At 39.5% G+C, this 288,358-nt stretch overlaps 4 protein-coding genes and 1 pseudogene across 5 annotated transcripts; 1 reads left to right on the top strand and 4 right to left on the bottom strand.

Annotated features, from left to right (window-relative positions):
- Positions 1 to 86,520: 86,520 nt before the first annotated feature.
- Positions 86,521 to 95,437, bottom strand: LOC127645616 (otolith matrix protein 1-like). The gene is made up of 9 exons (XM_052129284.1): positions 95,329 to 95,437; positions 94,609 to 94,745; positions 94,252 to 94,354; positions 93,788 to 93,973; positions 93,034 to 93,208; positions 92,378 to 92,445; positions 91,485 to 91,669; positions 89,395 to 89,566; positions 86,521 to 86,542 (listed from the first exon to the last, which is right to left on the bottom strand). Exons 1-9 carry the CDS (start codon positions 95,405 to 95,407, stop codon positions 86,532 to 86,534), a joined length of 1,116 nt encoding a protein of 371 aa, XP_051985244.1. The 5' UTR covers positions 95,408 to 95,437; the 3' UTR covers positions 86,521 to 86,531.
- A 4,361-nt stretch (positions 95,438 to 99,798) lies between these two features.
- On the top strand, positions 99,799 to 123,567 carry LOC127645067 (activin receptor type-1-like). Its single transcript, XM_052128589.1, has 11 exons — positions 99,799 to 100,107; positions 104,143 to 104,218; positions 104,824 to 104,903; positions 108,443 to 108,694; positions 109,039 to 109,253; positions 114,960 to 115,059; positions 116,072 to 116,218; positions 116,325 to 116,600; positions 116,824 to 117,021; positions 117,232 to 117,362; positions 120,229 to 123,567. Exons 3-11 carry the CDS (start codon positions 104,837 to 104,839, stop codon positions 120,361 to 120,363), a joined length of 1,521 nt encoding a protein of 506 aa, XP_051984549.1. The 5' UTR covers positions 99,799 to 100,107; positions 104,143 to 104,218; positions 104,824 to 104,836; the 3' UTR covers positions 120,364 to 123,567.
- A 6,103-nt stretch (positions 123,568 to 129,670) lies between these two features.
- Positions 129,671 to 140,024, bottom strand: LOC127645244 (cytoplasmic 60S subunit biogenesis factor ZNF622-like). Its single transcript, XM_052128800.1, has 7 exons — positions 139,962 to 140,024; positions 134,696 to 135,244; positions 134,111 to 134,362; positions 133,485 to 133,647; positions 132,855 to 132,970; positions 132,421 to 132,564; positions 129,671 to 130,115 (listed from the first exon to the last, which is right to left on the bottom strand). The coding sequence occupies exons 2-7, from the start codon at positions 135,240 to 135,242 to the stop codon at positions 129,982 to 129,984; spliced, it is 1,356 nt and encodes a 451-aa protein (XP_051984760.1). The 5' UTR covers positions 135,243 to 135,244; positions 139,962 to 140,024; the 3' UTR covers positions 129,671 to 129,981.
- On the bottom strand, positions 136,358 to 137,780 carry LOC127645080 (PC4 and SFRS1-interacting protein-like; annotated as a pseudogene).
- A 16,038-nt stretch (positions 140,025 to 156,062) lies between the features above and the next one.
- Positions 156,063 to 277,819, bottom strand: LOC127645281 (single-stranded DNA-binding protein 3-like). Of its 2 annotated transcripts, XM_052128849.1 has the most exons (18): positions 277,649 to 277,819; positions 247,911 to 247,983; positions 242,287 to 242,348; positions 231,463 to 231,547; positions 190,188 to 190,277; positions 173,257 to 173,340; positions 170,647 to 170,706; positions 168,909 to 168,975; positions 167,980 to 168,047; positions 165,769 to 165,833; positions 165,615 to 165,660; positions 164,576 to 164,611; positions 164,122 to 164,176; positions 163,486 to 163,556; positions 161,921 to 161,999; positions 161,788 to 161,816; positions 161,580 to 161,681; positions 156,063 to 161,178 (listed from the first exon to the last, which is right to left on the bottom strand). In XM_052128849.1, the coding sequence occupies exons 1-18, from the start codon at positions 277,702 to 277,704 to the stop codon at positions 161,149 to 161,151; spliced, it is 1,158 nt and encodes a 385-aa protein (XP_051984809.1). In that variant the 5' UTR covers positions 277,705 to 277,819; the 3' UTR covers positions 156,063 to 161,148. The 2 variants fall into 2 exon arrangements, with proteins under 2 accessions (XP_051984809.1, XP_051984810.1); XM_052128850.1 differs by lacking the exon at positions 173,257 to 173,340.
- Between the last annotated feature and the right edge of the window lie 10,539 nt (positions 277,820 to 288,358).

Here is a 288,358-nt window from a genome sequence, read left to right as displayed (position 1 = left end):
GCATACGGCGCTCGCGGATGCGTGGAAAGCATCAACGGGCTCAGGGGCAGACACAGGTGAAACAGGGTGAAAAATTTCAGACATATAACATACCTGCTGCCCCTGGGCCGCGAGCGCTCGGTCCTGCCTCCAAACTGTAGCTCCTCGCGCCGAATGTGACGTGCACCTCCGCTCTAGTGAGCTGCGCGAATCCTCAGCGCGGGGCATTGTGACTGTCAACGGTGGGGTTGGTTATTCTGTCGCGCGCACACACACAAGACGAGACAGTCACAATGTCAGAGTAAACTGCTTTAATCGATAAAGCAGTCAACAGTACAAAAAGGGCAAATCCAGAGAAGAGTGGTAAACGGGAGCGTAAGGTCGAAGCCGGGGAATCAGAATAGGGTAAAGGGGCAAATCCGGATGAGAGTGGTCAAGGGGAGCATAGGGTCGAAGCCGGGAAACAAGCATGAACTAGACGGGACTAGCGAGAGGAAAAGACAGGGGAACTAGGGGAGCTGGCAAGCTAAGAGGTGAACGAGAGGAGGTCAAAACTAGACGAGACTAGCGGGGGCAAAGACACAGGAAACTAAATACAATAACCAACAGGAGTGAGACGAACGGGTTGTGAAATATATAGGGGCGAGTGCAGGTGTAAACAATGATAGGTGATGAGACGAGTGCAGGTGAAACTAATGTGCAGGAGTGCAGATGACGCGAGTGCAGGTGGTCATAATGTTCTGGGGGATTGGAAACGCATGAGAAACTCGAGGAAGGGAGATTGCCTACGAGCATGTGAGCGAGTAGGAGCAAATTGGGCGTGAGGGCTCGAGCGAGCAAAAAGAGCGTGAAAAGCTCGAGGGGGCGGAGCGAGCGTGCAAGCTTGAGGAGTGAGTGTGTGTGCGACGAAGCGGGGATGGGGCAGAGGAGCGGGGTTTGTGACATTGGCATTTCTGTTAAAAAGTTTATCATTTAACAAAAAAGTTTTTTAACAAAAAACATTTGTTCAATTCACACAATGAAATTAAATAGAAATGTTGCTCATTGACCCAGCTCACAAATGCAAACATAATCAGAAACATATACATATGACAACCATAGGCACCTCTACAATCATATGCATGAAACACAAATATTCCTTTGCTTGCACATAAATATAAGGCTTAGTTTCTATATGGATGACCGATCCATCACACCAGTCCCAGAAGAGTTGTGAAATATAGCTCGCCTAGGGCAAGTTTGCTTTGCCTTTATACCAGGGAATGGAGGAGTAAGGTCAGACTGTACAAGTGCACAGAAAGGGCTGAGCATAACAGATGATTATACCATGTACTGTATGTACTTGCGATAATCCTGTTATTTAAAAAAAATCTACACATTTTATAAAGTAGAATCAAGCAAACTGATGTGGAAAATGTGAGAATTTGCTATTTGGGAACATTTCTTTCTGCTCACTGCATGCAAATGAAATCAAATATAGGCCTGTACTGTATATATGTAAATAACCATGACTTACAAAGAACTACTCTGCTTCTGTGGACAAGTTTTTATTAACCTATCAAATTACATGCAATTTCTTTTCATGCCTTTACTGGGAACCTTGTGCCTGCATTGCTTCAGCAAGGAGTGTTACGACAGGACTGGTTTTTGTGATTGCCATACAAATATCATTGTGCAACTTTAATCTGTGTGCTTTCATTTTAATAACAACCACCACATTGCTGAGTGCTGAGAACTTTCAGAGAAAACAGATAATGTTCTTTTGGACAGGAGTAGCACTGGGTCTGCATGGATTTGTAGTCTATAAAGGGGCTGTTTAGCCGAATGCGTTCAAGCATTTAAACAAAATCATGATGCTGTGTGATGAAAGGATGTAGGTGTCTCAAAATGCATTTTTTTAAATTCAAGTTCTTAAAATTCAACTTGACAGGCTGTCTTAACCTCCTGAGGACTGAAAGCACTCTCAATTCATGACTCTCTTAGTCAGGGCACTCTTTCTTCCACACTGACACTCTGGGATGCCTTTTCAGGTCTCCCTCCGCCATTACTATAATTAGAGACAGGTGTTAGAGTACTCACAACCAAGGTGACGAGCCTTTCTGCTCACCCCCTCCAGCAGACTAACACATGACCACACCCCCCCATGCCACATACCCTCACCACCGACTCAGGCAACATACAGCCTGCCCCCCACAACCATCTGTGCAACCAGTCTGTGGACCACCTCGTATGAAGAGCCAGATACCAATGGGTGATCCGCACATTAGTATCCTTCATGCGGTGGAGCCATTGCAGAGGAGCATGATCAGAAAAGAGGGTGAAGGCCTGCCCTAGCAGGTAGTAGCGGAGGGTAAGAACAGCACACTTAATCGCAAGACACTCCCTCTCGATGTTACTATATTTTGTCTCCCTGAAGGAGAGCTTGCGACTAATAAACAACACTGGCCGTTCCTCTACTCCCACCTCCTGCGAGAGCACAGCACCCAGCCCCCTGTCAGATACATCAGTCTGTAAAATAAAGGGGAGAGAGAAGTTGGGAGCATGTAAAAGCAGCAACTCACAAAGTGCAGTGTGGCAGGGCGGAGGGCAGGGCCGGGTCGTGATCATACACACCCGGTCCCTTATTAGGCTAATCAAGCCTCCGAGAGGGATAAAGGCCGACTGCTGAGGATTGTGTGGGAGAGGGAGATAGTTTACGGACATGTACGTCGTGTGTGTTTGTGTCTGTTTTTAAGTTTTATATTAAAATATTATTTGTATCGCCAAGCCAGTTCTCGCCTCCTCCTTTCCATTGACTACGTTACATGCAGACTTTACCTTCAGGAAAGCCTGTTGGCACAACTCTGTCCACTGGACCAGATTGGGGGTAACTAGGCACAAACCTCCGGTAGCAGGGAATTAAATCGGGACTGCGAGGAGTTGCGCCCCACAGTCCGCTATAAGCATAGTAAAGCCAACCATGGAGCACAAAGACATCCCAAATCCTATACTTCCAACGGCGGGAGTCCGTAGGAACATCGCAGCGGATGGTGGTGCTGGTCCTCCTCCGGGAGGACACCATGACAACGGGACCTTAAACCCCGGGATTGTCCTAGGGAGGGTCCTGTCTGACCACATCACCCCGTCCAATGCACTCATGCGCTGTCGGAGACCAGTTGTTATGGGAAACTTCAATGCATGCACAGCAAGAGAAGAAGCGAGGTTGATAGAACTTGCACATTGCGCAGAGGAACGGGGAGTGGAGATCCTGGGGGTCCAAGAACATAGGAGAGTGCACACTGAAGACCCGATACTGTACCACAGAGTGGAGAGAAGCACGTTCATTTCCGCATCAGCGTGGAAGAACGATGCCCAAGCCGCAACAGGAGGTGTAGGGTTAATGCTGGGCCCACGGGCACGTAAGGCTCTACATCGGGTTTACCACCACACCGACAGGATTATGTGCGCAGAGTTCTCGGGTGACCCAGTAACAACAGTCATAGTCGTGTACTCACCCACCAACGTGGCGCCATCTGACGAGGTGGAGAATTTCTTTAAGGACCTTGTAAGAGCGGTCCGCGGCATCCCAACGCACAACTTCCTGGCAATCCTTGGGGACTTCAATGCGAGGCTTGGACCAGAGGACGTACCCTTCCCTTATCACGACCTACCAACCGCAATGGCACCTACCTCACTGCCTTCCTCACGGAGCACGAGTTACTGGCGGCAAATACCATCTTCCGGAAGAGAACAGGAAAGAGGTGGACCTTCCGGGACCGAGCCTCAGGAATGCTACGGCAGCTAGATTACATCCTAGTGAGGAAGAAGTGGAGGAACTCCATCATGAATGGTGAGCCATACAGCACCTTTAGTTCTGTGGGCTCAGATCACCGCGTGATCTCAATGAGGGTTCGTTTGAGCCTCAGGGCCCCCAAACCAAGTCCCAAAATCCGGTATAACTGGAAAGCTTTCTCAAGTGACCCTGGCCTTCTAACCAGATACACAGAGGAGGTGAGGAGACGATTCCAGCAGCTGGACAGGGGAGCGGAGGCAAGCAGCGAATACAGGAGATTCGTCACAGTGAACGAGGAGGAGACCAGACTCTGCGTGCCTAAGATGGAGAAAGTCAGAACCTCCCTGCGATCAAAACACCCAGAGGTCATAGCAGCACGTGGGATGGTGGAGGAAAGCCGCCTCAACTTTGAGTGGGAACCAACTGAGGAGAGGCGCAGTGAGCTGAACGAAGCCAAACAGTTTCTTTTCAGAACCTATGATACCATCAAAGGGGAAGAACTGATGGAAAGAGTGCGGAGGGTGCAGGCGGCGCATGGGGAACAGCAGTATGGGGAAGCATGGAGGGTCATCAATGAAATGACGGGGCGGAAGAGGACCAAGGAGGGACAGGTGAAGGGACACAGCCCGGAAGAGAGGGTGGCAACCTGGTCAAGCCACTTCAAAAGGCTGCTGGGAGAAACAGCAGACGCAGCTGAGGAAGAGGAAATACCATCAGACCTCCCAAACCTGAACGTCAATGACGGTCCCTTCACACTCGGTGAGCTCGTCAGGGCAAAAGACACAGTAAGAGTGGGAAAAAGCGCTGGTCCGGATGGCATACCCCCAGAGGTGCTTAAGAACTGTGATCTTGATGACATCATTCTAGAGTTCTGCAACCTTGCTCTGCTTCACAATCGGCAGCCTGATATGTGGTCTCTATCAAACATCGTGCCATTGCCCAAATCCGGAGACCTCTCGAAGCCGGACAACTACCGAGGTATCAGCCTGACCTGTATCACTGCGAAAATCTACAACAGCATGATTCTAAACAGGGTCCGGCAAGCAATCGACCCTCACCTGAGAGTAAATCAGAATGGCTTTCGAGTAGGGCGAACTGCTACAACCCAGATCTTGGCACTCAGGAGATTGATAGAGGAGGTGAGGAAGGACAACCTGACTGCAGTCTTATGTTTCATAGACTTCAAAAAGGCATTTGACTCGATTCATCTAGGCATGATGGTGAAGATCCTGAAGGCATATAGAATTCCTCCGAACCTACTCTGGGCAATAGAGTCCATGTACTCAGGAACAAGGGCCAGGGTGGTGACTCCAGATGGTAACAGCGAGGAGTTTGACATCCTGGCTGGAGTTATGCAAGGGGATACATTAGCCCCCCTTCCTCTTTATCATAGTCCTTGATTATGCGCTCAAGAAGGCAATCAGTGGGCGAGAGCAGGAACTTGGCTTTACGTTGACACCAAGGAAGTCAAGTCGGCATCCGGCAGTAGTCTTGACAGACCTTGACTATGCGGATGACATTAGTTTGCTCTCCAATAACATGGAACAAGCTCAGGAACTACTACGCAGGGTGGAGCTAGAGTGCACTAAGGTAGGCCTTAGGGTAAATGCAAAGAAAACAGAGGTCATGACCTACAACGTACCACCGAACATCAACCTCTGATAACAGTAGGAGACACTGTGCTGAAAGAATTTGAGGACTTTAAGTACCTGGGCGCATGGGCCAACTCAACTGAGCAAGATCTAAAAGTGAGGAAGGCACTTGCATGGAGGGCCCTGAGCGGCATGAACAGTGTATGGAACTCCAACCTCTCCGCCAAATCAAACTCAGCTTCTTCTACTGCGACGGTAGAGTCTGTTCTCCTCTATGGCAGTGAATGCTGGACCCTGAATCCAACCCTAGAGAAGTCCCTGGACGGGTGCTACACCAGGATGCTGCGCGCAGTGCTTAATATCAGTAAGAGTGTGCATGTAACCAACAAAATCCTGTATGAGGGAGTATCAAGAGTGAGCAACAAGATTGCTGTGAGGAGAATGATACTTGCAGGACATTGCCGAAGGCATCGCGAGCTGCCAGCCAGCAAGCTGGTGCTATGGGAACCAACACATGGCCATCGGTCAAGAGGACGTCCCACGCTAACATACGTGGACATACTCAAGAGGGATACAGGAGCCCAGAGCACCAATGAACTGGCCGGATGCATGGAGAATCGGGATGCTTGGAGGCAACAATGGAAGGCTTGTCTGAGGACAACTTAGAGAGAGTGTTTGACAAAGTGCTGTACACTTAAAACCCATATTACTGCTACAAACGGTCAATGACACAAAAAATAAAAACAATTAAACAAAAGCAATAAAACAACTCTCACATAGCGTCAAATGCCAAACTATAATAATAGGTTTTAAGACTAGATTTAAAAGCAGCAAGTGTCTGAGCCTGCCTGATGTACAAGGGCAAATTGTTCCAAAGCTTTGGTCCAGCTACTGCAAATGCTCGTTCGCCCCTGCTCTTCAGCTTAACCCGAGGGACAACTAAAAGCAAATGGTCAGCAGACCTAAGCGCTCTTGGCGGCGATACTGCTTGATCAGTTCAGACAGATACTTTGGTGCAAGACCATTAAGAGATTTGAAAACAAACATCAAAATCTTAAAATTAATCCTAAAATGGACAGGCAACCAGTGAAGAGAGGAGAGAATAGGGGTAATGTGTTCCGCTTTAGTGTACCCGTCAACAGGCGAGCTGCTGCATTCTGGACCCTCTGCAGTCTGGAGAGAGAGGCCTGACTAATACCTACATAGAGGCCATTACAATAGTCCAGACGCGAAAAGATAAAAATATGAAGCAGTCTTTGAAAGTCTATAAAAGACAGGAAAGATTTAACCTTGGTGAGTTGTCTCAATTGGAAAAAACTAGACTTAACTACTAAGTTAATCTGTTTATCCAATTTAAAATCACAGTCCATAATCACACCCAAATTCTTAACATATGGTTTCACTAGTGGATTCAATTCCCCAAGATCCACCTGTAAGGATTCATAAGTGCCACCCGGCGTGAACAGCATGACTTCTGTTTTTCTTTCATTAAAACTTAGGAAATTCAGTGCCATCCAGGCCTTAATTTCCTCAAGACATTGTAATAGAGGCGCTAACGTATGAGTGTCTCTCCTTTACAAAGGCAGATAAATTTGCGTATCATCTGCATAAAAATGAAAAGAGATGCCAAACTTCCTGAAAATGTGTCCCAGGGGGAGCAAATACAAGGCAAACAAAATAGGCCCCAAAATGGAGCCCTGGGGGACCCCACACGTAAAAGAAGCCGTTGAGGATGCAAATTCTCCTAGGCGAACTGAGATAGTTCTTTCAGTCAAATATGATTTAAACCATGCCAACGCAGTACCCTCAATACCAGCACATTTTTCTAAGCGTGTAACCAAGATCTTATGGTCTATGCATGGTATCAAATGCAGCGGACAGATCCAGTAAAATTAGAATTGCACAGTTCCCCGAGTCAGTAGTAAGTGACAAATCGTTAGAAACCTTCAACAGTGCAGTTTCCGTACTATGCTGGGACTTAAAACCAGACTGAAACACTTCATGGATACCATGTAGATCTAGGAAAGCATTCAATTGTCCAAATACAACCTTCTCCAGTAATTTCGACAGAAACAAAAGTTTCGAGATAGGTCTAAAATTAGCAAAGACTGTGGGATCCAGGTTAGATTTCTTGATTACTGGTTCCACTGATGCATGTTTAAAAGACTTAGGTACGACTCCCGAGGCCAGGCTGCTATTAATAATCGCAAGTACAATAGGACCAATAGCATCCAGTGAGTCTTTTAGAAGACGTGGAGGAACAATATCCATACAACATGAGGATAATTTCATTTCAACAAAAAACTCCCTCAGAGAGACAAGAGACACCGGCACATACTGATCAAAAACAGCAGTGCACTCAGAGGAAACGGATAAAAAAAGTCAAAGGGGGGGATATATTAGATCTAATAGCCTCAATCTTATCAATAAAAAAGTGTAAAAAATGTTCACACAACTCGGCAGAAGGCTCTAAACAAATAGCTTGGGGAGTGTTCAGAATAGCATTAATAGTACGGAACAGCACAGCTGGCTTATGGGAATTGTTACAGATAACATTAGAGAGATACTTTGATTTCTCTAATCTAACAGTTTTTTGATATTTAGACAAATTGTACTGTAAAATATCAAATGAGATCTGTAATTTATCCTTCTTCCAGCGGCATTCTGCCCTTCTGCATTCCAGCCTTATGGCTCGAGTAGCAGCATTCAGCCACGGTTGAACTCTAATTTTTTCACGAATCGTCCTGAAAGGGGCAACTGTATCCAAAATATTTTGACAAGTTAAAAAGAACGATGTAGTTAGTTCTTCGGTATTAAGCCCACATGCGGGCATTGAATAATCAACTTCATTTGCATTAAAAGCTTCAGAAAATAATTGAGCAGTTGAAGGGTTAATCGCCCAACAGCGACGTTGTGGAACAGTCACTTTGGAATCACGAGAAATACATATTTCAAATAAAACAGGCAAATGATCAGAAAAAGTGGCATCACAGACTTCGATGTTACTAATAGGCAAGCCATATGTCAAAACCAAATCTAGTGTGTGACCACATGTATGTGTGGGACTAACAACATAACAACAAAAGTTAAAAGACTCAACAAGATTTAAAAAAGCTGTGGCCAAAGGCCTGGCGGGACAGCACACATGGATATTAAAGTCCCCCACAATTAAAACCCGGTCATATTTGGTCATGATTCCGGCTAAAAAATCCGAAAAATCATCAATAAAGTCCTTGTTATATTTGGGTGGACGATAAACAACAGTGCATAACACAGGATAACTCAGACTTAATTCAAAAACACTCAGTTCAAAACTGGAGTAGGAGGAAGATGGCAGACGCCTACAATTTAAATGTTCTTTAAAAATAGTTGCTACTCCGCCTCCTCGTCCCGTGAGCCGTGGAGAGTTAAAACAGGTACAGTTCAGAGGTAAAACTTCAGAAAAAACACTTGACTCACCAACACCGATCCAGGTCTCAGTCACACACAACACGTCCAAGTCCTTGGATGTAAAAAAGTTATTCAAAATGAAGGATTTGTTAGCTAGTGATCTAGCATTCACCAAGGCTAACCTCACTGGAGTTGAGTCTTTCAATGACTGCAATTCATGGGCCAAAGACCGATGGAGAGTTGCGTCCACACCTCTTTTAAAGCGGGATGCCCGATAAATTCTGATCGGAGGCTCTTTATCCACATCCACATCAGTCGCAGGTACCAACCACCTATACGCGGGATCCCCAAACCGACAGCAATCCACGCCAAGATCTCCAAAAATCCAGTGAGGATCGGCATTCGAGAACAGGGTCATCAAAGTTTTTATTTTTACTAACAGACCACCTCGTTTGCCACGGCATCTGAACCGCTTTTTCCTCTTGAGACAGCATGGGGTTCGGCAGAGATAGGCAGGTAATCCACAGAGAAACAGTGTGGGGGGTGAATTGTTTGTTCCACCCCCGTTCAAAATATAGATCGGCGTATTATCCAAAGCTGATCTAATACTAAAAAGTGTTTGGCGATCGTACACTAATAGAGAGTTTGTAATTTTAAAAAAAGTCAATAAAAACACGACAAACATCCATACAACCGTGAGCAGCAGACGGCTAGCCACACACACTGGCGCCATCTTGTCTGCACAGTTGCATCCACAGGTTAACATCTTGTTAACCTGTGGATGCACCTGTCCATGACCCAAGTGGAACCCCAGATAATTAACTTCCACCCACCAAATTGCACACTTCTTTGGGTGTTCAGTGAGTCCCGCCTCTCAGGACAGCCCTCAGATGTTGCATATGCCACAGCCAGTCATTACTATAAATTATAATATCATCTAGATATGCGGTGGCATATGCCATGATGCGGTCTGAGGATCTTGTCCAGGATGCACTGGAATGTGGCCGGGGCTCCAAACAAACCAAACAGAAGAATAAGGAATTGGTTTTAATCCAAATTGTATGGAAAAAGAGGATCTGACAATAAAGCTTTGTTAAGTCCAGCGTCGAGTAAATTGAGCCGCACCCAACCGATCGAGTAACTCATAAATTCGTGACATTCGATAAGCGTTACATTTTTACACCGCATTCACTTTCCGGTAGTCAACACAGAACCAGACCAAGCCGTCGCTCTTTGGTACCAGAACTACCAGGTTGGCACCATTTCTGTGCAACTCTTGTATTATGCCCATTTCAAACATTGCCTATAATTCTTCCTGAACGATCTTTTCCCCATTAACCCCTGGGGTGGTCTCAGTATGGCGCGCTATAATGTTCGTGCAACCGTTAAGTGGTGAAAACACATCAGTGAATTTCGCTTAAAACCGGGAAATGTCTGTAAGCTGTGACGGTGAGAGGTGGTCTCCACAAGGGACCGGGGTGAATGAATTTGGATTGGGAGTCCCCTCCGGACCCGAGCTCCACCCTCTCCAGAAATACCATCGCAATGGCTACAGGCACCACCTCCCTCCATGGTTTGAAGAGGTTGTAGATTTGACATGCCCCTATCCCTTCACCTAACCTCATAATCGAGATCTCCAACTGGGTCCTTGCCAATTGGAAATTAATTTGGAGCTCGAAGGGGGCAGCAATACAAGCACTTTATCTCCCTGTGTGAATTCATGTAGTCAAGTAACCCTGTTGTACAGTCGGCGTTGACGTTCTTGTGCGTGGAGCAAATTGTCCTGTGTTACCTGCCCCAAAGTGAGAAGTTTTGCTCTAAGGTCAAGAATGTATTGAATTATTTTTTTGCTATTCGAAGGTTCTCTGTGGAGGCTTGCGGGACCTCTCGTAGAGCAAACAGCTGGGGTACGAGCCACTTATTTAAATTTTTCCATCTTATGAATCATGTTTTCATGGTCTTATTAAATCGACCATCTATTTGCGGGTGTTAAACGCTGGTGCGAATCGATTTAATGCCTAATTATTTATACAGTTTGCGTAGTGTACGTGACATGAATGTTGTGCCTTGATCAGTGAGGATTTCCTTTGGAATCCCCACAACTCCCCACTTTGAAGAGTGCATCCGCAACACTACGTGCTGAGATGTTGCGTAGAGGCACTGCTTCCGGATATCACGTTGCATAATCCACTAGAACTAATACAAAGCGATGCCCATGCCAATTCTCTTGAAGGGGACCTCGATCAACAGCAGAGGGCAGAAAAGATGCATTTGGGGTAGCCGGTGGATTCACCAACTGACACCATGCCGCACACCATTTGCATATGTCACCGTGAATGCTCGGTGGGCTGAGCAAATGGGCCATTATACAGTTCAAAGTCTTTTCGTGACCTAAGTGAACAGCCATTTGTATTCTCTTTGGTCTGAGTGTCCTGCATCACTCGATACAACCACTTTATAATAATAGAAAAGTATGAGTATGTGAGTGCAACATTAGGCTGTAGCTGTTGACAAGTAATTACTTTCACTTGGTCAAAGGAGTGCTTGAGGGACATGTCACGTGACTGCTCCAGAGGGAAATCCCACTCAGGGAAGCCCCTGAGTACAGTAATTCCCTCGTCTGCATCATCATGACGCGGAGCAGACATTGACAGCCCTTACACCACCTCCCCAGCCATAGTGCCGCACATCATACACCGCAACACCACTTTGCAGGACCCATCCACACACATTAGCCTCAATACATTTTTAAAGCCAGGAAAATTGGTTCCCAGAATTAGTGGATGGGTGAGGTATATTGTTTTGTGTATCACTCATTTTCTCTTTGTCTTTCACACTTAAGTGATAGAAGAAAAAAGAAAAAGATTTCTGCACACTGCCTAACAAACCTAACTCCTATCAGAGGAAAGTAGAAAATTTGACAGGCTTGTGAAACACAACACACACAGAATGGTCTGAAGACAAAAGACCAGACGATGCACCTGTGGCACATCTATTTATAGCCCCTGGTACCGGCGCATCCTGATGACGTGTTGCACACATATTCACATCTGGTCACTCCTAAAAGACATTCCCAAAGCGCAAAATCAGTGCAGCAACAAAGTGTAGCTTTTGATAGGGAACAGTACTTTCAAATAAATTCTAAATGTAACTGGATGCCAGTGTAAAGATATGAGGACTGGAGTAACATGCTCAGTTTACATAGACTAACATGTAAAAGACAGCACTGACAGGTGGTTTGTGTTTATAGAACAAATTGAAATCAAAATTTATTCTCTCTTAAAAATGGGAGACTTGGCAACCCCTAAATGAGCTTTCACCCCAAGTTGGGAAACACTTGCTTAAAACATTCCTACATCTATTAGAGATAAAAAAAAATAAATAAATAAATAAAAAGAGAGAGAGAGGGACTTTGTATTAATGTTGTTATTTTATATTTTATAGAACAAATTCTGTGTTCATTAGCCATATGTCAAACTTAGGCAACACATAATGATTTCCACTACAATACAGGCCAAAACTACTAAATTCGCTGTAATGACTCATTTTGGGAGTGTAGTAATTCCACGAAATGCGTATTGCATTTCCATAGTAATAATAACATTAGAAATAAGGAAGAAGAAAGGGCCACAACCTGAATATTGTAATGGCTAATTGATATGATATTATTGTAATTGTAATTAATCGACTGTTAGTCACTCAATAGTTATTTGTCCTGAAGCTGAATTAGTAGATAATTAAAAGTAGTTCATCAGGAGGCGTGACTGAATTCAATAGTTATTGATTAGCTAATTGTTACTTAACACAAAAATGCTATTACATACTGATTAGTTAACACATCTTCCTTAGAAGTTAATAGTAGTGACTTAAGTGTTAATGAAGAATGACCTATTAGTTCTGCCGTAATTCCTTATTAGTTATGCATTAAGTAAGATACAGTATTCTAAAGTGTTACCGTGTTTTCTTCATTTTACATCATAACTTCTGTGTTTAAAATGTTTCAAAATCCTAAAACTGTTTATATCCACATTTAAATCAAAACAAAATTCACATATTTCAGTGTGTCCTCAGACAAATGGACTTAAATGTAGGTACAGTATTTAAAGTAAATAAATAGGTTGCCCTTTTCAAATTAGCAGCAAAATAAATTTAATATTCATATCCGAACATGCACCAAATTAACTCATAACTCAAATTCATATGTTTCTAGAAGGAGGTTGGCAAACAGGTCAAATAACACCCTTCAAGATATGCAGAACAGGAGCAATATTAATGTACCATATTTAACATTTATGAAATTAATTACTCAACCCTGTCAAAATGGCACACAGCAGCCATGAGGCAATGCTAAAAAGTCATTACTTGTTTGTTTATCTCAAACACTGTGGATTCAAACCACATTTTCCTCTTGCTTTCTCAGTAGTATCTGAAAGAGTTGAGCAGCAAGTAATTAGGGACATATGTCACTCCACAGCTAGATCTTATAGAGTCCAGTATTCACTGCCAGGCACTTACTAACCAATACATCCTGCTGAGCTGCCAGTAGCAATGATGTCAACTGCACTTTCACACTCATGGCACAGTAGTTGATCCTCTCTGTTATGCAGACACTCTATCACAGTGACAGAACTCAAAGGACTTCTTTTGATACCAGCAAAATGGCACAGACCATTAGCTCTCTGTGAAAATAAATCTCTCACCTCATTGTGTATTATATATGGGCAGCATGCAACTGCATTGCTGGCAATAAATATGTTGCGGAATCTATGAAATTAAAAGAATGTGCGAAGTCTCTGAAATTCAGAGAAGTATATTGAAGTATATAATGTAATTTACTAATTTAAACAGAGAAGTATATAATGTAATTTAACATTATAACTCTTAAGACATAAAATTACTTTTAAAGTTATATTGTTACTGAACTGAAATAAAAAATTCCTAAGAGCTATTATAATAAATCATTCTTGATAATTGCTACTGTAACTGGCTGAATCAATGTTCCCCATCATGGTCCTGTCACTTTGTCTGATTGGGTTTTTGTCCGGAGCATGGTGTCTGGATCCTGACTTCCTGCATGGTTCGGTTTTGGTCTGTGTCGGGGATCATACTCCATGTTCTGTTTGTTTTGCTCTAACTGTGTTGATGTTTTCTCCCTCATGTGTTTCAGGTGCTGCTGGCACGCAGAATAAGTGTTTCCATGGGAACCCTGATTGTTTCCATGGGAACACTGATCATGCCAACTTTCAGCTGGTGAGCAGCACCTGTCCCTTGTTTGTTCCTGCTTATTTAAATCCTTTTGCTAGACATGTTCATTGCTAGATTGTTGAATGTGTTTAATGTTGAAGTGTGTTAGGTGTGAAGTAACTTACCTCACTCTCTCTGACTAGTTGGTCCTGTCTCTTGTATTTGATGCATTTGGTTGCCTGTCTCTGCCCGCTTGTCGAGAGTGTGGTTCCAGCTTCTTGTACGCTTGTTCTCTGTGATAACAAATATTCAACTGAGGATTCCTCGTCTCTACCCATTAGTCAGGAGAGTGGTTTCCTTCCAGTTTGCTGTATGCAAGAAGCTTCAACATAGGTTTCCTCGCGGCTCTGCTCCACACCATCACAACGCATGCAATTGCCTGTGGGAGCGTTCTTTATGGAGGATTCCTCTTAACTCTGGTGACTGTAAAAATATCCTTTGAACTTTTCCTCTGCTCTTGGGTCTCTGTCTCTATCTCTGACAGAACTATCCAGCCATGATGGACCCAGTGGAGGAATCTACTCTTCTGCCCTGTCTCAGCAGGGAGCTTTACTTGGATATCAGCAGTATCAAATCTCTGCTAATAACTGGGCTATGGAGATGATGCCGTCGCAGCTCGATGAGCACATCTCTGTCATACAACAACTCTGCCAGTATCCCGATACGGCCTCACCCAGAAAGCACCATCACCGGCTCCGGCAATCCTCCAGCACTGTTTTCAGGTGAAGCAGATTCTTGTTGCACCTTCCTTAAACAATGTGCTGTGTACTTCTCATTGCAGCCCTCTGCTTTCCCATCTAAGAAGGTGGAATACATCATCACGCTCCTCTCTGGAAGGGCTGTTGTTTGGGGAACCATCATGTGGGACAATGGACTTACCTGTTACACTTCATTCCTAGCATTCACCACAGAGCTCAGCCGAGCTTTCGATCAAGCCCTGCTGCAGTGTGGATCAGCCAGTCATGCTGTTTCCACTTTGGTGGATTCCAGAGGCGAAAGGATCTTGATGGACATCGACATGGTACCAAGTGGCAAATTCTGATGGTCCAGTGTGCTAATCTATCACCGCATGGAGGAGGCGGAGGAGGAGCCGGGCGCCTGCTCCTCAGTCGCTGACAGCATCCAAGGCTATGGATGCCACTCCCCTGCTGCTGCCAGTGTCCATGGTCACAGAGACAATTCCCCTGCTGCTGCCAGTGTCCACGGACATGGAGGTCGTTCCCCTGCCAATGCCAGTGGCCATGACCATGAAGGTCATTCCCTTGTCACTGCCTGTTCTCACAGCCACATGCTTGTTCTCTGCACACACTAATCTTCAACGGAGGATTCCTTGTCTCTGCTCACGTGTCGGGGTAGTGGTTGCCTTCCAGTTTTCTGTACACAAAGCCTTCAGCAAATGTTTTCTAGCGGCTCTGCTCCTCGCCGTCACGGCACGTGCGATCACCTGCAGGAGTGCTCTTCACAGAGGATTCCTCATAACTCTGCTGAAATTATTATTTGAACGGCAAATAAATCCTTTGAACTGTCCCTCTGCACTTGGGTCTCTATCTAGCTCTCACTCCCTGACAGTTCCCAGTTACAGCCAATTTAATATGAATTCAGTCTTTTGAATTCAATCTTAAAAATGTTAGACATATTTCCATCATAATTCGTAATTGTTGTTTGTTATGTTAGCATGGTAGTATGTTAGAGCAGATAATGCACTTGCAAGTGTGATACACACAAAGTATGTAAACATTTGTGTTATTTTCCCTTTAAGAGTATTGTTCTAAGTTAATCAGTTTATAAGTGTGTATTTCCCTTTTACTGTGTCCAGTTTTGAAATGTTGAATATGTGATGCTTACATAAAGGAAAGGAAAGGGGACTCTTATTTTTGACATGTTCCTGTACTGGAGAAATTCTAGAGAGATTGCAGAAAAAGGTGTTAATGCACATGCTCTCCCTAATACCAACGGAGGAGCTGTGGAGATTCTCCTGTCTCCTCATTTCTCCTGTTTTCATAGGTATAATTCTCATCTGTTTGCCTAGTCCTCGTTAGCGGTGTCTGCAACACAAGCAGTAATTAAAAAATAACTAAGTAATCAAGTGATTACTTTCTCATAAGCCACATTTTCAGTGACACCAGAATTGCAATTGTCCAGTTTCTTAGCTACTCAAAATGTTATTATAGCCATTAGTTTGAACAGAACGACACAATGGGAGATCCGAAACCGTTGGGCTTTATTTGCGAGAACACAGTGTTAGAATGTCAAAGCGATAACAGACGAAGCATCAGCAAGCAATTTTTGAAAATGTCCTCAGATCACCTATAAAAGGAAGAACCGGGGGGGAAAAAACATAACTTGAGAAATACAGAGGAAATAAGAGAGAAATAATGGCAAGAGATAAGCAGGTAAAGAGAGACAAGGAGTGGTGGAGGAAGGTATCTGGGTTTTTATTTTTAGAGTTTAAGTACATGATGGGACCTGAAGCTGGCTGATCAGCAGGGGAGCTTCTGCTTTTGAGCAGGAGATAACTCAGACCTGCTGATCTATTCATCTTCTCTGTCAGGATCACAATACCTAACTCATAAGTATAGCCGCACTAAAGCGTGCGTGTGCCAGACAGAAAATAACATCCATTTTAAGTCTTAGTTAAATAAATACAATTAGTAACAATGAGTTCAAGCTCAATTTGTGTAGTTGTTGGCTGTCATAACTTGAAGTAGTTAATGGCCTCAAGATAAATATAAGGCCATCACTTCAAGTCATTCACCCTCCCATTAAAGGTGTTGAAACCATTTACATGTACACCAATCAGGGTATAGTGGTGTACTCTCAAAAATCAGATTATTTAAAGAAAATACAACAAAGTAAGAAATCTGCATTTGCATGACTTTTGAAATAATCGTGTAATTCTCTGCTTTTGACGTCAAACCGTGAAGAGGCATGCACACAACACATACGCACATTGGATAAGCCGGTAAGAATGGTAGTTAAGTGGTTTAGATGCAATGCAAAATCGGCGTAGTGGGCAAAAATCTACCCATGTTGATCTCTTTATTCTTATGCCGTTTATGATCTTACATTAATAAAGGAACGACATTAAATATGTTTACATGACCACACACATTATCAGCTAATTAATCATAAGAACCGTGCTCACTGTCAAAAGACGATCATCATCACTCTTTAAAGAATCGATACAAAGTAGCAAAATGTTTTTTTATATGGCAATTTTTTGGAACCTTATAGAACTTTTGATCGAACCCCTATAAACAGTTCCATATGGAACGGTGGTGGTGGTGTAGTGGGCTAAAGCACATAACTGTTAAACAGAAGGTTGTCGGTTCGATCCCTACAGCCACCACCATTGTGTCCTTGAGCAAGGCACTTAACTCCAGGTTGCTCCAGGGGGATTGTCCCTGTAATAAGGGCTCTGTAAGTCACTTTTGATAAAAGCATCTGACAAATGCATAAATGTAAATGTAAGGTTCTATATGGAATGTTTTCTTCTGAGAGTAATGCACACACACTTCCAAACTGTGATCTGTTACAATCCGCTTTGTGTTCCAGACATTTAATACATACTGTGGGCTACAAATGCAAATTCTGCAATGCATTAATGCTCTGTGTTTACGTGGGGGTTGGTTGGATCACGATACTCCCTCCCTACATTATTTAATAGTAGGCTATTCACCAGTGGCTGCTTGAATGCACCAAACAGAGACATATAGGTAAATATAAAATTTAAGATACAAGTTCTATACAAACACTGTGACGGTGCAGTACAAGTGTAACTCATTGCAGTGCAAGTGTATACTCAAGTCTGTACTTTCATTATGGGCGGGGGGGCAGCTGTCAGTAGGTGGCTCGTACAGATCTAACACTTACAGTGCAGTATTAATACATTACAGTATATGTTATTATAGAAGTATGATATAAGTATTATATTAATATATACATATTATTTACTTTTAATATTTCTAATATTTTAAAGATTATATTGCAAAATAATTGCAAAATTTAGCAAAAATAGCTGCAAAAATAATTATTGTGGAGCACTTCCTTCTGTTTCACATATGGCAATAAAAGACTGAGCACAAACTGGTCCTGAATAAATAATTTAATCAATTACACTAATGACAATAGTGCTTTTATCTTTTATCAAAAGACAACAATTATAGTATTATAATAATTATGAGTTTCAATAACGTCTGTACGTTTTCATGTATAAAAAAAGCATGTCTACATATTCACTTCAGAAAATGCTTGTTCTAAGAACACAGCAGATCTTCTTTTTTCCTACAGTTTATCGACAGGACACCAACATTGAGGTAAAAATATGAGCTGAAAAATACATATTTAACACAGATCTAGTAATCTGCTTAAAAGAATCGATCAAACTATCTCCACTTATGATGTGTGGTTAAAAGAAGGATTGTCTTTTGTTTTGTTTTCTGGAGTGCATTTCACGTAATGCTACCAATCAAGATTGATATGCCGATAAATAACTCTCATTTGTGTGTTTCTCATCTCTAGATGATTAATTTAGCACATTAACATCAATGCAGATAAAAACATGGATAAATGAGCATTGTTGAAAGCAACTTTGTAGAAATGAACAGAGCTGCATTGATTAGACCGTCTGACTGATTGCCTACTACGTAAGGGTTGTTTCAGCTCATGAAACTCACCTGTGATTGGCTGGATGGTCACTCAATCAGCCCTATGTAACAAATGCAAAGAATACTGTATTAAAATACACCATTTGGACTTGGTATGGGTTTAGCTTGGAAAAGTGCAGGGACAAAAATCATCTTTTTAAAGAGTGCAGGGGATCTGTTCCCCATGTCCCCTGTGGCTGCTATCCCCCTTGTTGATATAGATTTTATTATCTGCCATCTTGGATGAACATAAGCTTTTCACATTCAAAGATTCCCTGAGTCCCAAAGGATACATGTAACACTGCCTTAGATAATGACCAAAGCAATTTATCTGGTTAGAAGCAGCATGCCTAAAATAAGGAAAATTCTGGGTCTGGACCATGTCTACGACGCCTAAAACCATTGCCTAGTTAGGTAGTTCTCTAACTTTTGGAGCATTTCACCTTATATCGCCACCGAAATCTATACACAAATAGATTGTAAATTGCATCATAATTTTAAGTCATTGGAGTTTTAAATGGAAAAAACTATCTACCTCCCTAACCTAAACCTAACCAATAGTGTCATAAAATGTGAGATGATAGAGCATGAACCCTAAAGGAACAGTTCACCCAAAAAATCAAAATGATCTAGTCATTTACTTACTCTCACACCATCTCAGATTTGTATAGCTTTCTTTCTTCTGCTGAACACAAATGAAGATGACAGTTTTGATTGGTGGCAAGAACTTTGAAGCTCCAAAAAGCACATAAGGGCAGCATAAAATAAATCTATACAACTCCAGTTGTTCAATTAATGTCTTCTTTACCAGTATGATAGGTGTGGGTGAGAAACAGGGCTTGTATTCATAACGATGTTTACCTTACCACTAGGAATAAGAGTTTTTGCATAAAAGCTATTCATAAAACTGCTAAGAGCAAGTTTTAAGGAAATCTTAACGTAAGTGTAAGGCAGAGTTGACCTCGTTGCTATGGATGATGTCACAGTTTTTGACCAAAAAAAAATAGACAGACAGACAGAAAGACAGACAAATAGACAGATAGACAGATTAAATGTCCAAAGTGATCGTTTGTAATATATTGTTGATGTGACGCTTTGATGGCTGAAACAACAATGGTGCATATATGGACTAAAGCATTTAAGAGACAAAACTTCTTGAAGAAGGTAGTACTGTAAAGAAGTTTAATCACTTTTAAGCACAATAAGCTATAATCACACACTCTCTAAGAAGTTGCGTCTATCAATTTATTTGAGAATTGAGTGTCCCATTAAAACCACCACCACTAAAAATAGTCAGTAGTCAACCCCAATAATCGACTGTTCAGTTGTTGGACAACTATTTGATTTGTCACCCACCATGATACATCCCTAGATCTCATGTTTCCTTTTTCGCTTTAACAATGATATTGTCTCCAACTGTCCCTTTTGTGTTTCCATATAAGTTGCAAAATGCAACAACCTTCCTTTGCCTATTCTTGGGTGTGGGTCTGTATTATCCATATATATTTGATGCTTGTAGTGTTTTTAAAGGTCTCTTTGTAAATAAATAAATACACATTTCCCGCTGTCTGTCTATAATGAATTTGCAGACATTGCAATTCCCTGTCTACTAATCACTTTGGACAAGTTAAGAAAGTGTGATTATTGAAGGTGACATCCTCCATAGCATCAAGGTCCAAGCAACTCTGCCTTACTTTCACCCAGAGACTTTTTAGCAGAGATGGACCACTTCTATTATAGTGAATGGGAGAAATTGGAATGCCCAACCAAGAAGCTCAAGGGAAAGGAAGTCCTGCTTGTAAAACAGTAATAACCTTTTAGATTCAGACATCGCCTGTCAAATTTCCTTAGTAAAACTTGCTCTAAGTTTTTAAACAGAAACGCTAAGCTATGAATTCTTCAGAGAACTCTTTGTGGTAAGATAAAAATCTTTGTCATTATGGGCCCAAACAAAAAAAGATGTTAGGTAGACTGTTAACCTCAGTCACTATTAACTTTCATTGTATGTAAAAAAAAAAAAAATATTTATATATATATATACATTAAATGAAAGTGAATTATCCTTAAAGAAGGATAATTTTATACATCTACTTCATCATGCTTGTATTAACAACATGGTAAATTTTTTTGTTTATTGCTCATCAAAGATTCCACCTACACCATTATCTACAGCACTTACTGAATAGGGAATTACATGATACTACCAGCCCTAAAGTCAATACTGAGCATTAATGTGCTGCATTGTATTGCATATGGTCGGTTCAAAGAAACTCAAAACCATGAGTAACAGGGAAAATTGAAGCTGTTTGCAGAACTAATTTATAATATTCCTTGCTAAATCGAAATGGATAAATAATGTATCTATTTTGTTAGTGCAGTTTAAATGACATCTTCTCAGCTTAGACATCCATACACCATTACAACAGGATTCCTCATTGCAGGAGAGCTAAATTAATTTCCCCAGTGGGGCCTGCGCTCCTGTAAGATAATTCACTACCGCCTTAATTGCATTTACTCCTGCCTCAGCCATCTAAAGCTTTTATTAGTTTGTTTCTGTCAGACTGCACTTCTCAATTTTATATTTCTTTCAGAAACGTCCAGCACCAATAATTACTGTCAGAATTACTGCAACAGCAACAAATCATATACATTTTCACACATCCAGGGGGGAATGGACCTCTGATTGATCAGATGCTCTGGAAATTGAGTCTAAATAAATAATGAAGCATGTAATGATTTTGGAGTGTAAGGTAAATACAATGTTCTTTCGAGAGTATTTTAAATAAAAGTAATCTTATAGACCTCTCTCTCAGGTATATTCTATAAATAGCAGTCACTTCGCCATATGTTAGCTACAGTATATGTTGTGGAACTTGAGTTGTGATGTACTGTCACAGTTTGGTGCAAAGGGGCACAACAATGAACAAAGTAAACAAAAGAATATGACCTTAGAGAAGATTAAAGGGATAGTTCAGCCTTCTTCTGCAGCTCTGTAGGTCCTTGCAATGCAAGTGAACAGTTCAATATTAAAGGCCTTTTTACATAAATCCTCATTCACTTTAACTTCCACATTCTTTGTATCGGTCGGGGCTGGTCAAAGCTGGAGATTTATTGTAAAAAAATGATGTTTAAAAAAGGACTTGTGATGTTGATCTGTTTCTCACCAACACATATCATATAGCTTCTGAAGACATGGAGTCTTATGAATTACTTTTATACTGGCTTTATGTTATTTTATTTATGTTAAGATTCAAAGTTTTAGACACCATTGCACTGTATAGACCAACAGAGCTCAGATATTCTTCTAAAAATAATCTTCATTTGTGTTCAGCTGAAGAAAGAAAGTCATACATATCTGGGATGGCATGAGGGTGAGTAAATGATGAGATAATATTCATTTTGGGGTGTAGTATCCCTTTAAGCTGCAACACAACAGAATGAGCCAGCAACACAACAGCAATAAGATACAAAAGTATAAGCCAACAACAGTATTAAGCCAAACTCAACAGTGTTAACCAATAAGCACTACAGTCTCACAACAAAGCGGCATTAGCCAACAACACAACCAAATTGAGCAATGACACAATTGCATCAATAGAAATAAAAATGATATAATAATGTACACATTCAAAATTGCTGAATTGTTTGCAAAATAATTTGTTCTTCAGGACTGATTTACATGCCTGCATCTAAGGCCTACAGTCTCATGTTACCAAACATGACCGTCTTAAATCTTAACATACATATCAAAATACTCAATACTTGCAATGTTGATGGTAACAAACCTCACGAAAAGCTTAATTGATGACCAGAAATATATTTAAAGCAAACTTTCATTTAAAGAGATCAAGTTCACCCAAAGTTCACTCAAAAATGAAAATGTTCTTCACTTTACTCACCTTCATGCCATCCCAGATGTGTATGACTTTCTTTCCTCAGCAGGACACAAACAAAGATTTTTAGAAGAATATCTCAGCTCTGTAGGTCCATACAATACAAGTGAATGGTGATCAGACTTTTTGAAACTCCAAAAATCACATATAGGAAACATAGAAGTAATCTTTAAGGCTCAAGTGGTTAATTTCATATCTTCAGAAATGTTATAATAAGTGTGGGTGAGAAACAAATAAAAATGTAAGTCCTTTTTTACTCTAAATCTCCACTTTCACTTTTACATGTGAAAGTCACATGTGGTGCCTGTTTAGTTTCATTTGAAGTGGAGATTTAGATTAAAAAAAAGGGCGTTGTACCAAAGCAGAGCCCTTCTACAGAGCCTCCAAGCTTAGCATAAAGAGCATAACGCAGCAGTCCCATAGACATTCTATGGGCGGTACACAAGCGAGGAGACAAGTGGCCATTTTATTATGGATGTCTGTGAGGAGATTCTTGATTGTGCTGAATAAACTGCTCTTGTGAGGAAACAACAATGAATTCACTGTCTGTCTGCTAATCTTTAACATGTTTCACACTAAACAATCCTTTTTAAATAAACTATGTGTGGAGTTTACAATAATAAAAGTGCTGTTTTATATGAGAAGACCGGACAATTTTGTTATTCATTTGAGTGGTATGTGCAAACGGTGACTTACTGTTGTAACACGCTAGTTGACCGTTATGCACTCTCCTATGGTAAAAACACAGAGGTTGTTATTTCAGTATAGAAGATCTCTGATGAGGCCCTTAAAGGCAAGTCAGTTTATTTCCGCGGCCGTCTTGGAAAGACCTCCAGGCAGCTATAGGCATATAGTGCAACTGCTATCTACTTGAATGGGGTTTCTGAAACAGTAAAAAAAAAAAAGAATCAGTCAACAATGTTGCCATAAATTTAGCTTTTTTAGCTCAAATAATGCTAAATATGTATTTTTTTTTTTTATAAAATATGTATTTTTAAGGCTGGTCCAGGTAATGTGCATGTGCATTCTAGAGTGAACAAACAGAAAATCTTTTCACTTTGCGAGGTAGGATTTTCATTTCTACAGCCAAAACATTGAACATTAAGTGGTAGAACTTATAATGTCTGCTTAACCTTATAATGTCTCTTGTTGTACTATCATCAAATTTATATTTTGCCTGTTTAAACATTGACTTTGATCCTTACTGACATCCATATAATACTGTTGACTGAACAATGTTTTCAATTAATGCACAATGGTATATTTGTGATTATTTAGTGCATTTTCCTCAACCATAATCTTTACATTTGCTTTGTGTCACAGCTAAAATATTTGTGAATGCTAAGAGAGCATTGGTGCTGAGAAGCCTGTAGATTGCACACAGTGATGAGTAGACAATATTATCTACAGTATATAAAGTGTCCAAATATTTTCTGGCATTTTCATAATAACATCCCCTAAAATCAAAACCTAATGCGTTTTGCTAATAAAAGGCTGCATATAATTTAAAATCATGCTGCAAGTTTTTATGTTAATGGGACCATTACACAATGACCTCAATAAGAGTGTAATTTTAGAGGAATGAATTAAAACAGCACTTTAATGAAAAATGAATGTGTAATGAAGCTTGGAGAGTCTATCACACCAATAGTCCTAAAGCTCAAAGTGAGCGGTTCTGACATCCATCATCCACTCTGCAATTTAGCACATAACCTTTTCAGTTCATGCCACATCAAAACTCTCGTTTTGACATGATTACATTTGCGGATATGATTTTGTGGCTGTAAATGTGCTTGAAGATGGCTAGTGGGTAAAATGATATGAGCCGAGTGATATAGAGTTTGCAAAGCCAGGAACGTGATCAGCCCAATATCCACTTTCAAATATAATGTTAAATGGCTATAATTAAATATGCTATCCTCAGAAATAAAATAAAAACATTAATTTAAAGCTGCACTACGGAAATTTGTGCGCTCTTGTAACATCTATGGATGAAAATTAAAATGGCAAGCAATTTGCGGAAGAGTACTTTACATGAGCTGTGTTTTGGCACTGCTCTTATGCATGGATGGATCTCATGATATGATCTGGACATTGCATGTGTGTGATCATGTTTGGGAAATAGGGGCGGAGCCCAGAGTTTTTCACAGGGGTGGCCGGGCAGGGGCCAGCGATCAATTTTTTGGGCAGCAGTTTCATGTTTCATGTGGGGGTTGTTGGTGTAGAAAGCGGAGGGGATTGGATACAAAAACAGAGAGGAGTGGATACAGTGATACCTGAGACGGAGAGGTGTACACACATGTTAAGTCTCCTGAGTGTTGCTATTGTACAGAGATGGTTCCACCTCTAAAAAACTAAATTTTGCCTAAAACAAAAAAATGACCAGAATGGCAATTGCGAGTGGGGTGGAAAATGAGGTCTCCCTAGCTCCATCACTGCTGGGAAATACTCAGAGCCAGAGTCATACTGTTCTATTTTCATGTTTATATTTTGTTATTCTATTAAACATTTCAAATCTATATATTACTCAGACGCCTCAGACACCTCCAAACAGGGTTGGGGCGCCGTGTGCAACGGGCACGCAGCCGCTGGCTCCTGGATGGGGCCCCGGCTGGATTGGCATGTCAACTGCCTAGAGTTGCTGGCTGTAATCCTTGCCCTGCGGAGGTTCCTCCCGCTATTTCAGGGCAAGCATGTCTTGATTCGCTCAGACAGTAAAACAACGATAGCGTACATAAATCGCCAAGGCGGCGTTAGCTCTCATCACATGTCGCAACTTGCCTGCTATCTCCTCCTTTGGAGCCAGCAGCGACTCAGGTCGTTGCACCACTCATATCCCAAGAAACCTCAACACGGCAGCGGATGCACTGTCGCGACAGGGTACGCTCAGCAGAGAGTGGAGGCTCCACCCCCAGGTGGTCCAGCTGATTTGGGAATGGTTCGGCAAAGCACAGGTAAACCTGATAGTTTCCCAAGAGACCTCCCATGGAGGCTCCCTAGCGCAGGCTCCCCTCGGGACAGACACGCTGGCACACAGCTGGCCCCGTGGGTTTCGCAAGTGCGCATTTCCCCCAGTGAGCCTACTTGCATGGGTGCTGTGCAAGGTCAGGGAGGATGAGGGACAAGTCACTCTGGTGGTCCCCTACTGGCCCACGCGGACTTGGTTCTCGGATATCACGCTCCTCGCATTTTTGAATCGCACTACATTAAAAAAGAAAGAGTTGCAATTATATTGTATCATGACCTAGATATCTATATTATATTGTATTGTCAGTTACCTTGTGATTCACACCCCTACTTTTGACCTAGTACTTGGTACCGGATCAGAAGAAAATAAGTGGTGTTACCCCTTCAATAACTTTAATACATCTCCCTAAAATGCTTTGGTTTTAACAAATGAGCACTGTGTTTAATTGCACATTTACGCAAATGGAGCAGTGGGGTTTGCCCTCCACTCAAGGCTAGACTAAATCCAGGAGCCTCGCAGGACTAGTGAAGCCAAGGAGAGGTCAGGAGCTTGGAGGCTGTCAAGAAGGAATGGAGCAGGGTCGTATAGCGGTGAATTAAGGTTGATGGATGGATTAAGTAACTTTCAGTGGAATGGATGTATACATTAAAAGAGACAGCACACAGGCAGAGCCTTCAGAAGACAGAGTGGTAAATCAAATGAGTCCAGGGTTTATCTCCTCACCTGATGACCAGGTCCTCCTGGGCCCCTACAAGGTCACCTGTAACGATGGTGTGGTTGGATAGGGTGGAGGAATATGAGGTTTACAATGGATCTTGGATATGCACAGGATGTGAGTTATGCAGGCAAGGCAAAAAAAACCTCTGTGGATTCATTCTCCAACAAGAGTGGAGCACTCAAATGGCCATGTATATAGGTTCACAGTGAGTTTAGTCCTGCCCCTCAAGTGTTAACAGTTTATATTTAAATCCTTCCTGCAAATCAATTCTCGCCATCTTCATTTAGGTTTGCAATGTATTTTTAGTCCTTTTTTAGTCCATTAGATTATTTCCATCCAAAAATGTCTGCTTATACAAAGCCAAAACACAGTAACAGCACAAAAACTGAAACTGAAAATTATTGCTTTAAAGTGTTTTAATTGCTTAGCCAAATGTGGATTACAAAATTGTCTCACAGAATCTTCTCTGAATCTGAGCATATTTGAGCCAAACTCGTCTACCACAAGACAGATTATAGCCTAAAAGAACCAATATCAGTCATTACTTAATTTTGACAAAATGTGTGGGCACGGCGTTTTGCCTTTGCTGGGCAATATGTATAACAGTGCCATAACTGTGCCTACAGTGGTTGTAAAAACACATGTATTTGTTGTATATGTTCAACTGGACCCCAATGCAGAACAACCGAGACCCCTGGTCTACTGTCTCCATTCACACCAGCAACCAAAACCAAAGTTTGTGGCCGCCTAGCAAGGGTCTTATCTTCCTACTTCAATTATTGGCTATAGAAAGTGCATGTATGCACTGAATTCTCTCTCGCATTCTCTTTCTCACATTCTCTTTCTCTCTCTATCTATCTATCTATCGCTCTCTCTCACTCTCTCTCTCTATCTCTCTCTCTACTCCTCTCTTCCAGATGAGAATGTGCTTTACTGCTGTAATCTTCTCAAGCCTGTCTTTCAAAGCCCCCAGAGGCCCTATATCAGCCCAGACTTCTGGTGGACAGGAGCTTTTAAAGGGTAATGATGCCCATAGTGTGGTCATAACATTGTTTTCATTGGGGTGCTAAAGCCCAGTGGGTGTAGGTTTATGAAAATGTCTGTCACTGATGCATTGAGTATTCAAAGATGATTGATTTCAATGACACAGCAAGTAACCCTAAACCTTGCACTTCTGCAAGCTCCAGGGCTTCTGCCTTCTCCTAATGGGCTTTGATAGAATTCTGTCAACACATCATCAACAACATTGCAAAAACATCCGTGCTCCCAGCAGCAATCATTGCAGTGCAGTATGCTTTCGCCTGAGCTTGTGTTGTGCTTGAACGTAACATTAATCAATTTTATAGCTAAAGAAAGTAATTTCTGTGCATCTAGTGCCACAGAACAGAACAACCTTCTCACAGAATGAACGTTATTATAACTACAATTTTAAAACGTATACTTTTACGTGCCCTGTTTCATGTTTCGCTGCAGTTCCTTGGTGAAATGAACACTAGAGGCACTACAATAACTGTGCGTTTGAATAAGTTCACACAAAACACGAGTGCAATGGCTGACTTTACAAACACTTATTTTTTGCACAATTACTCACACATTGCTGTTATGATATCGAAACGACACAACGACACTATTGTATAGGGTTATATGTTGGTCAACTCTCATTTCAAGTCAAAGTCAAAGGCAAAGTTTATTTATAAAGCACTTATAAAAACAGCAAGTGTTTGACAAAGTGCTGTACACTTAAATCCTATATTACTGCTACAAACGATCAATGACACAAAAAATAAAAACAATTAAACAAAAGCAATAAAACAACTCTCACATAGCGTCAAATGCCAAACTATAATAATAGGTTTTAAGACTAGATTTAAAAGCAGCTAGTGTCTGAGCCTGTCTGATGTACAAGGGCAAATTGTTCCAAAGCTTTGGTCCAGCTACTGCAAATGCTCTTTCGCCCCTGCTCTTCAGCTTAACCCGAGGGACAACTAAAAGCAAATGGTCAGCAGACCTAAGCGCTCTTGGCGGCGCATACTGCTTGATCAGTTCAGACAGATACTTTGGTGCAAGACCATTAAGATATTTGAAAACAAACATCAAAATCTTAAAATTAATCCTAAAATGGACAGGCAACCAGTGAAGAGAGGAGAGAATAGGGGTAATGTGTTCCCGCTTTCGTGTACCCGTCAACAGGCGAGCTGCTGCATTCTGGACCCTCTGCAGTCTAGAGAGAGAGGCCTGACTAATGCCTACATAGAGGCCATTACAATAGTCCAGATGCGATGAGATAAAAATATGAAGCAGTCTTTGAAAGTCTATAAAAGACAGGAAAGATTTAACCTTGGTGAGTTGTCTCAATTGGAAAAAACTAGACTTAACTACTAAGTTAATCTGTTTATCCAATTTAAAATCACAGTCCATAATCACACCCAAATTCTTAACATATGGTTTCACTAGTGGATTCAATTCCCCAAGATCCACCTGTAAGGATCCATAAGTGCCACCCGGCGTGAACAGCATGACTTCTGTTTTTCTTTCATTAAAACTTAGGAAATTCAGTGCCATCCAGGCCTTAATTTCCTCAAGACACTGTAATAGAGGCGCTAACGTATGAGTGTCTCTCCTTTTCAAAGGCAGATAAATTTGCGTGTCATCTGCATAACAATGAAAAGAGATGCCAAACTTCCTGAAAATGTGTCCCAGAGGGAGCAAATACAATGCAAACAAAATAGGCCCCAAAATGGAGCCCTGGGGACCCCACACGTAAAAGAAGCCGTTGAGGAGGCAAATTCTCCAAGGCGAACTGAGATAGTTCTTTCAGACAAATATGATTTAAACCATGCCAACGCAGTACCCTCAATACCAACACATTTTTCTAAGCGTGTAACCATAGTCTTATGGTCTATGGTATCAAATGCAGCGGACAGATCCAGTAAAATTAGAATCGCACAGTTCCCCGAGTCAGTAGTAAGTGACAAATCGTTAGAAACCTTCAACAGTGCAGTTTCCGTACTATGCTGGGACTTAAAACCAGACTGAAACACTTCATGGATACCATGTAGATCTAGGAATGCATTCAGTTGTCCAAATACAACCTTCTCCAGTAATTTCGACAGAAACGAAAGTTTCGAGATAGGTCTAAAATTAGCAAAGACTGTGGGATCCAGGTTAGATTTCTTGATTACTGGTTCCACTAATGCATGTTTAAAAGACTTAGGTACGACTCCCGATGCCAGGCTGCTATTAATAATTGCAAGTACAGTAGGACCAATAGCATCAAGTGAGTCTTTTAGAAGACGTGGAGGAACAATATCCATGCAACATGAGGATAATTTCATTTCAACAAAAAACTCCCTCAGAGAGACAAGAGACAAACTGATCAAAAACAGCAGTGCGCTCAGAGGAAACGGATAAAGAAGTCAAAGGGGCTGATATATTAGATCTAATAGCCTCAATCTTATCAATAAAAAAGTGTAAAAAATTTTCACACAACTCGGCAGAAGGCTCTAAACAAGTAGCTTGGGGAGTGTTCAGAATAGCATTAATAGTACTGAACAGCACAGCTGGCTTATGGGAATTGTTACAGATAACATTAGAGAGATACTTTGATTTCTCTAATCTAACAGTTTTTTGATATTTAGACAAACTGTACTGTAAAATATCAAATGAGATCTGTAATTTATCCTTCTTCCAGCGGCGTTCCGCCCTTCTGCAGTCCAGCCTTATGGCTCGAGTAGTAGCATTCAGCCACGGTTGAAAGGGGCAACTGTATCCAAAATATTTTGACAAGTTAAAAAGAACGATGTAGTTAGTTCTTCGGTATTAAGCCCACATGCGGGCATTGAATAATCAACTTCATTTGCATTAAAAGCTTCAGAAAATAATTGAGCAGTTGAAGGGTTAATCGCCCAACAGCGACGTTGTGGAACAGTCACTTTGGAATCACGAGAAATACATATTTCAAATAAAACAGGCAAATGATCAGAAAAAGTGGCATCACAGACTTCGATGTTACTAATAGGCAAGCCATATGTCAAAACATATGGCTCATTTGCATTTAGAACAATGCTTCTCAACCAGGGGGTCGGGACCCAATAGGGGGACTCAGCACACCTCCAGGGGGCCTCAAGATCTCTTTAAATTATTTAAAATGAGGTAGTGTTACGTTTGAGCAGCGAGGCAGACGAGGAGATGCGGATCCAAATGCAGTTTAGACTTTTATTAAATGAACAAACGAATAAACAAAGGAAAAACCCACAAGGGGGAAATAAACTTAAACGGAGAACCAGGGCAAACATAAACAGAGAACTAGGGCAGCAAACATTCATGCACATACATCAAACAGCGATCGACAAGGACTGAACAAAAAACAGGGTTTAAATACAAGAGGAACAAACAAGGGAATGAGGGCCACCTGGAAGAAACAATCAAGGGAACACCAATCATAATAACAAACTACAAATGACTACAAAAAACCAAACAGGAACCAGGAAACAGGGGCTAAACTAAACTTCAACATAAGAGCACAACAACAAAATACACCAATGAACATGACAGAAACCAAACAGGAAACAAGGACTAAACTGAACTTCAAAATAAAAGCATGAAGACAAAAGACACCAATGAACATGACAGAACCCCCCTCAAAAGGATCGGATTCCAGACGATCCAAAACAAAAAAAAAACAAAAGACAAAAAAGACCCACAAAGAAAAAACAAAATGAGGGCACCAGGGGCAAACAGACAGTTCAAGGGGGCACAGAGACAGTTCACGGGGGTACAAGGGGCACTGAGACAGTCCACGGGGGCAATTAGGCAGTCCAGGGAGGTGGAGAGGGTAGACAGGCAGACCAGGGAGGCCAAGAGGGCAGGCAAGCAGTCTATGGGGGTGTGTCAAGGGGCCAGGGTCAGGTGGCCTGGGGGACATCCACTGATTAAGGACAAGCTTAGGAGGCCAGGGAGGCGTCCACAAGGCAAAGACCGGTTCAGGAGGTCTGGGAGGCGGCCACAGGACAGGGATGTGTTTGGGTGGCCAAGGTGGCGGCCAAAGGGCAAGGGCTGGTTCAGGGGGCCTGGAAGGAGGAGTGGCCACTGGGGAAGCTGGTGGAGCCAAGGTGAACTTCTGAGGCGGAGCAGTCGTGGCCTTGGGTGGCGGCGCCGAAGGAGGCGAATCAGCGTTGGGCGGAGCCAAGGGAGGTGATGGCGAGCTGGGGGAGCCACTGGAGTTGGAGCCGAGGGAGGTTCAGGAGGTGGAACTGAAGGAGGCTCTGAAGGCGGAGCCAAGGGAAGTTCAGGAGGTGCAGCTAAGGGTACCTCAGGAGGCGGAGCCGAGGAAGGCCTTGGAGACGGGGTTGAGGAAGGCGGAGCCGAGGATGGTGGCTCCGTAGGAGGCTTTAGAGGTGGAGACCTGGAAGACTCTGGAGGCGGAGCCGAGGGAGGTGGCACCATAGGAGGTTTCAGTGGCGGAGACCTGGAAGGTTCTGAAGGCAGAGCCGAGGGAAGGGGCACCATAGGATGCTCTAGAGGCGGAGCCCTGGAAGGCTCTGGAGTCTCTGGGAGCAGAGCCGTAGGAGGCTTGGGAGGCAGAGCCGTAGGAGGCTCTGGGGGCAGAGCCCTGGGTGGCTCGAGAGACTTGAGAGGCGGAGCCCTGGGTGGCTCGAGAGGCGTGAGAGGCAGAGCCCTGGAAGGCTTGAGGGGCGGAGCCCTGGAAGGCTCGGGAGACTCGAGAGGCAGAGCCCTGGAAGGCTCGAGAGGCAGAGACCTGGAAGGCTCGAGAGGCAGAGACCTGGAAGGCTCTGAAGTCTCTGGGAGCAGAGCCGTAGGAGGCTCGGGAGGCGGAGCCGTAGGAGGCTCTGGGGGCAGAGACCTGGGTGGCTCGAGAGACTTGAGAGGCGGAGCCCTGGGTGGCTCGAGAGGCGTGAGAGGCAGAGCCCTGGAAGGCTTGAGGGGCGGAGCCCTGGAAGGCTCGGGAGACTCGAGAGGCAGAGCCCTGGAAGGCTCGAGAGGCGGAGACCTGGAAGGCTCGAGAGGCGGAGCCCTGGAAGGCTCGAGAGGCGTGAGAGGCAGAGCCCTGGAAGGCTCGAGAGACGTGAGGGCGGAGCCCTGGAAGGCTCGAGAGACTTGAGGGGCGGAGCCCTGGAAGGGTCGAGAGACTTGAGGGGCGGAGCCTTGGGAGGCTCGAGAGACTTGAGGGGCGGAGCCCTGGGAGGCTCGGGAGGAGGAGCCCTGGAAGACTCAAGAGACTTGGGAGGCGGAGCCCTGGAAGGCTCAGGAGGCGGAGCCCTAGGAAGCTCGGAAGGCGGAGCTCTGGAAAGCTCGGGAGGCTCGGAAGGCGGAGCTCTAGGAAGCTCGGAAGGCGGAGCTCTGGAAAGCTCGGGAGGCGGAGCTCTGGAAAGCTCGGGAGGCGGAGCTCTGGAAAGCTCGGGAGGCGGAGCTCTGGAAAGCTCGGGAGGCGGAGCTCTGGAAAGAGAGGCGGAGCTCTGGAAAGCTCAGGAGCCGGAGCTCTGGAAAGCTCGGGAGCCGGAGCTCTGGAAAGCTCGGGAGCCGGAGCTCTGGAAAGCTCGGGAGGCGGAGCTCTGGAAAGCTCGGGAGGCGGAGCTCTGGAAAGCTCAGGAGGCTCGGAAGGCGGAGCTCTGGAAAGCTTGGAAGGCGGAGCTCTGGAAAGCTCGGGAGGCTCGGAAGGCGGAGCTCTAGGAAGCTCGGGAGATGGAGCTCTAGGAAGCTCGGGAGGCGGAGCTCTGGAAAGCTCGGAAGGCGGAGCTCTGGAAAGCTCGGAAGGCAGAGCTCTGGAAAGCTCGGAAGGCGGAGCTCTGGAAAGCTCGGAAGGCTCGGGAGGCGGAGCTCTGGAAAGCTCGGGAGGCTCGGACTCTTGAACGGGTGTGACCACTGGCGCTGGCCTTTGGACGATCATGGCTACTGGCGCTGGCTCAGGGACGGTCGAGGCTACAGGCGCTGGCTCAGGGACGGTCGAGGCTGCAGGCGCTGGCTCACAGACTTCTGGGGCTAAGGGCTCTGGCTAGTTGACCGTGGCTGAAGAGGGCTCAGGCTCGTTGACCGTGGCTGACGAGAGCTCAGGCTCGCTGACCGGGACAGGCGTGGGCTCTGGCTCGCAGACCGGGGAAGGCGTGGGCTCTGGCTCGCAGACCGGGGAAGGCGTGGGCTCTGGCTCGCAGACTGGGGAAGGCGAGGGCTCTGGCTCGCAGACCGGGGCAGGCGAGGGCTCTGGCTCGCTGACCGTGGCTGGCGAGGGCTCTGGCTCGCTGACCGGGGCAGGCGTGGGCCGGGAGGCGGGCGCCTGTCTTCTCCTCCTCCTCCGGGCGGACGAAGTTGGCCGTGCGGGTTCAAGGGAAGCCATAGGCGTGGGGGGTTGTTCGCTGACAGGAGGGGCTGGTGTGTCAGGGAGCGGTGAGCTGCACGCTAGTAGGGTCGTTCCCAGGTAGTCGCGGAAAGTGCAGCCGGGCGCTGCCTGTGGCACCTGCTCCCTCAGCGAGGGGTTCAAGCTGTTCCTGAAAAAGATCATCAGTGCAGAGTCCGGGAAGTCAGTAGCGTTCGCCAGGAGGAGGAAGTAGCGAGCGTGGTCTACAAGTGGGTAGTGTTCTTGCTGCAGATTGAGCAGCCGACATTTGGCCCGAATAGCTGCTGGATCCATGTGTGGTCGATCGTTCTGTTACGTTTGAGCAGCGAGGCAGACGAGGAGATGCGGATCCAAATGCAGTTTAGACTTTTATTAAATGAACAAACGAATAAACAAAGGAAAAACCCACAAGGGGGAAATAAACTTAAACAGAGAACCAGGGCAAACATAAACAGAGAACTAGGGCAGCAAACATTCATGCACATACATCAAACAGCGATCGACAAGGACTGAACAAAAAAACAGGGTTTAAATACAAGAGGAACAAACAAGGGAATGAGGGACACCTGGAAGAAACAATCAAGGGAACACCAATCATAATAACAAACTACAAAGGACTACAAAAAAAAACAACCAGGAAACAGGGGCTAAACTAAACTTCAACATAAGAGCACAACAACAAAAGACACCAATGAACATGACAGAAACCAAACAGGAAACAGGAACCAGGAAACAAGGACTAAACTGAACTTCAAAATAAAAGCACGAAGACAAAAGACACCAATGAACATGACAGGTAGATTATTATATTTTTTATTGAATTATTATAATTAAACTTACTGAAAATGCAAAAAAAAAAAGTAATAGTAGTAATAACTCCCTTTAACAGCTTGATTTTTATGAAGAACACACAGTTCTTGGCATTTCTGGAATCCCAAAATGTATCATGATGAATTTTTTTTATGTATTTATGCTAGTTTCGTACATTAAAAAACTTTTAAAAACAAGCTTTGTCATCATTACAGTAGAAGTATCTGAGTATAAATAATATATATATAATAAATATCTTATAATAGGTATATATTATAATATGAATATCTAACAGCCTTCAAATATTTAGTTTGACAGTGGGGGGGGCCTTGGAGTCAAAAAGGTTGAAGACTACTGATTTAGAACACTATTGGTTAGGTTAAGGTTGAAGTTTTACATTAGGGAGGTAGATTTTACTCTTTAAATCCTCCATCTAATATTTTCCCTAAAAATCTTTTCTAATTAGTACATCATTTCACTCTCTTTTGGTGCCCACAGCTTTAAATTGCACTAGGAAACTGCAGCGAAATGTCTAATGAAGCGTAATGAAGTGTAATGAAATAATGTTATTTTGTTTGGCAAAAATATTGCCACTGTCATGTAATGTTCATGAGATCAGGCTGAAACACAACTGCAAAAATAAACATCTCTTGATCTTGATCGAACAAACATATAATCCTGACCCCAATTCAAAAGTAATCATGTCCAAATCTTAAAGGGGAAGAAAATTAAATTAAGCTAAGTTAAGCCATCCACTACTAAGCTAAGCATCATGGTACTCAAAATATTGGTGATTTTAACAAATTAAACCCAACAAATGTAAATAATTAGTCAATTAAAAAGCTAATAAATTGCACTCCCTCATACCATTAACAGACTCAGCTAACGTTAATTTTAAACTTAAATCAGATTAAATCACAAAAATGCCAGATATTGTAAACCTAGCCAATTGGCTTTAGTTACATCACAGTCTTGAACCAAGATTAGCTATATGCCGGTTTGTTGTAGATGGTATTAGTGGGAGGAATATAATTTTTCTAAAGAACATTGATTGGACAAAAATCTGTGTAGTGCATCAATATTTCAGTTAATTTTAGCAGAAGATGAAATACTGTAAGTTTGAAATGTGTACATATACAATTTTTGTCAACATTTAGGACTACAATATCACATACAGTAGATGGCCTCAAAGCAAACATGCATGGACAAAATGCCACAAAACTCTTCAATTTCATGGGGATAAATGCAAAAAGGCTTAAATGCAAAGACTCATAGACCTTTGTTCAGTAAGTATTAAATTGATGCTCCATAGGAAGAAAAACAATCTAAGAGAAATGTATAATTCAGTTCATGCAGTTAATGCACAGAGTCTGTTTACACGTGTGTATTCGAGCATACATTGTCAAGTATCTTCCTTATCTTCATGCCAAAGCTGGAGTCATATTTATAACTACACAGAGTGCATTCCATCAGCTTTAATCTCCTCAAGGATCTCTAATATGTGGGACTCCCAGAATGCTCCTCATTGCAGGAGCAGGGCATGTCCTCCATGCTATACATCAGTTTTATAAGCCCTCTCCTCAGGGCCCCAGAGTCAACTAACTGAAGCATGCGCTACCATCCACAGTCTCCCCCTGCCTGCTCTTCCTCTTATTGCTTGGCCAAAAAAGTACTCAAAATTTTCAAAATGGATATAAAGTCAGCATGAATCCATATGATTTGAGTGGTTTAATCCATGTCTTCAGATGAAATATCATCGCTTTGGGTGAGAAACCAAAATTTATGCTTGACACAGGTTTGCGGTTTTCACTGCCATTTGGGCTATTTCGAAAATGCAAATGAGAGTTATGGGTTGAGGGTTTTTTACATACTTCTAAAATGTACCACGTGTCAGAGCCGTCACTGTCTTAATTGTCTGCACTGTGTTCCAATTGGGCTGGATGTCAAAATTTATAGTAAACAAAGATTTACATATGAATCTGTTTCTCACTCAAGTCGATCATATCATTTTAGAAAACATGGATTGAACCACTCAAGTCACATACTGTAGATTACTTTAATGCTGCTTTTATGTCCTTTTTGAGGCTTGAACGTTTTGGACCACAATGACTTACATTGTATAGACAAAAACACCTCATACATTCTTCAAAATAAATCTGCATTTATGTTTAGCAGAACAAAGAAATTAATACAAGTTTGAGTCAGCAAAATACTTTGTTCACATTTATTCTGTTGTTTGATATGCTGATTCACTTGGAGCATTAGCTCCATGCATTCAGAATGTAAACAAGACAAATTATACATTATTTACTGCATATATATTACTTTATATATCATCAAGTAGTTAAAAAAAGCTTCTCTTACTGCACTCATGTGAATTCTACTCAAAGAATGAGGAAGTATTTTTCCCATTAATTTATTTCCATTGGGATTTTATAAAAGTCTTCATAAAAAGTGTTGTAAGCCGTGATGGTGGATCACAACATCACAAGCTTTGATTTAAAGCAAAAAAGTATTTGGAAATCAAACAAAACGACAAAGGCTCTGTTCTTGCCATCTTTCAGGGAGGGAATAACCCAACTAAAAATGTTACAGAAATATATATAAAATTATTGATTTGTTGATAATAAGTATAAAAACAATACATTTTAAGTTTATTGCAAAATACAGTATTTGTAGTTCTTTACCAGAAATTCTACTCAACCTCAAAGCTCAAGGTAGGTCTGTCTTTAAAGGTTATAAAGTTATTGTTAAAAAATCTATGGAGAAAATAAATTAGATTTTTACCTCTGGAACCAGATTGTTGCGCTCTGTTGAGTCATACTACCAATATTGTAGAGAGACATGAACTGTATCACTTATTATTGATTTAGTGCCAAATTACCAGTACTTTTGACATCTCTAATCTCACCTAAAAAGTTGCAGCTTCTGTAACTGATTGTTTTCAGTGTTTGGAACAGGAATGACACCTGCTAGCTGCTAATGAGACCCTGTGCGAGTTATTGTCATTTGCCATACCGGTCTGCACAGGTTTGTTGAGAACAGTGCAGTTTTGTCATTACTGAGACGCATTAATCACTATCAGTAGTGACTGATAAATCAATTATCTCTTTTGCTGCTCTTCAGTGTATTAATAAGTCAGTGTTAATGAGTAAACAGCAGTACAATATTTTAAAAGCACCACAGAGCTACAGTGTTTCCACTTTTCAGGAAAATCAACCTAAAACCTACTTATAGTTGTGTAGCTGGGACAGAAGAAAATATTTTTACATCAGAAAAAGTATATGACATAACAAAAACATGACATTTCTTGCCTACAAATGGCTTTGACACTGACTTTGAGTGTTCTGGTAAAATGTATTTTTAATCAGTAAAAAAAGGTAGGAAACTAAATTTGTTGGTAAATAAATTATACTCCGAGACTGCTTTTTTAACAACTTGTGTTTATTTAAAAATAAATACATACATTTGAGTTTATAGTTTATACGGCAGGGCTCTTCAACTACTTTCTTGCAGGGGTCAGAATATCCAGAAGAAAACTCAACATGGGCCACCATTTTTCAGTTTTTATCTTGCATAACACTTTCATTGTAACTAACAGATTAATATGAACAACAAAAACACTGTTAATTATATTTATAATAATATATTTATTCACATCAAAATAGTTTGGTGTTCAAATTAAATTAGTTCTAGCCATAAATTCCTTATTAACATCTGGCTGTAGATCAAATATGCCCTCACACCCTCAGATAACAAATGGGTTTCGATTAACTTTACTTTGAAAATAAAAACATAATGATACTTTTTAACCATGTAGAGTGATTGTTTATGTAAACTGAGGAGATCTGCTAAAATCTTTGACCATATCAACCCACACAATACAACAACGGCAATCTAAAGTAGTACTGTCTTTTTACATAAAATAAATGTTAAACTGAAAAAAGTGCAATGTCTGTTCTTCTGTTTTCTCTATTATTCTCCCACTCAAAGAAGGGGAATTAGCCTTTCCTTGCAGGAGCCATATGCTTGTGCAGATAATAATTTGTAAACAGAGAACAAACTGAGTTGATGATGTTTGGGATTGAGAATGCTGACACACATCTGTATACAGAACCATACACAATCACGATATTTGCATGTTCCGTGACACTTCAAGTTATCACTTTTTACGAGCACTACAAACTACGAACAGGTGTGACACGTGCGTTTAATGCTTGAATGTTATTTTTATTAACGTTTTTTAAGGTTCTGTTTTCATCATTGATTTATCTTTTGTTGAAAAAAGCTGTGTGTAACGCAGTTCAATGGACAGGAGGAGGCGAGAACCGGCTTGGCAATATAAATAATATTTTAATGATAAACAAAAAGCACAAACACACACATGACGGTCAGCTGGCCGTAAACGATCTCTCTCTCGTCGCACCACCGTCCACATTCTGCCTTTATCCCTCTCGGAGGCTTAATTAGCCTGATAAGGGACCGGGTGTTAGAGCCCTGCAGGGGCCAAAAACTCCAGCCCTAGCCCAGCCCTGGCCCATAGTGTTCAAGCCCTAGCCCGACCCCAGCCCGAAAACAAATGCAATTATTCAGCCCGAGCCCGACGCCAATATTTAAGCTCTCTAACGCGCGCTCTCTCTAATGCAATTCAATTCAATTCAATTCAAATGAGCTTTATTGGCATGGCACATTGTACATTGTATTGCCAAAGCATTTATATGAGCATGAAAAATAACAGAGTAGAACAAATTCTGTATTGAACAAGTGTGTAAAATAAATAAATAAAAAAAAATCTGTTTTTTTTACAGTGTATATACTTTCAGTGGTGTTTGTTTGTTTGTGTGTGTGTGTGTGTGTAAATCTTAATGCACGCTCTCTCTAATACACGCAAACACACATGCTAATAGGTAAAGTTATTATAGGCCTCAAATATAAAGTTACAGTGCCACCGGCAATCATGCCCACAAATATTATTACCGACTATCCATTACAGAAAAGTATAAGCATGCAGTAGATAATAGCCAAGCTATGTGATCCAGCAGCAAATAAGTAAATAAAGATGTACGGCCTACCTTTCTTTAATGTGAAGTAACTTTACAGAAACTGGAGAACAATGATTCAAAGAACTCTTCGGCAACTGGCTAACGTAAAAAATAAATAGTAAATCGTTGAACTGTGTAAAGGCTGAACTGTCACTGTTTATTGGCGGTGTTGTGAAGAAAAAGAATTGCATCCACCGTTGAAGGCTTCAGAGCTGTTCTCCTCTCCTCCAGCGTCTTCCCTGCTGTGCTGAAAACGCGTTCGCTGCTGCTGCTGCTTGCAGGTATGCTCAACACATGATGGGCGAGTCTTTACAACAAAGGAAGGGTCTTCTCATGTTCACTCAACCAACCCAGCAAATCTCGGTCATCAAATTCCGTTTTTTGGTTAGGGTTGAGGTATATGTGAACCTCATCCACAGCTGTGTTATCACCCTGGGCGACATTCTCCCACTCCAATTCTAAGTTTGACAATGTTCTTTTTTTTGTTGCCGGTGGCGGCGGGCAGCTAGCTGGCTCCTCAGTCGCATTTCCACCTGTTGCTCGATAGCTTGCGATCCAACTCTTCACATCTTGCAGGATGGTATCTCTCTCAGTAGCACAGAACATCCGCAACTGGTTGAATTTTGGCCACAGGAATATTGCCAGTTTATGGAGTGGCTGAATCTGGACCTTCTTGCCAATCCACTCCAAGTGGCGCTGGCGGATGGTGGTTTGATAAGGCATGTCAGTGCTTACTGGCAGCGAATGATGCGTCAGCTTCTCGTGCCACAACTCAACAAGGTTCAAAGTTGGATACTGATCCCCTTCCAGCTCCCGCTGGGCTTCGTAGAAGGGTTGGAGAAAAAATACCAAAAAATCCAGAACATCTGGGGACACATCAGCCATTCTTTGGCCTTCACCACGGCTCTCCAGTTTTTCCAGTAGTTCAGCATACACATCCTTGATAGACTTGAGCGTGAGAAATACAGTGCTGTAACGTATTTCTCCCATCTGCAGAACGGTCTTGGATAACTGGCTTGCCAGACCGCTTTGTTTCACAAACCGGACTACTTTCTTAACTGCCAGCAATGTTGCACCAACCTCTGGGACTGTTACTGACAACTCAGTGATGTCCAAGGCATGTCGGAGGACCGTGTTGTAGATGTGATCCTGACAGTCCAAGCGCCGGTAAGGTCGTAATGCAGCAACAATATTCGAACCTTGGTCTGTTACCCACACCACCTTAGTCATTACAGATTGATCAAACTTCAGAACTGACACAAGCTGCTTCTGCAATTCCTTGTGGATATTTTCAGCTGTTTTAGCATCATCGTGAGGGAACATGGCAGTTGTGAGTACATTACTCTTCAACTTGAAATCGGATGTTGTATAGTGACATGTAATCCCCATGTAACTGACCTTGCGGTAATCATCAGTCCACATGTCTGTGGTCATTCCAACATTAACTGAACACATTTCCTCTTTTATCTCAGCAACAATTGCTTCTCTTTTTGTTGTTGCCTTTTCGTGGCATCTGCGAGAGACAGTTGTGGGGTCAGGCAGCAACTTTTCAGCAGACAAGCGACCATAGACTGCCCCCGCGTTAATTAGTTCCTGGGCTAACTTTATAAATCCGCCTCCAGCCACCGTTTGAAATGGCCGTATGTCTTCGCAGCAGAAATCCACACATTTCTCAGTGACTTGGGATTTGGCATTAGCTGGCACTGGCTTCGAGAAGAATTCGGACATTGATAACTGTCTTGTGCTAGTTGAGCTAGCTGTAGTGCAGCCACGCTCAACATAACGTTGTAAATGAGATGTTCCTGTTTTTGTGCTGTCATGAGCAAGAATGGATTTGTAGATTCTGCACTGCACATGACCAATTGGCTCCTTGTTTGTTGTGGTAATTAAATCTAAATTCTTCCAAAATGAAGCTTTTTCAGAAGCATTAGGAAGTTTTAACTCCTAACTCCTAAAACTCCCCATGCTTCAACTTCTCCCTGATGCTCTGCATGGTCAACTGTGAACTGACACGTGTATGCTAATGCACATGTACATGCGTATAGGCTATGTATGATATTTATAATATTAATTATAGTATTATATTATATTATTTATAAGTATAGGCTATAAGTATAGGCTATATATGTATTGTTTTAGTGCACGATTATAGGCACAATGAAAGGAGAGAAGTTAAAGGAGCCCGAGTCCAACCCAAGCCCTATCTATTAAAAAATTAATTGGCCCGAGCCCGACCCGAATGGACTCAGCGTGTCGGGCTCCGTTGGGACCCGACGGGCTTGCAGACCTCTACCAGGTGTGTATAATACCGGGGGAGCCCCGGCATGACGTACATCCCCCCTCTTTCCCTGGGGGAAGGCGTGCCCTAAGCCCCGTCTGCTGGCAGGTCATCCCCGTCTACCTGAATGAGGGAGGGGACAAGGGGAGGGACACGGATATAATTAAAATGGGGGGGGGGGTACTTCCTGTAACAGTGTAGTACCCCCCAAAAAAACACTGTAAAATTTAAACGACAGGAAAAAGGACAATGTGGAGTGGCAGTGAGAGTGAGAGGAGAGAGAGATGAAAACAAACCAGTTCTCCGATACGGCATAGCTTGTTCCTCGGCCACTCCACCCTCTAACGGACGACAGCCGCGCCTCTCCGGGCGGATCGGAGGCAGTCCTCCAGCCCCTGGTGGACGGAACACCTCGCTGTGTTCTCGAGGAACAGAAGGGGTCTCCCCCACGCCTGACAGTGGTTCTACCGCTCAAGGCGGACGGCAGCGAGCCCCTTCCCACTCGCGGTCGGCTGTCTCAGACCCCACCACATTTCAGCAGCCTGTAGGGGACTCCTCCGCCCCTGGCAGTGGCCCTGATCACTCCACAGGGTCGGTTAGGAGCCCCTTCTCCCCTCGCGGTCGGCGGCCATTCCTCCGCTTCCAGGCGGCCGGGCTCCTCCTCCCCCGTTGGGGTGGATGGTAGTGGCGAGAACTCTACTACGGCGTATCCCTCCTCCTTCCCGGGTTTCGGCACCAGTGTAATGCAATTCAATTGAAAGGAGGAGGCGAGAACCGGCTTGGCAATATAAATAATATTTTAATGATAAACTTAAACAAAAAGCACAAACACACACACATGATGATCAGCTGGCTGTAAACGATTTTTCTCTCGTCACACCACCACCCGCAATTGGCCTTTATCCTCTCTCGGAGGCTTAATTAGCCTGATAAGGGACCGGGTGTGTATAATCACGACCCGGCCCGCCCTCCGCCCAGTCACACTGTGCAAATGATCTGACATCACAACTGTAAAAGCTGTGACATAAGTCTGTAGTTTTGACTGCACCCAGCAACTAAGCAATTTGCAGAAATATATTAGATTAAATAAGATGCAGTGTTTTGGAGAGCAGTGTAACTGGACTATGCCTAAGCAGAACTGGACCATGGATCACTTCTGATGACCGCCAATGCTGTTGCACGTTTTGAGAGTTGTTAAACTCACCGCCGAGTTTTACACAGAGTTTGCTCGAATGTTTAGACTGTGACTTGATTTTTAAAAATCAGTCGGACAGTCAGAAAAAAAGTGTTTGGCGAGCACCCACTTATATTAAATAAAGAAATTACTTTGTACCGGGAGACTCTGAGTAGTGGTATGCAAGAAAAACTGTCGGTACTCTTAAAACTAAATTATAGAAGTGCCGGTTCTGGGTACTGGTAAGTACCCGCCCACATCAAGCACTGTTTTTAATCCTAACAAAATCTAACTTTATGTTTAGCTTTAAACACAAAACCTGCAATGCTCAATCCCTTTAGAAAAAATAAACTCTTAAAATAATTTTAAAAAACAGCTGATTTGGGAAAAAATACTGAATCTGCTAGGAGTCTAAAGAGGCAAAAGTAGACTTCTCAGGAAAGAATCTTTGTGTGGTGATGGGGGCGTGGTTGCTTGTCTGTTTGCAGGAGAGAGGAAGTGGTGTGGCTCATCAAACTGGTTGACATGATTTCTAACAGCTGTTTCTTGTTACAGTGATAGCAGGGAGAAACCTCAAAAAGCAGGCAAGACATGCCAGAGGCAGAGAGAATGCAGCATGATATATTCTGAGAGTATATTCAGAGTGTATATTATTTAGAGTCTGTTTTGAGTGTTTATGCTGAGAGGGTGTTTTCATTTGAGTGAAGAATTCCAAGAGGCCAAGATTGTGCAGTGTGAGACAGCCAAAAAAAGTCTTACTTGAACTTCTTTGATGTTTTCCGACTCCTCCTGTGACTGAACATCCAAACTTATCACACTGGTGCCGAAACCCAGGAATTTAGAAGGAGTTACGTCATCATGGAGTCTTCACCACTGGCAACGTTATCCAGAACCTCATCAGCATCCAACAGAACCAACATCAGGCCCTCGTCGAGCTGTGGCTGGAGCAGGAGCCATGTTTCCAACTCCTACTTCAGGCACAAGCGGAAGACCGGCAAGCGTTTCGGAGCCTGATCACACACTGGGGCTGCAGCTGCGATCAGTGAGTGGCCCGCTTGCTGCCACTGTTCTCAGAGGAAGCACAATTAGCGGCACAACACTGCCTCGCCACTAAAATAGTAAATGGTCGGCACTTATATAGCGCTTTTTTAACCTTAGAGGTTACCAAATCGCTTTACACTGTGTCCCAATCACCCATCACACACACTCATACACCAGTGGCGGCAGAGCTGCAATGCAAGGCGCTAGCCTGCTAGCCACATGACGAGGAGTCATGTGGACCCTGCGATTTGCAGCCGACCCGCTCTACCACCTGAGCCACAGCCACCAACCTCCTCATGTACACCGATCAAAAGAAAGCCATCATGCAACGGGTCAGTTGTAGTCCAGAACAGAGTCTCTCTCTCTCCTCTCTCTCTCTCTCTCTCTCTCTCTCCTTCCCCAAACCCGCCCCTGCTCATCCTAATTTCTGTCCCATCACCACCCCCAGGAGACAGAGCGGCACCATGCCCAAGTCTCTTCCCCCTGCTAACCCTGTCTCTCCCCACTACCTTCCCAGGTTGGCGAGCCCAGTCCCATGGGTGTGGTAGGGAAACCTGGGCCGGTCTGCAGGGAGCCAGGGCATTTCCAATTCCGGTGTCCATTAATGGAGGTGGGCACTCTGGTCCGGATCCCCGACGTTCCACAGGCCGCAACCCATACAAGCTGGGGCATATCAGATACCGGTGAGTATACAGGGGTTTACATACCAAGCTTTGGTGGATTCTGGCTGTTCCCAAACCTCCATCTACCAACGCTTGATACAAGATGGGGCAAAATAATCAGGTGAAGGTGCGGTGTGTACACAGGGATATTCACACGTATCCGGTGGTTACCATTGAGATACTATTCAGGGGGATAAAACATAGAGTGGAGGCCACGGTTAATTCCTGCCTCAACCATCTGCTGATTTTGGGGATGAATTGGTCTGATTTAAAGAATTATTAAGGGACATTTGTGTGGATGGGTGCTGTTAAATCCCCAGAGCAGTCATGTGACGAGTCCCTCAAACCGCATTTGACCAAGTGAGAGTAATCAATGGTCAACAGCTCCAGCCTAACATCCACTCGCATACCCATGTTTTTCAATTATTAATGATCATTGTATCGAGTGATGCAGGACACTCAAACAAAAAAGAAAACAACCCAGTTATTAGTACCAAAAGCCGTCTGGAAGCCCTCTTCCAGGTTTTTTTTTGGCCGGGTATTCACTGGGACATTCACAGGAAAAGCCCCATTTCGTCCTCTATTGCTAATCGAGGTACCCTATGAAAGAATTGGTATGGAACTCATAAGGCCATTTGAATGAACCGCATGCATGCATCCCTTTGCATAAGTTCTGGTGGAATATACAACACGATATCCGGAAGCAGTGCCCCTGCGCAACATCTCAGCATGTAGTGCTGCGGAGGCACTCTTCAGAATAATCTCCCGTTTGGGTATTCCAAAAGAAATCCTCACTGATCAGGGCACAACATTTATGTCACGAACACTATGCAAACTGTATGAATTATTAGGTATTAAATTGATTTGCACAAGTGTTTACCACCCACAAACGATGGCTTGGTCGAACGTTTTAATAAAACCCTGAAAAATATGATTCTTAAGTTCGTACACGAGAATGCTAGAACTGGGATAAGTGGCTCTAACCCCTGTTATTTGCAGTGCAAAGGTCACACAAGCCTCCACAAGGTTTTCCCCATTCAAGCTGCTGTATGGGCATCGGCCACGTGGCGTGCTTGACGTCATACGGAAGCTTGTGAGGCGGGACCTTCAAACAGTAAAAACAAAATTCAGTATGTTCTTGATCTTAGAGCAAAACTTCACACTTTGGGTCAGTTAACACAGGTTAATATGCTCCAAGCTCAGGAACGTCAAAGTGTATGACAGGTGCACATGACTATGGGAATTCCTACCGGGAGATAAAGTGCTTGTATTACTGCCCACCTCAAGATCTAAATTACTCGGCAATGGACCTTTGAGGTCACAAGTCGAAGATCTCGATTATGTGGTTAAGCGAACGGATGGGGTGGGGCACGTCAAGTTTACCACCTCAATCTCCTGAAAGCTTGGAGGGAGGCAGTCCCTGTAGCCTTGGCGATGGTAGTCCCAGAGAGGGCGGAGCTCGGGCCAGATGTGATGCTCAAACCTAACCAGTTCACCCCGGTCATGTGTGGAGACCACCTCTCACCGTCGCAGCTCAAAGAGGTAGCCAAGTTGCAAGTGGAATTCACAGATGTGTTCTCGCCTCTCCCTGGTTGCACAAACCTCATAGAGCACCACATCGAGACCACCCCAGGAATGGTAGTTAGTAGGTGCCCCATCTACTTCCTTAACAAAAAAAAGGTTGCTCAGGAAGAATTAGAGGCAATGCTCGCGATGGGCATAATAGAATCGCACAGTGATTGGGCCAGCCCTGTGATTCTGGTACCTAAGAGCAGCGGGACAGTCTGAGTCTGTGTTGACAATCGAAAAGTGAACACAGTGTCTAAATTTGACACGTACCCAATTTTATTCTTCACTGGATATAACAATGGGTTATTGGCAAATCCCTTAACTCCAATCTCCTGAGAAAAAACTGCGTTTCCACACCATTCTGTTTAGGCCAATTTGTGACCCTTCCGTTCGGTTTGTTCGTGGCTTCTGCCACATTTCAGCATCTCATGGACAAAATTCTCAGATCACATACACCATATGCTGCCACTTATCTAGATGATATCATAATTTATCATAATGATTGGCGACAGCACATGCCATCCTGAGATCGCTGCAACAGGGCGGGGCTCACAGCCAACCCAAAGAAGTGCATAATTTGGCCGGTGGACATTCTTTATCTGGGGTTCCACTTGGGCCATAGGCAGGTGCGTCTCCAAATTCACAAAACGCAGCAATTACGGCCTGCCCAGCGCCCAAGACCAAAAAGGAGGTGAGATAGTTTCTGGGGCTGGCTAGCTACTACCAAAGATTTGTGTCTAGTTTGTCTTATGTCACCAGCCCGCTGAATGATTTCACAAGTGGATGGAGTCGTGCCAACTGGCTTTTCTAAAAGTGAAATCTACACTTTGTGGGGAACCGCTCTTACATGCTCCAAACTTCTCTCTTCCCTTTATTTTGCAGATGGGTGCATCTGACAGAGGGTTGGGGGAAGTGCTCTCGTAGGGGGTGGAGGGGGAGCGACCGGTGCTGTACATTAGTCGTAAACTCTCGCTGAGGGAAATGAAGTACAGCACCATTGAAAAGGAGTGTTTGGCAATCAAGTGGGCTGTCCTCACCCTCCTCTACTACCTGCTAGGGTGGTCCTTTACCCTCTGTTCAGATCACAGCCCACTCCGGTGGCTCCACCACATGAAGGATACCAATGTGCGGATCACCCGTTGGTACCTGGCACTTCAGTCATTCAAATTTGAGGTGATCCACAGATTGGGGGCACAGATGGCTGTGGCTGACTTTCTCTCCAGAAATGGTAGGTTGGATGTTGCCCCAGTAGGGTAATGGGGATATGTTGTGATGGGGGTGTGGTCGTGTGTCTGTTTGCAGGAGAGAGGGAGTGGTGTGGCTTGCCAAATGGGTTGACGTGATTTCTAACAGCTTTTTTTTGTTACAGTGATAGCAGTGAGAGACCTCAAAAAGCAGCCAAGACACGCCAGAGGCAGAGAGAGCGACACGAAAGTGTGGCATGAGATATTCTGAGAGTATATTTAGAGTGTATGTTATTTAGAGTCTGCTTTGAGTGTTTATGTTCAGAGGGTGTTTTCGTTTGAGTGAAGAAGCCCAAGAGGCCAAGACTGTGCAGTGTGAGACAGCTGAATATAGTCTTACTTGAACTTAAAGTCCAAACTTATCACACTTTTAAACTCAGCATTCTGTATTTTGCCATTAAGCTGTCAAAGTAGTTTTGTGATATCATGCTATTAACGTACCATCTTTGAGCTCAGAAAGCTCCTGAGGTTTGCTGTTCAGATTCACTTATGCTGTTGATGTCCCCTTAACCACATACTCATCTGTCTTTATTCCACTTCTGGGATTTTGCTTTTCCTTTCAGCAAAGATCTGTCAGTATACAGGGAGAGAGACATTGTGGGCTCTTATGTAATTGCCATATTGAAATTTTTCTTGTGAGTGTGTGCTCATAACTGAGGATAGTGCACACACCATTATTCTTTGAGGAAATAAGAAAGAATCAGAGATGAGTTTGATTTGATTCACACCTTAATTAAAGGAAAGGGGAAAAATTGACTATTGCTGGATGGAATCGATCACACAATTGCTTCATATTGTCCCCTCCAATTTCTTTTCTTGTACTTGGCCAGAGAGGCAGAAATCTTTCTGATAACAGCCATAAGGCTTTGCCTGAACTGTGTTTGAGGACACAGACTCTTGGTTCTGATACCATCAATAAAATCAAATCCATACATCTCGCCAGGTCTTGTCTGGCTCCCTTGCAACAATCTGCCACCCATGATTGCTCAGAATATAAATTCACAGCCCTGCTAACATGTCTACGTATTAAAATTGCATGATGGTAGCATAATGACATCTTGTCACCCTGCAACATTTATCACATCACGACAAATTTGTTTATTAAATCTGCCAAGCAATGTCTGCTCTGTCTCTTTCTTCCAATATACCCCCCCCCCTCCCCTTTCTTTGTTACCGAAGGTGGGACACAGGATTGCTAGAATAGCTAAAAACAGCCCAGGCATGGTACAGTGTGCCCTGGATCTGAGCGTGCTCTTTAAAGGCTGAGCTGAGACAAGCAGCAATATCAAACATAATGAGGCCTGAGTTATGTGGGACACTCACCGTTTTTATGTCATTTTTAATTGCTGTTGCAGTCGTTGGCATGGCCTTTCTCTTGATTCCCTGGGTGGGCGACCTCATATGGTAAATGACAATTAGGGGTCATTTTGTCAGAATTTACATCTTCATCAGCAATTAGACAAGCCAAAGGTATGTCTTGATTGTATTATTTCAAGTGGTGGGTATAATTGGTCCATTAAGCTCTGATAGTGGGCATTTGTAGGAGCTGATGTGCTTTTACCACTCCATAATCAACAAATCTGACAGAACTACCATGTAAAAAGACTTATTTCATTTCAGATTGAGTTTTAACCAAGTCGCAGTGATGTTATGTGTTGGAAACAATTTAACATGTTAATGTTTATGTTAGCTATTAATTTTAAACTTATACACATTACTGGCACATAGACGTGAGTGCGTTAAATAGGAGGCTGAAGGCTACAGCCTCTAGCGTCAATCGCTAGTGCTCATCTTGAGGCCAGGGGAGTGAAGTTTACACATACCTCACAGCCATCACATACCAGCTGGCTCTCATTACATATTCAATATATCAGTATAGGTTTTTTCCAGTTTCTTCATTCAGTTTGAGTTGCTTTTAATGTTACTAAAATCAGGATTTTTGTTGTAGATTTGATTTCATTACAAATTATTAGAACAAAATAATAACCGGATAGCTTTACTCCAGATCAAATAAAAATCAGTACCATAGTAAAGTAATGATTGTGGTACCATAGTACTGAATTATTACAATTCACACAACATGGAATGGAAGGATGGAAAATCATGGTATTACCATGGCACACGTCCAAAAAACATAAAATAAAAATGTTATTACCATGGTACAATGTGCAAATATTTAATACCATGGTACTTTTTGTGAGTGTTTTGCCTCTTAATTTCTCCTAATTCTTTTTAAATCATATGTATCTCTTAACATGGAGAAATGGGAGAGCAATATCCACATCTGGATGCCCATTTGTGATCGTAATTTCATTTAAATAAACAACACAAGGTAAAGTGAAGTAAAATTCAGTCTGTTACTCACACAATGCTGTCATATGGCTTCAGAAGACTTGGAATATAGCGCACAGTCATATTGACTTTATTTTACTTTTATGATGCTTTTGTGGAGCTTGGCATATAAAATCATTTTCTACATTTTTTGGGGCTGCTTGAACATTCTGCTGAATATTTCCTTAAAAGAAATAATAAAACTGGTTTGAAATGACATGAGGGTGCACGAATGATGACAAAATTAGTAAAAACAATCCCTATAATGAAAGATCTGAAATGTCAAAAATAGATACATCACCTATGACTTGACAGTCACAAACACACACAGACATGCTGTCTTGCTCTCTATCAATGCTTAAAGTCAGTGGATGTCTGTGCTGGTACTGAAAAGTGTCAATCCCTACAGTCAGAGCCCATCCACATTGATTTTCATCAACCATTCATCACACAGCAGGAGATTGGACCTCCATCCTATCTGCCCTATCACACGCTGCGCGGGAACATTCAGTCCCTGTCATGCTGCCCAATAATGGCTGGGTACTCAAAGCAGTGAAAATCTAAGCACCTGCCTCAGCAGTTCACATTTTAAAATGCAAATTCAATTCAATTCAATTCAATTTTATTTGTTTAGAACTTATTTCAATATAATTTTCCTAATCAGCTTTACGGCATTATATTGAAAAGGGTAGCGTGAACATTTAGAATGGTGAGCAAACCTTCATGAACTTCGTGCACAATGTTTGTCATTGAAATGTTAATGGTGCTTCATTAGTTGTTAGAATGTACAATAGTAGTGAAACAACCAATAAAATGGAACTTTTTCCATTGTTTTTCTCCTGTGCTTAGAAAAATACATGAAGCTCGGCACTTTCTTTCCTTTCTCTGCGAGTTTACATCAACGTCCAACTCAGCTTCTCTCCACTGGTAATGTGATTCTGACATACTTTGTTAAAATCAAAACCTGTCGGTCCAGCAGGATGCCAGACTCTAGCATATCTATGAAGCACAAAACAATTAAGCCCATATTCATTATGAAGATCCTTCTAAATAGCCTGAATAAAGACGAAGAACAGTGTGCCTGTCTGTATGTCATTATGAGCTTGCTATTATGAATAAAAGGCCTTCAAATGTTCTTTTATGGTTGTAACCATTAAGTGGTAAATGTCATTGCAGACATCCACAGTGACATACAATTTGATTACTACATCAGAAGGAGACATTAATGACAGACCAGGACCTAACAAAATGCAAATGTGATTTTCAAGTAAGAATCATATGGCCAACATTACCTAGTCATGCAGTTAGTGTAATATGCAAATAACATTTATAAATGTATAATTTTGTATAGGCCTATCTTTAGTTCCCTATCGAGAGGTCTCTCCTATTGCGTAAGTAGCTTACGCTATGGGAAAACTCCGTTTCTCGAGAAATACTGAAGTCTTTATGTAAAACGCATTGCAGCTGCACAGCAGACAGTAATGAGCGAGGCAGCTCGGTCATTGGCTGTGCTGCGGCAACTGCTCGAACCAATGACGGGGCGACTCTGAACGCGCGACCAATGGGGGCGCGCCTCGCGTTCGCGCGTTCAGAGCCCGCCGAAATTAGCATAGCCAGGCTATATAATGGGCACCCCGTCATACGGTTCCTTTAGATTTAATCTCCTTCAGCGAACACCTTCTCTTCGCTGGATCCTCCGGATTGTTGGAGTCTTTCGCCGTCGAAAAGCCTACAGCAGGACTGCTTAGAGGATGCCGGCGCCTTCAGCCGCCTTCGAAGACTTCTGCTACGCCATCCGGCGCACATCGCATATCCTTTACTGCAAGTGCTCGCCCCCGCGATGCTTTTTAAAGTAAAAGAGCAATTTTTCAAGGCGTTGTTTCAAATGCCTTCAGCCTGCGCCTCGTGCAGAGGCCCTCTTCCTGACGGAGATCGGCACGTCATTTGCACTCGCTGCCTGGGACCGGACCACGCAGAAGCTGCACTCATTCAGGGCGGATGCCCCGAATGCGACTCCCTGGGCCTCGCCGAGCTGCCCCGCAAACGAGCCTGCTTCCACCGTGCTGCCACCTCTGTTCGAGCCGCACAAGAAAAAGCGCCGCTCACAGAGGCTGCCGGAGCATGTAGACTTCGGTGAGGTCACGCTGGCCCAGTCCCCGCGTGCGTCACCGCTACCAGAGATCTCCCCGCCGCCAGTCTATTTCACAAAAGCGGACCTGCACCCCTCCAGCAGAGCAGTGGGTCTCGTCTCGTTTGGCACGTCAGGGGACGACGATGAAAAGGATGACAGCTTTTCTATCAACGCTGCATCCGACGACTGGCCGGGCTCGTTCGACCCCGCGCCATCGACATCAGCGGACACGAGCGCGGGCACCAGCATGGACTCTGAGATCGTCTGTATCCTGTCCAAGGCCGTGGAAGACCTCGGCTCGACTGGTCTTCTCCAGAAGAACCCGCCCAGCAGCCGGCTGGACGAGTGGTTCCTGCAGGCGCCGCAGGCCCCCGACAGAGACCCTCTCCTTTCTTCCCCGAAGTCCACGACGTAACTCACGAAGTCGTGGAAAGCCCCACGACTCTGCTCGCCTAAAGCCTTCTTTTCTTCCTTGCTCTCCTCAGTGGACAGCGCGAGAGAAAGAGGCTACGAGGCAACTCCGCCTCGAGGAGGCCGTGGCCAACCATCTGTGCCCACCCTCCACCGCTGGATGGAAGGCCAAAGCTTCTCATCCCTCGAAGCCCTGCAGATCCACGTCAGCTCTGCCGGTCGCGCGATACGCCGCCGCCAAGCTGCATCAGCGCTTCACTCAATGGCGGTCTTACAAGTCTATCAGGCCAAACTTCTCCGCACCATGGATGAGTCTGGACCTGAACCTGAGGCTTTCAAGGACCTGCGCAGCGCCACGGACGTAGCCCTGCGAGCCACAAAGGCCACCGCCCAATCCATCGGTCGGGCCATGGCTAACTTGACTGTCCTTGAGCGCCATCTGTGGTTGACGTTAACAGAGATGAAGGACGGGGATAAGGCGCCATTCCTTGACGCGCCTATCACTCCGAGCGGCCTGTTCGGACCGGGCGGTGAAAGAATTCGTTGAGCGCTTCACTGAGGCCCGGAAGGATTCGCAGGCTATGCATCACTTCCTGCCCAAGAGCTCCAGCTCGTCTCAGAAACCGCCTCAGCAGCAGCAGCGAGCCAGGGCGGTGCCTCCCGTCTCCCAGCCAAGGAGCAGACCTGAAAAGGACGCTCGACGCCGCTCGCGTTACGCTGGCCGAAGAAAGCCGCATGAGCAACGAGGTCCTCGGCCCAAGATCACACTGAACCCGGAGCCTCGTAAGTCTTCCTAGCAATAGGAAGAAAAACAGAGAGTATGCGTCTCGCAAAAGCCGGACTACTCTCTCTCAAACATGTAAAACATTACCCAGTCCCCTTACAGGCGGCTGGAAATGTCTATACAGCAGTCAATGGGCCAGTCAAAGAACTCGCTCACCTGCAATCAAACGCTGTTTTTACGGCGACACACAGAAATCACGAAAAGAGTCATTTTCTGCCTGTGTCACTAAGGGTTCACATGTCCACACTAAAGTGCGCATTCCCACATATAAATACTGTCCAAACAGTGCCAAATACCTCCCCAGTTCAGGCTGGACGTCCCAAAAATGTAGATCTTGTGCCTATTGTCATGTATGCACCACTACACACAAGCACTGTTCCCACAGTTATATACACTTCCCCAGTAAAAACGGGAAATACTATAAATGTAGCGCGCGTGCCTGCTGTACTGCACGCACCCCTACACACAAACACTGTATGCATAGTCAAGACATCACCGCCGCGAGCGGAAGACTTTATGGAAGTGGTGCGCGTGCCTACTACAGTATGTGCACCCCCACCCATAAGCGCTGCCCATACAGTTCCAAACAGCTCTCTATCTCATGCCGCAAGCATCACAGATGCAATGCGCGAGCTAAGAAACTCCCCGCTAAATGCGGGAAGCTTTATGAATGTGGCGACGTGCCTATTACGATGTATGCACCCCCACCACAAAACACTGTTCATACAGTTTCAAGCATCTCTCCGACTCATGCCGCGAGCATCTCGGAGATAGCGCGTGCCTGTACTCTCACACGCACCCCTGCACTCGGCACTCAACACGGCGGCTCAGCGCGCACCTGCGCCTCTGAGAGCTGTAGACTCTGTGTTAGCACAAGGCAATTTGCCGGTGGGGCCCATACGTCACTGCGACACGCCCCCAGCCAGCATTCAGCCCATATCTGTCCGAGCAGAAGCCTGGGAAAAAATCCCCGACATGCCGAAATGGGTTTTGAACATAATAAAACACGGTTACTCACTTCAATTCGCCAGCAGACCGCCCGCTTTTCAGCGGTGGTCGAGACGAAAGTGAGGAAAGATGTGTCGCATGTTCTACGCACCGAGGTGCTCAAACTGATAGAGAAGGCGCTATAGAAACTGTTCCTCCCTCTATGAGCTAGGCGGGTTTTCACAGCCGCTATTTTCTCGTCCCGAAAAAGGACGGTGGCCTCCGCCCCATCCTAGATCTCAGACATCTGAACAAAGCTTTAATGATTCGCTCGTTCAGAATGTTAACAACCAAACATATCCTCCCCCGGGGATTGGTTTCTATCAGTGGATTTGAAAGACGCTTACTTTCACATTCGATAGCGCCTCATCACAGGCCTTTTCTGAGATTCAGCTTCGAGGGACAGTCATACCAGTACACAGTACTACCATTCGGCCTATCATTGGCCCTCCGTACATTCACGAAATGTATGGACGCGGCACTTTCCCCCCTGAGACAGCGGGGAGTGCGAATACTGAATTACCTCGACAATTGGCTAATCATAGCACAATCAGAGGATCAGTTAACGACGCACAGATCTTGGATTATCAGCCATCTAGAATGCCTGGGTCTGAGAATCAATTTTACAAAGAGCGTGCTATCCCCCAGCCAGAATATCTCTTTTCTGGGAATAGTGCTAGACTCAGTGCAGATGACAGCGCGCCTCTCATCAGAGCGCGCTCTCTATTCGATGCCTTGCAACATCATTCAGAACGGCGCGCGACGCCCCGTCAAACGATTTCAAAGAATGCTCGGTCTCATGGCCTCGGCATCAGCTGTACTCCAGCTAGGATTGTTGCACATGCGTCCTCTCCAGCGCTGGCTCAAGAGCCGTGTCCCCACTCACGCGTGGCGCTCAGGCCACTTTTTGATCAGAGCGAATCACGGCTGAATAAAAGCTCTGACGCCCTGGAAAGCCATCAACTGGTATCAAACTGGCGTGAGTTTGGGCGTGAATGCGCGGAGAAAAATTATCACGACAGATGCCTCCAAAATAGGATGGGGGGCCCTTTACGAGGGCAGGCCTGTCTCCGGTTTTTGGTCAAACCCGGAAAAGCGCCTACACATAAACTGTCTGGAAATGAAAACGGTCGCCTTGGCTCTCAGAGCCCTGCTTCCGTACCTGAAAAACGAACACGTCCTGGTCCGAACGGACAACATGACAGTAGTTTCGTATATAAATCGCCAGGGTGGACTCAGGTCGAGCTCCCTGCACTCTATGGCCAGGGAGCTCATCCTATGGTCACAGCACCACCCGCGCTCGCTAAGAGCAGCGCATGTGCCAGGCGCCCTGAACCAGGGGGCGGACACGCTGTCCAGAGACAAGGTTCTCCCAGGGGAATGGTCTCTCCACCCCCTGACGGTGCAGTGGTTATGACAAACCCTTGGCGAGGCAGAGGTCGACCTCTTCGCCTCCAGGGAAAATTTGCACTGCCCCCTTTTCTTTTCAAAAAGCACGGACGCGCTCGCCCAGGTCTGGCCGAGCCGCCCCTTGTATGCTTTTCCCCCAATCGCGATGCTACCTCAGGTCATCAGTCGGATCAGGGAAGTGAAATGTGCAGTGCTCCTGGTAGCCCCACTCTGGAAAAACCAGACGTGGTTTCCAGAACTGATGCAGATGATGCAATCTGCCCCATGGCCGATTCCGTTGAGGCTGGACCTCCTCAGGCTGGCCAACGGGATGATTTTTCATCCCCGCCCCGATCTGTGGGCCCTCCATGCATGGCCCCTCAACGGGTTCCCGAGAACCTCCCCAGTGGAGTTTTGAGAACCATCACTGAGGCGCGAGCGCCCTCTACTAGGCGCTTATATGCCCAAAAGTGGAAAGTGTTCAGCGACTGGTGTGATACCAAGAGCTTGAACCCCAAATCGTGCGAGATACCAAGTGTACTCGCCTTTTTGCAAGAGCTGCTGGAGGCGGGCCGCACACCCTCCACGCTCAAAGTCTATGTGGCTGCCATAGCTGCGTCACACAATCCTGACAAAGGACATTCATTAGGGAAAAACGATCTAATCATTCGTTTCCTAAGAGGCGCTAGGAGGATGAACCCTCCTCGCCCCCCCTCGGTGCCGATCTGGGACCTGGCCACGGTCCTGGACGCACTCAAGGGTGCCCCGTTCGAACCTCTCCGAACCGTGCACCTTAAACAGCTCTCGCTCAAAACAGTGCTCTTGCTGGCACTCGCTTCAGTCAAGAGAGTGGGCGACCTGCACGCGGTGTCATCAAGCGCTGCTTGCCTGGAATTTGGACCTAACGACTGCAGAGTTGTCCTTAGGCCAAAGCACGGGTATATTCCTAAAGTGCTCTCTACACCCTTCAGAGTACAGGTGATATCTCTGGCAGTGCTATCGTCCCCAGCAGACGAAAGCGACGCTAATTTACTCTGCCCGGTCAGGGCGCTCAGAGTATATTTGGAACGTTCTGCCCTGTTCAGACAGACGGAACAACTATTCGTATGCTTTGGCGGCCGCACTAAAGGTCTTGCAGTTTCAAAGCAAAGAATATCGCGCTGGATAGTGGATGCTATAGCGCTGGCTTATGAAGCCAAGGGCCTTCAATGCCCCTTAGGCGTTGAGCTCACTCTACGAGGAGCATGGCCTCCTCGTGGGCGTGGTCGAGTGGGATACCCATTGAAGATATTTGTGCGGCGGCAGGCTGGGCCTCACCTTCGACATTTATCAGGTTTTATAACCTACAGGTCCCCTCATTACATTCCAACATTCTATCAGCCTGACTATAGAATGGAATAGAGTATGTATATGCTGGGCATTGTCTCCTCCCTTATAAGGTCCGTCTCTGACCGACTTAGAGGATTTTTATGCGTACCAGTACATAGAAAACTCAGTACATAAGATATGTGCTTGTGTTTGTACAATGAGCGCCCCACCTTGGGGCAAAGGCGCTCTGTGTTATCCCATTATGTAGCTCGCCGTTGGCCGGCTCGTGGAATATTCACTTTGCTTTAAGGCTCAGGCATCTGCCTCTGGCTTTACAGAGCGAAGTCAGCACGCACGGCGTTTTGCAGGGTGTTCCCATAGCGTAAGCTACTTACGCAATAGGAGAGACCTCTCGATAGGGAACGACTCGGTTACTAACGTAACCTCGGTTCCCTGAGAGGAGGGAACGAGTATTGCGTAAGCTGCCGTGCTTGTGCTTGGTCAGTTCGCTTCAGTCGATTGAACCTAAAGGAACTCGTATGACGGGGTGCCCATTATATAGCCTGGCTATGCTAATTTCGGCAGGCTCTGAGTCGCTGGACGCGAGGCGCCCCATTGGTCGCTGCGTTCAGAGTCGCCCGTCATTGGTTCGAGCAGTTGCCGCAGCACAGCCAATGACCGAGCTGCCTCGCTCATTACTGTCTGCTGTGCAGCTGCAATGCGTTTTACATAAAGACTTCAATATTTCTCGAGAAACTGAGTTTTCCCATAGTGTAAGCTACTTACGCAATACTCGTTCCCTCCTCTCAGGGAACCGAGGTTACGTTAGTAACGAGTCGTTTTTTGTCTTAAATAAATATTTCAGATTCAATAAATGTGAAGCTCAATGGACAGCATTTGTGAATAATGATGTTGGATTATTTTTACTCATTCCTCCTTTTCTTTAAAAAAGAAAAAATCAAGGTTACTGTGAGGCACATTCAATAGAAGTGAATGGGGCAAAGTGAATGTGGCCAAACCAAAAAACAATAAGTGCATTGATTTTAGTGTGGGAAAATCACATACTAACCTTTTCTGTTTAAAGTTATATCCAATTTTACAACTATTTTGGCATAATTACGTAACGCTGTAAACACAAAAAAATTACTTAAAATTTATACAATTATAAGCTTCACATTTTTGCCTTTAAAACCTCAAAAAAAATTCCACATTCACTTCCATTGTAAGCGCCTCACTGTAACCTCGATTTTCGTTTTAACAAAAAGGAGGAACAAGTCAAAATGATTATTTTATTTCTATCTTTTGTGGTAATGAACATTACACCACAAATGCTGTAGATTCAGATGAACTTGTATTGAATCCGGAATATTCCTTTAATTGTATTAAAAAAATAACTAGTTTCTGATCCATAAATATGTGTGGGGGCCATTTTCAGTGTAAACCTATTTGATTATTTGGCTGTTTATCATCCGTTATATGAAAAATCTAAGTTGGATTTCTTTGACAAACCCAAGCTCAACTTTCCTCAGCAAGTCGCAAAATGTGTGGTATCGTTCACGCCCCTAGCACAAATGGAGCAGGATGAGTTTTTATTACCATAATGTGTCTTTATTCCCACAATCTTGTTGTTCATATAAGGCAATTCAGGTCAATAGGATCAGAAGGATTACATCCAGTATTTAACCTTCCTGATGAAATGTACTTAAACCTAAAAATCCATTAGACCAAAAGTCCTCATTAATTATTTACCATCAGAGACCCTCTCTAAACACTTGACTCCCCCATAAGGTACATGAATGAGGAGTAGAAATCTGGCATGTGTGGGGGTGTGATATATATTTGCCCAATTCTGTCAGGTATTATGGAGCATTAAATACATTAAGGTCTAGTAACCTTGAGCAGAATGCTGAGTTAAGGAACTGTGCCTGATGCCATCCCTCTTCACCAGCCCAAGTGACAGAGCAGGGCCTGCATCATTAGCCCCATCTCAGTCGTCTGACAGTTTTACACAATCACACACACACACACGCGCGCACTCAAATAGCACACTAACATCACATCTGCACTGCAAGCCATGCGACATGATACAACAAATCCGAAAAACTTAAACTCTGTACATAAAGTACAAAGCTGTCAAGCATTCGCAAAGAATGAATTTCGCCTTTGTACTGCATATGGCCGATTATAATGCTCTTCTCCACCATTTCATCTTCATTTAATGAATTACTGCTGTCATGCTCAACAGAAAAAAAAAGGAAAAAAAATTGTTATTTAATAAAATAAGGGTTACCACTTGATTTCCATGGGCAGTCATAGTGCAATTGGCTAGATTCAATTAAACGCTGCCAGAGCTTGCGCACACTTTTCGTCTCATGGTATTTCTCTCTTTCTACAGGTGAGCAAATGGGTTAAGAATGTGAATTAATTATTAGAAAGTAAACAGTATGTTTCAGAGTGTGCAGGGAATGTGTTAAGATGTTCTTTCTCTGTAAAGAAAAATATTTATTTAATGTCTATGTTCAGCCATTGTTGGATTCATGCATATAAGAAAAACAAGTCTTCAAAGATAAGGGTTTGAAGTACCTATCTTTGAAAATAAAATTATGAAATGAGTTTAAAAATTTTGTAAAAGTAGATTGTATGTTCATTTGCCTGTTCGGAGAAAACGTGAATGAGTTAAACTTTAATTACTGTTAGTGGTGCAGAGCCAAAATGGCTCTGAGTGAAATTTGTTAGATCCAAGATGGCAGCCTACACGTGTGAAACGTGGTCAAAGTGAAATTTATTTAAATGTGTAAAAGGCATTAATCTTTTATTTTAACAGTCATGTAAACACAAGCAGCGTTACTAATGTTTGCAACATCAAAAAAGGGCAAAATGTGTGACAACTTTGAGTAAATATACATATATATATATTTCTATATACATTTCTTTATAGACTATAACGAGAATGTAATGTTACAGATCACATTATGTGGTATTGTAACTCTAATGAGTAAGAAATAATGCACAAAGACACCTGGACCTTGAAAAGACTTTATTGAGAATTTGTGTATTGAACTTGGACTGTTGTTGTCTATGTTAATAAGTGTTTCTGCTTAACACGGACATGTGATGTCAAAACTTCAGTGAATGTCAAGATTGGATATGCATTAAAAAAAAAATATGATACCATTTCTTTGAAATTTAATAGGAAGAAAATCTATAAAGACGAGATTCAATTAAACGCTGCCATAGATAGCTTGCACCCACTTATCGCCTCATGTTATTTCACTCTCGTTTTTACAGTTCATTATCCAACTTTAAATTATCCACTCACGTCACCATGGCCTGGGGTGGGTAACAAAGTCACAATCTACATTAATAAGCCAAGTTTGCAAAGAAAAGAGGCATTTTGTACTTAAAAGAACGACAAATACTTTATTTAAATGTGACACAGCACATTTCGTACCTGGTTAAACTCCACTGGCAGAAGTGAATAAGAATTGTTGGCACTTATAATACCGAACACGAAACTGTTTCAACTCTTTAGTGAATTTGACCTAGTGTAACACTCCCACTGTAACTGAGACACAAATAGACTTCAGACTTTCAAGAGAGAATGCTAAAAAAAAAAACAACAAAGGGAAACCTGATATCAATAATTCGGTAATCCAGCCCAACTCTTTGTGAAACAAAACATGATGATTTGGATTAGCCAAATCCTATTCTGTTTTGAAGGGGGTATATCCATTTTTGTTTCTGTTTACCCTGGTGACATTATTGTTTACCCTGCTCATGAGAGATAACAACTACAGCTTCCATCCTGTTTGAAATACAAAGAGAAATATATTTTTGTGGTTGCAAATGAATGGATATATGAAAATCGTAGTGCCAAGTACAGAATAAGCAGTCCTGTGAAATTAATGATGCACCACAGATCTTTGCAAACGTGGATTCAGCCAGTCTGCGTGTGCTGATATTCTCTTGAGCATTTGAGCTACATTTTCAGAATACTAAATTTTACTAACGTCATAAAGAGCACCAAAAAAAACCAGTGACAGTTATTTTATGAAATATGATTTCATGTCCCGCCAGTTTGAATGTCACTACATCTATTGGTTGCAAAATGTTTAGGTGGAACGGCAACAAACAACAAAGGCAGCTGCGGCAGAAACAACGACTTTGCCCTTCAGACTACAACCGCCCACTATTTATTAGTGAGCAAACACACACCAACAAATGGCTCTGGAGATGTATACAATTCCTCCAACAAAACCAGAAGAAAGACTGATCTGTATTCTCCCCACTCTCACCCCATTAATGATTGCTCAGGTAGAGGGAAGGAAAGAGTGATGGATGCCGGCCGATTTCGTCTCTCTGCTCTCTTGTGTGATGGAATAGGAAAAGTCAGCATTTGCCTGTGGATTGAGCTGCTGGTGATTAAATAGTCCAGTTAGTCCACAAAGTCGTTAAAAGCATTAAGTGTTAGGTAATTAATCAGTGGAGCTGGACAAATGAGTAATTGATTTTCTATTTTTTTTTTTAAAAAGCCTTTCTTCCTCTTGGTTCACCCAAACCGCTGCCATTTTTTGGTGAGCCCAGCTTCCTTTCATATTGCACTCTTTTTCTGCATCAATTAAGGCATCTCTCATCAGGCAAAATATTAACTCCTTATCCAGTTGGATTCTGCTGAATGATGCTCACAGCTAGCTAGTCTAGAATGTTCCATTCTTATTCACAGAAAATACAATTCTTGAAAAATTCTGAAGTTCTCAAATATGTTCTTAATATGTCTAAAAAATTTCTTAAGAACAAAATGACAAGCTTTAGCATTGTCTGATTGTGCTAGTCTGCTCGTGAGGTTGCCTTGTTTAATACAACAATTCAGTACTTCAACACCGATAAATCGTCATGATAAATGTATCTGTAAACCTTTTTTTTAAGCAAGCATCTTGCGATCATTTTTTTTTATGTAAATGCTGGATGTTTCTACGGACTTTTAAGATTCAGAGAAATAGAGGATTGCTCACCACATTAAGGCCACATCTCCACTTATACTTTTAGTTTGAAAACCCTTATTTTTTGCTGTTTTGGCCTTCCGTCCACATCAAGATTGTGTGGGTTTTTTTAACGCTGTCCTAAGTGGATAAATCTGAAAACAACATTTTGGTGTTGTAGTGTGGACTGGAAAATGGATATATCTGAAAACAATGACGTATTTGTTGTCATGTGATGCAGTCATGTGATCCATTCAACCAAAACAATCAAGATGGCAACCCATTTTATAGTAGCGCTTTTGTACCTGATATTCACTTTGATAGTGTTGTTAAAGATAAATGTTACTTTGTACAACATTCACATTGCATTCCTTTAAAGGCGACGGGAAGTTTACTCAGAATTGGTGTCTGGTGACAGAACACGAGGATGAACCGTACATGCAACGGCAATTTTTCGTAAGTGCACATAAGCATTCAAGCTTTTTCTCATTTCAGTGTGGACAAGCAACTTTTGGAAAAAGCTGGAGACGTTTAGAAAAAGTAAATGCAGTTTTCAAATGGATCCAGATTAAAGTCGACGTAGCCTAAGAAGTTCAAAACACTATTTATGGTTTGAAAGCTGAAAATAAAAATGACTTTAAACACAATTCTAAAATCATATTTCTATATAAAAAGCCCATTGTGACTTCTGACTCAACATGAACATGTCACATTTGAAACAATCCAGTCAATTCATTAAACATCTTACCTTTTGGGATTTAAGACAATTGTGTGGTTATCCAAACTTTAAGATGTAATTTACAAAAAAAATATTACATTTTATTTTTGAGAAATTTAATTCTTCAGAACAATCTTAGGAAAAACGCTAATAACTTTTTTCAGGAATACAAAATATTAATTATAAAGTTAAAAATTAAAAAGAAAATGGTAGTTGAGGAGAATTTTCTTATGAACGATTTATGAATCTGGCCCCTGATGCCCCCTGGAAAAAAATGTATGATCGACTGTCAACCTGTAACCTTTCCGTCCTTAACATTAAACCTAAACCTAACATGGTAGTTTAATAAAAGCAAATGTAAGATGAAAAACTTTCAATCACTTTGTGGTGCTTCTGTGACACTTTTGGCTCATATATCGTTGTTGTAGTGCCTCTTGTGTTTATTTCACCAGGAATCTGTGATTCTGTCATACCTGCAATGAGCCACGTAAAAAATCATAAAAAATGTGGCTCATAGTAACATGATTCTACGAGACAAGTTTGGGGAAAAAAATATTCTCAACAATTTATAAGGTCACAAAGTCTGCATTCAAATGTATTAAAATAAAAAATAATTAAAATAAAAAAATACATCTTGGATAAAACCAAATTATCTTGGATATGCTATCCAAACTTATTTTATAACTCTAATATATTCTTCACGTATGTCTACAATTGTCTCATTTGTATCAAATTGTATTTCTCTTAAGGAATTGTCATATCTAAGAAACATCTGAGAAATTTCTGGTAAGTCCATAAATCTGAGATATGAAAGAGCAACCACTGAGCCATAACATTTTTCTTTGGACTGGTTCATTATCAGAGTTTGAATTCTCAGAACGAAGCTGCCCATGAAGAGCAAAGTGGACTATCAATCAGTAGACTTTGATGGCAATGAGCTTGTGAGTTTAGCCACTATGTTGGCTTTTAATTAAATTGGACAGTCATCATAGAAAAGCCTGTGAGAGTGAAGATCTCTGTAGGGTTTTTTAAAGGCCTGCACAAAGGCAGAAATCCATTATTACAATGTTCTTTATTAGGAACTTAAGTTTAGCTGGTAAAACAACCAAAGGCTTTTCCAATTTCTATGTCTATTCTACGATTTGTTTGAACATAATGTGTGATAATCATGTTTAAACAGCATGCTTCAGCTCCCAAAGTGATATTGATTCTCTCATTCCAATGAATTGGTTGAATATAGATTATGCAAATAACCCTACAAAATCATAGATTAGTCGTTCCGTCTAACTAACCAAATCTTTAAACTCTTTTATACTTTATTTTGCTATAATATATAAAATACTAAGTGTAATCAAGCCAGTCACATAGTCACATTTGAAATCTAAACTGCTTGACTTAACCCTCATTTTCTGTTTGGGGTCTGAGAGAACATAACAATGAAGTATCTGGTTGATACATTATTAATGTAACATTAATTTATCTGATGATGAGACATGGTTATAAACAAAATGTCCACTCTATGACGTGCTTCTGACTGAAATCAAGTCTGTCTTATTTCTATTATGTGGCAAAACAGAGGGGAAAAGCTTCAATAGTATCTTACAAGGTTTTGATTATGATGAACTCATTAAAACAGTCTGAAGGTAAAAGTAAGATATTAATTTGGTAATCATTATATACTGTATATACATCAATTCACATACATCATTAGAGTCTCTGGGAACCACAACAAAAAAGTAAAGTTAATCTCTACAGAACAAAGCAGTTAAAGCAAAGGATTGTGGGAATTATGTTTGCCTCCAAGCACAACTGCCTGGTTGTTGGTCTCTCTGCCTGCCTGTCAGTCGATCTGTCTAAAATAAGACCCTGAAAAGAGACTGAAGCTTAGTTTATGGCCTTGCATGCACGCACACACATACCAGCACCCTGACAGAGTCCAAGGCGGTAATGAGGAGGCGAGACTCAGCAGCTCATCTGTCGGGACTGTTCAGACAGTGGGAGATTGTGTTCCCCTCCACTGAGTCTCGTCTCCCCTGCCTCATTTCCTGCTGTTAGCGCACTCATCAACATAACTTCACTAAATCCTAAAACACTCCCTACAGATCCACATCACAGACGCTTTGTTGGCTCTTCTCTGGTAACATAGCACCACCTATTGGTCAAAGTTATTTTAAGCCGCTTAAATCAACCAGATTTCTAAAGCCACAGTCTTAAGTCAACCTGTTTTAAGGGAATAACCACCTAATATTTCTGGTGTGCAAAGATCACAGGCCTGATTGAATTGCAGTCTACTGTAAAAGTCAGTTTAATTTGTGCCATACATTATTATTTAGTTCAGATGAGTATTATTTATCTCAGGAGGAGGTGGATTCAGCACCTGAATAAAGTATTTTATCTGTCTGTCTGTCTGTCTAATTCACATACCTATCTATTTGCCATCTATCTACATTTGGGTCCAAAATTCTTAGACAACATCTAGGATATAAAATCAAATATAAACCTGGAAATATGCACAGTTTTAGGATTTTAATTAATTTATAACAAAGAACCATTATTATGTAATGTTTAGGAATAAGGAAGAGTTAATTATTATTATTATTTATTAAGTCACTAATACATTTCATTTTAACTTGTTATACTGATGTAAATTGTAATACATTTGCAAAATAGAAGAACTTTCACTAGTCGTCTCTTTTTGGACTTTTGGTCCCTTCTGCATGAGTGGATGCATTTCTTCTTAGACTGAAGTAAGTTCTGTTTATATCAAGTATGTTCTTGGGTCCACCTCAGTTTTAGTGTGTTGTGTACTGTTACATGGAAGGAATTATATTTATAAAATTTATTTGATCACACGCCTCTAATTTAGATTAAAGTAATTCAATAAATCTGTGTGATATGACATTTAAAGCAGTCTTAGCAATCTAACCAAATTTAGTGGGATAACCCATTTTAAAGGCAGAGACACATTTATACTAGAGACAGATTTGTCTTTAATTGGATTCAAGATCGTTTGAGTCCTATAATGAGTGGGCTATCTGAGATCCAAGCAATTACCATTGTGCTAATTATGAGTTCAGGCAGGTGGAAAATATAGCAAATTCCAAAAATTGTGTGTGTGTGTGTGTGTGTGTGTGTGTGTGTGTGTGTGTGTGTGTGTGTGTGTGTGTGTGTGTGTGTGTGTGTGTGTGTGTGTGTGTGTGCGTTTTACAGTAGAGAATCACACACCCCAAGCATCGGCTCCATGCACCATCTACACCTGACTACAGCCATAAAATTTGATTGATGGCTCTGCTACACTATGTTGTCATTTGCCAATTTGCATCTTGCAGTAGCTGGAGGGAGTTTTATACCTGGTTTTTATTTATCATGATCCAGCACCATTCATAACATTCTTTAAGGCTCAGTTTATTTAAACTACCGGTATAGCACGGTACATTTCTATAGCAGTTTTTTTTTTTTTTTGTTCCCATTTGCTCTAACAGCAAAAGAAAACAATTTCACTATTACATTTACATGACTTTCAAAAAATAGAAATAGATGGATTAAGGCATTCAGAAGAGAAAAAATGACATATACTGTCACTCACTCAGCAGCTGTATTATAAAACACCATCTCAACTGTAGTTATATAATTATAAATTAAGTTATTTTACAATTGAGACAGTTTTTAAATTTAACATAAATATGTAGCCAAGTGGAGGCATTTCATGTAATTTAGCTCTGGTCACAAATTGGACGTTGCCCCTTTAAGAACTCCTCGTTTAGCGCATGCGTGCGGAATAGACGCCTGCAAAAACGTTGTGTAATCAGGCTCCAGGTTTTGATAATCTGTAAGGAATTATTTGGGGAAATATCAAAATGCTTATACATTGCATAAAATATGTGTTCAGAAGAGTTGTATGTTAAAATTGCGTGTTTGTTTTGGGTTATTTTTGAAGGATGCAAATGGATTGCATGTGTGAAGTTGGACTACGTTCTATGCACACATGGATGAAAGTGGCTATGTAAATGTAGAATTAATCATATCTCATTTAATAATTTGTAGCCCAGAGCATTTTCCAGTTTAGTGAATAACTGTAACACATGTTATATGTGAAAACGTGTATAATGAGAATTATGTTGTTTTAAACTGCAATACATGTCCTTAAAGCCTAGTTAAATGAATAAAATACTTGACTATTTAAGCAAGTATTTGAATTTATAAAATGCTGTGAATTATATAAGCATGTATTAAGGTGATGTACAGTGCTGTGAAAGTATGTGCCCCTTTCTGATTATTATTATTATTATTATTATTTATTTATTTTTCATACTAAATAGTTTTAGATATTCAAATGAGATATAACATAAAACAAAGGCAACCTGAGTAAACACAAAATACTTTTTTCAAATATATATATATGTTTTGTTCAAGAAAACAAAGCGTCAAACAGATTGCGTTGCAACCTCTGCTAATGCACCTGAATGGATCTATAATTGGATTTGCTCCACCTGTGTTTCACGTGGGTCAACTTGATGACATATCTGTTCTGCAAGCTTTGTGTGTAGTTGTTGTTGAAAATGGCAAGTGGAGAAAACGAAATGCTGATAGAGAAGCCCCCTGTGTTTCACCTATCTGGGAACATTTTCTTTTTGCAGTCAATTACAACAACGATGGTCAAAAGACATTTACAAAAGAGGCACTGTTTGCAGGCATCGCTCGACACGAGTGTTGTAAACTGGTAATATATGTCAAAAATGCCCGTGAGGGTTTATTTAAAACACGCATGCGAGTTCTTCCTGTTTCCTTGCATGGCTGTAGTCTATCAATAGCATCCATAATGTGCTTTGATTAATGGTGTTAAGATGCCGTTATAGTAATACATTGATACATGATTAATCATTTATGCTGACATCACCCAGGGAAAGAGCTGCAGGTGAGCCGAAACTGCACACACTCCCTTCCATTTTTAAGCAGGCACTCTGTGCTAACTTGGACAGACATGAAACAATAACTAAAGTGCTTGGGGCGTTCATGTGGGTTCTCTTACGAGAGGTTCTCTCGTATTGCATAAGCTAGCTTACGCTACGGGAAAGATTAATCTTTTCTGAGATATTGAAGCCAAAAAATTATCCTTAATTTTGTATCCATTGTCAATGCAGTGCAGCAGCTGCAGACCTTGAACGGGCTAGCTAGCGAGCTCATTGGTTGCTCTGCGGCAACTGCTGCAGCCTATAGACGAGCTTGGGCGAACTCGCATCCAATGAGAGGCGTCCACGCGCTCACTGCATCAAAGCCCGCCAAAAAGGGTGTGACTAGAGTGCATATAAGCGTAGTTCGTAGGCTGGAACCCTGGTTGACCACAGCGTCTCAATCTGTTTCAAGTCAGTACTTTGACTAGGCCACTCCTAAACTTAAATTTGGCTTCTTTTGAATCATTCAGAGGTGGACATTGGATAATTTTCTTGCTGCAAAATCCAGTTGCGCTTAAGTTTAAATTCACGGACTGATGACCAGATGTTCTCCTTTAGGATTTTCTGGTAGAGATCAGAATTCATGTTTCCCTCAATTATTGAACGTCGCCCTGTCTCTGAAGCAGCAAAGCATCCCCACACAATCATAATACCACCACCATCCTTGACTGTAGTTATGATGTCCTTTTTGTGGAATTCTGTGTTTGATTTACGCCTGATGTATCAGGACCCCTGTCCTCCAAACAGTTCCACTTTCGACTCATCATTCCACAGAACATTCTCCTAAAAGATTTGAGGATAATCAAGGTGTGTTTTGGCAAAATTAACACAAGCCTTAATGTTCTTCTGGGTTAGCAGTGGTTTTGTCTCGCCACTCTTCCATGGTTGTCTTTCTGATAGTGGAGTCATGAACAGCAGGGCCGTAGCTAGTGTGGTGAAAGGTGATAATGATTCTAGGGGCCCAAAGGTCCAGGGGGCCCCACAACAAATGCTAAACTGTTTTTTATAGGAAAGGGGCCTAGAGCATTATACAGTCAGGGGTCCCAGATTACCTTGCTACGGCCCTGATGAACAGTTACCTTTATTGTTGCAAGAGAGCCCTGCAGTTCCTTGGATACTGTCCTTGGCTTTTTGTGACTTCCTGGATGAGTCATCGCTGTGCTCCTGGAGGAATTTTAGAAGGTCGGCCACTTCTAGGAAGGTTCACTACTGTGCCAAATTTTCTCCATTTGGAGATAATGGTTCTCACTTTGGTTCTTTGGGGTCCCAGAGTCTTTGAAAAAGCTTTGTAACCCTTCCCAGACTGATGTATTTCAATACCTTTTCAACTTTGGCATAGTGTGCTAATGGGTGAGACGTTTTAGCCAACTTCATGCTGCTGAAAAAGTTGTTTTAGGTGTTGATTTGATTGAACAGGGCTGTGAGTAACCAGGCCTGGGTGCCTATTCCAGCTGAAAGTCCATTAGGAATGCAGTATTTGGGGATTTAGTAACTAAGGGAAGAAAATTGTGCTTCAATAAATCACATTATCATTTAAAAACTGTATTTTGTGTTTACTCAGATTGCCTTAGTTTTATGTTAGATTTTGTTTGATTTTTTTTTTTTTTTTCAAATAATTTAGTATGAGAAAAACAGAAGAAATCAGGATGTGGCAAATACTTTATCACATAAAGCATATGGGTAGACTAATGCTCTATTTGTGTTTTCTTTTGACATTAGCCTCTACCGTATTTCATTTGTTGTATTTTGTTGAACCATATTACATTTTTGGATTTCAGTTTCTGTATGTTCTTTATTTTTTCTTAAATAAAATATCCGCTTTTGGTTTTCTTTCTTTCTTTTAAATAAAAAATGGCCGTCAGATAATCACATTTTGCTCAATCAATCAGCCAATGAGTCAAATAATTAATCAGCAGATTAATCAATTATCTATGCTGCAAGCCTCAGTGAGAGCAGTGTGTGTGTATGTCCATGCTGAGGGTCAGGCATAGTTAGGCTGTTTGCTGTAACTTATACATTACACGTACAACAAGAGCCCTTTGATAAGCATTGAAGCTCAGCTTACCTGATGGTGAAAATCTGCACATGTATCCCTTATCAAACCCTGCACTTCAGCTCAAATGATGTGTGACAAGGATGGAGTTATCCCAGGGTGTGGGCAGAATAAATTTCACACACACATCACCATATACTTGTATGCGTATACTGTATCTGCCTGGCCTGAGTCTGTAATCTAGAGCCTCCTCATGGCTCCCGTCTTAGAGCCAGAGCTTGGCTGAAGTAATGTGTGCCTGGTTAAACCAGCAGGGCAGAGCTCTTTCTCATGCAAGTGGAGATCAGTGCACAAGGAAACTTGAAATGTCTGTGGAGCAAAAGTGCTTTGGCAAGTCAGCTGGCAAATGCTGGGCATCTTTGCCATCTATGGTACTCTGCACAGATCTGGTTGTGAGAAAATTACCAGCTTTCTGTCCCAAGGGGCTCGAACCGACAACCCTATAGGTGGTCTGAGGAAAACTGTTCTTAAGAGTGTGAATTATGATATTCTTTTTAAAGGAAAAGTGCAACCAAATATGAAATTAGCTCGTGAATTATCATTTTGTTATTTTTTTCTATGGAACAAAACAATATATATTTTTAAAGAATCTTCACATCGATTTTTTTTTCCATATAACAACAGTACATACAAATGTCACACAGTACATCATTATGTTTGGTCACAAGACACTCAAGAACCAATGAGGTATGATGTCGTTGACATCTAACCTGCACAATAGGCACCAGTACATCATTATGTTTGGTCACAAGACACTCAAGAACCAATGAGGTATGATGTCGTTGACATCTAACCTGCACAATAGGCACCATGTTTGATTTGAGAGCAGAGGTGAAGGTTATCAGTGAATAATGACTTAAGTATCTGTCTGTTCATCACACAATGCTTTTCTGTGGTTTATAGCAGTGATTTTGTAAGCTCTGGGGGGTCCACAGGAGTGCTTGGGAGGGGGGGGGGGGGGGGTGTCTGGAAAATTTCAGATGAAAATACACGTGCTAAATGGTAATCTTTTACAATATTTGCTATTACAAATAAAGTACTACTACTACTAAAGTTTCAGTAGATTAAAAAAAAATCAAGTTTACACATATTTTTTTACAATATAGAGCTGACAGATATGGGATTTTTGATACCGATTTTAGAGGGAGGAAATTCACCGATTACCAATATGGTGGTCGATATACTGTAGTTCATTTTTGAGCTGGAATGGACACAGAAATGTTCTATGTGGATTGTTCACCGATTTTGCACCGATATGATTATGCAAAGGTTCTCAGAAGGCTGCTTTCTTAAACAAATATTTTTATCAAAGATTATTATTATACATTGTCAACAAATTCTAGAAATGAAAAATAAAGAATAAATAAAAATACAATCAATAGCTAAATAAACATCTATACTGTTTAGTATCAGTCAAATGCTGACTATTTTAATACTGCCAGTCAATAAGGGTCAGGTTGTAAATTAAGAAGCATTTACACCTGCCGAGTCAAGAATTAAATAGCGGCAGTGGTGTTACACCGTATTCTGCTATACAAGTTCAGAGGAAACTTTCAATGATGGAAAGCCAGACTTTTAATTATTACATTTTATAAATGCAATGACTGGAATTATTTGGTTGAAGGGGGTACCAAACTGTGAATCCTGAACAATACCGTTTGGTGAATACATGTTTACACATCATCAGCTTCCACTCATCTGACAAGCAATGAAAATAGCTACGTGGTTAGTTTGTTAGCTATAAGCTTATTGTCACAAAGGGTAAATGATGGGCCAGCAATGCGTCTCACCAAATAGGAAATCAACACTCAACAGACAAAATCCACCACTGTATCGTTGACTGCTGAGCTGCAAAAAGATGCTCTGATGTTTACCTTTCAATCTGCTACATTACTGACTGCACTGACATACTATAGCTGGCTAACATAACAAACAGATGTGGTAAACACGAGTGACATGGTTGTCAGGGACAGGGTTGATGTTATATTAGTTATATTGAAAAGGGGAAATGATGGGGTCGTTGCTTATTAACTTTCCAGTATGTATTTATATTTGCATCGCTTAACACTGCCCTGTCTGCAGAGCCACCATCAGTTCAGCTCTGTAAACGATGGAGTCGGAGCATGCTACGTAGTACGGACAAACTACGTTATGACACCAATTCTAAAGCATTGTTTTCTGCATTATATGTTCTGAAAAAGTTTTCATATCTGCACATATCGGTAAACATATATGCCAATTCAGCTATATTGGTGAAAAGGCTAATAGCAGCCAATAATATTGACCGACCAATACATCTGCACTACATCAATACAAAGTCATATTTTAAATGACAATATACAAGCTAATTATTTAATTTTGCAAAACAACATGTCTTTATAATATAATGCTTATCATTTTTCTGACACAGAAATTACATAGCTGCCAAGGCATCCCTGACAAAGGAAACGTGATATTTGGGGTCCTGAAAATCAAAAAGTTTGAAAACTCCTGGCTAATAGCCTAGTGCATAGAAAGTATGTCATATGGACTACTTTAATTGTGCTTTTTGGAACTTTTTATTATTATTATAATTTTTCTTTTACTATTATTGTACATTAAAAAAAAAATTGTTAGGACTTTTTATTTCTTTATTTATTTTGTATGGAGTGGTGGTGGTGTAGTGGGCTAAAGCACTAAACTGTTAATCAGAAGGTTGCAGGTTCGATCCCCAGAGCCACCACCATTGTGTCCTTGAGCAAGGCACTTAACTCCAGGTTGCTCTGGGGGGATTGTCCCTTAAATAAGTGCTCTGTAAGTCACTTTGGATAAAAGTGTCTGCCAAATGAATAAATGTAAATGTATACCATGGAAACAAATGACAATATACAAACAAATAACCATACAGATTTGATCTAGCATTAGGGTAAGTAAACAATGGCAGCATTTTTATTTTGGGGTGTACTGTTTCTTTAAATGTTGAAGAAAGTACTCAAACTGCTTGTTTTGAATGCTGCAGCATGAACACAGCACCTTTGACTGTTGTCCTTCCACCAGACCCCAGTGTTTTTCAGGGAAAGGCTGCAATAATGGTGTAAGCTTTTGATTGATGGCTTGTCACTTTACTTCCTTCTCTTCCTCTATTTGTGTCACCCCAGCTCTAAGGCTTAACAACAACTGTGTCTATGGAACAGCAAACAGTCCCTGACCCTTTTGGGGTGGTGATAGTTTTTAAATGGTAAATTCCATTTGTCTGTAATTGGAAGTTTAAGTCTTATATTAGCAAACTAATACAAAACAGTTTGGATCTGCAATTTATGTGGATTACATGTGTGTACATACAGGTGAAACTCGAAAAATTAGAATATCGTGCAAAAGTTCATTAATTTCAGTAATTCAACTTAAAAGGTGAAACTAATATATTACATAGACTCATTACAAGCAAAGTAAGATATTTCAAGCCTTTATTTGATATAATTTTGATGATTATGGCTTACAGCTTATGAAAACCCCAAATTCAGAATCTCAGAAAATTAGAATATTGTGAAAAGGTTCAGTATTGTAGGCTCAAAGTGTCACACTCTAATCAGCTAAACACCTGCAAAGGGTTCCTGAGCCTTTAAATGGTCTCTCAGTCTGGTTCAGTTGAATTCACAATCATGGGGAAGACTGCTGACCTGACAGTTGTGCAGAAAACCATCATTGACACCCTCCACAAGGAGGGAAAGCCTCAAAAGGTAATTGCAAAAGAAGTTGGATGTTCTCAAAGTGCTGTATCAAAGCACATTAATAGAAAGTTAAGTGGAAGGGAAAAGTGTGGAAGAAAAAGGTGCACAAGCAGCAGGGATGACCGTAGCCTGGAGAGGATTATCAGGAAAAGGCCATTCAAATGTGTGGGAGAGCTTCACAAGGAGTGGACTGAGGCTGGAGTTACTGCATCAAGAGCCACCACACACAGACGGGTCCCGGACATGGGCTTCAAATGTCAAACGTCTTACCTGGGCTAAAGAAAAAAAGAACTGGTCTGTTGCTCAGTGGTCCAAAGTCCTCTTTTCTGATGAGAGCAAATTTTGCATCTCATTTGGAAACCAAGGTCCCAGAGTCTGGAGGAAGAATGGAGAGGCACACAATCCAAGATGCTTGAAGTCCAGTGTGAAGTTTCCAAAGTCTGTGTTGGTTTGGGGAGCCATGTCATCGGCTGGTGTTGGTCCACTGTGCTTTATTAAGTCCAGAGTCAAAGCAGCCGTCTACCGGGACATTTTAGAGCACTTCATGCTTCCTTCAGCAGACAAGCTTTATGGAGATGCTGACTTCATTTTCCAGCAGGATTTGGCACCTGCCCACACTGCCAAAAGTACCAAAACCTGGTTCAATTACCATGGTATTACTGTGCTTGATTGGCCAGCAGACTCGCCTGACCTGAACCCCATAGAGAATCTATGGGGCATTGCCAAGAGAAAGATGAGAGACATGAGACCAAACAATGCAGAAGAGCTGAAGGCCGCTATTGAAGCATCTTGGTCTTCCATAACACCTCAGCAGTGCCACAGGCTGATAGCATCCATGCCACGCCGCATTGAGGCAGTAATTAATGCAAAAGGGGCCCAAACCAAGTACTGAGTACATATGCATGATTATACTTTTCAGAGGGCCGACATTTCTGTATTTAAAATCCTTTTTTTATTGATTTCATGTAATATTCTAATTTTCTGAGATTCTGAATTTGGGGTTTTCATAAGCTGTAAGCCATAATCATCAAAATGATATCAAATAAAGGCTTGAAATATCTTACTTTGCTTGTAATGAGTCTATATAATATATTAGTTTCACCTTTTAAGTTGAATTACTGAAATTAATGAACTTTTGCACGATATTCTAATTTTTCGAGTTTCACCTGTATATAGAAAAACACTGGACAGAGAGAGATTTTCTGCATTTTTTTAACTTGTCACACTTGTCTACCAGATACAACTGCCCCCAGAACTGTCAAAACCTGTGAAAGGCAAACAAGCTCTGGTATCTCATGAAGGAATTGTTGCCCAAAAATTTAAATTCTCTCACCATTTACTCACCCTCCTGTCATCTTAGATATGTACAGGGTTGGGCAATCTACTCAAAATGCAGCTAGTTAAGCTACCAACTACTTAGTTGAATTATTTGTAAATTTGCAATATGTAATATATTTATGTACTAAAACAGCTTCGCTACTGAAACGCTAGTTGATTTAATAAGTAGCACCACCTTGCTACTCAGAAATGTAGTTAAGCTCATAGCTTCGCTATTTGTAGTGAAATTACTACCAATCACTTGATGTGTATGATTTTTTTCTAAGAGTTTTAGAAGAATAATTTAGCTCTGCATGTCCTCACAATGCAAGTGAATGGTACAAACATTTTAAACCTTCAAATGCAAATAAAGGCAGCATAAAAGTAATCCATATGACTCTAGTGGTTAAAGAAGAGATGTGAAAGGTTTGGGTGAAAAACAGATCAATATTTAAGTCCTTTTTTACCATCAATCTCCACATTTACTTTCACATTCTTACTCTTTTGTTTTTGGTGATTCACATTCTTCATACATACTGGACAGGAAGGAGATTTTATAGAAAAAAAAGTACTTAAATATTGATCTGTTTCTCATCCACACCTAACATATCACTTCTGAAGACATTCATTTAACCAGTTGTATGCATTAATTTATGCTGCCTTTATGTCCTGTTTGGTCCTTCAAAGTTCTGGCCACCATTCACTTGCATTGAATGGACCAATATAACTGAGTTATTCTTCTTAAAATCTTTGTTTGTGTTCAGCTGTAGAAAGAAAGTCATATACATCTGGGATGGCATGAGGTTTAGCAAAGGCTGAGAGAAATTTTGTTTTTTAAATGAGTCATTGTACTTATGGCCACTTAAATAAAGATAACGTTTGGTTACGTATGTAACCTCCGTTCCCCGAGGGAGGGAACGACACGTTGTGTCGGAGAAGCGACACTAGGGGTCTCTCTTGAGCGCCGATATTCACCTCTGATCTATTGAAAAGGGCCAATGGGAGTTGGCAGTCAGTATTTGCATACCCCGCCCCCGGACATACGGGTATTTAAGCGGGGCAAATACGGGAGTTCATTCAGGATTTTTCTGAGGAGCCGGGAATGGTCTGGCCACAACAGTGGCTCGGTTCAGCGACATGGCGGAGGAAAGACACAACGTGTCGTTCCCTCCCTCGGGGAACGGAGGTTACATACGTAACCAAACGTTCCTCTTCTGTCGCTCTCTCCACGTTGTGTCGGAGAAGCGACACTAGGGGACCCATTCCAATCTTGCCATGCGCTGAACCGTGTACGTGAACCGCCGATACAGAGGCGGGCAGGGATTTCATCCAGTGCCGCGCATCGTCTCTACCTGGCTGCACGTACCCTTCCCCAATGCCCCATAAGAACATCGGGATCCTTCTAGTTACCCTGGGAGGGGAACAAGGCGATGTTTGCCAACATGGGAACGGGCCAGCCTGGCTGGGCCTCTTTTCTCTCTATGTTTCTCGCATAGAGCAATCACGGCCGGGGCCCTTACACGCATATAGGGAAGGGGGTCTTACCCAGACCCTGCGGAGACCACACCTGCCCTTTTCTTGGGGAGGAAAAGTGGTAGACCCGTCACACGGCCGTCTTAGGGCTCGTGTGGAAAGTATGGTGCGGTGGTAGATCCAGCCTCGAAAGGGGGGAGTTGCTACAGTACGGCGACCAGGGCATCTGTAACTGCCTAAGGGAGACACGGGGGTCCGCTCGTAAGGGGACAGAACCGTGGAATTACACACAGGGTGAGTCCGAACTGGAGGCCTTCTTATTTTACCTGTGGAGATCCTATACCAGTACGGGGTGGCCACCAGGGTACCCGCAGTGGCTTGGGTCAGCGAGTTCCTCCGCTGAACCGCGGACCCGGAGGGCTGGGGAGGAATCGACCAGGGTCCCAACTCGGAGTGGGGTGCCCTGGGAAGAAGGCGCACTACTTTACCTTGACGTCAGGAAAAGGGCGCTGGGCGCAAGCAATCCACCCGGCCGGTCGGTCTACGTGTTACCGAGTTCTACGGGCTCGGACCTGAGAAAAAACGAGACGCAACCGACTCAACGCGGAGGTTGTAAAACCTCGCGAAGGTGTTGGGTGTTGCTAGGGAGGTGCCCTTGGCCAGTGCCCACGAGGACGCAACACCCCTTTGTTGAGTGAGCTCGGACCCGCAAGGGTAGGGGCACGGCCTGGGTGTGATAAGCCAGTGTGATGGCGTCGACAACCCAGTGGGCGAGCCTCTGTTTGGAGACGGCATTCCCTTTCTGCCGTCCCCCAAACCAGACAAAGAGCTGCTCAGAGCGTCTGGTGCTCTGTGTGCGGTCCAGGTAAATGCGCAGGGCGCGCACTGGACACAGCAACGAAAGGGCTGGGTCTGCCTCCTCCCGGGGCAGCGCTTGCAGGTTCACTACCTGATCTCGGAATGGTGTGGTAGGAACCTTGGGCACATAGCCCGGTCGCGGTCTTAGGATCACAGACGTATCTGCCGGACCGAACTCCAGGCAAGTGTCGCTGACAGAGAACGCTTGCAGGTCCCCGACCCTCTTGATGGAGGCGAGCGCGATCAGCAGGGCCGTCTTAAGAGAGAGGGCCCTGAGTCCAATTGATTCAAGCGGCTCGAAGGGAGGTCTCTGGAGTCCTGCCAAGACTACCGAGAGATCCCAGGAGGGAACTAGGCCTGGCCAGGAGGGATTCAACCTCCGGGCGCCTCTCAGGAACCTGAGGATCAGGTCGTGCTTGCCCAAAGACTTGCCGTCTACAGGATCGTGGTGGGCGGCAATGGCGGCAACATACACCTTGAGGGTGGACGGGGACAGCCTCCTGTCCAGCCTCTCCTGTAGGAACAGGAGCACTGACTTGATAGCGCATCTCTGCGGGTCTTCAGTTCGGGAAGAACACCAACCTGCGAACAAGCACCACTTTAGGGCGTGGAGGTTCCAGAGGTCTGGGCGCGGGTGCCAGAGCATGCCCCGTCCCTGAGAGAGGAGGTCCTTTCTCAGGAGAATTCGCCAGGGAGGAGCTGTCGCGAGAAGCCTGAGTTCCGAGAACCAAGTCCGAGTGGGCCAGTAGGGGGCCACTAACGTGACTTGCTCCTCGTCCTCCCTGACCTTGCACAGCACCGGTGCAAGAAGGCTCACTGGGGGAAATGCGTACTTGCGCAGCCCCGAGGGCCAGCTGTGTGCCAGCTGCTCTGTCCCGAGGGGAGCCTCTGTTAGGGCGTACCAGAGCGGGCAGTGGGAGGTTTCCTGGGAGGCAAACAGGTCTACCTGGGCCTTGCCGAACCGTTCCCAAATCAGCTGGACCGACTGGGGGTGAAGCCTCCACTCCCCGCCGGGCAGGCGTTGTCGTGATAGCGCGTCCGCTACGACGTTGAGCTTGCCGGTGATGTGAGTGGCGCGCAGCGACTTGAGTCGCTGCTGGCTCCATAGGAGGAGACGGCGGGCGAGTTGTGACATGTGGTGGGAGCGTACGCCGCCTTGGCGATTTATGTACGCCCCCACTGTGGTGCTGTCCAATCTCACGAGGACATGTTTGTCCCGAACTAATGGGAGGAACTTCCTGAGAGAAAGAAGGACGGTCAACAACTCCAGGCAATTGAATTGGGGCCCCTTTCCAACGGCCCGCTGCTGCGTGCCCGCTGCACACGGCACCCCACCCGGACCGGGAGGCGTCGGTTGTGACCAAGACGCGTCGGGACACCTGCTGCAGGGGCACTCCTGCCCGTAGAAAGCAGAGGTCTGTCCAGGGTCGGAGTGTTTTGAGGCAGGCGGGGGTGATCCTTACCTGATGCCTTACCTTACTCTGTCATCGAGACTGAGTCTAACTCCAACCCGAGAAAAGAGATGCTCTGAACCGGAGTGAGCTTGCTCTTTTCCCAGTTGACCTGAAGCCCCAAGCGGCTGAGGTGCCGGAGCACCTGGTCTCTGTGTGTGCATAGTAACTCTCGAGAGTGTGCTAGGATGAGCCAGTCGTTGAGGTAGTTGAGAAATGCGGATGCCGGCTACTCGTAGCGGGGCAAGGGCCGCCTCTGCGACTTTCGTAAAGACGCGAGGGGACAGAGACAGGCCGAAGGGGAGGACTTTGTACTGGAACGCCTGGCCGTCGAACGCGAACCGTAAGAAGGGTCGGTGTCGTGGCAGAATTGAGACGTGGAAGTACGCGTCCTTCAGGTCTACCGCTGCAAACCAATCTAGATGCTGAACGCCAGCCAGAATATTTCTCTGCGTGAGCATTTTGAACGGGAGTTTTAACAAGGCCCGATTGAAAACTCGCAAGTCCAGGATTGGTCGTAAGCCGCCGCCTTTCTTGGGTACAGTGAAGTAAGGGCTGTAGAAACCCTTCCTCATTACGGTTGGAGGGACGGGCTCTACCGCGCCCTTGGCTAAGAGGGTCGTGATTTCTGCGGACGCCCCTGAAGGGGGGGCGGGAGCCGGGCAAACTGAATTGCGTAACCGAGTCGAATGGTCCGGTGCAGCCAGCGTGATGCGTTGGGAAGCGAAAGCCACGCTTCCCAGCTCTACGCTAGGGGCACCAAAAGGATGAGTATTTTGGGCGTACCCGGCGGGGCCTCGCAGCGGGGCGGAACAGGTAATGCAGCGTCAGGCGGCTTCGTTGCGGCCTGAGGCTGAGGTGCTGAGAATAGACTCAAAGCACTTACCTTGCTCCACGCACCCGGCAGGGGGCGGGTTCGTGACTGAGGAGGAGGTCTGATGCTGGCGTCCTCTGGACTCGTCTGAACCGGCCGGGAAGGAACGGGGCGGGGGGCGCGGCTGTGGGCGGCGCACCAGCCCGTGAATCATCAAGCCCGGGGAAGCATAGTGGATCTCCATGCGTCAGGCTCAGACTGGGCAAGCAGACCCGTAGGTGGCGGCCCAGGCGAGTTATCCGCATCCGATGCCGCTGTGACGCTCTCCGATGCAGCGGTGATGTCGTCATCCAATGTCCGGGAGCTCCAGGGACCGGGCGGCCGGCCGTTAGGCGGACCGCGCTTATCCCGAGCTCGTGAGGGGAGCAAGCAAGCGTGCAGGGAGGGGGGGGGCGGGGGGTTTCGAGCGGTTTTTACCCAGCGAAACGCAGCCCGCCATTATCCCGGGATCATCTTCATCGCTCGCGGCACCTGCGTCAATCCCGTAGGAAGGAGGCGAGGAGCGGAGGGCGGCTGAAGTGGCTTTCTTCCTCACAAGAAAGCAGAGATCGCAACGCTGAAAGGCTGAAAACATAATCAGGCTGAAAAACATAACCCATTGGAGAGCATGCTCATCCCGAGCCCGGACGGAAAACAGCAAGCATGCCGGGGAGGTGGGGGGTTTCAAGGGGGTTCACTCGGCGAAACGCAGCCCGTCATTGACCCCAGATCGTTTTCATCGCCCGCGGCGCCTGCCTCAATCCCGTGGGAAGGAGGCGAGGCGCGGGGGGCGGCTGAAGTGGCTCTCTCTCACTACAAGAGAAAGCCTACGACCGCAATGCTGTCATGGCTATGTTTTCGTACTGAAAACATAGACCATTCATAAAAAACGCTGCCTGCGTGTTTCGCAACCCAGGTACGCCAGGCGGTTTTTATGACCGTCAGAGGTGGGGAGAAATCACCGCCTCCAAAAACTACACAGGGGCGGAAAGGCATCTTCAGAAAGACGCGTCCTGAAAAGGACGTTCAACGCCGCTGTGTTTGCTCTTTTAGAGAAATTTACTCTTTTAAGGAAAATAACTCTTTTAATATACACAAGTGTATGTGTGTCAATCAAAGCTAGGCAACAATGCACAGCGCAAAGTGAAGGAGAAAGCCGCTGTTGTGCGCCGTCAAGATCCAACAGCATGCAGATCGTCAGAGGAAACAGGAATGTTTTATAGTGGTGTGTAAACTCGCAGCAACTGCAGACAGACCATCGGCTCGAAGAAATTTTCTGAATGAACTCCGTATTTGCCCCGCTTAAATACCCGTATGTCCGGGGGCGGGGTATGCAAATACTGACTGCCAACTCCCATTGGCCCTTTTCAATAGATCAGAGGTGAATATCGGCGCTCGAGAGACCCCTAGTGTCGCTTCTCCGACACAACGTGAAGAGAGCGACAGAAGGGGAATGCTTATTATCCGGGATAATGTCAAAGTCAAGTAGAATCCCATAATGGCATGCAGGATAAGTTTCTGGTTTGATGTTATAAGGGGGTACCAACCTAGGCTGAGGGGTGCATAGATGGGGGGAAAAAGCAAACATTCACTTATTCTTACCATTGAATTAGTATGGTAATGTATTTCAAATAATACAAAGGGATTCCCATGTTACTTTTTTGTGCTTTATGTGTATATGCTTTCCAATAAGAGCATCAGAATACCTTGGTCACTGCACCTCCTCTTCTGCTCTTCTTGTAATATTTCATTTTCCAGGCATAATCACAGCTGTTTTGGGTGTTCATTTTCCTTCTCTTTAATTCACTGCAGGCTTCCCCCACCCCCACCTGTACTGTCAGACAGCATGCTAAATCCAATGGCACACTCTATATAAGCCAGTAATCAAAGGTACCATCATCATAACTCTGTGCCCTTTTCGCACACTCTGTTTCTCTCCTTTCAGTCCAAATATAACCCACATTTGTAATGATGCCATACCATGTCAGCACACTGCAGAGTTGGGAAGCAACTAACTTAGTGACACGACTAAAATTTTTCAAGGAACTCGACAGTAGGTCAGCTGTTTTAAAATAAAGTAAAGCTTTTACAGAAATAAGCTACTTTTACAAACAAATCTCTATGTAACACGGGGCAGTGGTGGCTCAGTGGTTGAGGCTCAGGGTTACTGACCAGAAGGTCGGGGGTTCAAGCCCCAGCACCACCAAGATGCCACTGTTGGGCCCTTGAGCAAGGCACTTAACTCCAGGTTGCTCCGGGGGGATTGTCCCTGTAATAAGTGCGCTGTAAGTTTCGCTTCTATTGAAACTCGTGATTTCTAGTTATAGTCTAACAGTATTTGTAGTATTTATATTATTTAAATGTAACTTTTCGTTGTGTACTGTTGTTACACTAATTGATATCTTCATTGTTTTTTAACCAGATAAATAAGTCTAAAAAAGTAGCTTAATTATAGGCTACATTTTAAAAGATATTGTCCCTTTAAAGGAATAGTTTAACCAAATTTGAACACCCTCATGGTGTGTTTGTGTGTGTGTGTGTGTGTGTGTGTGTGTGTGTGTGTGTGTGTGTTTGTGTCTGTGTGTGTGTGTGTTTTTAGAAGAATATCTCAGCTCTGTAGGTCCATACAATGCAAGTGAATGTGACCAAATCTTTGAAGCTCCAAAAAGCATGTAAGGCAGCATTAAAATAATATATACGGTTTATATATGACTCCAGTGGTTTAATTCATGTCTTCTGACGCACATTGCTGGATGAATGATCATGATTTCAAGCTTGTTTGCTCCTTCAAGTGCTTGACGCATGTGAAGAGGTCTAGATTGCGCAAGAAAGTGTAATTGAGCTTGAAATCATGATAACCAAGGAGACTGCTGATGTCAAGTTTATAGTGAAAAAAAGTTATATTTTGGTCTGTTCTCATCCAAAATCGATTTGATCGCTTCAGAAGACATGGATTAAACAACTGGAGTCTTGTGGATTACTTTTATGCTGCATTTATGTGCTTTTTGAAGCTTCAAAATGTTGGTCACCATTCACTGACATATGGACCTACAGAGCTGAGATATTCTTCTAAAAATCTTAATTTGTGTTCTGCAGAAGAAAGAAAGACACACATCTGGGATGGCATGAAGGTGAGTAAATGAGAGAATTTTTGGGTGAACGATAAACTTCAATGTAGTTAGCTACTTTTTGCTAGTAGGTTGAAGTGTAGCTATCTTTTTTATATAGAGTAGATTTGCTTTAGCTTATAGCTAGGTACGTTAGTTTCAAAGTAACACTTATAGGTAACACATAGGTTATGTGTTCCCAGTGTGTGGTTTGAAACATTTAAATGATTCCACAATTTCTTGGGACACATATTCATATCTGTTTTGCAGTATTGGAAATCTTCACAAAAGAAATTAATAATACACTACAGATTGAAAATATGCTATTATGGGCCTCTAGAGGTTTAGCTATTTTAGTATTGGTGCAGGAGACAAATGTGGCCTCTCAGTTTGAGGATGAAAGTGAACGCTGCCATTGAGCCCGGGGCCGTGTCTGACTGGCTCTCTGTATCAACAGTGTGTCCATTTGACCCCGTCAGCCCCCCTCTCTCGCAGCCGTGCTCCCACCCACCCGGACAAACCTATGAAACATGATTAAAGGGATTAAGAAAAGAAGAAACATTGGGTGTATGTGAGACCCCTCCATGGCCGTGCACTGAAAGATTATCCTGAAAGATTGAGTGTATCTGCCCAGAGCCTAATCCCTTACCTGAGCAGCTGCCAGAATATTCTCAGGACAGAGTCTGCAATATAAGAGAGAATGTTGCCTGAATGTGCATTGTATGTTTTATATAGTACAGAGGCACAAATCTGCTCAATGTTACTCTTACTTTTTAAAGAGACCATTTCTCTAACCTTTTTGCTAATATTTTGTTTTTTTCCGGAAAGCTTGTAATAAGGTTTCAGGGTTTCTTACACTACAAATATTTTCACACTTTTTAACTTTCCTTTTCTCTGACACTTGGAATTAGATACAGATTAATGAAACAGACTAATGTTACAATAATGCTTTTGTTACTGTACCTTTAAGACTTTTACTGTATATAATAGTTATTGACCTTAAATATGACTGGCTAAACTCTTTACATGTGAAATGAGCAACAACACTACCAAGAGGGTAAATAAAATAGCATATAGGTTTTGATATCTGAATGCAACAAATGTAGAACAGTATGCATAGTAGATTGGATTCTTTATTATCAAAAGATAATGTTTTCCATGATAGGTCCAGTTTAATTATAGTAAAACTTTTGCTTAGCCAATTTAGGCTTCTGCCATGTTGTGACATTAGTATTAAATGTCTGTATTGGTTTATAGTGTATATTATTGCGGAAGCAGCAGACAAATGGATTAAAAGTCTTTAGAATTCATTAAGTATTTTCTGTGATAATGACATGTCATACGCTGCAGTCACAGCAGTAGTGATGACTGGCACATCTTGCACTGCTGTTGGTGAATGTCATCTACATATCTGATTAATGAAGCCTGTGTTCTTTCAGTGTCATAAACAGACACTCCCTGACATACTGTAAGCTGTGAGGCCATCTGCCATCAAAACTTTCCTCTTAAAACATGAAAAATCACTTTTTTCCCTCTGTATTTTCATTAGTGGATAATAGTTTCTATGTGCGTGTTTGTGTCACTGTATGTGCTCCAATATGGCAACCAAAACATTTCAGTTTTCCATCAGGGCAAACTGCTTAGAGCCCACTCAAATCACAATTTTATGAGTTCTACCAAAAATGATCATTCTGTCATGATTTACTCTGTGTCTTAGATATAATTCTAAAATCTACTTTTATGTTTCACGGAGAAATAAAGTCATATGTGTCGGAATAACGTGTGGGAGAAATTATTGGTAAATGATGATAGAATTTACATTTGCAGGTTAACTATCCCTTAATTGTAGCTTCCACAAATCAGTATGACACATTACCCACAGAGCCTGAGAAAAAGATAATTACACATGTATTCAAATAAATAAATTATGAGAAATTTGCTGAAGATCGAAAACACAGCGAGACAATAATTAGCAAAGGCTCGTGTCGGTCTTGCAAGCTTCTGACAAACAATTTCAAGGACATTGACACAAATTGGCTAAAATCCTCTATTAACCTGTAATTAAAATCACTTACCGGTATGTTCAGTAGCAATGTCAGAATGCTGTAGACAGCTCATTAGGAGTTCATATTAGATGCTATTGCCATTAATAATACATTAGCATTTACACACTACTGTGTACACAACAGCATTCCTGTATTGTGTTCATTCTTTAAAATGCAAAAATGAGGATTCTGCATGTTCAGTAACATGTATATTTATTAATAAGAGAAGATTCTATAATTCCAAGAGTGATGTGAGTAGTTATGTTCAAGTTGGTATATTTTTATCCTGAAGAGTCAGGAAATAGAACTGTTAAAGTAACCTTTTCCAGTGGGAAGCTGACTACTTCTAGAAGTTTCATTGAGGTGGAGTATTACTGTAGCTGTTGTTTTGATTAACTTATATTTCAGGCTTCTTATATCCTCTGATTAGAAGTTCAACTGTAAAGACTGCATTTATTGGTGGTGGTGGTGTAGTGGTCTAAAGCATATAACTGGTAATCTGATAATCAGAAGGTCGCTGGTTCAATCCCCACAGTCACCACCATTGTGTCCTTGAGCAAGGCACTTAACTCCAGGTTGCTCCGGGGGGATTGTCCCTGTAATAAGGGCTCTGTAAGTCGCTTTGGATAAAAGCGTCTTCCAAATGCATAAATGTAAATGTATTGATCTCAGCACATCCCTAGTTTCAGACACCTGAATAATATGTTTATTATTCACTCCTTAAAATGTCTTTCTTAGACTAAGGCCAGGAACATATTTTACGCAAGTAGCCAGTGCAAACACAGACAACAATATTTTGGCCAATTGCATTGCAAGAGTGCATTTTTGTTGTTCGTAGAATGTTTTCTTGCATTGCAATATCTAGCAATAATCATGCAACAGTTTTGCTGACTTGAACTAACTTGCTTTTACTAACTTTCTCCACAATGTCTTTAGTAGACCTGAAACAGAAAACTGAGCATAGAAGTCTGTTCTGCTAATGCTCGCTATTGAGCCCCTTGTGGCAATGATAAGAACGCAATGCAAGTTATGATTCATTTTGGAACGCAACGATACTTAGTAGCTGGAAGCATTTCCATTCACTTACTTGTGTATAGTATGTGTTGTTACTGTTCTGGTAGACGCTAATCAAGAATGTGTATTGAGTTGCAATGATTTATTAATTTTACTAATGTTTAAAGACCCTTTGAAATGGCTTGACGAGCACAGTTTCTTTACTGTGTTGACAATGATCAAACTTTGGGCAGGACATATCGAAGGGCATGTCCCTTTTTATATCTTTTTTGCAATAGCTTATGGCAGGGGTACTCAATTAAAGTTCCATGAGGTCCAGTCTCTACATTTCCTTCCCAGCAGATAATAATACATAGATTACACTGTCCTATGGCTATGAAATTATATAATATGTATTTTTGAATAGTTTTTATAACTTACCACGTTGGCAGCAATAGTAAAAAAATATATAAAATAATTCCTAAACAAAATAGTCAAAATAATCTCTTCAAAAACTGGACAGGGGAGAGAGGCAACACATGGAGAGCATGAATAAAAGTGTGTTCAGAACTAGAGAATACTCACGTAGCGATGGACGCGCTTTATTCACGCTCTAAAGAGAATTATTTCTCTTTAGCGCTGAGCACTATTTATTCCATGTTCCACATTTACACGTATGCTTACACAATCACTGTGCCAGGTGTCAGATAACTATCAGTGGCCTATGGCTTTAATTTACGTCATAACAGTTAACCATGATTTGATCATTGATATTGAAGGTGGCATTAGGGGGAGGGACATTCTCATCCTAAAGAGCATTTTGTTGAACAAAAATGTGGAGACACCCCTGACTACAAGATTTTTTGGTCCATTTTCCAGGAAGGGAAAGACTTTACATTTTTAAGGTATTTATCTGTTTTAAGTTCATTTAGTCAACTTTTAAAAGTACACTAGCTTATGGACAACTCAAAGCTAACAGAGACCGTCTAAAAGCCATGAAACTCAAATTCTGATTTGATGTGGATTTCTTTATGGCCAAAAAAATGCCTTATGGATTGTGATGTGTTCCCCTGCAGTGCTTTTCTGTGATTGTAGGCAAATGCTTAAAGAGGTACAGAATACTGTAAGACTAAGTACATGTGATGTATGAAGCCATGCACAGACTGTGAGAGCAGAACAGGTATACTACAAAGCACAGGAGAGGGCTGGCATTCAGCCCATATACAAGAGTAACACACTTTACAGAGTGGTTTGGGGTTAGTGTAAAAAACATATGGAGGGGGATCTATGGTTTCTTCTTTCGTCATCAAATTAACACAACCCTGTAATGAAAGAGAGAGGATATGAGTTAATTCATGAGTGCAATGCAGGTGGTTGCTACTCTTCATTTAGTATGTGACATCTTAGAGGTGTCAAATCATAAAAAAGATACATTTCCTAGGTCTTTTGAAATAAAAGAGTTCTTTGTACTATGTAAACATACTGTACATTTCAGAACATAAAACTCCTTAGTCCAAAAAGACTATTTATTGAAACAAAGCTGCAAAAATGGCTTGTGCCCATTTATTTCTAAAGGTGAGCGAGAGGGTGGAAAACTAAATTATGACTGTTTTAGGTGCAGGAAACCTTCACTGACATTTTGACTGGACCTTATGTCAAGGAATTGTACACCCAAAAATGAAGATTCTCACACTTATGCGATCCCAGATGATCTCTTTCTTCTGCTGAACACAAACAAAGATTTTTAGAAGAATATTTTGGCTCTGTAAGTCCTCACAATGCAGGTGAAAGTGGTTAAATCTATATCTTCAGAAGCAATAGTATAGGTGTGGGTGAGAAACAGATCAATATTTAAGTCCTTTTTTACTGTAAATTCTCCTCCCTTACCTGTAGGTGGTGATATGCATGAAGAGTGCAAATCAAGTCAATTTTATTTGTATAGTGCCTTTCACAACACACATCGTTTCAAAGCAGCTTTACTGAACATCAGGCATTAACAGACGATAAAACTGTAATATCTATAATGTCTTAAGAGTCATCATTGTGTAATTAGATAAAATGCAATTGTGAATTGTGTTTAAAAATAAGTAATTCAATAATAATTGTATTATAACCCCAGTGAGCAAGCCGAAGGCGACTGTGTCCAAAATCTCCAAAAACAAAACAAGAATGTGAAAGTGAATCTGGAGATTTATAGTAAATAAGTACTGTGACAGGGCAGAGGGCAGGGCCAGGTTGTGATTCTACACACCTGGCCCCTTATCCGAGAGGGATAAAGGCCGACTGCGGATGGTGGTACGAGAGAGAGAGAGAGCGTTTACGGGCAGCTGTCTGTCATGTGAGTGTTTGTGTCTTTTGGTTTATGTTCTTAATTAAATATAATTTATTTTATCAAGCCAGTTCTCGCAACCTTTCCACAATACCTTTACAAGTACTTAAATATGTATCTGTTTCTCATCCTCACTTGTATTGCTTCTGAAGATATGTAATTAACAAATAGAGATGTACAGATTGTATGCTGCATTTATGTGCTTTTGGAGCTTAAACATTTTGGAATGGACCTTGCATTGAATGGATCTACAGAGCTGAAATGTTCTTTTAAAAATCGTTGTTTGTGTTCAGCAGAAGAAAGTCACACATCTGGGATGGCATGAGGGTGAGTAAATGATGAGAGAATTTTCATTTTACATGAAATATCTCTTTAAACAATATATATATATATATTAGTACTGTGCAAATGTTTTAGGCACTAAAGATGTTTCACAAAAATGTTTGTCTTAAGATGGTTATTTATATCTTCAGCTTTAGTGTGTCAATAGGAAAAATACATTTTAGACTCAAACATTACTTTTGCAAATAGAAAAGATTAGAATAGAAGAACACCCCAGAGAACATCATGTCAGTCTTTGATTACATAAAGAGACGGATGCAATTGAGACCAACAACCAAGAAAAACTGAAGAACTGGGGCTGTTATAAAGGCAAAGTTGGCCACACCAAAGCTATTTTTGCTTTTTATGTTTACTGGACTTTGTATGATGTTAACTGATAAATGAAAACTATTTATGGCATAATTCTGAAGACATCCTCACTATGCAACATTTTTCACAAGTGCCTAAAATATTTGCACAGCTCTGTCTGTCTATCTGTCTGTCTGTCTGTCTATCGATCGATCGACCGACTGACCGATCAGCCACAACATTAAAACCACTTACCTAATATTGTGTAGTTCCCCCTCGTGCTGCCAAAACATCACCAACCAATAGTATATTCTTCTCACCACAATTGTACAGTGCGGTTATCTGAGTTGCCATAGGCTTTTTCAGTTCGAACCAACTCGGTTGACCTCTCTCATCAACAAATCATTTCCATCCACAGAACTGCCACTCACTGGATGTTTTTGGTTTTTGGCACCATTCAGAATAAATTCTAGAGACTGTTGTGTGTGAAAATCCCTGGAAAATTCAGTAGTTACAGAAAAACTCAAACCAGCCCATCTGGCACCAACAATCATGCCATGGTCCATCACTGAAATCAAAAATGTTTCCCATTCTGATGGTTTATGTGAACATTAACTGAAGCTCCTGACCTGTGTCTGCATGATTTTATGCACTGCACTGATGCCACACAATTGGCTGATTAGATACTCGCATGGATGATTGTTGGTGCCAGAGCTGGTTGGAGTATTTCTGTAACTGCTGATCTCCTGGGATTTTCACACACAACAGTCTCTAGAATTTTCTCAGAATGGTGCCAAAAACAAAACACATCCAGTGAGTGGCAGTTCTGTGGAAAAAAATGCTTTGTTGATGAGAGAGGTCAACAGAGAATGGCCAGACTGGTTCAAACTGACAAAGTTTACAGTAACTCCGATAACTGCTCTGTACAATTGTGGTGAGAAGAACATCATCTTAGAATGCTATTCTGAGATGCAGGTTGGCGCTGTTTTGGCAGCACGGGACCTACAAAATATTAGGCAGGTGGTTTTAATGTTGTTGCTGATCGGTGTGTGTGTGTGTATATATATATATATATATATATATATATATATATATATATATATATATACAGCATTTATACATGTATATATATGACCACTTTAAGGCCCTAATATAACATTTACAATTTTTACTTTGCTGTCATAGGATAACTAAGCTCTGCAACATTCACATTACCTTCACACTCAAAAGCCTTCAGTATGGTGGTGTAACTGGGCCCCAACCAGGAGGTGTAGGTTCCCATTACACGCAGCAGCTTTTTGGTGGAATCGCTAAAAAGCACATCAGGTTGTCCATAACCCACAGAGCTGAACAAAGAGAATCCTTCTGTGGCATTGGCAAATGCATTCTAGAGGAGAGAAACATGTAACATGTAAATGGTTTGTAGAAAAGTTATCAAATAGATTAAATACATGGGGGGGTGGGGGGGTACATTGAAACATGTGTGTGCATATTTTATTTAATATGCAAATACTGGATCATATCTGCAATCTTTGTGTGCATGTGCGTGCGTGCGTGTGTGTGTGTGCATGTGTGTGTGGTTTCGGTTTCATTAATTGTGTCTTGCTCTGGGCTTTTATGACAGAGCTCAGTGTAGTGTCATCCTCCCCTAATGACAAATTGTAATGTTAGTCAGTGTCTTGTGAAAATCAATGAGCACCACAAGGCTTAGGTTGGCTGTATTGAACACATAAGTCAGCCCGATGTAATCTGTGTAATACTCGAGAAGTTGTTAAAATAGGCTTTGGCAGGTTATCATTCCAATGATCGCTAATGTGCAGAAACAATGTTTTCAATAAGATGTTCATGCTCTCTATTGTACCAAAGGGATTACATTTTTTAGTTTTAGTGTTATTAGATTATTTCACGGATATTATCGTCGGAAATGGAATCAAACATAATATCCATAGACTGTGTACTGTAAATATTTAGAAGTATAAATGTCATTATATAAGCTAAGGCATTTCTGTGTGTGAGTGTGGGTGGGTTTAGGTGGTTTACGAGGACATTATTTTAGGTTACAAACTGGTAATTACAAGGATATTATGCTATAATTGTGGTTTATGAGGAAATTTCTAGTGTCCCCATAATTCAAATCACTTAGAAAACATACTAAATAATGTTTTTGTTTTTTTTAAATGTATAATGCAGAATGTTTTTATGAGGGCTAGGTTTAGGGTTAGGGGATATAATCTATAGTTAGTACAGTATAAAAATCAGTACAGTATTGTGTCTATGGAGAGTCCTCATAAGGATAGCCATGTGTGTGTGTGTGTGTGTGTGTGTGTGTGTGTGTGTGTGTGTGTGTGTGTGTGTGTGTGTGTGTGTGTGTGTGTGTGTGTGTGTGTGTTTGAAAGTCTGAGACCACTAGAAAAAAAAAATGCATATATTTTGCATATATTTTGCATTAATACAGATATTTCACACACAAGTTATATTGACAGTATAACATTTTTATTAAAACATTGAATAAAAGTTAGTATTTGGGATGTCCCCTTTTGCATGGACTCGAGATGTCATGGACTCTATAACTCACAAAAAATGTCTAAAATCACTATTTTTTAAAACCCTTATGACTTTCTCTCTGCTGCAGAACACAAAGGGAGATTAGGCAGAATGTTAGCTTCAGTGCCCATTCACTTTCATTGTACTGTATGTAAAAAGAGCAGTAAAAATATTTCTCCACTTGTGTTCCATGGAACAAAGAAAGACATACAGCTTTGGAATGGCATGAGGGTGAGTAAATTATATCAGAATTCTCATCTTCAGGTGAACTAATCCTTTAACATGATCAATTTCACAAAGTTTTGTTCCAATTTGATTAGTGACTAAGAATAGTGCATAATCTTAAATGGATAGGCCACCCAAAAATGAAAATTCTGTCATAATTTACTTACCCTCATGTTGTTCCAAACCTGTGACTTTCTTTTGTGGAATTAAAAAGGAGATGTTAGGCAGAATGTTAGCTTCACTGTTGTCACCATTCACTTTCATTGTATATGTAAAAATAAAATGCAGTGAAAGTGAAGGGGGACTGAGGGAAATATTCTGTCTAGCATCTATCTCTGTGTTCCACATAAGAAGGAAAATGATTGACAGAATTGTAATTTTTTGGATGAAATACCTTTAAATACATTCTGCCTATTTGCAGGTTTGAATGGAAAAAAAAGGAAAAAAGAGAAAGAAAGAAAATCCCAGATTTTCATTGTGGTCCCAGACTTTTGGACGCCAGTGCTAGGTGTGACTATGTGGCTGTCTCTCCTGACCTGCACACGTTCCAAGAACTTGTAAACGCGACATTTGTCCTCCAAGCGCACTACCACAGCATTGGTTGGCACCACAGCCAGGTGGCAGCGCTCATGCTGGAACAGGTCGGTTTCGCTCCCATCAGGACACAAGAGCTTCAAGTCCTCCAGTTCCAGGTCCAGAGCCCATGACTCCTGGTTCTTACCTTGCATGCATAATACCCATACAAAAGTTTTATTTCTGAGGGAAACAGAACTTATTTTCTGTTGTTGTTGTTGTTGTTGTTGTTGTTGTTGTTGTTGTTTTTTGTCCAGATATTTGTCCGGATAACTAATTTAGAGGCTTAGTAATTTACTTACACTTAAGTTGTTCCAAACTTGTACACCTTTCTGTCTTCCATGAAACACAAAGCAGATGTTATCCTCAGTCACAATTCATTGCATACATTGAAAGTGAATAGTGACTGAGGCTGTCATTCTGCATGACACATTTTTTGTGTTCCACAGAAGAAAGAAAATCATAAGTGTTTGGAATGACATGATGGTGAATAAATGAAGACAGAATTAACATTTTTGGGTGAACTATCCATTTAAATATAAAAGTAAGAAAGCTAGTCCAGTCACACAGGTATTATTAACTATGTCACCATTAATCTACCACCAAGAATGCCTGAACTAAGCTTATATGTTGTACTGAGTCTGTTCAAGGGTTTCACAGATAACAGCAGGCAACAAAGAGACACATTGTTGTGAAATACTGCCCCCCTGTGTGTGTGTCACCAAGTGAAATGTGATATTTTTGGACAGGTGAAAGCTACAATTGTCCTCCTTCACTCCCTTAAAAATGTCATTTAATGAAATGCATTAAATTTTTTTTCCCCTCCCTGCACTTTATGGACTATACTTTTACTTACCCTGCATGTTGTCAAAGATTGTAGTGTGCTTCACAAAAGCAACATCACCGAGATTCTCTGCAACACATCTGCAAATTACAACAACCAATAATTGAAATGTTTGCAGTAGTACTGCTTTAATACTAGTTTAATTTTAGCTGCCAGTTGAAGTAATCCTCAAAACACATTATACTGATATTCTGTAATAATATTATAATAAATTGTATGGGAATGGTGAGAAATATTTAAATGTCAAATGTATATGTTAAAATCATAGTATATATGTAAAAATGTGTATATGTGTGTGCATTTTCAACATAAAAGTAGTAAAGACTTAGTCACAAGCCTAACAGTTTTCACTTAATGAATTTGCTATGTTAAATAACATTTTACAAAACGTTTGTTTCCTTTACATTTCCATTATGTAGAAACTGTTATAAAAGCAATTAGACACTCAAGGTCATGCTATTTTGTGAATATAGTCAATGCTGAAGTGTTCCACTGCACATCATGCCTAACAACATGATTTATCTGCAATATATTTACAATAATACAAGCCAAATGTATTGCATTAAGCATACCGATGTTATGGCTACACAAAGCAAATGCTTGTTTTGAATGAATGATGGATCACTGTAGGGGCTAGACATTCTCCCATATCTCTGATCATGCAGTACCTGAGAGCTCCAGCCTCCCCAAAGTGCCTTTCCCGGGGGTTGTTGGCACAGATGTGGTGGTCGTTGTCGTCCCCAATGCAGGCCTCACACAGGTTCCTCGGGTTGTTTCCCTTGGGATCGTGTTCTGAGTCCTTTACTCCAGGGACACAACTGTAGCCAAAGAAATCCCCCACCGCTGGAAACCATAAGGAGAACATTACAGTGCATGTATGTTTTTCACTTCTATGAACTTAACGTCTGTACTGTACATGCCTGATATCAAAAGATGAAAGTGCTATTTCCAGAATTTTTAATCACAGAGACATAAGTTTTTTTATATGTGGGTAGTTGTAAAATGCTTATGGAAAGTTGACATCCTATATGGTATGGCATGATAATTGAGAAACTACAAGGAGTATTTGTACAGGTGAAAACTTAAAAGAAATGGTGACCAGTTAAAGGACCTAAAATATTCACTTTCCCTTATACATTCATATAAATGTTCATCTAAAATCTTGATGTTGATTTAAAAAAAGTCTAAGGACATGTTATGCATCAACTACCCAAATGCAGCTAAGCAACAGATCAAGTCGAGTCAATTTTATTGAATAGCACTTTTCAGAATACATGCTGTTTTAAAGCAGCTATACAGAAGATTGTGTTTTATTGGCCCTAGTGAGCAAGTCAAATGTCACTGTGGCAAGGAAAAAAATTAATCTGCCAAAACTATAAATATAAAATAATTTAAACCCAACTCAGCATCATAAAATCTCACCATGGGGAAAGTTACACTGTTCATTCACACTGATCTGTGATGTGTTGACCAGGTAGCCGATGGGAACAGTCCAGCCCACTGTTGTCCTCATCCCAGGGTGACAGGAGCTGCGCTCATGCATCTCCAACAGTGACAGATCGCTGGATGATGTCCGTGCCAGGGCAACCACGTAGTAATTAATGCCATCTGTAGTACACGTTAGTAAAAAAAGGATACATGCATGGACATCAAACTATTTGAAGTTATGCCGCATTGAGACATCTGAGGTTTGTGAAAAACCTTGACTGTGAAAAATCTAATTTGCAGCCTACTAGCTCTGGTCTTCAGTATATCTGAAGAATAAAAATATATATATATTGTTGAAATAAAACATAAAACACACTAAAACTAAAATAAAAATCTAAATAACCTAAATAAAATATTTTAAAATTGTGATTTGTTCATGTGAACCTACACATACTCACCCACACCATTATAAGACTCTCCTACAGCCACATCTAAACCATAGCAAAATCCAGCTGTATAGATCTCATCAGCATACATAGTGGAGGCATCTGCTGTGCCGTTCTGTTTGAAGCACAGACAAAAAATATACTGACCCATATTTTGAGCATTTTTTATTTATTTATTGTTGTTTAGTAACATTATGTACAGTTGAATGGCAAGTTGAGAAGGGGAGTGTTTGTAACAGGGAAGTAAAAATGAACACAATCGGAAATTCAATCTAAAATCTATGAGGTTTAAAAAAATAAATTTTCACTTTCATGCACCATATCTGATTTGATTTGTTTCTTTCATCTTGGGAAGAAGTTTCCAATTACCTTAATTTGCTTCATACATTCTGTCGGACTTTGGCCCCTCACACACAATAGTTGTCCGCGAATATTCCTGGCTGTGGCATTCTCGGCTAAATCCAAACACTTCTGCTCTTCAGCATCGGACACTGTACACCATTTGACTGCAAAGAAGAAAAAAAACAGAGCAATGCAACCTTTAATATGAAAACTATACTGTGGGCATAAATGGAAAAGAAAAATAGGGGGTAGTTGTCACAGAGGTCAGCAAGTGCTGAATGAACTGTTTATTTTTTTAGGGCAACTATGATGTTCAGTTTTTGTTGCCAAGACTCTAAGGTATGTGTCTATACAGAAATTTAATCCAAACTAAACCTACCTAGGAAGGTATTTACTGGAATAAAAAGTGTTACAACTTGCCCCAGTCTCCCTTAAATTTTAGAATAAGCATTTGTTCATTAGACTATGAATTATTATAAACCTAAAAGCAGTCAAGCAAGACACTACTGCACCACGTAGTTACATGAGATATCACTGCAACCTGTTTATATCTGTGTAATGCTGCATTTTTTCCCTATCCTGGATGTTCTATTGATACGGTTGCCCAAGCAAGGTGTATCCTTGGTTAATTTTAACTCCAAAGGAATGAAGCCCAGAAGGCCAATCCAAATAAGAACAAATCATGTTACATTTTGTAAATTTCATAATGATGTCACTAAGCTGAGAAAGTAGGAAGATGGCACTTACTAATGTTGTTTTCTGTGGAGAATGAGACCAGAACAAGCAGAAGCAGAGCCACAGCAAGGTGTCCACCTGTATGATCCATGCTGACTTTGAACTGCAAGCTCCCAAATGGGCTCAGGCTCGCAGGGGTGGTGTGGGAAGTAAAGTTGAAAAAAGAGGAAAGTTAAAAGAATGAAAAAAGTCTTGGAGCATATATTGCTCCCTGTTCGGGTATCTAGAAATCTCAGAAACCCAGAGGGGAGGGAGAACCAGAGGAGAAACTTTCCATTAGGTTTTTAGAAGAGTTTCACTGCTGTTGTTTGTTTGTTTGTTTGTAATACAGATCTAACATAGGTTTTTTCTAGTGTTTCTTTCCTTATCCAATGGGACCTCATGGCATGCAAGCTTTGGCACACTTCACTGCACCTGACACCGGGCAAGCCAGATCATTTCAGAGATTATAATTAAATTAGATACAATCGCTTTTTTGTTGACAGCTTCTAAAGCTCCATGAGATTAAACCAAAGGACCGACACAAGCCAAGATTGATTTGAGATATGAATGAAGGGGCAACAGGAAATTCCTTTGTCTTAGAATGCAGTTGAGGAAACATATGGGCAACTTAATACCTTCTATGTATTCTAATTCTCATGTCGCCTTCCCCTGGATTAAAGGAGACACAAGTCATCTGTGAGATAGGAGATAGCATTTCAGAGCCAAAAACAGAGAGATACAGATACATACATACTCTAATTTATTTGCAGTATCTATTTGAGGTCAAAATCCTTGTATTCATACAATCAGACTCAACAGTAGGAATTTTTTTTATGTAGGCCGAGTTGGGCCATTAGTTCAGATTTTTACTTGCCCTGCCAACATTTTCACTGATCCCAACACAGACATACACACATAGATTAATAATAGGTTAACATAGGTTTATACTTGTTTAACAAACAAAAACAATCCATAATTTAGGATATTCGCTAACTTGGCTACAATGTTATGCAACCAGGTATGTTCCATTTTTTAATGGTGTTTTTCCCATTGGTGCAATTGCATTTTTATCAACATTGACGTCAGTGTCATATATCAAAACAGCATATCCAAAAACATGCACTGATTACAAGTGAAAATTATATTTAGTGGAATAAAATTGTGGCAACTCACCTGAGAGCTGTCAGGCATCTTATCTCTCTGCCCTTCTGTGACCCTGACTTCCTAACCTTTTTTTAACCACATTGAAAATGACAGACATTAATCAACAAGCTATTTTAAGGGGGAAAAAACTGTCAAAGCCACAGGCTCCTTGACTCCTATCGTTGGCAAGGACATCTGACTAAAGTTATGTGTGCATATTTCTACAATACTTTGTAAATAATGCTACAGAATAAATGTCCACACAGTTATAGGTACATTACTACATAACATGGCTGAACTATAATCTGTTTAATAAAATTCCTTTTGCATTATGATATTTGTATTGCTAAAACTTTGAGCTTTGTCTATGCAGACCTACTGTATGTGTATCCTCAACTACCTGCTGAAGTCATCATCATACACGTTTTATTACTATTTAGCTACTTTAGTATCTGGTACAGTGTAAATATTTGAACAAACAAACAAAAACATCCATCACTACAAATTACATTTATTGTCACAATTTATTACATAAATGAATGATTTAAAAATGTCTAGAGAAAGGAGACCTAAAGAAGAAAACAGAATGTGCAGTTACACAAAAACAAAATCCTTTCCATTACTTCATAGAAACAGTTTCAAACTATTCATATCATGCATAATTACTGCAGCAGGACATTCACAAATACACTTTAAGAGATGTTGGTAAACAAGAGTTTAAATAAGAAACCCTGCAAGTCCATGACATTGAGTTTTCAAACAAATAATATGGAGCTATATTTGTGCCACAATTATAGCAACGAAATATAACAAAAATATTTCTTAATTTAAATTACACTTAAAACAACACAAAAATATATGAAAAGTGGTCAATATTTTTATTAAAAGTGAAAATTAATAGAAATTTGGTTCTACCTGGTCATTGCAATAAAGCGCTTTTTCATTTGAATTATTTTGTCTGTCGGCGCTGTTTTTCAAATGTTTCTAGGTATAACTCTCTCTCTCTCTCATTGAAAATAAATATGGAAAGTGCAGTGACCGCGTCCCATGTAAAATCGCCTTTCTTTACAATTCAGAATTTTGCGCGCACAAAAAGTAATTACGATTGTCAAAAGAGAGTATAATTTACCATATTTTGAACACCTGCTACTCTACTAATGTTTGTTAAACAACCTTTAATATAATGTAATGTAGGAATTTTACTAATTTATCTATATTATTTATTAAAAGTGAATGTTTGTCACTTATTTTGTAAATCTTCCTGGGTTCCGACAAGATTGTGTGAAGTCAAGCACCTGCATTTCGTCAAAATCGGAGTTTAAAATTTCCACACTGTTTCCAAGTTGTAATTACAACTTCAATTGGCATTGTTTTTTTTTTTTTGCAAGATTTGTTCTTGCAAATTATATCTTGCACAGCAAAATAAAATAAAAAATCATTTATTAATTTACTGTATTTTCCGGAAATAAAGTCGCACCTTACCATAAGTCGCACTAGGTCAAAATTGCATTGTTGATGGAGAGAAAAAAAACACATAAGTGGCACTGACAGAGGTTGGATCCGGTAGGCACTAGAACCCGGGACCAGCCGCCAGACATCCCTTAAGCGGTTCAGATGTCAAACACGCTCTGTTAAGTTTAGAGTAGGCTACCTCAGAATCTACACATCTTATCACTGTGTTTTTGGGCTTGTTTAAAATGGCAGAATTTGCTTTTAGTAATCGTACGTAACAGTTTCTCATATTCTTTTTATGTTTCATGAGAGAAACGCGACAAGTAAGCCACATGTGTTCATATCATCTGTAACTCTATGCTGCTGTGCACAAATAAACAGCTTTTAGTCTTTGAGTAAAACAATACACCTGTTGTATTCAATTAATTCATTCGGTTCATTGACTGAATGTATTTACTACAAGTGTGATGATGAAGCATTACTTTATGGACATGTGATAAGTTGCGTTTGACAGCGGACTAGTTTGTTAGAACAATAATGTTATGATGATGGACAAAATATTTAAACTGGTTGCATAAAATACTTTCTAATGGAAAATATACTGAATTGGCAACTTTAAAACCGTCAATCAAATCAAATTGATGTTGTTTTAATGATTTTTAGATATTTTTACAGGAAAAATATTATGAAGAATAAAATGTTTGCCCTAATATCAAAGGTCTAACTTGAAAAAAAGAAATTATGATCCAACGTGAATTTCCTTGATAAAAAAAAATATGATCGTGACTGGTGATATGTGCATGTAAAATGGCTTGAAGTAGCATTTTAGCTTAGCGTAAAGCTGACAATTTACACAAGGTTTATTTCTATTTCTTCTATTCCAAACTTACTTCAAACTTAATTCTCTGTCTGCTCGTATGAATGTAACACATCATAAGAAAGTGTTTCACCGCTGTTTAAATGCACTTTGGATCGCATCATTTATATGTATCAATGTTTTCCATCTGAAAGGACTAAATATTAAATGAAACAAATTACATTAAAATGCAAAGTAATCTCTTCAGTTATCAAAATACATTTGAATGTAACTGTATTCTAAATATCAGTGATTTAAACTGTAATTGTAGTGGGATACAGTTACTAATATTTTGTATTTTAAATACATAATCTTGTTACATGTATTCCGTTACTCCCCAACCCTGCCAATAAAAATATTAAGTAACATGCATTCAGTTTCTTTAGTCATCAAATGTGGAGACAGGTGGCAAGACACCATCAATAAGCTGGAACTGTACACTTCCAGAGTGAGGAAAAAGGCTGGAAAAATCACTCTGGACCACATTCACCCAGCCCAATTCCATTTTGAACTTTTGCCTTCTGGACCGCGCTACAGAGCACCAGAACCGTCAGGCACTGGAACCGTTTTTACCCTCAGGCTATCCATCTCATGAACAATTAAAACTGCCCCATTGAGCAATAATTATGTGCAATACACAGTTTAGTCTATTTATATCCATCCAACAATTCCTACCTCTTCTCCCATACTTCTCCCTTATATCTGTATATAACATATTTGTATTTGTGCATACTTACACACACACAGACATAAATATATGTGTGTGTGTGTGTGTGTGTGTGTGTGTGTGTGTGTGTGTGTGTGTGTGTGTGTGTGTGTGTGTGTGTGTGTGTGTTAATATAAAAATAGCTTATTACAATATTTATAGTTATAAAAATATTTATGAAACAATTATTGGAATTTTATTTGAGTGCAATCACTTGGATGAAAACTGCTGCAATATTTACAGTAATCGCCTCATAGACGCAGTAACTGAGCTGAACAGTGGGTGGCATTATAGCCCTTCTACTGGCGCGTTTCGCACAGCTTCTTGTGTGAATGGGGGAAAAAACGCCAGAAGAGGCAAGATCGCAAGCAAAGCCTGTCGCCCACCGCGTCCCGTGTAAAACCGCCTGACCTGTGGCACAAATATAACGCCACAACTCAAAACGCAGCAGTTTCTTGTCCTTATGATTAGGCGGACTGTGCTATCCCATAATGCACGTGCGCGTCGACTTGTTTATGGTGACGTCTGTTGCAGGCTTTTCTGTGTCTATGGGTGGTGGCAAACTGTCTTTCTACACTTAAAACACGACTTCAAATAAAACACTAAAAACACGCAACGTTAGCACAAACACGAGGCAGCTTTGCTGCTAAAGGTAAGAAAGCTCTTAAATCTTGCTTTGAAGCGCTTGAAATCAATTCGCAGAGTAAATAGTGGTCGTAGTTAGCAGCCAGCAAAACGACCAGCTTCAGCAAACAGGCCGATTATTATTATGAGTTAGAATAATAGACAGATTCTGTTTGTGTGTGTTATTTTTCATATTTTACTCTTTATGTTGTTGTTGTTGTTTGTGTTCGTCAAATCATATAATCTGAGTTATTGTCTTAAATACTAAGCCTTATTTACAATACTGTATGTGCTAACGACTCTGGTAGGCAACACAATTAAATGTCAGACAGTTGCATGCTTTTGTTGTCTTGCCTGTTATGCTTTTTTATTATTTTTTTAGATGTATAACAAAGATGAAATATTTAAAGGTTTGCACAATTCCTAGATCACTGATCTAATGTAAAAAGATTACAAAATGTATTAAATTGGCCATGTTAATTTCCGACGTACAAAATGTCAGACTTTCCATTAAAGCACAAAATATATTGTTTTGAACATTCTCAAGTCATGCTAGGATAACATGGACCATCAGGTTTTGCACAAATATGAGAAGTTCTTGCCAGTTGGGTGTAAACTATCATTAAAACAAATGAAAATATACTAAATACTAAGATATTTAGACATTTTTGTTAATTATTCAAGGCAACTTTTCACTCATTTTTATGCTGATAATATTATTATTTTTAATGCTATGAAAAAATTGGATGAAGAACGCAAAATATCAGTGTTTTTTTATAGAGATCGAATGATACTGATTTTAAATGACTGATACAATACTGATTATTTTTGTGTTTAAGTGTCCGATATGCATAACCAATTTTTAATTCTTGTTTTATTTCGGCTTTTAAGTACATTATGAACTTAAGCATTTATCACTAACTTCTGGTAAACTGCTTTACAAATCTAGCATTGCACATAGTCTACAAAGAATTATATGACTAGTTTCTGTTGCAATTATACACATGGTCAAAGCGGCTAACCAGATATTAAAGAACTGATATCCGTTGTGCTTGAAAGATTTTGGCATTCTTTAAGTACTGGAAAAAATAAAATGGGTTGTCATTTTGCAGCTGTACAGAATTTTGGTCCGCTCTCGGCTAGATTATGGGAGTATAGTTTACGGTTTGGCCAGAAAATCATACCTATAAATGCTGGATACTGTACATCAAGGATTGAGACTTGCTTTGGGAGCCTTCAGGACTTCTCCTAAACACATTTTTTACACAGAAGTAAATGAAGCACCTCTTCAAATTAGATGCCTGAAATTGGCTCTTCAATACGCAGCTAAGATAAAGACAAATCAACACAACCCAGCTTACATGCCTATCTTCCAGCTACAGTATTTGCATTTGTATGAGACCAGACTAAACCCAGCTAAATCAGACTGTTTGAAATGCGCATCAGACCACATCGAGAAAACCTGGACATAAATCTTGATATTTTAAGCCAGACTACCTTCTGCCCAATTCCACCTTGGAGTTTAAATAAATTATGCATCCTGCTAGATATCAGCTTGATAAGAAGGCTGAAACCCCTCCCACATATATTTCAACAGCATGTCCTTGATGACAGAAACCTTCACCCCTGCCATAAACCTATATGAACAAATAGACTGATGTTGTTACTTAGTTAGAAAATAGACAATCAGGTATCTGCAGCAGCAGTGATACTATACTATGGCAATCACATCCCAGACCAAAGTTCCTTTTTTACAGCAGAGGCCAGTGCTCTACTTCTTGCTCTGGAATATATTGAAAACGCAAAAGAGCGGAACTTGTACTCACTCAAAATCCTTTCTTTAAGCACTGGAATCTTTGAAGATATTGTTGATATTTTGATGAAAGCAAATCAGCTGCAGAGAAACAATTAGAGCCCAACCGATATGGGAGTTTTGAGGCCGATAACGATTTTAAAGGGGGAAAATTTATTGATTACCAGTATGCTGGCCGATATAGTTAATTTTTGTGCTGGAATGAAAACAGGCCTTTTCTATGTGGATTGTTCACTTATTTTGCACCGATATGATTATGCAAATGTACTCCGAAGGCTGCTTTCTTAAATATTTTTATCAAAGAATATTTGACATTATTGTTATACACAGTCAACAAATTCTAGAAATGAACAGTGAGAAAATAAAGAATAAATAAAAATACAATAAATAGCTAAATAAACATCAGTACTGTATGTTCAGTATGTCAATTGCTGACCATTTAAATAGACTTAATAAAAATACAAAAAATAGCTAAATAAATATCAGTATTGTATGTTTAGTATCAGTCAATTGCTGACCATTAAAATAAAGAATAAACTCGACTCAGAGTCAAGATATAAACAGTGGCAGCTATGTTACACTGTATTCTGCTATACAAGTTCAGGAGAATCTTTCAAAGGTGGAAAACCAGACTTTTAGATATTACATTTTATATATGCAGTGACTGGAATTGTTCTGTTGAATGGGGTGCCAGACTGTGAATCCTGAACAAAACCGTTTGGTGAATACATGTTTACACATTAGCTTCTACTCATCTGACAAGGTATGAAAGTTGCTACGTGGTTAGTTAGTTAGCTATAAGCTCATTGTCATGGAGAGTAAATGATGGACCAGCATTGCGTCTCACCAACTAAGTAACAACATAGCGTGAAATCAACACTCAACAGACACAATCCACCACTGCACCGTTGTCTGCTGAGCTGCAAAAGATGCTCTGATGTTTACCTTTCAATCTGTTACAATGCTTAGCTTATTGCACTGACAAACTAAAGCTGGCTAACACAGCAAACAGATGTGATAAACATGAGTGACATGGTTGTCAGGGACAGTGTTAACGTTATATTGAAAAGGGTAAATTATGGGGTCATTGTTTATTAACTTTTCAGTATGTATTTCACAAACTAGTTAGCAACTTACTGAGAAGACACCGCTTGACTCCGCACCGTTCTCAGAGCCACTGTCGCGCTCTGCTCATTATGACACCAATTCTAAAGCATTGGTTTGCGCATTATATGTTCTTTAAAAAGTTTTCGTATCTGCGCATATTGGTAAATGTATACAGCGATACAGATATATTGGTGAAAGGCTAATATCGGCCGATGATATCGGCACTAGATACAATTACAGCATAATCTTTTGTTGTATCCTGGGACATAGCAGTCTTCTTGAAAATGAGCAAGAAGACACGGTCGCTAAAAAGCTCTCACGGAAAGAATTCCAAAACAAATGCCAAACAGAATGATAAGGATGTCTTGATAACAAACTATTCAATGCAATAAAATCTGTGGTTGGAATAAGATATTTTATCCCTTCAAATCTAGACATGACCAAGTGGTTTACACAAGGTGTCATAGAGGCCACACTAATCTGACCCACGGGTATTTATTAAAAGATGAAGAACCACCAAAATTTCAATATTTTAACACCCCTTTGACTGTGAAGCATGTGCTCCTGATCTGCCCTATTTTTAAAGTCATGATACAATGCTTTTTATCTGGAAAAACCTTGAATGACTTGATTTGTAAGATGTGCCCAGGACAACTCATGGGGAAAAAGTGCAACTAAAGGATCTTTTATAGAATTGATTTACTGTACTGGATTGAATAGTCTTCCTTTTTTTCTGTGTATTGTTTTTGCAAGACATGTTGTATTTATAAATTGTTTGATTGCCAACTGCATTTGCCATGAAGTAGCCATTGTTGCTGATATGGCAATAAACACCAACCAATCAAAACAAACTGATAACCGATGTAAATATCAGTTAAAAGTATCAGTCAAACCGATTATGATTCTATCCCTAATTTTTACTACCCACTTTACTAAACCATAACTTTGTTAATATGGTGACTCTGGTATTTTTACACAACGGCAGGGACTCAAAGCTCATCACAGTCCCAGCTCTATGGCTATCAGTGTGCAGACTTTCAGGCACCTCTCTTATCCTGTTACTCACTCCTTCCTCCAGAAATGACCATGGGAAAAACACTGCTGTGGAAAAAGTCTGACATGCTGCTTCGGTCTTGTTTTTAGGATCCAATGGGAAGACAGAGTCTGGCTAGGAGCATACTGAAAGGCAGTGTTGAGAGTCACATGAAGATTTGTACAAGTAAGAGTGTCCACTGATATATTCTGTGCCTATGTCCGTCAAGCTATTTTCCTGGAGAAAAGATTTTTTGAACATAATATTTATGTATTTGAATTGAAAAGAAAGGGCAGAAATGATTCTACACAATTAAAAGTGATGTTTTGAAGGACTCCTTGTCTGTAATAATTAGTCATAGTCATACCGTCTTCTTGAAGGAAAAATTGTATGGTAATTGTAAACTTAATGGTGAGTCCTTCATCCCCAAAATGCTATTTCCTTTCTGCCTCTCCTGAAGTGCTCCTCCACTCTCTTTGATGCCTCTCACTAATGGGCATCTCTCACTCCTCGGTTACCATGGTGACTGGCCTCGTCTGACATACAATGGTAGTGTATGTGGAAGTATTTGTGGCAGGAAAGAGTGAGGCAGGGCACAGCTGCACTTTCTAAAAAATGTAATTATGTAGTCATCTTTGCTGTTCAGTCTGCGTTTGGAGTTTTGTGAGGTTGATTGATTTGACTTTATACTTTGATGTTGGCCTTATTTGAATCCAGCTAGGCAAAAGCAATGTGTGATGTATTTAGGTGTAAATCTGCTTGTGTAGAACCTCTTGTCACTTTCCTTTCAGTGCAGTGAACCAAATGGGGCATTGCAGTACCCAAATCATCTTCCTCATCCTGCTTCAGATCTTACGGACATCAGCTAAAGGTAAAAAGGTTCTGAGCTTTGTTTGTCTATTTTGTTGTGGAATGTTTTATTGTTGTTTTTATTATTTTTAGCAGTAGTCTCAAATGGTCAGACATTTGATAATCAGCAATTAAAGTCTGGTCCATGTTGCAGATTATTCTGGCCATCACCTGCACATATACAGCAAAGTGACTGGACATGGACTGTTCTGCCTCCCACTTTTTTAATAGTCTTTTAAGTAGGGCTGGGAAATAATACAGATTTTCTGGTTAATCTTAATTATTTATGATATTGAATCTTAAAATCCCAAGGTTGCTTTTTACCTTTACTTTAAAGTTTACCTCAGTTTTGTGTTGAGTATTATATCTGTCAAATAAATAGCAGTTTAACTGCATAGTTTGAGCCTTTTTACAGGGTTCAATACAAGTTAAGCTTAAGCATTTGTGGCATAAAATTGATTACCATGTAAATTAATTCTGATTTTCCCCTCCTTTTCTTTAAAAAAAAAAGCTAAAATTTGGGTTACAGTGTGGCACTGACAATGGAAGTGAATGGGGCCAATTTTTGAACGTTACTCACTTTTTCAAAAGTGTAGTCACAAGTCAAAAAACAATATTTATCTAAACATGATAATAGTGTGATGAAAATCACATACTAACCTTTTCTATGTAATGTCAACAAACCCTTAAATGACTAAAAATGACAAAACGACTTTACAGCTCAAATAATATACAAGTTTTAACAGAATTAATGTTGTGCTTTTATAAAATTAATACGCTTCACATGTCTGCCTTGCAATTTTTAAAGAAAAGGAAGCACAAGTCAAAATCAATTTTGTGGTAATCAGCATAATGCCACAAATGCTATCAATTGACCTTAACTTGTATTGAACCCAGAATAGTCATTTAATATTTTCTAGAGTTGTCTTTAAAGCAATTAACGCATTTACCAATTTTCACATTTCAGTCTGACATTTCATTTAGCTCTGTGTGAGTTCTGAACTTTGGAGTAGGCTGGAATCACATAATAGTAATTCTGTGTCAGTGATCAAGTGTTGGAGAACGGACCTCTTAACCATTTTTTTTATACAAAACAAACTCTGATGGGACATGGGTAATGTTGCATTCACATGACTCACTGGAGTGAAGCATCAGCGGAAGCTTCTTACTGGGCAATTCGGATAAAGTATAATTTACACGCTCTGTGCGAAACAAGACATTCTTTGCCGCACTTTTCGTGTAGTGTTCAGAAGTTGCAAATCATGTGAATATGACTTCACGGTTGCTGTAGCAAAGTGGATAGCCACAATTAATATTGAGGAGGACAAGGATTTAAGAGGTTTAATGTACATTACAATGAATACTCAACCTATGGGAACTTCATTTTGTCAACGTCCCACTCTGACTTTAGGAAACGTTTAATTTTTCTTGAAGTTGTGCTGTTTCAGTGTATTTCTATCTTTATGCTTAGTTTGAAAAATGTTAATAGAAAAGAAAACAATGTTATAATAATTTTTAAGAAGAAACTAAATGCATTTTGACAGGAAACAAACAATATACTGTATAGTCAAGTTTAAGCACTTTAAAAATTTGCGATTTAACAATTAAAAATAATTTGATTTAATATTTTATTTGACCTACACCACTATTTGTTTCTAAATGTAACGAGTTAGAAGGCACCTTGTATAATTTGTAGAATTATTTTAGAGAATTTCTATCATGCAAACAAAATGGACATTAGAACTCAAATATGCCCAAATGAATTGGAATCGAATCAAGAGCTTGTGAAATTATTATTTTAAAAACCCCTTATCCATTGATAATGAACAACTGGATAAGTTAGGGAATAGGTGTGGGAACCTTGAATAGTTCATAGTCAAACTTCCAACCACACATCTTATTTTGTTTATTTGTCTTGCTTTCATTAGGTCATTCTGTGTCCTATCCAGTTAGCGTGTCTTACAGAGAGTATAAAACATGAATGCTGATTTAATTGATCTGTCACTGATGCTCTTTGGCCCTCTTTTGTCCCCCCGTGTAGTCAATTTGTAAACTCGTCAGAGTCACAGGAAATTAAGGCAATGAGAAGTGAAGAAAACCGTCTCAGTTATCCGTCTGTGAGATCTGACATCAAGCTGGTCTTCATTCATTTCTTTTTTCCCAGAATTGTTACAGCTGTTGGATCCCTGTTCTTAAAGGGTCATGGCATAACTTTTTTTATTATTTCAATATGTTCTTTGAGGTCCACATATGATAATAAAGTCAGCATGAAACGGAATTTGCGACTGAATTTACTTCAATATTGTGATGTATTTCCAAGTGAAACAGCTTATCAAACAATAGAAAAATGTAGCGCAGGGACTTGATTTTATCCATCAGTTGTTGATTAGATTTTGAAAAGTGGGCGTTGCATACTGAAGTGGAGGCAGATGTGAATGCGAGTTTGCAGTAGACTCAAACACACACCCTGGACACACCATGCTGCTCAAGCCAGAGCCTGTAATCTGTGAAAGTTAGCAGTGATGTCAACACATTGATGATCAAATTGACAACATAAATGCACAAGCACATCATGGTCTTTGCTTACGATGAGGCTGTAGTCACTGAAAAGTTAGTGAGTAAAAGATAACAATATTTTAACGTTTTGAATCACACTACACTAATTATAAAGGGAATAAAACATGTACTCGTGTTGTACGTCCCAAGATACCTGCATTAAAAAAATATGAATAAACTCCAGAGGCATCCGAAGCGTTGAATTCAGTATGATCACATCAGCAGTTCAGGCGTGAAATATCTCAAACACATCCGCAAATTCACCATTATTCATCCTCATTCAAAATGTAAATTCAAGCCATCTGGCCCATAACCAAGGCAGTTTGGAGTAAGGAACTAGAGTTTTGTAAGAAAAAAGCCCCCCCAAAAAACTTTTTGTCTCTGCATTAGCTGCTTTGACTGCAAGTTTGTTTATACTCTTGAAGGGGCTTGGTTAAAACTGAGTACCACTTGCATACGTCAGCAGAGCAGAGTCAGTCATTTTACCGAAGTTATGACATTTTGATTAAAGATTATGATGTAAAAAAAAAATGTATTAAATGGCCAATATGCATGGGAGAATCATTCATAATAAGACCAGTTGCATGTATTAATAAAATAAATATGGTCTATTTTGATTTCATGCCAACGTTTAAGTTTTTGCTAAAAAAAAATTTTTTTAAAAAAGGTAAAAAATTTGAAAGACATGAAAATCATTTTCCTCCCTTATTCTTACACTCTGTCAGAAACACTCCGTTTTGGTGCTGCTGCTGCTACTTTAAGATTTGACAGTTAGTAAGTCCACTGTTATGATTAGTTCTACCTCTTTAATGTGAAAAGATCAAGGTAAATTTAATTCCTCATCATTCTCTTGAACACAAAATGAAATGTTATATAGAATGACTGCCTCTGTCACCATTCTCTTTGATTTCATGTTTTGCTATTGTTTTTGCCCTTTTTTATGTTTTTGGTGAACTAACCCTTTAATTTATGCTTTAACTCTCTCACGTTCTATTCTCACTCCAGATGTTTCCATCGGCTGCATGTGTGTTGGCAGTGACTGTAATGAGCAGCAGTGTACTGGAGACCAGTGTTACACATCTGTTATCATTAGTAGTGATGTGACGACATTCAAACGAGGTTGCCTGATTGGAACGGAGAGCAAGCGCATGACGTGTTATGCAACGCCCTCTGCTAGTCACGTCGTAGAATGTTGCTCCCAACACATGTGCAATGCCAACGTCTCGAAAGAGACCCTTCTTCGACTGCTGCTGACAAGTGAGTCAATACAGTCCATCTAAACATTACCAGTATATAGACAGTTTGAGGTTAGAATAAAGCAGTAAGCCAGCGTTTTCAGGGTCGTGTTATGGATGATGCAAAATCTTACAATATACTATTCAACTGCCAAATAAGGAAGTTCATATTTTGTGCTGGACGCTGTTTACTAGGCAACTTCGTGCAATAATATAAAACTTTTTTTTATACTGTATATATAATTTTACCTGCAATTCTGATGGATTTCATTCAATCTTTTATTCAAGAATTTAGTGTTGCGTTTTGGTTTGAAGTCAATTTAGATTTTTTTTCTTCTGTATAATTGTGTTGGTGTCTTTGAGAAGGTCCAGATGATGAGAAGGCTGTGCAGTACCATATGAAGATGCTGTTTCTCTTTGTGCTGGGACCATTCGTGGTGCTGGGACTGCTGTCTGTGCTGGCTGTGCTCGTGTGCCGTAGACTCCATCATGGGCGTTTGGAAAGACTACATGACTTTGACACGGAACAGGGGGCCATAGATGGGCTCATTGCAACAAATGTCGGGGACAGCACCCTTGCGGTATGATATTTCTGTAAACTATAAAACATTCCTTAGATGCCTGAAAATATGAGGAAAGCTGGGCCTTGTAACATGTCTTTTAGACAGAGGTGGGTAGTAACATGCTACATTTACTCCGTTACATGTACTTGAGTACATTTTTGAAGAAAATTAACTTTTACTTGAAGAGTTAAAAGTACCCATAATTTTTACCTACTCTTAAATGTCTAATGAAAAGAACATACTTTTAATTTGTTACAATGGGTGACTCCTTTCATTATATTACTGGTTTTAATTAAATAGGTTTTAATAAATGCTTATCTTATTGAGAGATTTTTGGGACTTTTACGACAGCGGAGCTTTACAGCAGGGATTTGTCACTAGTCCGAGTTCACCACTGCAGCAGCAAGCGTTCAAAACAAACACTTGTTTTAAACGCTTTGACAGTGCCCACACTTTCAGTCATAGCGAACGTTCAAAGAGGGAGCAGTGTGTTCCTGAGGTAATGACAGAAAAACAGCATCTGATGTTATTCACACAAAGTAATAACAAACCTAGACATGACATGTATTATAATGGGCTTGTGTGACCATTTTTACAGGCTTATTTAAATTCAGAGGTGTTAAAGCATTGATAATGATCTTTAATCCTTGTTAATAAATGATATCCTTATGAAAACTACCTATATGTAGTAATATTGTATTAACCATGAATAATAACCACAACTGTAGTAACCATGTTTATTTTTGTTTTTTTGGTAGTAACCATGGTTTTGCTACAACGTTACAGTAGTATCCATATGTTAACTTGTTTTAGTAATAGTAGCCATATAATAATATCTATATACCTCTATATAATCTATATATATATACACACACACGCACGCGCACACACACTGATCAGCCACAATATTAAAACCATCTGCCTAATATTGCGTAGGTCCCCCTCATGCCGCCAAAACAGTGCCAACCGGCAATAGCATTCTAAAATGATGTTCTTCTCACCACAATTGTACAGAGCGGTTACCTGAGTTACCTTTGACTTTGGCCAGACTGGTTCAAAATGACATTCTCTGTTGACCTCTCTCATCAACACAGCATTTCTGTCCACAGAACTGCCACTCACTGGATGTGTTTTGTTTTTGGCACCTTTCTGAGTAAATTCTTGAGACTGTTGTGTGTGAAAATCCCAGGAGATCAGCAGTTACAGAAATACTTAAACCAGCCCATCTGGAACCAACAGTCATCCATGCGATTATCTAATCAGCCAATCGTTTGGCAGCAGTGCAGTGCATAAAAACATGCAGATATGAGTCAGGAACTTCAGTTAATTTTCATATCAACCATCAGAATGGGGAAAAAGTGTACGATTGTGAAGAGAAGAATATCATCTCTGAATGCTATTCTGAGATGCGGGTTGGCGTTGTTTTGGCGTTGGTTTTAATGTTGTGACTGATCTGTGTATATATAAAATCAAGCTTTTGACACTTATGACAATTGAGGGACACACAACCATTACATGAGGTGCAAACATTCATTGGTGCTCAAGAAGACAACACACTACTATATGCGTACTATATGTAAATAGCTGTAATGTAGATTCTGAAGAGCAGTACTAAATTCTTTTTTATCTCTTATATTTCTATAAATTGTGAAAGGGGTCTGAAAATTTAAGAGACAAAAGGGAATGCAAACTTATCTCTCAACTATATATACTGTTTATTAAACCTTCGAATAATGGGTTATCAGCCATCTTCCTTTCCTTTGGCTGTCTATCTTATTTCTAAACAGCAAAAACAGCTATTTGGCTCTTCTACATGACAGATTATTTCAAATCTGACAAGCGACTTTAAAGTTAGTTCATAGTTTAGCCATATTAATGTTTCTGTCATCATTTCCCCACCCACATGTTGTTCCAAACCTGTGACTTTCTGTATTTTGTGGAACCCAAAAGATGTTTAACAATGTTAGAGACTCACCATTCGCTTTTAAAATATGGAGGGAAAAAACATGCAGTGAACGTAAATGGTGACTGAGGATACCATTCTGTCTTACATCTCCTTAATTGTTGCATTGATGAAAGAAAGTCATACAGGTTTGGAACAACATGAGGGTGAATCAAATTTCCAATAATAATTATCATTTTTATTAAATTCTTATTCTGTAATTAATTTTAAATATGTTATGGAATATTGGGGAGTAAATGTCCATTATGTTACATATGACAGTAACTAGTTAATCACTACTTGAGTATTCTTTTAGTTGGATACTTTTTACTGTTACTCAAGTAATTATTAACATAATTACTTCTTCTCAAGGAATCATTTTTTCAAGTAATTGTACTTTTACTTGAGTACAGTTTTTGGCTACTCTACCCACCTCTGCTCTTTATGCTGCGTTCACACCGGACGCGAATAGCGCGTCAAATTCGCGCCTACCGCTTCTAGTTATACGCTTGACCACTTTGAATCCATTCGCGCGTCAAGAGCGAAATTGACGCGCGTAAAAAACAAAAGTTTGAAGCGAAATTTACACGCGTGATGCGCGTCGGAGGCGAAATCCGATGAAACTCCGGAGGTGAAACCCGTTGACGGCCATCTTTTTACAAGATGGCTGATGTTGATCGAGCATTCGTGGAGAGAGTCACCGCTCTGTATTTGCTCTGGAGAGCAGAACAGCGGCGTATGGGTCGTCGTCGCCGTACTTGGGTCCACCAGCGAGGGGCGCGGGACATGCTGGAGAGGAGCCACTGCCAGGTCTGGGTCGGGTTGCGGCCAACAACTCCTCCAGAGAGGCACTCCGGGTGAGGGATGTGTTCATGGCACACTTCTCGGCGGAGGGAGCAGTACCATGGCAGCCGACGGAGTAGCGTTTGAAGTCCTCCTCATGACTTCCCCACAACGGCTCTTTTAAGAGCCACCCACAAACCTATAAAGAGCTAAAATATCTAAAAATAGTCCATTATTATTATATTTTGTATTTTTTTTCCCAGGTTGTCAGCCCCAGTTCCAGGATGTCAGGTCCACAACATGCACATTTATTAAGTTGAGACTTTTTAAAAATGTCAGGTTTTCCATGGTAGTATATCAGGTTAAATTATTTATTTATTTTTGTTTTGATGATAAATGGAGCCAGCCTCCAAAAGTAGTTAACCTGTCCTGTGTTTTTTTCCTTATTCAACACTGTCCAGACACTAATGTTGGTTGTCTTTACATTACAATAATAATGAAAGATTCCGAGCGGAGTTTACGTCGCTTTACCTCCTGAGTGACAGCAGGCAGCTAGGCTCCTGATTGGTTAACGCGGCGCGAATTGACGCCAAAGTTCAGATTTTTCAACTCGGGCGGCAGACGCGAATTCGCGTCAAACGCGTGAATGCACAAAATGCACCATTCGCGACCGCGCCGCGCTCTACGCCTCATTGCTGCGCAGGAAATTTTTACGCGCGTAACGCGTCTTTGCATTGACTTAACATTGAAATCACTCGCGCCTTACGCGCTATTCGCGTCCGGTGTGAACGCAGCATCTTCTGCAAAATGGTCCCCTCAGCCCTTGGGGCACTCTTACAAATCCTCACTGTAATAATGTTATATTGTATTTTGGCTGTTGGTGAGTACAGTCGTTCCCAAGCCACTGATGGAAAAGTACCAGCAGTACAGAGAACTGACTGTTTGTCTACACTTGGCTGCTTTCAAATGCTCATATGTCTGTGTGTGCTCTATAGAGCACTTGTGTCTCATAGTGAATGCAGCTGCGCATGAACAATCAAATGCGCTTCTTGGGAAAAAAGCCCCTCTTGACATGATATTTATATAAACACAGCCGTTAATGCATTACAAGAGTGTGAGCAGACAGGACAGAAATCTACACTGTCTTTGTGTGATCTTAATGTAAATACAGCCGTCAATGTATATGCATATTCACGGTTTGTAGAAAGTGAAGAGTCAAATACAGACTGAAATTGAGATATCCATGAATCAAAAACAACAAACAAAAACAATCGGTTCCCGTAAACAAGAACAATGATACAAAATCCAATACAAGTGACCCGTTAGGAATACTCAGAGAGGGCATAAACACAACTCAAACCAAGGTCTATATCTACACAGATGTAACAAAAGAGAAAGCAATAGGCAGGCGAGGGTGATCATGCAAACTAAATGAGGGGAGTCTAGACACAACACAGAGCACATGGGCAGAAAATATATACAAGCCAAATCAAAACTGAATGACAGGATCCCGACACTAAATAAAAACTGAACATAAATTTCGGGAACCTGACAGTATTACGTGAAGATAAGGAGACAGGACAAAAATATTATACTTCATAATAATTTGTCCAGTGTGTGTGTGTGTGTATCCAGCCATAGACCTGCAGCTGTTTATAGGTGTAACATTTAATATTAATCAAAATGATATTGACAAGAAAAAGAGAAATGTACTCACAGTCCTTGACTGGATAACTTTAGTAGCTGTAAGCCCAGAATCAGTATGTATACAGTGAATTCAGACCACAGACTTATTGGGGGGTTTTCCACATCAACCTACAGTCCATACTCCATAATAAACTTTGCAAATTTATTAAAAAACAAAAAATATATAAATATCACATTGACATAATTATTCAGACCCTTTGCTGTTACATTTAAAATTAAGCTTGGGTGCATCCCATTTCTCTGGATTATCTTTTAGATGTTTCTACACTTTGATTGGAGTCCACCTGTTGCAAATTCTGTTGACTGGACATGATTTGAAAAGGTAACCACCTGTCTATATAAGGTCTTGCAGCTGAAAATACATATCAGAGCAGAAACCAAGCCATGAGGTCAAAGGAACTGCCTGCAGAAATCATAGACAGGATTGTATTGAGGCACAAATCTGGGGAAGGCTACAAAAATGTTCTGATGCATTGAAAGAGCACAGTGGCCTCCATAATTAAATGGAAGAACTTTGAAACAACCAGGACGCTTCTTAGAGCTGGGTGCCTAGCCAAACTGACCAATCGGGGGAGAAGGGAATTGGGAAGAGAGGTGACCAAGAACCGGATGGTCACTCTGGTTGAGCTCCAGAGATCATGTGTGGAGATGGGAGACACTTGCAGAAGGACGACCTTCACTGCAACACTCCACCGATCTGGGCTTTATGGCAGAGTGAAGCCTCTCCTCAGTGCAAGACACATGAAAGCCTGCTTGGAGTTTGCAAAATGACTTGGACCATAAGAAATCTCTGAACAACTAAAAGCTAAAAACTTTGAATTGAGTTGAAATTATTTTATTAGCTTACTTGTAGAGATCATGCAGTGAGCCGAGAAGCAGGAACGATGACTCGCAATACTCGGATGAGCGGTCTGCTATGTGGATGTGCGGTTGTTACAGAAAAATATCAGACCACTAGATGGTGCCGTTGACCAATCAGAATTGAGTAATCCAGAGAGCAGTGTAGTAAAAAGGGGGTCCATAGTTAAAAAAAAAAAAAAAAGTACTGGGTTTTTAGTAGATCGCTTTAGGTTGTGTAATAGGCACTTGTGAGGACCCTGTTTTACCATAAATTTACAATTGGAACAACCTATAGTCTTGTGGACCCCTCAGATATGCATAAATATCCAAATGTGATAGAGTAATGATAAAACTTACCCATGAAACCAGTTGCTGTGGTTTAGCATTAGTAATTCTGCATTTACTTTTGTGCAGCTCACATAATGCCTGATATGTCTTATGTTGTTTTCTAGGATCTGATGGATCACACTTGCACATCTGGCAGTGGTTCAGGTCTTCCCTTCCTGGTGCAGAGGACAGTTGCACGGCAGATCAGCCTGGTAGAGTGTGTTGGTAAGGCAGCAGATTTTAACGCTAAGCCTTGTAGGACCTCCTCCTTTTGCATTAAACACAGAAGAGATGCTGCCTACTCCACTAGCTGAGTATTTTGTAATAATACTATTAATGTTTGCTGAGAAAGGCTTCCAAATAAAAATAACTTAGTATGTAGTGACTAATTATTAAAAAAAAATAGTAAATATAATATAATTGTTCAGTTAATTATAATATTTACATGCTTGTGGCCGACAAGTAAAGCAATGACACTCTTAGACATTACAAAATGTATTGACTGTTAGCCTATCATTGGCCTACAGTCCACAACAATCCATTTTACAATTAAATTTGTCATTCTGTCCGAGGTAGAGTTATAATAAGGGCTTTTCTAAGGACATATCGGTGTCACGTGTTTCAGATGAATGCTTTTGGAGCATCTCACTTTGCGTTGCTATATGAAAACAGCATTTTTTGGGCACTGTTAAGTTAAACGTAGTTTGAAACATAGAAAAACACATCTTAAGTCCCCTGCATTTGGAGTTGTGCTCCATCCAGCTTTGTTTGAACGCAAGAACTGTGATGTCTATTGTCACTAAAGTGTGGTTTGCTCCTGCACGTACGATGGGAGAAAGGTGCCTCGAGTTGTTCCTAGCAGGCTACTCAGCCTTACAGGCTCCATTTGGTTAGGATTAGGGATGGCTGGGGTTTAGGGCTTCTTCCTGCCAGGAACAGTTCAAGGAACTATTGTACAATAGGCTCCTTTACTTGGGTTGTGTGTTGCCTGTACAGCTAAAGTTGGCATACTGCCCTCTACTATCTGGGATTCATAAAAACATGAATTTTGTATTTCAAATGTGAATTGCTCCAATGGTACAAATATTGGTAATGAGTAATTGCATAATTTGTTATAAAATTATTTGCACATGATTATCACGATAAAATACATTTTCAACCCTAGTAATTTCTTGTTTGGAAAACGTAAATTTCAGATGGTGATATGTATTGATATCTGTGAGTGCTATTTTCATAGGTAAGGGACGTTATGGGGAAGTGTGGAGAGGACAGTGGCAAGGGGAGAATGTAGCTGTAAAGATCTTCTCTTCCAGAGATGAGAAGTCATGGTTTAGAGAGACGGAAATATACAACACTGTTCTATTACGACATGAAAATATATTAGGTGAGTCTGACCTCTTTGTTTCTGTCTGTATCAGTTAAAAGGAAAATGTAAATTATTGTTTTGTTTTTTAATAAATGTTATAAAGAAATAAACTCCTTTTTTGCAGGGTTCATGGCATCTGACATGACCTCCCGAAACTCTAGCACTCAGCTGTGGCTCATCACACACTACCATGAAAACGGCTCTCTCTATGACTACCTGCAGCGTGTTGCAGTGGAGATGGCAGATGGCCTGCACATGGCAGGGTCGGTTGCAAGTGGGCTGGTGCACCTGCACACAGAGATCTTTGGCACTGAAGGCAAACCAGCCATTGCTCACAGAGACCTGAAGAGCAAGAACATATTAGTGAAGAAAGATCTGCAGTGCTGCATCGCTGACCTGGGTACTTTCTTACAAATCTCTGCTCTTGTCCTCTTTAATTTTAACAGTCATTCAGATATGGGTCCTATTGATTTTTTTTTTTTTTTTAATTGTCTTTGTTTTTCTACTTTTGCTTCTGAATATGTGTGCATCGTTTTGTAAAACAAATGTATGCCTAGCTTTTCACAAATTTGCTTCTTTTCCTTGTTAATCCTATTTCCCTGTGTCCTTCTGTCTCTCTGTAGGTCTGGCAGTAACTCACTCTCAGTCAGATAATCAGCTGGATGTGGGAAATAATCCCAAAGTGGGAACCAAGCGCTACATGGCTCCAGAGGTGCTGGATGAGACCATTCAGACAGACTGCTTTGATGCCTATAAGAGGGTGGACATCTGGGCCTTTGGGTTGGTGCTGTGGGAGATCGCTCGCCGAACCATCAGTAATGGTCAGCTCACTAGACTCACTCAAACTAGCTGCATTTCACATCAGAAATATTCCACCTTTGCAGTACTGTTGATATTTAAGAACAACACCGATTTAGTGCAAGTTCACATTCGTTAGTGAAATACTTGAGAAGCATTTAGATATTACACCTTGTACAATTCGATTAATGAATGTTCAGTAATATTTTTAATCATCTGTTGTGATCATATAGGAATTGTAGAGGAGTATAAGCCACCGTTCTATGACCTGGTGCCTAATGACCCTAGTTTTGATGACATGAGAAAGGTGGTTTGTGTGGAGCAGCAAAGGCCATTCATTCCAAACCGCTGGTTTTCAGATCCTGTAAGTACTGACAAGACACCTGTTTAACTAGTGTAGGATGTAACTTGCATATACAGGTGAAACTCGAAAAATTAGAATATCGTGCAAAAGTTCATTAATTTCAGTAATTCAACTTAAAAGGTGAAACTAATATATTATATAGACTCATTACAAACAAAGTAAGATATTTCAAGCCTTTAGTTGATATAATTTTTATGATTATGGCTTACAGCTTATAAAAACCCCAAATTCAGAATCTCAGAAAATTAGAATATTGCATGAAATCAATAAAAAAAAAAGGATTTTAAATACAGAAATGTCTGCCCTCTGAAAAGTATAATCATGCATATGTACTCAGTACTTGGTTTGGGCCCCTTTTGCATTAATTACTGCCTCAATGCGGCGTGGCATGGATGCTATCAGCCTGTGGCACTGCTGAGCTGTTATGGAAGACCAAGATGCTTCAATAGTGGCCTTCAGCTCTTCTGCATTGTTTGGTCTCATGTCTCTCATCTTTCTCTTGGCAATGCCCCATAGATTCTCTATGGGGTTCAGGTCAGGCGAGTTTGCTGGCCAATCAAGCACAGTGATACCATGGTCATTGAACCAGGTTTTGGTACTTTTGGCAGTGTGGGCAGGTGCCAAGTCCTGCTGGAAAATGAAGTCAGCATCTCCATAAAGCTTGTCTGCTGAAGGAAGCATGAAGTGCTCTAAAATGTCCCGGTAGACGGCTGCATTGACTCTGGACTTAATAAAGCACAGTGGACCAACACCAGCCGATGACATGGCTCCCCAAACCAACACAGACTGTGGAAACTTCACACTGGACTTCAAGCATCTTGGATTGTGTGCCTCTCCATTCTTCCTCCAGACTCTGGGACCTTGGTTTCCAAATGAGATGCAAAATTTGCTCTCATCAGAAAAGAGGACTTTGGACCACTGAGCAACAGACCAGTTCTTTTTTTCTTTAGCCCAGGTAAGACGTTTGACATTTGAAGCCCATGTCCAGGACCCGGCTGTGTGTGGTGGCTCTTGATGCAGTAACTCCAGCCTCAGTCCACTCCTTGTGAAGCTCCCCACACATTTGAATGGCCTTTTCCTGACAATCCTCTCCAGGCTACGGTCATCCCTGCTGCTTGTGCACCTTTTTCTTCCACACTTTTCCATTCCACTTAACTTTCTATTAATGTGCTTTGATACAGCACTTTGAGAACATCCAACTTCTTTTGCAATTACCTTTTGAGGCTTTCCCTCCTTGTGGAGGGTGTCAATGATGGTTTTCTGCACAACTGTCAGGTCAGCAGTCTTCCCCATGATTGTGAATTCAACTGAACCAGACTGAGAGACCATTTAAAGGCTCAGGAACCCTTTGCAGGTGTTTAGCTGATTAGAGTGTGACACTTTGAGCCTACAATACTGAACTTTTTCACAATATTCTAATTTTCTGAGATTCTGAATTTGGGGTTTTCATAAGCTGTAAGCCATAATCATAAAAATTATATCAAATAAAGGCTTGAAATATCTTACTTTGCTTGTAATGAGTCTATATAATATATTAGTTTCACCTTTTAAGTTGAATTACTGAAATTAATGAACTTTTGCATGATATTCTAATTTTTCGAGTTTCACCTGTAGTCCAATCATGTGGCAGAAACGGAGATGGTTTAAATTTTACAGCCATATTAAAGGAGTAGTTCACCCAAAAATGTTCTCTTGACGTTCAAAACCATATGATTTATTTTTTTCTGTGGAACATAAAAGGAGTTATTTTACAAAATGTCCTAGCTGTCCTTTTTTAACCCAATAAAAATGAATGAGAAGGGGTCCTGTCTTAAGCTTAAGCTGTCCTAAACTTTTATTCTCAACATGCAGTGAAAGGATCTCACTGCTGAATACTTCACCACTTTACTACACAATCTCTGGTATGTGAAATCTAAACATTTACCTGCCAGTTGGCTAATAAATACATTTTAGTCACATAGCGTGACATTTGTTTGCAAATGTGAGTGATTCTCTCCCACTGTAGTAGAGGTTTGTGCACAGAGTAAAAGATCGATCTTGGGATTTAAGAATCAATACCGAGATCGTTCAAATGAAGATCATGATGCATTGGAAAATCAATATTTTTCATTTTTGGGTGAACTATACTTTTAATGGTAACCTCTAAACACTTGAATCAAACTATCCCATAATCATTCCCTTAATGCACTCCGCATTCCCAAGACATTCTATAAAGTCATCTGCCTCTAGAGAGCGCAATATCGCTTTCGAGCTGCATGTCACGTCTTGTCCGCAACACTGAAGAAAAACCACACAGAAGCACATCCCTTACTTCTCTTGTTTGGGAGGGATTGTCCCTGTAATACGTGCACTGTAAAGTCACTTTGGATAAAAGCGTCTGCCAAATGCATAAATGTAAATTCCGAAAGCTGATTTGAAAACAATTCCGTTCAGTGGTGCTAGTTTCACAGAAATAACGTTTTTCAGCTTTAAGATGAAAATTCCAATACTTGCACTTCTTAAGTGTATCCATTATATAAATTTTATTCAAACAGTATACTACATGCACATATTATTTGGAGTCCTCCACTTTCGTTTTGCGGAATTAACTTTAACAATTAACTGATGAATTTATCGTTAATTTCCACGACAATCAATTATGAAAATGTCTGAGGATTGACATCCATTGACCAAATGACTCTACAAATACAGTAAAACCTATAAAAACTTGATTGTGGATCTACCTTGTGGTAAAGAAAAACCGCTTCTCAAAATGTCAAGATAATGTCTTATTGAACTATAGTTATTATATTTATTTTAATTTAAGATCATTACAAGTCATCACCATGATGGAAGAAACAATGTATTTTTGTGTGTGTGGTTACAGACCCTGTCTGCTCTGGTGAAGCTGATGAAAGAGTGCTGGTACCAAAACCCTTCAGCTCGACTCACTGCCCTGCGCATCAAAAAGACTCTGGATAAAATCCACAGCTCACTAGAGAAGGGTAAAACTGACTACTGAAGAGAGAAAACTGCAGAACTACTGACCCACTCATTAAACACACACGCTGTGTGTAACCAGACCTTTAGATTCAAGCGTTGGCATCCGTCCCAACTTCGTCATGTTGTTTAATCACTTTTTGTTCTTCCTGTCCATTGGCCTTAAAACATATTTATTGGAGAATTACATTCTCTTCCGTGGGTTGTTCTGTGTTTCCCTACTGAACCCTGTGGGAGCTTACATAAATGAGATGAAAACTTCAAAATGATTAAGACCTTTTATCTTCAAGGAATTTAGTTCTACGTGGCTTGCCTGACAGGCCTTGGATTGAACACTCTATCATGGATTTGTTTTCTTAAAACAATCAGATTTGCCTATTTAACCATTGGCGAACCTTTTAAGGTTTTTAACAAAGAGAACAGATACACACTAAAATGCAATCAGTTCCCATAGTGTGTGCATGTTTCTTAATAGCGCTGGAAGAACTTCATAGATGTGATATCATTTTTGGAGATTGCTTTTAGATCTCTGATGGCTTGTAAGCTTCTCAAAGGTCGTTGTTACGTTAACGCTTGTATAGAAGTTGACATCTGCTACTCTGAACAAGTCATGGTAAGAGTTTCTGAATTTACTTTAGCGGTCGTGGGATTTTGGGTGTACTTTAAAACTGCAACATGCCACTATGTACAGTAGAAAACTTGAGACTAACATCTTTAATTTGGCTCTTTTGATACGCAATGGTTTAAGGAATATAAAAATGGTCACCTTTTACCCTCATGTTGTGTCAGACCCATACATTTTCTTCCATGGGAACACAAGGAGATGTTTTGAAGAATGTGTGCACCAATGTTTTTCCATACAATGAAAGTATATAGTGACCATGGACTGTCAAGTTTTAAAAAAGAATGAAGCAGCACCTGAAAAATTGTCTGTATGATGTTTGTGCTTTGTTCTAAATCTCTTCATGAGAAGAACAGATTGAAATGTAATCATTATTTACTGAAAAACTTCACAACTCTCAAATCTCATTCACACTTCATACTGTATTGTGTTCTACTAAATTGGATGTGCATCGTGAATGAGATTTGAGAGTACAAATTTTGGTCTGTTCCTCGCACAAAGCTATCAAATGTCTTTAGAAGACTTTGAGTATTGCGGAAGATTTTTATGTTGCTTTCTTTTGTCCTTGTGCTCCCTAGTTGTGTATTTAATTGAATGGGAAAGAAATGAGTTGAGAATTCCTTAATCTCATCTGTTGTGCTCAACAGAAGAAAAGCAGTCATATAAGTTGACATGAGAGTGAGTAAATGACAGAATTAACATGTTTGTGTGAACTTTTCCTTTAATCATAGTCTGGTCATGTTCAAAGCACCCAATGAGGGCTTCCTCTGACAACAACGCCTTTCTGACCTCCATAATTTTCATGCCTTTATGCTTGCATGACAAAAAGCCATCGTAGCACTTGTGTGTTTTTGTAGCTGGTTTCTCTCCTTGTTTGACACGCTCTCTTTTCTCTTATCTGATATGTTCTGTCTCTTTTGCCCTCGCTGGCATGCATACTTGAGATGTTTCTTCACTGACAATCAAGCTGTCCGGTAGGGCCTGAATTTTTTGCAAATGTGATGTTTGAATGCTTAATTTTGAGTTTTCAAGGTGACGTATCTACACAATTAACAAAGCTAGTCAACGTAAATAGATTAAGATTTTGTGAATTTGCATATTTGTTTACCCTCATGTTTTTTTGTATCCTAGCTTCAACGGAGCCATGAACTGTGAGAATGCAGATGATTTTTCTAACAACTTTGACAAATATTTAAAAGTGCAATTTCACTCTTGCGTAGGATTTGTGTTTTACAAGGAAAATATTATCTTGGTTTACATGTCCCAAGTACATAACTTTTGAGTTGAGTGGAATTGTACGATTTAAAGTTTTTCATTGGGAATGTTTTGAAGAATGTTTTATAAAGCTTAGGAAATAGTTTTAAACGCTATGTGAGATGGCTTACGTCTGCTTAATGCTGGTAACTTTTGCTTCCCCAAAAAGACTGAAACGTTTACATATTTGTGTTCTACTGAGGAACATGTAGGAATTCAACTGCAGTAATTGTTTGCATTGTGAACTGTGAATATAGACCGATCAGCCACAACATTAAAACCACCTGCCTAGTATTGTGTAGGTCACCCTCGTGCCGCCAAATCGGCACCAAGCTGCATCAGAATTTACTCCAAATGGTGCCAAAAACAAAAAACATCCAGTGAGCGGCAGTTCAGCGGCGATTCGAACTGACAAAGTCTACAGTAACTCCGATAACTTCTCTGTACAATTGTGGTGAGAAGAATATCATCTCTGAATGCTATTGTGAGATGCGGGTTGGCACTCTTTTGGCGGCACGTGGGGGACCTACACAATATTAGACAGCCGGTTTTAATGTTGTGGCTGATCGGTTTTTGCTATAATGAAGAACCCATATGTATGACATAATAGGAACATAAAACATAAGATGCAGTCATACATATTTCAGCATCTTTGTTTTGGAGTGTAAGGGCACCCCAGATATAATTTTATAGTGTTCTTCATCATGTCCTAACTACTGAAGTCCTTTTGCTATACAAAAGGTTATCCATGCTGAAAGAATGCTTTCTTTTTAACCAGAAATTACAAGAACCATATTGGGGTATGTCATGCATCTTGAGTTTTTTTGTTTAGGGAAACAAGCTAAATGAGGCTTTATGAAAGGTTTCCCATGGCCTGAATCTGCTGGCAATCACCTCCTTATCTGTAGTGATGTTTACAGGAGATCTCCAGCCTCTGATAAACTAGTGCTTTATACCTGCTACTGACAAATGAGTGTAAATGCCACATAGGCGACAGACACTTAATCCATTTTGTACCCTTTTAGTAGCTATCTTACAAAAAAGAAAAGAAAAAAACAGACGTTGAAATAAACGTAGAAGTTTCATAACTTTCTTCCAAGAGCTACAATTTTCTTCTTGAACTGGAAAGGATCCCAAAAGGAATTTGACACTTACATTTAGTAGGCTTTTATTAATTTTAATGAATTTATTTGTAAAGGAGGTATATAAAAAAAAAAAAATGTATGCTCTTATTTTATTCTAGTAAATAGGCATCAGCCATACTGTTAACCAAAATCATCTTTGTTGGACAAAATCTGATGTATTGGCATGAAAAAATAAATAAAATCTCATGCTGGGCTTTTATTGGAACAATTCAGTGCTTTCTTGTCTCCATCTATTTTTCTTTTGTCTATTTTCTCATTTAATGCTCAATCATTAACAACCCTCTCAAATTCTACAAAACTTTGTACCATTGGTTACTGTTCATTACAGGCCAACATCAATACTGTTCCAGGGTATTCATACATTTTATTTATTTTATAAAAATTCATTATATTAAACTGTTGCATTTCATCTTGAATTTGATCATATTTAGACAGGTTTTTTTCTATATATCTATATAAAATAATTTGTATTTTATATCAATTTCATTTCTGTAAAAACAAACTTCATTAATCTGACAAAATAAGAAAATATGAGAGGTGTGGGTGGATTTTGGAGCATTTTCTGCCATCTGGTAAAAAATAAATAAAATACATGACATAAAATAACACTTAAAAGCCAGCAAGGGGGGCCTCAGTGATCCATTGATTTGGATGGGCATAGTCTCTAATCTGTTGAAACAAAATTAGTTTCTAGATGTATTTCACAAGTTATGAATTTGGATATATATTAAGACACCATCAAAGATTATTATTTGTCAAAGTTGAGCTTTTTATAAGATAATTTTGAAGTGTCAGTTTTTGCGATAATGCTACATTATACTTACTACACTTTTTTTATTTTTTATTATTTGGTCATATATCAAAATTCATTAGTTCAGAGTAAATGAATAAAAATGTAAATAAAACAACCCGCAATGAATTTGTGTACAAACAGAAGACTTTGCAGTGGGAAACTTGCAATTTTATGCAAACCTCAAAATTCAAATCGGTGACGTGAACAGCAATAATAGGGTCAGAATTTGATCTTTTGATCTGTATGTGTCTGTGTGCTGCATTATGGCTGATTGATTTTTATTAATCAAGAATCAAAATAAAAATGCTCTGCATTATAGTATCATAAATTATTTTAATTGTGTGGATGTGTTGAGTCTCACACGATCATTTCTGTGTGGGTGTGTTCTGCATTGTGGCTGATTAATTTTATTTTACAAATATCTGTGATCATTTCTACAAACTTATCTGTGTTATAGTCTCAGCCATTCATTTCCTATGCGGGTCAAATTTGACCTGGAACAATAGGAGTGTCACACTTTAATTATTTATCTATTTATTTGTTTTTTGCAACCATTTAGACTCATCAAATCAGTTACTGTTTTGTGTGTGTGTTCAGATGGCAAGTGGAGGAAAAGTCACCAACCTTGTACAGCACTAATGAAGGAAACCATTTTTTTTAATATCAAATACCTAAAAAAAAAAAAAAAAAAACCCTGAACAGAAACAGAGGGTTAAATTAGATATTGAGCTTGATCCATTACTTTCCATTCAATCTGTTCATATGGTGTGGATACAATAATATACAAAAACAAAACAAAAAAAAAAAAAGTCAGACACTGATCCTTTGAAAGATTCTTTAATTGAGATCAAAGAGTATCCACACAAAACTAGGTTGGACTGAGGCTATTAATGTAGGTCTCATACGGGTTGAGAATTCCTTTAGGATGTAGCATGTTTCCCATCAGGGCAACTGCTTCTGAGGGTTTACTGTAGTAAATATAGTTTCTCTTCTTAAAATCCAGTCCATGTTCTTCACTGATGCTGCCTTTCCATTCTGATGTCCACTCGTACACAAGGCTCAATGGCAGCCAGTAGGGCAGGGTCTTTAGAAGAGGATGTGATGTTCAGATGAAGAAGCAAACAAGCAGAAATATTGAAATCAAAATGTTTCAGCTTTAATCACCATTCACTTTCATCGTATGGAGAGAAAAAAGTTGCAAAGAAAGTGAATGGTGACTGAGGCTTTCTTTCTTTTTTTTTTTTTTTTACATTCTGCCAAACATCTGCTTTTGTTCTGAAAGAAAGGTGTTTGGAACAGCATAAGAGGGAGTAAATTATGACAGAATTTAAATTTTTGGATAACCTATCCCTTTTGGACACTGCCACATCTAGCTAAAGCATTAGGATCATAAAATGGCTTTAGGATCAACACAGACTTTAGATTAGTAAAGCATTATGTGAAAGAAAAAAGCCATACCAACATGTCCATAGCCAACAACATTATTTTGGGTGACACCAATCTTTAGACAATAGTATGGGAGTTCAATAAAACTGGACTGAAGATTATCTAATGTCTTTTTAAATATTTCTAACCTTGTTGCCAATCATAATCGTGATCCAGTACATAGACGAATGTACCCAAAGCCTTATATTGTCCTCCATGTCACTGCTTCCTAACCTGGGGGTCACCAAAGCTTCACGGGGGGTCGCCAAGAAAAACATAAGTGGTAAAAAGCTCATCAATTTCCAAATGTTCTGGATTTTTTAAGTTAAAATAGGGGTCCCCTGGAGACCTCTGGAAAAAGGTTGTGAACCACTGCTCTATGTAGCAATAATGACTCTTAACCTGTTAACCTGCACCCCCACTCAGGGGCTCACAGCTGAAAATGACATACCTGAATTAAAATAAATATAGCTCCTGAGAACAGTGTACCACAGGCACAATTAAGGTCTCTTTGGAAAGAAGACACTTGGCACTCTACTAACAATAAATCAGAGTTGATAATGCTCAAACAAATAAAAGTTATAAAAGTTGAAGTGCCTCATAAATAATGTGAACTTCAAAAAATGTTTTATTATTTCATGTACAAATATATAAAAATAGACCTGGAGGAATCCAATTAGGTAAATAATTGAAAGCCACAAGTCTCATCAGTTTATATTTCAAATTTGAGGAAGATATAATGAAAAATGGGGTTCCTGCAAGCTTTTTCCAAGACTATGTCAGTTCCCTTTCTCCCTCCCCTGCCTGAGGCACATCCCCAGAAATGACATCCCCAAACTAAAATAATTGTAGTTACTGAACAATTTGCTCTACATGCACAATTTAGACATATTTAAAAAGAAGACACTTTGGAGTTTATTACCCAAATGTAAAAGTTGAAAAAACTTACACAGACAAAAATTTATAGAATTTAAAGTGTCTTGAAGATAATTTGTACTGCAAGTAACATTTCATTATTTTATGAAAAAATAAATGAAAACAAACCTGGAGGAATCCAGTTAGGCAATTGATTGAAAGCCACAAGTCTCATCAGTTTATATTTCACATTTGAGGAAGATATTATGAAAAATGAGATTTCTGCAATATTTTTTCCAAGACTATGTCCAGGTACCAAGAAGCCTCCTTGGATACCTCAAAAAGCAACCTAATGAACAATATGTTATGAAGGGTACTGCAAGCTATTTTAGTCATCATATACACTGTTCCATGCTTTTTCAATTATAAAATAATCCACACAACCATAAGACTTTATATAAGTGATTTATTTGCACAACAGAACAATAAAAATATAAGTAAAATATTATGAAATATTTAAAAAAATAAATGTATAAAAATAACTGAATTTCTTTGCAACAGAAAAGGCAAAGAAAAAAAATTCAAAAATGCTGTTGTCTCTGGCAAAATGCTAAGTCCTGTTTAGTCAGTGCTGGTCATGCCAAACGTCCTCGTCAGTTGAACAGTTCCACTTTTCTTTAGGGGTGCTTGGGGACACAGCGGGTATGGACTTGGTTTTTCTGCTGCTCTTTTTGCCTCTCCCTTTTACTGGTCGATTCAGGTCTAAAACAGCAAGTGCAGATCTTGAAGAATTTGAGAGCTTGCATCTCTTTTCTACTGGTTGGCTGGTGCTTGGATGCCACTCTTCATCTGAAGATTCAACTTGATGGCTGTTGCATGGGAAAGAATGGAAAGATAATTAGCACCGCATGTCAAGTAAATAATTCTGTATAGTTTTTATGTGGCTGGCCATTCAATCAACAATCAAACTGATGGGCAGTCGTTTAGACAGCATGGTGATGGCCAGTGATACAGACAGCATTCATATGGATGGTCAGACATAGAACCAACAATCACACTGATGGCCAGCCATCAGACAGGCCATTTGTTTTATAAGGTAAATGCATTGTGGTCTGAAAAGATGATGCTACTTTATTTCTATTTATTTCTATTTGTATATATTGGACAATTGTAAAGTTGTTTAGTTATTTCTGTAATTTTTCCTAGCACAAACACACTATATATATATATATCAAATGGGAAAACAAACACACACACACACTCTCTCTCTCTCTCTCTCTCTCTCTCTACACACACACACACACACACACACACACACACACACACACACACACACACACACACACACACACACACACGTATAATGTGTGCATGTTACATAGCAACTCACCGATGTAAAATTGGACCATCTTTTCCGTCCTCAAGCATATCACCCTCGGCGCTGTCTTCACTCTCCTCAATTTCGTCATCGCTGCTTCGAAGTGATCTCAAATAAAACATCTTCAGCAGAAAAAAACTTCTTTTGACGATCCATTTGATGAGATAATCCGTCCAGTAAGACGCGAAAACAGATGTTTTCCGTCTTTTTACTATGGCTCGCTTTGTTGTCAAATGACGGGGTGTGGTCACAGCCTAATTCGCAGGTTAGAGTGGCTGATTCAAATAAATAAAAAACATCTTGTTCAGCGAGGAATTTAAACTTCCCGGGTATCGTTGGAATCGTGCACTGCTTGGCTACATTTTCTATCAGTCATATCATTTCAATTCTTTCATTGGCTTTCGTTGTAAAGACAAAACAATAGGATCAGCATATCATGACGCCAAAAAACTGACCGCAGTGTTTGGATATTTTGACCTATATATTGCCTATCTTTGTATTTGTGTGTGTGTGTGCGGTCATAATTTGTTCATTACACTCTAAGCAACACACACATATAACGCTCGCTACCGGGAGTCTGTTTTTATGCATAATTTTATTGCATAACCGACAAGTATGATACTTCACCCTGAAGAAACTCGATGTAAACAAAGGAATAACCATCGATGTTACAACGTTATTGTTTCTTTGGACTAAAAATGCTCTATGGGATGTTATTCAGTGGACCCTCACCTTTCCATCCAATCTGGAACTTTTAGCAGTGGATGCGTGTGTGGCTCGTTATTACGACACTACTGGTATGTACTCCGTTTTTGATTACGTGTGTTTTGATCTGTATTGCTTATATAAATGCAAGAAATACATTCGTTATAAGCTTTTCATCGAAAAACAGAGCTCTATCATCGATGCTTGAGGCTTACACCTTTAAAATGATATATAGTTTGCCAAGATTAATGATGTTCTTTCACGTTAAATCTATTCATAAACATGAAACTAGTGGGGGAAAAAAACTCTTCAGTGCGCTGGCGCACTGGCAAAGGTTAACAGGTTAATTATGTTCATACTTGTGATGGGTTGGTGAGTTTCAAATATATGTGGCATGGAATTGACTCCATAATCTCCCCCAGCATCCATCTGCAACACTGAATTGTTTCTAGCAGGTGCTGGAACTGGAAGCTGGAGCACCCTGCAGGACACATGAGGCACTACATTTAATGTGCAACTTTACCTAAAAATGCTACATTAGTATGGGTTTGCGTGGACACAGGATGAATATGACAGTAATGACTCCTAATGTCCCCAATGAGCCAATGAAAAGCTGCATGAATAGCCAGTTATCCTTGCAAAGTGTGGCCAGACAGATTAAAACCCACCCATCTGCCAGAACCTACACATGCAAAATGTGCAACAATACATATTAACCATTAGTTCAATACATATAAAGACTGATCGAAACTTAAAGCAGATCAAAGGCCTTTTGTAGGTTTGTTTACATTAAAATTTTTGACAGTTGGTGTTTGAATTAACATGAATTCCGTTGGCCCATTTGAGCAATGTTAATGGAAGTCTATGGGATTTTTTCTGATATTAGTTTGTTCGCTTGGCGAAAACTTGAAGTCTGATCAGTTAGAAATATAAAGCACACAATTTCAGAACAGTCTGAAGGTCTGTGCTGAGTTTGGTGGATGTAGCGTGAAAGCTCTAGTAAGAGTTAAGTGTTAGAAATGTGAGGGTGAGTAAATGATTTGAGAATTTTCATTTTGGGGTGAAATATTCTATTATGCAATTATTTCATACAAGCTCTAACAAATTATATTTTCTAGAAAGAATATCAAACATCAAAATCAAAATGTTCTCATTTTATTTTTATTAATAATCCATATGTTGCTCTATACAATCTATGTTTCCTTACAAGCAGTAATAAGCTTACAAATGGTAGTAATGTCACTGAATAGTTTTCAAAACCCAAAATGGTCTTCTGATGTTTATTCTGGGTTAGCACATTATTGTATCTCCAAATATCTAGAGAAAGATTTTTTTTACTCCTACACTACTTTTTTAAAGTATCATATTCCATCTTTATACACACAACACATTTTTATTTCCAATTTTTACATCAGCAGCAGCATAACACGTTTTATTTGAACGAGCATATTCAAGTTCATATCTTAGAACAGGACTTGTGCTCTGAAATGGGTCTGTTTGGTGGTGTTGTTGTTCATGCCCATCTTCAGCATCCACTTGGACTTCATTCTCTGCACATACTGCATGTCCTTCTGCTGCTGGCTCACAAAGCCCTTTCCTGAGAGACAGAATACAAGTTTACTTATAAATTCAAGTTACTTGTGCAGAAATTAAGCTAAACCACCAGACAAGGACTGAAAACAGTGTGATGTTCTTTTAAGAGAAATATGATCTGGCATATCAACAGAACAAACATTTCAGTCTATGTTGTCCAATTATTATTATTATCATTATTATTAACCTTCCTCAAGAATTTAAAGATCTTCCCAAAGTAATACAACAAAGAAAATAATAGGTTACATAAGGAAAAACACATCTTGCAGAAAATATCCGAAATTATGTAAACACTTACAAATACATTTCAATTAATTACAAACCCTTCTTGCAAAAACATACATGACGGAAATAATGCGTGTGCATCTTTTGGCTTTCATAATGTTCTTTTGTGTGGATCATTTTGAGGAGATAAAACAGATTAATCCCACACCAGATGTTGCACCTGTTTTAATAACAATTATGATTTTTGTAATTGTAATATTTTTTTGTTAAAAGATCTGTGGCAAATTTTATTTAGCTTTTTTGCTTTGTCCACTTTTGCTCCCTGTAGAATGCTATTTTTTAATTAGACGCAAATAACTTTTTGAATAGAAAACCAGCTAGCCTATACAGAACAAACATTTACCATTTATTTTCTGTCATTATTATATTACATTATTATGCATAGTCCATTGCGTTATAAACACAGAAATGGGATTTTTCCAATTTGTCATCATGATACGATCCTGTATCGATTCTCTTAGCCAGTGATCCATTGTTTACCAATACCACAAAGTCTGCCGCGATGTGATTTTGATTCGATTCAGGTGCCTGAGATCGATATTATGTGCCTATTTTACACAATCCGGGACATTTATTATCTCACCAAAGCAACCAAAATATAATTGGAATATTTTATAGAGCTCTCTGAAATGTGCAAATTTAGTATACACATTGGGAGATCCACAACAAAATAATGTACTTGAGTTGTTGAAAAAATTATATAAAAACAAATACATGGGATCATCAATCGTCAACTTCCACAAGACAACTCATTGCCTTGTGGAATGAGGGAAACACTACATTGATGATATCATCTCTACAACAGTCAAGCAAGTCTTTCAATGCAAAATACCCACGACAGGAGAGAACATCTGTGTTTTTCTTGCCTGCAACTTCCACAGCTGTATTAAATTCTATTAGAGTCAACTGTTATAAATATTAGTAATTGTGCTGATGTTTAGATGTGAAAAGTCTTGTAATTGATTTTGGTGCAGGGCAGGTGTTTTCTCTTTCCCTCATCAGCACTGTTCAGAGTTTCGGGGCTGTTTAGCCATTTTACATGGTTGAATTGCTCCATAGCACTCTAAAACAGAAAATTCTCATGTAGAATTCAAATGGGTCGCATGCCCCCCAATATCGAGGGATGCCCGATTTAATTGCATATCCTGTCACCGGAGCTCGTAGCCCTGTTGACGGCATGCACACGGATAGAGCAGAGTGCAACTTCAGGATTCAGTCACTTCGTGCACATCCGTGTCCCACATAAGAACAAAATTTAGCACTAATAAAGCAAAGGTTTCTGCATCGCAGGGCCTAGGTAGCTCAGCGAGTATTGACGCTGACTACCATCCCTGGAGTTGCAAGTTGGAATCCAGGGCATGCTGAGTGACTCCAGCCGTGTCTCCCAAGCAACCAAATTGGCCCGGTTGCTAAGGATGGTAGTCAACTGGGGTAATCTCCTCATGGTCCCTGTAATGTGGTTCTCGCTCTCGGTGGGGCGCGTGGTGACATGTGCGTGGATGCTGTGGAGAATAGCGTAGGCCTCCACACGCGCTACGTCTCAGTGGTAACACGCTCAACAAGCCACATGATAAGATGCACAGATTGACGTCTCAGACGTGGAGACAACTGAGATTCATCCTCCGCCACCCGGATTGAGTCACTATGCCACCATGAGGACTTAAGAGTGCATTGGGAATTGGGCATTCCAAATTGGGGAGAAAAGCGAGAAAATAAAAAAGGATGCTGCATCGCCTGACAGAAATACGTATTAATGTGGCGGGCATGAGAATGTCAAAATAAAGGGACCTCTTAAAAAAAATCATACATGTCTACATGTTGAATTGATAATATTGCATTGTTGGAGATTTGATTGTTGCATAGATCCAGATCTATGGATCATTACACCAGTTAGTTTTAGCGCTAACATCTACTTTTGTCTTTGGCATAAGACAGTAATATGGGTTTTGAATGATGACGGAATTTTCATTATTGAACTATTCCTTTAATTTCTGCACACCATCCTCAATGACGAGCAAACTTACCAAAGTCTCCTCCCCAGCCAAGTGCTCTGTATTGTTTAAGGACTCGACCTACAGCCTTTTGGTTACGAGCTGGAACCAGTGCCCTCTGAACCCCAAACCTCTGCTTATAGTACCTCATCAGAGAGCGATGGCCAATCTTGGCACCTATAAAACAGCAGTTTTTGAATTGCACTTTAGTCGACATGTATCGTTGACAGGAGACTGGTGATGCGTGAAATAAACACTCAAGTGGAAAGGAATTACATTTTCAGAAGGTCAAATCCCTTCGACTGAGTGATTCTGAGATTGAGAGATTTCTTAGTATGCTCAATAGACGAGCAACAGACTGGAGTTAAAACTAATCCAAGATAAGCACTTCATCTAAACAGCAAATGTCATAATTTGACATCATAACTCTTCTACAGAAACATTTCATAAATGCTGCTAATAGGTACCTGAGGGTAAAGTGAGCTCCAGCGTTTCGTCATCAACCTCTACTGTCTTTTCATCAGGTAGATCGCCATCCTTCATCTCCATATCATCTCCATCTTTAGCATCAGGATAACTACTCCTGAACATTTTTAGAGACAAAGATTATTGCTCACATTCATATCAATTATATATATTGTTTTTTATTATTCCTATATACTAGATAACACTAGGAAGTGTGATCCAGCCTAAAATCATGATCGCCAAGGAGACTGCTGATGTCAAAAATTATATTTTGGTCTATTCTCGCCCAAAACAGACTGGATCATTTCGGAAGACATGGATTAAACCACTGGAGCTTTATGGGTTACTTTCATACTCCCTTTAGTGTGCTTTTTCACTTGCATTGTATGGACCTACAGAGCTGAAATATTCTTCTAAAACTATTTGTGTTCAGCAGACGAAAGAATGTCATACACTTCTGAGATGGCATGAGTAAATTATGAGAATTTTCATTTTTGGATGAACTATCCCTTTAAGGGGCTTCTTGCAACTGGCTGCATGTCTTTAACAGCAATACTACATTGCTCAAGGAGTCAACCACCAGCATCTGGAAGTTTTTCATACATCATCTTCATACACAAATGTCTCCATACCTGAAGTCGAAGAAGTCTGCAAACTCAAGTGCAGCATCTCCATCTGTGAAGAGCTTACAGTGACTCTTGTCGGTCATGTGTGCCTGAACTGCTTCCGTAGAGTAGAATGATTTGCCTTTCTCATTACACCATAAGCACACTTTGCCCAAACCGACCTTCTCTCCTACAGAGCAATAAAGAGAGAAACACACAAATTAAAGGGATTGTTAACCCAAAAATGTAAATTCTCTCATTTTCTCACCCTCATGCCAGTCGAGATGTGTATTATGACTTTTAGAAGAATATATAGTAATATTTAGTATAAAATGTTGGCATCCATTCACTTGCATTGTATGGACCTACAGAGCCGAAATATTCTTCTAAAAATATTTGTGTTCAGCAGATGAAAGAAAGTCATACACATCTGGGATGGCATGAGTGTGAGTAAATGATGAGAGAATTACAAATGTTTTGGTAAACTACTACTTTAATGACATATTAAAGGATCAGGTTCTAAAAAATAAATAAAACAGACATACACAATTCCCTCACAGTTTTAATCTACTACACACAATTCAATTGATTTGAACACACACACACACACACACACGGGATCTACACGTTAAACCCAAAAAGCACCGTCTTACCCAGATATGAAATAAGTCCTTTGAGGTCGACCAGATACTCAATATCTGGGAGGAAGAAGCTGTGTGTTTTGGTCATGTGTGCTACATTTCGTGTCAGTGAGCGCGAGTGATGCCCACAGAACATACAATCTGTAACTGGGATTGAACCAGGGGCCTGAGCAGCTCCGGACGCAGAGTCCTCCTCCTCCATCTCCTCTTCTTCATCTCCGTCCATATCCTCCTCATCATCATCAACAACAACATCCTCCCACTCTGTAAACAGAGAAACAGTCTCTTAATAGAAAATCCAAATATGACACATTGAATTTATATTTCGATCTAAAAGATTATGCTTTAAATTAGTTTTGTACAAAAATTTGGAATGATATATTTTGTGTATATTATATTTAGTTGGAATGGATAGTGAAGAAAAAGCAACCGACAAGTGCCCAGCATACATGGGAACTCTATCAATACGGTTTATAAAGCATCCAATGTGGCACCTCTTGAAGTTTGATATGAATGCAGTGTGCTACAGTTGATGACTCCAAATATATGTTTTCGTTATCAGATTCACTCAAAACCATCACTGCCCTGCACTCTTACCCTCCTCCTCCACATTCTCGCCCTCCTCAAGCTTCTTGGCCTGCTGCTCGAACCACTGCAGCCGAGGTGGTTTGTCCGGCCACTGTCGAACCTGCCTCTCTGTAGGTGTGGCTTCAGAGGGGGTGTGTCTCTGCTGCTCTTTGAGTGCCTTCTGAAGAGCTTCATTCTGTGCATCCTTGTCAATCTCCACCCCTTTCTCCAGATTCTTCTCATTCATTCGCTGGACAGTCTTCTGGGCGGCAGTCAGGGCTTTCCTCTCTGCCTGCTGGTGTTTATTGGACTGGATGTGATTTGTGTAGGCATTATCACTGGAGAAATTTTTGTTGCAGGTGGCACAGTACACAGAGCCATGCCCGCTGCCCTGGATCTGCTGTTCTGCTGATGCCCGCTGTACCAGCACTCGTTCATGGAAGTTTTCCGCAGTGACTGGAGGCATGTCTGCCACCTTCCTTTTCAGATTGTAGCGATGCCAATCTTCTTTATAATGAGCCCGCTGAACATCCCCATCAGAGAACTGTACACGGCAGCTGATGCAGGTGTACGACATGACTACAAAAAACAAAACAAAAAAACATCCTTTATCATTCAGTTTGTGCTTTCTACATTTTACCCCTATGAGTGTTTAGGTAAAAAATACCTCAACTTCATCAAAATTACAAAATGTACCATGTTAATGAAGTTTTTTTTAAATGAAAATACTATAAATACTATAATTATTGTTACAACATATCTGCAAAAATATATGGTCCTACACTCTTAATACCATTGCTCCTTTTTGCTTCTTTACAACTATTCTTTTACAATTTATTTCCATTTAAACCTTCTTCAATGGTGGGCTTGAAGAACATTGTGAATGTTCCAACATTGTACAAAGATTCACTCTAAACGTGCACGGCGCAGCTGGAGTACTGAGATGAAGGCACAGGTCAGATAGTGTTGCCAGGTTTTTGATGAGAAACAAGCAATTTAGGCTGAAAAAACAAGCCCAAAATAAGTGACCCGTAGTTTTTCAGCAGGGGCCCAGGGGTGGGGCAAATCATATTTTATTTATTTTTTTCCATAGGGGACACCAAAGCTAGTTGTTACACTTTTTACTACAGTGAATATCTCGTGTTAAGCTATTCAACACAAATCAACAAATAAAAAAGCACATCAAGAATAAATGTCAAACCATTTTTGCAATCTAATATTTGAATTGATAGAATGGCTAATTATTTATGACATTACGTGATTTTATATATATTTTTTATTTAACTGTTTTTGGTTTATCTGACAGGGACAATACAGAATAACATTGCTACACAAGTTGAGCAGCATAATACATGCTTCTGTCAATCAACTATGATAAATGCTCTTACAATATGAGACTGCAATTATTTAGTCTAAAATTGTGCTTTCAATGTCTGTCAAAGTCTGGTAATCTCTACATATCTCTATATAAACAGCTAATTGTTGTTGTATTGGTAAATGCACAAAAATGTGCTCATGAAACAGTGGTTTCAAAAGAGTTTTCTGGACTAAAAATACTTCAGATGAAAACTGCTTTTTAAAAAGAACTTTAACATGGGAATCCACTGTTTGTCTAAAAAAAAAAACCATGGCTTTACAAATATTTAAAAGGAGCACATGATCTTCTACTGAGCAGTTGAGATCGGTGGCTCTTCAGTAAACAAATAAAATCATCTCTTGATTTTTTTCAACCTCTCTTGACTTCTCCCTCTCCATCTCAATGTCCTTCTCCTCAGGGTTGGAGTCTCCATTCAAAACCTTGTTATCACTATGTTCTTTGGTTTGTTCTGTTTGTTTCAGAACTCCTTTCTTGGCTTCTTCAAACTGTCTCTGTTCAGCCAGACTTTTATTTAACACTTGACTGAGCACTGACTCCCCCTCTCCCATCAAAAACTTGCTCTTGAACTTATTATACAGCATTGAGGCTTTGTCCATTACATCCTGGCTGGCCTTGAACTTGCGGATCTTTTTAAGTGTGGCTATGAGTTCACAGTGCCTCTGAAGGTGTTGAGTCGTGACCTGCAATGAGCTCAGCTCATCTAGCGCACCTAGACACTTTTTCACATCAGGGTTATCGATCTTCAATGATGTCTTAATGTCCCCATGTAACTTCAGGAGTCTGGATTCTGTTGAAACTTCCTTTCTCTTGTCATATTTTCTGTTATCTCTCTTTTCACCTTTTCCTAATTCTTTCTGTTGGTCTGGTTTGCCAGCATGCTTCTCTTGGTCTGCGTCTACAGAGTCTGAAGAGCTCTCCCCACTGCTTTGCCTCTTTCTCTTCCCTTCCGATTCCTTTTTTCCATCTTTGCTCTCGTCCTTCCTTTTTTTTCCCGTCTGTCTTCTTGCTCTCTCCCTCTCCTGATGCTTTGGTTTTGTCCTTAATATCAGCTATGCTCCCCAATGGCTCTTTTGAAGCCTGTTGCTGCAGCAGTTTCTCAATTTTAGGTTTCCTTCCTCTGCGCTTTAGTGATGGAGGTCCACCTGGATGGCCCGAAGTGGTGTTTTCAGTATCCAAATCCTGCTCAGCTTCATCCTTCTTCCTTACTCTTTTAGCTTACTCAGAGACATCTGTACCATCTTTCTGTAATGGGTCCTGGGGACCAGGAACAACAAATTCCGATGTCAGATTAACCTGATCAGAAACCTCCATGTTACCACTACCATCCTCCTCCTCCTCCTCCTCCTCCTCCTCCTCAATACCAGCCACTTCAACTGACTTTCTCCTCTTCTCCTTTGTTTCCTCATCATCCCCTTTTTTACTGCTGCTCAAGTACTTATCTGAACCTGCTTCAACATCCATTACCTTATGTCCGTTAAGCTCCGCTTTAGGGTTTTTCTCAATCTCCCACAAGCCTTCATTGAAGCCTTTCCTTTTATTAGGTTTGCCATATTTGTCTTTGTTAGGCAAGTAAGGAAACATGTCTTTTGGACCCAAGAATGCTGTTTCATGAGTGCCAAAGTTCATATTTGACGGCTTGACAGCTCCATCTGGAATCTCATCAATCCTTGCGGGCCAGTGGGGATAACCCTTCATCTAAGCAAAGATCAGATCTCCAGGTTTGAAATCTAGAGCCATGTCGAGACAGTGGTCTAACACTGAAAAAAAATTATTTGTTGGCTCAACAACCATAGCATATGAAAGTAAATAGCTTTTCTTCATAAACTAACATATACAACTTTAAGCTTTAGTTTTGTATTAATGTGTACAACACAAAATAACAATTATATGGTAAACTTAGTGTAATTTATATATGTCAAGTAATTTCCTTGAACTTCTTTGGCTTAAAAAAATCTATTAAATTAAGATTTTAAGTACTACTAACTCAAACGTTCCAGCACAAAACTGAGGTTGTGAGGAATACCAATGAGCCCCTTCACAATAATAATTTAAGCATTTTTGCTTAATAGACAGTCCTACTCAACTGGGCAACCCATCAAAACATTCATTTCAACTGATATGGAATATTCGCAAACAAATTACACTTTCCGTTTCAGTAAGCGGACATTTCTAGTGTCTACATTGAAATGCTGATGCTCCAGGTGCGCTAGAGTGGTCATAATTTGCGGAGTAAAATTTACTTCGCTGCTTAACGTGAATATATTTATGCGCTTAAATTCAACTTTGCTATTAAACTTTGTGAAAGTAAAGTACTGACTGCACCTGCGCTAATTTTTGATGCTCTTCGCAGATGCTGGCCAAGTTATTGGAGTTGTCCAGTAATACCAAATGTCATTTTTTTTTTCTGCCTTCTACCTCTGTCAGTGGAGCTTTATCACAATATCAAATAATTTCTTAGAAAGAAAACAATGTCACTTTACTAAACACAGATAAGCATATTAAAGTAAACTTAAACTAAAAATGTAATCGTATGTAGTAGTAATATAAGATAACATTACAACAATCATTTTAGCTACACTGCTTAGTTTATGTATTATCTTATGTACTGTATTAGTTTATTAATTGGAATTCATATTTTACTCTTAATAAAATGAATTACTAGTAATAAAAAGAACATGTAATTAAGCCTATTAATTTAAATAGATATTCCAAGCTAGTTGTGTACTGTACACCATGCCTTTTTTTGTTTGTAAATGTGTATTTAATGGTGCTATATGTAAGAATGACAAGTATTTGAAATGGGTACTGCAGTCCAAATTTAAAACATTGGAGAGTTGTCTGCCCCACCCCAGTCTCTTAAGCTCATGTGGGTTGCCAGAATGTTGAGAGGCAAACTAGCCAACTCGGCATCCGTTTTAAAGGATTTCTGGGCTTTAAGATGTCTCCATCTTCCAATGGCATCTCCAATATTTATCCTTGTTTTACTACGCCTCTGGTCATGGTGGTTTTAGACAGATGGCGAGGCTTTTTAGTTCGGGTGGAATCTGTTATCTCTGATCCAGTTCGTTTGCTGGTTTTCATGGCTGTAGCACGCAGTGTTGTTTGCCTGCAAACTTGTTCAAATCTGGCTACCCGACGGTGTCGGTGTGAGTGGGCAGTGGGCGGGATCACACAGGCCAAAACATAAACAGAAATTCCGTCCGGGAATGGAAACTTAAAAGTAGTTTATATTGGCTGTAGCATTGTTATTGGAGAAGCTAGTATTTCAGCTTAGCATGTTTCCTAATTCTCTAATGACATATTATGGTCATTTTATGATTTAGTACAGTAAAAATATCACATATGGCACCTTTAAGGAGCCAAATTCACAATATGCCCACCTATTTAGTCACCACTACAGCGCTGTCTGAAAGGCTTTATCGTAGTAACAATGAATGTAGTAATTATGGTAATTAGGCACAAAAAATCGATCAATACCATGGTCAGGGCCGGACTGGCCATAGGGAGAACCGGAAAGGACAGTGACACCCCCCCCCCAACAACTTTTGGGCCAGTTTCTATGTAAAATCCAGGGCCGATTTCTCTTCCCAGTCCGCCCTGACCATGGTCCATGAATCATACACATTAAATGGGTCAGGTCAATTTAGATAAACAAATGAAACAACTGACACGAGAGCTAAAACGTGACATTTTGAGGCAAATTAATAATAAAATCACAATTTTAATCACAAATCTGATACTCTGATATTTTAATTTACAGTATCATAACAGTGTTATCTAACCATAAAATGTAAGCTTTAAATATATAACCCACTGATATGATTTCTATATTACTGACCAGTAATATAATTCAATAAGATACACACTATGTGATTCACCATTATTAATTGTTCAATATATGTGGCAGCGGGAACTTACCTGTTTTAACGATACTCCCTTGTAAAACTTGACAGTGTGCGTGCTCTCCTATGCTCTCCTCCACCAACAACAGGAAGACAGTAAATGACCTTTGAACCTCATCACAAGCGATCACACAGACACACTCACACACACACACACACAGCGTCTTCCTGTGGTCTGGAGGACCAGCGACGATACTTACAGTAAATGCCACGCATCATTCTCCAGGTTACAGCCAGTTCTGATAACTAACAATCTCAGTTATTTGGTTGGAACAAATGTGTGACTTTAAGGTGGTGTTGAGGAGGTTGAGATGTAATCGAATTATGTTTCTCCCTATAAAAAAAAATTATAAAATAAAATAAAAAAGCATTGAAAGTGTGCCTAGTAATGTGTTATAAATCTGAACTTTACAGAGTGGTGAACCGTGTTTAAGGTAATTGTGCAGCAAGCAAAGGTACTGCAATAAACACATTCTTAGAAAATAGTGATTTTAATTTTAAAGCATTTATTTTAATTGTTTTTCATCAATAAAAGCCAATTTGTATGTCCCATTACATTGAATGGGTTGTATAGAATTAAAAGCATCTAATATAGAATTAAAAACATCTAATTCTACTTAAATGTTTGTTTTAGTTTTTTGCCATTAAAACACAGTGCAATGATTGTCCATGTATCTTTTAAAAAAATGATTAACTTTTTATGTTTTACTATCCTTATGGGGACATTTGTTACACACAAAGTGATAAATACACACACACACTGCATTTAGAATGTATTCAGACCCCTTCATTATTTTCATATTTTGTTATGCTGCAGCCTTATGCTTAAATGCTTCAAATTATTTGTATTGATTTTTTCCATGTCAATCTACATTCCATACCCCATAATGACAAAGCAAAAAACAGGTTTTTCATTACTTTAAAAATGTATTAAAATGAAAAGACTTAAGTATCACATTGACATAAGTATTGAGACCCTTAACTCAGTACTTAATTGAAGCACCTTTGGCTGCGATTACAGCCTTGAGTCTTTTTGGGTATGATGCGACAAGCTTTGCACAATTGGATTTAGGGATTTTCTGCAATTCTCTCAAGCTCTGTGAGGTTGGATGGGAACTGTCGGTGGACAGACATGTTCAGGTCTCTCCAGAGATGTTGGATTGGGTTCAAGTCCAGGCTCTGGCTGGACAACTCAAGGACATTCACAGAGTAGTCCCTAAGCCACTCTTACATTGTCTTGGCTGTGTGTTTAGGGCCATTGTCCTGTTGGAAGATGAACCTTCTGAGATGAGGTCCTGGGTGCTCTGGGCCAGGTTTTCATTAAGGACATCTCTGTATTTTGCTGCATTCAGCTTTCCTTTAACCCTGACCAGTCTCCCAGTCCCTGCCGCTGAAAAACACACTCACAGCATGATGCTACCACCACTATGCTTCACCACTGGGATGGTAACAGTTCAATCTTCATTTCATCAGACAAGAGAACCTTGTTTCTCACAGTCTGAGAGTCCTTTAGGTACTTTTTTGAAAAATTCCAAGCAGGCTTTCCGGTGTCTTGCACTGAGGAGAGGCTTCACTCTGGTCACTCTGCCATAAAGTCCAGATTGGTGGACTGTTGCAGTGATGGTTGTCCTTCTGCAAGTTTCACCCATCTCCACACATGATCTCTGGAGCTCAACCAGAGTAACCATCCGGTTCTTGATTACCTCTCTTATGAAGGCCCTTCTCCCCGATTGCTCTGTTTAGCTCTAGGAAGAGGTTGTTCCAATCTTCTTCCATTTAAGAATTATGGAGGCCACTTTGGTCGGGGAAACCTTAAATGCAGTCGAATATGCTCTGATATGCATTTTCAGTTGTGAGACCTTATATAGACAGGTGTGTGCCTTTCCAAATCGTGTCCAATCAACTGAATTTGCCACAAGTGGACTCCAATCAAAGTGTAAAAACATCTCAAAGATAATCCAGAGAAATGGGATGCATATGAGCACATTTTCAAGTCCTATAGCAAAGGGTCTGAATACTCATGCCAATGTGATATTTCAGTTATGTCTTTTTAATACATTTGCAAAGTTATGAAAAATCTGTTTTTTGCTTTGTCATTATGGGGTATGAAGTGTAGATTGATGTGAAAAAAAATATTTAAAGCATTTTACCATAAGGTTATATACATACTGTATATATACACTCACCTAAAGGATTATTAGGAACACCTGTTCAATTTCTCATTAATGCAATTATCTAATCAACCAATCACATGGCAGTTGCTTCAATGCATTTAGGGGTGTGGTCCTGGTCAAGACAATCTCCTGAACTCCAAACTGAATGTCAGAATGGGAAAGAAAGGTGATTTAAGCAATTTTGAGCGTGGCATGGTTGTTGGTGCCAGACGGGCCGGTCTGAGTATTTCACAATCTGCTCAGTTACTGGGATTTTCACGCACAACCATTTCTAGGGTTTACAAAGAATGGTGTGAAAAGGGAAAACCATCCAGTATGCGGCAGTCCTGTGGGCGAAAATGCCTTGTTGATGCTAGAGGTCAGAGGAGAATGGGCCGACTGATTCAAGCTGATAGAAGAGCAACTTTGCCTGAAATAACCACTCGTTACAACCGAGGTATGCAGCAAAGCATTTGTGAAGCCACAACATGCACAACCTTAAGGCGGATGGGCTACAACAGCAGAAGACCCCACCGGGTACCACTCATCTCCACTACAAATAGGAAAAAGAGGCTACAATTTGCAAGAGCTCACCAAAATTGGACAGTTGAAGACTGGAAAAATGTTGCCTGGTCTGATGAGTCTTGATTTCTGTTGAGACATTCAGATGGTAGAGTCAGAATTTGGTGTAAACAGAATGAGAACATGGATCCATCATGCCTTGTTACCACTGTGCAGGCTGGTGGTGGTGGTGTAATGGTGTGGGGGAGGTTTTCTTGGCACACTTTAGGCCCCTTAGTGCCAATTGGGCATCGTTTAAATGCCACGGCCTACCTGAGCATTGTTTCTGACCATGTCCATCCCTTTATGGCCACCATGTACCCATCCTCTGATGGCTACTTCCAGCAGGATAATGCACCATGTCACAAAACTCGAATCATTTCAAATTGGTTTCTTGAACATGACAATGAGTTCACTGTACTAAAATGGCCCCCACAGTCACCAGATCTCAACCCAATAGAGCATCTGTGGGATGTGGTGGAATGGAAGCTTCATGCCCTGGATGTGCATCCCACAAATCTCCATCAACTGCAAGATGCTATCCTATCAATATGGGCCAACATTTCTAAAGAATGCTTTCAGCACCTTGTTGAATCAATGCCACATAGAATTAAGGCAGTTCTGAAGGCGAAAGGGGGTCAAACACAGTATTAGTAGATGTAATATATACAAATAAATAAATATATACTTGCTAATAATAATAATATTAATGTAATAATATTAATTTTCATATAATATTCTACTAATAATATTTGATATTTTAATTTATTTTGTTTATAAATACAAATATTAAATATTCTTATTAGAATACTAAATTATTATTATTATTATTATTATTATTATATAATTAAATAATGTAATGAATGACAAGGCACACAAGAAACTGAGTGATACTACCTGAAGGTCACGATAAAGAACTAGTAGGTACATTGCAAATCTGTTACCACTTCAAATCAAATCACTTTTATTGTCACACTCAGAGGCGGCGGCAGCCGATTTTGCCGGGGCTTCAGCCCCGAATGTTTTGAGTGTAGCCCTGAATGTATTTTGAAAAGTTGACTGACAAATATGAAACCGGATAAAAGCCTATGTAAACCCCCGAAATCATAAGTTGCCTTATTTCATTGTGCTTTGGCTTTGCACATACTGCATACAGCCTGTAAAAATAGACATAGGCATAATCTAGCCTATAGAATAAGGCTGCGTCTCATTTCTCCCCCTTACCCCTCCCCCTCGGTTTTGCGCGTTCATGTGAGGTGAAGTGGCGTCTCAATTCTCATTTTGATTAAGGGCTAGGGCCAAGGCGTAGGGCTACATAGCTCTTGAAACGAAGTTTGCGGAGGACTACACTTCAAAGAGAGGGGTTACAACGTATGAATTTCTCAATAGTGCCGGCATCAAACTTTTTTCATTGCTGAACGGCGAACTGAGTCGCACAAATGTAAGTATTTTCAGCAGTTTAATTGATATTATAATTATGACACTCGTGTTTTATGATACTTTTAATAAAATGTTCAAGCGGTTTTAATTGTAATGTTTTTGTTTTGAATCGCTATTTAACTGCCAGCTAGCAGTTATGCGCTATTTGTCGAGCTGAGCTATCTGATAATCCTTGACATGACACTTCATATTATGTTTTTTAGTTGAAATCAGTGTGAAGTGAATTTGCTTGACATTACATTTACTTGATTGATTTTACCGGTGGACTGGTTTGATATTGGTAGAGCTAGCTTACCTATGCTATGTGATTCACCTAGCAAGTTACGGAACATAACGTGAACGTATATTTTCCTTTTCCCTCAGGGACACAAGCGTGCAAAGATAAAGAGAGCCCAGGCAATCGATATCACAACCTGAGATGTCAGCATCTTCGTTTGTTTATGTCAGCGCTTGTCGCCTCTGTTGACGTAGCAGCCTGCTAGCGGCAAGGGAAGATGACGCAAACAGTAATCAAGTGGCGTCTCATTTCTTAGAGTACGTGATGTATTCGTCTTATTTTTGGACTTTAAGAAGGCCTTTGACATGATAGAGCATGTTTTTCTCTTTAATTCCCTACAGAATTTTGGTTTTGGTGAACAATTAATTAGTGTTATAAAAATTATTTACAAAGATATGAATAGCTTAGTTTCTCTTCCGTTTGGTACCACACAAAGATTTCCGATTAGTCGTGGAATAAGGCAGGGCTGCCCACTATCCCCTCTTTTATTCATTTTGGCGACAGATATGTTGTCCACTTTGGTTAGGCATGATTTATCGGTAAAGAAATTAAATGTATTTGGGGAAACTTTAGCAATCAGTCAGCTAGATACAACATTATTTTTAAAAAACAAAGACCAAATCCCTCTGGCTATTTCTCTAGTTAATTCCTTCTCTAAGGCATCAGGCCTTCATTTAAATTTGAATAAATGTGAGCTTATGGCACTACACCCCAATCAAGTTACTTCTTTGTTTAATATTCCGGTGAAAGAAAACGTGAAATATTTAGGTATTTTAATTACCAGAGACTTGAAAGTCAGTATGAAGTAAAATTTTGAAAACAAGTTACAAAAAGCCAATAGAATCTTGAATTGCTGGTTGCAGAGAGATCTCTCAATTTTTGGGAGAATTTTTCTATCCAAAGTTGAATGCTTATCTAGATTGATTTATTCTGCCTCTGCTTTGGCTCCCTCTTCAGCTATTATAAAAACAAGTAATAAAAAAAATCTATGAATTTATTTGGAAGCACAAGACGCATTATATAAAAAAAATTAGATATTATCAAGTCATATGAACAAGGCGGTTTGAACGTGATTGATTTTGAGAATATGAATATTCTGTTAAAGATAAAATGGCTACAAATGTTTTTATGTAACACTAATAGCTTTTGGTATGTCATTCCTTCAGCTTTGTTTTGTAAACTGGGTGGAATTCACTTTCTACTCAAATGTGATTTACTCAAACTCCCGGTGAAACTATCAGCATTCCACCAACAAATTCTATTATTTTGGAAACTGGCGCACACACATAATTTTACACCCCACAATACTACTTTGTGGAATAACAGATATATTCTACATAGAAACAGGTCTCTATTGTACGAGAACTGGTTAAGCCAGTGCCGGCGCTACCTATAGGCGAACTAGGCAGTTGCCTAGGGCCTCGGCCTTGGAGGCGGGGCCTCCAAAACATACACATGCTTATCCACCAATCAAGAGCAGCAAAATACTATGCTGTTTGTCCATTGGATATAACAATTGTCTTTCACCTGTAGTTAAACCAATTAATATCACCATTTACATGCGAGTCACTCCCAACCTCTGAATTTATGAATGAAGAGATTGTAGATGAATAAAATCCAACTTTTCTGCAAATTTATCTGATGGCGCCGAAGTGAACTCATCCTTCAGGGGCTGTTAAGCGTAAGGCTGAGCAGGCACGCAAAGAAAGTGCAGCTCGTGATTCTGGTATCATCTATTTTTGAGTGATTGTAATGTATTGTAAAAATAAACTGATTCTAACGATCAGCGTCATTTTGAGATAGATCATTTGATCGGTTATTTCCAGTTCAAAAGAGCGCGAGCACCGTTGATGGACTGAATTCACTTCTGACACTTTGAATCCGAGCGTATGTAGCTACAATCGATTTCCAGCCCTAGTCAGGAGCTGACTCGCAAAACACTACAGAAAAAGTAAAGTTTGTCAGTCAAAGAGCAAACGCACTATACTAAAGCATTGTTTATTATGTTTTAAAACAGTCTGTATATCTTCTAAAACGCAGATGTTTAGCCTACATTAACTGCTCTAGTCTATCATAATAGACTATAGACCATAATAGACTTCATTTTTTTCGTTTTCCAATCATAAATACTGTTGCAATATTTATTGAAAATAAGTATGCAATCTTAAGCATATGAATAAGCACACAATTACAGTTGACTGAAATTAACTTGTCTTTTCACTTCCACTAGCAGCTGATTTGTGTATCATAAGGTATTTCTCTACAATACATACCTAATATGACTATATTTAGTCTATCAAAAACAAAACTGTTCATTATCCCAAATAGTGGGTTAGTGTGTTACCATAAATAAATTACTGAACAAATTACTGCAAAAAACTTCCTGACTGCTAAAAAAAAAAAAAGATGACTTTTCAGATTATTATTTTTTTGTTTACGTTAATTAAAGTTACATTAATATGCACATTTAAGTAAAAATATAAAAATACTGATAACAGGTTTTGTTTAAATAAAATGGTTAGGAATCATATTTGTTTTCAAGTCTTTTTTATTAAATGATGTTTTATTAACAAAGTTCGGGAGGAGCACATTCAGATAACCAACGAGATAAGAGGTATATATACTGCAGACTTACCTCTGTTCATTGACAGTTTATCAGCATCCCTCCACCACCCCCATCTCCTCACTTTGATTTTTTATAATCTCTTATTGGATGTAAACAACACAATCCAAAATACAATGCAATCCAATGTAATACTGTGTAAATCTGGCCAAAATTCAGAGCCTGGAGCCCTCCCCTGGACAGCATGCCAAATACGCATAATCTTTACTCTATTTAATTTGATGTAAGTGTGAACTCGTGAATTCTGAAAGGTGCAGGGGAGGAGGGCATGGCGTGGGGCCTCCAACATACATTTTGCCTAGGGCCTCCAAATGTCTAGAACCGGCCCTGGGTTAAGCAGAAATATTTGGTCTGTAATGGACTTAATGGATGATCATGGTAATATCTTGGATTACAATGCCTTCACGCTAAAACTTCTTCTGTTGTAGACCGTTCACAAGATACAGATGCAAGACAAAATGCAACCCACACAACCTACGGCCGCTTTGCACTTCAACACCTGCTCCACTCTCGTTCTCAGTGGGACTCTGGAACTGCCAGTCTGCTGTGAACAAAGCTGCCTTCATTCCAGCTTTCGCCACGCAGTCCACCCTCAGCATCCTGGCACTGACAGAGACATGGATACGTCCTGAGGATACAGCAACACCTGCTGCTCTCTCTAACAACTTCTCCTTCTCCCACACCCCTCGACATACTGGTAGGGGTGGGGGAACAGGTTTGCTCATTCATAATAACTGGACTTTTTCACCACATGCTTCACTATGTAACAATACATCTTTTGAATTCCATGCCATTACTACAATGCAACCCACAAAATTACATGTTGTTGTCATCTATCAGCCCCCAGGTCAGCTGACAAGCTTTCTTGAGGAATTGGATGTCCTGCTGTCCTCCTTGCCTGAGGATGGCAGGCCACTTGTGGTTCTTGGTGATTTCAACATACACCAGGACAAACCCCAGGCCATTGAACTGAATACTCTTCTGGCCTCATTTGACTTGGAAAGACTACACACCACAGCAACTCACAGGTCGGGCAACCAGCTGGACCTCATTTTTACACGTAACTGTACCACCTCTAATATTCTTGTTACACCTTTACATGTCTCTGATCACTACTTTGTTCAATTCAACATGATTCTCCCATCCATTATAAAACCGACCCCACCTTTGGTTTCCTTTCGCCGTAACCTCCGTTCCCTCTCACCCTCTCGCCTTTCCACTGATGTCTCTGCCTCTCTTCCCACAATAAATGTATTTTCCATGCTTGATGTGAACACTGCCACAGACACACTTAGCTCTACTTTAACAACCTGTCTAGACAACATCTGTCCTCTCTCTTCTAGACCAGCACGGACTACACCACCCAGCCCTTGGCTGTCTGACGTCCTTCGTGAACATCGGACTGATCTCAGGGCAGCTGAGCGGAGATGGCGGAAAACTAAAGATCCAGCTGATCTAGGTAAATATCAGCTTCTGCTCGCAACTTTTTCAAATAACGTTAAAACTGCAAAAACTTCATATTACCAGACCAAGATCAACAGCACCACAGACACTCGTAGCTTGTTTAGAACATTTAACACACTTCTCTGCCCTTCTCCTCCACCACCTGACACATCACTGACAGCAGATATATTCGCCACATTTTTTACTGATAAGGTTACAGCCATCAGCAATACATTCACAGCACCACACCCTGTCAAACACCTGGCTCCTGTATGCAACCCTTCTTTCCCTATGTTCTCTCCTTTAACTGACACTGAGGTCTCTAAACTCCTCCTCTCCAACCACCCCACAACCTGTTCCCTTGACCCCATTCCATCACACCTTCTCCAGGCCATCTCTCCGTCCATCCTACCGGCACATTTAAGCAGGCTCGAGTAACCCCACTGCTGAAAAAACCTGCACTTAACCCCACACAGATAGAACACTACAGACCAGTCTCTCTCATCCCATTCATGGCAAAAACACTTGAAAGGGCAGTTTTCAATCAGATCTCTGCCTATCTCTCACAGAACAAGCTGCTGGATGACAATCAGTCGGGCTTCAAAAGTGGACACTCCACTGAGACTGCCCTGCTGTCTGTCATCGAGTCGCTGAGACAGGCGAGAGCTGAATCGAGATCATCCGTTCTGATTTTGCTGGACCTTTCTGCTGCCTTTGACACAGTCAACCATCAGATCCTACTCTCCACCCTCTCTAAACTGGGTATCACTGGAACTGTGCTTGACTGGTTCAACTCTTATCCCTCAGAAAGGTCCTTTGAGGTAGCATGGAGAGGGGAAGTATCCAAGCCACACAACTTACTTACTGGGGTACCTCAGGGATCAGTGCTTGGGCCACTTCTTTTCTCCATATACACAACATCACTGGGACCCATCATCCAGTCACATGGTTTCTCTTACCACTGCTACGCTGATGACACGCAACTCTACTTGTCTTTCCAGCCCAACGACACCACAGTGACCGTTCGAATCGCTGCCTGTCTGGCAGACATCTCGGCCTGGATGAAGGAACACCACCTTCAACTCAACCCTGCCAAGACCGAACTCCTTGTGTTTCCAGCCAACCCGGCTGTTGAACACAACATCACCGTGCAGCTGGGTCCAACTACAGTTTCGCCTTCCAAAACGGTCAGAAATCTAGGGGTAACCATTGATGATGAGCTAAATTTCACAGACCACATTTCAAAAACTGCAAGATCTTGTAGATTTACACTCTACAATATCAGGAAGATAAGACCCTTCCTCTCTGTACATGCCACACAACTGCTCGTTCAGTCCCTTGTCATAACTAGACTGGACTACTGTAATGCTCTCATTGCAGGCCTTCCTGCATGTGCTATTAGACCTCTCCAAATGATCCAGAATGCAGCAGCACGTCTGGTCTTTAATGAACCTAAGAGAGCACATGTTACACCACTCTTTGTCTCTCTCCACTGGCTGCCGGTTCATGCATGTTTTAAATTCAAGGCCCTGATGCTGGCATATAAAACAGTCACTGGGTCTGCTCCAGCATACCTAAAAACATTTATGCAGAGCTACGTTACCATCAAAAGCCTGCGGTCGGCTAAGGAACGTCGCCTTGTCGTACCAAAACAAAGAGGCACCAAAACACTTTCCGGACTTTCAGTTTCATCATATCACGGTGGTGGAATGACCTTCCCAACTCAATCCGGGAAGCTAACTCACTCTCTATCTTCAAAAAACGGCTAAAAACACATCTTTTCCAAAAGCAATTAACCGGTCACTAAAAAAAAATATATATATATATATATATATATTTACATTTCTTGTTGCACTTAAATCTGTTTTGTATACTATTATGATGATAGTGAAACTTTGTAATATGGCACTTTTGGTCTCCCTAAGATGATTCGCTGATGTTCTTCCTCTTTTGTAAGTCGCTTTGGATAAAAGCGTCTGCCAAATGAATAAATGTAAATGTAAATGTAAAACATGGATTTGCCTGTCATCCAAAACTATTTTTTACAATTATTAATGCAATACCCTCTGGGGGAGAAATGAGATTGGCCCTAAGTTCCTTTGCTGTCGGTAGCCGATGGGCGACTCGTTTCTTCCTCTCTGTTGAATATGCAGCAGGTAGAGGAAGAGCTTGCACAGTCGTTGACATCAACTAATGTTACTTAGTGGCGAGTTAACAGCAGTTAGCAGGAAAGACAGCAAAAATTAAGCAAATGAGGCTTTGGGGATTTTTCCGAAAGAAGTCAGTGGGTAAGAATTCACATTTGTTTTTGTCCTTAAAGTCTGAAGATCATCATCTAGCTGGCTTTCACCCACAGTAGTCTAAACCTCAAGAGTTGTAGCCTCTAACCTCCTTGTATAGATTGATGCAACTTGGTAGCTCTGTATTAAAGCATGCGCCTCTCACGCCGGAGACCGCGTATCGAGGCTCGTTCTTTTCTTGTTTATCAGGTGTTGTTTTCGCTAAGGATAACCAATAAGCATTAACATAAAATGTATGTGTGACTTGTTTTGTGATATTAGTTTGTAGTAAATATACACTTTGATTTGATTAAATGGTTTTGTAGAGGGTAGCAAAGATGAGCTACAGACTGAGGAGCAGCAGCTGTGCCAGAATCAGGCATGGAAACTGGTAACAATTAATCAGTCACTTTACTTTAGAGAAAGTTAAAAGTGAAACATTGTTTATCCCAATGATCCTAATGAAAGGATTTTGACAGATGAACATGGATAATTATATACAGTTTGATGCCATGGTGTGCCAATGAACTTAGACTAAAGTCATTCATGTATAGCTTTAACTTAGGATCTTATACATAATTTTGACTATTTATGTCAAAAAATATAAATTATTTATATTCAATGTTTTTTTACCTCACTTTACTCACTATAATATAACTCTTTTGTGATGAATTTATGGTAATGTTCATGAAAATTCAAGAATCATGATAGATCTTAGGGCAATCCCACTGATCTGCTCTTCCCAATACATTTTCTTCAATGGTATTGGTCCACAATTTGAAATATGTAGCACTTGATGAATTAGTTGTTTGAAGCTGATTTGCAATAAGTTATGTGCTGTATCTGTTCTTTTGCATCACAGATGATTCAGGGAGGAGAGAGGATGTTGAGGATAGTACTAGAGTGGAAGATTTAGGAACTGTAGAAACAGGCCCAGCAAGAGCAAAACTCAAAGAATACCCTCTCACCAGCTTTGGACTACAGAGTAATGGTTGCTAGTGTGAAAATAAAATGGTCTGGGCTAAGCCCTGGATGTCCTTCAATGCTGGAAACGTCTCTGGTCACACTACCATGTACACAAGTGCAACAGTAGGTGAAATTCTTGTGTGCAGTTCTGAGCAACATAGCGGTCATGACAGTGACGAGACATATACCAGATTACAATAAACAACAAACTTACACAACACAATTTACATATCAAATTAACATATAATTACACAACACAATAATAATATACAATGTACAGTAAACAATAAACACAATATAGAGTGCACATACAATAAAAAATAAAAAGTATATATATATAAAAAATTATAAATATATATGCTGTAGTTGTATTGAGGAGCATATATTTGACAGTCCAGTGTGAGATAATAAGATTAATAAAGTGCAGTGCTAATTACTGATCGTGAGAGATCAAGTGTTCAGAAGTCAGATTGCTTGGGGGAAGAAGCTGCCATGTAGTCGGCTGGTGCGGGTCCTGATGCTGCGATACCGCCTGCCTGATGGTAGCAGAGAGAGCAGCCCATGACTCGGGTGGCTGGAGTCTCTGATGATCCTCCGAGCTTTTTTCACACACCGCCTGTTATATATGTTCTGAAGGGAGGGAAGCTCACCTCTGATGATGTGTCTGGCAGTTCGCACCACCCTTTGCAGGGCTTTGCGGTTGTGGGCGGTGCTATTGCCGTACCAGGCGGTGATGCAGCCAGTCAGGATGCTCCCTACAGTACTGGTGTAGAACCGTGTGAGGATGTGGTGGTTCATTCCAAACTTCCTCAGCCGTCTCAGGAAGAAGAGGCGCTGGTGAGCCTTCTTCACAACGACCTCAGTGTGGACGGACCATGTGAGTTCCTCAGTGATGTGGACACCGAGGATCTTGAAACTGCTGACTCTCTCTACCGGTGCTCCATTAATGGTGAAGGGGCTGTGTTTTCTGTCTTTCCTCCTGAAATCCACCACAAGCTCCTTGGTTTTACTGACGTTAAGGGAGAGGTTGTGCTCCTGACACCAGCGTGTCAGAGTGTGCACCTCCTCTCTGTAGGCTCTTTCATCATTGTCAGTGATCAGACCTACCACCGTCGTATCGTCAGCAAACTTAATGATGGCATTGGAGCTATGTGTTGCCACACAGTCATGCGTGTATAGGGAATACAGGAGTGGGCTGTTCTCAGCCCAATGTCACAAACTTGGAGACACACTTTTATTTAGGATTGTGGTTATAGTTTAAGAAACAGTGATAAAATAAATAAATAAAAACAAAAACATACAGTATATGATATCCAGTAATCGGGCATCCCCCCTGGTAAAATACTCAAATTGCAGTTTTAGCTGTTCTACTTTGGGCCTGTGGTGGGAAAATATGATTTTTTGGAAGTTAAGTTTTTCAAATGAAAAAAACCCCAAAAACATATATATATATATATATATATATATATATATATATATATATATATATATATATATATATATATAATAATATTCCAGAAATTCCCAGGCACAAAAGGCACCGTTTAATGCAACCAAGACAAAGGAAGTACAATATAAAGATCAGTCAAAGATGTGGTCTACAGTATATAATGTGCTATCAATTAGATAAGCATCTGTTAATTGAATAAATGTAAATGATGGTGAGTCCTGCGGTGAAAATGTTTTGAATAAATATGGGGACCTTTGAGTAGCACACTTTGAACATTCAAAAGCAACTTGCTTATTTTATTCTCAGCTCATGCACATCAGTCCAATGAATTCAAACACCTTGTTAATGATTCATTGTAAACCATAATTTATTTGCCCATACATCTCATACTGGTAGATCTGCAAAATAAGAAAGCATGGCTGCAACATGCAATCAGCACCATCAGGTGGCCTTCATTTTCATCATGAGAATAATGTATAAGCTGTGGTTTGGAATGTTTCTATACAGCAGGGATGTCACAAACTTGGAGACTTAATAGCATTAATGCTGTTTGTATGACTCCTTGCTGGCAGAGTTCAATTGGAAATAATTGCGGCCGAAGGGTCACCAATTCACCACATTAATTAATATGCATACACTTCACTATAGGAGAAAAATCAGTGGCAATTCATTACATCTGTAAACTCCCTACACAACTCTCTACTAGGGCACTTCCTGCCCAGCAGTTGTTGATGTTGGTGCTGTACACTCGGTCCTCTGGAGAGAAGAGAGAGTGCATGAAACATGAAACATCTGACAGAGACTTCACAGGGAGGGTCTGTTCAACATCCGCACAACACACACCATGAGAATATGTCTGTCTCTGTGTGAAAGCAAGTCAGCAACATGTTCTTTATGCCTACAGAAGCATGGTTTAAAAATCAGAAATGGGTGTTTGTTCAACTTTGGGCAATTTAATGTCCCAGGGGTTGATTTTTAAAACAAACAGATTTCATCATTTTATTTTTTGTTTTACGAAGGTCACATTAAAACTGATGTGGAAACTTTTTTTTCATAACATTGTCATTTATTTTTGGTATTTTTCAAATGCCTTTTATGTACAGATTTGACTGTTTTTGCAGTGTCCCAGACTCACTCATTCAATATTAAATGATGAAAGCCCATTATAAATATACAAATTGTTACATGCTTAAAAGAGTGAAATAAACACAATCCATTTTATATTGTGTGAAAATTATTTCTATAATTTTTCATATAAATTACTTCTGTCCCACAGGCATTTCCACCACACCAACAATTTTGCCCATGATAGTTTTTTCAACAGTGTACTTGTTAACAAGGTAGACAACAGTGTCAGAGAAGAGCATGCTTGAGATGAAATGATGTCTAAATAAATATAAAAAAAATTAAAGTTTAAATTAAAAATGTTATTTTTTTTATGAGATTTAATAAGATTTAAAAAGTTGTAATGAGACTTTCTAGTAATCCACAGTGCTAAAAGTGCCCTAAGTTGAATAAACACCAAAACATTGTCTTTTAATTACTATAATTATGAAAGAGGATACACTCAAAAATATTTAAGCCCATTTGTAAGATTTAACATTTTCTATTTAATAACAAAATCCCATTAGATTACATTTATTTATTTTTTTTAACATTTTAATTAATACAAATCAGTTCAATTTGAGTTTTGTTGTGAAATTTAAATGCGTAAATCTTAAAATATTTTTTTTGAGTTAATTAAAAAAGAATAATATTTAATATGGACATATAATGTAAAATAAATATTATTTAAAAATTTTTTGTAAATGCACTATTATCAGTTATAATGTCAAAACTATTAGCTTACTAATAAATGTATGTATATATATATATATATATATATATATATATATATATATATATATATATATATATAAACACACTTGACTACATTTGTTTCTCATGACCTTATAAAACAAAGGCTTATGCTAAAAGCTTAACATTTATTTTGTAGACAATTATAAATAAAGCCTGCATTTAAATGTATTCAAAAACTAAATTATATACAGTATTGTGTAAATGTTTTAGGCACTTAAGATGTTTCAAAAAGCATTTGTCTTAAGATGGTTATTTCTATCTTCAGCTTTAGTGTGTCAAAAGGAAAAATACATTTTAGACTCTCAAACATTACTTTTGCAAATAGTAAAGATTAGAATAGAAGAACAGGGAGCCCTGCAACAGATGTCATGTCCCCCACTGAGCATTATGTCAGTCTGAGATTACATAGAGAGACAGAAGCAATTGAGACAGATAGAAGAACTGTGGCAAATTCTCCAAGAAGCTTGGAACATCCTATGTGACAACAACCAAGAAAAACTGTGTCCAGGTGTACCTTGGAGAATGGGCAAGGTGGCCACACCAAATATATACTTCACTTTTTATGTTTACTGGACTTTGTATGATGATAAATGAAAACTATTTTTATGGCATTATTTTTGAACACATCCTCACTATGCAACATTCTTCACAAGTACCCAACATCCATGTGAACTCCTTCAATACGGTTTAAAAGAATCTAGGTGGCACCTCACTAAGCTGCTTGAGAGAACACAGAATGTGCTGAGTTGTAATCTAGGCAAAGGATGGCTACTTTGAAAACTCTAATATGTTTGAATTCTGATTGGCTAAGAAGTTTACCAATGGTCGGAGTGAGTCCAAAAAGTAAACTAAATTACAACCACCAATGTGGCAAAAAAACCTGACTAACATTGTAAGTAGACGTCAAGGAAAAAATATATTGCCACAAAAGTGTTGTATATGCCTAATGTTTGTTGTGCAGCAGGAGGCAAACAGCACACATTAAATAGCACACACATTTATATATATATATATATAAACAATACATTTAGAACATAGGGAGCAGAAAGTCTTTGTAAAAGGGGTTATGTTATTTTATTAGTCTTAAATTTGTATCTACAACGAAGGGACAAGCAAAAAAATAAGCAACAACTCCATGATAAAAAGAAACCGAAAAGAAAGAAATACATTATTGATGCACTTTTCCATCCTTTTTTTTAAGCAACTTTTAAACCTAAAAGAAACTTTACAGAATAAAGAAACATACAAAGAACGGTTTAATTTACTACACAAGACAGAAAGAGTCCCTAAGACAAGGATCCAAACTACCCTAAACATGATATACAAAGCAAACCCAGGAGACAGACTGCTTTATACTCAATACTGCTTTTCATTTGTCAGAAAGAACAATGAACTTTGGAGAATTTATCATTCCCACATTTAAAGCCCCTCCGCACCTCAACTCCTCGCTAAAGTTACAGTATTGTACAGCGTCACAATAGAATTACAGAGATGGCAAACAACATGAGTGGTTTACATACAGAGGACTGGCTGAGGAGAGACTGCAATCTATAAAACACTATATCAAGATAACAGGAAGGACAACTCCCTCCACTCTTTTCCTTTTTTTTTTTTTTTTAATCCGTACTCCGTTATTTTTTAAACCTTTTTTGAGTGTGTTTTTTACTTTAAATAGATAAAAATCTTATCCTTCATAGTAAAGTTTGCAATGTGTGGTCCCTTTTGTATGTAAAGAGACAACTTCCTGTGTTAATGTATTTTAATATAGGACATGTGTTAATAGGTGGGCTGCTATCTGCAAAGTGCAAAGTGAGGACACTAAATGTATCGTGAGGTTTTGGGCCTCCGCATGCGTCCAACACATGATTCTGGTTTTTGAGGTGCGCTTGGTTACGCCGAACATACAACCAGTTCAAACGCCTGATCTTTCCTGTTCTCCCAAACATGAGCTTTCAGAAATCATTTACTAAGTAAAGGCTGACAAAATCTTTACATTTGCATGATTCATTTAGTACATCTGTACAGTGGAGTGTCAAAAGACAGAACAGCGACTCTTTAACTACAAAGATGGGGTCTTCCTTTACACCCCCCCCACAGAAATATAAAACATGTCAATGATATCAAAATGCATTTTACAGTATTTACAACAAACAAAGTAATAAAATAAGATAGACATTTTAAATGTGTTTGTGTACATTGTGTCGTGGAGTTGAGGAGAGCTTGAAAACAGGTTCAATTTCACGTGTTAGAGAAATTAAAGACAGAAATAGTGTATGAATGTAATCAGCACGATGACTGTTGCATTAAGCTCTGATATTTACCTGTTCCTATTCATTCAATGAAAATGTATAACTCCGTTTGAAGTATGAATCCAAACCTGTATGACTTTCTTCTACTGACCACAAATAATATTAGGCAGAATGTTAAGAACTTACAGCCTTATCACTTCACTTCACTTTCATTGCAGCTTTGTAGCATACAACGACAGTAAATGGGAACAAAGGCTGTCAGCCCCTAACATAAAGCCTAACTCCTTTTGTGTTCAATGGAAGTAAGTCAGACTGGTTTGGAATAAAATGAGAGTGAATGAGTGCTTTTTTGGGGGGTAAACTTTCCCTTTGGAAAACCATTTCACACTGAGACCCACAGATAATTTCCAAAAACACATTTTGAAAATACACAATTATTAAACCCCAAAGACATGGAAGACCTAAGTCATTTCAATTGAATTTGCATGAGCTGATAATATGAGGCAATGTCCAAGCACTTACATTTGAAAACTGCAGTGTGTAAGTTCTGCAAAGTTACCAAAATACTAACTTTAACACATTTATTTATCACACTCTCAGTCTTCCATTGTTTGGACAAACAGACAGTTTGCCCCAGCTTATGTTTCTACATCAGGTCACTCAAACATGCAGATTGCAATTCCATTTGGTGTCACTAGTGGTGCAGAAATGACACGCTGTGGTTTTAAAATGAGCGTTGTGAGCCAGAAACTGATCATCCTGTGCATTAACACTAGACCCTATTTTCTGTTCATAGGCTAGTAGATATATGCTGGCATTATGGTGTACTTATAGCTGTTTTTGAGGAGAACAAAACAACCTCTCTTTAACTTAAAAAAACATATATAAACAATCCTTAATATGGAACACAGATAGTACCTTTAAAACTATAATTAACTAAATGTGTTTGAAGAGTCAATTCTATTCCTACGTTTGTAGTTTTCCAATGGGGAGCACCCAGTCAATAGGAACCTCATCAGTACTGAAACATCACATGTCTAGATGCCTGTTCCAAATGTCAACAAGTTTAGAAACAAGCATAAGGGGGAAACGAGCACGAGGGTTGCCAGTGAAGTCAGAGGGCAGGGACAGAACCATAAAAACCTTTAGGAGGTATCTTAGACAGGCATATTTACATGTGTACAGTATGTCCAGAGGGGTTGCATGCAAGACATGTGCACGAAAAATCTATTAATGAACTAAAAAGAAATCAAATAAATAAGGTGAAAATTACTATATGTCCTGATGTGATTCTGTATGAGAAGTTGTCTCTCATCCATAGTCTTTTAGTTGAGTTTAGCACTATGTATAACCACTTTGTACCAAGATAGAATAGCGGTTTTCAGAGGATATCACTATCTCTCTACAAATAACTTGAGATTTTAGTCCAGAATAAAACTTGATGTTTTAAATATTGTGTGGTCATATTCATTGCTGGTTTCTGTCTGATGACTCGATTTCCTTGCCTTAGAGGCTGTTCAGACCGAACGTGATCTTGTGAAAAAAAAAAAGAAGAAAAAAGAAGACAAAAAAAAAGCCTAACACAGCACAACGATTTGGACAGAACTCAAATGTCTTTTGACTTGACAGTGTATTAAAAACATGGCGCTCTTGCGTGAGACACTAAAAAAAAAAAACCCAGCCAGACCGCATGTTTACATAGCAAAATTATAAAGCATTCTTGCACTAAAAAGAACAGAATGCATGTGTTTCGAGATGTTTTTAAAGTTAAAGTTCTTTAAATGTGACACAGAGTCTAAAGAATGCAGTGCCCCTGTGCGAGACGCTGAAAAACCAGCAAGATGCGGCATAATGACCAAAGATGTCTGCTTAGTATGTTTACAAAGCAAAATCATTTAAGACATTGCAGATGGGTGCAAAGCATTCTTGCTATAAGAAATGCTAGACAGCGCAATGAACAGAACAGAACACATATGTCTCAAGACGCGTTTTTAAAGAAGCGATTTTGGAGCGCTACTTGCAATTAAAAAGCTTTTATTTTAATTGGTTCTTCACACTAACAATAAAAAAAGTATAAAATCAGATGGCTCCATTGGCCAAAATGCATCAGAGTGCAGTTACTCATTTTGTACTTTTTTTTTGTTATTTTTTAATGTTTTCAAGAAATTATTTTAAGCAGAAAAAGTTACATCCTTCAGATTTAAAGAACTTCAACTTTTAGAAACACGTCTCGAGACACCCATATACTGTTCTATTCATTCTGCCTTTTTAGTGCAAGAATGCTTTGTGTCCATCTGCACTGTTTTTCTGATCGTAGTTTACTATGTAAACATGCACTAGACGGACATCTTTTACCTTTGTGCCACATCTCGCATTAGAAAATAATACTTCTGCTGTAGTCAATTAATCTAAAGGCTTTTTTATCCGTACAGCAGAAGTATTATTTTTGAATACCCGTTTTATAAGGTTTAAGTTCTTTTAAACATGACTAAGAAAAGTGGTGCTCTAATGCAAGATGTGGCACAACGGTAAAAGATGTCCGTCTAGTGCACATTTACACAGAAAAATAAATTAAAAACAACGTAGATGGACACAAAGCATTCTTGTGCTAAAAAAGCTAAACAGCGCAACGAATAGAACAGAACGCAGGTGTCTAAAGATGCATTTTTTAAACTCGACACCACGTCTAAAGAATGCGGTGCTCATGTGCGAGTCGCTGAAAAACAGCGAGACACAGCGCAATGGTCAAAGTTGTCTGTTCAGCACATGTTAACATACAAAATATCTGATGGAAAGTATTTTTTACGGTGAAAAACTAGACAGTAAAACAAACAGAACAGTCTTGAGACACGTTTTCAAAAGTTACAATTCTTTAAACTTGATACCACAGCTAAAGAATGCAGAGAAGCGGGATGCCGTTCCATGGTCAAAGACGTCCATCTAGTGCATGTTTACATGAAAACCAGCACTGACAAAATACAAAAAAAAGTGTGTTCGGTGTGAATGGCCCCTTATAAATTTAAGATGCTCTCTGAGCTGAGTCACAATACAACTACGTCTCTGGTGACTGCTCCTTATACAGCTGTATTCTAGAGATGTATTCTGAAAGGTATGGCAATAAGACCTAAATCTGCAGGAGGTAAGATTTCACAGCAAACACAAAACATAGCATAGACTTACTGCAAAGTCATGAACTGTTTGTGCATTATGGGTGAGTGTGCTTATTTTGAATGCATGGTTTACATACGATGTGCCCCTTCCAAAACAATTAAAACCTAATCAATAACCATCATTACAAAAAAAACAAAAACAACAATCGATAATACAATACATATACAGAATAATGAAAACATCCTTTGCCAAACCCATTATCATGAGTTTCCAATTGCATTTCAAATGTACACAATAAAATGGAGGATAAAAGTATCGGGTGCAGATATTTTCCACTGTAAAACTGCTGCATCCAACGAAGATTAAAAAAAATAAAAAACAATTAAAAAGTGGAGTGAGTTCACAAAGATGTGAGCAGCCTGATGACACACTGCCTGCTCGGTTGACACTGCACTTACACACACCTGTCCGTGTGTGTTCAGCCCCATCAATGTCCTGAGCCATGGAGAAAGTCCGGGAGGCAGGGAGAATCAGTCAACAAGCTCTTCCTGTGTCTCTGAGGCTGTTTCCTGTTGCCGGCTGCCATTTTGCACAGGATGGGATGGGCCACCTTTATACGAGTCCGGTGCTCAGGGTGTATCCCAGAGGGCTGTGTGGCAAAGCCAGAGGTCCGTGGGCAGAGGGTGCCAGGATTGATAGATGTGAAGGGTTTGGGGTTAAAAAAGGAACAGGGATCAAAGGGGTTTGAAAACAAAACAAAAAAGTAAACCCAAAATAAAAAATACGAAAAATCACACACTCATCGTCATGTTGGGAGAATACTGGAAAGAGAGAAAGGGGAGGGGGGATATATAACGAAGGTGAGATTATGACAACTAATACAAGATGGTTATGTCATCACTGTTCCAAAATACAGCAAGAGGATGCATGATTTTGTGTCGACAAAGCAGTAACCAAGGGACACATAAAGCATCTGTCCAGGAAACTGCTGGTCTTTTATAAAGAAGCCATTTCCAGCACTCACTCTTGGTCTAAATCATGAACAAATCACAGTAGTTTCTCTGCCAATAACATTTATAATTTGTAATAGACATACTGGTCAGTTTTGAGTGGTCAATGTGACCAGTGGGCAGGGCCTCTTGAGTGAACGGCTGGGCAGAACTGTATGATTGGCAGGTTAGGGAAGTGCCAGGACTTTGGGTTTGGATTAGGGTCTACTTACACTTTCACTTTGAAATGGGTTGAGGAAGTTGCCCCCCATCTCTCCGTCATCCCGCGGTGTGCCCGGTGGGTTGTTCATGCCTGCCATATTGTTGGGGGAGTTCTACAGCGAAAGAAAGGTTTGACTAAATTGGTTAAAGATTTGATGTCACTATGATAAATGAAAAAAACTATAGCCGACCAGCAAACAAAGGAAAATTTCTCCTTACCTTTGGCAACCCATCCATATCACCAGATCCTGAGACAAATACAATGATTAAATCTAAATGTAATAAATTCAACCACTCCCAACAAGCAAATCAGATCTGAGAATGTGCCACAAAACGGTCTCTGCATGATTACCTAACGATCCGTTCATATGGTGGGGTTCCATGCCACCCATCCCGCCCATTGGGCCATCAGGACCAGGACCCATGGGGAACTGAGAAGCACAGAGACACATTCATCACTTACAAAAAACCAACACTCATTTTATTTTCAAACATCCTGCATGTAGTGTGAACTTGGAATACATGAACTGTACTGAATAAGAGACAAACACATTGCTAATATGAAATGGATGAACAAACCCCCATTGATTTCTCTTGAAAGCAATGATAATTTGACATACCATATTTTCTGGAATAAAAATCAAGTTTTTTTTTTTATCATCTAAAATAGTCCGAAGCGACTTATATACATAATCCATACGTAATTATTGTCAGCCTTTCAAATACACGCACACCAAAACACACATGCTCATGCTCAAACAGATGAAAATATCCATCATAGAGATGGTAGAAGCGTTTTAAAGTGAACAATTCCGAATATTTCGCCTTTACACGTGAGTGGCAAGTTGAAGGCGGCTGATTCCTGCCGCATGCAATCTCTGTAAGTAAAACATAAAGAGATGTGACTTTTCTGTGTCTTTTTCTCTCAACAATGCTAGTTTGACCAGGAGCGACATATATTTAGGTGCAACTTTATTTCTAGAAAATATGATATTGGATCAATACAAGTAAGGAATAATATAGAGTTGATTATTATTGCATAATAAACCTAAAAGTGTGATCATGACCCAACGCAAAGCAGAGAAATAAAAAGTGCAGCTGTGGTGCTATTCAGACAAAATGTTTTTTGTTTTTTTTTGCGTCCTTACTCAATTTAAGTAAGTTTTTTTTTCAATTTAAGCATGCACTAGACGGACATCTTTGACTGCTGCACCGCACCTCACTGTTGTTTTTTCAGCAACTCGCAGTTGTCAATAAAATTAAATAAAAACAACTACAAATGCGTCAAGACATGTTTGTTCTATTCCATTTGTTTGGCTGCTTCTAGCTTTTTTTTAAAGCAAGAACGTTATTGGTCTGAATAGCCCCTAAGTAGGTAATCATTTACTTGGGACACGTTCACTATACACTTTATCGCTCTGTACACAAAAATGCTGTGATTGACTAATCACAATCAAGTACTGCAAAGTATCTCAACACATGTAATAAGTGTGCTTACAAGCACAGCAATACGTTGGGAACTACCAAAACTTTGGTTTGAAGAAAAAAAAACAACAATGCAGGAAACCTACATTTACATGACACTTGAAATCATTGCGTTATTGTCTGCTTTTGACGTCTAAATGTAAACAGGCTAGCGCCTACTGGGGTAAGAATGTTACATGCAATGCAAAATTGTTTATGCTTAAACCATTAACGACTTTACCCTGAATAAATGAAAACCATTTAAGGTGTATATAAATGGTCGCTTTGTCGGCATACTAAGCATAATCGCGTAATATCATGCATGTAAACACACTGTCTTGCAGTGACTTCATTTAGAAGTCTCTGCTCAACAAATATGTCACAAATGTTATAAATGAATTCAGAGGATATCTTGTTTTTGAAGATAAGTTACAAAATGAAACCAATCCTTACATTCGGTCTGTTGCCTCCAGGTCCGATAGGGTTCATCATTGTGTAGATGTTTTCACTGGAGTTTGTGGAGTCTAGAAGGGCACAGGGTGCAGTTTAAGTTAGTTTCTATTAATCTGACCAGCAAAATTTCTCCCACACCTCCAAAATAAGAGACTAGAGTCTCTTCCAAGCATATTCACATGCCCAGTGCTTACACAACAATCTAGATCAATATAAAACATGGATGGATGGGAGTAGCCACTATAATTTATGTGTCTACTTAATGATTTATAGCTGTTGAGAGAGAAAGAGCAAGAGAGAGCTCACACCCATAATCTGTGGTTCAACATGACAAACAGAAGCATGTGGAGTGGAATTACATTGGTGTAATGGGAGGGGTGGTGATGTAATATGATTTGTTTTCCTGCCAGAGGAAGTGTAGGTAACCTTGCAGTGATATTGGCTGCTGGGTAAAGAGAGGAGGGATAGGGTGTTAAATAGGGTGTTTGTGGAGTGCTGAGCATCTTTCATCCTGGAGAGAGATTAATTGTTTCCGACTGTGCTGACTACAGAGATGAGGTGCTGGAAGCGTGTGTGAGTGTGTGAATGACATGAAAGAGCAGGACTGAACGCATCTACTGTAAGGATTTACTGTACCTCCTGGGCTTGGCATTATAGGAGTTCCTGGTGGCCCACCTCCTCCTGGGGGACCCTGAGGGAGCGAAAACACACGCACAAACACGTGCTTAGCTTTCCAGGGTGTAATAATACTTGCTGCATTATTAAAACTATCAGAGGAGCAATTTTTAAACAAAGACACACTAGGCACCGGGGAGCCATTAAGCCACTTGACTAATGTGCAGATATTTTAGTTTAAATAGAGGAGATGCTAGGGGCAAAACCAAGCAGGATAGTAATTGCTGAAGTAAAATTAATACATTCCGAAACTTTCATATGTGCTTTGTTATGCTTTTAGTTTCCAAAGGAAGCACTACATTTTGCAGCTAACCTTTGAGCTAAAGACAACAGAAAGTTGTCAATTGCCAACAGTAAAGAACAGTAAAAGAGCGCTGCAATCTGCTCTCTGTATTGAATTGCCTTTGGTACTCACTACATAGTTGCCGGGAGACGAGGAAGAGTATGCTATCTGTCAACACAAACGAAAGATAATGAGAAAGGTTTATTTTGAAGTGAAAAGGAATACAACACCATAAAACAAACCACACCCTTGCAAAAAATATGGTACTACCACAGTTTTGTGTACATATTTATAAGTACCATATGGTAGTTTTTTAATTGTAGTACCTTGTAATAAGGGTGGGAATCCAGTTCCTTAAAGGGATAGATCACCCAAAAATGAAAGTCCTCTCATCATTTACTCACACTCATGCCATCCCAGATGTGTATGACATTCTCTCTTCTGCTGAACACAAATTAAGATTTTTAGAAGAATATTTCAGCTCTGTTGTATATTCAATGCAAGAGGCCAAAACTTTGAAGCTCCAAAAAGCACATAAAGACAGCATAAAATTAATCTGTACGACTCTTTTCCTCCCTGCCCACTAGGTGGCGAGGACTTAACCACACCTATCATATCGCTTCTGAAGACATGGATTAAACCACTGCAGTCTTGGATTATTTTATGCTGCATTTATGTGCTTTTTTTTAAGATTGAATGTTCTGGCCACCATTCACTTGCATTGAATGGACCAACAGAGCTGAGATATTCTTCAAAAAATCTTAATTTGTGTTCAATAGAAGAGAGAAAGTTATACACATCTGGGATTGCATGAGGGTGATTCAATTATGAGAACATTTTCATTTTTGGGTGAAATATTCTTTGAACAATTCTCCAAGCACAGATTCCCATTTTTTATATCAGCTATATGTCTTTTAAAAGCAGTCCGTGAAACACTGTCAAAAATATTTGAGTAGTGTTCTTTTGGATGGAAATATTAACATCATAGAAAACCATTTCGTTTTGGTATTTAATACCATATAAATGCCAGGGTGTAATGAATATGACAATCATTTTTTATGATGGAAAATATTTAAGTACTATGGTATTTAATACCATCACTTTTTGTAAGGGTTTTGTAATGCCACAGAGTTGGTCTTGCTGAAAGAAACAAGAACTTTTATGGACTTACCGAGTTAGCGTTTGGGTTTGGCCAGGGGCCGCGTCCTCCAGGACCCCTGTCAAGAGGGGATCAGGAAAAAAAAACAGGAAAAATGTTTAACAGACTAGCTTTAACTGGATTAAAGACACTGTGACAGGGAGTGTTTTCATATTGAAGAACTCACATGTTCATTCCGGGCATGCCTTGACCACCTAGAGAGTTAGGAGGAGGCCTCATACCCCCATAGTTCTACAAAAGACAAAAAAAAAACAAGGGTTATTTTAGGGGTTTGATTTGGCCACCAATCTTTGTCTATAAACGGTGATCGGCTGATCGTGCCTAGGATCAGAGCCAATCTTTTTTGCAGCTCAGGGAATCACACATACACTGCTTTCTCAGCTCTTGATGCATGACAGTGTGGCCTCTGTAGGGTGAATTGTTGGAAATTCTAAGTATTCACGAATTTAAACTTTCAGACATGCTGTTATTCAGGTGAATATGCAGGTTTGTTTTTAAAAATGTGACAAAATCACACATGTAAGTTGCCCATTTTTGAATGAATCGAATCGTTTCCTTGTCCACACAGACTTTGCCTATAACAGAGCATATTTGCATTTCGCAGGCCATTTTTGGGACACTGCATCCACTCCTAGTGGATCTTGGGACTGGAAGTACCAGGGGGGAAAGTGGGCGTTCTCCGCGGAGGCATATAGATTGATCTCTGCTTTTCTGAATTTTTCCCACATCCCCAGGACGGTCTTCATTCGCCCTGCATTGCTACTTGGTGTTACCACAAGTCCACACCACAATTCAAACGGCCTGGGACATATGTAGCCAACATGGAGAGGAGATGGCGCTCACTCTACAGGAGGTGGTGACGTGTCAGTCTCATCATTGGCAGGGAACGAGCGAATCAGAACATGATAATTCGCTATTTCGGATTGAAAAGCGTTCAAGGCATAACAGACTCGTTGACGGGGCCAGTAACAGCCAATCGTCAAGGTAGTTAAAAATGCGCACGCCGCTCAAGTTTCAGAGGGGTGAGTGCCGCTTTGATGCACTTTGTGAATGTGCGAGGAGCCAGGGACAATCCAAAGGGCAGGACTTTGAATTGGTACACAGATCGCTCGAACGCGAATCTCAAAAACATCCTGTGATGTGGTACAATTTTGTACATGAAAATACGAGTCTTTCTGATCTATTGAAGCAAACCAATTGCGTGGGTGGACGTGCGATAAGATCAGTTTCTGAGTAATCATTTTGAACTGCCGCTTCGCAAGTGCATGATTAAAATGTCTCAGATCTAAAATCAGTTGTAGCCCTCCATCTTTCATTGGGATAAGAAAATAGCGGCTGCAAAACCCTTTGCAGGCTTGATAATCTGGAATAACCTGTAAAACGTTCTTTACGAGAAGACTGTGTATTTAGGCTCGTAACACTAGCACATCTTCAGATCGAAGACAGAACACAGTTGAAACGGGGTGGCTGACGTGCAAATTGTATCATATAACCATGTTCAATTGTTTTTAGCATCCAGTCGGAAATGCCCGTAAGAGCTCGCCACACAGATAATTCAGTGAATGATTCATCGCTAATGCACGAGTTTGTGAATCTTTTTGAGCAATTCGTTAATTAGGCACATGAGAGTAATTTGTTCATGAATTAAACTACACTAGTCACACTGTACGCTTTGCAGCCAGTGAAGACAATGCAATATAAAGGTGAGTTGTCTTGACATTATTTCATGGTACACAATCTTTTTTAAACTCACATTTTTCCTTTTTCAGTGGAGCTGTAGATTCAGCAGTGGCATGATGCAGGAAACACTGCCCTTCCAGTGAGGGGATATCATTAAACAGGTTACGAAGCAACTGACTACTCTAACGAAGTTCTGCTCAGGCAGAAGACGACCCACCTGTCTAGCTGCCTATGGGTGGAGGGCAAAGTGTGACAGAGGATTTCAGGCCTCAGGCTGCTTTGCTCTAACCCGAGTCTTTGTTCTGCGCTCTACCCAATTTGTCGAACAGATGCTCCACCAGCTGCCGATTTGTGAACCGCCTTGCTTGCCAAGAACGAGGAGGACAGCCAGAGAAGAGTGAGGATAATGAGAGAACTTTGCATTCGGCACAGGTGGCAAAAGAGTAATAAGGGTGTTCAGGCTGTTTTAATCCTGAGCCGTTTGACCTTGGCATCCAGATGGGGTGGCCGATAATACCAAAATCTTATTGCAAAGGTATATATTACAATAAAGTCTGACCCATTATGCTTTCTAAAGTATATTACATAACCATGTGTCGGTTGCATTATGTGTCTTTTATTCAGCATCTTTTTGCCATTGTCAACATATTTTTATAAGGGCATGTAGTAATAGTTTAACTTTTTTGTGTTTGCCTACCTGAGGGCCCATGCCGCCCATCCCCCTGGGAGGATTCATTCTCATTGGGCCGCCCATGTTAGGATGTCCTGGAAAACATTATACAGAGATATTAAAGGGATAGTTCACCCAAAAATGAAAATTCTCTCATGATTTACTCCGGGCATCCCAGATGTGTATGACTTTCTTTCTTCTGCAGAACACAAAGTAAGTAATATTTCATCTCATTAGGTCCTCACAATGCAAGTGAATTGGTGCCCAAATTTTTAAACTCCAAAATCCACAAAAAGGGAGCATAAAGTAATCCATGACTCCAGTAGTTAAATCCATGTCTTCATGATATGATAGGTGTGGGTGAGAAACAGATACACTTTTAAGTAATTTTTATTATAAATTCTCCTCACTGCCCAGTAGGAACAGAAGAAGGAGAATGTAAATATTGATCTGTTTCTCACCCACACCTATCATATCGCTACTGAAGATATGGATTTAACCACCGGAGTTGTCTGGAGTACTTTTATGTGCTCTAGCATGGAATGGCACCCATATTCACTTACATTGTATGGATCAAAAGAGCTGAGGAATTCTTCTAAAAATCTTTGTTTCTGTTCAGCAGATGAAAGAACATCATACACATCTTGGATGGCATGAGGGTGAGTAAATCATGAGATATTTTAAATTTTCGGGTGAACTAACCCTTTAAGCATCTTAAATTATATGCGTAGCTATAATCTTTGTTTGTGTTCAGCAGATGAAAGAACGCCATACACATCTTTGATTGCATTAGGGTGAGTAAATGATGAGAGAATTTGAATTTTTGGGTGAAATAACCCATTAAGCATGCTATTATATATACGTAGATATTCATCAATTCATCAATCTGTTTGTCAATGGCTCTGTGGATATGATGTTTTGCAAAGAGAGAGGGTTAGAGAGAACCGAGACACTACCTTGTGGTCTGGTTGGGTCCAAACTGTTTGGCAGGAGTGGTTGTGGCCCTGGAACTCCTACAGGAGGCTGAGGAGGACACAAAGAGTAGAGAAATGATGGAAACGTAAGACAATTAACTGTTTTAAGGAAATCATATACACTGAAACATGAAACACCTGGCAGATTGGTGGTGTTTTAAGCCCTAGTGAGCTGCCCACCGAGACAATGTTTTTGGGTATCATAGGGACACTCAAATGTTTGAATCTTATACAGAACCTGAATTTTGATGGTATGGATCACTTATGCTGTCTGGGGTTGAGAACTGAGGAACTGCTCTAATTCAGAATTGGTTAAATGTTTTAATTTTTTGAGAATATAATTATTCATGATGTCTGTTCCATTAACAGCCCAACAACATCGGACATAAAGCAATAATAAAATGGACATAAATTTACAACATACTTATCAGAGCATCTGTAAACTTTCCACAATTAAAATGTTTGTCGCACTTTTGAAGTAAAATGGACCATTTTAAGGACAATTTGTCAATTTAAGGAAGTGATGTCTTTGTCCCTTGAACACTTAACACGATTAACGTTAAGATGATTGTCATAAAATATCTTTATTAAAATGTGGGCAATGTTGTTCTGTGGCTGGATGCTCTCTGGATACCTGGAACTAATGGAAAATAAGAGTTTTGATCTAAGAAAAAGCAACCACAAATGGACAAATGAACCACAACAGTGAAGAGAGACAGCTGAATACGTGCAGTACTAACAACTGTAGCACACATCTTATCTCCGGTGAACGACATTTATGCAAACTAATTTTAAGTTTGATAGGTAGTTTAGCTGGCTTCTATAGTCAGAATATTACTTTACAGGATCTAAAAGTGACTATAGATCGCTCCCATTATAATGAATGAAGCTACAAAAGTCATTTACTTTTACATTTAGTCATTTACTTCTACATTTAGTCATTTAGCAGACACTTTTAATCCAAAACGACTTAAAGCAGGAATATAACAAGCAATTTTTCACACAAAACAACATCTACTGTATCGAAATGCTAAGTTCTCAGAGTAGCAGAAATGTCCACAGGTCATGCAGACAGCTTCATTGAATGGCTTTATTCATTATAGTAGGAGCGATCCACTAAGGAAATAATTGTGAGCATCTAAGCTATGATGCAATTTCATTGCCTCTCTCACGTAGATGCTCAGTATCAACAACACGTCTGCATAAGTCACTTCAGGTAAACGTTTGATGTTCTTTGAGAAAATATATTAACTCAGTGCCTTATTTAAAGGATCCGGTAATGATACCAGAAATGCTTCAGGGTCAGTAGCGTTCTAATTCCTTTGCCACTGTTTACATACTCAAAATGGTCTATATGCCTTTTCGGTGTGCACTGAACATCTGAATGGATAAAAGTCTGCTTTGTCACATGTATAGTATAATAATATGACTTATTTGTGATTTGTCATTATGCCTAGAGGTACACTAGAGGTGTTTTCCAAACATTGCCCATTCTTTCTTTCTTTCTCAAAATTGAGAAAAGGACTGTTGATTGAATCATTAAGGAACCGGAATCGTCAAGTAGAATTGGTACCGGCAAAATTGTTGAACTATTTATGATTTCCATCCCTAATGATGTCCAAAAAGCAAAGAAGCGGGAAGAGATGTGTAAAAATTGACAAATTATTTTAGAAGATTTAATTAAATATCAAAGTGTGACTATACAGTTACTTTTCCATACCTGATTTGGCATGCGAAGAGTCGGCCGTGGTCCACCAGGGTACCGTGGAGACATGAAAGGCTGAAGGAAGGAAAAAACAAACAGAGCAAGAACGTTTGTAATTATCAACATGTAGGTCTATTTAAAATTAAAGCGAGAGCATTGTAAAGACCAGAATGAACGACTGCAGCAGGCCAGGCCATAGCAGATGAAATGGACAGACAGATGCACGAAGAGCACAAGCCAATGCAAGATGACATCAGATATGTACATTGGACATCTCTCTTTCTGTCCATCAAAATAGACTGCTTCCACTCGGCCTTTAATACATTCACACACACTCAAAGTATTTAAAAGGCCCTTAAGCTGTTTCCAAATATTCTGCCGTCAGACCTTAAATGGCTGAGCCGTGCACTTAGTTGCTTCTTTGGTCAGAAAGAAAACGGACCACAACATGTCAAATGGGGGCAGTATTGTGCCTACTCACTGATATACAAACCATTAGCTGTGTGGCTGTGCATTTGAGATGAAAACTGATCCTGCTTCTGTGGTCAAGGCCAGTGGACAGATACCAGAGAGACTTGTGCCGACTTTATGGTCTTTGTAGAGATATATTGCTGCTAAACACTAAACTGCTGTACAACAGTACTGCTCTAATACAGCAGTTTAGTGCAGGTTTGATGGTTTGTCTGTGTATCGGCGCAGACAAACATAATAATTCTATCATCATTTTCTCAACCTCATGTTATTCCAAAACCATAAGGCTTTCTTACTTCAGTGGAACACAAAAAAGAAATGTTAGATAGAATGATGCCTCAGTCACCATTCACTTTCATAGTATGGAAATGAAAATGAACAGTGACTAGAACATCTTCTGTGTTCCATGGAAGAAAGAAAGTCAAAAGGATTTAGAATAACATAAGTAAATAATGACAGAACCTTCATTTTATGGTGAAAAATCCCTTTAAGACTTCATGAAATCAACATTGCAGTTTTGTGACTTAATCCATTGGCTATGCACCTAGGCTAGGCGCAACGACTGTCGCTGCATCTTATTCAATTTATAGGAAAGATTTGTGCCAGTGCAACATGCAAGAGGTTGTGATTTGGAGAGCTTGTGCTATCTGTGGCCATGGACGCAAGCTGTGGGTGTATTGTATGTTACTGAAGTGCTGTAAATCATGATTTGCTATTTCCTGAGAAATTGGTCATTGTGCTAAAGACCCAAGTCTATTCTCATCACAAAGTCTAAACTCAGTTTACAACTCATTTGTACTTTGGGGATTCCACCAGCAAGTGGTAATAAAATTAATGTTCAAACTCTTGAATCCAAAACTTCTGAAGCGATATGATAGTTGGGATGAGAATCAGATCAATATCTGAGTCCTTTTTAACTTTAAATCTCCACCTTTGACCAAACCCGACCAGTAGGTGGCGATATACGAAGAACACGAATCACCAAAACACAAAAGAAGAATGTGGAAGACAGTGAAAGTGGAGATTTATGGTAAAAAAAAAGGACTTAAATATTTATCTGTTATAAATATCTGTTTCACACCTATCCCATCGCTTCACAAGATATGGATTTAACCACAGGGATTTATGGATATCTTTTATGCTGACTTTATGTGATTTTTGGAGATTAAAAATTCTGGTCACCATTCACTTGCATGGACCTACAGTGCTGAGATGTTCTTCTAAAAACTTTGATTTGTATTCTGCTGAAGAAAGAAAGTCACACATCTGGGATGGCATGTGGGTGAGTAAATGATGAGAGATTTTCATTTTTGGGTAAACCATCCCTTTAATATGGTGTTGTGTATCAGTAGATTAATATGATTAATTTGATTTACATTCTCTATAATTTAATGCATTTGCACTCACAAAAAGTATTTCCAATAAAACCACTTACTACTGACTAGAAATAGCAAGTAGCAAAATCATGGTTATCAACTATAATGTAAACTAAACACAGAAAAATAAATAAAGGATGAGCCTTCTGATATGTCCCGCTCAAACTCCCTGTTTCAATAGGAAATACGTCAAAATAGGACAGAAAACGCACTCCTCAAACGATTTCATGGGGTGATTTTCATGATTTGTATCTAAGGGTGTGGATATTCACATGTGAATTCAAGTGGGTATACGTGTGTTTTGTGTGTTTGTGAGGGTGCTGTGTGGCAGTAGGCTCTACAATATTAATGCGCTATAGAAAGGGGGGTCGGGGTGAGGGCCAGGAGAGGAGGCCCATCTCCAAGAACAAGGAGGAGACTGAATTATTTATCCTGTTCACTGGGAGTCAACTCTAGACATAGGGGGGATGGTGGGTATACAATCCCAATACACAAAAACAGAGGAAGAAAGAAAGAAAGAGAAAGAGAAGAGAAAAGAGGAATAGACAGAAAAGTCACACATCAGCTCCAAGTGAAACACTATTCCAGAACAGGACTCTCGGAGACAGTAACTCGGCTACATAAGCGGGTGTAATGGAAGGGTTGGACAGAATTATAAATAACAATCAAATTAAAAAGGGTTTACATTGCCTGAGTGAGTGTGTGCCAGTGTTTCCCACCATTTTCATGTGTGCAAGTGTGTTCAGTGATGATTTGTGAGGGTTGCTGTGTGTCTTACCTGGCCGTGTGGTCCCATCATTGGGTTGCTGGTATTGTGTGGGGGAGGCTGTGCGTGTGGTGACGGCTGCGAGCCGGGAGGCCCCTTTAAGAGAGAAAAGGGAGATGAGAGACGCACAGACGGCCTGCCAGCGAGGCCTGCGGCAACTGAGCCCCTTTACACATACATGACTAACACACAACTAACACAACTAAGACACAAATGCAACTGTCCGTACAAACATTTACTAATACTTAATTCTTTGGGGGAGTGACTCAAAGCTAGTATGTATAGTTTGATGAAAAATGGCAATTTATGAGAACTAAACTGCTAGCTATTATTTCTATTCTCAACAAAACATTGCATGATTTCACAGATCTGGTCAAGAGTTATGTTTTTCAATTATCTAAGACATGAATGACATCTCACATCGTGCGGCTTATGGAACGCAACAGTGCCCGCCCACTTTTCAGCCATCTTGTTTGCGGAAGTATTTTTCCTATTTCAACCTTCCATAGGGATTTCGTAAAGTATTTGATAAACAGAGTTCTAAGCCATGAACCAAACCAACCAGCTCTGACCTTCAGTTTTCTCATCAGACAAATCAAATATGGGCTGCAAACTCCATTGACTACCATTGTTTTTTGAAGTCACACAAAATTCACCCAAAACCAAAATATACCCCCCAAAAAAAGTTCTATTTTTTCTAATAAATGTATTTCTAAAAAACATGTTCAAGGAAGAAATAATGAAATGCATAATCAATCTCTATGCTTGAGTCTCTGAGGTTTAAAGTCATTCATTTTAAGTATACAAATCTATTGCAAATTAAATAAATACATATGTATGTGCGTGTAGTAGTTTGAGAGTGTAGGGAGACAGACTTGATTGTGTCATTCACAGTGAGTTGTGGGAGTGCCCAATTGCTGCATAGCTATTTAGTGTGATTTGTTCGTCTATAGAAAAAACTGTGGGATTTTTTTTCTCTGTAACCCAACTGTTGTGATCTATATTGGAGAGAATTGCTATTACTTTTCTAAGTGATCATCATTCTAATGGTTTTCAGCAGGCAAACAATAAAACGAGCAAAAAATCCCATAGAAATACATTGAAGGAGGGACCTAGGCCATATCTAGGGACCAGAATATTGTAGACACTTGGGGGTGGGCTCTTTTGACTTGGGTCAGTAGGAAACCACTAAGTATGGCAAGCCGTTTTAACATTTAATCATTTTAACCTACTAGTCTCTATTTTCAGGCTACTAGTGCTTATTTTTTAGATACTAGTATCTATTCCATTAAGTACTAGTACTTATTCATTAGCTACTAGTGCTTATTCTTTAGGTACTAGTGCCTTTTCTTTAGATACTAGTACTTATTCATTAGATACTTGTCCTTATTTATTAGATACTTGTGCTTATTCCAATAGTGTCTAGTATTTAATTATACCCAACTTGTTAAGAAAAAATAGAACTAGTGCTTATTTTTTAGTTACTAGTAACATTTTAGATCAAAGATATCCTTACCTTAATAGATACTAGTACTATTTAAATAATCAGTATGCAAATAATATGTTGAATATTAATGAACCAACTGCATATTAAGGGGAGATGACAGGAAACGGAAGGAGAAGAGGAGGAAGAATTAAGGTGCAACATGTCGGAGGTTGTTGAACAAATTCGCAGAAAATGCAGTCATGTAGAAAGAGCACATGGACATGGAATCTTAGGAAGCGCACATCTGAATGCCATTGATTCGACTTTATTGACTTTAAGAAGAATTGAAGGCGTTTATTGCTGTATTTTGGTTAATTTTTGGTGTGCGCCAGAAAGATGTTCAAAGAGACCGAGACGCGCTAAAGCATGTTTTCTTTATTTTTCAAAGGCATGACATGATTTGTAGTCATTTTGAATGTACACAAATAAAAATATACATTTTACTCTTTCGAATGATGTCATATTATCTGTATGACTAATGACAGTGTATTAAGTTATTTCCCTGAGGAACAAATCCAGTGATGGCGCAGCGCCGCACGCTCACACAATATTATCAGTTCACTTCTGGCATGGCATTGCAACACGATGTCGAAAGTGCGTAGACTATCTATACCACAACTTTAATTTCTCGTGCCATGTATAGGCCTACGCCAAAATATATATATATTTTTTTTTGCGTGCATATGCTACGCACTGCAAATCTCTTGGGATTAGGGATGTGGAGTGCGTGCGTAGGCTGTATTACAGTAGCCATATCATATGCACGCGAAAACTGCGTATCATATAGCTAGGCCTACATGCAAAAACTATTTTTGGTGTATAAATGGCACGATAAATTACATTTGTGGTATAGTTACGCACTTTCATGAGACCACATAAAACAGTCAACAAAACATAAAAAGTTGCTTAATTTAATTTGTCAGCCTAAAATATAAAGGCTGTGCCTGTTAGTCAAACTCATATCCCTTGATGTGAAGTTGCGGATTTAGCCTATGTTGGGACTCGACTTTATATTAATAGATGCAAATGTTACATTGCAAATATGGAAACTTTTGGACCGAATGAGAGATCGCTGAACCCAACGTGCGTACAATTTCAGTTTCGATACAAATAAATTCGTTTAGCCTTGGCGTTTAAATAGGCTAAATGTTGTTTGTAATAAAGAGCACAAAAGGCTTTAGGCTACTGTATATTTTTTATTATAGCCTACATGGCTACTTATTTTTTAAATCTTGTTTTCTGAATACCATTTATTGAAGGATTTGTCATAAAGTAAGGGAAGTAAAATTCGCATAGCCTACATGTTTATTGTGTTTACAATGTTAAGGTTGTATTTTATTTACCGGCCTTTTACACTATTGCTGAATAGGCTAATAAAAAAACGTATTGGAACTGTGAACTAGTAACTCAGTCACCTTGTGAAATCTTACCAAATCTGTCGTGAAATAACCCAAGCAGACCAAAATGACAAGTTATTACCTTTATGAAAATCTTGTGTTGCAGACCTGTGTGCGAGTGAGCAGTATAAAAAAATATAATAATGAATAGGCATGTAGCCTAATATAGTGGATGCTACTTTAATTTTGACATTCAATCGCATATCAGACGCAGACTATCCAAATTTTTTTATGTGAATTATGAATGCTCTCCTAAAGTCACAATCTCTGGATTGTGGTTGTTTGGCTGGTAATTATGAACCGGTTGTTTGGATTTTATTATTGGCAGTTAAGTCTTTAGTATGGTCTATATGTAAAAGTCATATTAAACGCATCTTTTCTCCTCTTAACCAATCAGCTTCTTCTATTGCCGTAGTTTAGCCTGCATTACCATATGAACTCTGATTGGATGGCTGAGAGTACTCATGTTTATGTAATAATCTGCTTGAAAGACGATATCTCCAAATATTTACTTACTAGTTCCTTATGAGGTTGAAGATATCTGCAAATTAATAGATACTAGTAGTTATTCTGTTTTGATATCATCTATTAATTTATGACTAGTAAGAATTCCAATTTTGACTAGTATCTCTTTAAATATTACTAGTACTTATTCATTAGATACTAGTACTTATTCATTAGATACTAGTACCTATTAATTAGATACTAGTACTTATTAATTAGCTACTAGTACTTATTCAATAGATACTAGTTCCTATTATACTAGTATTTATTCCAGATGTTACTAGTAACTATTCTTATCTTACTAGTCACAACTGCTTTTTTACTAGTCTTATGTTATGACTAGTCAGAACAGCCACTGTATAGTTCAATTAAAAATCTTACTAGTAAAATAAAAAATCTTACTAGTAACATTTGGAATAAATACTAGTATCTAATAAATAGATACTAGTATCTATTGAATACGTACTAGTATCTAATGAATAAGTACTAGTATCTAATGAATAAGTACTAGTATCTATTGAATGAGTACTAGTAGCTAATTGATAAGTACTAGTATCTAATTAATAGGTACTAGTATCTAATGAATAAGTACTAGTATCTAATGAATAAGTACTAGTATCTAATGAATAAGTACTAGTAGCTAATGAATAAGTACTAGTATCTAAAAAATAAGTACTAGTATCTAAAAAATAAGTACTAGTACCTAAAGAATAACTACCAGTATCTAATATATATGTACTAGTCACAATTGGAATAGATACTAGTCAGAACTGAATAGTTGATATCTAAATGACAGATCCCCATAGAAGTCAATGGCAAAAAAAATTTTTTTGTTACTAGTGACTATCGAAATAAGTACTAGTATCTAATGAATAAGTACTAGTATCTAATGAATAAGTACTAGTATCTAATGAATAAGTACTAGTAACTAATGAATAAGTACTAGTAACTAATGAATAAGTACTAGTATCTATTGAATAAGTACTAGTAGCTTATTGATAAGCACTAGTATCTAATAAATAGGTACTAGTATCTAATGAATAAGTACTAGTATCTAATGAATAAGTACTAGTAACTAATGAATAAGTACTAGTAACTAATGAATAAGTACTAGTATCTATTGAATAAGTACTAGTAGCTTATTGATAAGCACTAGTATCTAATAAATAAGGACTAGTATCTAATGAATAAGTACTAGTATCTATTGAATAAGTACTAGTACCTAAAGAATAAGCACTAGTATCTGTTGAATAAGCACTAGTACCTAAATAATAAGCACTAGTCGCTAATGAATAAGTACTAGTACTTAATGGAATAGATACTAGTATCTAAAAAATAAGCACTAGTAGCATGAAAATAGAGACTAGTAGGTTAAAATGATTAAATGTTAAAACGGCTTGCCATAGAACACCTTGGCAACACAAAATCACCCAGCACACCCTAGCAACCACATTGTAATTAGGACTGGGTAAAAATATTGATTTTGATGCGTCGCAATCTTCATTTGAAAAATCTTGATATTGATTCTTTACCTTTAGTGAGAGTAAAAGTTTGGTTGGACTCATTCCGTGTCCAAAGACAAGATCCTCGCACTCAATTTGTCATTGAATAATGTCCCTTTCAGCACCGTTTCTTTACAATCAGTTGTTGATCAAAAACAACCAAAAAGAAACATTTCATTCCAATCATGCATAGCACGGATGAGGTGCAGCCTCATTTGAGTCCTCTCTTGTTAAGATGCAAACATTAACAGACGGTGTTTACAGAAATGCAGTTTTTTTTTTAAATGCAGTTTTAGCACGTGTTCAAAATAGGGTATAATAGAATATTGTCAACAAAAATTTTCGTTGTCGAACAGTTGTTTGATCTCATTTAATGTAGCATGAGATCACATTAAACTCTAATGATGACGCGTGACAGCAGCACAGCAGTTCACGCCTGACTGAGAAGAAGAATTACACAGATCAGTCCAGATGCACTTTCCAAACAGCTTCTGGTGATGCAGATCACAAAGTATGAGGAAAAATACAAAGTAAATAAATACAGAAGCACTCTCGTTGTGGAATAAGCTGCCACTCCACTCCGCTGAAGCAAAACCTGCATGTCGAGCGTCTTTAAAGGAATCACCCTGACGTTACATCTTAAGCAGCATATTTGATATTTAGACTTGCTTTTAGAGAATAGATCCTGAATATAAGTATTCTGCTTATTAAAGATAAATTCCCTTAAAACAAGTCTAAATATCTTATATGTTGCTTCTCAATTAAATGTATCGTGTTTTATTGATTTTTAGATGTTTTCCATTTAAAAATAAGACAAAAACACTTGATAACACTAGGATTTTTGGTTTGTGCAGTGAATTTCTTTACTGAATTAAACTTGATTTCCCCCCTTTAATTCAGTGCATGTCATTAAAAGGTATTTTTAAAAGATTATTTTTTTTTTAATACACGTTTAACACAACCTTTAAGTCAGGATAAAAGATAAGAATAATCAGTTAAGAGCTAATGACTAATCGTTAGATTAATTGATTATCAAAATAATCGTTAGTTGCAGCCCTAGTTAAAAAAAAAATCCATGCAAATTACTATAAATAATACAACCTATGCAACAATAAACATGTAACAAATTATAATATGTGTAAACAAAATATCATATTATTGATGGAATGCATGGATTTGCTCATTTAAAAAAAAGCTCAAATGTGACCGAAATGATGAAAAACTTAATAAAATATACTTAGTAATAACATTTATTTTTGTAATGTCCCTAGTTAAAAGGTCTCCCCCTGTGTAACTAACAGCATTAGCTGGGACAAACGTTTTCATATGCAAGCAAAATGGACATTATAACTCAAATACACCCATATGAATCGATATCGAATCAAAATCGAGAGCAAGTGAATCAGAATCGAATCAGGAAATCTGTATCAATACACATCCCTTGTATTGATACAATGCAATGTGCTACAAACATTCAGAATATCTTAGCAACCATATAGCAATGCCCTTGCAATCACCTACAACACCACAGCATATTGTAGTGAGTTTTGCACGTCAAAAACGTTTTGTTTGCATAGCAATAGTATATTTATGAATTCTCATTTAACTTCCCACTGTACATGACTACTGCACGGCTGTGCCATTTGTGAAATTTTTAATGCAGCCCATTGAGCTCAAGTCCAAAATGGTTCTATTAGGAGCAAGACAAATTATAGATAATAACTATGATACACAAGTGTGATTTTCTCTCTCCCTCTCTCTCTCTCTCTCTCTCTCTCTCTGACCATCAACACTGAATGAGAGACATATAACATTATTGATCCTGTGCACCTATCACAGGTCCTTACAGAATCCTGTCTGACCAACCACGCTCGCTCTACAGTCCCACCTCATTGAGAGGTGACTGGCAGGATCTCAGAAGAATGATTTATAAAATCACTTCCAACTTCACTGAAAAGATAATAACCTGCCACTAACTGGCACGCCTATCAACAGAGAGCCCTTCAATCTCCATTCACCAGCCCTAAAGGGGCAGTCAGCATGAATGACGGAAGCAAGACAGCTGCAATAGCTCTCGTCAGCCACTTGGGGGCAGTGTTAACAAAGCAAACCTCTTAGCAGCGAGACATGTTCATATATCTCACAGCAGCACAACATTACTCATCTATTTATTTGTATAAGGATAGAACATATTTTTTATTTGACATAAAAACAGCTAGCAAAATATAATGATCAGATGCACAAGACCTTATGTTAACTATTTCAAACATGTCCATGCAGCAATTCTCAAGGTTCCCACAGCAATTTTTTCAGTTGTTTGTTACAACTGGATTCATATTTATAATCCATTTTGGGTCAGGGTAAGGGTTATCCATTTTTATATTTCAATTGGATATAAAATTTCATGGGACCACGAGAATCCTGAATACTGATATCTGTCTACAGATAAATCAGCAGTGTGTGTGGTACAAATCAATGAAGTGTGTAATAAATGTCTAAGTTCCCCAAAAGACAATAAATAGGTTGAGAGCTCTTCACAAGAAGACAACAGATGTTTTGAGATTTGTTTTGTATGTTTTCTTTTCTTTCGAGTGTGTGTATACGGTGCGGCTGTGACTCACTCTTATTACCACCTCTTGACCTTTGGTCAGCGTTCAGACCTCAGACAAGCCCTCCTGCTGGTTTCGGAACAGATGAGGAAACCATCCACCAAACACTACCGGAAAGCTCTGTGCTGATGACTAGAGCCACACAGACCACAGCCACAAAACAACAGAGTAAAACACTGACCCACCCACATCAAGATAAAAACATGGCTACTAAAACATTCCTGAGTAAGATACAGAAAATTTGCTGTGGCCGAGCAGTTTGTATACGTGCTTTGACAGATTGTGTTGTGGTGCTCATGTGCACGACGCGGGTTCTAATTTTATTGTGAGGTTTTCCGGTGGCATTCCTACCTGTTTTTCCCCATAATTTGCTCTCCTCTTAATATTGTCTGTAAAAATGTAAGTGACAAATAGGCTTCCAAAAATTAAAAAGTTTCTTTACTGATGTTCTCTGATTTACCTTTTCAGTTGTTTGTGATCACTGAATAAGGATGTTTGAAATCATGAAGATTCCGACCGATTTGCTAATTAATCATTCATAACAGTTTGTGAATCATTTCAACTGATTCAGTGAAAAGAACCAACTCAAATCTAGGTATGGGCATTGACACATATTTCCCAAATAGATTCTATTCTGATTCACAAGCTCACTCTTCGATTAGATTCCGATTCGATATCGATTCATATGCATGTATTTCAGTTTTAACATCCATTTTGCTTATATATGAAATAAATTCTCTCCCAGCTAATGCTGTTAACTATACAGGGACCTTCTAACTAGGTACATTATGAAAATACAATTTTACAATTTTGTTTCATTTACATTTTTGCTTTTTAAAAATGAAGAAATACATGCATTCCATCCAAAAATATGATATTGTAAATATTATATTTTGTTACATGTTTCTTGTTTAGTTGCATAATTTATACTTTTTAAAAGTATTTACATTGATTTGTTGAACACATGCTTAAAGCCTGTACTGTCTCTTTAAGAAAACCGGCATTTCTGTAAAAAGTGTCTGTAAATAAGTGTATATTAGATCCAATAACCAACAATACAATCTTATCGATACAACACGTAAATATCGATATAGACATTTTTTTAAAGATGCTCATTTATTGTTTTGTTTTTCTTTGTCTTCTTGGAATCAATACAAATTTTAATCTTAAAAGATGCACCTTTATTTTAATATTCTCATGTCAGCCACGTCCGTACGCATTTCCGGCGATGAAGCAACCTTATAACATTCATTTCACTTTGAACGCTAAATACGCTTTTCTTGTGGGACAAGGATGTGCGCAGGATCTGTGAAGCCAATTTGCACTCTGCTATCCGTGTGCACGCGTCAACTGGGCTTCTGCGAAACGTGAGCTCCAGACCAGTGACAGGATCAAACGTGAACACGTTAATCGGGCGCTCCTTAAAATGTGAGTTCTCATGACAAACGCAGAGTGGCTCACATGTGCGATTAATTCAGGCTTCCATCGACATCTTTGCGCATGCGACCCATTACAATTTTACATGAGAATTTTCTATGTAAATGTACCATGGAGAAATTCAACCATCATGTGAAGTGTTTTGACAACATTGACATTCTGAACAGCGCTAACAAGGGAAAGATAAATCAACTGCTTCCCAGCACTAGCATCTACACATCAACACCCTTACTAAAATTTATCCCAGTTAACTGTAACAGAATGTTTCATTAAAACTGTGGAAGTTATAGCCAATAAAACCACGGATAGCAGGAAACATGTCATTGGTATGAAAGTACTTTGAATTGGATTAAACTGAAAAATAAGCTGCAATCAAACGATTAATGATCACTTGTGTGTGACGTTATTTTTAGTTTTAATATCTGTATAATTTTTTTCAACATCTGAAGTACCTTATTTTGTTGTGGATGTCCCAATGTGGATACTAAATTTGCACTTTTCAGAGAGCTCATTAAAATATTCAAATTATATTTTGGTTGCATTTGAGGGCAAAAACAAAATGTAATTGATTGTGTAAAATAGGCACATAATATCGATCGCAGGGCCCTGACTCATATCAAAACGAAATCGGATCGTGACAGACTTTGACCTATTGGCAAATATCGGATCGCAGGCCAAGTGAATCGATATAAGAACGTTTCATGATCAAACGTCCGATTTACACCCCTACATATTATCAAGAGAGGACTGGCTTTAACTCATCCCTGACATTTGTCGTTAGAATTAAATGTTTATGTTTTGTTAGTTTTGATCAACAACTGACTGTAAAGAACAGACAGGGTATTAAAAGAGTCATTATTCAATGGCAGATGGATTGCATGGATCTCATCTTTGCACACAGAGAATGAGTCAAATCAAACTTTTACTCTCAATGCATTTAAAGGATCTTGCTGCTGTAAACCTTACCACAATATTACATAATAACTGGTGAGTGAAATCTGAACATTAACCAGTGGCTATTCACAGACATTTTTAGTTGCATTGCATGGAATTTGGCTGCAAATGCGAGGCATTTTCTCTCATTGTAGTTGAGCGTCGCGCACAGAGTAAAGGATTTAAGAAACCTTATTGAGATCATTTGAAATAAGATCGTGATGCATTGGAAAAATAAGATTTTTACCCAGTCCTACTCAAAACATCACTCTGGTTTGCAAGGAAGTTGAACTCAATATCTAGCTGATTTAATAAATAAGAGCAGAGTACACCTAACTAGAAAGATGTATGTTTACTATAGAAACTTCCACAACTTAAATTCCCTGATATTTCCCAGTTTGTCATGACAGTGGGAACCCTGTTTCTGTGACTAATATGCATTTAGTGATACAAGCTGACTGTTTTTAAAAAACATATGATTTGTTTGCATTGACAAAATTATTTGGAGATGGTTTGTGAGATTTTTTGTTTCTGATTTAGCTGTGACCCATCTCTGACCTCCCAGTGCGAATGAAGCGCTGCGGGGTCTGGTATGAGAGCTGCTCCACTGAATGTCCCAGAAACCATGCGATACATGAATGTGTGTTTTCCCTGGCAAATTTCCTCTTTCTGAATGGGTCTGAGGGAAGGATTAGGGGGGTGTATGGATGCTCAAGGCCTCTTTAACTCACAGTAGTACTGAGGTCATGACAGTTCATTACACCTCATCGCACAGTGGCAGTAGCACTCACTCCACTCTCGTCTCTGCTAAATAATTTTATTCCTTCACCAACTTGTCTCTCTCTCTCTGCTCCCTGCTCTCCTTCACTTTTCTCCATCCATTCCATGCGTTTAGTTTTTTTTTCTCTTTACCTGGCTTCTTGATATTAAACAGTAGGGATGCATAGTGTATTGGTTACTAGGTATCAGCCAATATTAGTGTATTGTTAAATATAAGCATATTGTAAAATTATTTCCGATGGTCTCTTAGGGCAAATATTGGAAGCAATCTAAGCTTATTTTGTAATAAGCCTGGGCAATATGGGAGTTTTTTTTCTCCCTATACCAGGTTTCAAATGTCATAGGCAGTTACACCCCCTAAAATCTACCATAGGCAAGACCATCAGCTGGTAAAACCATGGCATTTTGATACAGATCTTGGTACTAAATAATTACCATATTCACGTACCGAAATGAAAATTCTGGGCCGAAACCGAAAATTCAGGATGCACTTGGCCGAAAACTATTTTTTTATACCTATTTTACACAAAAAAATAATTAAAAAAAAAATATATATATATATATATATATATATATATATATATATATATATATATATATAAAACTGTATTAATATTATACTTTTTAATTAATTTCATGAATTTAATGAATCTGAATTGGAAAAACTACAAACCAATAAAATTAACACACTTTTATTTAAAAATTGTATATAAAATATATTAAAACAATATAAAATATATTATTCTTTATTCAGTTCTTTAACATTCAAATTTAACAGATTTTTGTGGGGTGCATCCCTAATTACCTTGGTACATGCCAAAAACATGGTATTACCATAGTACATGTCTAAAAGCATCTATAAAACCAACAGTTCTACCAAGGTACATGGCCAAAAACATGGTATTACTATGGTACTTATCCAAAAGCATCAATAAAACCAACCATTCCACCATTGTACTTTTCCATAACAAGGTATTGTTATGGTATATGTCCAAAACATGGTATTACTATGGTACATATCCAAAAGTATCTATAAAACCAATAATTCTAGCATGGTACATTTCCAAATCATGGTTTTACTATAGTGCATGTCCAAAAACATGGTATTACTATGGTACATGTCCAAAAACATCTATCCATAATTACCTTGGTACATGCCAAAAACATGGTATTACCATCATTCATATCCAAAAGCATCTATAAAACCAACAGTTCTACCACGGTACATTTCCAAAAACATGGTATTACTATGGTACTTATCCAAAAGCATCAATGTGACAGGGCGGAGGGCGGGGCCGGGTCGTGATTATACACGTGATTATAAGCCTCCGAGAGGGATAAAGGCCGATTGCGGACAGTGGTGCGACAAGAGAGAGATCGTTTACGGACATGTCCGTCATGTTTGTCTTTTGTTTAAGTTTATCATTAAAATATTATTTATATTGCCAAGCCGGTTCTCGCCGCCTCCTTTCCATTGAACTGCTTTACAATCAATAAAACCAACCATTCCACCATTGTACTTTTCCATAACATGGTATTGTTATGGTATATGTCCAAAACATGGTATTACTATGGTACATATCCAAAAACATCTATAAAACCAATAATTCTAGCATGGTACATTCTCAAAATATGGTATTACTATAGTAAATGTCCAAAACCATGGTATTATTATGGTAAATGTCCAAAAACATCTAAAACCAACAGTTCTACCATGGTACATGTCCAAAAACATGGTTTTACAATAGTACATGTCCAAAAGCATCTATAAAACCAACAGTTCTACCATGGCATATACCTAAAAACATGGTATTAATATGGTATTCTCTAAAAAAAACAGTACTACCAAGATACAACTTCAAATGGAAGTGCATATTTTTGTTCAAGAGATCAATTTCTACAGTCAATTAGCATTTAATTCTTTTATATCTGATTTCACTGGAAGCATGTACAAATCTAGATTGTAGCTTTAGCATGAACACGTTTTTAAAACAACACACGACAGTATAGATTTATAATACATTTGTTATATGCCATAAATATCATAATTATCCGCTATCAGTATCAGCCAGAATTTCTCCATCAGCACATCACTCCTTAGTAAACAAATAAATTAACCCAAACCAACACAGTCCGATCTCTTAATGATGCATGAGATACACAATTTAGAGGACACACACACACACACACACACACACACACACACAAACATGTCAGAACACCTCACACCTCTCCTCTCTCTCTCTCTCTCTCTCTCTCTCTCTCCCTCACCACTGCTCTGATATAAATAGCACTCCTCTTTTCCTCAAATTCCTCTCATATCAAACCTTTCCACTATATTCCTCTTGCAACCATTCCTGTATATGCCTCTCCTGCCCTTCCATACAGCAGACATTCCATACATCAGTAGCAGCAGTAGAGATTGTCTCCTCCCTCCGCTGGGGCTTATTGCTAACACTGCCAAATGCCAGGCCTGTCCATCACTGAGCAAACACTCCACCAATGCATCATGGGAAGGGCCATGGATGTGTACAAGCATGTTTGATAATGAGACTATGTGTGTCTGTGCTTGTGTATGTCTATGTAAATGTGATGTTTCTTGTAAACAGACAAAGATTTTTAAAACACAAAGATATAAGCTTAAACCCTAAAGAGGTTAGTTGGTCTCCCAGCCTGATCAATCTGTTTAGCTGGCCGGCTTGCTGGTTTAAGAGGGGTTTTGGACACTTTGAGGGTTAACCAGGGCAACCAGATGGCCAAAGAGTTAAATCCGCTCAACCAAACTGGAAGTCCAGCTTAAACCAGGTAAGACACACAATCCACCTTAAGATGGTTTGAGTTTTGTTTTTGTTTTTCTCAGCAGGGCAATGAGAACTTACTAGCTGGGACCACAATGGAAATTCATGCTGGTCTAAGCTGGTCTTTTCAGCCAGGCAAGCACAACTAATGAAACAAGCCCTGCATAAATGGTTCAATTCAAACATCTAAGGAGTTTTCATAGACGTCCAATTCTACACAGCATCAATGTTTGATCAATGAGATATGTACAGTATATCAGGCATATACTGTATATGAACTCACAAACGCAACAGTATGGAATGAATCAAGCTGCAAGCAGAGGGATGATAGAATGACATAGCAAAAGAAAGAGAAAGTTTTGTGTGGAAGGAAGAAAAACAATTAAATGTTTAACAGAACCAACTCATTCAGAATAGAGGTCTGCACAAGCCTTAAAATGAAACCCGAACCCGACCCTACCTGGCCCGAATGATACCATCAGATTTTAAGCCCGAACCTGATCCAAACCCGAAATTTCTTACTATCTAATTTCGTCTCCTAGCAAGTACTGTTGCAATAGGCTGTATTTAATGTAAGCATATAGGCAACATTCGTAAGAGTACTGAAACAGTAAACATACACAATTTTTTACTAGGCACAGCAGCCCCTTAGTACACTAGAGCAGAAGGGGAAAAAGCATTGCCTTACCATTTATTTGCTGAAACTTCACTTGGTGCAGAACAATCTGGAATAAAATAAAACACTACAACAGTCCCCTCTATGCAGCCTGAACTTTTCCGATTGTTGAATCTTTGTGACAAATGTGCTAGAAACAGAGCGCAGGAGTCTCAACATGCGTTTTTGAAAAATATTTGTTCTTTTTAACTTGACACAGTGTTTCAAATATGCGGGTCCTGCGCAAGAAACTGAAGAAAAAGTGAAACGCGGTGCAAATGTCAAAGACATTCTTACAATATGTGTTTACGTAGGAAAACAATGGGAAAACAACAGACGCGTGCAAAAATATGTTTGGTGGGAATGGCCCCTAACTTGTCAGTTCGCGCATGACTGTGAGTGAGAGTGCGTACGCGCAACAAGTTCGGTAAGCCTGTTTATTTTTTCATTCATACAAACTCGACCCAAACCCGAAGTCCTATTTGAAAAACTGACCCGAACCCAGCCCGAAACACATCGGGTTATTTGGTCCCGTTGGGCCCGGGTCAGGTCACAGACCTCTAATTCAGAAGCATGCTGGAGATTTCAATGTACAGCAGGAAGAAGAAGAGTAAATATCCCTTTCAATCTCTCTCAAACACAGTTAAATATGTTTTGTAACACAGTTAAAGGAATAGTTCACCCAAAAAAGAAAATTTGCTGATAATTTACTCATCCAAATTATGAGTAAATCCAGACCATCCAAGATGCATCCGAGTTTCTTTCTTCATCAAAACAGAATTTAAGATTTTTAGGATTTAATTTCAGGCCTCCTCCTCTAAACAATGCAAGTGAATGTACTCCATTTTTGATGGTCCAAAATGCATATTTAGGGTGCATCAAAATAATCTGCACGACTCAAGTCAACAAATAAAGATTATTTTGAGAAACAAAACGTATATACTTTTTAACAAAAAATGTTCGCTTCCGTACATCTCTGTGACGTGCGCTCATGAGAGGGATGACGCAAGCTCGTTGATAAGGTCGCGCGTTACGTGCAGGACGAGTCAGGAAGCGTGTCAATGTTTACATTGGATATTGTTTATAATTATTAGGAAATTATAATTTTTTTTACTATATACAACAGTTAGTTCTAGTCCTTGAATCTGACTGGACGAGAGACATTCCATGAGCACTGATGGTCTGACACATCAGCACTCCGACGCTTCACTGTGTGTGTGTATCACTCCGCTTGTGTTCATGCCATTCTAAACTAAAGTGTAAGAGCAGTGCAGATCTGTTAAGAGCTATAGTTTGTCTTTTTCTTTTTTTTTACACTACATATGTTAGCCAGCAGGTGGCGGCAAAAGATAATTTTTATGTGCAATATGAGCCAGTTTGGTGATGTGAAGTGAATCCACGTCAGCCGTTTACATACAACAGCTCTTCTTACTATACTAACTTCACTACACTTATAAAGCTAGGAAACAGCTTTAAATGGCTTTTAAACGAACAACTTCAGCATTACGGCTCATAACCGCTGAGAGACACAATAGACCAATTAATTACACAATGGGTGCTGTTTAAAATGGTGGAGGACATTTCGGTTTCTATAGTGATCGACTGTTGCGTATCTGCTATCACGAAATAGGGAGAAATACCCCCGCTTGGATGCTACTTTTCCCCTGAGAAAGCTGACAGCATCTCTGCTTGGGTATGACAACAGGTGATCGCACTCTCTCAGTCTATGTCTCTCTCTCTCACACACACACACACACACACACACACACACACACACACACACGCACTCTCTCAGTATATGTCTCTCACTCACACACACACACACACACACACACACACACACACGCACTCTCTCAGTCTATGTCTCTCTCTCACACACACACACACACACACACACACACACACACACACACATACACATACACACACACACATCCAATAACTTGTTTGAAACAGCACAAGCCGTAATACTATTTCTGAAGTGACATTTTTTAATTACTAACGGAGGCATGGATGCATCATTTGGTTGGCATGCTTGCTCGTGTGATATTGCTTAATTATATTGTTTTGAAATTGTTTTAGACTGTTTTGGTTTGTGAACGGAGCTTGTTCTGTGCAAGTTTCTCTTGTAAACAATGACGCACTTCCTGCTTGCTCCTCCACATGATGAGTGAGTGACCTTACCAACGAGCTTACATCATCCCTCTCATGAGTGCACATCACAGAGATGTACGGAAGCGAACATTTGTAGTTAAAAGGTATAGAAGTATTGTTTTGCTTCTCAAAATAATCAATCGTTTGCATTCAGAAGAACTTTGTCGACTGAAGTCATGTGGATTATTTTCATGCACCCAAAATATATATTCTGGACCGTCAAAAATGGAGTACATTCACTTGCATTATTTAAAGGAGGAGGCCTCAGATACATCTTGGATGGCCTGAGAGGGAGTACATTATCAGCAATTTTCATTTTTGGTTGAACTAATCCTTTAACTGATCATCAGAGAGCATCAACTTCCATTTCCATTGATTCTTTATAGATCAGAACTGTAACTCTACAGCTACTTTTTACTAATACTCAAAACTCAACAACTACATCCCAATCTTACCCGTTGAAGTGTAAGTGAAAATAACAGAAGTTCGGAATGATCTCACAGTTAGCAGAGCTCCAGGCTGCTGTCAAGCTGCCCACATCCACAGACAGACCCACCAGCAGCCCACGCAAGCAAACAGTCACAGAGGGAGAGAATGAATGGAGTGCAGGCGTGACAGCATGATGAATGGGAAAAGAGGAGGGTGGATGAACGAAAGAGAGAAACAGAATGAAACCACCAGTGCTTACCTGAAAGAAGCCAGGAGGCATGGGTCCACCGGGCATGCCGTCATTGGGGGGCATATTGCCCATTACAGGGCTGGGGGCTGCTGCTGCACTCTAGGAAACAAAAAGAGAACAAATTCTGATTTAGTTTAGAATAGACAGGGTTTAGCAATTAAATATAATCATAATATTAGAAATAGAAATTAGTATAAACATGATACAGATCAGATGTATTGTATATTGTTGGAAATGTTTCAATCTAGTAGAATACAACAAGCATATTTGTTTCACTCGCAAACTATAGTGAGTATTTGATTGTGACAACCCTCCGATGAACAGGTGAGGAGAGTTCACACACAGAACAAGTTATCACGCTCAAAACCAGCATGGAGAGCAACTGAATAGAACAGCATGCAAGGGTCTTGAGATACATTCAACAGCATCCTCTAGTGCATCTACTCAGACTAACAAGTAAAAAAATAGTGTAGACAGGTTGCAAGTACATTTCCTTTGAGAGCGACGTCTAACACCCTATCTATACCGGACGCGAGAGGCGCATCTCGTTGCGTCAAAAGCAAATCTCTCCCATTGTAATTGATGCTGTCTACACTGGATGCATCTGTCACGTCGTGTCATGTTAAAATATTTATTTTAACAGTGAATTTTATTTGCTATATATTACAATAAATTCTAACAATTACCTTAATAGAATAGTTCACCCAAAAAATTGAATGATCTCATAATTTACTCACCCTCATTTCATCCCAGATGTGTATTTATTTATTTATGCTTCAGAACACAAGTAAAGATGTTTAGAAGAATGTCTCAGATCTGTAAGACTATACAATGCAAGTGAATGGTGACCAAAAATGTGAAGCACATAAAGGCAGCATAAAAGTCATCCATAAGACACCAGTGTTTTAATCCATGCCTTCTGAAGCGATCCAATCTGTTTTAGGTCATTGCATCCAAAAATATAACTTATTTTTCACTATAAATCTTGACATCACCAGTTTCATCAGTTGATCATGATTTCAAGCTCGATTACACTTCCAAGCGCCATCTAGTGCTCTGTGCATGAATCAAGCACTAGGAAGTGTAATCGAGCTTGAAATCCTATTACATTTTGGTCTGTTCTCACCCCCAATTAATTTAGATCGCTTGGAAGACACGGATTAAACCACTGGAGTCATATGGACTACTTTTATGCTGCCTTTATGTACTTTCACTTGCTTTAAATGGACCTACAAAGCTGAAATATTCTTCTCAAAATATTTGTTTGTATTCTGCAAAAGAAAGAAAGTCATTTACATCTGGGGTGGCAGGAGGGTGAGTACATAAAGAGAGAATTTTCATTTTTCGGGTGAACTATTGCTTTAAGCCATTGTGGCGCATTGCATCTTGTCAAAGGATGCATCCATTGCAGGAAGGGTGTGATTCAAACACAGATGTGGCTTTTATGCACGTTTTTGCTTACTACTTATGAAACAAAGATAGATAAGAAAAGAATCTGTGATGGTAATAGACGACAGGCAAATGGACTGTACACAGACTGTCTAAAGCACACTGCAGCATGTGATCAGTCAACTCTGAAACAACCTTTCAACACTAATACTACATTAAAGCCATACTGTACTGTCATTTACTTTGATGGGCCAATCATCACACCATTATCCTGCCAAGTCAAAGTCAAAGGTAGTCTCAGCCTTACACAGCACATCCGTGGACCTAAAGTACATTGCACACAAAAAGGACAGGTTGCACAGGTTTTGAAATCTTTGAAAGATATCGGAGTTTTGTTTGAGACACTTCGTAGCAAGTAAAACAATCAACTGTTGGTTCACCTCACATGTCATTCAGAAAATCTCTTCCTGTTTAAGATGGCTAGGACAGAATAAGCTGCAATGTGTCTTAATGCTGATACTCAAAAGTCAGGCTAGGGCAAGGTCATTTTTTAGATTTCACAGATTCATGAATTTATGTTTTTTTATTTGAAATAATGGAATCAAGGTTTTGTATAAAAACATTAGAAAGCGCTATAGATAGACACACGTCAATCCACCAAAGGCTGAATAAAGAAGTGTTTTTTTCAAATCATATGGATAGGCTATAAATGGGAGAACTCCTTTTACCATGATGATTCAGATGCTGTTGGTGACACTCAATTGACAGACGATGATTGACAATATGGAGAAATGGCAAAGCCATGGATCTAGGAAGTCAGCAAATATATTAAACAGTAGCCCAGGGAGTGAACCTACCACCCGTCAAATGTGACAAGGCTGAATCCAGTTCGCAAGCTCCTCGTCCAAATGCATTTCATGCACAGGTCATTTTGCTCATCTACCCGCAATACGCAGGTGACCTGTAAAACGTCTCGGAGTTACACATGACAAGAAATGTGTTAGACACAAAGACACACGCTATATTTTTAAGAACAGACAAAAGAAAAGCCGTCAATGGTCGTGTCTGTGTCGCTGTTTGTTCGGAGGCGTACAGCATGAACCTGTCTTGTGGAACAAGTGCATGTAAAGAGTTTTAACTCAAATTATCTCCGATCATCTCAGGAGTTCACGGTTAACATGCATTGTGAATGCAACACTTCAGGTTCAGTAACATTATATATCTTTCTTTCTATAAACAAAGATGAAAGTGATTAAATCATAAAATAATACAAGACACATTTACCCTGAACCTAAAATTGAGTTCTGTTTTCTTAAGTTTATGCAGCATTAACAGTATTACCAAAAAGGAATATTTATATGGCTTTATTATTATGATTATTATTATCTTTACATTTAGAATTGTCTTTAGTTCTTAATCAGTTGGTTATTAGTATTTTGCAGTTTTTAGTTTTTATTATTTTATCCTATTATTTATGAACATCTGGGTTGTTTTAAATAAAATCGATTTATATTTATTTACACTTTTACACTACGTTGACAATTTCCTGTGTAGTGCAGCTTTTTTGAGTATTTTTCTTGCATATATTTCCATGGATGGATGGATGGATGGATGGATGGATGGATGGATGGATGTTTCCTACAATGAAAATCCCTTTGATTTCTCAAGCCAGGTTGCTTTGCATTCTAATAAACAACATGCTATTTGAATCATGTTGGAGTTATTTTTTAGTTGAGTACATTTAAAAGATGGACAATCGAATCGAGAATCAAAATCAAATGTCCTTAAATAAAAAGAAAAAAAGAAAAAGGAGGTATTGAGATTGTACCCAGTCACCCAGCCCCACGTCAGGCTATCTGTGATAAAGGTCAAAATAGTATATTGTCAAGGTGCAAAATACAGGGTCTCCAAGAGTCATAGTGCAGAACACAAAACAAGTCTTACAAGACAGCTACTTTAACATGTCAAGCAGACACAGGCGATAAATACAGTGCTGACCACCAGGTGTATTTATAGCAAATAACACCATTAAAGCTTTTAGCTGCCTCACCAAACAGCTCTTTAACAGTACACAATAAGTATCAGCTTGTACTATTATTAAAGGTAATATCACTCTCATTAAACCCACAAATTCAACAAAGAGAGTGTTAACACAAGATGTTTATTTGCATCTGAAAAAACAAAGCCAACACCACAGCATGGCTCTTATGTATCTGTGTACATACTTCCCCCTGTAAAGGGGTATAAAACAAGCAAACCGAGCGAGATGAGCCTCAGATTGAATCTTTTAAGCCAGTGTCTGGCGCCTCTTTCCCTTGTGCACTCTGTACTCAAACCTCTTTAACAGTCTGCTGCTGCTGGGTGACTGTGTAGTAGTGAGAAGGGACAGAAACTGGGAGAGGGAAGGATAAGTAAGAGAGCAAGAAAGAGTCAGTGGAAAAGAGACAGGCGGTATTAATGAGCAAGAGCTGGCAGTGGGCTCCCACACCCTCTCCCCCCTGCTGAAACTCAAACCTCTCTACAGTCGCCGTACAAACAGCCACACCACCCCTGACCTCACACACACACACACACACACACACTCACTCAAGACCTCACGCACATCCACAAACTCACACATCTCACTCTCTCCTTCACACACACACACACACACACACACACACACACACACACACACACACACACACTACAGGGCCAGGTATACCTCAAGATAGCATATACAGTACTATAAAATATATACAGTACTATTGATGTACATGATGACTCAATACATCATGAAGCATCAAACAGTCAAAATTATTTAATCTGTGTCCAAATGAAAGCGACTGAATCTGCAGGATCAGTTTCAATTTCTCTTGCATGATTTGTTTCATTTTATCACATACAGAACGGCATACAAGCGACTCAGAAATGCCGGTTTCAGAGTTTGTACTTATACAGATGACCTGCTTTTTCATTCTCCACTGTAATCATACTGATAACAAATATATGCACACACTGTGTATTTATCTGTGAATAAGTTCTGGTTCCCTGTTCTGCTCAGAGATCCAAGTCTTTTGGGTTTATAGAGCTGTTATACAGCATCACTGCCCGTGCCACACACACATGCGGACACACACACACACACACACACACACACACACACACACACACACACGCACACACTCCACTCAAACTCAGCCAATCCCCACTAACACAGCCGTGCAGGGTGGTGAACCGTAACCCGGGGCGACCAGAGAGTATTAGCTCTCGGGCTCCAGTGCTCTTTTATGAGGAGAGAAAGAGAGAATGCGGTTGCTAGATATGTCTTTACAAACACACTTAAACACACACACAAAGAGGTGTATACTGCGGACAGAGGGGAGGGACCAGAACTGCAGTGTGTGCGTGTATATGTCTGTCCTGCGAGGAAGATGCAGCTCTGTTCAGGTGCATAAAGAGGGAGTGAGGAAGAGAAAGAGGCCTCCTTCGCCTTGTTGCCATGACAACTCCGACCTCAGCTCTCCCTCTCCAGTGCCATTAAACCCTCAGGCCGTCAATCATCCGCCAGTAGGGAGAGTGTGTGTATGTGTGCGTGTGAGAGGGATGGGAGGGCCCAAGCTTTTCAGCACGTCTTGTTTCTCGCTGATTACTACCATCATCTCATCAAGCCATTAAACGGCATCTCGTTTCAGTATATACACCTCTACACACCCCACTAAATAACACTACTCATGTAAACATAAACAGAAACACACACACAACACCCTCTCGGGTTTTATGCTTTGATGTGGTACTCAATACCCGGTGCACAAGTAATCAAACACTCGAGCATGCACACATAAACACGTGGATTTTCCATCTTAACTCCAGTTGTGAAATAATTTCAATACCCAGTGCACATTGCTCAAGAAAACACAGACATATGGTCTTCATGAAAAAGCGATGTGCCAGTACCATGGTACACTGATGGTATGAGATGGTAATACCACGATACTTTGAAACTCTATGATTACTTTATTCATACTCCAGGATAAATCAAAGAATACCATGATACTTCTATCATGGGAGTGTCCAAAACCATGGTAATAACATCAGGCAGTAAGCAGTAAGTTTATTTATTGATTAATTGCCTCTATAAAGTCTGATAAATATTAAAATGTCTTCCATTTGGCTAGGGCTGCTCGATTATGGCATAAATCATAATCTCAATTATTTTAGTCAATCTTGAGATTATGATTATTTAGCAAGATTACTCATTGACTTTGGAAACATCATGCATTTATTGAACTTTAAAAAAAGTATTTTTAAACAATGGGTTTCTTTGAACTTGAAATGTAAACTGCACTGAGTAGGGGAGGAGGCTATTGTCATATGATAATTATTTTATGTTACATATGGTAGTCAAATAAAGGAAAGCCTCCATCACCACCATTTACAGCAGGGGTGCTCACACTTCTATGGTATGACGTCTACTTTTTCATCATGTTATTACAGAAAGATCTACCATGTACAATAAAGGCTATACATTATCACAAATAGCAAAATTTCAGTAGTCTGTTGTGAAATTTGATAATTCTCAATACCAGCTTCAAAACCACAACAAATAATAACATTAATATGTTAATTATGGAAGAATTGTTTCAAGTTCTTAGTAATTATTAAAGACTAGTAGAACAGTCAGTAACAAAATAAAAATAAAAACAGCAATGAATAGAAATAGATAAAAAATAATAGAACAGAACATTCTGTGCTTTTTAACAGCTTTAAAGGTTTTTAACAGCAGTAGGCTATCAAGTATTCAAGTACATATTCAGAATGAAATGCAACATAAAACTACTTCTGGTCTTTAATATAAGATTATAATAGATTCATACTTTTTAAGCTACTAAAGTTACTCAGTCAAGAGCAGTGAGTGTTTTCTCGTTTTCTTGTTATGGTTGTTTGTTTATTATAATGACGCACTACATTAGACAGCAGCAGGTCTATTAGCGTCCATTTATACTTACAAGTCAGACATTTTAATGCAAATCTGCTTTTTTTTCTCCTCTGTTTGCATTCACTTTAGACATAACTCAGTGTTTATATGAATACCTCACCAAGACGGCATTTTGGCAGAATTTTGATATATATTTGACATATATATTTAACAGTTCAGGCACGTATTAGCGCGAGCGTCACACTGCCTTTTTTCAAAGACCCCATTTCTACAAATCAGTTAATGAGCGAAAATCAAGTAATGTCATTCAAATTTATTAGCCAACTTTTTGTAAACTTTTCCTATTGTTCCTCTATCCCTGAATAACATAGTACCATGTCTAAAAACCCTGATAATATACCACTCTGTAAGGTCTCATGTAGGGCTGAAACAATTAGTCGACGTTATTGACAAGGTCGACAATAAAAATGTGTCGACAAAAATTTCCAAACAGCTTCAGGTGATGTAGATCCGAAAGTATGAGGGAATTTGACAAAAACAAATAAGTAAATACAGAAGCACTCTCGTTGTGGAATAAGCGGAAGGAAACACCCCATTGTTACATCTTAAATGCAGTTTTAAAGCGTTATAGTTTTATTTCAGTTCAAATAATATGGAAGCCGATCATGTAAATAACTACAAACTCCAAAACTGGCATTTATCTGTGCAGTCAGTGCCTCTTCTATGAGTTGTTTGAATGTCCACCTAAGGGGGAGAGATTGAAACGGCACCCGGCTGATTTACATTCTGTCGCAGGGATACTCATCCCTCGAGCGCACACTTATTGAATCATAATATATGTCACTGTGCATTTCTTTTCGTGGAGAAAATTGGCAATACGCAGCTTTAATAATAAGAGAGAGTTTGTTTTTTGTGAATTAAAGATGGATTGAAGTGAACAAAAAGGTGAGAGTGTCTTCACCCCATTATACACTGCAACAAAATATGTTTATGATTTGTTTTGGCTTGTTTTCCAATAAAAATATCTAAAACTAATTTAAAATTATGTACATTTACTTTAGGAATTATACAGCAGAAGAAAAAATTGCTATCTGAGAATGTTGAATATAACAGAAAAAATACAAATATTTTAAAATATCTAAAAATTCTTTAAAATGAAGATAAATTCACCTGAGAAGCAGCATATGACATTTAGACTTGCTTTTAGAGAATAGATCTTGAATATAATTTTTTTTCTTTACTGCACTCGCAGAATTATAAGACTAAATATCTTATATGTTGCTTCAAGAAAAATGTATCTTGTTTTAAGGATCTTTAGACATTTTTAAACGGAACACTTGATAACAATAGGATTTTTTACAGTGAATTTCTTTACTTAATAAAACATATTTTTTAATAGTGTATGTCATTTAGAGGTATTTTTAAAAGATGATTTTATCCTCTTTATTGTTAGTAAGCAAATTTAATACAACCTTTTAAGTCGGGCCTCTTAATAATTGGTTAAGAGCTAATGATTAATCGTTGCAATAATCGCAGACTACTTGAATAATCATTATAATAATCGTTAGATTAATCGATTATCAAAATAATCGTTAGTTGCAGCCCTAGTCTCATGTGGTAGAATGACATGCTATGATTTGGTGAGATGGGTTACTTTGAATATTGGTTCATACATCACTGACTCAGACTCAGAAACAAGCAACTCTTAAGACACTAACATCATAAAATGATCACCAAGGCTGCTGCTTTCAACCATTTACATCTCAAGCCGATGTTCAGTCATTGAAAACTTCAAATATCTAATGCAATCGGGCCGAGTACAGAGCCCTGTGGCATTCCTAAATGACTGGCTCCTGTAAATACACTCTTCAGTGAAGACAGACCTCTAAGTGGCTGTGCAAGTTATAAAAAAAATATTTAGCAGACAGAGGGCAAAGCAGGAGGCAAGACCTGGACCTTTCAGCTCTGTCCAGCATCCCTAACCTTCCAATGTCTCCTACTCTCTCTTGTTTGCGTTCTCTCCAGTGGATTCCACATCCCAGCTCCACTCTCATTCATGTTGCTCGTAACTTTTGCTTTGCTTGCATCCTGCTCTATCTCTCTGTAACCTCCTGTGTGGCAGGAGTGGAGTCTATAAAGATTAGCTGGAGAGACCTGCATGCATAATCAGGCTGCTGGCAGACAGATGTGCCACTAACGGAATGGGAGAATAGTTGTGCATGTGCGAAATGGTGTGGAGGAAATTTGGCCGTGAGGTGAGGCTAGTCCACTCACTAAATCTGTACCACACCTCGAAAATCCCTCCTGGGCCTCTGATAAGCTCTGGTCTAAAATGGGTCTTCAGTGCTGAAGAGCAGCCTACATCTGAATATATCTTGCTGTTCCCTACCTACATTCTTTAGGGTTTATTTTGGTTAGAAGTCATATGTTTAGCGCCATGGCAGAAAGATAAATAACCAAATACAGACAAATGGCCTACAGAAGAATTTAAGAAAGGGGGAGGTAATTAATGTGCAACACAAAAGGGAATTCAATTCAAGTTCTAAATAACAGAAGAGAATGCCCCCAATCATATTGTCAACTTCCAACAAACTAGAAAACTAAGCCCATTTACACGAACAACAGTGTTAATCAAATGTTGTTCTAAATTGTTTTGCCAAACCAGGAACAAGTCCACACAATCGAAATGATAGATCCACTTTTGAGAATAAAACAAACAGAAGAAAGGGAGAAATTCGAGAAACTTACAACAAGGACTTTTGTCAGTGTTTAGCAGGATTTTTCCAATGACAGCACCGACCAAGCTGTGAAACCATCTTAAGTCTTCGGATACCATCCTGACTCAAAAACCAAGCAACACTTCTTCCATTGTGGCGGTAACCAAAACCAAGAGTGGAAGAAACTCAAATGTTACAACACAAAGGGTACAAAACATAAATGCGTCACAACTCACTCTAATTTTAAGCACATCTAGTACATTTTGTAGTCTAAAACAAAAATTGTACCAAGATTCAATTTCATGGTCATTTCATAAGTTTTTTCGGATGTTCAAAAAGTTGAGGTAGACCATGACACAGCTATTGTTTGTTGTTTTAGCTGCCATCACTGTTCTTGCAACACTTTTGTGAAACCCAGGAAACTAGATTGAAAATAGTGTACACTACAACATCAACACCAAACCACCAAATTCCAATTGCTTGTGGCCGTCCTTCGAAATCCACATACTTGACAAAATGAGACAGGCAGCATACATATCTATACTGGAACACTGCACAACTTCCATTGGTTGGACAAAATATATTCCCACCCCATACTCACACCATTGGTTGAGCCAATGTAGCAATGTTGGGCTGGTCGGGATGCTCACAGGAACACAGCAATATTTTTGATAGTGCCACAGTGTTAACACATTTCAGGCAAATCAACCTACGAATGGAAAACCGATATCACGGACATCACTTGAACCAGCTTGTTCGATTAACTGATTCAAGCTGGTCTCTAAGCCCAACCAGCTGGCAAGTGCCCAAAACCCACATTAAACCATCAAAAAGACCAGCTGACCAGCCGGTGAGACATGCGAAGACCATCAAAATCGCTTAGGCTGGTTTAAGAAGTTTTTCTTAACAGGGTTAACAGAAATACATGCATCCCAAATTGATGACCTTAAACAAAACAGTCACTCACATATTGCTTCATTACCTTAAACCAGTCTAAGATGGTTTGCTGGTCGGCCAGCTGGTCTCCCAGCCTGACCACCTAACAAGTGCCCAAAAGCCCTCTAAAACCACCCAGCCAAAAACAGACCAGCCTGGGAGACCAGCTATGATTAGCATGGTCTGATTTAAACTGATTTCTGCAGCAGAGTAAACCAAAGTACATGCATCTCGTACTGATGACCTTCAGCAAATATTCACTGGCATATTGCTTCATTACTTGATAATTGGACCAGCGACAGAAGGTTAACACAATCTGTCTGCGCAATCCAATATACGTTCATTGGGTCATTTCGTTCAGGTCAGGCCTGCAGCGGTGTCCCTGACCATGTCTGTTCACATGAGCCTCACAGGCCACCAAGCACTGACCCTCTCGCTCTCATCTTCCACAGATAAGACATGGAGATAAACACCTGTGAGGGAAAACAGAGCAGATTCCGTCTCTGCAAACTTAACTCTGGTGCTGTGAACACTGTCAATGAGGCTAACGTGCTGAAGTACTCTGACAAAATGAGAGAGAGAGAGACAGAGAGGTGAAAGTCAGGCCTTGTAGCCTTTCATTAGGCTGGTGACAGCCCCACAGGGAGAATACTATGTCACAGACCTCTGTGAAACAAAAGAAAAGATGGGACAGAAACAGCTGCCAAGACTACACTGCTAATTGGAGATAATTAATGGCATTAATTAGGCACTGAGAAGGAGGGAGGGGTGGGAAGGGAAGCAGTTATGCAGAAGAGAAACAGGAGAGCGATGGAGAACAGAACCAGGAGAGTGCTGAAGAGTCTCTGGTTCGTGCTCATAGTGTCCAATTCCTCTGTGACCCGGGTAAAAGGGGGTCGATGGCACCTCGGTGCGTAACTTTTGGCCTATGGAAAATCCTCAATGCGAAATAAGTGCAGTGCACTTTTAAACTCGTTGATGAAGGAGAATTACAGGCAATGGCACATCTAAAAGAAAAAGCAATAGATCAAACATTTAAAATACAGTAAAACAGTGTACTAACCAGCCACAAAGCAATAAAGCAACAAGCAATAAATATGATAAATTGATAAATCTACAATGTTAACGTGAGTTTCTATCTTATTCAGCCACGACGGCAATGAGCGCTGAAAATGTTTCCGGCTGCATAGTTTCTACTTTGCTCTGGGAAACTCCGCCCACACTGAAATCTAATTGGTACATATCGTTTCACAAAGCTCTAAATAAAGCATTAAATATGGTCTCACTGGCTATGAATGTGTCACACTGCACAACATTTTTGCTTTCAGGACAAAAAACAAAACAATTAACATCAACAGAAACGTTCCTGGTTAGGACACAGTCAGTATGTGCAGTTCAAAAGATACATTTCAGTTAGACTATAACAACAATTAATCTTTTTAAAATGTCATGTAAACGCCTAAGTACTACTAAACTCATCCCAGTCCTTTTAAGCAAAGCTGGACTAACATACCTAAATAATGTCATTGTAGCTCGCCTTTTTCCAGCATGTACACGTTAATACGATCAAAAGTGGCCTTGCCGTTGCTCTTATGCTTCAAAAGACAGAGGACGTGCAGTGTGTATGTTCCGTAAAAATTCCTTAGTTGACGTATTTCTTCCAAATGGATTGTTTATGGCATGATATATAAAATGCCGTCTCAGAACGTCTGGCATTCTCTTTTATTTTTATTAAAAGGATTTAGGATGTGGTAAATTAATGAACCATTCTGCCATAAAGTTGTATTCATTCTTCTTGTTTCATCTGGAAATATAAATTTCTATTAAAGGGGTCATGACATGAGGAATTAAAATTCCTTGATCTTTTAACATACAAGTGGTCATTTTACTATAAACACATACTGTAAGTTTCAGAACTCAAACTTCCTTGTCACTGCAAAAAAAGCATTTGTTGAAACCAAGCTGCCAAAACGATTTTATCTACTACCTCCACATTGTGATGTTAGACATTTGCATCTGACTGCCTCCACAACAACACAGCAATGCCTTCTTAACCTTATAACCTCTGTATACCTGCCCAGTAGTGGTGAGTAATCAGATGGCAAGGAGAATGCAGGTCAGTCAAAAGCAGAGAGCCAATCGTAACAGGGCTGTCAAGTCTTACAGGAGAAGCAACTGTTCTGACAGAGGGTCAGAATGAGGGTGGAAAATGTTTTATCTTACACACATTGCTTTATAAAAAGGCTGGAAGAACACATTTATTCAAGTAATACATTTTACATTTTTGTACGGTGGGCAAGTGGGCTCTATTACTTCCAAAAGTAAATGCAACAAACAGGGAGAAGAATACGTGGGACTGTTACTGTCCTCCACACTGGCAAGAAGATTTATTTAATAATAAAGTTCAGTTCACGTGGATAATATCTCCTGTGGGCCCCATTAAAAATGAAGAGCATTTCAAACAAACTAGACAAACTCTTTTTGTTGGAAGAGCAATGGAGAACAGAACCAGAACCATCAAAAGCAAGTCTACTGTACGTAATCATTACCATATTCTACCTTCATGGGCTAAAGTCTTATTTGTTGGTCTCGAGTTTTGTGGTGACAATCACAGAAGTGTACAAATTGTCCCAAATGACCCTAAATCACCCTTTTTGAGATGACATTTAAATATGAAAAAAAATCTTAGCGGTTTTGTTTAAGACAAGTTAGCCAACAGCTCTGAATAATCATTGAAGCATAGTGCTTAAGCTGTAGTCTCTAGAAGAAACAAAAATGAGCTTATCTGTTGTTAAGAAGACATGCTTTTGACATGTTTGGAGAGGCCATTGTTGACATGGTTTCGAGAGGCAAAAAATCCTTTACGGTCCTTTACAGAGGGTTCAAAAGAATGTTGTGGGAGGTGGGGCTGTGAAGTCAGACTTTAGTTGGGTCAATGGGACCCTCTTAATGAAGCTCATGACAAAGTAGACAATAGAGACAAAAATAAAAGTTTTTTTTTTCTTGCTCTCAAGATGATCTTTACACATCCACTTACCACTAAGGTTGCAACGGATGAGATTTTTACGACATGATAACAGTCTCAGAAAATATCACAGTTTCACACTATATGTTATTACACAATTATTATTATCAGTTACAATGACCCTTAAAGGAGTGAAAACAGAAGTGTTTTTTTTTTTTTTTGGTTGAACAAACACTTTATTATAATTGAAACTTGAAACCATTTTTTTATTAAGTATGTGTAAAAAAAAGTCTCCCTTTTGAAAATAAATAGAATAAATTAGCTAACAGAATTATAATAAACCGAATTATAATCATGATAAAAAAATTGTAAAAATAAATAATAAAATCGCATGTAACTATAACATGTTATATAACTAAAGCATGCTAGTTTACATGTAAGCATAGCATATTAAATTAACTACTAAATGAAAAATAACATCAGCTGTGTGAGCTTTAAACTGATTTAAATTATTTAAATGATTATTAACATGTACTATACATGCGCGACAGCGCAGCCAGACTGCTCCTGTCTGTACCTTTAACTCAGTGGTTCTCAAATCTGGGTTTTGCATCAGGACCCAGATTTTACAATGGAAATCAAGTGGCGACCCACCATAGTAAAATGGTAACCTGTTTTTAATGTATCCTGAGTCGCATTTCCTTTTATGTTGCATAGTTTTGTTCATGGTTTTCAAGTACAAAGACATTATTTTTGTTGTTGATTTAAACAACAAAATCTACAGGAAGTTCTCTCCACCCTTTTAAAAATTGAAGAACATATTTACTTATATGAGCCCATTATTATCCCGTTTGTTTCTTAATTTCAAACATAATTCAAACAGAACATACATATTACACTGGAGGAAAGGCTCCTCATTACCATGGCAAGGTCAGTTTAGCTAGTCTTAAATACTAGTAATAAAAATAACAAATTATAGTATTTATGAAAAAATAAGTACTAGCTGAAACACATCTTGAAACTTTAACAACAAATGCCACTGTTGATATAAAATGAGGTCTAATAGTTTCTACCTTTAGATTATTTCATATGAAACTATAACATTTTGTCAAAATATAACAGTTACTTTTACTTATGTAAAATCATGAAACAAATTTGTAAAGGTGATGTTTAATTTTTATTTAAATGTTTGCGCATAGCACAGTGTTGCTCTTGTCCTCCTCAGTGCTGTCTGGCATGTCAGGGCTGCCTACTGTTTGAGAGGTTCGACTTGACTTCCTCCGTAACACTAAAGCACTAGAATTGGAATTGGTCATATCGGTTTTGAGGTCTGCGCTACGAAATATCGTGGGAAGCCTGGTTGTTGCACGCACGCACGCGCGTCAGAGAGAAGAGTATATAATGATCGCGAGCTTGTTCCGTTACACCCGTGCGAGAGTGCAGATGAGAAGCCTTTAGATGATAGCGAGATTGTGAAAGACACACACACACACACACACACACACACACACTTATGTCAGACCCCCCCATGCCTTGCTTCTCTCTGACATTTTCTCTGCTGCATGTGTGTGTGTGTGTGTGTGTGTGTGTGGCACAAGTTGACGAGTCTGACAGGCAGGTAAGATTCTCCGTCCGGTTGCATTTTTTTCTTAATAACGTAGATAAGCAAATGTACATGGTATGATAACCATCTATTTTCATACTGTGGTATAACGTGAAACCGCTGCAACCCTACTTACCACTGGTATGTTATCTTGCTGACATAATCTAGAACCTTGAATTTGAATGATTTTTCTATTTTAACAGAAATCATTTTGAAAAGTATACGTTTTGAGACTAATCTTTGAGTGCAACCTCTTGCGTGATCCAAGCAGGATCTATGTCCCCAGTGGGGTGCGACCACACAGGTCAGATAAACAACTGATCACAACATCTCTTAATCCAGTCTAAAGCAGGAGCTCAACCTGTAGACTGCAAGATCTCAGAGAACAGTCTGAGAGGGCAACAGACACAAACACTCAACCCCTTCAAATGCTACTGGTGGTCGACACGGCTGCCTTTTTGCAGCAAATACACTACCCAGCCTTACGGAGATCTACATTTTAACTATTTTGTTTGGTTTACATTTAAATGAAATTAAAAGATCTTTTAAATTGAAACAATTTACTAATTTACAGGATAAGGATTTCAAAAAAATCAGTTTATAATGATTTAAACAAACCCCTAGCAAAATATTTAACTTAATATATGTTACTTCATTGAAAATTTGAAAACAGAGTGTGGCATTTAAATCTGCTTTAGTCCTGGTCAGATACTGTAGATAAGAGCCTGGAGTCGTATAAAGCTGTCAGGGCTTCCTCACGGCAGCTGGCACTCTGTGAACAGGCACTTGCATGTCATTGGGGCAACCTGCACTTGCATCTCCATGAATAAATAAATACACACCTCAAAATATCCCTGCAGGCCATGCCACACACCACAGCACATGCAGCTTCATCACTCCTTCAATGTCATGGAATTTCATCCCTCTCTCCTCTGCTGTGCTGGTGTGTGTTAACGTTACACAATGACAGGCAAGAGTGTGTCTGTATGTGTGTTTGGCATTAAATAAACATTTAGAGACATTTTTCTTTTTTTCCTTCAGATGTTTAACCCCTCCCCCTCTCTTCAGTGCTCGTTTATGTCCAACTTCTGGATTTAATTTGAGGTATAGCTCATGCACACACACACACGGTTCATTTTTCAAAGGAACTTCCAAGTCATTTGTGATCATACACTGCCTGACATACTGCTTTTACAGAATATGGTTGCTACATACCAACAGACATAAACCATTTAAAAGCATATTTTCAACACAATTTACAAAGGCTTGCCATTTTGTAAAAAGTCTTCAGGCTAATTTACACATACTGGGCAAACACATTTTAAACCATATTGTACGAATGTATGAATCAAACTCACTCAGACTGCTGACAATTTCCTTTCCATGCATCATTTTTATTATATCCATGCATGTGGTTACAGACAAATCATAAAGAACTGTGAAAAGGCTTTCAGAAACTTCATCTCCTCTGTCTTGTCAGCACTCAACTCCCATTATCTAAAAGGAGACGGGTGACGTGAGCTCCACTGAACACCGTTTTACTCCAATTTGTTGTCACTCCTCTTTTTCATAAAGTTGAACTTTTCTCAACTTTGTTGTGTCGATCGCCATGCCCACATCTAGTCGTCAGAGGTTGCTCGTGCCACCTAAAGTCGCCAGCTCTCATTGAAAATTAATGGGATTGCATTGTTTTATCGCTGGAAGTCACTGCATGTGTCTACGGGGCTTTACAGTCATTTACATTCAAGAAAAAATTTGTTTAATTTCGATTCAGTGGGGGCCAACATCAAGTTACCACAGTTTTATTGTAGTAAAAATAACAATAACGGCAGAAACTATGGTATTGTTGCTTAAACAAAGTTTACAATGGTTCATTTTTGTAAAAGTCATGATGACTTAAAAACACTAAACATAAAAAAAATATTAACAATGACAGGGCAGACCTCCAGGCAACAGACTGACCTAAAACCGGAGTATTTTAGACCCTGGGGAGAGTTTTACCCTCTAACATGCTTGCACACACACACACACATACACTTCAAAAAATTCCAAGCTTTCCCTCCCCCTCTTTCTTTATGCTAATTTAGTGAGTGAACACACAGGCCTCTGAGTCCCAAGAGAACGAATGGTGTCGCTTGCCTCACACTCTCTCTCTCTCTCTCTCTCTCTCTCTCTCTCTCTCTCTCTCTCTCTCTCTCTCTCTCTCTCTCTCTCTCTCTCTCTCTCTCTCTCTCTCTCTCTCTCTCATCTGCCCTCCCATGGTTTCTCGCTCCCCCATTCACTCCCCCCACCCCTTGCCGATAGGGGATGGGTGTCAGCAGCTTGCAGAAGCTGTTGCCATGGAGACGGGTCTTGTCTGCTCTCCGTCCCCCAGGCATCCCAGATCAAGAAGGCAGAGGGGGGAAATAGAGAGAGATAAAAAGAGTATGAAAAGAAAGAGTGACACAGAGTGAGAGAATAGAATGAGTGATGAGATAGAAACTAGTATTTAATAATGCACTTTTTTGGCCTGGCCGATTTTTGGCCAATTTGAGACTATCAGCGTTTGCCAATAACAAATAAAAGTTGCTAGTGTCCACACAGGCGAATAATTTAAGTATTAAAGTCAAAGTATACTTTGGTTTTCCACGTGCCATTATGTCTCGCGCAGTGCATTCTAAGCTAATTTCTACATCAGCACAGTACGCGTGGACAGTACACATCTGTGCGCATTGTTAGAGTATGTGCCATGAGTTACATTTACATTTACATTTATTCATTTGGCAGACGCTTTTATCCAAAGCGACTTACAAAAGAGGAAGAACATAAGCGAATCATCTTAGGGAGACAGTGGTACAAAAAGTGCCATATTACAAAGTTTCACTATCATCATAATAGTATACAAAACAGATTTAAGTGCAACAAGAAATGTAAATATATATATATATATATATATATATATATATATTTTTTAGTGACCGGTTAAGTGCTTTTGGAAAAGATGTGTTTTTAGCCATTTTTTGAAGATAGAGAGTGAGTTAGCTTCCCGGATTGACAGAACCAAAGAGTTTCATTAAGCAGTCGTAGTGCGTATGAGACGAACATGTCTGTACTGGCTTGTGGTCAAAAGAATATACTTTGAAAGCTTCGAACACTCGATTGTGCATGAGACATAATACCGCACAAAACAAGAAATCCTAGCCTTTAGTTATCATCTATGTCAGCTTTGTCAATGGATAATGCACATTTTTCACATGCAAGTCAATTTTGAGTACACTTTGTGTAAAATAAGTGTTCATTTAAATTAAGCAATTTTTATGTACATCATCTGATGGACTGAGCTGGGTTTATTTCGTAGTTGACTGAACATTATCCCGTAGTCACATGACTACTCACGAAATAAATGTACATGAAATATTGATTTGAGTTGAAATTATTTTAGTATGTGACAAGAAAGAGTCCAGAGTATTACAAAAGACATGACGCAAGCACATATATGTAGGAAAACAGTTGCCTGGGACAGCAGTCAATTGTACAGTTTAGCAATCATTATACAAATATATTTCACCACACTATGCCACGATTAACCTATAAGAATCAAGTATTCTACAGCCCTATATTACATTTATTAATTTTTTTATATGCCCTGCTTTCTAGATATTTGCATCAGCCATTGAAAAACCCATATCAGTCGAGCACAAGAGAGAACATCCTCCTGTGCCATGGATGATGGATGGGATATGGGGCAGCAAAACATGAGGAGCACACAAGCAGCTTCTGACAGGTGAATCTTGTCGTAAAGTATACTCTCGATCATCTGTACTCGGATCTGGCAGATCACATATCAAATGCTGTCATCAACAACGCTCATAACTGCCTTTGACATCTAGCTGGCTGACTCACGTACCACTTGCACCCCGTTCCCACTTGCACCACTAGTGGTGTGAATCAGCAGGGTGGACTTCAGTGCTTTGCACATTTATGTTCTTGTTCTTTTTTTGCATTTTGATTAAATAGAAATAATCAAGAGAGCATGACCTAATGCTTCAGTATGATCTGCCTTCTCACAAATGTACTGTGAATCATCTCCTTTTCCACAAAAATACAGTATTTGTGAAAAAAAATGTATCGACTCCTTTTACACAAGAATAATTATAACTAAAAGCATTGAAAGTTGCCTTGAGAATATTGAAACAAAATTGTAAGGTAAAATATCGCATTAAAAATCTATTTGTGAAAAAAGATATTGAAAAACATCGACTCTTAGCTTAAAGGTGCATTCAGTAACTTAAAATCAATGGTTTTAAGTTTCAGATGCCACTGTAAAATGTAGTATTCACTGTCAGCTATGATTATTAATCCATGAATGAAAAAGTGTCAAATAACACTAGGAAGGTTACTAAGATTAAGCGAAATGTATTCGGCTGATCATGCAATTCTATCATGGCAGCCCCCATCTACGGACCCTCTCCACGTAGAATAAAACAGCTTTTATAAGGTTATTGATATGACTGGATTGTGCAAAATTACAATTCATGCCTTTAGGAGTACACCTTTAAGAATGTTGAAACAGTATTGTCAAATAAATTTTCCCCAAAAATGTTTGAACAATTCTTGGCTTGAGAATACAGATACAGTATTGTGAGGTAAAACATATCATTTCGAAATATTTTTTTCCCCATCACATCTACCTGTTAAGAGAGGCAAACTAGTGCTCTCTTGCTCAAAAACGTTCATTTCTCCATTCACATTAGCTTACAGAAGGTACAGGAACAAAAGGGGTTTCCTGCTCTGGCTTAAGGGGGCGATATGTCATAACAGGACATGAGAGATGTCACTTTAAACTCTGAAAAACACAGAGAGAACAGAGGAGGAGGAGGAGGTCTGGCCTGAGGAAAAATAATAGATGTCTTTGTCTGCTGACTCCAGACTATCATTTAGACTTCCATTACATAAACTGTACTACCTCAAACAGTCATGTTTGCCCCTCAGGTATTCAGTACTGAGGTAAAGCAAAGTAACAAAGCAGCTCGGCTAAGTCACTCCACTTCCCTCGGAGTATGAAGCATAGAACTAGGAAAGAGCAGTAGAATGGCTGGTTTAAGGAATACACCTTTTTTTTTCTCATTGGAATCCGTTATTAGCCGACAGCATTTGCAGCCCAATAGTTTGAAGCAATAACTCCTGTATGAAAATAAAGTGAGCGCATTAATGGCTGATAGAGCCAAGGCTCGGAGGTCTTGTGTAAGATAACGGATGACTTCTGCTTGCATCTGGCCAGCTCATCTGTGCCGTAATTGAACCAATCAGGGTCTCTGCTCCTCAGTCACCTTCTCTGTCACCACCAGAGGAGAAAGAGGGAACGAAAGATAGGGGGATGGGGGCAACAGCAAAAGGGAGAGAAAATTCCCTGTGGGCTTTAGCCAGATTAAACTGGCTTTGTAATCCGCTTGGGTTTCACCCCCTCGTCCTTAGATCTGTGTGCGTGTCTGTGTTTGTGTGCGCATGCAAAAGATTAGAGAAAAAAAAAAAGCAGTGAAGCGAAAGGGAGGAAGGGGGGTGAGATTTCCGTTATAAACAAACCACACGTGTTCCAGAGACTCCAGCATAAATATAAATGAGGAAAGAGATAAAACAGAGGCTAAAGAGTGAGAGAGCAAGAAGGAGAGAGAAAGAAAGAGAGAAAGATGACTTTCCTTCTCCAGTAAAACACAAAAGGACTGTGTTTGGAACAATGTGATTGCCTCCATTTGTGTTCTATGGAAGACAGAAAGTCATATGGGTTTAAAGCAACAAGAGGGTGAGCAAATTATGACAGAATTTTCATTTTTGGGTGAACTATCACTTTAATGAACATACTAAATATCTAAATGAAAAAGTATAAAGGCCGAAAGATTTATATTTTCTTATATTTAAGATATAATTAAACATTCTAATTCAATAGACGTACCTACCACTGTAAAAAATAGCAGTTCTGTGTGTGTGTTTCAAAAGAGAAAGAGATGGATGATACAGGAAGCAGTGGAAAAAATAAAAACTGTGCGAGTGTGTGGGTGCCTATCGTAACAGGAACGAGGCGGAATAACGCTGTTTGCACACACACAGTCAGTCTGATGGTGTTGATGACAGGAGGGCCGAACGGAGGATGGAGGGAGGCGACTGGTTCACGCTGCAGCCAGATAAAGAGGGGAGAACAGTCATACAGTCTGTGGGCGGAAGTGTGTGTGTGTTGTGTGTGTGTGTGTGTGTGTGTGTGTGTGTGTGTGTGTGTGTGTGTGTGTGTGTGTGTGTGTGTGTGTGTGTGCGTAATCAGCCATCACACTTGCTGGTGGGGAAAACCAAACACGCCAGCACACGAACGTACATATCCGTCACGACCTGCCAGCACTGGTGATTACTAGAGCAGGGGATTTCAACCAGGGGGCCGGGGCCCACTAGGAGGTCTCAGCAAACTTCCAAACGGGCTTGCATTATTGCATAATCGTTTTAAAATAAGTATTATTAAAATAATCGAACTTATTTAAAATGCTAATTATCATCGTGTATGCCTAAAACATATAAACAGAGTTCCTGAAACTTCTGGAATCATAAAATTAATTGTAATTAATTATACATTGACATTTCTTCAAATGCAGTTTTGTTTATTTTGAAGTTTAAGCAGACCGTAAGAACAAAACTTGTTTTGGCTATCAGTTGACCTAAGAGAACAGTGTAATGTGTCTGTGTGCGTGTGTGTCAGGTTCAGTGTGTTCATCATGTTGTGGTAATGACCCTCACACTGGCAATGCGGTGTTCACGAGACCTGTCTGACACATACCTGCAGCTATAGTAATTAATTACACCATCAGTAATTAATTACACAATAAAGACAATTGATCTGATTGGCAGTTCTACTCAGTCAATCGCCTCTTAAGGTGAAACCTATTCGTTTTGATCCACATTAAAACCACATCATGCAAAGAATAGATTTGATCAACACAACCAATAGAGATTATCAACCAGTAACTGAGCAGATGTAGGATTTTTTTTGTTGTTGTTTTTTTGTAAACTCGAATGAGTCATGCTCAGTTCAGCTTTGCAAAAAAGTTGAATCATAGTACAGCGATGATATCAGATGATAGGTCAAATACCATGTTTAATACAAGGCTAGTTAATGCATAACTTTTCGGACTGGAATTTGTAAGGAAGTGTGTATATCTTAGGTGGTATAACTGATCACCTTTTTATTCACTCTTTTTTTAAATCACTCTTTACCATCACTACTAGAGGTCAACTGATTTTGGACTTTGGAGATACTGATAACCAAGCTGGTGGACAAGTCTGATAACCAATTTATTGGCTGAAAGCTTTTAAAACAGATTTATTTAATGTTTAAAATGTTGTAATCTTTTCTTACTGTGACAGGCAGAGATGTAAAGGCAACAGGTGTGCAAAATAAATAAAATCCCAGGTTGCAGTTTACTGTGCAACAAATATTCAAATAATAATCAAGAGAAAATAAGGTTTGGTGCGTAATGCTTAGAGGTGTGAATCTTCACTGGCCTCATGATTCGATTATGATTCAAAAGGTAATGATTCGATTATAAAACGATTCTCGATGCATCACGATGCATCTTGTCCTTAAATATCGTTCTTTTTTCAGTTTCTTCAAAATGTATTTTTCAGCCCTTTCAGCTTTTTATTTAACAGCTGTTTTAAAAAAATAAGAACAAGTCATATTACATAAACTGGACTTTTTCATTCAGTATGAGCTGTGAACAAAACATTGAACATACATAAGATAAAATAAATGGCTCTACAGTTTAAAAGATAATCTCAGTTGTTCAGTTTCTTTCTTTAGAACCTCATAAAAATATATAAAGCACAAAAAATTATATTGTTCTCCATCAAAACACACTGAATTCTATTACTTCATCTGATTATATATTATAATTTGTTTTGATTAAGCATTGTAAATAATTTTATAGTATTTAATTATTATTTAAATGTAATCTATGCCATGCTATTCATTTCAATTTTTAAGCACAAATGGAAGATGCTGGTCCAGGATGAGAGATATATCTGCTTCTATGAGAGTGCAGCTGTCAGCTTCTCCTCACCTGCACAGGTGATAATAAAGCGGTTTAAATAGCGCAGTTGTTGCTTCAGAAATTTAGCAAGCGTCCCGTTTGCACTGTTGTATCTGTTTGCTCAACGAGTAGATCAAATCTTTATCATCAGGTGTACGCGCTTGTCCTGACAAATGAGTGACCGGCCCTGACAAAAGCCAATGAAATGGAGAGTGCGCAAGAGTAGAGAAAGACATAAATAATTAAATCATTAAATTAAAACATCTCCAACACCTCCTGAACCGATGCCTCGTCATTATTTTCTTCTGTGTTTCCCCCCGTTGTGTGCAAATCAGGGAAATTATGGGTGCAAGCTCATCTTTCGTGTTGTTTGTTGGCTTGTTATCATGAATAAACTCTCCCGTTGCTTTGTGCGTGTGTTTGAAAGAATTTTGTGATCGTAGTTTAATTCGGGCACAAAAGGTCATGTGTTTGGTACAGCTGGTCTGCAAACAGTCGTGTTTGTGCACTTGACTTCAGTGTATGAACTTAACTCACATCTTTGTTTCCACATCTGTCTGCTCTTTCGTGATTTAAACTGAACTCAGAATCGATTCTGATTCTTTTCAGAATCGATTCAGAATCGTTTAAGTATGAATCGCGATGCATCGCTGAAACAATTGTTTCCAACAGCTCTAATAATGCTGGACTTTTAACTATGAACAAGCCTAAAATACACAGGGGACTCATTTTTGAGTCCACGAAGGAACGTGGAAAAAAAAAAACAACTTAACTGTCAGTGTTGATTTTTGGTGATAACCGATATATCAGTTGACCTCTATTCACTACATACTATTACCTTCACTAGTTTATTTTAAATACTCCTGTTACATACAAATACTTAAAAGTAGTCTCTCAATTAATATGAGGTAGTAAAAAATTTATGCTAAATAATTATAAGAACAAAATGCAGAACTTTTTTTTATATGGATATATAGCATGGATAGGTCAACTTTCCTAAAAGATTTCAATGAACTACACATTTACCATGGTACTGAATGATTACTATGTTCATATATTATGGTATTTACAGTTCAAAGAATATCATATTTTTACTATGGTAAAAGTCCAATGGTATTGGTATAACCCTTGGTATAACCCCAGTACCACGTAAAAAAAGTGTAGTTTTTTTTGTGTGCATACAGATGGAAGAAAATGTAATGCCCTAGGAAGACAGAGGAAAGTGAAGAGCCAAGCACGAAGAAAAGCAGTATTGTGCAATATTAACGTTACCATGGATACCACACCAAACGTGCATGCTGCGGTCACAGTAAAATTGCGCACGTCTGCCGGTGTGTGCTAGATCTATACTGACATGAGAAAGGTCATATTAAAAAGAACTCCAAAGGCCATAAACTGACTGAGAACATGTCTAAAACTGCAGTGAGGGACGTTTTCCTTCCTCTCCATCTTCACAGTGAGGAAGACCCTCATTGATTCACGGGAGAAGCTCACGAAGATCAGCTACACTGGAAATATAAACGAGCAGAGCAGGAGAGCTTTCCTCTACAACAATAATGACTATATGACAATAAGGACATCCTGTAAACCTATTTTTATAATATAACATTTTAATTAGGGCTGGGATAAACGATTATTTTTTAAACGATTAATCTAGCGATTATTTTTTCGATGCATCGATTAATCTAACGATTCATTTTCCAGTCCGATTCGATTTCGATTCGATTAATCGACTTGTGACAACACCGTTAATACCGGTTTCATCGGGGGTGGGGGTGTATAAAATGTAAAAAAAAAAAAACATTTGCCGGGAGTTTGATTGACTGGCGATCTGATCAATCAATCATGATACGCCATTTTTGTCCGACAAAGTAGTCAGGAGAGAGAAGATTAGCGTCGGTGGATTTGAATAATGGATTGTAGGCTACTGTACTGGCGTCTTTCCGCGGTTAAAACAACAGTCCTTCTGATGTAGGCTACATTCATGTTTAGCCTATTTGATGCTATAAATTAACCAAGGAAAAGATGATCGGTTCACGAGCAGCTTTAACTGAGGCAATCTGTCACGACACATTAAAGAGCCACAAAATAGTAGGCCTATTTATGGTTTAATTTTCTTTGAATGACCAAATTTGAAAGTTGAGACTTTATTAAATGTTACCTGCTTGGTCCTGTCTGTCAGCGCGTTGTCAGTGTCCTCTATGTATTTTTCACGACATTCATAGCTATAAGCGCATTATTAATAGCTATAAGCGAAAACTTTAGGTGTCGACAACGTATTATATATAGCCTACTCCAACATCGAGTGCAAAGTGGGGAGTTGAAAAAAACTTACGGTGCTCTGTCATCTGCGGCTGCTCCCGGGTGGCGCTAGAATGGAAGGCCATCTCCATTTTGGAGACGACATATCACGGAATTGTTTCCTTTTAAATTAAATAATTCCCATACTTTAGAGGAACGAGTGCATGCCGCCTTGCACTTCTATAGTCTGAGGATCCACTCGTGTTGGCGCCGGCGCCGCCATCTTTGTTTTGGGTCTGACAATTCGACGCGCATATTTTGCGTCGACGTCATCCCAGCCCTAGTGCTGGTACATTGCCGTGGTGCTAGAATGGAAGGCCATCTCCATTTTGCAAAGACGACATATCACATAATTTTTCCTTTTAAATTAAAGAATTCCCATACTTTAGATGAGCGAGTGCGTGCGCCTTGCACTTCTGGTAGTCTGAGGAGCCACTCGTTTTGCTTCTACTCTCCGGCGCCGCCATCTTTGTTTTGGTCTGACGAATCGACGCGCATATTTTGCGTCGACGTATTTTTTGCGTCGACGTCATCGATTACGTCGACGCGTCGTCCCAGCCCTAATTTTAATTTCGCAAAACCGTCGTCATCACTGCATTATTCTCAGTCAAGTCTCACTAAAGGCTCAGGAATACTTGGTTTTTCTTCATTTGGGGTCATCCCACACACGGCCGAGCACTATACTTTGAATGTGAATGCATTCAACGCTACAACTGCTTTGTGATCAACTAACATGAATAACTTCAACAAACATTGTTACCTTTTATAATGATTAAAAGATCATTAAATATACCATAAATAGGCCAATCAAAAAGCTTTGAGGATTAATCTGTACACCTGACCCTCAGCAATTCAACATTCATTCCATCAACGTTTTCCAGAAAAGTCTACAATACTGCCACACACATCATGAGCATACACATATACACACTAGTCAGTTGTGGTTCTCCTCAATCATTTATGTGCTATTGATCAACTCCAAAATGTAGAGCGTGCACAGACAGCGACATGCGCCCTTATTGGCCATGTCATAAAACAGTGACAGGTTCAAGAATGATTCTGACAGAGAGTGGGTAAGGTCAATGATCTGAACACAGCAACTTTCTATGAACATTATTAACACGACTGAAATAACAATCAAACACTTCATTTGTGCTAATCCAAAATCCATACGATTTTAGACATGTTCTTTAACTAATTAGTTGGGCAAGAGTGTGTGTGTTTAACAGTGGCACACATGTTTTCCTTGAATGTTTGTAACCAGAGTTGCTCGGAGCGACACATGCATGTAATTGTCAGCGGCTTAATGCTCTCTCTACATTATAGTGGATTCTCTTTATCGATTTAAAATTGGCAGAGAATGCCAGAGGACTAAACTCCAGGTGCAAGCACAATCTGCATTAAAGTGCGAGTAGCAAGGCTATGTGATCTAGCAAGTAAATATTCTCTCATGATAGAGGGGAAATAATAATTTTGACATTTTTGGAAGAAAATGTGAGTAGTGCTTGCCTGTGTAAAATCTGGTGGTTGCCAGAGCATTGCTATATGATTGCTAAGGTGCTTTGTCAAAAAGAAAAGTGGCCAAGAAAAAAAAAGATCTGAGATTTAGATTTTTCCTTTATTTCTAGCTTTGGTCATTCTCTCTCTCTCTCTCTCTCTCTCTCTCTCTCTCTCTCTCTCTCTTCACTCTTTTCTCACACTGCAAGGACAGTAGGTCAAGGAAAGCAAGAGCGGTGTGCTGGGGTTTCAGTGTGGTATAGAATGTAAATGAGGTGTGTAGTGAGACTTTGAGACACGCTCGCCTCTGCCTGAGGTCTAGCCACATTACAGCTGTGACAAACCACCACCTCATTTTAGCCGTTTTCCCACCCAGTATCGATGAATAGTACAAGAGCATAGGTGTAGATTGTGCTTGGTCGGTTTTGAAATATTCTGATCTTGAATGTGCTGAAACTCTTAGGCTATGTTCAAACTGTCAGTCCAAATCAGATTTTTTGTGTATCCAATCAAAATCCGATCATCATGATTGACTGTCCGCACTGTGCATCACAACTGATCAGATCCAATTTGTGCGTCCCCTGGCTATACTCATATTCTGGCATATCTGCATTGGTTGCTGTAGCAATGATGTATGCAAAAATCAAACATGAGCGATAAGGGATAGTGATTTTAGCCTATGACATGGCAAAAAAACCTTTTAACTGTAAGGTGGGACTTCCTTTCTACATCTGTTGACCGTTGGGTGCTAGAGCTTCTTGGTTGAGCATTCCAATTTCTCCCACTCATTTTAATAGAAGTGGCCATTCTCTGCTAAATAATCTCTGATGTCAATGTGTAGCTAGCCATCCAGTGTTGGGTTCGAGTCCACCTTAGTCGAGTCAGAGTCAAGACCGAGTCTTTAATCAATCAGGTCCGAGTCCGAAAAGGGCAGAGTCGGACTCAAGAGCGAGCCCATAACAGGTTAAGTCTGAGTCGAGTCTGAGTCCGAATGAATCGGTTCGAGAATCTGAATTAAAATTGTAACCGTAAACTCAACATTAATATTTTAAGCTTATTTTAACCTTGATTTTTTTCAATATTTATTCAAGCATGGATTTTTTTTTTTTTCAAAATAAATGCAAAAAACTAACGATTAGTATCCTGCTGATCAAATTTGGTGGTTTCAGAATGAAAGCATATGCTTTAGGTGTATGAAGACAAAACTGTCCTTCAACACACTTCTTATTGCGTTCTGTAGACATTTCAATTATTTGTTGATAATAATTTTCCTCTACACTCAAACATACATCAAAGAATGTTTCCCTAGCAACCGGGCCAATTTGGTTACTTAGGACACCTGGCTGGAGTCACTCAGCACACGCTGGATTCGAACTCACGACTCCAGGGGTGGTAGCCAGCATCAATACTCGCTGAGCTATCCAGGCCCCCAAAGTGTACTGACGTTATTGAGATTTCTGGATGAGAGCGGCAGAGCACATCTGGCGAATGGCAGTCCACTTTCCTGCACACAAATACGGCACGGTAACGCGGTCGAGAGAGCTAAAAAGTACTTTGAAAGAGTGCGCGCTGCGGCTCTCCGGCAGAATAATCACACGTAAGGACATATACCTGTGACAACTGATGCATAGTATCAAATACACAGAATGTAAGATAACTGTAGAGAGCACGTCAATATGAAGACAAAGCCAAATCACAGACATTTAGAGGCAATTTTGAAATCCCGGCCGGATGCTTTTTTTCAGGTCTGAAAAAGAGGACATGTCTGGGGAAAAGAGGATGTATTGTCACCCTATGTTATGTCATTTTTTGTTTGTTTGTTTTTCATTTAATCACAAATGCCAAGGACTCAGCCAGACTCGTGTCCGTGACAAGTCCAAGTCCATTCAAATTAGACTCGTGACTCGGAATCAAGTCTGAGTCCAAATTCGAGTACCCCAACTCTACTGCCATCTCCACCAGTATTGCTCAATGTGGTGTGTGGTCCAGACTAGAGGTAGACTGATATTCTGGTTTTACCGATGAAACTGTGCCAATAGTTGCTTTTTGGAAATAATGATATTGGCAAATATCTGTGCAGTTTTTTTTTTCCATTATTTCAAAATAAAAGTCCCCAGTGTATTTCAGGCTTGCTTATACTTAAAAAGTATCACATTATGGACCAAATCTTGTTTTTTTCCTTGTAATTTTGGGGATTTTGGTTAAACTGTGAATGGCATCTGAGATTTTATTCATTTAGGACTCTTTGTCTGCTTGCACTGTAAGAAAAGAATACTTATTTTAAAAAATTTTACATTCTAAAAATCGATTTTAAAAACGATTGGCCGATTAATCCGTTATCGCCCTTTCCCACCACCTTACTATCATCAAAATCCACTAACGGTCAATCTCTAGTCCAGACAGACAGAATGCCAATGGGAAGATTCCATTAATAATATTAATAATATTCTCAGCTAGACCTACACTCTGCCACTGCCAGCATGATATGTGTGACATATATTTGTGTTTACATAGTATAAAAAAAAAGCGACATGTGGCATAAAGCCACGAGATCTGATCAGAGTGGTCAGACTGAAACGGATTTCCAGAAATGTGATTTGAATAAGTTTTTAAACCACATATTAATGTAGCATTAAACAGATTTTTAAAAATAATGTTTCGTAGGATTTTTTTGCCATTCAGATTTGTTACATATGATCGGATTCCAATCATATATGCACAAAAAAATTATTCGGGCTGGCAGTCTGAACATAGCCATAGTCTTTAGCATCTGAATGCCCTCAACACTGAATTGTGATTGATAAATGAGAGGTTTAACACACAAAGAGGTGAGGCAGGTCTACAGGCTTATTAAAAACATTCAATCATTGTCTGGCATCTAAATTGGTGTGTACAGGTGCTGATAAAGCTTTATAGCTTTGCCTTTTTTGCCTGTTTTTTTGCTAAATAATGCCCCCAGCAGCCAAAGCAGTAAGTATTACTGGGCATATAGGCATGTATGAGCTCCAGTTTCCTGGTGTATTGTCCATGGAGTGGTGAAGCGAGTTATATAGGCTGTAATATAATAAACAGGAATCGAGAATGTATATTTTATAAACTGTACCCCTGGACATGTACAGACATATTTGACTGGAAAAAGATCTGCAGTGCATTGCACCTGGTTAGAAGAGATTCAGTGCTATGCCAGATTACTAAAAAAGTGAATGTAATGTTATGTTTAGCCACTAATGAATCTCTGATACATTCTTTTGCTTGTGCTTTGTGATCTGAACTAGTGATTAAGCAATATATTGGCCAAAATAGATTATCAACACTGGCTGAAAACAATGCCCAGTTGGCTGATTGAAACTGCGATAGTTCAAAAATGTAATGACAAAATTGTCAATTCAAAGGATAAAAAACATTTGCTGTTTGCTATCATTATATCAGTATATATACATCAATATCAGTCATCGGCCACCTTGCACTCCATATATTTGCATCGACCATTGAAAGACCTGTATCGGTCGACCAGTGTTCTGAATCCTAGTGGTTTGATTGCAATCATCTGGCTCGGTTAAAAATAAAAAAAAAAAATCGTACCAGCTTAGCTTCTCATTCTAAATTATGAACAAGTTCCTCTCACTGCGTGTCCCATTAATTAGTGCCTCGTTAAGCATTAACAAACGCAACTCGTGTCAACAGCAATAATGTGATAGAGTAACTGGAAACCAAGTAATCTGTTGTGTTGATATTCTTGTTAGTTTCCGTCAATGGAGGCGGGGTGGCGGTACTCAGATGAAAAAGCCTGTTAAACATGCATGTGCCATCTGAATAAGCATCAAGTTTGTTGTACACAGATGTAGAGTGCATTTGCCCCCCTCTTGAGAAAACAGCCTGGCATAGGCTGTGTGTCCAAACACACATAAACACACAGCATTTGCAAATGCAAATGCGCCTGAGTGTGTACAAGTATGGGCGCTAGTACCCACACAAATACAAATGAAAGAAAAGCAATCCAAGGAAGGCTCTTTCAGTTCGGGGTGGGTTTGGATGCCCAGCTGGTACTTGAGTCTGGTGTACTGGAGCCACCCCTCGCAAGCTGCTACCAGCCAACGTGCTACAACAGCACCAGACGTGCATCGTGCCAAAAGCGTCCTGCCAGAACTGCCTGCCAAATCTACCAGAGAAAGAGAGAGCATTTGATTTCCTATTGAATGAGGAATATCAAGAGAAACCGACAGGAAGGAGAAGTGTGGTATGGTTTAGTGGTTAAAGATCTGGACAGATAACTGAAAGGTTGTAGGTTCAAACCTAACAAGAAAATAAACAAGCTATCACCGCTGTGTCCTAGAGAAGGACTGAGCGTACACCTGCTATTAAGATGCATTTTTAGAGTTTAATTTGAAAACGGGATGACGCAAAAGAAAGGTGTAAACCATGTCCAAAACATATTGAAATATGTCCTCTTCAACCATATTCGGAGGTGGTTTAATGTGGTTGAAAATGCAATGCATTTAAAAGCTTTCTAACTATGGCAAAGCACAACATACTCACTTGTCATATTCACTTGTTTGTCTGCTCTAAAATTCGTGTTAGTGCTTTGAATAATTGTAAGAAAAATTGGTAGAAACAGTATGTTTTCTGCACTTTATTATCATCCAGTAATACACTAATGAAATGACCGATGTACACACATGTATACAAAATGCATTGGGGTGCACCGATTGATTGGCCACTGATCTACATTGGCCAATTTTCAAAATACAAATCGGAGTATACGTGATGTTACGCGAGTCGTAAAAATCAGATGGTGTGGGAGTGATAGTGACTGAGCGATCATTAGCGCTATTAGCTTCTCCCCCTTCAACATGAGCACTCTCAGTGTCAATCATACAAGCGCTCTCCAGGTATTCATAATATCTCAATCACTCATCTCAGTTTAACTGAGAAGCACAATTTAAATCACACTGATGTTGGTCGAAATGCCACTAATAACAGATATAACTGTTTAACACTAAATAACGGCCACACATTTACTTAATAATTATTATTTGTTGCAACAAAATACCAAAGGTGGTAAACATATAATAAATACAAATTATTCCTCACAGGAGCAGTTTTGGAGGTAGTAATAGACAACTTTCTTATTTTTGAATGTATCACAGCAGATATTGTGATGCCCTCATGGTTTTTACTGGTTGCTAGTATGTCACAATGACCTTTGATATTGACAAAATAACTATTCATAACTGTTTTCAATACAAATAAATGTTAGCAATTTAATGTAATTTTACTGTGTAGGGCATACACATAAATGCAGAACATATTTGCAAAAGTGTGGCTAAGGGCACTTTTTAAAAGAATCGCTATTGGCCAATCTTAGTGTTAAAAACAATTTGTGATTGGTATCAGCCTCAAATTTCCTGATCGGTGGACCACTTAAACGCATACTGTTTGCATGCACGGTGTTTTGCAGAAAGTGCCATTCTGAAACATCATGTAAAGAGAATGCCGTTTTCCTTATGCCACATAAGTATTAAGACAATGCAGTTTATCACATATGGTTTTCTCCTGGAGAAAGTGGCTTAATGTGGTCATGTATTTTACATTTTTATGTATTTGGCAGACGCTTTTATCCAAAGCGACTTGCAGTGCAGTTATTACAGGGTCAATCCCCCCGGAGCAACCTGGAGTTAAGTGCCTTGCTCAAGGGCCCAACAGTGGCATCTTGGTGGTGCTGGGGCTTGAACCCCTGACCTTCTGGTCAGTAACCCTGAGCCTCAACCACTGAGCCACCACTGCCCAGGTTTTTGAGGAGTACTCAATTGCGTGAACACACCTGATAACAAATGTCATAGGACGGAGCCCAACAACAAGTCAACAGTGGACAGAATATAAAATTTCTGGGAGTACAGTGGGAAAAATATCATCAACTATACACTATACCTATATATACACACCAATGTAAACTAATCGACAGTCCCTCATGTTCGCGGATACCTTTGCACTCGTACATAGGGTGCATCTCTGATAATTAAAATGGGATCAGGAAAAAAAATTACACACATAGAATCAAACATCAGAATGTGATCAAGACTGATTTTGTCAGCTTTGTTTGCATGCATTCATATAAAAGGGTCATTCCCATTGGTTTGACATGACAGATACAGCAGTAATGAGCTGACGCTGCGTTGGTCATAAGTGTATGCGGTTAGGAATCCTGTGGTGTGCAGTGTCTTCATGATTCGGGTAAAACAGTGCAAAACCTGTTGACCATATGCCCAAAGAAGCAGTGATAACATCTCTTCCATGCTAATTTGAGGTTTGGGTCCAAAGCAGCTACGACAAGCATCAAAACATACTTTTGGTCACAAAGCTTTTTAATCCACTATGATGAGTAGCTCCGGCGATCTCATTGGTTCAAAATAGTGCGTCACATTTTATGTTCTCATTGGCTGTGATTTAAAGAAAAATTTATTGCTGCAGGAAATGTGCACCTTGTTTGCAACAAGAGAAATTCATTCGCTTATGAACATTTAAGAACTATATTAGATTCTAAAAATCAATAAAAAAAAAAACACCCAAATTTTGAATTTCTGGGGAATTTTTGTCACTTTCAGTTGTATTTTTCCCCCGAGGACCACCCCACCCCAAAACGGTCAATTTTGACCATGATATATACCCTTCCAAATAGCCTACTGCTGCCTCGTTCACTCTGTTACCCTCTTGATAAATACACACTTCTCAGTTCTCGTCAGACTCCAGTGAGTCTGGATCAAATATTAACCGCTGGGCATGCTCAGTGCTGCCCTAAGCGTCTCACTGGATACAAATCATAAACAGCCAGTGGCTTTAACTCTTTACAAACAGCATGGCGCCAACACATCTACATGATATAGGACATATGAAATAAGACTCAAAGGATGTGTGTGCATATGCTTTTCAATGTAGATTCTTTAACCAGGGATTCTTAGGCATCTTTTTTTTAATCTGTTGCTTACTGTCCTTCTCTTCTGCTGCACATAAGGTGCGGGTATGTATGTTTGTGTGTGTGCTCAATTATTAATATTCTGGTGTGTCGTCATTCTGCCTGCACTGCCTCTCCTTCCCCCAAGCCAGCCAGTGAACAGCATCATGGGGAAAACAGCAAGATTACCCAATCAATCTTCCCTTGAGAGAGAGAGGGAATGAGGGGGAGGGGAGGGAGAGAGAGAGGCAGACCTACACAACTGTAACGGGAGAATGAAATATACTTAGAATATCTACACAATTTCCACATTCACTATGGTTTTATTTCTAATGACATCATTTGACTCAGTGGAGACCACTGAACATCAGGCAAAGACAATCTTTACCCTTTCACAAAAAAAGTTGCAGGCTGGACTAAAACATGCATTGCACATGTTAGCACCACATCTCTAATGTGTCTACACTATGTGTGCTTACCACTGTCCCACACATTACACAGTTTGGATTACAACAAGCATTAACCTGAGGAACAAATATTTCAGGTTGCTTCGAATCATGAGAAGTGACTAAGGGGGCGTTCACCACGAACAATATTTGGCAGGCGAACGTGCAGATTTTCCCATTGTTTTTTATGTAAATATGCACTAGATGGACGTCTTTAAAGATTGCAACATTTTGCTCTAATTTTTCAGCATCTTGCACAGGATCAACATGTTTTTTAGATGCTGTGTTAGGTTAAAAAGGAACAACAACTTTTAAAAAGACATCTCAAGTCACCTGCCTTCTCTTTTATTTGTTGCGCCAAACATGAAAATGTTCTCATAATTTACTCACCCTTATGCCATATATGTATGACTTTCTTTCTTCTGCAGAATACAAAGATTTTTAGAATAATATATCTCAGCTCTGTAGGTCCAAGCAATGCAAGTGAATGGTGACCAAAAAGGACATAAAGCCATCAAAAAAATGTATCCATGACTCCAGTGGTTAAATCCATGTCTTCAGAAGCGATATGATAGGTGTGGGTGAGAAACAGATCAAAGTGCTTTTATACTATCAATCCCCACCTTTGAACAACCAGTAGGTGGCTAAACGTTAAAGTCACTTTCACACCAGAATGTGGAAGTGAAAGAGTAGATTTACAGTAATACAAATTTTTATAAATATTGATCTGTTTCTTACCAACGCTGATCATATTACTTCAGAAGACATGGATTTAACCACTGGACTCATATGGATTCATTTTATGCCACCTTTATATCCTTTTTGAAACTTCTGAGTTCTGGTCAACATTCACTTGCATTGAATGGACCTGGAGATCTAAACTATTCTTCTAAAAATCTTCCATTATATTCAAGCCAATTAATTATCAAAGGACATTAACTATTAAAGGGCACCTATTATGGAATTTTGAAAATTACCTTTCATGTAGTGTGTAACGTAGATTTAAGTGAACAAAAACATCCTGCAAAGTTTTAGATATGAAAGTTCACCGTAAAAAAAGTTATTGTCTCTCAATAATAGGAGTCGACTCTGAGTCAATTTAATGAATCGTTTTTCCAATGAGTCATTTTCCTTTTCGTTGTGACGTCAAGATGAAAAATTATCAAATTGGCCGCGCCCACTCATTGCGCGTGCAGACACCAGGGAAAACTTGAAAACATCATGTCGACAACAAGACGCTGTGTTCTGAAGTGCGTATCAAAAGTGACCTTTTTTTCACTGCCCAGGGACGAGCATGTGAAGAATCAGTGGCTAGAGTTTACATTTACAACTTTACCACACAAGTATAGCCCGAACCTTGTGCTGTGTTCGCGTCATTTTAATGATGATTGCTTTACGAACATGAATGCTTTCAAGTGTGGATTCGCAAGCCAGTTGATACCGAAGGAAGGTTCAGTACCAAGTTTATTTGGATTAGCTTCCTCCTCCGAATCACAACCTGTAAGTATTATTAATAATTGTTGCGTTTATGTGTTTTTTAGCATGCTTAATAAGTATTTGTGTGTTGTGTAAGTTACGCTCAGTGCAGCTTCTAGGTCTCCAATGTCAATTTTTTTGAAATATGTGAAATGTTTGTCGATGTTATTGGAGTTGTCATAAAGAATAGAGCAATAACTTGTAGTAATGCAGTGCTTTATCAATATGTTTATGCGTTGGGCTAACGCAAACAATAACTGATTGGGTGTTTACCACCGAACTTTGGGCTATGATCGCTAACATAAATCAACTCAAATTCCTTCTCTGATTTTGATTTTTTTACTACAAAGCGGTGATGGGCGGTCCGTTTCCGACAATCTCTGCACAGAGTATACCAATCACAACTGACTGGGTCATCTGACCAATCACCGCAGATTAGCGTCACGCAAAGGAGGGGTTTGGAAAAATTAGTCGTTGAACGAATCATTTGTGAGTCGGTGAGCAAATCAGGTAAACATAAATGCATATTATAAGACAACAAAAGTGTTTTTTGTCATTGCATGCATGTAAAACTGTTGTTGGGGACTCCCAAAACAATATTAGGAACATTTTAAATGCCATAATAGGTGCCCTTTAACTCTATCCATCACTGGATGATAAATTGTGTATTGACCTGTTTCAGTAACATCACTTTTTCCTTTTTCCAGATATTTGTGACCAACAATGGCAGTAAATGTAAAAACACCAGAGAAACGATATCAAGAAAAACATTTTAAAAAATTGCTTTTAATCCATTCCAAGTCCCATGAAAAGTTCATACAGGTCTGAAGACAGCAGAAATATTGCCAATTGAACTTTGGCAGATATTTAAAGATATTTTTTCCAAGATTCATCTCCGTACGGCAGCGGGTCTAATGTGTGAATGCTCACTCACCAGTACATCACCATAAACCTCTCTCATTCAGAAGTTACAAATGTTTGTGTTGTTATCTAGTCCGATTTAGTCACAATATTACAAAACGTCTGTGATGATCCTGTCTGAATGAATGTAAGAGCTGCTTTTAATGCCTGAAGAAGAAGGCATTTGTCACATCCCACAGCACACTGAAGGTATATGGAATTTGGTCACAAGCATGGTCATACAGTGACGTCACATGAAACAGGTCAATATGTATCTTTCATATTGCCTACACAATGTATGTCTTTTGGGGGGGGGTTTGTCAGTCTGAATAAAGCCCATTCAATGCTACAGATCGAGAAATTGCATAATAATTAATTTATGCAGTTACACCAGTTTCATACACTAACCTGCAAACTAATCAACGTCACTTTGTTCATTCTTGAAGAAGGGAAAAACCTTGGTAACTTTTGCGTTTACTATCTGCCACCTGAACCGGACCGACACGCCCTGTGTTTGATACCTGTGCCCTTTCCTACCCACAACGCAACACGACGCTTTGCGTCCGGTGTGCGATTGCCTTTCCTTTTTAGACTAGTCAAATACAACATGCACGTTTAAACATCGACAAATTACTCGTTACGCACATCCTAATTAGAACTTCACTAAGCACCTGGTGAAATATATGAAAACACAGACACCCAAAAGCACTGTGGAGGAAGTGACTGTCTGAAGCTGTTGAATTTTGAGGTAAGATCATCTGAAGTTTGTTATGTGTTATTAAAGGAATAATCACCCAAAAATTACATTTTTGTCATCAGTTCCTCACTCTCATGTTGTTCAATACCGTTTATGACTAACTTCTCTTTCTTTGTGGAACACAAAAGGAGATGTTAAGCAGAATGTTAGCCTCAGTCACCAATCAATTTCATTGTATTGAATAAAGGTGCAATGTATGTAAATGGTGGCTGAGAATTAAATATCCTTTTGTGTTCCATAGACAAAAAAAACAAGGAACAAGATGACAGACAGAATTTAAATTTGTTGATAAACTATCCCTTTAACTTTAAATTGCAAGACATGGCTAGTCATGTGATCTCAACATGGCAGTCACCATGAGGGTGCGACCCACATTATGTAGAAAAAAAAAAGCTCTAGTTCAGCAAGTAAAGATGCTGACTACCACACGTGGAGTCACAAGTTTGAATCCAGGGTGTGCTGAGTGACTCAAGTCAGGCTTCCTAAGCAACCAATTAGCCTGGTTGTTAGGGTGGATAGAGTCACATTGGGATAACCTCCTCGTGGTTGTTATAATGTGGCTCTCACTCTCGGTTGGGCACATGATGAGTTGTACGTGGATGCCGCAGAGAATAGCGTGAAGCCTCCACGTGCGCTATGTCTCCGCGGTAACACTCTCAACAAGCCACGTGATATGTTGCGCTGGTTGATGGTCTCAGACGTGGAGGCAACTAAGATTCGTCCTCCGACAAACAGATTGAGGTGAGTCACTAAACCACCACGAGGACTTAGAGCGCATTGGGAATTGGGCGTTCCAAATTGGGGGGAAAAGGGCAAAAAAAAAAAAAAGCGTAACAAAATTGGTTCACATTTAAAATGTCGAAACATTTATGGATTTTAAAAAGACTATCATCAAGCATCTTTGATCTGACTGCCAGATCTGATGTGTATTAATGTTGTGAATTGTCGGTGGTGACATTAATTAAAGCTCATTACAAATCTTTATGAATCAAGCCCAACAGAACGTGAAGAACAACCAGACTGCTCTGACATTTAGAGGTGTTGCTTTCCAAAATTCCATCCCCATTGCCAAGACACCAATCCCACAAAATCCCTGGATTAGCCCTCAACCATTCCCGGGATTAGAGGATTAGACTGTTATATTCCATTATCTTCCACTACACTGTAGGAGGATTCCTCACTCTCTTGGTTCAGAGCAGAAGGTGTGGGAAATGTAGGCCTACAGACTAAAGACAAACACACAAACAGTACATGCCTCAACAGATCTGTGACCCAACAAGGAAGCAATGAGATCAAAAAAAGAACATGATAAATCACTGAACTCAAGGACACCCTAGTAGCCGCAAAGACCTTGCCAAGACAGGCACACATGATACTGCAGCTCTCTCTCTCTCACACACACACACACACACACACACACACACACACACACACACACACGAAAACAGCAGCTTTAAAGAGCCAATACCATCAAAATGTTTTGATTGTATTAGCAATAGAGTTATAAATCAGAAATAAAATCAAATCAATCAAATCTCTAGAATGAGAAGACAAAAAGGAGATGTTCGGCAGAATTGCAGCCTCAGTCACCATTCTTTACTTTACAGGAAAAAAACATGCAGTGAAAGTTAATGGTGACTGAGGCTAATATATTGGCAAAAATGTCTAAGTCACGTGGGTTTGTAATTACATGAAAGCGAGTAAATTATGACAGAATACATTTTTTGGTGAACTATCCCTTTAAGCAGATGAAGGATATTAGATACAAAAGCAAAATTAAAAAGCGCTTCTCCACCCCATTCTGCTAACAAAATTATCTGTTGGTTTGGGAAAATAGAATGTTTGCACTTCTAATGAAAAGGCTGCTCATATTTAATTATGTTTAACCAAGTCATTTAAACAAGCAATACATTTAAGATCAATGAGCATCAACATGCATGAGGCTTTTGTGATTAGCTATTAGTAAAACTGTAAATCACATCCCAGAGGGGGGATACATTTCTTCTGGAAACATTTCAGTCAAATATTTGGTTTGGTTTTTACAAGTCAGTGTGGTGTTGGTTGGAGGAACGAATTGGGGCTCTTTTTCCTTGCAGATGTTGACTTAACTCTTGACACTGAGCAGATATCGGAGTTTGTGTATATGACGCCCTCTCTGCTGTGCTGTTCTCAAACGACACCAGTCAAGTTCAGCTACAGATAGACAAGAGGTCAGGGCCTCTGAACCAACCCTGATCCAGTTAATTACTAAATCACATTCTCTTTTTATCTACTGTTCAGCCAATAGAACGGTCACTGACAAACAACACCTAGCATACTATTTAATACACTTTTAAGGTCTGATTACAGTCAGACTAAAACAATAATTTGTCTTTTTAGTTGTAGCTCGGCTTCGTCCAGCATGTTGATGGAACCATAACTGGCTTTAGTATTGTGTGCATTAAAACTACATTATACTACAAGTCATATGCTTAAACAAAATAAAACTGCCTATTATATACTATTAAATAGAGAGCAGGTGAACAGGGTTAACAGCAATACCCATACACAGCCAAGTGCTAATAGCTGTGGTGAATAAATGCACGTGACACCCCATGTGGACGGTTATTTCAGAACTTACCTCAGTCTTTTATTGACTATGGATGACACTAGAACACAGGAGTCGGAACCGCTGTCAGCCGTCCTTGCAGCATATTTTAGTTTCTGTGTGCAACAGAGGAATTCCTGGTGCTCTTTTGACTCCTTTACACATAGTATTAGCTCTTCATTTGTTCTCAGCTGGTAAAAATACCACCATATTTGTGATGGGAAGATCAGATAATTTGACTGACTTGAATCTTTGAGTCTCGTTCAGCAAAATGAATAAACCTTTATTCAAGTCATTTCGTTCATTTCAGCAGAATTAAATTAAAATGTTACATTTCCCCCACCCCACCCAAACACATTTACTTAAGGAAACTTTGATTATAATCCCAATAAGGAAAAATTGATAATGCAGCCAAGGACAAATAATGAGAAACAGAAATTATTAATTCACCTATGGAATTTTCTTGTCAGAGTTGTTCGTTCTTTTGTCACGTTACAGCCGTATGTTGCATAGCGTATACGGCTGTCACGTGACAAATGAACGAAGGACTTGGACCAGAAGACTCGAGAGGTAAACTAATCATTTTTGTTTCCAGTGTTAGCAATGCATAGTGTATACGTCTGTCACGTGACAAAAGAATGAACGACTCGGGCCAAATGAGTCAAAAGGCGAACTAATCATTTCTGTTTCCTGTAAAGTTGCAGTTTTCACGTAACAAACGAACGGAGGTTGTGCAATGCACATGCGCGGCCAAAACAAAATGAACGAATCCCTCTCTGAGACCACTCGTTCTTCTGAGTCACATAAAAGATTCGTTCAAAATTAACAAATCGTTAATGAACCAATCACTACATATATACATAAATCCAACAAGCGCATTTAGCCCAGCAGCCAGCATTGTTTTGGATGTTCTGCAAGTTCCGTCACAAAATATACATAATAAAAGCTGTCCAATCAGGTTGTGAACTTATTCTTATGAATTTGGCATTTTTAACACCGAACCTAAAGATACAAAACTAGTGTGAACGCTAAGCGAAACAGGACTAAATGTATCATTTTATTTTTTTGGTCTGGACCAAGAGAACTGATCTACAAGTGTGAACACACCTTAAGAGTTACCATTTGGATATAACAAATATGCACTATACAGAGTTGACAATCCCTACATTACCATCATTTTAACAGTCATTTGTGTAACATAAAATACATTTCCATCAACCTGTTCTGAGCAGTCGGTCTCTCATTCCCCCTCAGATTCTCACCCACGGGTGTTCCGTTATGGCAACAACAACAATAACTGACATTTCATTATGAATTTCACTGTAACTGAAATATTACATCAGTGAATGCAAAGCATTCAATATGTTAATCAGATTACATGTCTGTCAGTGCAAATTAAATAAGCCGCGCAAATCTGTGTACATCGAGACACCATACGGCTGCTCTGTGAACGTAAACACATCCCATACTAATCATCCTAATGTACATAATTACATTCTGTGTGAATTTTTAAAAGGAAACATGATATGGACCAACCCACACACACAACGCATCTAAAACTGTCATTCAAGAAAAATATCTCTATTCAGCTCAAGTTACCCTTTACCTATGTGCTTATGGAGCACCTTCAAAATGGTGGATAGTGCATCCTATGGTGCTTTGGTAAGAAACTTGTCATTCAATCTTCTGATTACAACGGAAAACATATCATACACACATTTGTGTTCCCATTGTACAAGAGGTTGAGACAGGCCAACTTGAACAAAAAAGATTGGCAGGTCTGCTTGTCACTCACATAGTCATGGAAGGCCTTGGCCTCACTGGAGTGCTCGCAGGTCTCACGGCGGTCTGGAGCGGCACAGTACAAATCCCAGAATACACTGAAATAGGAAACAGAATGGGAGAGTTAAATACAATCACACAGATACAAATGAACACAAACACCAAATTAATTGCAAAAGTAATATTTTAGAAGTCTGTAGTTGGCTGTTTTCAATGTGGTTTCCTGAACACTCCCCTTGTCAGCAATTGGTCACCCAACAATTAGTCCCACCCCAAAACCACAACATTGGTTGGGATTCTCAAATCAACAGTTCTGGGGGAAATTAACACACAAGTCTTACTTAATAGTTGTCTCCGCACATTCAGCTGGAATTTTAACATTGAAAAAAATACACACATCATCTTGAAGTTAAGCTTGATTAATCTTTAGGAAAGTTACATTACTACAATGCCACTTGTGTTAAAAGCAAGTTCAATCAAACTTGAGCAGCATCCGTGAGATAGATCCACTCACACTCTTTTAAATGCTCCCACCCGCATGGCACAAGCAGCAGGTAACAGATTAATTAGGCCAGGCATTTCCTCAATTAAGAGCCTTCAGGTCCTGCAGGGCTGGTTGGAGGGGGGGACAAGGTTTGCTTCCAAATGGCATTTTAATTACTGCACTGAAACTAAGTACCTGTTTAACTGGCCCAAATTAGATCGCTCCAGGTCTTTAGATATCGATTTAATGGATAACCTATAAAATCTCCAGAAAGAAGGCCCGCCAGCGGTAAGACTAAAGCCTGACCGCTGCCACGCTACAAACGCACGGGTGTTGCACTAAAATATAGCCATATTTATATATATATTTATATATATATATATATATATATATATATATATATATATATATATATATATATATATATATATATAGACGATAGAGAGAGAGAAGCAAACAACACAAGCTACATCAAGAATGTGAAGTGAGAAATATACAGTATAGAGAAAATTATGAAAATGAGGGATTAGAGTAAATTTTGTAGTCGAGTACTCAACGCATAAAAAATGAGAAATCGATTTGAAATTTAGGACACATTTTTTCTAATCTAAATAAAATAAAAAAAAGCATATGGACACACATAGAAACACACATTCCATGTGTTCTGAAGGAATATAATCACTTTAAATAATTATTTTTGGGTGGGCTATTACTTTAACAACTTCTTGCATCCACAAAAGCAAGTTGTTAGGGCAAGATTTAGATGAAAGGCAGTATGATTGTTGCCCATGGAAGGCAAAAGCACAAAGGAAACATTCTGAAAATCATATTAAGTTTTTTAACTTTTCAAATTGTTAGCGCTCTTTATATATACGTTGTATTAAAAATCTCTTAAATGAGAAAATTGCTAAATAGAAGCATTTTCACTAGTGCATGAATGATTGAATTCTATTGCAATTTGAGTGTTAGTAACTGGTAGAATTTCTTTATTGACATCATGCAATCAAATTAGCACGGACTCTTCAAGTTTGTGTAAAACCTGATGATTCATGTTATTCAAGCATGATTTGAGAAAGTTCCTAAGAGCATTCTGTTCTTCAATGGAAGCAAGGAAATATGACCTATTGTACAACCCCAATTTGGGACAGTATGAAAAATGCTAATAAAAACAAAAAGGGATGCTTTGTAAATTATATACACCCTTTTCTATATTGAAAGCACTACAACTACACATTATGTTGTGTTTTCACTTGTTAATTTAATTGTTTTTTGAAAATGTACAGTAATTTCAAATCAGATGATTGCAACACACTCCAGAAAAGTTGGGTCTGTCGAGTGTTTGCCACTGTAAAACATCACCAGTTCTTCTAACACTTAAGCATTTAGGCACTGAAGACACAAGTTTGATAAGTTCATCCATTATGTAAGTCTTTAGCTGCATAATTGTACGGGGTCGTCATTGCCGTATGGTGTGCTTCATAATGCGCCACACATTCTCAATTGGAGATGGTCAGGACTGCAGGCAGGCCAATCTAGCACCCACACTCTCTTCTACACAGCCATGCATTTGAAATCTGGGCAGTATGTGGTTTGAAAATGTCCTGCTGGAAATTGCAGGGATGTCCCTGGAAAAGACAGTACTGGATTTTTTTTGTTGCTCCAATATTTGTACATATCTGTCTGCATTCATGGTGTTCTCACAGATGTGCGAGTTACCCATGCCATGGGCACTGACACACCCCTGGCCCATACAGACACTGGCTTTTGGACCTGATGCTGAGAACAGCTTGGATGGCCCTTTTCCTCTTTGGCCCAGATAAAACAACAGCTTTGTTTTTCAAACACTATTTGAAATGTGGACTCTTCAGACCAAAAAAAACACAGTTCCAAAGTTCCAGAAAAGTTGGCAGAGCGTCTGGTCAGTGATGATGTAGGGCTTCTGCTTTGCATAGCAAAGTTTTAACTTGCATCTGTGGATGCAGCGGTGAGTGGTGTTGACTAACTAAGGTTTACTAAAGTTATCACAAGCACATGTTCATGATATCCATTACAGATGAATGATGATCAGAGATCATGCACATTCAGAAGTTTTTTTCGTTTTGCCCTTTACACACAGAGATTTGACCATATTCCTTGAATCTTTTAATTATATTGTGCACTGTAGAGGGTAAAATGCCCAAAATCCTTTCAATTTGTCTTTGGGGAACATTGTTCTCAAAGTGCTGGATTATTTTCTGAAGAATCTGTTGGCAAATTGACAAGTCTCGAATGATCCTAGGCTGCTTTTGGACATCTCTGGTTTCCCATCACTTGTTATTTTAACTCGTCATATTTTGGTCAGTCTTAAATTGCCCCTGTCTCTACTTTTTTGAAGCGTGTTGCAATCATCTGATTTGAAATGAAAAAATAATGAAATTCACAAGGAAAAACATCATATAATGTGTAGTTGTAGTGCTTTTAATATAACAACAGGTAAATATGATTTATAAATCACTCCTTTTTGTTTTATTAGCATTTTCCATACTGTCCCAACTTTTTCGGAATTGGGGTTGTACAAAGGCGTTGGTAGGGTCAACATATTTGCTTATTTGATTAGTGACCAAGCAATAGTGCAGAGCCTTAACATTTCCATCTTGATTTAATCTCCTAAACATTCTTTGTTTGACCAAAAAAAAAAAAAAAAAAAAATGTAAAAGAATCCAGGTTTAAACTGAAAAAAAAAAGAAACAAAGAAAAAATCCAGATTTTCAATGTGGTCTCAGACTATTGGAGCCCACTGTATATATTTAGATTTTAGATTAAACTGTTTTGTGATATGTCAGGATAGCATTAGGAAACCTGTTGATATGATTGCTGTTGTGTTAATCAGGGAAACTATCTGGTATGTGCAATAGAGCTTTTTCCTGCAAATATTTACCAGGATAAAGAACATTCCTGAACACTTGCAGAGCAAATGAAAGAGCAAGAGAGGAAAGAGAGATAGAAAACGAGAGAGAAAGAGAGAGAGACCCTTTGTGAATGGGGGTGGGGAACATTAATGGGAAGAGGAAACTAGAAACAGACATGGAAAGAGAGAGAAGTGAAGGAAATAAAGCGAGGGAGAGAAAAAAAAAAGGGAGTGAGAAAGAGAAACGGTATGGAAAAACATCTAAAACCACAGATAACTGGCTGGATAATGTATGGTCTCCAAACTCCCTAAACAAAATGATAAACATAATTAAAGCATAACCCATAAACACTTAATGCTAAATTACAAACTATAAAAACAGTTCATACATTTACCATGATAAATATGATAAATGTGTTACATTTGACAAGTTATCATGGTAAAACTTTAATGAGAACCATAGATACCACAGAATGCCAGTTACTATCAGGGACTAAAAATGGAACCGAAAAGAAATAATTTTTTTGCAGAACGAAACCAAAAATGGGAACAAAGTCATTTTCAATTGTTCCGGAGTGAAAACGTTATTTTACAATGCTGGTACCTGATTGTAACCTTTAAATTTTCATTCCAATAATTTTTTCATGAAACCTAAGGCTAAAGGGTTTATCACAGTAAATGTTTGAAATTACACCACTTTGTGTTGCCCAAAAAAACAAGTGCTTTGATCCTGATGGAAACCGCATCACACATTTCTTTGCCAAGTTGCCCGTTGTGAATTTCGCATTCTGTGGATGAAGACCTTTTAAACAACTATGTATAAGTACTGCATATACTATACATGCACGGCTAATAGAGGTAAACATTTTTACATTTCTAAGGGGTTTCCCAATCTCCATTTAATTATTGTTAGATACGATGCATTAATACAAATTTGATGCTGCAGGGTTTTTACTGAGAAGCAGATCTGCAATTAAAATGATACTTGACTGTTAATTAACTATTATGCTTGTTTTGATTTCTATGCTGATATTTCCTCCACACCGGGAAAAAGAAATTGGCTTATTTTCGCTTATTTTGAAGAAGCAAGTGGGCTTATTTTAGGCTTGTTATTCCAGGACAGGTTGCTTGTTTCTCTTATGAGAACATTGCAACTGGTAAACCTTTTTCAGGACACTGTATTTTAAAGATAATTTTGTAAAAATCAAAATACCTTTACAGATCTTTATAGTAAAAGGGTTTAAACAAGGTTTTCCATGCTTGTCCAATGAACCATAAACAATTAATGAACATGCACCTGTGGAACGGTCTTTAAGACACTAATAGCTTATTTATTTTATTCATTTATTTGTCAAGGAACATGCACAAAAACATTAATCTCACAAGAGAAGAGATGCTTTGCACCAGATTAAGCTACTAGCTAATTTCCATCTGCAGTCCCTGGGCAGGTAAATAAAAAAAACATGCAAATATATGTACATACATACATACACACACACACACACACATATACATTAACAGTAAAATACTAACATAGTACAAAATTAATGATGACAACTTACAGAGAGTAGGCAATTAAGGTCAAAGTTATAAAAATGTTGGACACTAAATAGACCTTTCTTCTGACTCTGAAAAACCCCAAAAGAAAGATGCCCAGGGTCCTTCCTCATCTGCGTGAACAAGCCTTAGGCATGCTGCATGGAGGCATGAGGACTGCAGATATGGCCAGGGCAATAAATTGCAATGTCTGTACTGTAAGACACCTAAGACAGCGCTACAGGGAGACAGGAAGGACAGCTGATTGTCCTTGCAGTGGCAGACCATGTGTATCAACACCTGCACAGGATCGGTACATCCAAATATCACACCTGCGGGACAGTTACAGGATGGCAACAAATGCCCAAGTTACACCAGGAATGCACAATCCCTCCTTCAGTGCTCAGACTGTCCGCAATAGTCTGAGAGAGGCTGGACTGAGGGCTTGTAGGCCTGTTGTTAAGCAGGTCCTTACCAGATATCAATGGCAACAATGTCGCCTATGGGCACAAACCCACCTTTGCTGGACCAGACAGGACTGGCAAAAAGTGCTCTTCACTGACGAGTCACAGTTTTGTATGAACAGGGATGATGGTCATGGTTTATCGTCGAAGGAACGAGCGTTACACCGAGGCCTGTACTCTGGAGCGGGATCAATTTGGAGGTGGAGGGTCCGTCATGGTCTGGGGCGGTGTGTCACAGAATTATCGGACTGAGCTTGCTGTCATTGCAGGCAATCTCAATGCTGTGCATTACAGGGAAGATATCCTCCTCCCTCATGTGGTACCCTTCCTGCAGGCTCATCCTGACATGACCCTCCAGCATGACAATGCCACCAACCATACTGCTCATTCTGTCCGTGATTTCCTGCAAGACAGGAATGTCAGTGTTCTGCCATGGCCAGCGAAGAGCCCGGATCTCAATCCATTGAGCCAGTCCGGGACCTGTTGGATAGGACCTGTGAGGACTAGGGCCATTCCCTCCAGAAATGTCTGGGAACTTGCAATTGCCTTGGTGGAAGTGGGGTAACATCTCACAGCACGAACTGGCAAATCTGGTGCAGTCCATGAGGAGGAGATGCACTGCAGTACTTAATGCAACTGGTAACCACACCAGATACTGACTGTTACCCCCCTTTGTTCAGGGACACATTATTCCATTTCTGTTAGACACATGTCATCGAAACTTGTTCAGTTTATGTCTTAGTTGTTGAATCTTTTTATGTTCATACAAATATTTACACATGTTAAGTTTGCTGAAAATAAAAGCAGTTGAAATTGAGAAGACGTTTCTTTTTGCTGAGTTTATTTCACCCACCATTAATACCGAGTACTGTAAATTTAAAAACAACATTTTTAACTGTTCTTTTATTTAGTGACCTGTGACCATTTGGAAAGAAGGCTGTGGAACACCTGAACAAAAAATATTGTTACTGCTCAGAATGAACTAAAATGAAAAACATTTAGTTTTTAGTCCCTGGTTGCTAGTTAATTTTACTATAATAAAACTGTTAACTTGCCGCTGTCAACCAAAAATGTTAACCTGTTAACCAGCCACCGCTGTCAACCAAAACTGTAACTAAATGGGCCTTATTAATGAAACACAAGCAGGACAAATTGGTGTAAATCCTATGTATTAAAAAAACGAATGCACAAGCCATCGCACTGATGGATTGCATTCAAATAGATTAATGTACGATTAACACAGAAATCATTCTGCTTGTATTTAATGTCATTTATATAAAATGGTGCTTAATGCACCATTTTATATAAACACATAAAAATAAAAATATTGTTTTTTATATTATTATTAAAAAGTTATTTTTAGTGTATTTTAGCAGGAACTATGGTTATCATGGTCATTTTTTTAAGAGGGGTAAGTCTACCTAAGTCTAAGTCTACCTATCTAAACCCAGATTGAAGTAACTGTAGTACACATGGTTTAGCCTCAAAACATTTGATTTGCTTGAATGATGTCACGGCACTTCCTTGTGGGCTAAACAATGCAATTACAATGAGTCAGGCTTTACGAGTAGCTAGGATGCTAATTGGCTGCAACTGCATTCTCATGTTAATTGATTTGCTTAACACACTAAGCTCTTCTCAGAGGGCAATTAAGCAAACCCAAATGGTGAAGACAATATAAGACAATGGAGCGCTAATACGACCACATCCATACATATATGGAATTTAAAGTGCAGAGGTCTTTTGCATGCGTATGACTACGAGTTCGGAGGGGTGTCATTTGCATTTAAAAAGTAGGTAATCCTGACCCTCGGGCAGCAAATGACCTCAGGTACTGGAACACCAATACAGCTTACGGTTTATAAAAGCATTGTGATAATGTGAACTCCTCACCAGCAAAAAAAAAAAAAAGTAATATCAATTAAGCAATTACGAGAGCGTTGGTAAGATGTTCCACACTGTACGAAGAATTCAAAAAACAACATTTTTAAAACTAACTAGTCACTGTGTTGCTTGAACCAACTTGCAATTAGGCTGATTTCGGGTTGACTACACCCCGATCAGACATGTTTCTTAGGGGATGTTTACCATATTTTCCAGAAATAAGGTCACACCTGATTATGTCACATATTCAATTGTTGAGGAAACACACACACACATTTAGGTTGCATTGTCTATTATATCTAATATGCGCAACACCCTACGCCTATGTAACGTGGACATACTAATGGAAATCGCTTCATTGCACATAAAGAGCTCTAAAGGAGTGGGAGAGAGACATGTCTTTTCAGGACGAGGCATCGAATGTTCGTATAACGTGTGAGAGTGATATGCTCTGACTGCGTGAGAGAAAACTCAAGTTTACAGAGGTTTAATGATAGTGCCATTTTTATCTACTATATATATATATATATATATATATATTGCTGAATATTATGTATAATGATGCTATGGGGGAATATAATCCTAATGTCAAATGTCACGTCTGATTTGATTTAATTAGCAAATTATTATTATTTAACAAGATAGGCATGCACTTTCATTAAATATGTATTTTTGAAAAGAATATATAGATGTTATCAGACAACATTATTTTAGAAAAATACTATTTTAATTTAAAATATCTTGAATGTTTGTAATCAGTGACAGTGTGTAAGCAGCATATGTATCTAACATCATTTTTTATTTTCAGTGAGCAGAATTATTAGCTAATATTTCCATTTAGTGTCACCATCGCTCTGTTCTGGGCTAATTCATTTAGCACTTTCAGATCATTTAGCACTTTTAAGAAAAAAAACTTTGTTACATTTTAAAGGAATAGAACTGTTTTGCATATATCTTTAAAGTAATAATAATAATAATAAAACATTTAAATCTTAACTTTTCTTAGTTTAAAGAATTGTGAACCTAACCTTGAGTTCAGTATCCTGAACTAGATGTCTGCACAGGCCTTAAAATGAAACCTGACCCATACCAGAGTCTTTGTGGACCAACCCTACCTGGCACGAATGATACCGTCAGATTATAAGGCCAAACCTGACCCTGCTCACTATCTTTATAATTTCTTCTCCTTGAAAGTGCTGTTGCAATAGGCTATATTTTATGTAAGCATATAGGCAACATTCGTAACAGTATTGAATTAGTAAACATGCAGATTTAACAAGGCACAGCAGCCCCTCCGTACGCTAAAGCAGAACGGAAAAAAACCTTGACAACGTTTATGCACTGAAACTTCGCTTGGTGCAGAACAATCTGGAATAATATGAAACAATGCAACAGTCCCGTCGGGGGCGGGTCGGGTTGCAGACCACTATCCTGAACCGAACTGAATCATGAAATGAGTGAATCATTGCACCCCTACTGAGAGAGACTTTAGGACCCAGGAGCAGCCACTTGACTTCCCTCAAGCCACTCAGCATGTAAAGAAGCACTCTATGAAGATTGTGTAGTAAAGCACAGGAAACCATCAGGGTGGTAATTAAATAGGGCCTTATGATTTCCGTAATACGGAAAACGCAGACAGAATTGAAGAAAGGAGTAATATCAATGGAATTAACAATAAAATGCGGACTGTCACGGAATTCAAAATCTAAAGTGCTGTATAGAACCCCATTTTTATTGAAAATAATGCAATTTTATGTTAAAAAGTAATGATCGTATTTTCTTTAGTTTATAGTTGTAAAATATGTCATTTAGCAAAATAGTCAATGTAAAACATGGAATTTAAAAAAGGGCCCTGATTAAAGTACTGTCTCTAAAAAAGTCAGCAAGTTGGACAACATGTCAACCATTGTGACCTATCCCTACAACGTACTGTAGATGAGGTGAGGTTTAACGTCATAAGTTACTCCCTGAAACCTGCACCCATCTCCTTTTAATTTCTACTTGGCCACAACAAACCTGAGGTCTGTTGACATTCTGGCCCCCTGCTGGCACTTAGTTCGTCACTGGGCCACCCCCAGAGGAGGCAGCCAATAGAGGAGAATATAAACGATTGTGCTGGTGGGGGATTCGTACACGTAGCACAAAAGGAGATCGGTATGCAAAGAGTTAATCTGTGTTTGGGGTCTTTAGCAGGAACAAAGGACAGAAGCAGAGACAAAAGGTTGATGAAAGGGATTTAGAGGAAGGATGGGCCATGTCTTTGCCCCACCATCTGGGTCTTTTGTCTAGAGGAGTGGGGTGCAAGAGCCAGGCCCAGGCAGACATGTCCTCGGTTAGGCCGCCTGACCCAATTATACACCCACTGGCATGGGTCAAACACAGCAGTTTAAACATACAGTCTGATGGCTGGCATCACAGCGAACCTTAAGCCTAGATTAGTATAAATAAATACAAAGAAAGTGAATACAAAAAGGCCTGGAGTTTGTCTGGTAATGGCTATAATTTCTCTCCTCTGGTGGGGTCTATTTTTACTAAATAGTGCAAATATTATTGTTTAACTGTTCACAACAACACAGTATCCTAACCAGGAGCAATGTAACATGTTTTCAGCAATTAATTTCAAAGAAATTTAGAACAAAACTTAAGAACAAAAACACTGCACAATACCACACAATTACAGCCAATCAGAACACATTTGATGCTTAAAATAATCTCATGTGTAGCAGGAATTTGGACCTATGAGGTTTCACTGGGGGCAGGGCTACCCAACAAGACGCTACAAAAATAGAAACTGGCCGTGGCTGAAAATACGTCCCGTCACTCGCCACGGTTGATTAAGACCTAATGTAACTTAAAATGAACACAATTTTCACAAGGCTTCTATTTTTAATTTGGTGGGAAACGGGCAGCCCCACCCACTTTGAAATATTATTGGTCTAAAATCCTACTTCATAATAGGGTTGTCACAATACCATAATCATATCTTATGATCCTATACAAGATAAAGTATCATGACACTAAGTAATATCACGATACCACACAATAGTATGTTAATTCTTAACACAGTTTGTCAAAGTGGTTCTAAGAAACTAGCCATTCCACTTGTTGCTCCGGAAGTGGTGAAAATAACTGAACTGGGAGAACGAATGAATGTTACATTATATATAGTGCTTTTCTGACACTACACTCAAAGCGCTTCACACCGTAAACAGGGGACTCTCCTCAACCACCACCATTGTGCAGCATCCACCTGGATGATGCGAAAGCAGCCATAGTGCGCAAGTACGCTCACCACATACCAGCTGTTGGTGGACAGGAGAGAGTACAGTTATATAGCCAATTCAGAAATGGGGATTTTTAGGAGGCCATGATTCATAAGGGCCAAAGGGGGTAATTTGTTCAGGACACTGTGGTTATACCCCTACTCTTTTCGAGAAGTGTCCTGGGATTTTTAATGACCACAGAGAGACATCTGAGAGAAGGCTCAAATGGGCTAACTTGTTACTACCTACAACATTCTTAGTTTTTTGCAGGCATTTATAAAAGCTGTGTGGGCAAAAGAAAGAAACACAAGGGACCTACCACCACCATGAATGCAGGAATCCAGGGGGCTCCCCTAGTGTAATATTCTTCTCCCATCGGATCTAAAAGAAGTACAAGAGAACAAGGGAGAAAGAGGAAGAAACCAAGATGGCTTGTGAGATTGTAGATAATGTGCAAAACATACTTTCCTGTCAGATGTTCCATAGACTGCTCCCTAAACTAATACATCATTCCATTTTCTCTACTACAGCAACACACTCGTTTTCTTCACTCCATACTTCTACAACATCAGACTGGAGCTTAAAATATTATATAGCTTGCCCTGAGAGGAGTCATGCTGCCTACAGGAAAGTTCCTACTTACAAGTTTGGAAGTCGTAATTCCGATGTGATTTTGGTGTAAATTGTTGGGCAATTTCATATTTATTTCACTCTTTTCCTTTTTTCAATGACAGGAAGCTTTTTAAGCACAAGTACAACAAAATGAAAAGCAAAGGATGTGCATTGAGTGTGGATTAATCTAAATAATGTAATCACAATCTGCCACATTGTACTTTCATGGGAAATGTACAATACTTATTACGCAAGTCTGTCACCTCATACACTGGCTAACTGAGTAGTATTTCTGATCAGCTTTTATTGCTATTCTTTAGCAACAGAACACAAAATAAGTGCAAAATAAGTTGTATAGCCAACTGGTCGCAATGAAACGGACAGATAGACTCAAAATAAATATTCTGTGATTCTTTACTCCCTCTTATGTCATCTCAAAACTGTATGGTGTTTTTTTTTAATTCATGGAACAAAAAGGAACTTTTTGGGACAAAACCCTACACAGCTCTTGCCATACAATGGCAGTTTATAGTAACTAGTAGCTGTCAATTTGCACAAAGTTATCACAAAATTCATCCAGCATTCAAATAGCGTTTGGTAACTATATATGCAAGAAACAAGATCCTTTAAAGGGGTCATGACATGAGAAACCAAATTTGCCTTGATCTTTTGGTATATAAGAGGTCTTTGTATCATTAAAACGTCCTGCAAGTTTAATATTTTAAGACGTCCTCCCCATTCTAAACGAATCATTTATTTAATCAAGCTCAAAATACAGCTCGTTCTGGATTCATGGTTAGAAGTGACGTGTCGGTTAGAAGTGACGTAACAGCGTTTGCATATGACCGCCTCCAGCATAAGATAACTACGCTTTAAGCGCAAGACAACTACGCTGATTTCAGTATCGCCGTCGCCTCACAAGTGTTCAGTCGATGGACAGCGAGCTCTGACAGAGACTACTTGTGCACAGGAAAATTACGATGCCACACAGATGTGCTGTTCCTGGCTGTGGTCAAACAAAACCTCTGAATAAGCTGCCGAAAGATCCAGACGTCAGGGAAAAATGGATGCAGTTTATTTTTTGAGGACGCTCCAGTCACGGCAGTGTTAACTTAAGCGTTTGTTCTGTACATTTTAAGGATGACTGTTTTGAGAACAAATCTCAATATGATGCTGGCTTTGCCAGAAAACTGTTGCTCAAAGATAAGTCCGTGCCGACTATTCTGGGAACAACGACGACGCTAAACTGTAAGTAATCTATTTTAAACTTTAAACTACTTTTTAAAGCGCAATTTCATTCATTATGAATAATCACAGTGTTTTTACTTAGTTTACTTGCATATTGTTCTGGCTGGGGGCGTCAATAATTGATACATAGGCACTGACGTTAGCCAATCATAACAGTGGGCGTTAACACTGAAGTCTTAAATGGAAAACGCCCCCAAAACAGACTGTTTGAATCAGAGGATGAGAAACAGGGTGGGAAAAGGTCATAAATCACTAGATTTTAAAAGTTTTTCTTAAAAAAAAAATATATTAATACTATAATTGCACCTAAGGGAACATAATAATACAATAAAAAAAACCATGTCATGACCCCTTTAAATCTGGATGCAGACAATAGCTAGTCAATATTATCAACAAATAAGGACTTTATTTTTGGTCTGTTTCTCACTCAAATTTATAGTATGGCTTTAGAAGGCTTTTTTTGTACTTTCTGACAGCCCCTGGTCACTGAACTGTCGTTAATTGGCAAGAGCTGCGTAATATTTCTTTAAAGGATTCTACTCTTGAGTTACACAGATAAAATAATAACATTCAAGTTTGTAACAACATCAGGATGAGCATATAAAGACAGAATTTTCATAAATGTTTTAGATAAACTAGTGCTTATATATATATATATATATTAAAAAAATAAACATTTTCTTGAAGGCTCCATGAGTCCACAACACGATAACGCTCCATCCTCGAAATGGTCAATCTATATCTGAGAAGTCCTACAGCAGGCTTTAGCTATCCAGAGCAATGACCTTAAAAATGAATCATGGTTTAAGATTAGCAAACCGTTTTTTTCTACACTAATTTTAGGCCTTGCAGCTCACTTTCACACTCCCTGCCTCCAGCGTGTGTGGAAATGACCAGGGTGACTCTCATTAAGGACATAATCTCAGTGTATTTAAGAAACATTCTCTTTTGAAATAGGTGAGTAGAGGGCCTGAACTGACAGTGGAAAGTGTGAGGAAAGAATGAGCCTATTATAACAATTATTTATGGATGATTACACAGGAAAATGTATCCAGAAAAAAAAAAGATAGAGAGAATAGGTTTGTTCACTGCGGCTGAAAGTGGATTACTGAAGCAGGTCTGAAGGTTAAGAACACATTATCAGTCAATTTCACCTTGTCAGGTTGCCAAACGGCACGATACACATCTGACGAACTTGTCGTACTTTTAAGAAGTACAGGAGAAAGTCGAGAAAGCACTGCTGCAACCTAGAGATGCAGAGAGGTCAACAGGGAGGAAAAACAACCTGGGAGTAATGGCATGATGGGCAAAACTGACTTTTAACAAACACGTAATAACTAGAAGTCCTATTGTGCTCCCATTCAGCATAACTTAACAGTTATGTCTGGTAAATTAATCATGGATAATTATTTAACTTAAAATCTGGGCCATTTTTAAGGACAGAAATCAGAAAATGAAGACAGGAAATTATTAGGGCTCAAAATATATTCAAGAAATTTTTATTAAATCTCACAATTTTCTGTAATTAGTCACGATTAATCATGGTACATGTTACATTTATTTTATTTTCTCCACAATTTGGAATGCCCAATTCCCAATGAGAGAACCACATTATAGCAACCACAAGGAGGTTACCCCATGTGACCCTACCCACACTAGCAACCAGGCCAAATGGTTGCTTAGGAGTCCTGGCTGGAGTCACTCAGCATGCCCTGGATTCGAACTCACAACTCCAGGTGTGATACTCAGCATCTTTACTCGCTGAGCTACCCAGGCCCACGGTACGTTACATTAAAAATAAAATTTAAATATGATCATAAATATATTTACTTTATGCTTTGTTTCTCAAAGATGTGCACTAATTTGGTTAGTTATCATTTATTTTAATTATTTTAATATGCACATGTTAAAATGTTCAGTTATTAGACATGTATAAAACAAATTGAATGCTGAAGTTTATTTAGCTAAAGTTTAAAATCTCAAAACTATTATTTTCTCTGGCTGCCGTTCAGTCTGTACAAGTATAACTGGCTGCAGCTTGCTGAACGACCAGGTCCTTCTCAGTACCCGCACACACTGGGTCTCTCTCTGGCGGTTTTGCTTTTGACATTGGTTCAGGGAGCATTTATGTGCGATGTGAATAAATGGCATTACGGTGTTAATTATGCCTGGGACATGCATTGTGATTAATGTATGATGTGCACAAATGGACACTGTGCAAATGAGCCTGGATAAGAATTGCAAAGAAAAAGGCACTTTTGAAAGAATCACAGACATTGGACAACAGATAATTGGAAAAGAGTGTTATGGATCTTAACCCCATTCAGCTTTTGTGGGATCAGCTAGACTGTAAGGTGCGTGAGAAGTGCCTGACAAGACAGCCGGAGCGTGGGGTGAAATGCCAAGGATCTGCAAAGCTGGCTTTGCTGCACGTGAAGGATTTCTAGATGAAAACTCTTTGAAGTAGTTTAAGTTTAGAAATATTTTCAAATTGTAATAGAACATTTTCATGTTATTAATGTCCTGACTAAACATTGTGATCAGTTGAATGCACTTGGTGAATAAAAGTATAAATTTCTTTCCATAAATGCAAAATCTGTAAATTATTCCTAACTTTTGGCCACCAGTGTATTAAAATACCAATTTCCTTCTGAAACAGAAAACTTTTGTGTACTTTTTGTTAACAGTGTACATGTATATGTATATGTATATATATATATATATATATATATATATATATATATATATATATATATATATTACTCATATACACACACACACACACACACACACACTATATGATATAAAATAATCTAAAAAATGCATTTTTTAGATTAGGGGCGGAACGATCCACCCCTCACTCTCATCATCGTCGTCCTCATCATCGTCACCTCGCCTCTGAGGGCAGTCCTTCAGTTAGGCTCATGAAGGGAGTGGGCAGGAGAGACAAGAGGCGCATACTATAGCGTTGATGAGGCACACCTGAAATCACCTTTGTTTAGGAGACCTTCCCCCTGGACACTATTTTCTCCATTTTTGAACATTTTGTGTTTATTATTATTTTCAATTAATGCCTCTCCAATGCTTGTCTCTTGCTCTCCTTGCCACAATGCATTTAACAGCTTCAAGAGTTTTAATTTAAGAGTGGAGGAATGAAAATCCTGGCAGTGAAAGTTACTGTGGCAAGATTCAGAATTCAAATCAGGCACATGGATTCCGTTTGGATTTCGTGGCATTAAAGAAAAGAACAAGCTTGAATGGAAACACACTTTGGATAACTGATGCCAAATTACTGCAGTAGAATCAAAAGCAAGTGTATTCCAATGCTTGTTGCATTACATAAATCGAAGTGAGATAATATCAAACCTTAAAATCCCTTGCAAATCCTTGCCTATGAGACATCACTTATCACTTAACATTTATTAATGTGTGTTTGATTTTATATATTTTTTAGTGGTTGACCGATATATCACAGTGACCAACAAATCAGCCGATAAATTTTCCCATTTTCCGAATTTGTTTATGAAGCACCAAGGTCACCAAAAATCGCCTGCTTGCAAGTGAAGGAGCCGTCTGAAACATGTAAATGATCAATTACAGTTAGTTTTGTTGTTACATGCCATTGTGTTACCATAATAATAGACCAATGTGCAACACAGTCTCATTTAAACAGTCCGGAGCCTCGACAGATGCATATGAGCTTTGAGCTCAGAATGATCGAAGTAAATGCACTTCACGTGCGCTTTAAGTAAATGTCATAGTCACTGTGCACTGTATGTACAATTAGTTTCATTGTTTTTGTGAAAAAATGCAATTGCTAAATATTATATATATATATATATACAGTGTATATAATATATATGTCAATCAATGGTTGCTAGACTACTGTGTGCACTGTTATGTCCTCCATCCTAATATATTAATTTCTTTGCGCAAAATTAATCACTGGATGACTGAACAGAAATCAGAAGAAACCCTGCTCTATGTGCATCGGCCATTCAAAATCCCATATTAATCAACCACTTGTGTTTAACTAACTTCACTCATTCACTTTGTCATGTGTGTGTTTAACAAGAGTCTTACCTCAGACAGGAATGTCTGTGCTGATTTCTGGGCCCCCACATGAAGCAAGTATTCATACACGTATAAAGCTAATCTAGAGAGGAACAGAAGAAAAAGTGACATTAGATTACTGTTAGGATGACCAAATTGCATGCATTACTGGCTTGTTGACTTGCTTAACCAGAGACATATTGCTGTAACTGACCAACATAATGCACTGAAATGACAACAGTCCCTTAACTGTAAGCTGTCATTCTGATTTGCTCGTACAAGAGAATGGAGACATGTGGCTACAGACAACTGACTTGGGATTGTTGATTTTCTAAGCATACATGTACATAGAAAATAAGAAAAGGAAAGAAAAGCATGTCCGATCTCCACAGCTCACTAGCTCCATGAAAGGAACAGAAAGATCAGCCAAAGCAGGCATGGTTGGAGTTGTTACAGCAATATGACGGCACCACCATGCTTCTTGCGTTCTTGTCATTTTCTGTATCCATTATGTCTGTTGTTTAGCCGCTTGGACTGCCAATTACCCAGCTCCCAGTGTACCACAGAGCTGAAACTGTAACATCCCTTTACTCTCCTTTTCTCTTCCATCAGCCAAGATAGAAAATAGGCCTATGAGGTTCTCCTGGTCAAATTACGCACATAGATGGGGACAATTTGGTAGAAACATAGATTTCATCTGGCTGCAGCGCATTTGCGGCAAAAACATTTATTTCCACCATGGGTAAGGTACTGCTTTCCATGATGGTCTACACATAATGGTGTCAGCATGCATATCTGAAGTTTCAACTTGGGATGCAACAATCTCGAATTTACTGATAAACAATAATTCACAGCTCATTGTGGACGATACTTATAACGATGACTGATATTTGTAAAAAAAAAAATTGTAACTTTTTTCCTTTAACCTGGAACTGCTAGCTAAGGGTACGTTTACACAACAACTTTTCACACGGATCCGTGAAAATTACTAAACACGCTGTATTATGCATGCCAGGCCAGTAGTTGGCGATGTCACTTTGTAAAGAAACAGTACGTGCCTGCGCACATAAGCATTCTTCCACAGAGCGGTGAATAAAAACATTGAAGATGGCGATAGGATCAAGCAATTTTGTCTGGACGAATGATGAGGATGCTTTTATTACTTCAAGTCTTGAGCAGCACAAACACAGTCCTGCAGTCCGCCATTGTAGTTTTGAATGTCTTGCGTGTTGTTTTGAAGCCTTTTGTGATTCAAGAGCTATTGCATGTCTTAAAGTGGCTTCAAGTCATATGAACTACTTTAATTGTGTCTTAATGGTTCTGTTATGTCATTTTTGGAACTTGACAATAACGAACATGACTAACACACAGTATCAGATTTGGATCGGGCTCGTCGGATCAATACCCGATCCATCTAAAAGCTTCAGTATCGGATCGGTGCATCCCTAGTAACAGCACACATCTGTGACAGTTCTACTGTATAACTTGTTAAATGTGAACACAACAATCAACATGGGAATAGATAACATCACACAGATCAAATTGTTATGAGTCTTAATGTTAGAGAAGTCTCAACTTGTAAAATAAAACAAACTATTGCTTTTAGTCATCTTGAATTACTCTGTGATAATTATTTAAGATAAATGTAACATTTAGGTTGTGCATGGACTGGTTTTAATCACAATGCTGTGATGTAAGTAACGATGTGCTATTTCCCACATTCTGTTTATGTTTAATGAAGTAATAAGCACAAACGACTGCACCCAAGTAACATACAGTACATGTTTTTTTTTGTTGCTTTTTCATTAATTGCCACATGAAACAGAATATGGGAAATGGCATGTCATTACTTACAGCAGATGATTAAAACCAGCCCCAAAACAATGTAACAAGGAGCAGAGATTTTGAAATAATCCTCACAGAGCAGCATGAGCTTGGCTCTGATTCACACAGACATACTGTGTCCGCACGTGCACTGTCACTTGTGGGCGGCTTCCCGAGTCCCTGTCTGAAGGAAAGAAGCGGCAGGCAGTCAGAGAATTTCAGCTGCAAGCAAATAAATCATAACAAATTTTTATCTAAAATATCGGCAGTAATTCCATTATCGGCACGATAATAATATTTACATTTTCCTGGTTATCGGCCAATAATATATCGGCTGCCGACATGTTGTGCATCCCTAGTTTCAACCCAGAAAGGAACTGTTTGCTAAATATAATAATAAGATCTGACGCTGCCTACACATAAGATATGATTTTTAAGTCCTCATTAAATCAAAATTGAGTTTTGTAGCTTTCAGTCAATGTCTAAGGAATGGACAATATTACAAATTTCGCAATATCACCAACCAAAATCAATAACGAACCATATCGAGGCAAACTTTGATAAAATTTTGAAAAATGTTCACTTCATGTGTTCATAAATTAAATGACCCTTCAAACATTAAAATCTGTCGCTTTTTTTCTACACCATTTACGGGGTTCGCACAAGGTCCTTGAAATGCTTAAATTTAACTTTTTTGAAATGTAAGTACTGGAATACCTGGAAAACAAAAATCGCCTTGTTGACATTGGGCCCACTGGAAGAGGGTAAGAAAATTAAAAGTGCGAAATTACACTTTTAGACAAGCTGTCATTCAGGTGAACATGATGGTTTGTTTTAAAAATGTGAATGAATGATATGTGTTTGAATATTAAAGTGCCCATTTTCAAGAGTCATTACGGTAGTCATTGTGACTCACTGTATAGTTAGAGACAGAGAGGTCAAAGATGCGGCAAACGTTTGTCAAAACTAATAAAACAAATGCAAACACAAATCGGAGTCTGCTTGATGTAACATGAGTTGCGACAGACCGTGTGGAGCAATAGAGAGAGTTTGAGTGCTTATGTGCTAATGCAGGGCAATAGGATGATGTAATCGGATAATGATGATAACTGACAAATATCTTGATGCCAATATCAATGCTCATCGACAGACAATGTTCAACAATATTGAGAAGTGACAAAACCATGGAGCAGGGACGTCACCAAGTGACCTGCAATTGCAGGTATTTCATACCCAGTAATGGGTAATTTTGCTCATCTACCTGACATTGTGGTAGGTATCCCGTGACACATGACAAGAAATGTTGTAAGACACAAAGACACTTGAAGAAACACACTTTATTACATTTTTAAGAAAAGACAGCAGAAAAGCTGTCGATGCTTGTGTCTTATTTGCAGTTTGTTCCAAGGCGTGCAGCGCAACCATGGTTACGTGGAACACACGAATGTAAAGAGTTCTCTCTCTTTCTTTTCTATTTCTGTTGTCTGAAAACAGTTTGCAAGTATAGTGTCATGGTGCTCTGAGCTTATTTTGCTTTATTTCCATGAAGCATTTCGAGCTTAACATGCATTATCTGCCACGATACGATTTTGATTAGATTCAGTGGCCTAAAATATCACAAATGCAACTAAAATATAAATATCTTAAGCCAGTGTATACCAGTGTGATGGACGAAGCTGAGCTACAATCACACTGTGTACAATCGTACAGGGAACACTGTCTTTAATATCAGTCTCTGTTTTGTTAACCTGTCACGTTCATTTGGAGCACGCCACACACGTGCAGCTGATCAGATCGGCAGCAGCATTAAGACAACAGCTATGAATTATTTTTCTCTTCCTTATTCAGCCATCGGTGGATTTACAACAAATCGAACACTATAGCGTTTGCAATATTTTTGCAAAATCTCAATTTTAATAAAAATTGTGTCAAAAACGCAAATTCAAATGAATTAGAAAAACCACGAAATCTATTTTCCAATCTATTGATGACAGCTCATTGCCTTTGAGGGAAACACTAGTAACAATTTGTTATCTCTACAACAGCCTTTCAATGCAAAACACACATGACAGGAGAGTATGTGCTATCTGTGTTTTTTGTTGGCTGCAACTTCCACAGATGTATTGAAAGATTCTGTTACAGTTTACTGTGATAAATGTTAGTAAGTGTGTTGATGCGAACGAAGATGTGCAGGGCAGGTGTGTTCTCTTTCCCTCATAAGCGCTGTTCAGAATATTGCTGTTGTTTAGCCGTTTGACATGTTTGAATTGCTCCACAGCACTTTAAATAGAAAATTCTCATGTAGAATTAAAATGGGTCGCATGCTCCACGATATCGAGGCAAGCCCGATTTAATCACGCACGTGAGCCTCTCTGCTCTATCCTGTCACTGGAGATTTCAGCCCTGTTGATGCACACGCATGGACAGAGCACAGCACAACTTCAGGCTTCAATCACTCCGAGCACATCCATGTCCCACAAAAGAAGCATTTAGTGCTTATAAAGAGAGATGAATGTAGTAAGGTTGCTGCATCGCCTGACGGATGTGGTGCACACTAGTGTCAAAATAAAAGCATCTTAAAAAAAATATATACATTAATGTTTACACGTTGCATGACATTGCATCGTTGGTTATTTTCTCTCTCTCTCTCATATATATACATATACACACACACACACACACACACACACACACACACACACACACACACACACACACATTATGCATAGTATACAGTATACTTTATGTGTGTTTCATAAAAAACAAAAAATGGTTCACATTGAACCAAAAACCTATTTCAAATATCATTATTATTACTTTACATTAATAATTTTCTTTATATCTTAATTTGTTAAAATTATTGACAATCTGTTGTCGTAGACGGATATTTGCATGATGGAAAATGGGAGGTGGTGATTTACGTGTGGTTATTACCACTTCATAGTATTAATTGCTTTTTCATTTTGTTTGAATTTAGAAATGTAGAATTTAGAAATATCTTTGGTTTAAGATTTTTGTGTTTCAATAAATGTATTTAATTTTTAAAGCAAAATCAATAAAGCTAAAATATTCCATACACCCTAAGCAGTGGAGGCAGTGGGGTTGGTGATGTAATCGTATATCATGATATTTATTTATTTTTTTTAAATATTGTAAACATATTTCTTGCATATCGCCCAGCCCTATTATGCGGGATCTTAGATTAATTCCATCCAACACACTCTCCATGTCAATCAAACGTGCATGCTCAATCTCTCATTAGTCATTTATTCCAGTGGTATTTTGTGAAAACCCTGATTGAAATCAGATAAATATGTTTGTCACAATACCACTAATTACAGCAAAAAAAGTTTAACCTTCAATAAAGGTAACGCATCTTCACACAGTTTGCTTAATAATTAGTGATTTGCGTTACAACAAAACGCCCAAAGACTGTAAACAAATCATAGATGCTAATGATTTCTCACTAGAGCAATTTTGGAGCTTGTAGTGAATTAATATCTCTATTATCTTTTAACATTTCTCTGCTGTGTGATGCTCTCATGGTGTTTACTGGTTGTTAGAAAGCTATGTCACAATGATCTTTTATAGTGACAATAGAACTATTCATAACATTTTTCTATTCAAATATTCACAATTAATGTCAATTGAGTGTAATTGTACAGTGTGGCGAATTAACATATATCTGCAGCATTTAACTTAACTTTAAGTGTAGCAAAGAGCACTTTTAAAAGAAATATTTGTGACCGTATCACACTGTTAAAATATCAGTGATCTTTATCTGCCTCAAATTTCCTTATCATGTTAGGGTTAGGGTTCAGTTATATTGCTTGAAGAAAAGGAAGAAAACGATTTGATGGTTTATTTGTTTGGGATCCTTTCTTGTAGGAAACTCTATATGAGAAACTCGAGAACATTTTGTTAAGTGATAAACATTTACTCGTATTAAATAATATCGATAAATGAGTCAAAGTTCTACATTATATGATATTAAAGCATGTTTAACAAACATTAGCAGAATAGCAGGTGTTCAAAACATGGTAAACTATCCTACAGGGTTCTTGCACCATTTTAAAAGTAAAATGTAATGCTTTTTAAGACCTTTTTAAGACCTCAACAAATATAATTTAAGACCCAAAAATGTCATAATTTCTTTGGAATAGTCAATTTATTGCCTCCTACAATGGAAATCAAAACTTAAAGTTTTCCATTTGTTATCAATTATGTGCAATGTGTAAACTCTGCAAAAATACTTTTTCATGAGACCTTTATTTCAAATTTGGAGACAGTATAATAACTAACAATAACCCTTCCAACACTGTTTGGCCAATATACACTCACCTAAAGGATTATTAGGAACACCACACTAAAACTGTGTTTGACCCCCTTTCACCTTCAGAACTGCCTTAATTCTACGTGGCATTGATTCAACAAGGTGCTGAAAGCATTCTTTAGAAATGTTGGCCCATATTGATAGGATAGCATCTTGCAGTTGATGGAGATTTGTGGGATGCACATCCAGGGCACGAAGCTCCCGTTCCACCACATCCCAAAGATGCTCTATTGGGTTGAGAGCTGGTGACTGTGGGGGCCATTTTAGTACAGTGAACTCATTGTCATGTTCAAGAAACCAATTTGAAATGATTCGAGCTTTGTGACATGGTGCATTATCCTGCTGGAAGTAGCCATCAGAGGATGGGTACATGGTGGCCATAAAGGGATGGACATGGTCAGAAACAATGCTCAGGTAGGCCGTGGCATTTAAACGATGCCCAATTGGCACTAAGGGGCCTAAAGTGTGCCAAGAAAACATCCCCCACACCATTACACCACCACCACCAGCCCCAGCCTGCACAGTGGTAACAAGGCATGATGGATCCATGTTCTCATTCTGTTTACGCCAAATTCTGACTCTACCATCTGAATGTCTCAACAGAAATCGAGACTCATCAGACCAGGCAACATTTTTCCAGTCTTCAACTGTCCAATTTTGGTGAGCTCTTGCAAATTGTAGCCTCTTTTTCCTATTTGTAGTGGAGATGAGTGGTACCCGGTGGGGTAGTTTGCTGTTGTAGCCCATCCGCCTCAAGGTTGTGCGTGTTGTGGCTTCACAAATGCTTTGCTGCATACCTCGGTTGTAACGAGTGGTTATTTCAGGCAACGTTGCTCTTCTATCAGCTTGAATCAGTCAGCCCATTCTCCTCTGACCTCTAGCATCAACAAGGCATTTTCGCCCACAGGACTGCCGCATACTGGATGTTTTTCCCTTTTCACACCATTCTTTGTAAACCCTAGAAATGGTTGTAGAAATAGTAACTGAGCAGATTGTGAAATACTCAGACCGGCCTGTCTGGCACCAACAACCATGCCACGTTCAAAATTGCTTAAATCACCTTTCTTTCCCATTCTGACATTCAGTTTGGAGTTCAGGAGATTGTCTTGACCAGGACCACACCCCTAAATGCATTGAAGCAACTGCCATGTGATTGGTTGATTAGATAATTGCATTAATGAGAACTTGAACAGGTGTTCCTAATAATCCTTTAGGTGAGTGTAGATGTAAACAATCAAAGCTCACAGTTGGCATTTTCATTTTTTTTTTCATTTTTTCCTTTGTGATGCAGAACAGAGCCAACATAACATACATAAGTTGGATTACACCAAACAACACAATGTATTGCATGAAGGAACCATATAGAATAATGAAAATAATAACACTTGAAGCAGACTCCATCATGGCTCAGTGCGAGACAGAATAATAATACTTCCAACACAGTCTCCGTCATAAATAAGCTCAATAATGAAAGTCCTCAAAACAGCCTTTCCCAAGCCAGAAAGTTGGCAAATAATGTACATAACTGTTTGAAAAGTCCAGAATCGCAAATGAATGTCCATTTGTTTGCTCTTTGTCGTTTTATTCATACTTTCGTCAAACATGACAACATATGGTTTCTCACTAACGTTGCACAATAGCTCCTTCTTGATGAATGAAGCGATGCCGTATTTGGCGACATAAGCCGTTTTATTTTCACTACAGGTGAATGACTTTACAAGCTGCGAATCGGGGAACATGGCAGCAAAAACGCCACGTATGTCATCGTTAGATTTAAATGAATTGTGCCTCGTCACAGTATGGAGAACCCACAGTACCTCTGCCTTTTGGGTGTCTGGCGGTGAAATTAAACTTGTTATAGCCGACTGAGAGGTGGCGTCTGAACTTGTAACGTCGTTAGGTCGTGCTGCAAACAATGCAGGGATTAACCTGGCCCCGCTATGGCTAGCTGTTGCAACGTAACGCTGGTGCTTTCCTCCTTTCATATGCGACTCGATGGCTTTGAGCCGCATGGTCCATAATGAAAAGGTCTTTTTGCATAATTTACACATTGCCTCGTTGTTTTCAGCCGGCGCCAACCACCTCCTAAATGCATCCTCTTCCATCCACTTGTCGTTAAATTTGCACTTCCCCATCTTCTTTGCATTTTTAACCTCACATCGACAACCGTGTAATGGTGACACGCAGCCTGACGTCAGCGTCTGTAGCCGACGTACCGTAAACAGCTATTAAATCGCGGAGACTCATTTCACACAATACTAAATTAATCAACTATTAGATGTTTTACAGTGGGCCACTGTGCTTTCTCATCGCCATTAAGCGCACCGGCAAAAAATGTAATACCTACAGCAATTTTACGGTAAATTTAAGACAATTTAAGACCTTAATTACCCGAATTTTAATTTAAGACATTTTAAGACTTTAAGGACCCGCGGGAACCCTGTCCTAGGGATGTGCGAGACTAGTCAACTAATCGGCTAATAGGTTCTCATGTGGCTAGTCGACACTGGAATTACTAGTCGGTTAATATTTCCATCCAATAAACTGATCAACATTTTTACACATTTAGGCATTATATTTTTTTACAGAGGCTGCGCTTAAATTACTGTCATAATAATGTAACATATTTCAAATAGGATTAATAATACAAATAATATAAAAATAATAAAAGAAGACATCTGGAGCAGATATAAAGTTTAATTTCACCTCTGGGTGCGCTGTTTTTTCCCTCTCTCACTCGCGGTGCACGCAGAAAAATGTCTTCTCGCTAGACAAGTAGTTATGGAATCACTTCGGTGCTGGTGCAGGAATCAGATTTCCAAACATTTGAATGTCCCTATGGATGTTTTCACATTTGAGTCTTCTTAAAATCTGTACGTGCTTGTACGTTATTTTTCTGCTGTGCATGCTTTTTCAAGCGCAGGATAGCCGCCTCAGTTGAGTCACGCCCCGTCTTTCACCAGACCATGCTGTCGTGTTAATTTTGCTCATCAAAAAATGTATGCTTTTGAGTAAGTAGCCTAGAAAATGACCGTTTTAGGCTAGGTATGCCAATTTAAAAATTAAGCAATTAAGAAGGCTATTTTCAACGAGGTGTGGACTGCTTAACGGGTTAAACTATCTTTTATTATCTGTGCCTGTCACATTTAAGAACCAAACTTCAAAGACTGAACATTGTGTTTTTGTATAGTTATGTTCACAAGGTGAAACAGGTTAACATGAGCTCCAGTTGTTTTTTTTGTGTTTTTTTCAGACAGCCTGTCAAATTAACTGAAAATATTACATTTTAGGTTTATAATAATTTAAACTCCTTTGTCATTACTCACACTATGTTCCAGAATTTTGTCATAATTGATGAGCTCAGTTTTCTCCTGCCTTTTTGTGCATGATATACTGTGGCACACTACCGTTACCATCTCTAAAAAAAGAAGGATTAAAAATCAGGCGTGCATTTCCATTTTGCAAAACTGTTCGTATTTACCACATGCGAGACTCCATTAAACTTCACTGAGCAAGCGAGCTTGCATGCACATCAATCAAACTGATCTCAATGGACAAAGGGAGCGCCATCATTTTGATTAAACTCGTGCAACATGTAATCAAATACACAGATTTCATAGATGTCACACTGATGTCTCACATGTCAAAAAGTGTGCCAGTTTTAAAGTGATTTAGATGGTTTATCCTCATCATGTATGTACATTTAATACAATGAGCACAGGAATGTGAATTTTCACTGCGAGTGTGAATCTGCAGTGTGTTTACAGATGATTGTACTATAGGGCTGTCTAATAAAAATTCAATATTTGTCGAATTTAAGAACAATACATGCATTCAAATGCTAAAACTGCACATTCGAATTCTGAATGTTTGCCAAGCACTGCCGATGACTTCAGACTGATCTCATTCTTGTGCTAAAAAAGGCTAGATGAAGCGTAACAAAATACAGTTTAACAGAAACCAGGTGTCTCGAGATGCATTTTAAAGTTCTTTTTAACTTGGCACAGCATGTAAAAAACAGTGCTCCAGCACGAGACGCTGAATAAACAAAAACAAAGACGTTTGTCTAGCGTAGAGGTCGGCAACCTTTTTGACATGGAGTGCCATTTTTTTTTTTTTTTCTGATCAATGGGTGTGCCCCTCCCCCTCCCCTATGGGTTTGTCTGTAAAGGAGTTCAAGTTGGAAATGTGTGTTTTGAGATCTTCTGTTCCTTTCTGTTGTGTTCAGTCTGTTTTAGCAGCCCCTGACCAGGGATCATGAGCCGCTTTACCACGAGTTCAGCCGAATACCACTGCTAACTGTGAATAATTCTACCCTACATACAGCTGTAATTAATGAAAAACAATATGGTATATCGCTGTTATTATGTCTGCGGCAACAGTGCAAGTGTAACAACTTGTTAACACAGAACTATTGAAGTGTTTTTCCCCCTCACTTTACCTTTGATTTAAAATTTGAGAATGTGAACCTTAAAAAACTAAAACATTTTATTTTATGCACTTTAGCTTAAAATGGCATGTTTTTTTAACAGCCAGGAATGTTCTTTGCAATAATATAACACAATGCTGTATGCTTATATGTATTTAATGTGCCCTCTTGTGGAATAAGGAAATAAATTCAATTTAAAAAACTTTAACATTTGAATTTAATTCTAATTTATAAAATGTTTATGGTAAAAATTCTAATTTAGTTTCTCTGCCCATTTGACAGCCATATTGTTCTATATTAAACTGTATAGAATTCTGAATGTAATGTATAATAAATATGCTAAAGGTCCTGATATTTGATAGTCCTGATAATGCCAAATGCAATATCTAATTTCACAAATACATTTATAATATAGCTAAATATAATTAGGGGTGCACTGATCAATCTGACACCAACCTAAATTGGCCGATTTTCATCTTAAATCTGGGATCAGCAGATCGTGCTTAGAATCAGGGCTGGGAAATCACACATACACTGCTACTCTAAAGCTGCGCAACCTTACTACTTTGTCGCTGCAGGTTGCCAGTGGCTGGCGGTGAAGACGCTAGTGGGCGTTCCCACTACTGGTTGCCTAGTAACGTTCATAAATGACATTCACGGATGTCATTCCATTGCTCTTGACAGCAAATCGCTTTTCTTGGTGCTAAAAGCAAACATTTTGGAGGGAAAAGACTAAATGGTATCAGTACATAAAATGCTTTATATCAAAGATGAATGAGAAACAAGGCATGCTATTTGCCATAGCAGCTGTTTATCTGCGGTGAAAACGCAAACACCGGTCTGTCTGGGTCCACAAAACCATTAAATCTCGGAGTCAGCATGGCGAGTACCACCGGCTGGTGCAAGAGCTGCGGCAGGATATACCATATCCATATCTTAGAGCACTGGAAAATTGCTAACAGCAAGAATTAGCCTTTCATACATCTTTCCGTTACTGCAGGAGCTGAGAGAGAGAGAGAGAGAGAGAGAGAGGATCACGTGAGCTCTCCCGTCTTCTCTCCTATTGGCTGTCGCTTCCGTTAGTCGCTCTTCATTTGAATAAAGTTGAACATGTCTCAACTTTGTCACGATGCTGGACACGCCCACATCTAGTCACCAACGGTCGCGCGCGCGATGTCGCTGGCAGTGTGTACGCAGCTTAATGAATGAGCGCTTCCTCAGCTCTTGATGCATGACAGCGTTGCCTCTGGAGGGTGAACTGCTGGCAATTCAAAGTATTCATGTATTTAAACTTTCAGACATGCTGTTATTCAGATGAATATGCAGGTTTGTTTTTAAAAATGTGTAAAAATTAAATGGTCTGCACTTATATAGCTCCTTTTTAACCTTAACGGTACCTTAACACTGTGACACATTCACCCATTCATACACCAATGGCAGCAGAGCTGCCATGCAAGGCGCTAGCCTGCCATTGGGAGCAACTTGGGGTTCAGTGTCTTGCCCAAGGACATTTCGGCATGTGGTCATGTGATCAACCACATTGGCCGGGATCAATCCTGCGATTAGTGGCCAACCCACTCTACCAACTGAGCCACAGCCGCCCCAAAAATGATATGTGTGAATATTAATTTGCCCATTTTCTAGAGTCCTTACGGTAGTATTTCTGACACTGCACTGTGAGCATGGAGAATAAATTGACTGCAAACAGGTATAAAAATGAATTAAAAAACAAATATACATGCGTACACAAATCTGAGTATACGTGATGTAACGTGAGTCATGACAATCGGACCTTGTGTTGAGTGATAGAGACTGTTTGAGCAATCATGAGCAATTTCAGCATCACTCCCTTCAATATGCTCACTCACACTGTCAATCAAACATGTGCACACTCAATATCTCATAAGTCACTCATCTCTGTAGGGATATGCACGATTAGCTGAATATTCGTTCTGCAATAATTATTCGAATGGTCAAAATACTATTCTTATAAAATAATATAACTGACAGTTATAACAGAATGCACTGGGTGGTGCTGTTGAGTGTGGACACAAGTTGATCATATTTGTTGAGCAAGCTGGTCTGTCAGTATGTTCAGATGGACACCAAAAAAACGGGTTATTGCGAGAATGTAGCTTACTGAAAAGCTGGGTTCCTGTTTAAATGTACTGAATAAGAGGTGTACACTTTACTCTCATATATATGCAGCTCGTCAGAAAGCAGTGTCCCCATTGCAACGTAATCCCCGCGACGCTTCTGTAAACAATAAACATAGCATCTGAGAAAGACTATGTTAGCTGAGGTAAGGGACATTCCATCATTTAAACTGGTGTGTATAAATGAGTATAGTTTACGGAGCACGTGGATATGCTTGTTTTTCTCAACAAAAACATGACATGAGATACAATATAAACATGATAACTATTAAATGGCAAGTGTTTATAGTGGTCCTGTAAGTTAACTGCATCAGTCTACTTCATTACTGGTTTCTTTTTCTTTGCTTTGCATGAGCTTAAATGCTTTCATTCTATTCTTTTTTGTTTTCACGCATTGCTTGTTTAAACAAACAAAAATTAAATTAAATAAAAAACACAGGGCAAGATATAAGCTTGTTATGAATATAATTAGAAGCTTGTTTTTTTATGGCAACGCAACCTTTATGACTAAAAATATAATTTAACAACGTCTCTTTCTCATTAATTACCTTCATTTAAATAATAGAATATTCGAATATTCATTTTTTATGAGCTTAAATATTTGAATACCAAATTATTGATAAATGGCCATCCCTATTTTGAATGTATCTCTGCTGTGTGTGATGCTCTCATGGTTTTTACTGGTTGCCAGTGTGTCACAATGACCTTTTGATATTGACAACAGAACTATTCAAAACAAATAAAAGTTAGTAATTCACAATTAATATAATTTTATATATTTTTAACTTATAAAAAGGTTCCATTCATTATCATTAGTTAATGCATTAGGTATCATGAACAAACAATGAACTAGGGTTGGGCGATGTCCCCTAAATTGGCAGTTGACGATGTTGACAGTAAAACATCGCGATGGACGATGATATCGGGGTGGGGGGTGGGGGGGGTAATATAATTTTCAAAAATGATATGAAAAATTATTATTTAGTTATTTTACTAACCCAACTAATGACTCGTCGGCGCTTTATCAGTAGGTTGCACAACACGTGAAGCATTTTTTTTTAGCTTTCACTTAAGAAGAGTTGTGCACTTTTTATTTTAATGTATCTCTTTACATAAATACTATTTTTCACTTAAAAACTATAATTTCGTTATTTTACTCATTGATGAGCAAAAGGTCGAGGCAGAAATGACCATGTACCTGCAGGAAATGGCCATTGATGGGGAAGAGGACCCGCTGAGTCTCCGTAAACTGGGTCTTCAGCACAGCGGGTAGTGTAGTTACTCCAATCCACAGCTTATTAAAACCAGATAAAGTGAATATGTTGGTATTTCTGGCCAGAAACATCGAAATTTAAACATGGTCTATGGTGAAAGATATTAGACTTCTTTACGCATTTTTCGCCATCCGTTGCGGAGCTATTCGATTTTGCATATTATTTTTTAAACGTTCATTTGTGTAGTTCATATGACCACTTTACAATATTTCAATAACATAATTTATTTTGTAGCCGGTGCTGAAGTTAATTGTGCTGCTAATTATTAAGTGAAATGTTAATGCCGAGTTTCGGTCTGAGTGTTGTTCCCGTTTTCCTGTTCTTTATTTGTTGTTCTTCTATGTTTTAATAAATGTGTGTTATTCATATTCACCTTGTTTCTTTCATTTGATTTGACATTATGGATTTATGGCCAAGGAAATTTTTCTTTAAAAGCATTAACCAGACAAAAGTTATTTGACGTTCGCTGGTCTGGGTTTATCTTAAACTGCCGCTTCAGTGTACAAGAGCTATGTGACAATGAGCAAGATGTTCTGAGACACTACAACTACTAATAATTAATTAATAAAGGCTATTTTCTTGTAGCCTACAACATCAAATATTTTAATCTAAATGTACAGTGTAAGACATATAAATGAAGCTAACAATGTCAAGATCAATATTTGTGTAGCCTGCCTGACACGGTATTTTCACAGACTAACACGTCACGTCTCTGGCATATACTACAGTATTTAAAATAGCATATATGCATTAGTTATATTCTCAATTTAATTTACAGAGCAATCCCTGCAAAGTTTTTAGGTTAACTATAGAAGAGACTAGGATTAGGGAGTCACACTAGCAAGACTCGCAAAAGGGGGCGTGGCATCACGATGGTGGCTCTACATCGTGATGTTGGTCAGCCATCACGATGGACGATGATATCGTCCATCGGCACAACCCTACAATGAACAATATATTTTTACATCCTTTATTATTTATAATGCGAGTTAATAAAACAACAATTGTTCATTAGTTAATGCACTATGAACTAACAATGTTAAATAATACAATTTATTTGTATTTTTTAAATAATATTTTAGAAACATGTATTCAGTGACAATAGCCTACTACTACAAAATTTACAACATTCATTTAAAATACTAAAAAAGGCATGAAATAAATGGTAAATGGTCTGCACTTATATAGCACCTTTTTAACCTTAACGGTATTCAAAGCACTTTACACTGTGGTTCATTCACCCATAACATGCACACAGTCACATACCAATGACAGCAGAGCTGCTAGCCTGCCATTGGTAGCAACTTGGGGTTCAGAGTCTTGCCCAAGGACACTTCGGCATGTGGAATCGTGTGGGCTGGAAATCGAACCGCGCGATTGGTGGCCAACCCGCTCTACCACCTGAGCCACAGATCATTTTACATTTTAATGAACAGTAATTTTTATTAAGTTTTAAAAAGGAAAGGAACTGTTTAGGCATGTGTCCTAAAAATGATCAAACTTTTTGACAAAATCAAACGTAACTTTTCATGATTCAGGCTTGGTTTAAAGTTATGTGAGAGTATAGAATCGTGAATTCAGTACCGTAAAATGAACCAAATCCTTGCGCCATTTATCATTTCTTTTTTTTAAACACATTTTAATAAAATAAAGGAAATAAAATGTAGTTTTTTATCAGACTAATTCATTTATATAAGAAATAAATTAAAGACTAATCGATTATCAAAATAATTGTTAGTTGCAGCCCTAACAATATTATGTTTATGTCTTGAGGCTATGTTTTAGAAACAGTGTATATTTGAAATCACAACAGAACATTTTATTATTTATCTGATAGAGTATATTTGTTGGAGAAGGCATTCCATAAAACAATAGGAAGAACTTAGGACGCATTCCCAGGCCTCATTGAAGATCAGTGGAAGAGGGTGCCCAGGGTGGCGGGCCCATAAATAGTTGAGCAGTGCTCCCTCTGATCAGCCAGTCAATGACTGTGATAAAGCTAGATATGAAAGACAGGGAGGAGATCCAGTGCTCCATCATGCCACAAATACTCACACACTGGCGCGGGAGAGTGACCAGAATGACAATGCCTCCCACAGAGAGAGAGGTGGGGGAGCTCAACGACTACCATAAAACTGTGGATGAGAGGTTCAAACAAAGTCCACATAAAGGTCTTTTTGTGACAAAGGCCATTTGGATTCAGCAAGTCAGCCACATACAGTAGACCTGTAAAATTTCAAACTAAGCTTTACCTTTCATCTTGTGTTACCCATTGGAAACAGAATCAAATTCAGAATTGTCAAGTCACAATTTAGCCAGAGCGATAGAGCACAATAAGTGCTGTTTGTGTAAAAGCGGTTTTCCAAGCTCTGATCCACACCAGAAAACCGCACCCAAGTCTGCTGGAAAATGTTGTCTGGTAAGTTTCATGTGAACTCCAGCACCGTACAACTGGTGTGAAATCAATCCATTCTAGGAACTCTTGGAAGTGAACTGCTTCTGATGACAAATAATTGAAATATTTGAAAGCACCCAATTGTACGATGATGCATTTCTCATAGCTGCTTGTCTCTAAAGTCGCTTTCACACATACCTTTTCCATTTAGAGGTCATGTCTGAACAGGACTCGATGAGAAATACGGTTAATCCTGGCAATTTACAGATATTACTGAAAAATGTCAGTTTACAGCCGTTAGATTACCGGTTTGACCGCATACAAGGTCAGGACGCTCCCAAATTAGAAGTTTGCGTTTAGCCAATCACAAATTTCAGATGAAATGCCGGATGACGCAATTACTCCACGTCATTTAACGCCTGTTTTAGAAGTAAAAAAATTACCAAATTACACAAATGGGAAACTAAAGCACTTTTTTTTTTTTATCCGAGCAGGGAAAGTCTGAAAACCTTGCCTACCCTTAGAATGACTATAAACAGGTTGGATATAGTTTTACCATGGCATTTTCTCGGAAGCAGTGCATTAAACTGAAACTCAATAATCTGACTTAATCCAAGCCTAAATGCAAGGAGACAGACAGACAGATACCGTAAACAGTCCTGCATAGTAATATCCAAATATCCACCATTTATCTAATAAACTACAACAGTATTATCATCTGGGGATAAACTGGCAATTATTTCATGCTCAGAAGATGGGGAAACCACAGAAACGCATTTCAGACAGACTTACTCTTGACCAATTTAGTCAGGGCAATTTGTCCACTTTGTGGGGCACTTTGCAATTTGCTGGTCACTTAACTTGCAACCTGTCTTACCATAAGCAAAGGTTTCACTGTGCGTTAGGAAAGCCATAGGGTTCAATCTCTGGGTTTTAAGAAAACATCTAGCAGCTGCTGTCTATCTACTTAAGTATGAGGGAGCGAGAGATGATCTGGATCAAACTGCGGATTCCCAGGAGTGGCGTGATAAAAATTTCATGACAGGGAGGCCCATGTGATCTGAGGAGAAGGGGGATGGGGGCATGTGCTTTGGTACTGGGTACCAGCACCTGGCCCTGATGCATTATTGAACACCATTCATTCTATTGCGCTTTCAATGGGCACCTTGTGTAGAGTCGTCAGGAACATTGTGTGCGAGAGCTAGGAATGGGACCTTTAAATTCAGAAGGTCCCATACAGAAGCCCAAACGGTTATCACAGAGGGATGAGAATGAAAGAACTACAGCAAAAGGGACCAGACCCTGAGGTGTGGCCAATGGAAGAAGCATATTCTCTGGCCTGGATAAAAGGGCAGATGCTACAAGGGATGCTGCAATAGGGCCAAAACAAATTAGATCAAGATCATTAGATAGGTTAATCACAGCAATTGCAAATGTGTTAACTATGACTTCTTTCGAAATAATGACAAAACCATGATATAGAAGTAAGGAAATATTCAGTCAATTTATTGTGAACTGATTGCATATACTGTGTTAATGTGATATATATTTTTGTAGACTGCAAATAAAAAAGATTTTCCAAACAAAACAGTCAAGAAAATCTTTTATAAAACAACAAGACTAATTAGATTTGACTAATTAGTATTGCATGCAAGCACATGCAATACTCGCCACCATAATGCTAGGGTGTTGTGGTGATTGACAATGGTTGCTATGTGATTGCTTAAGTGTTCTGGGTGGTCGCTAGGGCAATGCTATGTGGGGGTATTTTTGTGCCCGTTTCATCATATGCCAGGCAAAAATCTGAAGTCCAATGATTTAGAAAAATAATAGCACATCTCTCCACAACAAGCAGCACAAGTTAAGGAATCGATCATGTCGGTAGCACAAACAGTGCAGGGCTTGAGTTAAATACTTTAGAAAGAAATCTTTCTTCAAGTACGAGCAATAGTAATAGTGATGCTTGCCTTAGAAAGCACCACTAAAAAAGAAAAAATCTATTAATGCTTATATTTAAAAAACACTATTCAAATAAATGACTCACTCCTTTATAGTTTCCTTTATATTCAAATAACTGAGAGCAGGTGTTAATATATGCAAACCCGATCAGCAAAATCTAAATGGTGCACTCTCTCCAGAGTAGCAAAGGACATATAAAAAGGAATATTGTGGAGATGGGGGGGTTGTGGAGACGTAGTAACTGACTGGGGCCTCAGGAGCCTGCGGCTTGCCATCTTAAAACTCAGCCTCCCTGTTCAAAAGCCCGAAAAAAGGTTTGCTGGAGGAAATGCCCAGGGGGACAACTGACAAGTCTCTCAGCCACTTCCCCCTCTTTCTTTACATATCTACAGTGTTCCATTGGGAAAAACCATACCAATCTGAGGCGTTCAGTACACCTACCTCGAGCACTGTCAGGGGTGCAGAACAGTATTGTAAATAATTCACACAATACTGTATTTAACAGCAAAAATAAATATTTTTAGAAAAGAAACATTTAATCAAAGAGTTATTTCACTCAAAAATGCAAATTCTTTACCCTCGTGTAATATATTTGGAGTTTTTTTTTTTTTAAAAAAGGTTCACTACCACTCAAATCAAGTGTGAGAGAAGACAAAACATACTGCGCCATTAGTTAAATAAACATTGAGCAGGTTTGCATGCATAATCTTTCACCGATTATCCTTAAGCTGACAACGTATAATGTTTTCCTTTATCTGATTGCCGTCAATTTCACACTGAAAACTTTTTCTGGCGTTCTTACTGGCAAGAGTTGTCAAGTCAAGTGGTTTTTATTGTCATTTCAACCATATACAGTTAGTACAGTACACCGCAAAACGAGACAACGTTCCTCCAGGACCACAGTGCTACATAAAAACAACAAAGGACCAACACAGGACCACATGAGACAACACAACGAAATAAAATACCTATATAAAATACCTATATATACCTATATAAAGTGCACGTGCAAACATGTGCAAAGTACGGGACAGTACAACAAATTACTGACAATGAACAGGACAATAGACACAGTGCAGCGCCGACCAGTACTCAGTAGTGCAAAAAGATGACAGTTTCTAAAAATGTAAACATAACATACTATAAGATAGTGTTCTATGCACATAGCAGTTATTGAGGTAGCAGACAGTTATAAAGTGACAGTAATTAAAGTGCAACTCAGGACACGTGTGTGTGTGTGTCAAACCAGTCTCTGAGTATTGAGGAGTCTGATGGCTTGGGGGAAGAAGCTGTTACACAGTCTGGCCATGAGGGCCCGAATGCTTCGGTACCTCTTGCCAGACGGCAGGAGGGTAAAGAGTTTGTGTGAGGGTGTGTGGGGTCGTCCACAATGCTGGTTGCTTTATGGATACAGTGTTTTTTGTAAATGTCTTTGATGGAGGGAAGAGAGACCCCAATGATCTTCTCAGCTGTCCTCACTATCCTCTGCAGGGCTTTGCGGTCCGAAACGGTGCAAGTCCCAAACCAGGCAGAGATGCAGCTGCTCAGGATGCTCTCAATAGTCCCTCTATAGAATGTAGTGAGGATGGGGGGTGGGAGATGTGCTTTCCTCAGCCTTCGAAGAAAGTAGAGATGCTGCTGGGCTTTCTTGGTGATAGAGCCGGTGTTGAGGGACCAGGTGAGGTTCTCCGCCAGGTGAACACCAAGGAATTTGGTGCTCTTGACGATCTCCACAGAGGAGCCGTCGATGTTCAGTGGAGTGTGTTCACCTTGTGCTCTCCTAAAGTCAACAACCATCTCTTTTGTTTTGTCGACATTCAGGGACAGGTTGTTGGCTCTACACCAGTTCGTCAGCCGCTGCACCTCCTCTCTGTATGCTGACTCGTCATTCTTGCTGATGAGACCCACCACGGTCGTGTCATCTGCGAACTTGACGATGTGGTTCGAGCTGTGCATTGCTGCACAGTCGTGAGTCAGCAGAGTGAACAGCAGTGGACTGAGCACACAGCCCTGGGGGGCCCCAGTGCTCAGTGTGGTGGTGGTGGAGATGCTGTTCCCGATCCGGACTGATTGAGGTCTCCCAGTCAGGAAGTCCAGGATCCAGTTGCAGATGGAGGTGTCCAGGCCCAGCAGGTTCAGCTTTCCAATCAGGTGCTGGGGAATGATTGTGTTGAATGCTGAGCTGAAATCTATGAACAGCATTCGAACGTATGAGTCCTTATTGTCTAGGTGAGTGAGGGCCAGATGGAGGGTTGTGGCGATGGCATCGTCCGTTGAACGGTTTGGACGATACGCAAACTGTAGTGGGTCTAGTGAGGGGGGCAGTTGGGTCTTAATGTGCCTCATGACGAGCCTCTCGAAGCACTTCATGATGATGGGTGTAAGTGCGACGGGACGGTAGTCGTTGAGGCAGGACACTGAAGACTTCTTTGGCATGGGGATGATGGTGGTGGCCTTGAAGCACGTTGGAACGACGGCGCTGCTCAGAGAGATGTTGAAGATGTCGGTAAGAACATCTGCTAGCTGGTCTGCACATCCTCTGAGCACTCTGCCAGGAATGTTGTCTGGTCCAGCAGCCTTCCGTGGGTTGACTCTACGTAGAGTTTTCCTCACATCTGCCGTGGTAATACAGAGCACCTGGTCGTTGGGAGGAGGGGTGGTCTTCCTCGCCACCACGTCGTTCTGCACTTCAAACCGAGCGTAGAAGTCATTCAGCGCATCTGGAAGGGAGGCATCTTTGTCACAGGCAACTGATGTTGTCCTGTAGTTGGTGATGGCCTGGATGCCCTGCCACATGCGCCGCGTGTCACCGCTGTCCTGGAAGTGACTGTGGATTCTCTGGGCGTAGCGCGCTTTGCCTCTCTGATTGCCCGTGACAGTTTGGCCCTAGCTGTTCTTAGGGCTGCCTTATCGCCTGCTCTGAAGGCGGAGTCTCGGGACCTCAGCAGCATGCGCACCTCCGCAGTCATCCACGGCTTCTGGTTGGAGCGTGTGGTGATGGTCTTGGAGAAAGTGACATCATCAATGCACTTGCTGATGTAGCTGGTCACTGATGCTGTGTATTCCTCCAAGTTGGTAGAATCGCCATATGTTGCAGCGTCCCTGAACATGTGCCAGTCAGTACACTCAAAACAGTCCTGAAGAGCAGAGATGGCTCCTGCTGGCCAGGTTTTCACCTGCTTCTGAAGCGGTTTTGTGCGTCTGACGAGCGGTCTGTATGCTGGAATTAACATAACAGAGATGTGGTCTGAGTAGCCGAGGTGGGGGCGGGGCTCCGCCCGGTACGTGCCTGGGATGTTTGTGTAAACAAGATCAAGCGCGTTCGCCCCTCTCGTTGCAAAGTCCACATACTGATGGAATTTAGGGAGCACTGTCTTGAGAGTCACATGGTTGAAATCTCCGGCGACAATAAACAGTCCGTCAGGGTGAGTGTTCTGCAGTTCGCTCATAGCCCCATACAGTTCACAGAGCGCTTCCTTAGCGTTAGCGCTGGGGGGAATGTAAACTCCGGTTATGTAAACAGTGGTGAATTCCCGTGGTAGATAAAAAGGTCTGCATCTAACAGTCACAATCTCCAACAGCGATGAACAGTAACTAGAGACTAGCATAGAGTTCTTGCACCATTCCGTGTTGATGTAAACACACAAGCCACCACCACGAGTCTTACCGCAGAGCTGTATTTCTGTCGGCACGAAACGAGGTGAGCCCGTCTAGCTGAATGGCGGCATCTGGAACTCTGTCGCTGAGCCACGTCTCCGTGAAAACAAAGACGCAGCAATCTCTAAACTCACGCTGCGTAGCCTGCTGGAGTCGGATATAGTCCAGTTTATTGTCCAGGGAGCAAACATTTGAGAGCAGGATAGACGGGAGAGCCGGCCGGCTAGGGTTTGTTTTTAGCCTAGCATGAACCCCCGCCCTCTTGCCGCTTCCGCTTCTCGCACACCGCTACGACGTCCTCTCCTCGGCCACCGGCATCAGGCGACGCCGAGGACTGGAGGCCTGGTCTCCGCAGCAAGCCGAGTACGCGTAGCGCCTCCTGCAGGTCATCATGCAGCTTGGTTTTTGCACGAGTCTTATATTTTAGTAGTGTCTGGCGATGGTAGACACGAACACCGGTTGCTCCGATGTCCATGTGCTGCAAAAGTCGGGCTTTTTTAACAAAAATAGCACCATTGTGGATCCGGAGTGGCCGCTGCGTGCTACCGCGCCGCCATCTTGGATCAGATGCACTTGAATGTTTACATTTTGACGTGAAAAGCAGAAAATAACTAAATTATTTAAAACTCTTTTAAATGCGTGGTGTACATTTTTTAATATGATGATTTTTGGTAGTTATCAGCATATTGTGTGCATGTAAACATAATCATTATTCATTTTCTACCAAGCTTACAATATAAGTACATACATTCTTAAACTTGTAAAAAAAAAAATTGTAGTTGACACACAACTATTGGTATAATGATAAATATGTTGAAAGCAAGTTCCCCTCACGTTTTTTGTTTTCCTAGACTCTACACCACTAAGTAGGAACTACATTCAATGAAGATGAATGAGAAACAAGTGACTAAAAGATCGCAATATATGCCAGTTTTGAATCACAACACATTTAGCAGAGAATCGCAATAATATTGTATCACAATTGAGACAATGATCTAATGTTGCATGACCAGGTGGGTTTGTTCTGCGGTAACTGACTAAAAAAAGAGCTGATGTTAAGGTACAGCAGTAACATAAGGTCTTACTGCAAAATAGCCTCAGCAAGACTCCCTATAGCACTGTGGGGAGTCTGAAGCGTGCTGGGAACATTAAACACAGGTCAGTTTGCTTGGCCTACAATATAATGCCAGGTGTAAAATACTATTTTCATAGCCTCTTTTTTTCTCCTTGCTCTCAAAGAAGGAAATACAGCCATTAAGAGGGTTCACTCAGCAAATATCACAAGGGCTTTTGGGGTTGGTGACATTTTTCATTAGAAATGAACCAAGGTGAGGACAAATCAGATGACACTTTTTGACAGCTCAAAAAGAAAAATCTCTAATGTATCGTTAGAGATAAATGGGTCCCTGCGTTCCGCTCTCATCACAACAGAGCCCACACGGAGTCTTCACATCAAAGAAATCTCCCAAATGTATGCCTTGAGCACACCTGACATCTCGCCCGAGGCTCTCTGATAAAACCATCTTTAAACATGAATGAATTACACATCTCTATCCTACAAAGGCATCATTAGGAAATCATGTTTTCAAGCCTCCTATCAATTATTCACCCAGCGCAAAGGTACGAGACAAGGGAGATGGGTGAAAAAGACAAATTCCTGAAAAGTTTTCTCATGAAACCAGATTGTCTAACTGAGGATCCATCTGTGCTTTTGGCCAGAGAAGACGCCCCTCTAATGGATACATTTTTCATGAACTGGATTTTGTAGTAGATCCATATATCGGTCTTTTACAATTAATCGTGCCGATAGTTGCTTTTTGGAACTATCGTTATCTGAAAATAGTTTTTTCATAATTTCTTTCATTTCAAAATAAGAGTCCTGGGTGTATTTCGGGCTTGTTTATACTTAAAATCCCGCGTTATGCACTAAATCTTTTTTCAAAAAACAATTCTGATTATTTTGGGGATTTTGTTTGAACAATAAACATCTGAGATGTTATTCATTTAAGACTCTTGTCTGTGCCAGTCATAGTAAGGAAAGATTCTAAAAATTTATTTTACAAAAACTATCTGTCAATCAATCTGTTATCTGCCTTTACCACCACCAAAGATATCAGTATCGGCAAAATCCACTATTGGTCGACCAAAACTAGCGTATACTGAGCCCTGAACCTCTCCACTACTCAAGAGTACAAATTGTGTTCATTCATTCAATTCAACAGACCTACTTCATGGGCATTCAAGAGGACCAGAACATCCAGGACATTTATGTAAATGAACCATGTCAAAATGTACATACTAATGAGTTTACAATGCATCTTTAACAAAGAAATGTATATGGTCAATTGTCTCTTAAACGGAGTTGTTCAACTCTGATCTTCAATTTGAGTGTATGAATCAGAACAACTTAAAGGGATAGTTCCCCAAAAAATAAATATTCTCTCATCATTTGCTCACCTTCATGCCATGAATGTGTATTCAGGGCTCCAGACTAAAATAATGACTTTGTAGCCATTGGCTCCTAAACTGAAATATTAAGGAGCAAATTGGCTGTTTTGAGTCGCCAAATCACAGAATTGCTCGATTTAGATTGCTGTTCAGAAACAAGATAGACAGCCAAAGATAAGGATAGACAGCTGATAACCCATTATTCGAAGGATTAATAAACAGTATACATAGTTGAGAAGATAAGTTTGCATTCCCTTTTGTCTCATAAAATGTTCACACCACTTTCATAATTTATACAAATACAAGAGATAAAATATTTTTTATTTAGTACTGCTCTTCCGAATCTACATTACAGATACATATAGTAGTGTTGCCTTCTTGAGCATCAATGAATGTTTGCACCTTGTGTAATAGTTGTGTGCAAGTCCCTCAATTGTCAAAAGCTTGATTTTATATTAGGGCTGGGCAATATGGCCAAAATTGTTATCACAATAATCTTTTTCATATTGTTCGATATCGATATTTATCATGATATACATTTACACATTTGCAAATTTTTATTTCAAAGTTCATGGAAGAAAAGTAGAAAAAATACATTCTAAACAGTCAAAATATTCTCTACAAAACTGCACAGAAGGTCCAGAGACGGCCAAAGCAGTGGGGTCCGCGGGATCTTTTACCAATTTTACAGTTTTTTACCATTTATCAATTGAAAATGAATGTTAAAAGATCATCTGTTTGTTCTGAAGCATAGTGACAGCAGTCCAGTATTTGTTGGAATATTTTTACATTAAAATTAAATATTTTTTATATTTCTTTAGATTCAGATACCCAAGTATGGGGCATAGAAGCCCTTGTGACTGTGGAATGATGCTGAATGTGGGTTCAGGGGTGTCCCGAGAGAAAATTTAGAAAACGTTTTTTTTTTTTAAATGTAAAAAACATTGGTATATTTTCATTAAAGTGAAACTCATGCAGCGCTTCATATCTACATACTTGCAGTAAAAAGAGGCAACGCGTGCGGCGCGTGACAGGGCAGAAATGATGCATGTTTGTTGCTAGAGAACAATATTCAAGATTACAGCCCAGAAAGATCAGAGCTGTTGTCCACATCACTGTTGCTCTGTTGCGCTCTTCACTAGAGACGATGAGAGGGTGCAACTGTTCTCATGAAGTCTTACGGTATGGATGGAATCAATCCGGTGTCCGACGTAACCTAATCGTTAGCAAGGCAGCTAGCATTAGCAAGTTCATCCAGTCTGACCCTACTATGGCGTGCTGTGAGCGAAGCCGAGAGCGTTTTCAATTCATTCCTATGAAAGTTGAGCGTCATGCTCGCAAGGTGGTTCAGTAACAACATTAAAACCACCTGCCTAATATTGTGCAGGTTCCCTTTGTGCTGCCAAAACAGCGTCAACCTGCATCTCAGAATAGCATTCTTCTCACCACAAATGTACAGAATGGTTATCTGAGTTACCGTAGACTTTGTCAGTTCGAACCATAAATAAAATAAATATAGAGACTAGGGTTGTGCCGATGGACAATATCAACGTCCATCGTGATAGCTGACCAACATCACGATGTAGAGCCACCATCGTGATGCCACGCCCCCTTTTGCGAGTCTTGCTAGTGTGACTCACTAATCCTAGTCTCTTCTATAGTTAACCTAAAAACTTTGCAGGGATTGCTCTGTAAATTAAATTGAGAATATAACTAATGCATATATGCTATTTTAAATACTGTAGTATATGCCAGAGACGTGACGTGTTAGTCTGTGAAAATACCGTGTCAGGCAGGCTACACAAATATTGATCTTGACATTGTTAGCTTCTTGTCTTTTTTTTTACATGTCTTACACTGTACATTTAGGTTAAAATATGTTATGTTGTAGGCTACAAGAAAATAGCCTTTATTAATTAATTATTAGTAGTTGTAGTGTCTCAGAACATCTTGCTCATTGTCACATAGCTCTTGTACACTGAAGCGGCAGTTTAATATAAACCCAGACCAGCTTAACGTCAAATAACTTTTGTCTGGTTAATACTTTTAAAGAAAAATTTCCTTGGCCATAAATCCATAATGTCAAATCAAATGAAAGAAACAAGGTGAATATGAATAACACACATTTATTAAAACATAGAAGAACAACAAATAAAGAACAGGAAAACGGGAACAACACTCAGACCGAAACTCGGCATTAACATTTCACTTATAATTAGCAGCACAATTAACTTCAGCACAGGCTACAAAATAAATTATGTTATTGAAATATTGTAAAGTGGTCATATGAACTACACAAATGAACGTTTAAAAAATTATATGCAAAATCGAATAGCTCCGCAACGGATGGCGAAAAATGCGTAAAGAAGTCTAATATCTTATACCATGTTTAAATTTCGATGTTTCTGGCCAGAAATACCAACATATTCACTTTATCTGGTTTTAATAAGCTGTGGATTGGTGTAACTACACTACCCGCTGTGCTGAAGACCCGCTCTGATGGAGTACTGGTAGCACATATGCACATATATTTCCGTGCTAATCTTGCCATGAACGGAAACCTTTTGTCGTTCGTTTTCCACCAAGTCAGCGGGTCCTCTTCTCCATCAATGGCCATTTCCTGCAGGTACATGGTCATTTCTGCCTCGACCTTTTGCTCATCAGTGAATAAAATAACGAAATTATAGTTTTTAAGTGAAAAATAGTATTTATGTAAAGAGATATATTAAAATAAAAAGTGCACAACTCTTCTTAAGTGAAAGCTAAAAAAAAATGCTTCACGTGTCGTGCAACCTACTGATAAAGCGCCGACGAGTCATTAGTTGGGTTAGTAAAATAACGAAATAATAATTTTTCATATAATTTTTGAAAATTATATGAAATTATATAACCCCCCTGTTGTATATAACTGTTGTATATAAGCATTATATTGCTTAAATATATATATATATATATATTTTGCGTTAGTCTTTCTTTACTGTTACCGGATGACCCAGACACAGAGACAACAAGAGTGCAAATTGAATGAAATCCCAGATGCAGTTTATTGTGCTACTCTAATCAAAATCAATAATTACCAGAAGGAAAAAAGTGGTACACAATATGGGACTTTTAATTATCAAAAAGCCCCAACTACACATGGGACTCTTATTTTGAAATGTCTGCACTCCCAGTTGTGAGCTCAATGACGGCTGATTCGCTGAGATTGTGAATCTGATTCAAACTGCTAACCTGAGCTCCTGAGTTTAAACCCTCACTTATTTTCGGGTGATTCATGAAAAAGATCCGGTTTAAAAGAGTCATTTGAACACGACTTTCTTGCGCTGGGTTAGTTGTTGCATGCGGTGCAGCGAGCTTGCACAACAGAACGGGTGAAATGTGCCGCGAGACACACCGGTGCTCTATAGATATATTAAATAACTCACAAGATGATATCTGACGAAACCACATTTGAATGCACACAACCCGACTGTCACCTGTGGCGACTACATTTTAAATTATAGTCGCAATCAATTGTTTTTGGTCGCATTTGCGACCATTTTAATCGCAGTCCTCGCCCTGGTATTACGTTCTTTATTCTGCAGAACACAAATACAGATTTTTAGAAGAATATCTCAGCTCTGTAGGTCCACTCAATGCAAGTAAATGGTGGCCAGAACTTTGAAGCTCCAAAAAGTAGCTTGGAACTTAAGGCATCATTTAAGTAATCCATGTAACTTCAGTGATTTAATCCATGTCTTCATAAATTATATGATAGGTGTGGGTGAGAAACAGATCAATATTAAGTCCTTTATCTGTAAATCTCCACTTTAAAATTTTTCTTTTGTTTTAGGTGACTTGCATTCTTCGTGCATATCACCACCTTCTGGTTGGGGCTGGTCAAAGGTGGAGATTTATAGTAAAACAATGACATAAATCCCACACCTATCATATCGCTTTTGAAGACGTGGATTTAACCACAGGAGTCGTATGGATTACTTTTATGTTGCATTTATTTAATTTTTTTTAGCTTAAAAGTTCTGGCCACCATTCACTTGCATTAAATGGACACACAGAGCTGAATACTCTTTTAAAAATCTTTCTGTTCAGCAGAAGAAAGAAAGTCATACACACCTGGTGTGGCATGAGGGTGAGTAAATGATGAGAGAATTTTCATTTTGGGTGAACTATCCCTTTAATTACAGTAGCGGTCTATGAGACAATATTCACAAGCTCTTTTAACCAAACCTTATACTGAGTGTAACAACAATGGCTTCTTAAATGAACTTGTGTCAGTGGTGAGGGCACTAACACCAGCCATTACTGAATTATAAGAAGTTATCATGAAGTTTCAGACAACTTTAAAACCAGCAAGTTTGATCATTGCCACAAGGTTGAGCTTTCCCCTTTGCTAATATAAAAGTCACAAATATAAGTAGTTGATTCAGGTTTGGTTTAAGAAATTCTGAATTCATAAAAACTTGCAGTGGGACTCAAGATCAATGAATGAATGTGATGAACAACTCTAGGTGTTTAAACCAATTATAATCTACTTTTGCAGTCTTCCTTCTCATAATTATATCAGCCCATTAGACTATAGTTTCAATAGCTGCAATTGTACATTTTAACATGTTTATATGCATCAAAGGTGAAATCCTCATTTGTGTTGGGACTTCTGTATGTCTGAGGAACCACCTCGTGCACAAGAAGCCAATGTGATGAAAATCACATCGGAAGGCAAAAGTTGCCGCTGTGATGGAGCATGTTTTTCAGCCCAAAATCAGTTCCGTGCATATACGTGCATTGATCCTGGCTCTTCACAAACTCTCCTCATCTCCTGAACACATAACACAATTCACGCCATCCCCATAGTGTGTGACACTTCACGTAACATCTAAGGCTTCTACCTGAATGCATGGCAACGTAAACTATTTGAAATGAAGAAATCTTTGGAGAACAAGTGTAACGGCAGCCTTAAGGGAGCATGCATACAACTATGCAGCAAGAAACACAAGTCACACCATCTGCAAAGAGTGTGACGCTTTATATAACATCTACTACCTGAATGCATGACATGACAGAGTTAACTACTTTCAATGAAGAATTATTTGGAGAACAAGCATACAGGAGCATGCATACAACTACATAACAAGAAACAGCACAGTAAAACGCATAGCACAGTGGTAATTACACAATTACACTGCAGCGAATTTTCAAATAAAACAACTTTGTAAAGTCATCGCGTGCAGTGCACCGCATCCATCAGGGAACGTGCAGGTTTTCGATCTAAGTGACAATGCACAATTTCACTTACTTCTCTCTGGCTTGACTATCAGATGGGACAACAGCTCCTTTCCCTTTGGCGTACATGGTGGACTCTGTTTGAAGACTTTGAAGCAACTCAACACCTGTCAAAGGAAACGGCTAGCGAAACGTTCTATCTCCATAGCTACCCGCTTACTGTGTTTTCCTCCCGTTTCTTACATCTCCAACACTGGCCACAAATCAGGCACAGTTTCTAATGGGGGAACTTGAAACAGTCTACTGGTGGATTTTTTTTTTTTTTTCAATAGCTGTTCCAGGATTGCGGTCGCCCTCCCCCTGCTATGGAGAAAGGGGGCTTCTTAAAGGGGAATGCGCATGTTTGCTGTACATCTGATTGAAGACTTGTGTTTTCATGAAGTTGTAAACTTTGTGGAAAAATGCATTTGTAATATACGTAGAGATATTGTTAAATAGCAATACATTTGTCTGACGCAAGAAGTGGCCATTAGAGTTCAGCTTGTGTGATTCAAATTATTAACGTGTGACAATGGTACCTACTATTTGGAAGTGAAAACTTTATAATCATTTTTATTTAAATTTCTTCTGAGTAATTAAATTCATAATGGCTCTTAAACTCTCAGAAATGAATACCTCCCAACCTGGATTGGGTAAAATGTGTAGCCAAGCGATTACAGATTTAGGTAGTTACTTAATATTATGGTAAATTACATAGGATCATGGGCCGTAGCTAGTGGGGTGAAAGGCGATAAAGATTCTAGGGTCCCAAAGGTACAGGGCTCCCAAAAAATTTGAAACTGTATTTTTTAATAGGAAAAGGGGCCCAGAGCATTATACTGTCAGGGGGCCCAGATTACCTTGCTACGGCTGATAGTATCATAAATAACTTGAATTCATTAAACTTAAACATTTTATCCATGTTATTTTTATCATTCTAAACTTTAGAGCTAGAACCTTTATAAGAAAGTCAGGCTCAATTGACAGCATTTGTTTCATAATGTTGATTACCACAAAAAAATTTTTTTTTGACTGATCCAGGGTTTATTAAAAAAATCAAGGTCACAGTAAGGCACTAACAGTAGAAGAGAATGGGGCCAGTCCATAAACACTCAAATTCACATTATCGGTATAGCTATAGCCTATCTTGCTTGTGGCACATTAATTTCTCATCATTTTAGACCAAACAATTATTCTCATGGCCGGTGAGTGGCAAACCAGTAGCAGACTGAAGTATATTGTACAGTATATTGACTTCTGTTGTGAAATAGATTTCTCATATTCTTAATAATTTATGCATATTTAGGATACCACATGTATGCTGGATCATCAAGGACTCCAGTAAATCCAGGCCTAGCTAACCACACCATCACCATTATACAGTGGTGTTTCCCTGAAATATTCCACCTCTGGTTCATAAGGCATGGCTGCAGGGCCGGGCAGCGGTGGGCCTTGCAATCGATCTCGCCATGGGCTCCGCATTTGCTTGGGATGGCTTTGCATGGCTAAATCATCTTTAAGAAAAAAGCTGTAGCAATATCTTCTAGAGTCTAGAGAATACCATTGGATTTAAGTCAGAAAAGATGACCTGATGGATAACCTCTGCATCTACTGGATAGAAATGTGGCACTTAGCTTTATTGGAAAGTTTGAATTGTTTATGGGTCTTTACTGTTCTGTCTGTAAGTCACACTACAGATCTGGTAAAATGTCGTTCCACTGTATGTAGATGGATGGAATGACAACAAACTTGACTTGACTAAGTAAATAATCTTTTTGCGGAGACTTAAACACCCCTTATGAGAGCTATATAGTGACTGTGCCCACCTAGAAGATGGAGAAGCTGCTTGTGATTGCCTTTTCAGTGTTGCTTTAAGACTCAGAAAGAACAGTGAATGAGTAGGATGCCGAAGCTGAGGTGATGTTATTTTACTGTGGGAAGGCCAGAGCCACAGCACAGCTGACTACATGTTTGTTAGGGTTTGACTCTTCCAGAGAATGGAAAAAAATTAATGTTGATGATTATATTCCACAGGCATCTCCCAATGAGAGAGAGAGTGAAGAGAAGAAGAGGGCAAATGAGAGAGATGGAGGGGGAAATACAGAGAAAGACAAAGTGAAAGAGGGAAGAAGAGATAGAAAGTGAGGTAGAGATATATATAGAGAGAGAGATGGAGGGAGAGGGTGAGGGAGATGGAGAGAGCGAATTGGCGAGACACTCTTAGAATAGCAAATACCTTTCTCTACCTCTGCAGTACAGCCACAATAATCACTGCCACTAACAGCACCCAAAACACAACATATTCAACATTTGAAAATCATGCACAAACCATTCTCTATATCTATTCTTAAATATTTTATATAAGAAAATGGTCTTTAAATTCTAATAAGTATAATTATGCGGTTGGTATGCTGGCTGAAATGGCATAAAGATTTGAGCCCCATTTCCAGTCATGCAAACTAATGTAAACAGTATAAACAGGCACACCCAGTTATTTGGCAATCAGTAATTGCATTTTTGTCGCAACCACTGAGAAAGGGACTCTGGTGATGAGTTGTCAAGGGAAAAATGGCAGATCATGCAGAAGTGTCTCTGGTAAAATGCTGCATTGTGAACAAGTTTGGTGAATGGCATCATTGTATGAAAATGCACCAAACCTCAGAAGCTCACTATTTCAGTATTATAGACCATGGACAAGCAACTGGGAATTCAAGTTTAAAAAAGAAGAAAAAGAAAATAAGAAAAAGATTTAACAGATAAGCATTCTCCTAAAAATCCTGTGAAATCCAAAAATGAAGTTTTGTAGTTTTTCATCCTATAAGCTTTGAAGCCAACTATATATATACTACCATAAAAGTTGGCAAACAAATAACTTTAAGCAGATATACAAATTGAAAATGTAAAGTTTTCTTCTTACATCTATGCATATTTTGTCCAAACAAATGGTCTCTAATGAGAATGTCCCTCCCCCTAGTATCACCTGCAACCGCAAGTAGCAAATCACGATTCATGGCTGTAACGCAAACTAAAGGCTATTGGCTATTTAAAAAAAGGGATGAGCACTTCAGTATGCCATAGGATTTTTGAATGCACAAAACTTCCTCTCTCTGTTTGCAATGGCATTCCCTGTATGTGCTTGTCTGGTCTGTTTGACCAATCTCTGCTTATAGGCGGTAGTATTATAATACTTTATAAACACTGCAGACTTCATCTCTGTAAAGTCAACCTGTTCACACACTGCAAAAAATATATATTTTGTCGCATTTTTAGGTAAAAATATCTAAACATCCTTAACACAAGTAAAAATGACTTAAGAAACAATACTGGCATAAGATATTAAGTCTTGTCTTTACAGAAATCGAACAACATTTGGTGAGATTAACATTTAAAACAAGAAAAAACGATTTGCCAATTGGGTAAGAAAATTAAGCTTGTTTTCCCTTTGAATCAAGCTTTTTTTCCTTACCCCATTGGCATGGTTTTTCTTACAAGCATAAAAGTTACTACATTTTGTTAGATTTCTTTAAAAGAAATCTTATTTAATTTTGCTTCTTAAGTAAATGTACCAGCTGAGATGTCCCTAGCTGGTCCAAGCTGGTCGACCAGCTATCATGTCCCAATATCCAGCTTGACCAACTTGAGCTGGTTTGACCAGCTGGTAGCTGGTCCAAGCTGGTCTCCCTTCAAAGACCAGCTAATGGCCTGCTTGGACCAGCTCATGACCAGCTAGAAACCATCTACCATGTCCCAGAAAACATCTGCCAGCTTAAACTGGATTTACACTTTTCAGGGGAATCAACTAACGAAAGTCTTACTTATGCTCATTTTAGCACATTACATTAGAAAGTATTTTGTCATCTCACAAAATTTCACCCATTACCTTTAAAAAAGATATATGCTGATGTTGTAATGCAAAGCTGCATAAAAGTATCTTGTTTTAAGACCGTTTAGATATTTTTACTGGAAAACAAGACAAAAAGAAAGTTTTTTTTGCAGCGCACCATTCCCCCTCCAGCACAGATATGTATTGGTTCTCTCAGTGAAAAATGACTCAATAAACATTAGTCAAAAGTTGGGACACACATACTTATTCTCCACATTTAAAAAAAAAAATTGCGAAGGCATCAAAACTATGAAATAACATTGGAAATAAGCATTGTAATTACGTAGTGTCAAGAACTATCTTATATTTTAGCTTCCTCTAAATGACAACCTTTTGCTTATATTACAGCTCTGCACACTCTGGACATTATGAATGAATTTCATGAGGTATCTACCTAGGATGCTTTGTAAACAATAGAAATTCCCATGTATGCAGGGCACTTGTTGTCTGCTTTTCCTTCACTATCCACTCCAGCTGATCAATAATTTAATTGAATTTTTTTAATCTTTAGATCTGTAAAGAAATTATTGCATATGTAACCGGTCCTGCCGAGCGGGATTTACACCATGATCTCCGGCATGGGAGGTGGGTGTGCTAACAAGGAGGCTAAAGGCTACAGCCTCTAGTGTCAGTTTCTAGAGCACCTCTTGAGACCAGGGGAGTGATGTTTAAACACACTGCACAGCACGTACTCACCCCCTAAACCTCACTCCCATCCAGGTCATGGCACCACTGTAATCAGTCCTGCTGACCCGCTCTGAGTGGGATTTGAACCGGGGGTCTCCAGCATGGGAGGCAGGTGAGCTAACAAAGTAGCTATAGGCTTTAGCCTCTAACGTCTGTCGCTAATGCACATCTTGAGGCCAGGGGAGTGAGGTTTACACATACTTTAATGCATGTCCCAGCTGACTACCTTTACACATATGCAATCTACTGTATATACATAAAAAAATAAAAATATTTCAAGCATTTAAACATGTTTAACAAAAATTTGGTCAAAAGTTGACTGGTAGTGTAAATGTAATGACGAACCTTAAAAACAAAAATTATTTTTAAATGTGTCGTTTGAATGCAGTCCCTACATCTGATAAAGTATAACTTGTGAATGCATCAGTTCATGTTAACAGTTTGGTGTAATGCACTGTTGCAGTCAATAAACAGGCACATTATATCCCCCTTCCCCCTGTAGACATCCCCACCACGAGATCCTGGTGGAGATATGTTGAAGTTAAGGGGGCAGGCCCAGATACTTCACCAATGTAATCTGGCACTGAATCCTTCAAGCGTTCACAAGTTATGCTAAAGCTGCAGAAATATGCGGTTGAGCTCAGATTGGCTTATGTAAATATTATTTCAGTAACTGTCTTCCACCATGATTGTAACGTAACTGATAACTCACATGCTGCAGTTTCCAATCTGCAGAGCCGGCCCAAGGCATAAGCGAACTAAGCGGCTGATTAGGGCCCCCGTGGCCACCAGGGGGCCCCCAAGAGCATATGAAATGACAGCTTGATTTTGTTTTTTTGTTTTTGTGATATACTATGTCAATGGACAATGTTAAGTTAACGGGCTGCAGGATGCAAGCACATTCAGACAGCAAAACAGCAATGTCATAAAAAGGGACATATCCCTCTGTTGCAGAGAATAGGAAAAAGAAGAAAACAGAGGAAGAGAAAAACCGCAAGATAAAGGTATGTTAATTAGCTAGTCTATGTTACGAGTTAACATTAGCTGGCTAGTTAGTTAACATAGCCTATGTAGCATATCTTATTTTTTACGAAAGTTTGATTAAACATCCGTAAATAGCCTTGACATCTTAATATATTATAGTACAGCATATTACTTAGCAAGTTTTAGATTAAGGGTTTTGTCTTCTGTGTAAAAATAACTTTCCTGGGTATATATTTTTTGTAATAAAAATAAGCTTCTGTTCCATAAACTTGGTATTGATAACAACTTAACATTATTTACATTAGTCTACAATTTTGGGGTCTTTGCTATTATATTCCAATATCATTATGCCTTAGTTAGCTAGTTCTAGATTAAAGTCCCCGTGAACCGAAGTTGCAAACGACTTTTCTCCAGTGTTGTGACGTATTTCCGAGAGAAACGGAATACTAAATGAGGCAAAATAGTGGGCATGGCTTTTTTTCCAACTAGCACCTGATTGGATCTAAAAAAGTAGGTGTTTCATTCAGAAATGGAGGCAGATCTTAACGCAAGTTTACAATCAGTTGTTGAGGATTACTCGCCGCCTGAAACACCGCCAGCAGTCCCCTTCCTGCAGCAGGAGGAGGAGGATGATGAAGAAGAACAGGAACACACGGAGGATCATTTCGTCACGGGGGGAATCAGACCTTACATGTTTGAGCCGTTACATGCGGAGGGTTCGAATGGTAAAAAGTGTTCCGTGAGTGTCACAACCAAAAATGCACCTCCTCGCCATCTCTTCTTTCACACGCTGTCAATGCTCGCAAACACACAGGCAGCCTGTCTACTGTCAGTTGGAGGGGTGTGGTTACGGATGTTAAGGAGACACCTAAACCGTCAAACCTACGTCATCAGGCAAGGTCCTCCAATGCAGAGGGGCGGGGAATTTTCAGATTTTGATTAAAGATTACGAAGCCAAAAAATTAAAAAAAATTATATTGACTTGCATGGATGAATTGTTCACCACAAAACGATCAATTTAGGCAAACAAAGTATGGTCAATTTTTTTATTCATGGGGACTTTAAGAGTTGTTGTTTTAGGTGTACAGATGACTTGCTGCTGTGTATAATAATTTGTGTTGAGAAAATAACATTCTGTTCTGTCAAATATGTACTCTTATGAAACTTCCCTAGGAGCGCTGTTGAAATATTTTGGAGGTGGGGCACAACCAACGCCACCTGCCCCAAGTGCCAGTGCTACAGCTGATGATGATTTTTCAACAATCCCAGATCAATATATTTATATGGATAAACCATGCCTTTTGTGAGACATTTTTTGTTTTTAACAGACAGTTGCATTACCTTGTAATATGACATCTAACATGGCTAGCTTTTATTATTATTATTTTCATCTTTCATCAGGTCCATCCTCTGCAGGCGAGGAGCACTTCCCAGCACGTACATCCACTGATCCTACTGTTCCTTCCATGTCTGTTTCAACCTCAGCGGATGTGGCAAGTTAATAGCACAGCAGCCTTTGTATTTGCTCAGTTACTGTAGAATATCCTGAGATTAATATTTCTAATTATAATTACTAATGTAATTTCCTTATAGGTCCTTCTACTTCTGTGGTCATTGGGATAGATGTCACATCTACCCCCATGGCAACTTCCAGCCTACACCATGGATCAGCAGCTCCTCCAGATGACCCAGCTGAGTTGAATATAGGTGTGCTACTGTTACAATTAAAACCATAGAAGGGTAAAATCATGGGCTAGTTGGATTCTCAGACAAACAGAGCAATGGTTTGATAGCGCCACAGAGCTACAGTCCCTGCAGAAATTTTGTTAAAAGTTTGGAACATGGTAGCAGGTCCAAGCTAGTCATGAGCTGATACAAACTCGTCCCTAGCTGGTCCAAGCTGGTCATGGACTGGTCCAAGCTGGTCTCCCAGTTAAGACCAGCTAGTGGCCAGCTTGGACCAGCTCATGAACAGCTAGAAACCAGCTACCATGTCCCAAAAACATCTACCAGCTTAAACTGGATTTACACTTTTCAGGGGAATCAACTAACGAATGTCTTACTTCTGCTCATCTTAGCACATTACGTTATAAAGTATTTCATCATCTCACAAAATTACACCCATTACCTTTAAAATATATATATATGCTGATGTTGTAATGCAAAGCTGCAAAGTTGTTTCAGCATTTTGTGAAATGTGCCTTATTTTTGACATCCACAGTGTGGGCACGGTAGCCAGATCCTTGTCACAACAGTGCACATAATGTATTTGTTTTCCTGGTTTCCATATTGAATTGGATTGGTAAGGGTTGGCTTCAAGAAAACAATCTCATTATTAGTGCCAGGGAGAAATCTTCTTGCTCTCGGGTTAATGTTGTGGGTGTTTGAGGAGGAGGTGGGGGGTGAATGCTTGTGTGTGCGTATGTGTGTAGAGAAAGATGGGGGGTACATATTGCACACTAGTATGTGTACATATGTAGACTGTAAAAACTGTAAGAGATGATGCCAGAGGTAGTATGTTGGCCAAACAGTGGGGTGTGTGAATGTGTGCATGCAAATGTGCATTTATTTGCATGCATGTTTACTTCTGCATTCTAACGAGTGTACTAACATGTATCATTTGTATATGTCTTTTGAGGGTAACTCTGATCATTACAACCCCAACCAGGGTTGCAAGGTGGGGAGTAAAGCAGGGCAACGTGACCCACGTAACACTCCTCCTCCCAGTATCTCATTAACATAACTCACATATTTGTGCAACAAATAAGCAACAGTGAATCGAGACCAGGCGAGGATGGAGAGCTATTTAAGTCATCCTCTTTGTTTATTTTAATCTGCGGTGCTCATCCCGTGCTGCCTATTCAGCGAATGTTTTCATTTGCCTATCAACAGATGCCCTTTTCTTGATTTATAATGCTCTCGGCATCAATTCGCCCGCTCAGGAGGAAAATATTTAATTAAACTGGAGATGGGTGGGCCTCTTGTGACCCTCTCAGGGGCCGATAGTAGTAGCCTGCTTACATGGTTTTTCTCACTAATGGTGCTATGAGTAGGTAACAGAACAGGAGAACCTATCTCTGGGTGATAGAAACCAATTTTTAAGGATCTCTATGGATATATAATGAAGCCCAACACAAATATCCCTGTTTTGTAGAAGTAAAGAAATAACTACATGTCGTATGTGGGAGTCCTGCTGAAAAAACAAAACAGTCTTAAAAAAGTGTGCTGGTCTCAGCTGATCTCTCAGCCTGGTCTTGTTGGTCTGTTTGCTGTTTTTAGAGGGGTTTTAGGCACTTGATCTGGTCTAAAACAGAACAGAACACAAGCTTATACTGGTTCAAGCAGGTTTTCATTATGTAGACTTTTATGGAGAGAAAAAAAAAACGGATTAAAGTTATGCTGAATTTCATGCTTCAAATGAATTATTACTGTTCCTGAAGTTTAGAAAAAGTAAGTTACCAAAATGTGGTCTCAAAGAGAATGGTGTGAGTGACTGTGTGTGTGTGTGTGTGTGTGTGTGTGTGTGTGTGTGTGTGTGTGTGTGTGTGTGTGTGTGTGTGTGTGTGTGTGTGTGTGTTTTGCATCTGGTGGTATTTCTCTCCTTCATTTCCCTCTCAGTGCAATTTCGTTAGTAGCGGCCAGGCTCAGGACATCCATTAATCACTGGATAAAATGATAGATGTTCTTCACAGAATAAGTGGATGCACCATGCATGCAGAAATAACCTGCTGTGCTGGCTCAAGGAGGATGCAAACACTTTATCTCACTCCAGCTTTCTTCTCTGTTTTGGCTCAACACAAACAAATCTGACACACATACATCTGCCGTGTTTGTTTTTCTATCATAGTGGGGACTTTCCATGGACTTCTATTGTTTTTATATTGAAATTATGATATTTTACCCCAAACCTATCCATAACATCACACAAACCTTTTTTGTTTTTTTACATTTTCATTAACACATTATTTAGTAATGACATATACAACTAAAACTAACATTGTACGATGGCATCTGACAATCTCATTTCCAAAACCAAGTGTAAAATTGGTGTACTCATAAATTAAGATAGGTATATTTGTCAATGTAAAACTCACCAGCACTACACCAGGGTGTTAGTGATGGTTGCCAGGGCAGCATTATGCTGTTGCTTCAGTGTTCTATGTTTTTTTTTTTTACATACAAAAAAAACATTTTTAATTTTTTTTAATACATTGCAACACAATTGTAATGTTGTTGCTCACCCTCAAGTCTTTATGATATTCTGGTCACTAAATACTCTATGGCAAGAGATCCTCCTTCAATGTAAGTCTGAGGGATTGTTTTGTCTGTTTTCTTTTGTTTGAAAAAAAAAAACAGCAGGACAAGTTCCAAAGTTTAATACTTAAGTTCAAAGTATATTTCAGTTTTGACGTGAATGCTTAGCGTTTGGATACAATCGAATGCTCAGCCTTTCAAAATACTTCATTTGGCTGTGCATGCATACGCAGGCGGTTGGCACATGCTCGCTACGACTATTTCTCTTCAGGAGTTTAGACCTACAAAGATGTCTTTATATTCCTTCAGACTTGAGTCATACAAATGCAAGTATCTTCTGACCTCACACACGTGCTCTTGACGTGCACCTCCACAATTATTCTCCTGATGTTTAGCTGCAATTACATCTTCTTCTAGCACTTCTTCATGACAGCAATGATGCAGACGCTCAGCGTTATATGTATGACTGAAGTATACTTTGGGCTGTAGTGTTATTTGTTCAAATCCCTAACCCAATAGCCCAAAGTATACTTCGGTTTTAATGCAAACGCTTAGCAGATGCTTACAGGTGAACACTCTGAAAGTATACTTTATTTAACTGTGAACGCATATACAAGTGATTAGTGTATGTGCGCTACAACTGTTATGAAATACTGGACTATTTCTCTTCAGGAGTTTAGACAAACACATATTTTTTTCTTCTTCAGACTTGAGTTTTACAAATGCCGGTATCTCCTGACCTTCTCACAGATGCACTCTTTACATGCACATCCACAGTTCTTGTTCTTGTTCTCCTGTAGTTTAGCGGGAATTATGGCTGCATCCAAAGGCTGGAATATGCAGCCTTCAGAGGCTGTATACAGAGGTACAGTGAATATGATGTGCTTAACAAACTGTTCTGAGACAAGTTTCCTTAAGAGTTCCATTCATTCAAAA

Source organism: Xyrauchen texanus, chromosome 6, assembly GCF_025860055.1.
Source record: "Xyrauchen texanus isolate HMW12.3.18 chromosome 6, RBS_HiC_50CHRs, whole genome shotgun sequence".
Classification (NCBI taxonomy): Eukaryota; Metazoa; Chordata; class Actinopteri; order Cypriniformes; family Catostomidae; genus Xyrauchen; species Xyrauchen texanus.
The sequence above is the reverse complement of the archived record's forward strand: the minus strand, read 5'-3'. Positions and strand labels throughout refer to the sequence as shown.

Excerpts from the sequence above, each read along its gene's own strand:
- LOC127645616 (XM_052129284.1), bottom strand. The coding sequence starts at position 95,407 with ATGGATCATACAGGTGGACACCTTGCTGTGGCTCTGCTTCTGCTTGTT. Across the intron at positions 94,746-95,328 it reads CTCCACAGAAAACAACATTA|TCAAATGGTGTACAGTGTCC; the intron begins GTAAGTGCCATC and ends TCTTCTTTGCAG. Across the intron at positions 92,446-93,033 it reads GGGGAGGCTGGAGCTCTCAG|ATGTGTTGCAGAGAATCTCG; the intron begins GTACTGCATGAT and ends TGTAATTTGCAG.
- LOC127645244 (XM_052128800.1), bottom strand. The coding sequence starts at position 135,242 with ATGTCGTACACCTGCATCAGCTGCCGTGTACAGTTCTCTGATGGGGAT. Across the intron at positions 132,971-133,484 it reads GCAGACTTCTTCGACTTCAG|GAGTAGTTATCCTGATGCTA; the intron begins GTATGGAGACAT and ends AAAAATGTTCAG. Across the intron at positions 130,116-132,420 it reads TGGCTGGGGAGGAGACTTTG|GAAAGGGCTTTGTGAGCCAG; the intron begins GTAAGTTTGCTC and ends TCTGTCTCTCAG.
- LOC127645281 (XM_052128849.1), bottom strand. The coding sequence starts at position 277,704 with ATGTACGCCAAAGGGAAAGGAGCTGTTGTCCCATCTGATAGTCAAGCC. Across the intron at positions 173,341-190,187 it reads TGCCTCCTGGCTTCTTTCAG|GGGCCTCCCGGCTCGCAGCC; the intron begins GTAAGCACTGGT and ends TCTCTCTTAAAG. Across the intron at positions 163,557-164,121 it reads TATAATGCCAAGCCCAGGAG|ACTCCACAAACTCCAGTGAA; the intron begins GTACAGTAAATC and ends GTGCCCTTCTAG.
- LOC127645067 (XM_052128589.1), top strand. The coding sequence starts at position 104,837 with ATGGGGCATTGCAGTACCCAAATCATCTTCCTCATCCTGCTTCAGATC. Across the intron at positions 104,904-108,442 it reads CTTACGGACATCAGCTAAAG|ATGTTTCCATCGGCTGCATG; the intron begins GTAAAAAGGTTC and ends TTCTCACTCCAG. Across the intron at positions 115,060-116,071 it reads CAGCCTGGTAGAGTGTGTTG|GTAAGGGACGTTATGGGGAA; the intron begins GTAAGGCAGCAG and ends CTATTTTCATAG.